Source organism: Passer montanus, unplaced genomic scaffold (assembly GCF_014805655.1).
Source record: "Passer montanus isolate IOZ18808 unplaced genomic scaffold, ASM1480565v1 scaffold29, whole genome shotgun sequence".
NCBI classification, from domain to species: domain Eukaryota; kingdom Metazoa; phylum Chordata; class Aves; order Passeriformes; family Passeridae; genus Passer; species Passer montanus.
The window spans coordinates 10,913,134-11,160,574 of record NW_024367596.1 but is presented as its reverse complement, the minus strand read 5'-3'; the positions used below and the strand labels follow the sequence as shown (position 1 = coordinate 11,160,574).

The following is a 247,441-nucleotide window of genomic DNA, read 5'->3' as shown; positions in this document are numbered from 1 at the left end:
TATATAAAACATTCAAGTGAATGGACAAAATGGAAGAGAAAAAAGGTTTGATGACCTCAAATGGGGAAAAGAACTTAGTTTGGATCATCAGTGATTCAGTTCTCGTCCTGAGGCTTGATCCAGTCCTTGGATTTAGAGTTTCCTTATTAAAGGAGACGTTCAGTGCACAAGGAGTGTATCAAACTATGGACTTTTGCATGAAGAGGTGTGAAGACCTTGTTTTACTTAATATGTGGGAGGGAAAAATCTTACCCCTTAAGAGCTTAGTAAGGACCCACTGCCTGTCCTGGTTATGTCTCTGCTCTGTGCTGTACCTGACTCCACTTGCCCTTCACACCATCTCTGTCCCCCAGCACAGTGGGGTGGGCTCTCCTGTGGAACCACCGTGGCCTTTGCACTGTGGTCAGATGGGAAGGGCCCTCCTGCTTCTGTGTGAGCTTCACTTGCACTTCTGAGAGATGGAAATTCACATTTCACTGGGTCATCCTTCAACACCCCCCAAAACTGGAGCAGCTGGCTTGCACACATCCATCTGTACTCAGCTCATGCTCCTGGATTTGAAATGTAAGGGGGAAGTGAGCAGACAGGAGTGAAATGTGAGTTCTTGGAGAATGTAAAGGCTGTTTTAAGAGTTGCTATTCCATTATAGTGATAATGATCAAGTATAAACTGAGAGAGATGCTGTGGTTCTGCAGAGCTGCTGCTCTACAGAATTTGTATAGGTCTCATTTGTAGTATGTGAATGTGGACTCCCCATATACTGAACCCTGAGATTTCTGCACCATTTTGGCCCAGGTGTGTAGCACCTGTTTTTGCAGGTCTCTCCTGAAGCCACCCCTAAAATTCTGGCAATTTGACATGCACAGTGTCGTTCTGGATTCATCACACATTGCAGGAACATTTTCCAGTTGTGATACACTCTGGCTAATTTTAAATTGTCCAAGCTTAAAGGCATAAAGAAAAAAAAACTTTTTAAACACAAAGATATTTATTTAGTTGTATGTCAAGAAGAATAATTTTTCATCCTGCATTTTCCCTTCATACATACATAATAAAGGTCAGCAAAACAGAACAGTATCTCTTTTCATGGCTGATTCATCACTGACATGAACATTGTTCCTCTTCCTGCCCAGGGAGGAGATAGCTCAGCCTTTGATCTTCAGAGTGGCTGGGGATGGAAAAGCCCTCAGAAGTCCATAATCTCTCTTATTTTTAGCCCTGTGTGCATTGTGAGAAGGGTTCTGCAGGTTTTTCTGTACCAGGCTGTCTGTTAAGCTTGGTTGAAGGTCGTGATTTCTGTCCCACTTCTCCTAGAGGCCTTTCTGCTCTGTGGTGGATCTACACCTATCTGCATACAGGCATTGGTGTTCCCTGCCAGGGTGAAACTTGGCATGCGTGAAGTCTTCAAGAATGATAGCCACAAATCTGAGAAAAGCCAGCTGGTTCCCCTTGTGATCTGACCTGTGGTTGATGAGGCTGTGGATTACCCACCGACCACCACAGGGGTTTAACTGGGCAGAAATAAGTAAGAAATCTAAAGTAGTGTGTCTCAGAGTGGGGAATGCAGACATAATGTGCTTTGATCTCACCTCTAATGAGGCATCAGTGTCCTAGAAACAAATGGTGGGTTAGGGTACACATCATGTTCTTCATGTCTGTTTTTCATGATTACAAATAACTATGTCATTGACTTCTATTAGATACAGAGTTACAGAATATCCGCTCAAAGTCCTACAAAATGTTTCTGTAAAAGATGAAACTTAAAGGACATAATAGAAGATGCCAAAGGCCACAATAACAGTATTAATTTTATGACTACAGAGGATAGAAATGAGACATCACGTTCAAACTTTGCATAAGGAAACAATATTTTTATATAAATGCAACCAAAGCTCAGAACGTTTTGACTGAATATTATTTAGTGGCTCTTGTTCTCTCCCAAACAGGATGTTCCAAACACAGACAGATCCTTTATCTAGAAAAATACATCCGCCTCTTCTGTTCATAAAATACACAATTCCTCAGTCACCATTCACATGCATTCTGTATTACATTGATCTCCTTGTCTGTGGGTGATGAAAATGGTTCCATTCAGGCTGTATTTGAGAGGAGAAACAAGGACAGGCATATGCAAGGGAACAGAACTGAGCTCATATAGCAAGCTATAATCCACACTAATGCCCAGAATTTTGTAGAAGTGCAGCTCAGCTATGTGTATGTGGATCAACACAATACCTATAGTTTTCTTAATTAAACCAGTGACAGTCTCCTGTTGTTACAATATTTATTTATCCCTAATAAAAAAAAAAAAGCTGAATATATCCAGGCACTGCAAACATTTCTTTGAATTGTGAATTAATTAACTCTCAACCTACCCTATATTGCTGGAAGGAATGATTACTTCATCTATTCTATATCACATGTGTTTTGAGTCTTGGTCTTCCTGGGTGTCAGTGGGCAGGTAACCATTCCTTATTTGCTGCTGACAGGTTTATAATAGAACATGAAAGGGTAAGTAAAGCTGGGAAAAGCCTCTTAATAGGTACAGCCAGCAGCTGTTTGCTAAGTGGAAAAAAAGTAAGGAAAAGTAACCAAAAATATAATCTCAATTAACAGTCTATGTTGAGAAGGAGCTATGTGATACATTAGGACAATCCTTTGGGACTGATTTCCAGTTATTGTCATGGTCAGGACTGTTTTCATCTCCTGTTTTTCTCTCCCCATTTTCCAGGCAGTAAGTCAACTTAGGTCTTTGCCCAGAGCATCTCCATAGTCTCCTCCCTGTCATGGAGCTGATTTCCAGACTTTAAATAGCAATGTGATAAAGGGTGGCAGGAAAATCATTCTGTTCCACGGAGCTCTTGGTGTCACATAAGCATGAGAGTTTGGGGACAGCTGATGAGATTGGGGTGGCCAATCTCTGCTGGAGAACACAAACCTGGGGAGAGCATGGAGCCCCACACCCACACCACAGATCACTGGTACCCTGTACAATGCACAGATATTTTCATTTTCATGAAGCATTTCTCGATGGTAGACGTTTCTTTTAAGCTTTGGAAATTTTTTTAGGTTATGCTACGCTTTGCTTATATATCCTTTAGATTCACCAAAGAACTGTTTGAGAACATGAGGTGTGAATGTACTGTGGAGGTCCCCAAGTCAGACACAAATCCTCCTTTCTCAGGCAGGCAGGGCTGGCTGTAGCTGTGGTGAGGATGGGACAGGAGGTCACAGAGAATGCACTTCAGGCCTTCCCACATATGACCTCCCTCCTTAGCAAGTTAATCCATCCTGGCTGCTTCCAACCTGGAGAGCACATCTGGGGCCCTGCCCTTGGCCTGTCCTCAGCTGCTGATGGAAAGGCTGGAAAGGAATGGAGAATCTTCCTTGCATAGCCCCTGTGCCACTTGTGGAAGGCCAGAGGGAGAGAGCTGAAGGCACTGTGAATAAACACAGCTCCCTGCTAGTATGTGTAGGTGTTTTCCAGGGAGGATTTTGGAAGATTTCTCATGGGAGACATCCAGCCACCTGTGTAGGCTGTGATTCTGAAACCTTTCCTATTAGCCCTGAGATGGGAGAGATCACAGCCAGTTCATTTGATGTTAGAATCAAATGAGACTACATTTAATAAAGCAGATTCAGGAAGTTGTTGCAGGCACCCTTCTGCTGCTGCTGCCTCTGGGTTTGTTGTCAAGGTTGTTTAACAACCTTGACAAATGTTCTTAATAAGTGACAGGCTGCCTTGGCAGGGTTTCCATGCACATCAAACGTGCTGCTGGAGGTTAATCCAGCCGTCCCACTCCTGCTCGGGAGAACCTCTCAGACACAGCCTCATGTTTTGCAGGGTCAGGGCTGCCTTGCAGTGGGGATATCCACATGGAGCCATGTCACAGTCCCGTGGACACAAATGCCAGGGTCTGATGGAGTGGTAACATTTCTTCACTTTTTTTTTGGTTTTTTTTTTTGGGGGGTTTTTTTTGTCCTTGCAGCTTCAGCATGTCAGGACAGACGTGCCAGTGTCATTTTCCATCTTTGATCAGTGTGTGACATTTTTTATTATGGCCTTTATAGGCCACATTATCTTCCCTTCTATTACTTAAAAGTCTATTACCTTTTTATGCATCAGTTCAATCTCCTCTTTTTTTTTTGGTTTTTTTTTTTTTGGGTTTTTTTTGTCCTTGCAGCTGCAGCATGTCAGGACAGACGTGCCAGTGTCATTTTCCATCTTTGATCAGTGTGTGACATTTTTTATTATGGCCTTTATAGGCCACATTATCTTCCCTTCTATTACTTAAAAGTCTATTACCTTTTTATGCATCAGTTCAATCTCCTTTTCTGCAATGAACTGCTTTGTGGTAGGACGTGGAGGTTCAGAAATGCTACAGCTGTGCATTTGGCTTCCCCAGGAGGTGAATTCATTCAGTGACTTTTTATTTAATCCAATCTTTAAATTTTGGGGCTACAGAGGTCATTTCCATCGGGGCAAGTTACATGTTTAATGCCTTGGTGGGAGCACTTACACGCTCTCAGAAGCAGCTTGTGCTGCTCTGAGAGGGGAGGTTTTATTGGAAACCCCTCGGTCATATCTGATGTGGCAACTCAGTAATGTATAGTAAAAGAATTGCATGCAAAAAACCAGTCTGTATCTGGACTTGTCTGTATCCAATACAGATATTAACTGGGAATCCCTGTTGGCAAATAAAATGGGAAATACAGTCTGAAGAAGTCCTTGATGGTTTTGACAGTTTGTGCCCTTTTAGACATGAAAAGGATTTTCTGATCTGTCAGGATCAATACTGAGCTGAGCTCTGCACGGCTGGTTGCACCATCTTTCATTAGCACAGCTCCCAGTGGAAGTGATTTGAAATGATCATGTCACTAGATTTTTGAAATTATTTTTCCCTTTCTCCCCTGCCCTTGATTCAGTAATCAATATCCTCTTGATCTCAACAGAATCTAAATATTAGTTGCAGATAATGATAAAAATCATCAAAAGCTCAAAGAGCATGCTTTTCCTTCTGTTCTGCCCAGACAGTCAGTGCCTGGCACCGGGCACTGTTGGCCCAGCTGAAGACTCAGATTGGTGGAGGGTGAGAAGCAGGATCCCTGCCCTCCTCTCTGACTGCAGGGCCCTCACTTTGCAGCACTGCCATCTTAGCTTTATTGCTATAATTCATCTACTGCTTAAGTCTGCAAGACGTCTGGACGTCTGTTGAGCAGAGACATTGTAATATGTGTTTGCCTGTGCAAATACATGTTTTAGTGCATTTTAAAAGGGAAAATTTTAGTCGCTGAAGTTGTTTTGATCAATTAATTGGATTTACTGCCCTTGTGACTAATAGGTAGCTCACTGTGAGTGCCCATGTAGCACATGTGAGCACCATGTAGCACCTGTATGTGTTTCTCTGACTTTTACAAAGCCTGTCCACTTGCATGCCAGTGATAGTTCCTGTTTCAGTCTCAAAATGAGGATTTAGCAGCCGTAGCAGAGAAGCAGTGAGGATTCCTGTTACTGAGAATTAAATTACTTTCCAGAATAAGCTGTGGTGAAATGATCCCCAGCACCCTGTGAGGCAGTGGCATGCATAATTAAAAACCAAACTACTCGTGGCAAGTAAATGAACAGAGCATGTCTTGTCAGCTTCCTCTTTTGTCTTTTTAATTTTTTTACTCTATATCAATCTTTTCTTTGGAGTTCACAAAACTCAGTCATTTGTGGTGCCTCTCTCTTCATTAGTATGGCAAACACAGCCAGAATCAGCTTTCTTGTGTTAGTAAAAAACCAAAGCACAGCAACTACCAGACTGGGTCAACTCCCAGTATTCCCATCTCATCTCGTAGCTTGTCCATTCAGAGTAGACAAAAAATTCTCTCCAGCAGATAGGATTGAGGTAATCTGCCAACCCTTCCCTTTTGTGTGCTGTTGAATTTTGCTCTCTGTGGCATTCCCTGTCCCAGTTTCCCCAGCTGTTTGCTCTGGATGCATGGTAACTTAACTGCCAGGCTATTTTCTGGAGTCAACAATCTGATTCTCCTGAGGTTGTTGGGGTAGTGACAGTTCTCCAGGAGGCAGAACAGAGGAAAGAACAAGACAGGTGTGGTTTATTTCATTCCTTGTGCAGTCCTCCAAAATTATCTCGGCAGGTCTTGTATCCTCTTAAATCCCTGATCCCTGATAACCCAGGGCAGGCAGTGCTTGATCCCATGCCCTAAAGCCATCCCCACTGGGCTTCACCGTGACACTCGGGTTATTTCAGGGACTGTGACCTGAAGAAACACAGAAATTGTGATGGTGTGCCAGAGCCACAGGAGCACCTTTCACAACCCAGAAGAAGGGGGCAGGGACTCTGCAGGCTCAGCAGCCTGACTTTGCTACAGAATTTGGATATAGTCCATCTACAGACCTGGATGGACTGGGCACAGGGGCATACTGCCTGTTGCATGGGCTCAAAACTCACCCAGACTCCTCTTACACAGCTCTCAAGGGCATGGTCTCTCTCTGTTGTCTCCAGTCATTCTGCTTGCCCCCTGTGCCTTCAGCCCTGGAAAAAGGTGGAACTTGGGCCAAGGAGAGAAAAAAATGCAAATAGAGGAATCTTAGGTGATGGAGTGGGGAAGAATCCAAATTTCTCATCAGTCTAGCATGTCCCCTAAAATTGCTCAGAATCTCACAGAAATTATTCTTATCCTGAAAATCAATAGAAGCTAATTAAGTAGAGGTGAGAAAGGGTCCTTGCTGATAAGCCAAATAGGCTTTTGGCTCCTTCCATTTACCTGCCAGGCTCATTAACAAAATCTGAACTGGTTCCAAAGACCAGCTTGCTGCTTCCCCTCGGGGCTTGCCCTTCCTCCCAGCTCTCATAGCCCACCACTGTCAAACAGCACTTTGAGCAAATCACTTAGCTAGGCAGCTTTCAAACCTTCTCTCAACGGAGAGCTGAATTGGGAAGATTTAACTGAAGATGGGTTAGAAAAAAATGAGAAAGCAAGGACACAAAGGGTCTGTTCCAGGGGGAAATAGCAGCAGCTGAAGAGCAGAGGAGAAAAAGCATTGTATAAAGAATTAGCTGCATGAAAGTCCATCCAATTTTTATAGACTTACCCTAATTTTTCCACACTCCAGTTACCATTATTAACTGCCTAAACCTGTATTTCTGAACAGAAGGGAATTATATATCTGAAAAGCATGTACATTTGGAAAACCCTGGCCTGAGGTTCTCTTGGACCCACTGCATCTGTGCAGTGACTGCTGTCAGGGTGCAGGGTGGTGATGCTTCTTCCAGGACTGTGTCTTGCATTAATAAAGCAAGGGAGATGCTACAGCATTTCATTTCAAACCTGCCTTCTGAGCCAGAGCAGCTGTCTGACTAACAGGCCAGAGTGAAGGAATGGGAATGCCATGACCTGTGGTATCAGTGAACCTTGTGAGAATTCTCCACTAGGAACTCCTACCCCTGAACCAAGGCGGGGCTGGATCAACGTAACATAAAGTGAGAGGACACATAATAAATAAATTGCTCTGCATAGAAGTGTATTGCTGTTAAATGGGGGACAGACTCTGAGGAGTCTTGAGAAGTTTGTGTTGAGTTTGATTTAAGCCAACATTTTCATTAATGGTGTATGTGATAGGAGACTGTACTCCTAGAAAAAATATGTGGTTTGTGCCAAATTGGGATTCACTTTGAAGGATACAGCCTGAATTAAAGTATCATCTTGATACATTGGAAAAGTACTCAAAATCAATAGAGCAGAATTCAGTAAAGAGAAGTTTCCTATGAGTTACGCTCTAGAAAGAAGACTTAAGTGCACAGATAAAGCATGAAAAATATGGAAGGCAGCGACACTGCAGGAAAGAAACAGGAACTTACAGCGGACCACAAATTGAACATGAGCCAAGATTGCTTGGGAATCTTTTTATTAAAAAGTACTTTTCAGTCTGGCTCTGAATGGATGTTTTTGGGAGAAAAGGTTCTTATTCTCTGCTTCAGGTGAAGGACTGGAGCCAGTTCTGGGTAGCATGCTTAGGAAAATGACAGGAAAGCTTAAAAAAAATAAAGAAGGCGAGGAGGAGAAAAGAGATAGGAGGAAAACAATATTGTTTAGAGGCAAAAAATATTACATACTGAGAGGATGGAGTGCATTTACTTTGTTTTGTTTGTAGAAGAGAGAAGGTTGTGTGGCACAGAGGCATCACGACCATGTCAGGCAAGTATCTATAAGTGTTGGCTTTGGTCTGTTTGCTGCTACCTCAGAGCTGATCAAGAGATTTGAGACCTCTAGAGATAGTCCTGGCCCTGAAGTCAGTGATTTATATGACAGCATTTCCCTCCCATTAAAATGATGCTTGACTGCTTGAGTGTCTTCTAAGCAAAGACATTTGGAATGGTATTCCATCCTCATCTTGTGCATCTGCAGTCAGTGAATTAATTTCTATATATACATAGCAGGCTGTAGGCGCAGGCACATCACTGACCTGGGATGGCAGGCTGTAGGCACTCTGTGTATTTTAATTCTCTTCAATTCCTCTTCTTCCACTTTTTGAGACCTGTTTGATTACCAATGGCATTACAAGTCATTGAGCACTGTTAATAACCCCAGTTAATCACAGCAGCACATTTCCCCTTGAAAGAGTTCAAGTGGTGAGAGCGAGCACAGCCAAGTTTAATGTCTCCACTGCAGAGTTGATGTGCTCCCAGCTCTTACTGCAGGGCCATCAGGACCAGGCAAAAAGAGAGCTGCAAATGTTTAGTGCTTCTGTGAGCTGGCTCTCCTGGAGTCTCGTTGGTTTCTCAGAGGAGGATGAAGATTTTCCTATGGTTTGGGCCAGGATAATAATTACAATCCAGTTTTGCACACAGAGGTGTGTTTGCTATATGTTTTTTGTTGCATTAGAACTCAAGTCTCATCCCACATCCTGTTATTTTTAATGAGCCCTGTGTATAGAACAGCGTAGCCACTTGTAAGTCTTAATGGCACTAATAGTTAAAAATACTTATAGATCTTTATGCATCTTCTACTTTGCATCTACATTACAACACAGATTTCCAATAGTATTTGGATGGGGAAAGATGCTTACAGAAGCTTTGTAGGATTTACAGACATGCTTAAATGACTTAGGTGCCTAATTCCCTTTTGATGCTCAGCTGGAGCTAAGGTGCCAGAGCTGTTTCATATCCTGAGCAAGTGAGTGAACTGCATGTTGAAACTGCTAAATATCTACTTTGGGAGATGGGCATCCAAGCATGTACCGTGCTCTGGTACAGTCTGGCTGTGACATTAATTACAGCACAAAAGACAGATGATTTTAATTTTAAAAATGCAGGGCCAAGTTTCCACTTGTGACCATCCACTGTGATATGACACATACAGATCTGAAGCCATTAAACCTGAGGGTTATTACTGATGACAAAATTAAAAGAGCCATTCAAAGTCAATTAATTTTAATGCAAAAGGCCTCTGACCCTCAAACCTGAAAGCACATATGGCACAGAAAAGGACATTCATTGGTTTGAGGCCAACCTTAGAAAGGTTTAAGCTGCTCTGCAAAGTAGCTGTGAAGCAAAAGAAACAAAAATGTTATGTAAAAAATGAAATTATTAATATATTAATATTCATAAAGGAATGACATTTTGATTTCCTAACACCAGTATTAGCATTTTGCTTTTTGTCAGCAAACCTGAACTGATTTTTGGCTCAGTTTTGCCCTTTGAGGTAAATCCATGGTAATAAAGTTGTACTTTCATAGCTTACTGAGTGTGCATGCATGCGTTGGAAAGGTGGGTCTTTCGATGTAAAATGAGAGTCTGTAGAAAAAGTAATGTAGCAAGAAATCTTTTAGTAATAACCATTTCTGTTAGCCACTGGTTTGTGTTTTCATGGTAGCTGGATAGCCTGGAGCCAGGAACATGCAGGATAAAGAAAAGTTCATCTTCCCAAACCTGGATGAAACTCAGACATACCCTGAAAAGTAGCTGGAAGGAGCAGCAGGATACTCAGACAGGCTCCATCCCTCAGGAGAAGCCAGCTGCAAGGGCTGTGCCTGAGCAGGGCTGTCACAGCACAAAGGTCCCTGGAGTAATTACTTGAGAGCCACAGTTGTGAGAGGTTTTTTGCTCTGCTGTTGAGGTTATTTGTCTCAGTTTAAAGAGCCACACAGTGAAAATATTGTTGCTGGCAGAAGATCCTGGAAGAATGAAAATCTTGCAGTGCAGCTGGGCGTTCACTGCCTGCTGAGCAGTCGTGGGACCTTTGCGCTCTGATTAGAAGCTGTGTGACTCCTTTTGTTTTCAGAAACTCTCAATTTAAATTAATCAAGCACCAGAGCACATTTGGGCTGGCAGGACACTCAGGAAATCAGCTGTGGACTGATATCTCTAGCTGTCATCTTGTTTCACTCTTACTGCCATTGCTTGGTGATTCTCAATTTGAAAAATATTGGCTTAGGAGAATTGGACTTGTCACCTGTCCAAACAGCCGATCTCTGATCCTCTGAATGTCTAAAGGTTTTTCACTAGGTGGAAGGGAAGGGTTCATCAATAATATAAAAGCAGCATTTAAAAATACAGAGGAAAGTTTCATCAAGGGATCTTAAAGGTCAGAGGAGATCAGAAAAGTTGTAGCCATCTGTAGGTGGTGTATTTGTCTTCTTTGAAGACACAAAAAATTGCAATTAATATTGTATCTGTATTGACAGAACAGCAGGGAAATCCTGCTGCCAGGCACAACCAGTCAGTACCTGTCCTCTCCCTGGCAGAAGTGAAAGCCTTCCCAGAACAACCTCTGCTGTCTTCATCCTGCACCAAAGAGGCTGCAACTTCGCATAGGCACCATGAGACCAAGGTGAACATTCCAAATCCCATGTGGTCCCTGATGGCCCTCCCAAGATGGAGACAATGCACATGAAAGTTTTTTCCATAATGTGAATAAAATATTCAGACCCTGGGAATCATTGCCCTAAATAGTGCCTGAGGTGCAGGAGGAATGGCTGACATTTTAAATTCCTGGAGAGGCTGGTTCCTGGTTTCTGTGCCTCCAAGTGATGAGGAGCCAAGCACACTGCAATGAAATCTTGCAGGCAGAACAAGCTGCAGCACCACTTTAGTCCTCTCAATGAGTATATGGCTTTGGACAAAATCAAACCTAGAAAGCACAAACCATGTAACCCACTGACACCAAATTGTCTGTGCAGACAGCCTCATTTAACAACATGCCTTTCTTCCTGAGCTATCAGAGCCCCTGTTTTGTCACAGAACCACCCTGCTGTGACATGAGGCTCTCTCTACCAGCCAAACTCCTTCCTCTGTTGTGTCTTCCAGGCCCTGCCCAGATTTTTTTCCCCCCACTATATGGCTGTATCTGTTTTACTAAAGAGAGGACAGATGTCAAACAAGAATCTGAATGCATTTGCTGGACTCCTAACTGTGTTAGGGGCTTTTTTTCTCTTCCTTTCTCTCAACAGTGGTAATGTTGTTGCTGAGGCCAAGGTCTAGTCTCAGTGTGGCTGTCTTGGAAGACTGCTGTTTGGAAAAGGTAGGGATTGATGAGCAGAAGTTACTGAAATTCTCTGGTGAATTCTCTGCTCTTAAATAGGAGAGATAAACAGTAGAGAGGAAATACGTCTGCTGCCTAGAGTGTTTCAAGCACATTTTGTGTATCTGTTGTTGCATTTTTAGGCTAAAGACATCATAAAGCCAGTAGCTGAGGGAGTGATTATATGACAGCAGTTTCCTACTAATAGAAAAAAATGCTTTTGCTGCTCCCTGTGTACAGTTGCTGTGGGGTCGTGTATGCAATTCCCCACGGCCAAACCAGAAGCATTATCTTTTAGCACAAGGGAGGCTTGAGGTTGGTTTGTGTTTCAGTTTCTGGTTGTCTTCTCCTTGTGAGCATGAGACTGCTCACAGTGCTCTCCCAGCTCTGATGGCAATGATGGATTGCCATCAGTGCACACTGCAAAGGAGAGCAGCCAGGCCACAGCATGTGAGCTCTGCTCTCCTCCTCTTTCCTTTTCTCCTCCTAGCAGTGACAGCTCCTTGCACTGGGGCAGTTCTGTGCAAACCCCTTCAGTCCTGGTGACACAGTCGGGGGATGAATTTCTGCCTATGGCTGCTACCAACCATCATTCACTGCATGCTGCCTCTACTCCTTCCTTGGAAACAGCTTTTTCATGGAAATTAACCTGTTTGGCCAAGGTTGCTCACTGTTGCTGTTTGAATTATTTTCAAGAGTGAGTTGACAGCAACGGCAATAAACTGTCATGTGTTTGGACAAGAGCCACATCTCTGCACCACTTCCCAGCTGCTGCAAGAGTTGCATACAGGAGGTTTGGAAAAGTTGAGGGGTAGACCCAGAGGTTCTTGGCTGCAGAAGTGAGGCAGCAGGACAAGACAGGGAGAGAGGTTTGACCAATGCTGTGGTTTCATCCAGGGTAGCAGAAATCCCATGCAAGCAGCAGCTGCACATGTGTAGGCAGCAGAATATATACAAATCAGCTTAGAATATTTAAAATACAGCATATGTTCAACTCATCGAGCCTTTTTCTGCTGCACCTGTACAGTACTGGTGCACTGGGACATGCTGAGTATCTGTGCCTGCTGTGTGTGTTCCTGTTTCCCGTGGGGGAGTGACAGGAATGGATAAGCCTTAGCACAGTGTGACAAGCCCTCCCACATCCCACAGGGCAGCCAGGATGGCATCGCTGCAGGGCCACCCGGCTTGCCTGCAGGGGGATAGGGCTGTGGAAGATCCCCAGGAGGATCCCTGCTGGCTCTCAAGGTGGCTTGAGAAGAGCAGAGCCTGAATGTCTGTTTCTGCAGAGGCTCTTTCCCAAATTTCTGCTATTTACACAAATAATTTCGTGGTAAGGTGTGGTGATAAGGTCTGTTTATGTCCCATGAACTACAAGTGTGAGAGCAAGGGAGGGACGGGAGATGTCTCTGCCATCGCGTGGTGGGCACAAGATGCCCTGTTAGACCAACTGGACCAGTTCACAGCTCTTAGTTCCAGTGTTGTGATGTGGGATTAGGTTGCCAGCCAGGGGGCCTTTATCTGTCATTGCTTTGTGCCATGATTCAGGACTGCAGCAAAGAGAGGGCAGTCGATGTGCTGAAATCAGTTGCATGGAACTTGAATTTCAAGTGTGCAGTACTTCAGGATGGCTTGCTGACTGCTGGGCTCAGGCTCTCTCTGTTGGGTTGAGATGCTGACAGAGGCCTTGGTGCTGTTATGTTCTTGCTCTGCCATGCCAGCAATGTTTCCCATGGAAGAACAGTATGTCTCTTTCTCATTATGCTTGAAAAGCCCTATTCCTATCTCATGTTTCTGTAGGTTGGAAGTTGCCAAATAGAAGTTGCTTCTTTCAGTCAATCAAAGTCAAAATGGAGGGGAGAGTGTCTAAATGTTTATAGGGCATAGTGCCTGTGACTTGTGCCAGAAGGACCCATCAGAGTAGCTGGATTTATAGATTATCTCAGTTATCTAAAACTGTGTCTCAGAAACAAAAGCTTACTGTGGTGAAATAATACATCGGAGAATAAAGAAGGAGGAATGGGAAGAAGAAGAAAAATACTTTAAGTTATTAATTAAAGGAAATAGAGGAAGTAGGTATGATGTGGCATTGCCCATATTGTGAGACTAAAGGAGACACGTTGTTTGGGGATTTTAGAGTAAAATGGCATCCTGAAAAGCATGGGAGAGAGCACATCCCTTTCCCAGTCTAGAATGCCCTAAGAAACACTCTGCAGGGTCATTCCTGAAAGGGCTGTTGTCAGATATGATGAAGATGAAATCACTGTGCTTCCCTGCTGTCCCCAGCATATTTCTCCCAGAAGTGCAGTCAGTGCAGTTGTTCTGCATGGCCTGTGAATGCCAACACATCTCCCCAGTGCTCTGTCCCTGAGTGCACACCTTCAGCTTTCAAATGGCTTCTGGAGCTGAGGGATTGCCTGATACACTTCAGGAATCCCCAGCTTCTCCCTGGTCATCAGATTTTCATCAGCTCTTGTCTTTCAGCAATTTCTGAGTATCTGGCCACAAATTTTCCTAATCCCACAGTATTCTAGTCACTATCTGCACAAATTTGACCTTTGTCCTAGCAGTGCAAAGGGGTGGGGAGCAGTTTAGTACTGGGGGAATTTATTTCATGAATTATTAATGCTGGGATGGCCCTAATCCTACTCAGTTCAAAATGAACAGTGAGAAATTGCACAATTAGAACTCCTAACTGGAAGAGGCCCTTGAAGCACTGTGGCCACCCCACCTGTCATCACTTTTTCTGGTTTCTTCACATGAAGTCAGTGCATGTCACAGCACCCCATCTCAGGGCCTTTTGAGGATCCACAGGTTAGAGGGGTTGTGCTGGTGGAGCTGTGAGCTCATCTGGCTCTGGTTTGGGTTTTGATCACTGGAGAAGCATGTGTCAGAGTGCAGCAGCAGGCACGGCAGTGTGCTTCATTGTGTTGCCTACAGGGACAGCAGCCCACTGCTTGGAGCACATGGTGTTCAGGAGTTTGCCACATTGATAAAGGGAAAGCATATCAGGCTTTGACAAGTTACACTGGAGGCTGAACATTGTCAGCTGGAGAGTACCTGCTAGCACATATACTGCATGCATAAAAAGCTATTTATCTTTGCAAAGGGAGAAGCTGCTGCTGCCCATGGGGAATTAATTTCTAGAGACCTTTTGGGGCTTTTTGATGTGCGTGTGCTCAGCACCACTGCTGAGTGAGAGAGAAAGAGAAAAGATGGGGCACAGCAACGTCGTGCCTCTGTGCCAGGGATCTTGGGCTGAGAAGGTGATGTGGAGTGGATAGTGGATTTTGGGTAGTGGGTCCTGCTCTGTCTGGCACACCAGTATCTCCCAGTTCTGTCCTGAATGCAGTAGAGGAAAGCTTTTACAGTGAAAGCTAGGATTCAGAAAATTCACATCCTGGCTGTGACACAGCCTTTTCAAGGATCTTATGCAACTGACCTGATTTCTCATAGTCCATTACCTCCTCACCACGGTGGGACTTTCTTGTTGGATCCTTGTGTGAGTGGGATAAATGGAAATACTCAGTTGCTCTGCTGGTAGGCACCATTTGTTTACCTACAGGGATAGACGTCCACCCTTGCTTGTAGCATTATGGATTTGATCCTTCTTCTGTGACCTGCCTGTGTAAATGTGAGTATGGCATGACACAGGGTACTATGATGGTCAGAATTGGTTTTGGCAGTTTCTTATCTCCTTAAAACATCACGTTTTCTTTTTCCATTTCCCCCCAAACACCTTGAAATCTCAACAATGGTGAATTCTCCATGGACTGAGACCTGACAGACACTGAGCTGGGCAGCAAAGTGCAATCCTGGAGCTGCTTTTCCAAGCTGAGCCCCTCCATCCTGTAATGTTTCACTGAAGCCTCTCCTGGCTCAGGCCCTTCTTGTCTCTTCTTGGGGATCTGCATCAGCTCCCACACCCACCTCTGAACACAGACTGCCTGCCACACTTCTGCAGTCCCACAGGAGGCTGGGTGCTTTGCCTAAGCACAGGACACCCTTGCTGGACCCAGCAGGCACAAGCTCCCCGCTGCCAAGAGCAAGGATGAGCTTTCACTACATTTTCCCTGTTGTTACACCTTTCCCCCGGTGCTATTGCTGGCCACTGCCAGACTGCCAGTTTGACAGTGGCCAGCAGTGCAGTTCTTTAGTCAGTTTTACTAAGTGTGTTTGAAAGAGGCTGCAGAGGTGTGGAGGCCTGTCACACAGCGTGCCTGTCGTGAGCATATGGCTGGCGTTGGGATGGAACCCGTGGCTCTGGCTGTGAGGCTGCAGCACAGAGGAGGGTTTCAGCTGCTCATTAAAAGCAGCTGATGGATCAATGTTGCCAGCAGACATTGTCCCCTGCATCATGACCAGTAATTAGTACATGGGGCTGTGCTGTCCTTTTGCAATGATCTCTTCTTTCATCGCCTCTTCAAAGGTGGCTTTGCATACAACACCAAGAGTGAAACCATAGCTCATTACTTGATTGCATAATTACATTCTGCTACAGTGTAATTTTGTTATGGATGTAATTAAATGGATCAAGGTCAGCAGTAGGGCTCAGGACATAAGTGTGGACTAACTTCTTTAGTGCAGAGTACCACCTTGTTGGCAACTTCAGCAGCTCAGGTCAGTGTTTTTGTGGCCCTGCTGCTTGTCCCTCTGGCCTTACAAGATGTATGTGATGCTTTATAGATGGCTTTTCCCATGGTTGTGAGGTAGCCAGCAGTGAGGTTGTGGCTGGCTGGAGGGCTGCAGGCACTTGGATCATTTGAAGACCCCATTACCCTCTTGGCAGAGCTTTTCCACAGGAGTCCTTCGAGACCCCTGACCCCGATAGCCTGTGTTCATAGGGACTTCAGGCTAGATTTTGGCTGGAAAACAGAAAGTGACAACTGTTGAAGCAGGTGGATTTCAAAACATCTTTGTAGTATTTTTTTGGATCATACAGTTCGTGGGGGAAAGAAATCAAAAGGTTGTAGATGGACCTTTGTTGAGAGCTGTTGTTTTGTAGTAAGGAGAGAAACAATTCTTCCACACTCTCTGTCCTGCTGCATTGGAGCATGGATTGTGCTGCACTATGGCATCTGCCTCTTGGACATGGACATTACTTGGTGCACAGACTTTTCTCCCCATTCACAAAATCAGGGAAAGAAGGAACCAGAGGCATTAATGTGTGCCAAGACTTGTAGTAAGGAATTTCTGTTCCTTAAAAAGGTAACTGTAAGTAAATCATGCAACAAAGTTTATGGGAGTTTAGCCCGTCAGAACAACCTAGTCTATCTACTGCCTTCCAGAGCCTGATATGAATAAATAATTTAATGGCTATTAATGTGAATGCTGCTGATTTTGAGTCTCAGTTCTTACAATATTAAACCCTACAGCCAGCTCTGCCCTTAAGGAACGTTCTTTCTGCAAAGGCTTTGTATCCATGCAAATGTTATCTGCACCCTCTGAAGAGGCTGTAGCTTTTGAAAATGTGTAGCGCCAGGATTATCACGCCTTGGTTTTTTATCAAATGTACGCTAACAAAAAAAAACAAAAGAACAAAACCCAAGACTTTTCAATATCGAAGTTAAATTTAGAAAGCAGACTTTTTAAAGCATCCTTGTCAGTTGAAAGTTTATTTTTAATGACCAGCATAAAAAGCAAAATCTCATAACTCTCATTATTTTTCTTTTGTGCCTTAGTTGCCTCATATTTTTTACTGCCCTCTTCTAAGTAAAATGATCCCCATGGTGCTCTTACTTTCTGTGTGTTCCACTAAGTGTAGTTGCATGTATTTGTGAATTAGCAGTTTGCTAATATGCTTTGCTTAGGTCAGTTGAGATGCAGTAGTGTGGAACTAGTAAATAAAACCCAGTGGTTTAATAAGCATTCTACCACTTGCCTGATTGAATTTTTGCCACATAGGTTTTCACCTTACAGATCCTTTCTTGTTGTGCTGTATGGTGAGGGTTGTTCATGGCTACACTGTTTGTAACAGGATGGGCCAGCATTCTGTTGCTGACCCTGAGTGCCATGGACTGTGGGAGCAGAAGTGACTGTTCAGGTCCATTAGTATGTACAGATCATCACAGCTTTACCAGATCATTCTGCTTGCATGAAGTCCCTGCCTTTGGCTGAGTTAAAGAGACACTTGACACAGGTTACCTTTGTGGGTTTCTCCCAGCACCAGAAGTTGTGTTTCCACAGGATTTCTCATCTTCGCCTTCATCTCTGTTGTTATGGAAGTGATCATATCAATTTTAACGCAAACATTCATGAATCAGTACTTATTCCTAGAACAGAATATTTAGTCCAGCTTTAATGATTCTTAGAGGATCCAATTGTGCTTGTGTTGCTGTACTAATGATTCAGGATTTAGTATTGATGAAAACAGATGGAAACTAAGAAATATTGCAAATGGTAAGAAAGGACTGTTATGCCCATGAGCAAATGGTTTCTCTTTTATGGGGCTTTTTTGGTTCAGTGGGGCCTTTTTCCCTCCCCCAGTTCTGTAATAGCACAGAAGAAAACAGTAATAACATGTTTCTTCTCTAGTGATATAGTCAGAACAGCTCTGAGGTTTCCTTCCCCTTCAGCATGTTTGCTGAAATATATAAAGAAGATTTCTTTAAAATTTATCATGCTGAGGAAAATATTTTTACACCTTCGAAGAGTCCAGCTGTGAGGTGTAGTTAAACTCCAGGCTTTCTGCAAGCCAGGTACTGATTTCAGATAGGCAGGCTTAGCAACTGCTTTGTTGGCACTGTGGCCAGTGTAGCATCCAGTTTGTGGATGTTGATGGTAAGTGCTGTTAAGAAAGCTTTGTGTTACTACATCCAGTGTGGCTGAGGCATTTGAGATCATAAAGAACAATCTGAAATGTAAACTCCACATGGCAGAAAAGGACCTTGTGTACAGCCCCATCCAGGTTACAGCAGGCTGCTCACATCTCTGTTTTCCAGAGGCATACAGGGCCTTCAACCTGTTTTAGGACCACTGACATTTCACATCATCACATGCCTACTTTATTATACCCCACTGCAGTAAGCCAACTATCCCAGCTATCTCTGGGATTAGTGCTTTAGTTAGACCAGCACTGCACTTTTGGAAAAATCCCTCTAGTCATCTTCACATGCAGCTCTTCAGTTTGCACTGCAGAGTGGTTCAGGCTGTGCTTCACTTCTAGGTGAAGCTAAGCTAAACTAGCTTCACTTTTAGGTGAAACTAAATCTCTTTGGGAGTGCCCCTAAAATACTAGATAGTCAGACCGTGGGACCAGGTGGCAGCTAGACCAGACTGAACCCATGCTGAAATGTCTACAGCATCCAGCTCTTGGCACCAACAGTTTCATTCTATGCATTTGGTCCTGCAGGGTAAATACAGTCTATGTAAAACATAATCAAATGCCTTCAGATCTAATTGTAAACCCTGGATCTCACTGAGCCTGTATGCTGCAATAAGTAGCTACAAAGAAAAAGCAGTAATTTTTAACTCTGGATTGCTCTGTTGATTTTGGGTCATATAATTTAAAGACATTTGCACAGTCTTCTATATACTAGTCCCACAATAAAATGGTCTCCTGCTTTACTGTGCATTGTGCCAAATAGAGTTAGTGTGTTATATTACTCTCTCTAGAGTGACTATATTATCTTAGTTTGGAAGTTGAAGTCATTAGTTGGCTTCTGAACAGGATCAGATGCCAAAGCTAATCTGTGTTCTCTAGCAAAGTGTGCAACAGAGTGAAAAATTTCACTACAGCCACTGCTGCAAAATCCCTTATGATATACTTCCATCTGTCTGATTCCTGGGAAGCAGAGCCTCAGCTATGATGGGTCAGCTGGCTGCATACACTGGAACAGTCAGATCTGAGCTGTGCCATAGTGTGGGTCCACTCAAAATGTTTGTGCATTGTCCGTGGGTTATTTCACATCAAAAGGAAACTAGCAGAAAAAGAAGAAGTCAGGTTGTCAGCACATACATACCATGGAAATCCATTCAAGGTACTAATAAGCCCAGTATTGTCTGTGAAGTTGTTTTGGGCTGTGAGATTTGTGAGCTCATTCAAGCTGTGCATAGATACTGTGGTCAATATGTAGATGGAAATTCTGTCACAGCAGAGTTGGTTGATTTTCTTAATTCTCAGGAAACCAGTGAATAAATGTCTAAAAGCTGCAGAAATGTGCCTGCACACCCTCCACAGTCTTCCTTTATAGCACCTACCTACTTACCTACCTACCTACCTACCTACCTACCTACCTACCTACCTACCTACCTACCTTCACTGGGCTTTGAGATGATGAGCAGAGGGGTGTGAAGTGTCACCTCAGTGTCACCCTGGCAGATATTAAGGGAGCACCATGGACCTTTTTTGCTGGCTTTGTGAGCAGAAATATTGCTGGAGCCCACGCTTGGATGTCAGAGGGTTCCCTTTGGTTCTCCCAGTGGGCAGCAGAGCTGGCCTCCTCCCAAGAATATTCTGTGAACCTTTCCTTCTCACTGTGTAGGCGCTGCAGCAGTGGGTACAGGGAGTGGGAAAAGCCACATAAATTGTCACACTTCATAGCATTTCATCTTGGTTGTAAGAACCTGCTGGTCCAACACCAGCTCACCCCAGCCTCAGTTGATGCTTTAGACCACAGGACTTCCTGTTAATTGCCCAGTTGTAGCCAATCTGTCAGTAAGCTGTCAAAATATTAATAATCTAGCACCACTCATTTTCAAAATGGATGTTTCAACAGCAAAGAAATTGAATTTGCAGTCCTGGTCATGACAGCTCTGAAACTGGTTTAATGCAAGAGAGATCTTTCCAGCATTAAGAAAGATAGAGTGTGTTTCCAGCGAGTCTCACAGTTTGGATTTAAGAGTCAAAGCAGAGAGGCTATCTCAGCACATCAGCATCTCAGCGCTGTAATAGGCCTGGTGAGCTCCTTGGCAAGTCCTCTTATCTTCTGCCCACATGACGATGAATTACACAGAAAAAATGAGCTACACAGAAAATTGGGTTGAGGCCATTTTCTTCCCTCAGACCTACACTCTGTGCAGGCTGTACCATTGGGTGAGAACAGAGCAGTTTTGTCTGTGTGTTAAAAAACATAAAACACTTCTAAGACTATTCTTTACAAGGGCTGGGGCTCATTCTCAGCCCTTTTCTTGCTGACATTGTTAGAATTGCATTATTTCATTTATGTCAGAAAGAGAGGGTGTTTGCTTAAGAAACTGAACTGGAACTTGGTTGAAATTTGTTTCTCCACTCACTGACACCTCCTGTTTGCAGACCATGTAGCCAGCTGTCTGATCTTTCAGTGCTTAGGACCTCAGCACAAAAATGTAGGAATGATGCGGTCTACCCTGTCCTCCTGTCATTGTGAGGGCATTGTATTGAATGCCTGAGGCATTTATACTCTGTTGTGAACCCTTGAGTATGATTTTCATATCAATAATAACATGAAAAATTCAATATTGACTGCTTATTTTCCACTAAAAGGTTTCCTTTTACAATCAGAAGAAAATAATCTAATGTGTATAAATGCATAACCATTACTTTAGTTTATCCATTGTAATTATTATCAACAATAATAAAAATAGCAGGATCGCAAACATAACCAAAGGCAACAAATCAATTTATTCTGCCCTGGGCTCAGACTCAGATGGATGCCAAGAAACAGAGATCATAGGTTCAGAGCATCCCATCTGGCTGTGTTTCTAGGGTTCTTACATTATTATTTTTCTTTATAGTTATTTCAGGCTTTAGCAGATGAGGCAGTACGATGCTAATTTAGGAAATCTGTTCTTCTTGTATGCAACTAACATATCTTCATCTAGTGCCATCTTGTCTCATGATCATTATGTCTGAAAGCAAAAATGTATTTCTGGATGGTGTTTTGGAGTAAGCAGAGTTGATAACATTGTTAGCAATTTCAGACACTTTGTCAGGAAAACAGAATGTAGAGAAGACAATAGATGAGTTGGGATTCCCCGGTTAGAAATTATCCTGGGGTGTCACCAGATCCCCAGGCTGCCAGGAATGCAGTACCAGGGACAATGGCATTAGCAAGCACCCCTTTCATGGGAAGCAGTTGCTTTCCTGGAGGAGCAGTGCTGCTCTGGATGGGCCAAGTGCCACACGAGTGAGCTGTGCTGTGATCACTGCTCCAGCTCATAGCAGTCCAAACTTTCAGAGGCTTTAAAATTCCAGCCTGAAATAAGATCCAAAATAAAGAACCAAATCAATCAAGTAAATTCTAAATATATCTTATATTAAAAAAAAAAAGGATGAAAATTTACTCTGTCCAACCATGAATTTGGATTTGGGGTCCATCGTTTAGAAAAAGTGAACAAAGTGCAAAATATGTGCCTTTCTCAGTGTGCCACATGGGTGAGCAGCTCGATGTGCTGGCTTCTGCAGGTCACAGTGCCCACAGAGCTGCGCAGGCACTGGCACCCAGAGCTGACTGACAGAGCCTGTTCTCTCATCCAGTCCCCCTGGGCTCTCCAGGGAGGTATGGAAGTGAGCAGCCTGGCTGGAGGAGCCATCCCCAGTTATGTTCTTGTCAGCAATCATTAAGCTGAAAGCTGTGTTCCTGTGAGGATTGTGTGAGCAGCTCACCAAAGGCCAGTGCAGTGAATTTGGGCACTTTATGAAGTATTTGGTGAAAATGTGCCTGCACAATGGGCAGGCCAGGAGCTGAAAGCAAAAGAGCCCAATGCTGAGCTGTGGTGAGATGGACAGGTCTGGATTAGGATCCCAAAACTCATTTGCTTTGTAGCCAAAGGGAGACTGTGGCTTCTGTGGATCTGTGTGTGCTCACTGTGGTCAAGGTAACTGATTTATCTGGGGTGAAACAGAGCTCAGTGTCTGGCAGAATTTACCATGAATTTGGTCAATACTCTGCTGCTGTGTGCTCTGCTCTGTGGGCAGATGTCCTTGCTGCTGCAGGACACCTTGGGCATGTCCATGCTGCAATCACACCTTTGTCTCCAGCATTCCTCAGTGGTGGTGACGTGAATAATTTAATCAGTCCTTGAACATTAAAAGGTGCTTGAGGACAACCTTTGTCCGCGTATAAAGACCAGCAGCCTAATTACAGAGGCTTGTCCAGCACTTGGGGTTTTTTTGCCTGTCTAGGAATATTGGATCAGCTCACATGACTTAACAGATCTGCACTTCACTTCTTGTGTGGGTGTTTTAAAGGGAAGCCAGCTGAACAATTATTTACCTTGAGCACAGAGAGTTCCCACAAATGTGAGGTCAGATAGCCCTCTAGTTAAATTTTCAGAGGCAGTAAGTTAGGTGACTTGCTAATGCTGCTTCCCAGCTCCCAGAGCTGGAGAACAGACCTGCATGGATGATGATTTATTTGAAAATGTGTTCCCTCCAGCCCACAGATGGTCCAGGCGGAGTCAGAATGCTTTCAGATACCATATTGCCTCACTGTACACTCCCATGTAGCAGCTTGTTATTTTAAAATGTATCTGCTCTCTCCTACTTCTAAAAGGCCACCAAGAAGACTTGTCACCAATCTCTTATGGAGCTAGAAGGGGGAGGAAGAGTGGAGTGTGAAGAGTAGAATATCACCTGCCATCTGGACAAAGATGTGATGAGATGTAAAGTTTGGATGCACATTTGCGGTTCTTGATCACATGCCAAGAGAGAGCTCAGCTACAATTATTTTAAAGCATTTCCAGACAGATGCAGCCCTGGGTCAGGGGAGAAGCTACACTGAGGCAGGTGGGCACTGAGCTGCAGTGGACTCTGTGCAAGGCATGTCTGCTTGTGGCAGTGCTGCTGGGGTCTGCTCAGGGTTTACCCTGCAAATGGAATCTCTGTGGTTAAAGACCTGTCCTGGCAGTAAGAGTGTGCCAGGATCAAGTGCTGTCGTATGAGGTTTTGTGGTCACAAATTCCCAGATATTCAAAAACAGTGTCTCTGAGCTTTCAGGGGTTTAAATGGGAGTTGGGCATTTGCATTTCATTTGGAAGCCCAAATGTCTTCAAGAATCCGGTGTCTTGCACATCCATATTGATTTCAATGCTGAATTTCTCAGTGCTGTTAGCATCAGAGGAGTGTCGATGAAACCCTGCCTTGACTGAGGTCAGTGAGGAATGTAGAATGGGCTTTACTGGGTAAAGAGCACCATAAAACAGATGCTCTTCTGTAGTGCCATCCTCTTCCCCAGGATGGAACAGTGCTTGCACAGACAAGTGAACACAATCCAATCATTCCATGCTCTGCCTCCGCAGCAGCAGTGAAGTGCCACTGCTGATAGCTGTGCTGATATTTATGATTTCTACTTAATATGTTTTAAATGAGTTGATGACCTCTTAAGTGTTAACACTAACATCAGTAAGTATCCTGAGCCAGATTCTCTGGGAGGGAAGCCTTGCCATGCCATAGACTATGGTGCAGTTTAGTGCTTTTATCCCATCTGAAGATCTGGCTCAGTAATTGTGCAGAATGTAAAAGAGAAACCCATAAGTGCTGTAAACAAAGGAAAACTGTTACTCTGGGAGAGTGTTAGTTAGATATTTCAACACTCATAATTAACATCCCTTTCCTAAACTGTGGCACAAACTACTTGCAGAATGGGTTTTTTTCTTTTATTGCTGCTAGTTTCAGTGACTAAATTTATTAAGTCATTAGGTTTGCTTGTGGATGTGTGTATTTGCTGTTCTCCTTTGGGTTATAATAAAAGATCTTAAAAAAAAAATCTTTATTTATCTGGCAATTTTGGGAATGTTTGTAGGGAAATGGTAAGCAGTATGAACAAAGCTGCCCAGTCTGGGGGGATGCTGAGTGAGCAGCTGGGTTTGAATACAACAGCAGCCTGTGACAGTTTCCTGCTGGCTTTCCCTGAACATTGCATATGGAAACCTGTCACCATTTCTGCCATGATCTGGGGACACCAGGGGCTTCTGGGGAGCAGATTGCTGGCTCTTGTGCTCAGAACCCAGATGCACCATGCTGTTGCTTACTGGGGACCCTTCATTTTGCATCTCCTGGCTGAGGATGCTCCGTGGCAGGGATGCTCCCAGGCTGGTATGGCAGGGGCTGGCAGTGTTTTCTTGGGCAGCACCAGGGCTGTCCACTGCCCTGGCAGCTCTGTGTTTTCACCAGGGCTACAGCATTGTTGGGCTGGTATTTTTTGAAGAAGCTGAGATGTCTGAGGCTGTCAGTGCATCGCTGAATGCCCTGCAGCTTTGTGCCCACTGTGCCCACAGTGCAGTGCCTCTGCACTGATGTCTGTGGAACTTCTACAGCTTTACAGAAATGAAAAGAAGGGTTCAGTCAAACTTAAGGTGTTCAAAGAGTTTGGGTTAGATCTACCCGTCCAGGTCAGGTGAAAGCTGAGGTGGATTAGAAAAAAAATCCCCTCTCACCAACCACTACCAGTCTGTGCAGTGGTGAGGGACAGATGGGCCCAGACATTCCCAACATCTCCCAGAAGAACCCAACTAGCTCAAGTGATGCAGAGATTGGCTTGTGCCTGGAAGTTGCATCCATATTTCCATCTACAGATGGCAGGAGACACTACTGGGATCAAGGATAAATAAAACATCCTGGTTTTCTAAACCAGAAATAACTTCTGGGGGAATCCATGGTACCTTAGCCCCTCCCTGAACAGGTCTGACACTGAATCCCCCACAATGGCAAATGCATCTATTTAGCTCCTTTTGGTTCCAGGTGCCATTGAATGTGATCTCCCTTTTAATCTGATGATAGCTGCTGTGTTGGGTTTGGTTTTTTTTTAGACTGTGAAATTTCCAGTAAAACTACAGTTAGCACAAACCAGACCTATGTTTGTTTTTTCAAAGCAAATCTAATTACTCTTCTTAATACAATTGCTTTTTGTTGAAGGGACTAGATTGAGATGCAAAATACAAGTTGCAAGCAGATGCTAATCACTTTGCATGTAAATTGCTAATGGTTTTTTTGCAAATATTTCATACAAGTTTTTAATTTAATAATTTTAAAAAGAACTGCTTTTCCAAGCCACTTTCAGTAATATCTGTAGACACTTAACAAAATACCTCAGGCTCTAAATTCCAACTGGTAAACAAATAAATGTATTTATTTACTTTGTATGCAAAAGTAATTCAGTCAAAGACATATTTCACATTCAATTAAATTGAGAGAGTATTTTTTTTCTACAAATCACAAGCATACTCTTTAATGAGAAGAACTGATGGGCTTTCTGAACGAGCTGAGTTCATGACAGTCCTGACAGGGGACCTCTGTGGACTTTGTGCAGAAAATGGAGTCACTCTTTATTTCTTTGTTTAAAGACTGAAAATGACTGGTGATTAAAAGACAGAAGCCATCTGTCCTCTCACTGTCTTATACCTGGTCATGCTATTTCAATCAAGGAGAGCATTGGAAAAATAATTGAGTGGGACTCGTTATAACCCTGTTTCCAAGGTCCTGCAGCAAGTGAGGAAGTGAAGTGCTGCTCATGACCCCAGGGCTTTACCATGGCATTGCCACTGGGGCAGGATGTCCTTATGTCCTGTCAGAAGCACGTGGGGGACACAGCCTGAGGATCCCTTTGTTGTGTTTATCCACTCTTTATCTGAGATGAAGAGAAACTGCTGGACTCCAGGTCTACCCATCTAGCTTTTATCTTATAAACAAAACCAAACAAATTTAAAAACCCTAAATCATGCATGGCCCAGAGGTCTGGTGAATAGATCAGCGAATTTTTAAAAATACCTTTTGTTATCTCAGATTTCCTTCTGTGCAGCAGTGGCTGCTACAAACTGCTTTGTTATTGTGCAGTCTGTTGTGCTCACCTGCACTTCTGTCTTTCTTCCCAGCTCATCAAAGCCTAAGACAACTGAAACAGTAGTTCCCACCTGATTCATCATAATTGCACAATTAATTTTGACAGTGAAGCTTGTAGAGAGGTTCTGCCATTAATATCCCAACAGTCTTTTGTTATTGGTAGCCCCAGAGCTGGCAGCAAAAGACATGTGATGAAACTAAATGATGCAGTGTACCTGAAGGCTGGCCACGGGGCACCAAGAAGACAGCAGTGAAGAAAAACATAAGGGTTTGCATGTTAATGAGATTTAGAGGACACTCTAAAAATCCTCAGGTAGTTCTTGGGAGAGTGGCCTGTCCTGCTCCTCTGCCCTGTCTCCTCTCCAGTCATCTGGTTCTTTCTTCATCCTCTTGCTCTTTGTGTCAAGTGCATGGTAGTGCCCACAGAGATTTCTGCTGCTCAGACCTGTGAGGACCCTGGGACATGTCAGTTTGGTGACAGGATGAGCAGTGTCCCATGGGTGTCTGTCTCCACATGGCACAGTTGTTGCAGGTGAGATGATGTACGTAAGAAAGGCAATAGTGGATAAACCCAGTATTATTTAACTAGAACTTAGCTGCCAAATCTGTGGATTTCTAGGCTGCTGAATGGACAGAGCTGGGGTGTTTCATAGTAGTGTTGCCGTGGTTCAAATCCTGAAGTGCTGTTTCTACTGAATTCTGGGAGATGAGGAATCAACCAGCCAACTCACAAAACAAATGGGATGCTTTTGTTTGCTTGTGGGGCAGCATAAACATTTAAAGGAAATCAATAGATTTTTCTTTATTTTCTCAAAATCTTCATTACTTCGATGTCTTTAAATGCATTTGCTTTAAAATAATATAAGAATTTTGTGAGTTTATTGGTACAAGTGGGTATACAATACGGCATTTGCTTTTATGAACTACTGCTGCATGCCATAAAATATTACACTGCAGTAATTTTAAAATAGATATTGAGCTGAAAACTTAACTTGCAATCACTTCTAATTAAAATATCTTTTTTTTTTCTTTGTGAAACTACATTTTCAAAATGCATTAGCTTTTATATTTCTTCTTCATTGAAAATAGTCTTCCATGTTTTAAGTCAAGTTAGGAGCTATCTTTCCCAGCCTGCCAACTTTTTTGTCCCCCCTAAAGGGAATTTTCATGATCAACTTTTACTGATGAGGCAATGAAGGCATAGGAAAGGGGTTTGAGTTGTCCAGTTTGGTTTGAGAGCTGCTGCCTGGCTGGGCCTGGTGCCAGGGAGTGCCCCCGAGCCAGCAGTTCAGAGGCAGCTCCTGCAAACCCAGCTCCCAGGTGAGCTGTGCCTTCCCAGGCAAGCCAAAGCCTGGAGATAAGGGGCAGACTAAGGAACACTTAAACAATGTTCTTTTGGGAAGCTACTTCAAACACCATTTTATAGTGCTCTAAGTCATCTGGATCTCTCTTAACTTGTTTCACTCTCTTTTAAAAATATTTATTTCTTTGGCACAAAGGACTCCCTCAGATAAGGCAAAATGGCCCATTTTGCTGATGGTATTTTTACCTGTGTGGTGCTTGTGATTGATGCAAAACTCACGTGTGCAGCACAGCTCTGTGCTTTCGTTGGCACAAAGGACTCCCTCAGATAAGGCAAAATGGCCCATTTTGCTGATGGTATTTTTACCTGTGTGGTGCTCATGATTGATGCAAAATTCACGTGTGCAGCACAGCTCTGTGCTTTCTGCTGTGCTTTATCTTCTGTAGCTTCAAGCCTGCCAGTCTCTGCAGGTCTGTTGCACACTGGATTTATTGTCACACCAGCAACACTTTATATAACCCCCAGATCGCTTGGGAACACGTTCCTGAATGTTGCTGAATGTTCAGAATGTTTGCTCTTAAACAAAGTCTGCAGTAAACACGTGGCATTATTCCAGATGCTTTGCTTGATGTTGGTCATGGGTTTTGCATTGGCAAGGCTGGAGAAGATCCCAAACACTTGGGAGTGGCTAAGGTTTGGGAGGGAGCATCACTTGCCTGTAAGAAGCATCTGCCTTCACTCCCAGGCCTCAGAAATGCCTTGTCTGGGACCTGTAAGAAGAGATTTTTTTTTTTTTTGCTGAAAGAGTTCTGATTCAGGAAATAATTTTTCATTGTGGCTTGAACTTTTTCTGCAAGAATAGTTTTTAGAAAATTAGTAGGAGAATTTGTCTGGCTAGGATAGGTTTTCTGCTCAATCTCAAAGTCTGGGAACAAAACCCAACCCACTAACAGCCACATATGACCCACTGAAGGTTGGGGAGCCCACTGTTACAGAATACTCTGGCCAGGCAAATCTTTTAAAAGAGGCTTAATGTTCCTCTATTCTGAAAATCTTGAATACTGGGACATAGCCATTACTAGTCCATAGCTGGGTATAGTTTTGTCCTAGAGACTTCATGCAAAGCCAGGGAAAGTGGCAATGGCACAGCCACTCCCACAGCCATCACAGGCTGAGGGGATGTCCTGGACAGATCCATATGTGTTCTGCTCCAGGGCATGGTGTGGAAATGTTTCTCCGTACCTGCAGAAATACTTATGCCAGAAATCTTGAAAATTACTTCTTTCTCTTTATTGAAAGATTTCCAGGCTTTGTGCCAGCATTTCCTCACAACGCTTTTGAAATTAAATGGTTTACTTGCTTTTGTCCTCTCATTTCTTTGAATCCTCTTAAATGGTTCAATAAACTGCCTTTTGCCTCTAAGAATTTGAAGAAACCTCAGTATCTTAGACAAAAAGCATTGTCCATCTGCCTATCACAAGGAAGGTATGAGCAAAGCCAGGGGAAGGCATCAGGAACAGCAAGGCTGTCTCTGCTTCTCAGCTATTTTTCTTTCTTTTTCTTAGTATTAAAGTCTAAATCCTGGCAAATTTCTGACTTCTCCTGCACATTTTTCATGCCTGTTCACTGTAGGCTGTTTTGCAAACCACAGCTGTGCCAGGGAAGGACAGCCTTGCCTTTCAGCTGGGAGTTGTCTGGATGGGTGTTATTGCTGGGAGCTGGCATTGCTGGTGCCTGTTGTTTTCTGTTGCTAACTGCAATGCGTGACCATTGTGTATCACTTAATGATGCCTAATTGAGAAGATCAGTGATTATTAATTCTTCCATTGCTTTTTCTTCTTCTTCTCTCTCTCTTACTGCAGGATGTTTTCACACCAGAGTGCAAATTTAAAGAATCTGTCTTTGAAAACTACTACGTTATTTATTCTTCCACGCTGTACCGGCAGCAAGAATCCGGACGAGCGTGGTTCCTGGGACTCAATAAAGAAGGTCAAATTATGAAGGGAAACCGAGTGAAAAAAACCAAACCCTCATCACATTTTGTACCCAAACCCATTGAAGGTATGGAATCTGCCCACTTTCTCCCTCAGTGGGGTTTGGGTAGGGGGAGGTAACAGCTTCAGAGTTGGGGTTTCCTGGGTGGGGGTGTTGGGCTTCAAGACCAGAAAGCAAGAAGAAATGTTTGTAGCATTTCAGATAAGTGCTGGGCTGCACTGTTAGCATTTCTACTTTCCTTCTAGCCTCAAAGGAGTTTCTTAGCTTTGGGGTGCTAAAGGATGAATTTAAAAGCCAGCAATACAAGAAATTACTGGTAAAGAAAGCAGCCAGAAGTTCCAAAGGAATGTGATGCAGCAGTGATCATAATGCTGTCTTCTCAGAGGATTTTGCCACTGTATTTCAGTAGATTTCCAGTCCCATGTAGAGTCAGTAGAGATGATTTATCTCACCTGATTTTAGACTTTGGCACTCCGTTCATGGTAACAGAAGAAAAATGGGTCCTACCAGCACAGCTGTGGATGTTCTTTTTATGTCTACCCTGAGATTAAATCTATTTTTCCTCATATGTAAAGGCATCCTAGTTAGTCACTGGGGGGTAGAGTTGTTGTCCAAAGTTAGATGGGATGCTGTCATGCCATATGTCTTCATCACAGTGTGAGGCTTCAGTGAAAGTCATGGAGCTGAAGTTTTGTCCTCCTGCAGATGCCTGCACACTCTGAAGTGTGCCTCAGGCTCCTGCCAGGACATTTTGCTTTTTGTAGGCTGGCCCCTAATAAGGAGAGATAGCGTGGTAAGACTAGAACTTAACAGGTACTAACTTGATTCTGGAAACAGTACAATTTATCACTTGCTTGGGAAAAGCACTACTTTTCAATCCCCAAACCAGGTATGCCTTTGTGACCCCATTTTTGTCCTGCCATTTGTCTCCTTCAGGGGCACAGTAGCCTGGAGCTGGCCTTGGCTGCACAGCAGCTCTGTGCTCCCTCTCACTACTCCATGTTGTCTGTGGGAGAAGGTTTGAACTGATGCTCCCCTAACAGGTACCACTCACAAGTGGTGGAGGCCGCAGCTCACTCCACACTGCAGTGGCCTTTTTAAAAGCTTCCCAGCTCAGGGATGGGAAGTTGGGAGTGTAAGGAAAAGGCCATCTGAAGCAAAGCATTAGAGAAATTCAGTGCAGCATTCCCAGAGTATCTGTGGGCTTTGCACAGGAAATGGAAATGTTGAAAGAGCAGAGAATGGCCTGGAGCTGCTTGTCCTGTGCTTGTTTTCAACAGCTTCTCTGCAGCCAGGAGCCCTTTGTTGTTTATCTGAGGAATTAGTGGGATTGGTACCCTAAGCCCTCGAGTGTTGCTAAGGAACAGGGCCTGCTTCAGGCATGGGGTTGGTCACCAGCTTCTCTCTTGCCTTGACCTCGAGGAGAGTCTTTTACAAGCACCATCTTTCACAGCTGGGTTTTCACCACCTCCTGGTATTTCTTCGCTGCCTGGCTGGGCGTTGGTACTGATCAGTGGGATCCTTTGAATCCAGGTTTCTTTTTTAGTCTAGCATGCATGGTATCTGCTGAACAGCTCAATAGTTTCCTTCTGCATTCATTAAACTAGGCCATTCCTGTGGCTCTCCTCGTGGAAAGCCTTGCCTTAACAGAGCTGCCTGACCCACAGCAGAGCTCTCTTTTCAGCAAATGCCGCTCTGGCTTTCATTTTGAATAACCCAGCCCAGCCTGAGAGCTTCCCTTTCCCGCAGTTGCATCCTCCCACACTTGCCTCAATCACAGCTGTCACATAACCTCCCGAGCAGTGAGCGCTTTGGAAGTTGGCAGCCAAATTAAGGGCTCCTCCACTCCTTCCCTCCTCCACATGCTTTGCAGTCAGGCTTTGTGAGCGCTGCTGCATCAAAGAGCTGGCAGTCTCCCAAGCCAAGGCACGTGTCAGCTTCCCAAAGCATTCAGCTGTCTGGGACTGTGACTCCAGACGGAGGACTCTGTTCCCAAGCCTAAAATTCATTGTAGGTAGCAGAGGCTTGTGGGGAGGGTTGGAGTAAAACGCGCTCATCTCCACGTGACTTCTCTGCACCGCATCCATCAAAGTCCCCAGGAGCAGAGCTTGCAAGCAGAGATGTTACAGAAAAGGGGCAATTCCTACCCTGTTTTAACAGCTTCTTTCTCTTTGTTATGACTCCAAGGAAATACTCAAAGCACTCTCCTGCTGTATTTGCATGTCAGTTCTGCAGAATGCTGTGGCTTGCCCCAGTGTGTGGGCTTTGCTGCTTATTCAGGACACAGCTTCCATCCACAGTCACACCCCCAGGTTTCCTGTTGCTGGATACCACCACCAGCATTAGCCCTGTCCCGTGATGGCTGACACAGGACTGTGTGCAAGGAGGAATCTGCTCCCCCTGGGAAAGAGAAGTGCTACATCCATTGCTAGGAATCACTTCATCTACCACTCAACAGCAGTTATATCTGAGATTGAACTTCCCCATTGTTTCTGATATGCAGATAAATTATGCAGCAGTTTAATGAGGAAAGGGTTCACAGGTAAGGGAAACAGAAAAAAAACCAGATTGCTCCCTAAGCTCTTTTGATTCCCATTGCTTCATCCTGCTCTCTGAATTCGGAAGTCTCCTTGAAATTGCAAATGGACAGTAAACTTGTACATAAATAAGAAATATCTTCACAGATAATTTCCAAATACTCAAGGGAGCACATATGCATATATACACAGTGGTATCTGTGTATGGATGTGTGTTATCTAAGGCTTTTAGCAGCTACAGCTTTGTGCTGTGCTAAACACTCAGAGTGTTTTGACTCACGTAGATTGGCAGCATGCTGGAGGTATTTTGTAGAAATTCAGTAGATACCAACTGGAAAAGTTTTGGGTTTTGGTCAGTAGGAGTTTTTTTTAGTTTAGTGTAGGTAGGTTTTGTTTGTTTTTGGAAATAAGATTAAGCTTAATCAATATGAAAGCACAAAAAACTTACTAAGTAATAACAGGGGAGACGTTAAGTTCTTCTCCCATCTGTGCACAGGCAAAGCCAAGGCAAACAGCCTGGTAGGCAGCAGTTGATGTACTGTGTGGTGCCAGTTTTGCTTCAAAACACACATATGCAACACATTTCTTTTGATATTTTTATTTCTGATCACCGATTATTTGAGCTAAATGAACCCTAAAGGGAAGACATCAAGATTGAACTAGACTGCACAAGAAATGAGCTTGAGTATAATTGTCATTTGGACAACAAGCAATCTTTTAGAGAAATTTCAGTCTCTTTAGTGTCTGTAATTATTAGTGCTTGAACAATCCTACCATCCACAGTGCCTCTTGTTCTTCTAAATATCCAAATCCATCTCCATGTGAGAAGTTTCTAGTCATTTAAGTAGGAATATTATCAGATGCTTACTGCGGATGTGCTCTGTTATTTATATTTCCTTCTTCTTGAAGACATAATTTCCAAATGTAACTCTCCCAAAGAGTTACATTTCCTCTCTCTCCTGGCCCAAACTAGAAAACACTTAGGGTGGCAAATCTGGCCACAGAAGCAGAAAACTTCCTCCAGGTCAGCAGAGCAGTCCCTAACTCTGGATTTATGGTGCCTCAGCCCGCATGATGTGAATGTGTCTCAGATACAAAGGTGACCTGTTAATGATTAGTCTGGATCTATTTATTACCACTGATGAGTATCCAAGCAGCCACATCTTTCCCAGTGTCATTCCTCAGGAAAATAACATCCAAGTTTTGTTAAGGCAGAGTCCTCAGATGTTATAAAGAAGTACAAGACTGTTGACTAGGAAAAGAAATGTTTCAAATGTATCACCTTAATACATAAAGCATAGAGTAATAGAAGTCTTGGGTTGGAAGGGACCTTAAACAACATCTAATCCCAGCCCCCTGCCATGGGGAGAGATGCCACCCTCCCCAGATCAGGCTGTTCAGGACCTCATCCAGCCCTGACTTGGGCACTTCCAGGGATGGGGCATCAACATCTTCTCTGGGCAACCTGTGGGAGTGCCTCACTGCCCTCACAGAGAAGAATTTCTTCCTAATGTCTAACCTAAATCTCTCCTTTTTTAATTTAAAACCATTCTCCCTTGTCCTGTTACTACCTGCCCATAAAAAATGTTACTTGCCCAACATCCTAAAAAGTATTCTTAGAAAATCAAACCTCAAAATCTCCACACTCTGTAAGTCTTTGCTAACATAGCTCCTCTGTTGGGTCTGTCTTCCAGGTAGTCATGTTTTGGTATGTTTTCTATGCCACACTAACTCGCTTGTTCATCTGTCAGACTCTTGATCATCTTCTTAGATGGCAAATATGATGTATTTTAACAATTTTGCTTGGATTTTTGCCATCCTGTGCTGCCTTTCTTATCTGAACAAAGTGTGATTCCACCTGGCAACATCCTTCACATTTTACATGTCTGTCTTCACACCAGATAGACATGAGCTCACATGCCTCTGAAATGCATCAGCTGGGATTTAGAACACGGTAATTAGAGGCAGAAAACGAGGGTGCCTAATCACTCACTCTGTGGTGCCCCTGAGTGCTGCTGCTCAGGCAGTTAATTCCCTGCACCAAAGCACTGGCAAATACAGCCACTCAGGCAGATACCAGCACCCAGAGCTGTGCTATCTGTGCAGCCAAGGAGCCTGCTCTGGGCTGCTACCAGAGCATGTGCTTCCAGCCCTGCCCAGATCCAGCCCAGCACCATCGGGCACATGGTGATCCTGCAGGGCTGCCCACCTGCTGAGCAGCAGCTTAGAAAAGGAAGCAAAAGGTTCCTCCTGACTCAAAAGGGTCTGAGACAAGGAAAGACACAGAGTGGAGATGGATAGATGGGAAATATCTAATAAGCTTTTTGCCATACTCTAGAGAAAGGAAATGGAGTTTTTTGCATCCCCTGAACCTCCTCAACTTGCAGTGATGCCAAGTGAGAAATGCTAGGGTCAGGAGACAAATTGATGCTTCCCAAACTCAGGCAGTCCCTGATGCCCAGGGTGATTTCAGTGTCATCATGTGGGTGATGTGCCAGTGCCGTGTCTGGGAAGCAGAAATGAGAGTGTGATCCTGTGCCAGCACGTAGGCAAGAGTTTGAGCTGTTCTGGGTGACAGGCAGCCCCTTCCACGCCTTTGCCTTCAGGAAGTATGGTCCCTGCCACCCCCGTCCTCCTCACTTGTACCCTCAGTCTCCTTCCTAATTGGTGAGTTTGATCTTTGTGCAGATTTTCCCCTTGTGCCTGTGAGTGGCAGGCACTGCTTCACAGGGGAGCAGGGAATCAAAAGCCACAAGAACAAGACATGGGCACAGCTCCACGGTGTGCACCCCCTTCCATTAATGCCTGCAGCTCTTCAGCAGATCAAGCTAACAGCACTTTCCAATTAAAGCATGAATATGGATGTGTTGATTGGAATCTGGGGCACAGGAGCTGATTATCTGATTGAAACTCCAAAGCATTAGCTTGGTTTCTAGACATTAAGGGCTGTATTTGGCTTGGTGTGTGGGTGTGGGTGGGTGGGAGAAGCAAGGCAAAGCAGGGAGGGAACTCTTGTTCTAGCTGAATTGCTCATCCTTCCAAAGCTCCTTGTGCTGTGTGCTCCAGCAGACCTCCCAGGTGTCCGGGCATGACTGTCACACTGCTGCTGCTTTACCTCGGTGCAGGTGACAGGGAAGTGTGTCTACACACACACATACACACAGAGGGATCCCAAAGAGACCTGCCAGCGAGTGCTGCAAGTCCTGGAGCCCAGCGATGTACTTTGAAAGCTGTGAAGATCTGGGCACTCACAAGAGTCCGTTTGCAAACACCCCCTCCCCAGTCCATGACTAACATCTCCCCGCGTGAGTCACGCTCAGACTTCCTCAGTACAGAGAGGAATGAGCTGCAGTCCAAGAGCCTGTGTTGCACAACATGCTGGGCTGTCCTTGAAGCCCTGTGCCTGTGCAGATGCAGGTGTACACACCTGTGTGCCACAGTGCAGGGGGTTTACAGCCCCTGCTGCCACAGCTCAGCACCTGTGCACAAGCATCTTGAGGAGAACATCCAGGCATCTCTTGTGCATGATGCCCTGTAAGTGCTGCATACACTGATCCTCTAGGTGTGTCTAAATACTGAAAATATGCTTGTCCTGTACTGCTACAGATTTTCTGGCCTGGGCTGTTGGCACAGCCTGCCTGGTACACAGGCTTTGACAGCCCTGTCTGAAAAGCTCAGTGTGAGCAGTCTCCAGCCATGCCCCACATCAGTATTTGTATCCTGCACTAGACTGGAGGATAAAACTTTCCTGCCTTATTTGCTTGCCAGGTACAGGGTTTCCTTCATTTGTAGCTGCAAATGTTGTTTATTTCAGTAAACATTTTACTCTGTGAGTCTTGTTGGCAGCTCAGGGTTTTTGCCAAAGGCCGTGGTGAGAGGCAGGGAGTTGAGGAAGGGCAGCATGCCATGGTGCTGCTGCAGCATTCACCTGGGCTCAGTCCTTGGGGCTCAGCATCTGACCCAGCCTGATGGGTTATTGGGGGTGGGTGTGAGTGAGATGAGCTTGGTTCTGGAGGAAGAACTCATGGAGGTCCCTCCAGCTCCAGCCTGGACCAGAGAGGTCAGGATGAAGGCAACAGTGCACTTGAGACAAAACTTTGTGTATGGAATGTCAGGGGCACTGGGACAGCCCTGGCACAAATACATAATTCTGCTGGGCAAACATCACATCCAAGAATAAGGTGAGTCACAGAAGTGATGCACACCCTCACTGCTATCCAAAGGCTCTGCAGCTCAGGGTAAGAAATCAGAAGGGCATGGGTTTTCCTCAGTTGTTAACCATTTCATACTTCCTTTAGGATTTTGTTGGGTACTTCGCCACAACAGGCAAATTCTCCATCACCATGTTTTTAAGTGACAAGCTCTCCTAGGTGTGAGAGGCAGGACTGAAAGGGATGTCAGAGCCCTTTTCCATCTGTTGCTGCCATGCTACACATTGTCCTTGCAGCATGCAGGACAATTCCATTGTCGGGACCTGATGGACAATCCTTGCATGGCTCATCCTGGCCCAGACCCATGGGACAACTCCTTCATTTTCTCTTTTTTTTTCTCTCTCTAATTTTCATGAAAAAAAATGGCTCACAGTTTGCAGAGCAGTACATCCTTTCAGCCTTGCTGGGAGGACCAGTGTGTGTGTGTGTGTGTATGTGTTTAAACTGCTTTGAAAGCCTTACATGAAAAATACTCTGTGGGAAAAGTAATATTTTTTTCCCTGCTCATATATTCAATTCAATATCCCTCCTATTAATACACAGCTGACTGCACTTTATCTTTGTCCTGTATTGTTGCACAGTGCTGTAACTGTTTATCTAGTCAGGATAAAAGCACAGTGCAATAATGTCATTTTCAGCCTGCCTCTAATTTCTAGGATTTATTTGCAAATCAAGGGATATTATAGCTACAAGCACTTACATTGTCTTTTTGTACATGGGGTGGTTTTTTTCATTTCTTCAGATAATTTTTAAAGTTTTACTCTTGTTGATTACCCAGAACCAAACCCTGATAGGCTCTATCCTGTGTTGGAGCTCTGTGCCATTGTTTGTGATGTGACAACTTCACAAAATGAAGCAATACACAATAATTTCTTCATATCCTAATTTTTGCAAAGATCTGGACATGACATTTGCAGTCTGGACCTGCCTTATGTTCTCATCTCCTCTGTGCCTGCCCTTGAGATGCCTCACTCTTTCAATCCCATTTGCACCCTGCCACATTTGCAGTGAGCTCATCAGAGATGCTCTCCTTGGTGTGAACAGCTCCTGCCCCTGCTCTGGCACACCTCACATGGCACGAGGACAGCCGTGAGGACTTAGTCCACGTGGTGAGCTGGATAAATGCTTTGTCCTGCCCAGGACATGGGGATGAGCCATGAGCCAGCCTTCTCTGGCTGTCTGGGCTCCAGCAAGTGCATTTTTGTAGGACACACACTGCATAGCCAGGGTCTGGAGAGAAGGTGCCCTCCAGCCACCCTGTTCTCAGGTGCTGCCAGACGACCACAGAGAGGTGGGACAGCTCCTGACTTGCTGTCACTGAACTCATCCCATGTGTCTGCTCACAGCCCCGACCTTGGCTGGCTGGCTTGATTTACAGAGGAATAAATAGGAAGTGCCAAGAGCAGACCGCGGCTCCTGGCCGATGGAGCCAAATGGGCTTGAGTCACCACTTCAGATCCACAGCTCAACACCCAGGACGCCTTCATGGCTCAGCTGCAGGTGTAGTTTTGATTCAGGTCTCTCAAGGGCTTTGGTTGCAGGTCAAGGGCTGGGAACCAGGTCATTCTTGAACCTGTTGTTTGGTGATAATCAGCTTCTCAAGGCAGTACATGGCTCTGTGAGCTAAAATGTTTATTTTATATATATGAATATAACATGAAAAAACTGTAAAGCACAGAAAGATTTATCTGTGAACAGTCAATCTGCTGTTTCTCTCTGCCTTTGAAAAAATACAGAGACAGAAGCAAATGGCAGCAAGGGCAAGTAAACAGATCCTGCTTGGTAGCACGATCTGCTGCTGGGTCAATTGGGGTTTTGTAAATGTGAGTGTGTGTGTGTGTGTTTGCAATGGGGCTGGAATCCAGCATCATGTACAAAGAAATAATTTGTTATGGTCATGATTGTCTGTGACTTCAGGGCTGTTAACGGGTGTCTCTTCTGTTTGCAGTGTGCATGTACAGAGAGCCATCGCTGCATGAAATTGGAGAAAAACAAGGACGCTCAAGGAAAAGTTCAGGGACACCAACCATGAATGGAGGCAAAGTTGTTAACCAAGACTCGACATAGCTGACAAATACCCTCCCTTCTTCCAACTCCTCCCCTCCCACCCACCTACCCACCCCACCTGGCGAAACCACACTGAGATGATGACAACTGGGCAAGGCAGGACCGACCGGTAGTGGCTTGGAGTGTGAACTCCAGAATCTTTCTTTGTGTAGGACGAGAAAATCGAAACCCAGATCCTGCCTGTTGCAACGTTTTAAAAAACAACAACAAAAAAAAAGTGAAGAAAAATGTTTTAAATCAGGACTCCATTAACATTTTCAAAAGCAAACTGTTTGCTCTGTGATCAAAGGGGGAAAAATCTCATCTCTGCATAATAATAATAATAACAACTAATAAATATAATAATAATAATAATAAAGATGTTACCTTTAAAAATAAAAGGTTTTGGAAAATTGAACTTAGCATATGATATGCAACAAACACATGGGAACTGCATCCTGTGACTGTGCTTTCTGTCTTATCCTTTCACCTCACGTTCACACCGCTGTTTTTAACATCCTTGCTTCCCTGGGGATGGATGGGATTTTTCACAAAGCAGGAAAGGTAGGGGTACATTATGACTGTGTTTGCTCTGCTATCAGTAAAATATGGCCTGCCCAAATTAGGAGCCTGGCAGTTATGGGCAATGAAGTAGCTACTCTTTATTCAGCCTTTTCCATCTACATTCAAACCCTGCATAGTTATTTGTTGCTAATGTCACTCCCTGAGTATATTTGACCCAAGTCTGGCATTTTATGCCTTTTTATCATAATTATTTATATGCTTGTTTTACTGTATTAGTTGCCAGGGGAATTTCAGAAATGGGTTTTCAGGTCTCACAGGATGAAGCAATCATATTTATTAGGGTAGAGTTAGGAGATAAAGGGCAGGAGGGATAGCTGCTTGCTTTAAAATATGAAACAGATCAAGAAACGCTTCTGAAATCCTTGCTGTCAGATGGAAATGGTAAGGCATTTGCTGTATGAGAGGGTATCAGGATTTCAGCAATGGAAAGAGGGATGTGGGGATGGGGTTGTGCCTAGGAGAAAGCAGGGGTAGAGGAACATGGGTGGTTTTGCCTGTCCAGTTGTGCCAGGGTGAGGACATTTCCTTCTAGCAGCCAGGGTCTCCCTAAATGTTCTGTCTCCACACATACCACACATGATCAAAGCAGAGGCTGCAAACCCCTCCAATCCCCAGCCTTACCACTCTGATGGTCTGAGGCCCCTGAGATGCTGCAGCAGCCTGGACATGGGTGTGGGCACGGGTCTGGCCAGTGCCAGGGCTGCAGATGCTGGAGCAGCTCTTCAGATGTAACAGATTCCCAAGTGGGAAAAGGCCAGGAGGAGGGCAGTGGAGTGAGGGATGAGTGCTGAGCCCACCTGCAGCAACCAGGGCTTCAGTGGGGACTGGCAAGGCTCTCCCTGTCTGGGCTTCCTCTCCTTGTGGGGTGGGGGTCAGCAGTGAACCCTCGCTGCTGGGTGGGACTGAAGCAGGGCAGTGTGGGGTGGTGCCCCACTGCAGATCACACACATTAACTCATCTCTGGCCACCTTGGGCAGCCAGGCCTGCAGGGACCAACAGCAGCAGCAGCAGTGCTGGAGCTGCTGTGACAAAAAAAAGGCACTGCCTTGGGTGAGGGGCCTGGGACACCTTTGCTGCTCAGCCATGGGCACAGGTCCTGCCAGAGGTGAAAACAAAAGGAAATAGCAATCACCCAAGGGCCTGGAAGGGAACAGAACAGTTCTTTGTACACAGAGAACCAGCCTAAAGCCTTGCAGTTACAGGCTGGGTGGGCGTTTGCACCGCTCATAACGGGCACCTGTGAAATTCCAAATACCACCTGTGCCATCCAGCCAATGCCTCAGCTGGCTGGCAGCCCACAGGCAGAGCTGCTGCTAGCAGTGCCAGGGAGAAGGCAGTGCCAGGGCAGTGCCAGGGCTGGCCACAGTGCTCCTGCAAAGCCACTTCTGCCCTGGTGCCTCCCTCCCCACACATGAGGCGATGTTGGGGGACGTCAGGGCTCCATGAGCAGCTCTTTACAGGAAGCAAAGAGACAGCAAAATCCCAAGGTTATGGAAGATTCCCAGGATCAGCATGAAGGAATGCATTTCAAGCATGTCTTATAGTGGTTTTGGAAAAGCTTGAAATAAAGAGCCTCTTGCCACAGCTCTGCTGCCCAATGCTGCACCTACAGCAGGCAACCCCCTGTGCTACACATCATGTCAGAGTGACTTACTGCTGCCGTCCAGCCCCACAGCACTGGAGCAAGGTCACTAACACGTGTTCAGCTTGGGAGCACACACCCAGCCCCATCTGACGTAATTCACTGCCTACACTTCATCTCCCTCACAAATTAAGAGAGCACCCCCATTAAAGGATCACTGGAGACTTGTACACTCAAAGAAATGGAGTCTCAAGGCCAATATGTTTAGCTAGCAGGTTCCTGAACTGTGCGAGTCACCGAACACCAGACCATGGTTTAGGCACTGAGCCACAGGTTTTCCAGCTGCCCCAGTGGAGGGAAAGCCCAGCACAGAATAGAGCACCCCAACATACCTTGATACCACCAGCCTCTTCTGCACCCAGCCATGGCAGCTAGCCAAGGGCATTGGTGTCATCTAGAGCAGCTCCAGCATGAGACTAAAAATTACTGTGGCCTTATGTGCAGGATACCCTTTGCCTTAGCCCCAAAAAGCTGTGGGCAACAGCAGACCCAGTCCTACCATGTGCTAATTTTTCCATTGTGAGACTCCCATTTCCCCCATTGGGCTTTTGCCTTATTAATAGTCTTTGGCCAAATCATTACAAGAATCCCTGGAAGTGCCATATTCAGGCCTAAACGTCAAAATAATCTGCTCCTTTGTTCCATGGTGTTTGAGCTAATCACTTTCATGTGACACTCACTGAGTCTGCCCACAGGGAGAGCCAATTGCTCCTGCTCTCACCCACTGTCTGCACCACCTCAGAGCAAGTTTTCTGCCATGTGTTGAAATTAAGTGCTGGCTCTCCTTGCTCCCTTCTTAACCATGAGCCACATACTACGGCATAAACCACAACAAAAACCCTGAGGAAATACTGGTTTCTTTCCTGACCTCTAGGAAGCTGCAAAAGTCAGCTCATGGTGTAATGCAGGGACTCCTGACATCACAATTGCCCAAAAGCCAGTGAGGCTGCCCAGCCCAGCTGCAGTGTCCACCTGCACCAGCTGCTGACTGGGAGCTGCTTGGCTCCAGGTAACCCAACACCCTCCAGGAGCCTGGGAAAATCCAGGGGATCCATGGCTTAGATACCATGTACAGCTTCATGCATATTTTTTTACTCAAGTGCGTTGCAAGCTCTGTCCCCAGGCCTTATCTCAAGGAGGTGATGTGGGTTTTGTTGATTATCCATCTGCTGCTTCCCAATTTTCAGGGAAAAAGGGAATCCACAGAGAATTTTTTTGCTTACTTTGAAGTTCCTACAGTCTCTTCATTGCTTCTCGCTCTTCTTGCTTGGTGTTAAAGTCTTGATGAGTGATGTTTCTTTTTTTTTTCTTTCTTTCTTTAGCCACACATACAGCAATGATTTAGGAAGTTTTGTGACTCAGTTTAACATTAGAGTGACCACCACCCTTATCCTGCATGTGATACTAGCAGAACAAATTTCCTTGCCATGATGGCATGGCTTTGGGCAAACACCTAGCACAGAAAAGTGATAAAAAAGAAGGATGTTTTTGTCTAACCTGGCCCATAGCTACTGTTAACTCTGGTAAGGCTGCTGCAAACCTTTGCTCTCTGAGTAACAGATGCTCCTATAAAAGATTTTAAGCATTAGAAGTGCAGCAGCAGAAAATACATCACAGAAATATAAGTACATTTAAACCATTCATTTTGTTTCACCCCATTTTTAATTGTGATGTTGGCATGGTTCTGGCTGCACATACTGTGCAAAATATCCCCCCTCACCCATGCATCAAGGACAAAACCTGGTGAAATGGCTCCAGTTTGGATTATAAGGATTTTCCTGGGAAGAAAATGCAGAAAAAGCTACAGACAAGCATGCCATACTGCGCCAGCAAGTTCTGCCACAAGTGTCAGCACTGGCATGTGACAATGTGCTGTGAAGTGAAGCTGCCACTCAACAAAGCAATTTATGAAAGTTGTCTGTCAACAACATTTTTGTGTTTGCGCTCAGAGAGGTTCTGGCTGATAAAGGCCCACGCAATCCCCCAAGCTGTCACGGGCTTCACTTCGCACTTTTATATCTTAAACTGCTCTGGTTGTGCAGCAGGAGAGCTCCTGCCCCAGAAGGTACCATTGCCACACCTGAGCAGCGCTGAGGAGGAGATGGTGTAAGCACCCAGGGCTGAGCAGGGCTAGCGGGAAGCAAAGTGTGCCACCCTCCCTGGGCCCACGCCAGCCAGGCTGCAGCCTGGATGCATGACAGGCATGAAAAAAACATCTTGAGGATGACACTTCCTAAAACAAGGAAGGCATAGAATGCTCATGAGTTAAAGCACACAAACCCTACCTTTACTAATGGGTGTGCAATATAATAAGTTACTTTTAGCATGGGGGAGATGTTGGCCCCAAAACATGTCCAGCACTTAAATTCTATTAATTGGGGCATAGTGTAGGCCTGATCAGTTTGTATGTCACTGCATCAATAAAATAAAAACCAAGAAAATACACAAGTGAGTGTTTTCAGGGAGAGATTTCTCTCCCAAAACTGAAACAAAATGTTTAGTTGCTGGTGTGGCATGACCCACTGCACACACTTAGGAGTAAAACCAAAAGAAACAGCACTGCACTTCCTTAGTGAAGCAGAGATGTTTCCATGGCATTCCTGTTTTCCCTCTCCCACCACCAAAGCTTCAGCCTTCAAGTGGATGGAAGGCTGTTTCCATGGAGCAGAAGGCATTGAAGCTCACATCCTCCTCACCTGCACGGAGTTAAGCTTGACTGCTCTGCTTCAGCTGCTGAGCTACAGTCATGGGCATCCTTCAATCTCCCCATGTTCTTCTCACACACCTTTATTAGGGGAAAAAAAAATCCCCCCAAAAATTCCATAGCCAGGCTGATACATTTTTAGCATCATGTTTAAGAGCATGAAGATCTCAAAACTGCTGATACATTTGTGACCACAAAGTTAAAGCTTAATAAATCCCATTCCAGGACAGAGGATTTCTATTCATGATAGTTGCATAATGAAGTGCTGCATGCAAAGAAAGTTGGACATCTTCCCAGCCTGCCTCCCTGTTGGAATTCAGGCACCTTCTCTGTGGTAGAGGAGGTCTAGGCCAGCACAACTCCATCCCCAGGAATTGTGGTGATGCCACAGGGAGCTCACACAGACTCCAGAGCATTCCCAGCTGGCACAACTGCAGTTTCAGTGCAGAAAAATTTGACCTTCCATGGTCAAGTGTCCTTTCTGGAAAGGACAGCTTCTCTCATCAAACAATTGCTTGAAAAGAAAGAAGAGGGTTTGTTTTATTCAAAACACTCTGATGCAGGCACAAGGATAATTAATCTGTGGAAAATGCTATTAATGTTTACTGAGCAATACAAATGGAAAAAAACAAGGCATTATCAATTATTAAAAAAAAATAATTCTGTATATGGGATCAGAGGAATAGCAGAGGATAACCCTCCCAAGAGTCTATTAAGAATAGGTTATATATTGTTCATTTTCCATGCTCATTACAATCACTGCCCCAATAATAGCTGCGTGCTGTGCCTTTCTCTCTTCTAGTACAATTCTCTCGTGGGAACTAAATAACTGTTTAAATACTGAGCAGAGCTGGTAGAAGAAAGCAGGATGGTTCTGCTGTGCTACCCTTGTGTGCAATCTGCATCTGAGGGAGCTGGTTATAACCCTTCCTTCTCATAGCTTGATGCAAGAGTAAAGGAGCAGCACTGGGGAGGAGGAACATGTTGCTCAGTCCAAGTAAATGACATTGTGAAGGAAAAATTATGTCAGACTTAATAATTTTCAGAAATTAAGGCTTTGGTGAATTTTAATTCCTTAAGCTCTAAAAAAATCGCAGGGAGAAAAGCAACCAGTGGGTCCACGTTAGTGCCAGTCCCTAGGCAAGGACTTTGGTGACATTTAAGTCTCTGTATCCAGCTCCTGGCTTGTCTCCTACACACAGTGATGCCTCCTTCTTTCCTTTCTAGAGCTCTGAGTTTCCCTGGGGGTTCCTCCCCAGCGAGGGCACCCTGGCCCACAGAGGGCAGAGCAGTTCCAGCAGTGGGAACCCAGGTAAAGAATCCTGCTCAGGCTCTCAGCTGGTGCCCCAAGCCAGAGGGCTCCTCACAGAGACCTCCCCAGGGCACCTTGTGCCTCCTCCCACATGCCAGGAAAACAGAGCTCATTGTCCTGCTTCCCAGGACCCTGATCTGTGCAGAGCCCAAAGCAAGAACCCCAAAATCTTCCACGCACAGATGGTCAGTGCAGCTAAATGACATTGTGTGCCCTGCTGTGCTGTGCCCAGCCTGGCTGTGGGGCCAGGAGCAGCCCTGAGCAGGGGTTTTGGGGACCACAGAGCTTATGAAGTGATCTGATCACATGGTAACAGGACACTGCAAAGGTGGAGAGCTTCTGATTCGACTGTGCCTCCTCATGGGGTCACTTACACACTGTGACTCTGACACTGCCACTTATTAATTTTATTTTCCAACTTACCGCACAACCTGGCAAATCAAATAGTTTCACTCAATTCGCTATTAAACAAAGAAGTAAGACAGTGCATAGGGAACAAGCTTTACTTGACATCAACTCAATTTGAAGATCAAAAAGAGGTGTGTTTAACTTTGCATTATCTTCACTTTTTAATTTTCACTGGGTTTTGTTCCTCCTGCTATCAGACAGCACAGAAAGCAGAACTAATAGGGAAAACTGACTTCTGGTGGGAGCAGAAAATGTTATCTCACAAACAGATGGGATACTCTGGTGACTCCCAGCTCAGTTCCTTTGGGCTTCAGATGAGGAGTTTTCACATGAGAATGTAATGAATTTTCACAAGGTCCCAGTTAGGGCACTGTGAGACTTGTCCTTCACTGCCAAGTTCATATGATTCTCCCAGCAAGGTCAGTAGGCTGCCAGGTAGGACCTAAATCAGAATTCAAACTGTGCATTCAGGGTGTGGAACCAGAGGTTCCCAGGAAAAGCTCCCTATGGGTACACAGAGACCTAAATTTGTCACGGAAAAGGGTCCAGTTCAAATTACCACCTCTGGATTCCACTTTAATATTTGTTCCTGTAAAACCAAACTCAACTTCCAAATTCTGTGCTCACCTCTGTATTCTTAAATCTCCAAATGCAAACACTAGACTATTTCAGAATTTTATTCCATCTGTAGGATTGAATAGGCCTTGTATAAATTGGTAGCAATTAAAATAAGAAAAACACTCAGTATCGACAATATTTAATGGCCAAGGAACAATAATCTAGTTCTAGACATACTCAAACATGGAGTCCACATCCATGTAGAAATTTAACTTGAGTTTAATTGCTGCAGTTTGTTCCCACTTTATATTAATTCAGTAAAACCAGTTTTCTGTCCAGAAATATGTTCTTCTGGACAAGCTACTGCAAACACTTCAGCAGGTGGTGGCTTCAGAGAGACAGAATGGCTGCAGTCCTGAGAGTCAAAGCTGGGGGTATTTTAAACACACAGACATGTTCACCAGTAAAAGGAAATCTTTCTAAAGTCAACATGAGCTGGCTCCAGGTGAAGGCTTTATCTTTTCTTTATAAAATAGTTGCCTGCTCCTACAGATTTGCAGAAATAATTGTACATCATGTGTAGCTTGTACTAAAACAACTGACCAAAAATAAACCCCAAAACCCAAAGAAAAAAAACCACATCAATTCCATACTGCCACCCACCTGGATTCTGCTTTGTTTTGGAAACTTAAAGGAGTTGAGATTCAAACTCACCCCCAGGGCAACTCCAATGAAATCAATGTGCAACCCTGGGAATTAATCTGGCCCAAGCCTCATTTTCTCTTTAACTGCAGGAATCAAGGTCATTTTCCCATCTGGATTTTGCAGAGGCTTCTGCACATACTGATGAGTTGTACCTTTTATCAAACCTTGACCATCATTTTCAGGGCTAGAAAATGATTGAACAGTGTCATAGGATCACAGGAAATAAGATGAAGACTCTTGGTGTTAACATCCAGACCTTATATTTACTACTTGCCACCTCTCCTGTGTCCCCCAAAGTCACATCCAGCATCCTTCCAGAGTACAGTGCAGGAGTCTGTCCTCCTTTGTCTCCAAAATCTCACACTTAATGCCAGATGACACCACTCATCCTCTATCTTAACCTCAGGGAAGTTACTCTTTTCCACAACTGTAGGTTTGATGCAACAGTGTGACCAGCATTTTCCTGCTGGTTGAAGGACTAAAAACCCAAACTGTATGTTTTTGTGAGCACCTGTGATGTCTGGGTGGATCTGGCCCTGCAGGAACCCCTGATGACAGCAGAACATTGTGTAGTCAGCCTGCCTTAGATCTTGACTTGGTCAGCACCTCAAAAACTGCTTTTGAGAATTTGGGGGTAAAGACCTCATGGGAGCAAGCAATTAGAGCAATTATTGCAAGTTCCAAAAGTGGTAGGTGGGTCAGTAAATGTGTAAAGGATTGGCAGCAGATGCCCTCTCCCTCACAAGATGGTCTGTGTCAGACATGCTGGCCAAGGCTTCCCCTGATACATCCAGCCTCATCATGGGACCAAAATATGCCCCTCAAACAGTCACTGTGAGGCAATGTATTGAGGTCTGTACAGAGGGTCTGCAGAAGCAGTTCCTGACTGGAAGCAGACTGCACAAGGCTATCTGGACATCCCCTTTCAACCTAGACTTGAGATGAGCACATCACCTCCTCATTCTGTAGCCTGGCGTGCCAGATGTCTGCTACAAAATAATAACACTGAAAAATTTGTGGTTTGGGATATTTTAATATCCTGAGCAGAGGATTATTTGCTTTTTAGTGTGCTCTAAAATGTTTTCCTTCTGTGCAATTGATAGCTTTACTGCTCCTGGACAGAATAACAAACAGCTGTGCTGCTAAATGAAAGAGATCTTTTGGATCATCTCAGAGCACCATCTTGGCAGCCTTGGAGCCCCAGTGACTTGCAGAAAGGGGGAGTGGTCGTGGGGCAGGTTTGCCAGCTGGTGCAGGCACTTGCAGCCACTTAGAGTTCATGTATAAAAGATTTCATCACAGATTATTAAAGGCAGAGAGGACAGTTGTAAATCAGAGAGTCTGACCTCTTGTGTAACACAGACTGGTGATTTCAGAGCAGAAGTCAGAGATTAGCCTGACCACAGGCACTCAGCTGGGCAATGGAAATTCTGCTCTTAGTTCACTGGAATCTCACAAGCCAGTGTTGTAATTCCATAATGCAGCAGAGAGTTCATTCAGAGGCTGCAGACCAGGTAATCAGATTCTATGCAGGTTTACTTCTTGATTATTTATTCAATAAGGATCACATTAAAAGCCCACTGGAGGCACTGAGAGACTCCTGTTGACTTTGCAGCAGCCTAAATCAGACCTGAAGCGTTCAGAGTTTTAATATGCACAATTGGAATTTGGTAGCTTCCAGAGGTCTGTATCAAATTATGAGCTCCCTTTGGAGTAATGTGCTCATCACACATCTTTGCTTGCCCGAGGGTAACCTCTCATAACTTGTTCCAAACAGCTTTGCTGCCTGGATTGACACTTCCTCGGAAGACCTCCGAACTCAGATCACCTACTGACCTCCTTCCATGAAATGATTTCTTGGCTGAGATGAAGGAAAGCGTGGCTGGTGAGGACAGCAGAGAGACAGAGCCAAAGCTCAGGAGTTAAGGGCAGTTGAGGCAGAGCTGTGGAAAGGAAAGGAAACAGCTTTGTGTGAAGCTTCAGATAATGTTGCCTGATCTATTTTATTCCCCTTCAAAACAGGGCACCACAGGCACTCCTTCCTCTCTTTCTCCTCCACTACCATTCTTCTCCAGCAAAACCTGAATGTTGTCTTTTGTCAGAACTTCTGATGTTCCTGCAGAGCACAACAGACCACAGAAAGTGTCTATATTGGTGCATTCTGGGGTAAAATCTTTCTGGGTGCAGGGTCACATAGGCCAAATAAAAATGTGGTTTTTGATAACCCTTGCTATGTGTAAAAGCACCAAAAAGAATGATCTGTCAATATCTGGATATGTCAGATGTGGAGCCAGATGTGTTACATTTTCTGTTGACCACTTTATTATCTTCTATCCCATCTGTAGAAGATTAAAAACCTATGTAATATTTTTTCTGGTGGAACAGTATTTTTCCAATGAGAAAAGAACACAGCCTCTGATTTGTATTCCTCTGACTTGAAATCATTCATTTTAAATGACTGTTTGTTCTGCTAATTTAGAATCCGGGCAGGCATGGAAACAATTTATTTTGGTTTGCAAAAGGAGCTGAGCTGGGTTTGTTAAGTGCATACGTACTTTGTTGCTTTGGATGCAGCACAGCTCCCTGCTGGAATTAGAGTTCTCCAGGGGCAGGAGCTCCATGGTGACACCCTCAGAGAGGAACCTGTCCTTGACTGAACATCAGATCTGTTGCCTTTCTCATCTCCTCCACAAGAGTTTTTTCTAAGAGTCACTTAATGAACTAAACCCCCCATGGCCACCCCAGTGTGATGCAGCCCAGCCAAGGGATAATGCTCACTCAGGAGCCCAGTCTGGCACAGATCCTCTGGCCAGACTCAAATGGGGGCTGCTCCACTCCAAAATCCAGTGTGACTCCAGTTCCCTGCTCCCATGAAAGAGTCCTTGTACTTCTTACAGCCTCATTAGAAACTTGGAGACTCCTACTGCTGGAAGCATGGAAACCTATTCAAAAAACCAACATGTGCAGACAAAAAAGAAACAGAGAAAAAAGGACTTTGACATCTCTAACAATGGCACTATCCCAGTAAATAAATTATCAGCACTCACTTATAATTACATTTGTTATACTTGTACCTTCTTTGCAGCAAATTTCCCAAGATAGAGTTCTGATGTCTGCTAATTTTATTTTCCATAACATCTAAGCAAAACCAATTTTTTTGAAAAATGCTTCTTCATATTTGAAGCAGAAAAGTAATTTGTATTGAACCAATTCAAAAGCTGGATAATATTGTCTTTCATGATATGTTGGGCAATGATGTGGACTACAACAACATTACGTGAAGCAAGGATTTTTTAAAATAGCTTTCATTCTGGTTTGTCACTAAACCTCAGTAACAGCACATTAAAGACTTGTATTTCAGTACTGCAGCACAGATATTTTGTTCTGTAACTCAAAATGTTTCATCTTATTGCTCTGAGGATTCCTGCCAGTTGGCACGTTTGCACATGTGCTAAGTTGCTAAATTTCTAATATTTCCCCACTTACCTGGTTTGACACTGCATTGTATGTGAGGCAGAGGGAATTGTCCCTGGCAGTGTGGGCACTGCACTTTTGGGGTTGTCAGCCCTTACATGGGCACTCTGGAGTCAGACAGCACAGCAATGGGCTCCTTGCATAAACTCATAAACAATAAAATATGTTCAAGCTGTATGAATTGAAACCATAGCTCTCTAACAGCAAAGTAATTTGCAACAGAGGTGGCACCTTCATCAGGAAGAGAAGCCCTTACATGGGCACTCTGGAGTCAGACAGCACAGCAATGGGCTCCTTGCATAAACTCATAAACAATAAAATATGTTCAAGCTGTATGAATTGAAACCATAGCTCTCTAACAGCAAAGTAATTTGCAATTTGATGAGGTGGCACCTTCATCAGGAAGAGAAAAAGCCAAGCCCAGCTGGTTTCCTGCAGACAGCTCATCCCTTTATCCGTGGGAGCAGAGAGCCCTTCCACCAGCTCAGCCCCGTGCCAGGCCATGCCCTCACTGCAGACAGAGCAGTAGGATCCTTCTCACAGGCTCCTGTCTGTGGAACATTTCTTGCCACTGTCAGATTAATGAAAGTCTCACAGTCCTAGGGTAGCTTTTGCTCTGAACCAGAGACTTTCCTTTCTCCATTGAATGGTACAAAATTAATGAAAATTAACAACAGCCCATGAGCAGAAGCACATTAAAGCTATACAGCTTTTATAAACACAGAGAGACAGGGTCATCTCTCCACAGATGGCTGCTCTGAGTATCTCTAGCACTGTTGCTAGCTAATCCTATTAGAGAGAGCCAGGACTGTCCGAGATTTCCCAGCCATGTGTCCATAGGCAATGTGCAGACAGAAATGCATGGCAGACCCCAAGATCCCCTGGCCACGTGTCCCCAGGCAGTGTGCAGGCAGAACTGCATGGCAGCAGCTGCCTGAATTTCATAGCAGTGTTGTGCTAAGCTGCCAGCTGTGCCCAGCTCTGTTCTGGGTTCACCAGGGATCTTGTTCCAACCACATCTGCCCTGCCAGGCTGGTGCCAGAGCAGGGAGTAAATTCTGTCCAGAGAGTGGCCCTGAGTATCCAATGCAGGCAGCACAGACTCAGCTGTCTTCAGAGAGAGGAAAATTGGCTTCTAAAGCCCCTTGCAAAAATAAATAAGTAAATAAATACAGCTCTTAATTCAAAAGTGAGAGAGGCTTGTGGCCAAAAAATCACATTTTGCAGCATTTCAGAGAGCTCTGGTCTTTGTTCCAGGCTGAAACTCCAGCCCAGTTGGCACAAGTCCCATGGGTTTCAGAGCAGCTCAGATTTCATTCTCTAAAACACTGCTGACAGCACTGGCTTACAAAAGGTGAACAACTTCTAAGAAATGGGCTAGGGCCAGACCTGGCCTTCCCTATCACTGTCTCCTGGTGTTTTAGTGTGAATAGCAGGCAGGTAGCTGGTAGTGAAAAAATCCACAGCAACAGCAGAGTCCCCAGGACTGTCAGAGGCAAAAGATCCAGCCCATCTCCTGGCTGAGCTGCACAACATTGCAGTCAGGCTGCCCATAAGAGGCTCTACAGGGAAGGAATGGAACTACACCTCTTCTGCTGAGCTCTTCACCTTTGTGGTAATCCAGGAGAATGAGTTTGACAAGAACTGGTGATCCTCCCTGCGTGCCAGACACCATGGCTCTCTCTCCCTGTGGTGAACAACAGCCTGCTGAGGATGTCAAATGTCAGTTCTGCTGCTGCCTCATGCACCTGAGGGGAAATAAACCACTGCTAACAAATGTGCTTTTCTGAATGTCCCCCATCTACAGGTGTTTGAATGTTGGAATGAAAATGCCACCTGGCTGTGGGAGTCTGCTCCCACCAGCAGCCCCAGGTCTGCCTGCCCTCGCTCTCTGCTTTCCTCGCCTTGAGGGAGGGATCTGGGCTGGTCTTGGCTCCAGACTGGGGTCAGCTGGGCTCTATTCCCAGCCCTCCTCCCCTGCTTCCCCTGCTGTGCAGCTCAGAACCCTTCTGTGAGCCTCAGTCTCTCTTTCTGTAGCAAAAGAGTAAGCCATAGGTTTGTTTTTGGAAGCTCCAGACAAGCAGTACAGCAGGAGGGACAGAAGTGTTGGGACTCTCCAAGCTGCTCCTGTCTCTGCAATGGCCTGAGCTCAGGAGCTGATGGGAACTGGGCTCCAGCAACCTCCAGCTCTGGTTGTGGAAGTAAATTTCCACACTGATGAAGAGACACAAATCTAAATCTCCTTCCTCCTGTACTCCTGCCCATTCTCTATGGTGCCTGTGAAAATTACAGTTTTGCCATTTGAAAACAAAAGTGCTTAGTTGGCAAGAAAGAGTCCATAAAGAAAGCAATGGAAGCTGTCACATCTGTACTGTCTGAACACCATCTGTCTCCCAAGTTTACTCTGAAACAAAGAAAATCCCATCCAGTCCTCCTGCAATATATCAGTAAATTGCTTAGCAGTGGCACTTGGAGAAGGAATGAACACAATTCAATTAGACAATGGCATCATTAAACACCAGCTCAGTAAATAAAAACCCGGAGGTTAACATTTGTAGAGATTAAGCAATCTGTTAAGTAAAGTTTGCTATGGCATGTTAGGGTTTTTGTTATACAGCTATATACATGTAGCAGCCAAAATAGCCTCCTTAGCTTACTTTTAAGATTGTTGGTTTTGCTTTAAGCACATGAGATTACCTGAGAGTTATCTGAAGTCCCAAGACTGATTTGGAACTGTAGATACCTCCAGAAATTGGTGTATCACTTGTGGTAGAGAAAGAAAGGACAGCAGAGTGATGGAGAGCAAAAGTAAAATCACAGAACAATTTGGTTTGGAAGAGACCTATAAAAATCAAAAAGACAAAATCAAAAAGATCAAAGCAAATCAGAAAGATTGCTTTAGGGGCTGATGACAAATGCTGAAAATGGGATGTAACTGCTGCAAACAGGGTAGTTACCTTCAGGAAATCCTATTTCCAGGTTAGGTAGAATTGCAAGCTGGGATAACACCTAGATGGAGAATATGTATCACCTCTGATTTCCAAGATTTTGCAACCACTATGGTTATGACATTTTAATTTACTGCTTTCTACCCTGTAAATCTCAAAATAGCCTCACACATGTCTGGTCCTGGAAGAACTGTATGCACTGCAAGCTTAAGCTAAGAGGAGGATCCACTGTTTCTTGGCTGATTTTACAAACAGTCTTTGCATCCAAAGCAGAGTAAACCTGGGCAGGCTTCAACTTCTTCCAAACTCAGATAAATGTTTTTGATTAAGATAAAGCAGTGCAAATCCTTAAGAAGGCTGCTCCTGCAGAGTGCTCCTGCAGTCCCTGCGTGCACAGGGAGATCTCACTGTGCTTTCCAGGAGTGGTTTCTCTGCCAGCTTCAAGGAGTGGCTGCTCACAGCTGCCATCACTGTGACCCTCCATTAACTCTGTGAACAAGACTTGGGGCAGAATTTCTTTTCAGAGGACCTTGCGAATACTCAGTGCAAAAAGTGACCAGCACATTTGCACTGCAGTGAGTTGTGCCTCACAAACAGCCAAATCAGTGGTGCCATATTATACAGGGATGAATGAGCCTCAGGCAAACACAGCCTGGGATGATGCACCTTCCACTGCACCAGACCAGGCACAAGCTCCCCAGAGAGCTGCTGAAACCTGCTGGCTGCTGCAATGCCCTGGACTGCAGCACTGCTGCTCCTGTGCTGCCAGCTCTGCTTCACTGTCACTTCGCCCTCTCCTTCAACAGCACTGCCCCCCACACGAGCTGGGAGATTATCCCAATTATTCCAGCTGTTTTGCTGCACCACACTGAACATAATTAAAGCTAACAAAGCGTGCCTCACTGGCTCTGTTGTTATCTGGCACTGAAGGCTGAGGATCCAGATGAGCAGGGCTCAGGCTGATGTCATGCTTGAAACAGGGGACAGGGGGGAGAAAACAAAAACAGGTGTGGTTTTTCCACGGCTGTTTTTATCATTAGAAAACTTCAGCAAAGTATTGATAGGGTGGGATGATACTGTGATTCTTGGGGCTTATTAGTTTTGATATCTATGAAATGCAGGGTTCTTAGACAAATATTTCTAGGTATACCTTGGATCACCAATGCAGATTCACCTGCAGCTGTGCTCATACAAGGTCCTGGATAGTCTTTCAAATCCAATCACTTGTGCTGATACAGGCAAGATGCAGTCTTCTGCTTTAACACATGGTTAACACAGTGGCATCATCAGTGCATCCACCTGAAACAAAACGGAAAGAATAAGAAAGAGAAAACTGCAGTAGAGCCCATGTTGTACACACTTCCAGCTCATTTCCCTAAGCAGAGAACTCCAGACTCACCAGGGTGGATGAAAAACAAGGGCCATGGCCTTTGGCAAAAAGAAGTCCATTTGCCCACCCAGCTCCCTCCAAACTTGCAGCAATCAGTGAACAAAGGTGCTCAAGTAGGAAAGAGGAATGGAAATACTTTGCCAATAACAGCTGGGACTGACACTGGATCCAAACCCAGTGCCTGAATGGTGAGAACAAGCACAGGTTAGGCAGGAGCAGCAGCTGAAGGTGATCTCTTCTCCAGACCTTGCTTATCTAAGCAGGCACAGCTCTGAGGGCCCCTGCCAGGGGCTTATAGGGCATGGTCCCAGACCAGTTTTACTTTTTTGGCTGCTAAGTTTTGCTGCCAGCAACTGAGAATACCCCAGATGCCCACAAACTGGCACTTCCCTCCCATGGCTGGCTTTTCAGCTGCTGTTGGGCTCCACATCCCAGCAGCTGAGAGCAGCTCTCTCAGTGAGAAATGCAAAAGGGGATCCTGAGGTCATCTCCAAGGACTAAAACAGCCACAATTTCCAAACCACAAAGGATTGGAACTCTTCACACATGGCCCCACTCCTACAGACTTCTAAGCTGCTTAGTTGTTTTTAAAAATGAATGATGACATTCACATATCCTCTCCCAATGCCAGAAAGGCCAGAAACTTTGCAAGTTTTCATGTGATGGCACTTCAGCAGGCTGAGAAGCATTTCTGGGCTTCTCAGTAAGTGAACTGCAGCAAACTTCTCTCCATTTTCATCTTTAGTATTATACCAGGGCTGTGCATTCCAGAGGCATTCAGAGCTTCATGCAAAGCACAGAATAATTTCCAGCGTCTAGGTTTATGCTGAATGAAAGAAGGGACTCCCTGGTATACAATCAGAGGCCAGCCTCCATCTCATACAGAGCAACACTGAGCATCCACAGCAAGCTTTGTGCAAGATTCATATACTGAACAATCTTCTCTAAGATATCATGCTAAAGTGATAACCACACACAGAGCTCACTGCATACCCAGCACCTAAAGTGTTAACACAGCACAGGGGAAACCATGTAATCCCTGAAATGAGGACAGCGCTCCAAGAATGGATCGATCCAGGGCTGCCCCTCAGTTCCCAGCTGCTGACAGACAGCAAATTGATCAGTGTGGTTTGAATTCCCCTCCTGACAATTCAGGCAGGAGAGGGCCAGGAGCTCTGTAAATGCATAATCCGTGCCTGGCACTGGCTCGCTGCGTACTAAACAACGATAAAACCTTTGGAGCAAGCTGTTTCCCCTCCAGTTGGTTAACATTTGTATCCAGCTGAACTCCTGGGGTGATAACTACAGCAAACCTCCTCCTCTGAGGCAGATAAATAAAACATACTGTAGAGAAAAGTACAGGGTATTGGCACGTCTCTCCCACAGGCTGTAAGCAGCTGAATGCCGCATCCCAGTGAAGGCAGGAACGAGTTTTTTTTTTCCCGGGAAGGCTCTGCTCCATCTCTGCCTTTCTCCCTAGTAACTGATCCATTTTTCTGCTCCTCCTTCCCCCTGGCTGGTGCACAGAGCCGTGCCCCGGCACAGGACACAGCAGCATCTTTGCTAATTCTCAAAGTGCCACCTACAGTTTGTGCGAGTGCATGTGTGCGAGCAAACACAGTCCCAGGCAGAGATGGAGACATCCTACAAATGATATATATATATATATCTGAGTACTGAGACATGATGAAACCAGCCCGTAGCTCTCACATGAGAGGACAGAAATAGGTCTGGAAATGCTTCTGTTCTGGGAGCAGGTCTTTGCCTGCGGGGGGAACCAGGCACTGAGCGCACAAACTCTGCAGGGGCACAGCAAGCCTTGCAGGGAATGAAGCAGGCTCTGACTGCACCTGGTATGGTCTGTGAGTGGTCATCCTTTCCTAGCTCAGGAGAATTGCCACAAAACTGGAATAGAGATGCAGGATCTGTTTTCCCCCTGATGAAATAAGTGGATGTGGCAGTACCAGCTCCCAGAGGTGCCACAGAAATGATGGGGAGAGGGGGCAGCTGCTGCAGTGGAGCAGGGCAGTGGCCTTCACAGTCCCAGTGGTTCAGCAGTCCTCAGCACCACTGCCATCCCACCCCCAGCCCTGGCAAAAGGGCCCTGCACAGTGCAGAAGCTTTTTTTAGACTGTAAAGAAGGCAAACAGGGCAAAGGAAATGAATGCAACAGCTGAGAGGCTTAGGGTTTAATCAGAGCTGGCTTTCACTGCTTGCTTGCTTTCTTCGCGTATTTTCAAAGGAAAATGTCCATGTATATAGAAAATACAGAAAACCCCCAAACCCAAATAACTATTCCCTGTTCCCACTGTGCAATTGAAATAAGGGGGAGAAAGGGTCTTGACTTTTTTAAAATTAATTTTCTTGCAGAGGTAATTTGAAAGAAATACGAGAGGACTTCACTGGTCCTGTGTTGTCACACAGCAGTCAGGCTGTGGAGTTGGGGAGCTCACAAAATCCATGCCTAGATCCACAGGAAAAACAAGGACCAAACACACTCTCAGCTGGAGGCTTTCCTTGGAGTTTTGCCTCCCTCACCTGTTTTGTCTGGGGGGTTTTGACAGTTCTGTGCAATAGCTTTGTCTTTTCCTTGGGGTTTCATCCAGCCCAGCAGGCTGTGATGGACTGCCACCATCAGGGGAGTCCACTGACCAGATTTCCACTGGTGTCATGTGCAGAGCTCAAACCAGCTCCCATGGTTTGTTGCAGAGCCTGATCCTGGCTGGAAAACCCCTTCTCAGGCTTGAGCAGATGTTTGAAGGAGAAGGAGAGGCTGGAGTGCCCTGCTCTGCAGCTCCTCATCCTTTCTGCCCCCTGCCCCAACCAGCCCCAGAGAGCCCAGCAGCAGCCTCTGTTTGGACATGGGCACACTTGAAAATGGTTGTTTACAGTGATTTCCCTTGGACTGACAGAAAAACAGGAACACAGAATGGTTTTTAAATACACCCTGTGGCTAAAAGCCTGGAAGCAGCTGGCCTCTGGCCAGGCTGTGAGAATGAACAATGATATTTTGGGGCAGAGACGGAGGCGAGCCCAGATTCTTCCTGCTATAATTTGACTTTTTGGAATGTATTTAAATGGAGAGGTTGTTAACTAATCGGATGTCTTTCAGTTTGACTCTTAGCTTTGGCTCATGATATAGCAGATACACAAAGAGCACATTCCCTATACACCCTTCAGTCATCAGTTATTCCTCTTACCCATCAGCTTCTTTTTTTCTTTTGTATTTTTTAAATGTTTCTTTGCTGTATGTTTAGACCTTTTGTGAGAAAAAGAACATGGAAAAACTTTTCTTCCTTTCTGTTCTTGATAAACACTTTTATTCTGCATGCTAACTGATTTCTTGGCTTCTGAAGAAGTAAATAAAATGTTAGGAAGTCAAAATCAAAGATGAAATATTGAGGTTATCCAGACTTCTTGTTTCCTTTACACCTCTGCCATCAACCATTTGAGATTTTAATTTCTGTTCCAAAACAGCAAGCAAGAAAACAGTTTACATATTCCTCAGAACTCCCACAGAAATGGGAAAAAACAGACTTACTTAACCATCCAGACAGCTATTGTGTCTGCTCCAGCTCCTGGCTGTCAGACCCCAATCTTCCCATCAGTGGTGGCAGCAGCCAGCTCCATCCACAGGTGATGGGACCATGCTGACTCCACACGAGGCCATGTGAGCCTTGTCCTGCAGCATCCTGTGTGACAAAAGGACACAAAGTCACTGAGGGCTGGCCCAACACCCTTGGCAATGGCACAGAAAGCTCCTTCAGGGTGGCTCTAGCAGTATTTAGGGCTGAAGGAGCACTTAAATCACTGCTGCTGAGACAGGCTCTCAGCTCTTTTTAACAATACAAGAATAACTAAACAGGCCTATGATGATTTTCAGGGTTTTTTTATCAGCAGGGGGTCACGCATCTGGCAGATCTTAGGTACACTGCTCTCCTGGTCTTTTCTGCCAGAGAGATGTTTGTTGGGGGTGGAGAGAAGCAAACTGAAAATGCAAAAGGAAAACTTGACCATACTACTCCCACTCTTTGAAAACCCAAAATACATGTGTGCATGCGTGAGCTGCTAGATGGGAGATGAGTCCCAGCTGTACGTGGAGTTACCCAGCAATATCCTTGGTTGTACTCTTACTTCTTCCCTCCACTGAATTCTGCTGCCTTGGAGCCTTGCAGTGGGTTGAGAAGAGCCCCAGAGAAGGGGGGAACTGCCTGGGGATGGTCCCACAGCCCCACGCCTGTCTGAAGGAACCTGCTGCCATGGGGAGCTGAGCCAGGACTGGCAGGTGACACAGGTAAGACAAGCACAGGGAGCTGAAGGTGCCCTCAATGTTTGATTACAAGTGCATGGGGAGCTGCTTGTTGCCCGAGGGATAAAAGGCAGAAAGACAGAAAACCAGTCCTGTGGCAAGCCTGGCTGCCCTTTTCATGAGGAAAACACAATTTTGGTAATCCTGCACCATTTTGTTGAAGCCAGTGCTATGGTATGACTGTGTTTGAGTGGTAGAGGACAGGCAGATAAGCCTGAAAATAACTCTCTGTGTATGAGAGACCACAAAAGTCCTTCAAGCAGGGGACACACTGCAGAGATGTCAGAAATGGGACCATGTTGGGCATGGACAACAATCAAAATGCAGCGTTTTTCCCTTAGAGACCACAGTCAGCCAGCTGTGGCAAGCCTGGCTGCCCTTTTCATGAGGAAAACACAATTTTGGTAATCCTGCACCATTTTGTTGAAGCCAGTGCTATGGTATGACTGTGTTTGAGTGGTAGAGGACAGGCAGATAAGCCTGAAAATAACTCTCTGTGTATGAGAGACCACAAAAGTCCTTCAAGCAGGGGACACACTGCAGAGATGTCAGAAATGGGACCCTGGCATGGACAACAATCAAAATGCAGAGTTTTTCCCTTAGAGACCACAGTCAGCCAGCTGTGGCAGACCAGTCCAGAGGAAACTACACCCCATGAATTCCAGCTGTCGTGCAGGGACTCCCAATGCTCTACACTTTTCTACAGGTCTGAAACACCCCTGCAAAGGAGCAGGGTCAGGGGGTGAGCTCGAGATTAAGGCGTGGCACCACTGCAACAGCTTGGTCAAAAGAAAGCAGGGGTTCAGTGAGCCCAGTGACCTGGACCCAGACCCTCGTGGGGCCATGGAGCTGCTGCCTGGTGGGTTTGTAAAGACCCTCCTCCTGCAGGCTGCCAGCTCACACCTTTAGCTCTGACAGGGAGGCAGTGTGCTAACTGTGCCTTGCACAAGAGAATCCTCTCAGAAAATGCCATCAGAATGCTGCTGAAATGGAAACAGAACAACAGGACAAACAGGGGGACAAGGTAGTGGTTAAAGGGGCACATTTTGCATCAAGAGGCAGCAGGCTCCATGCACTGCCTGCTTGGCCCTGCTGGGCTACCAAAGCTGGCTTTCCTTGGCAGACATTGGCCTGCCTCCCTGGTGGAAATGGCTCTGTGTGCATGTGTCCAGGCAGCTGGCAGGGCTGTGACCCTCTCCCCTGCCTCCTAAGACACCTGCTGAATGTGCCCTGGGGAGCTGTGCAGATAAACAATACATGAGAATGTGTGAGAGGAGGAGTGTGCAAGACAGGGGGAGAGAAGAAAGGAGAATATGAGAAACCAGACATCTAACAAAGAGGGAGGAAAAATGATCAGGCAAAGCAGTGAGATGAGAGAGAGAGTTGTTATTAGAGGCAAGAAGTGAAAAGAGGCAAATTAAACACTGGTTCAAACCAGAGTAAAAATAGCACAAGAGGAAAAGGAAAAATAAAAGCCTGCAAAGGATTACAAGTGATGTCTTTCAGTAGGTGCTATCACACTCACATACCTGCTCTGCCAGCTTTGCAGAGGAGCATACCCTGAAATTACCTGCAGGGCAGCAGGATGGCCCTGGGAACAGCCCTGGCTGTAGCCCTCACGCCCTCCACTGGGCCAGCTGAGATAACAAACTTGGAGACTGCTGCTGGGTCACTGGAGTTTGTTATTTACATCAAGAATTGACCAGTCACTGCAAAAGAACTTGGCTACATTTTGAGACATCTGCATCTCCCTTCACCCACCAAAGCAGATGGGGTCTGGTCCATGGAGCTAAATCCAGCTAAAAGCCAAAGTTACATCCAAAGATACAAAATTAATTGGTACAGAATTCTTCATGTTGCAGTGTCAAGAAGGATGTCACTATTAAGATGTGTCAGAGACTTAAGACAGACTCAAAGTCCATACATTTATACTTGACTTCTATTCTGGTCACAAAATTAAAACTAGGGATGAGGTCAAGATCAAAACTTAATCTCAGGCCATGACCTCCCTCCTGTGCCCAGCTGGATCCACACAACAAGCTGAATTAATCTCTGGGGACAGCAAAGAAAACTGAAAGCAAGCCAAAGCAAAGCAAACATGTAGGAAAGAACCATATGACAGGGTCCAGAGCAGTGGTAATGCATCACTGAAAAAATCTCAGTTGATAAATGCTTCTTGGGGTTGTCTCCCTAGCCCAAAGCAGACTTTGTCCTTATCCTGGATGCCCAAATTCACCACTAAGGGTCACCAATATGCATCCCAAGAATGCAGCTGGTACCATGGTACCTGCTGCTGCCACTCAGACATCTGAGGAGGTGCAGGGCACTGGACACGTAAAAGTGAGTCACTCCACACCTGTGTGCCTGCCCTGCTCCATCCTCATTCCCCCAGGATCAGCCTCCAGCACAGGAATGTCTCTAAGGTTTTAAGAAAGCTGTCCTGCTCCCTTTCCTGCCTTCAGTTTTCCTGCCTGACATTCCCCACGTGACTTTGCAGTTCAGATCCCTCCCTGCAAAAGAAGGATCACAGAACCACCCTGCTCCAAGACAGCATTGCAAGAATAAATGCATTAACAGTTGCATGAGGCACAAAAGAAATGAGGGGTTGGATGAATATGAAAGATTACTGCACATTCTATTTCTAATGTTACATCCCTGATCAGACCAAGTAACCTGACTTTATCTGAGTGCCACTCATGATGACAGCCTCTGGAGAGCAGACAAGGCAGCCTCCTCAGAGTAATCCCAAAACTTGAGTGGAAAGACCAGCCCTGGCCACTCTTTAGTTCTGCTGTCACTTCTCTTAGAGCGTTTTCCCACATTTCCAGGGGTGCACACACTCAGAGAGCTGGAGATCTGAGCAGAATGAAATACCAAGAGGAAACAAAGCCCTAGGGCACATGTTTATATGCAGTCATAAAAACACAATTCTTGCTTTGATTGTATATAATCCTGACAACCTCCAAGTGTTAGTACATGCTTCTCCAACTAATCTGAGGTGAATACAAATGTTAGTGCACCATTTATTTGCTTTAATATGAATATAAGCCTTTGGAGAAAAGAGAAGCAGCGTTTCTGTGCCTGTGTGATAGACAGGTGGGCTTGAAACATCGACTAAACATTTCTGTGCCATAGGATCCATCCCATGAACCCTTTAAAGAATAATAGTTTTACTCCAAGCCCCTTGCCCTCCCCTCCCTCCATCTCAGGGTTGCTGCTCTGCTTTGGGAGCAGATTTCTTGATTCAGACAAGCAACAGCTGAAACAATAAGGGAGCAGGGGAGGAAGGTCGAGCTGACCTTGTGCTGCACACGCTGGCTGGGCAGGAGCCTGCTGGGGACCGTGTGCTGGCACGGCCGCCCCGCGCGGAAAGCTGCTGGCTGCAGTTAATATTCACACCCACCCTGGGCAGGGCTTGCAAGCACCCAAGGAGCAATTAACCTGCCACAAATGCTCGTTTAGTCATTTTTAATCCAAGGCATTGACAGGAAAGCATAATGTTTTTTTTCTGCTTGGCTTAGAGTAAGAAGTGAAGATGTCTACGGATTTGCTGATGGAAAGGTTCCTAAAAGGAATTCTCAAACAATGAGCCCTCCAAACAGCCTCTCTTTACCCTCTGATTTTCATGCAGCGACAAATTTAGATTTCCTATGGTTTATACCTGCTTTTGTGAGGGAAAAGCCCTTTTAAAACATGCCAGTGCCTCTTAACTGGTGCAGTTGCCTTGCACTTAGAAAGAAACAGTTAAAAGAAATACATTAAATCTTATGCCAGAGACAGACCTGCTGTCTCAATTCCTTTGAGTCAATCAGCACATTGGTAGAGCTGTAAATCAAAGGCAATTCTGCAGTACAACACCATTTTGTAAGGCAGGTACTGCCCTGCAAAGGTAAATGCATATGCATATTAACTATCAGAATTTATTCAAAGTTCATAATCTCTCAGTGTTTTGCTTATGGGCTAAATATTCAAACACATTATTTTAACTGACATATTTAAGTGAAGTGCCAAAGACATATGTACAGGGCATATACTATAGATGTGTAGATACATCACACATACATATTTATTTCACTACACAAGAAGATGGAATCATTGCTATATCTCATGTAAGGCTGGGTGCTGTTCTCTGTAGATCATGATGACAGCCTCAGTTGGAAAACTACAGGAAATTAGCCTTGAATACTCTGCATAAATTCTCAGCTTTTGAGGAGCTGCAAGAAATCAACTTTTATTCAAGTTAAAACTGTTCCTCAAGAAACATGCACATGCTGAAAAATGTAATTTTTCAAGCCAGTTTAACTAAAGACTGTGAAGCAGAGGAAATGAATGTGCAAAAGAAAAGACCTGAGAGCACCCTGAGAATATTTATATTGTTAATTACCAGATACAAATAAAATATTAGTGTGCCTTGTTATCACTGTATGCTTCAATATCATAACAAAAATGAAACAAGGCTAAAAATTGCAGAATGTTTTATCTACAAACCAGTAGTTTACTACGAATTTGTTACCCCAGTTCTTGTTCTTTAACTAGTAAAAGGGACAGTCAGCTTTTCTGGAAAGCCAGAACATGGCTGAGATACATTTTCTGATTTAGGATTTCAAATGTTTTAAAAACTAGGTCCAATCCATCTCCCACTTTTCTGCAGTACAGACATGTGAATGCATTACTTGAAGCTCTGTACACTCTGAACACCAGCATCCACAGAAATTCTTGCAAAACCCAGCAGGGAGTACAAGATGGCTCACCCAAAATCAGCGTGGGATCAGCTGCTGCTTTCTTCATGGAACAGCACCATCCTCACTCCACACGAACTGGCAACTTTGTCATCTGCCAGGTCCTTTGTGTGTTGATGAGCAGGAACAAGCACAGCTATAGAAGAGCTGTGATCAAGAGATGGCTCTCAGAGCACCTCTCCCTGGACAAAGCAGTAAGTTCAGCCAGATAAGCCAAAGGCTCATGGCACCAAAGATGAAGCAGGGTTCCTGCCAGCTTTCCCCTCAGCCAGTGCCTCGGGTGCTGCACTGATTCCTTGCACCTACCACAGGAGGCACCTTGACTGCCAGGAACAGGGGCAATAAATCTCTGTTACAGGGGCTGTCTGAGGCAATTGGCATGTTTGTAAGCACAGAGACTTGCATGTATATGGTCTGTGCACCTGCACTGGGCATGCATATAGCCAGTGAACTCCACACTGGATATATAGACATACATCCAGTACATAAACAGGCCCAAAAGATGCAATTTTCAATACAACCCATGGCCATCCCATGTGACCTAAGTAATTCAAGGGCAGGAAAGCTACATAACATAGTATCTTTTTTGATAACAAAGCAATAATCCCCTTTCTGGGAGGAAATGACAGGTTTGAAATTGCCTTGTGTTCCCAGACTTTAAACTTGGCAGCACGTCGCTTCTTGTAAATGTTTCACTCCTGAAGAGTCTGGTGATCCATTATTAGCAGCTAATTCACTGTCAAGCATTTGGGCAACAACATTTGGACAGGAGTGCTGAAGCATCAGCTGTTAGTCTGCTGCAACTCCCCACGTGTTAGAGATGGGGAGATTTCCTGACACAGGAATATATTTCATGTGCTGTGGGTCACTATTCTGGTGAGAACAGCAATTCAGACAAAGTCTGGACTTTGCAGAATCTCTTCTCCCTGTCTAAGGCAAAGTCCTGCAGTCCCCCGTCCCATGGAGAGAGGGAAAGGAAGCTGTTTACAATAAAAAGAAAAACGCGATGAAAATAAAAATGTGAGTGCTCAAAATTCATGTCAGCCTGCAAGATCACTGTTGGTTGCAAGTACATGTGTCTGCTACCTTGACAATGTTCCCTGGCAGGCAGCTTGCAAGGAGCATTCTGATTGATGATTATTTCCAATATATTTCAATTCTTTCATAATGCTGTCTCTTTTTTTTTAAAAAAAACCAAGTAATTAACAGTAATGAACAATTAAAAATAGCTTTACAAATATCGCCATGCTCTTACACAGGAAATTACTAAACTCATTGTACGCTTATCTGCCACAAAAAAGATTCATTGAGCTCTTCTATTTATAACAGCATCTCCCTCAACTAATTAGCAACATTAGCATTCACAGGCTGTTCACCAGGAGGATCCAAAGACCCTTCTCCCCTGGGCTGGGCCTGGATATTTTGCATCATATTCCCATTAGCTCATGGGGACTTTCCACTACCTGTGTCCTCAGTAAGTCAAGATTCTCTCATGTCTTGTCTGTGCTTTTGTCACAGCCAAAGCATATTTAGCCAGGAAGTCACAGCTCTGCATGTGGGCACAATGGCACACAGCACAAAATTCTGGCTGAACTCACCACTGTCACCAAGCCCTCAGTCCTGGTGGCTGCATTATCTCCAAGTCCTTTGCAGAGCCATCATAGCAGGAAAGAGCTGTTCAGCAGGAATAATAATACTAGATATTTGCCTATGCCTGAGTGACAGACAGAAAAGAAAAATCTTTCCAGAGCAGAGTGGGGAAATCAAATTATTCTGAATATTTGTGAAGAGTGGGAGAGATGCTTTTAAAACAGGTTTTGATACCAGATTGAAGCAAAGAAAGAAAATAAGGAGGAATATGCCCTAAAGTACTTCCCCCTTGCTGGGCTGTTTGTCTTCTAGGAAATAACAGACTGAGATTGCACTGGGAACCCAGCTCAAACTGCAAGGAGAAAAGTTGTGAAGTGAGAAAGGTTGGCTTGGGGAGAGATCAGACACTCTGTGGAGCTGGCAGTGAGGCAGTAAAGGGTGGGGGTGGAAATCCCATCCTAGATTTGACACTTAGGGAACTGCAAAGCTGTGCATGGAATAGAAGTCAGGCAGCTCTTCAAAAATAGGCTGGGAAATCCAGCAAAGATACAAACTGTGCTGGTGGCTGCTTATGAAGCCAGGACCTGTGAGGAAAGGGCTGTGAGCATTTGCATTGCCAGGAGGTGTGCAGAAAGCACTGCATCCTGCTCAGACTATTTACACCATGATTTTCCTCCCTTTGGGAGGTGCTCAGACTGCCCCTTTGAGAAACTCATTTTGTATTTATAAGGCATTATGAACTTGCAAAATCTTTCAGAACTTCTGATCTGTGTGTAATTTCCCATGCTTTTGTTCAAGTGCTTTTCTTCTCCATAACAATGTGTTATTAACTTTCAAAATCTTATTGCATGTCTATAAAATTCATGTGAGGTTTCAGAGCATTGAGTTTCAATGGTGCAAACTGATCCATCAGAACCAAAGGAAAACATGTTCTGGGAAACAAGAGAGGGCAGGAGGGCTACAATAATTCTTCATATGTAGAAAAGAAAATTGGAGTTGTTTTAATAAAGGAAGAACACAGCCATGTTCTTTACTCACAGGGGGAAGGTACAGAGAAAGAGAAAGGTACAGTGAACGTGAGGATCAAAAAGGGGAAGAAAACAATTTTTGGCCTTCTCCAAATTGTCCTTCATACTGCAGACTGAGTGCTGTGAAACCCATCCATGCATGTCCTCAGGACATGTTGTTTCATGGCCAAAACTTAACCTGCAGCCAAACAAATGCACACAAGCATCCAGACTTTCCTTAATATGTTGGTAGGTTCCCAGTAAGAAGGTTTGTCACCCATCTTGAAATGAGTGAAACAAACCCACTTCTCAGACATCCCATGTTCCAAAGATTTGTGGATGCCAAAGGCAGAACAAAGCATTCACATTTTCTGTGTGATACAGACCACAAGACACCAGTTAGCACATTTTAGATCAGTAAAATAATTCTCATTAGCATCACATTATCAGAAGGAAAATCATGTAGTTGTAAGAAAAAGAAAAAAAATAAGCTATGGAGAATCTATTCTGTCTCATCTGTCTCAGTATTAATGACCTTCTTGCTGAGCAGTTCAGCTCTGACTTTAGATTCAATTTTTCTAGATTTGGAAATTGTCAAACTGCCTGGGTGAGATTCTCCAACCTTTGTGATAGAAAGGAGCTGACATTAGCTGATTATAACAGCATTTCTAGCTCAAGCATATCTGCATCTCTGAAAATACTATGAATTTTGACAGGTTTTCAATACATTTGTCCACCCACAGAGCTGATGTCATCTCACTTGCTGGAGGAAACTATAAAGGATAGATTTCCTTTGGCTCAAAAGAGATGTCTGAGTAGTGGCAAAGTCTGTTCTTCCACAGTCATTTCAATTAGCAGGGAATAGCCTGAGAATCCACGGGCTGTTACAGTCAGTCAGTGGCCAGAAACAATTAGAGAGCCTGGCTGGGTGTTTCTGCATCCTGCATCCCTCAGACAGCCCAGCTCTCACAGGGGGAAGAGCCAGAACTGCCTCTTGCTGAGGCACCTGATTTAAAGGCATCCTCTCTTCACTGCTGCAAGGTCAGCACAGGCTGGGAGCAGGGTGACATCCCAGACCTGGTCCAGAGTGGGTGGCAGCACTGCTGGAGCCCAGATCAGTGAAGTGAGCCAGTGCCCAGCTGCTGCACCCCTGCCCGTAGGGTACAGCCTAGCTCAGTCCCGTCCTTGTGCCCAAAACCTTCTCCTCCCTTCACATCCTTTCCCCTGCAGCACCCCCCTGGAGGGGCAGCCTGGCAGAGGCAGCTCTGGCACCACGTGTGTCTGTCTGTGCACTGGGAGCTGGGGCTGTCACCCCAAAACAAACTCCTGCCTTCACCCCACACTGCATCCTGCCACGCTCCTCACTGCAGAAAGAATGGCAGTACCAGGGCATCTCACTTTTTGTGACATGACTTATGGAACATGGGAGAAAACCCAGCCCTGCCACACACCTCGGGCATGCACCCCAGGCTCCCAGGAGCCCTGCTGGAAGGCAGGTTTCCCAATTACCCTGCAGATAACACTTCCAGCCTGTTTGGGAAGTGGGGAGATCTGATATTGGTTCTTCCTACTTGCAGCTTAGAAATATAAGAGCTGTAAAACTAATCAGTTGGTGAAATTTTCCTCTGTAGGAGTCACAGCCAGTGGAATAAGCATTAGAAAAAGATGGATGTGGCAGGTCTGATTAATCCAGGTGCTTTTCCTGAATAACGATAATTGGGGGTTAGCATGGCTATACGTATAAAATCAAATTTAATCAGCAAATGGACTGCCTCCAAACTCACTGCCAACCCACCCTCACATTTATCTAGGTCTACTGCTATAATTTCATTGAAATTGAAGTTTTCACCCTGAAAATTTATTCTTTCACCTTTGATGGCATTTTAATCCTTTCCTTTGCGAAATACAAATTCGGCCTTTCACTCTAAGAAGTGGAGCTGCATGTTCATGTGCCTGGTCCTGTCAAGAGGCATGAAAGATCAGTGAACTTTACCTCACCTATGGCCACAGGACTCAGTTAATTCACAGCTTAGAAGGAGGAAACAGCAGGGCAATGCACTGAGTGTCAGCTGGAGCTGCCAGCAGGAAAATTTACCTGAATAGCCAAACTAGAGGAATAGACTACACCAGCTCCAGGAGCAGCCCTGTGAGCTGCTAATTGTGCTTGGCCTTTATCTCCATTGGCTTTCTTAGTTACAGCAAATGCAATGTGGCTCGTTAGTACTGCAGCACACAGACACAAGTGTAATTACAGTAATTACTTCCCTCAGCTATCCCAATCATAAGTGTCTGAGCACCATCCCTTTGGATAGTCAGAGGACCTGAAGAGGACACTTGAAATGCATCGTGCTCTTGTGATGACATGGAAGATCCTCAGAGATTCTCTGAGTGGTTGTGAGGCAACTTCAAGGCATTTAGTATTACCTTGTTATTTATCTCATGTATGAGGTTCCATGGGTTAATAACTTCTGCCTCACCAACACCAGTGCAACCCAGACTGTGCTCCAGTCTTTGTGACTGTGCTTGGTTATCCCCAGAGGGATACCCCGGCAAACCAGAGCTCAAACCTCCCTGGCCAACAGTTGGTAGCTGTGGTTGGACTCCAGCTCCCAGATCTGCTCCACAGTCCCTGGCATCCCAACCAGCCTGGCTTGGCTCTGCTCGCAGACAACAGACAGAGCTTCTTGACCTCCAGCCAAGCCAAGTTACTGCCTGGATTGCCTGGCTGGGATCATCAGTAGTGCTGTTCTGACCTCTTTGAATTGTTGCCTGCCGAGGGAAATGCTTATACATGTACATACACATGTACCTATATGCACACATGCTTAGACATGTACAAACTGCTGCTCTCAATGAAAATCCTACTGAAGCCCATGGCTAAGTGACAGGGGGGGACCTGGATGCATTAGGAAAAGTGAATAAGAAGAGTGGCTGGAGCAGTTTGCCTTATCATTTCCACCAGAAAACAAGACCAGTGCCTGCACAGTCCTGGAAAGTGGCAACAATGCTTCTGGTTTGTAAATCAGGGGCTGAATTGAAAGGGAATTAATGGAGTTTGGTCACTGTGCATTCCTACAGATGCAGTGCTACTGAGGGAGAAGAAAACCAGCTGTGTGTATGTACAGACACTGAATTTCAGTGTAACCCAGCTGTTTAAGCTCAGCCTTCTTTTTGAACCTGAACTAAAACTGGAGAAATAAGTCAAAGGAAGGAAGCACAGGCTTGAATGATGTAAGTTCGGATTATAGAGTGCATCACAGAAGGCAACAGGCATTCCTCTCTATCAAAATGTCCACTTAGATGGAAAAAAAATCATAAAACTGCACAATGCAGCACTGCTGAAAGAGTTCCCAAAAACCTTGAAATGCGGCTGAAATTTGACTTGATACTTGATACTTTTGACTTGAGCTCAGACCACAGCTTCTCAGAACCACTTTGCAGAGTTTTTGTTTATTAATGGCTGGAGATGCTGCATTCCTCTTCTCATATTTCTTTTTCTTTCATATAAACAAATTTTTTCTTTCATATAAACAAAATCCCTGCCTTCCTGGATGAATGATGGGATGCCTGTGATTACAGCAAGAATCATGCACCCTGGCAAAGACATCCCTGTAACCTGGAGGTCCAGAAGCAGCCATCATGCCCTGAGGGAGCACATAAAGCTTCTCAGTATCATAAAAAACCACCAGTGGAGAGGCAAGCTCTTGTGATATGGTCCCTTCCCTGCTAGGCTGAGATAAAATCACCCTGAAAATTAATCTCTAAAGTTCACTTAAATTAAATAATTATCTGTGTTAAATTAGAACACTTGAAACTCTATAGCATTACAATTTTCCCTCAACTTGAGAATAAATACTCATCTTTCCAAGATCTACAGAACACTTCTCCAAAGGTGTTATCCCCATATTTTAGCATCAACTGCTGCAAAACACATTTATTTCCTACTACAAAAAATACATGTTTTATAAAGAAAAACCCACTGGATAAATACTTTTTTAAAATTTTTTTCAAACAAAACCAAATTTCTCCTGGCCTCACAGATCTTCCCCAGGACTCATTTAATTGTAAACCTGGACTTGTACAACTCTTATTAATTCAACAGTGTTAAAGGACATGTTATTTGATTATATGAGTTTGCTCTTCAGTGGCACAACACTCAGCCATTATACAAATAGACAGAGATAAGTTATAATTAGAGACTTCAGGAATGTTCTGAAGATCACTTGTAATTGGCAACAGCAATAAAACCCCCCTAATTAATTTAATTAGGCATGTGATAGATATTATGACTTGTAAAACCTATCTAAGCTTATTGATAAGAAATAATTATTAAAAGTGGCTTCTGTTTACTGAAGGAACAGCAGCAGATAAATTATAAACAGTGTTACATCTGCAAGTCTCTCATTAGTGTGGGCATTGTCATTTCTGCTCTCTTTTGTTCTGCTGCAGCACTTGAAAGGGTCTGCAGGGTGGCAATAAGGGTAACACTGGACTTCTGCAAGGATTGTGGGCTGCTCAGGACAAATCAGCTGAAGATGAGGTCCAAGAGCTCTGTTGTCAGTCCTGTGCCACAATAACACTCACACGCTGAAAAGACAAATTAATGTGTGAAAGCCCCTGGAAGGGAGTTACTCCAAAATGCCAGGTATGGTGACCTGAGCGTTCCTATTCCAAGTTACTGAAGGATATTATCATTTGCACAAGGTCTGGAAATTGGTCTCACACTGTGCTTTTAATGACAAGGGAATATCATGATTTGGAAATCTAAGCAACTCATCAGGAGGCTGGGCTCTTAACTGACGTTTAAATTGAATGGTGGGTAAGATGTTCTCCAGAGCATCCTCTATCAGCTTTAGGTTTTGAGTTTTTCCAATCTCAGGGTAAAAATTATAATTAATTTCTCCTTTTCAAACATTTAAATTATAATTAAAGACAACATACATAATAAGAAAGTTTTCTCTAGATATTACATGCAATGTTGGAGTTAATTATTATCATTTTAGCTCATGGTTTTTATCATTCAGAATGTTAATCTCCCTGTTACTCTGAGAGATTGAGGGAAAACTGGAAAAAAAATTGTAATTGGTTTAAAAAAAAAACCCAAAAAAACTTCTATGCACAAGTTGAATGTAGCATGCATCTAATTATGATCAAAATATTTAATTGGCAATGGCTACAAAATAAACTTTGTTCTTGTTCTCAAGAGGTTTCCTCCCTTTTTAAGAAGTACTTTTGGTAATTAAACAAAGGTGAAAGAATATCATACACAAAATTGTACAGATTCAGCTGGATACAGCTTTAAAGGTGAAAGAATATCATACACAAAATTGCATTAGCTCATTAACTGAGTTGTACAGATTCAGCTGGATACAGCTTGGCTGGATTTTAGCCTTGATCACAGAATCTGCTGAATTGCAAGAGACCCACAAGGATCATCGAGTCCAGCTCCTGTCCCTGCTCAGCACCATCCCCAAGAGTCACACCGTGTGCCTGAGAGCATTGCCCAAACTCTTCCTGAGCTCTGCCAGGCTGTGCTGTGACCCCTGCCCTGGGGAGCTGCTCCAGCCCAACCACCCTCTGCGGGCAGAACCTTTTCCTGATATCCAACCTAAACCTCCCCTGACACAACTCCAGGCTGCTCCCTCAGGTCCTGTGGCTGGCCAGCACAGGGAGGAGAGCAGTGCCTGCCCCTCCTCTTCACAAGCATCAGTGCTCCCTCTGCAGCTGCCTGCAAGGGACCAGCTGCCCAGCCAGGCAGGGTCTCTGGGAGGCTCAGGTTAAACACATTTTCCAGTTTTGCAGAATGGGGGCCATGGTTGCTCTCTGGGAGCCACTAAGTCACAATGATTCAAGAGAAGCAGGCCAGGTTTTGCCCTTGTGTCTGGGCTGGTACTTCCAGAGGGGTGACAGACACACTGTGGTGCTGTTGGGGCAGCAGGGGAGATGAAGCACCCAGGCTGTGCAGTGGGAGCACAGATCCCATCCCAGGAACAAGTCTTTTCCTCGCTCAGCATCAATTGCTGACTGAGCTGAGCTGGCTCTGCCTTGGCACTGTGCTCCCACATCCCCCAGCTCTGCTCAGCCCCAGGCTGACAGTGAGCTCCTGCATGCTAGCAAGGGGCAGGCAGAGGTGCTCAGGGCTGCCCACTGTTCCAGGCTCTGCTCCTGTGCTTTTCTGAAGTCTGGGAGTGCTCACAGAGAAAATTATAAAAGCACAGGACAATCACAACCCGTCCTTGGAGAAACAGCTCGTTTCTCCATTGCCACACACATTATCATGCACAACCCAGGAAGCCTATCAACAAGCAGGAACAAACCCCATATGTTGTTTTATACTAGCATGGAATATTATTCATCTTTTTTTCCCTTTCGGTGGGAATACATCTTTGTCAGGAAAAACACTGTTGCAGCATCTGTGCTGCAAATGTCCACATGACCCGGGTTGTGGAAGGAAGTTACACTGCTGCAGAGTTTAAAATCACAATTCAGAGATCTTTTTTAAGTCCTTCCCATGCAGAAAAATTAAAGCTTCTCCAGACAGAGGCAGGCATATTTACTACACCACATTGGCTATATCACAAGCAGCAAGGACCTAAATCTTCTCATACCCATGTTCTGCAAATTCTCCCAGGATGTGAACCTGAACCAAAAGGATGGACATCAAACTCTGATGTAAAGACATGAGAGATAACACTTAGGAAGAGAAAAAATGACTTGAAAAGAGAACAGTGAAATATTGTCTTGAACACAAGAGAACAACAACTACAACTGCAATTCAAACCCAGTTGCTTTTTCCAGCACTTAAAAGAAAAATTGCTTTGGCAGTGCACAATGCTGAGAAGTTGATTGACACAATCTAGCATTTCATGGACATAACCTGGCCCAAAATTATTTCTTTTTTTTTCTTTTTCTTTTTTTTTTTTTTTAAGTAGGTACCTACCTATAAACCTACACAAATACACTTTGCTCTATTACATCCCATCCAAAAAAAGTCCTGTTACTAGAGAAGGAAAGAAGAATAGGTCACAACTACTGTAATTTACACCTTTGTTCTAGAAAAACATCTTGCCTCAACTCTACTGGGATTTGTGCAAAAACCCAGATTTTCTTAGATTTTAGTGTTGAGTATGTGCTTAGAGAAAAACCTATTTGAGGTTCTTGTCCAGTAGCTGAGTCAGAATCAGCTTGTTTGTTAACCTCTCCATCCCCGAATGGAAGCCTGCTTTGTTCTGTTCCTGGGTCACATCTCACAGCAACCCTTTTGGAAATATACTCGTCATGGAGGCCTTGGCATTGTGCTAGGTTCAAACCATGACACATTGCCATACAGAAACTGAGGATGTGACACAGCAAACCCCAGTACATGCTGAAAGTTATTGAGAGATTTGCTGCAGGATATTTTAGGCTTTTTGGCGGATGTCAGTCAAGCTGTTTAAGGTCTGGGTCCCACAGTGACTGAATTATTTCTGCAACAGGCTGCAAGGATTAACCAAGGCAGCAGAGATTAGCTGTGCCACAAAGCTAATTTCCCCCCAGCCTTTCTCCACTAATGGAGTTTGCAGTTCAGATTTTGCAGCATGGTCTTATGAGCAGCCTGGTCATGGCCATCACCCTTGAAAAGCTCTGAAATATCAGGATGCAAAGTGTGAGCCTATCTCTATTTTAAGCTTCACAGGAATTCTTCCTGCTTGACTTTCCTCTGTTTATGCCACAGTTAGAGTGGCCCATGGTTCAGTGCCACCCTGCTTCCCATGGGAATGAAAGGTCCACCAGAGCAGGGAAGCACAGCCTGGGTTTAGCAAGCAGGTTATGGCTTCCATGTGGGAGCGTGGAACTGCCATCTCCCAGCCCTGGGTCAATAAAGCCTGTTTCCTCAAACTCTGAAAATCCAAGTTTCCCTAAAAACAAAATTGCAGTTTTGCCTTCTAACCTGCTGAAATAAACAAGGAGCTTTAGGGTCCTTCTCACTTCCTCCAGCTGGCAGGGTCACACATCCCACTCTTCACTTAGACTTTATTTAGCACATCGTCTGGCATCCATCCCTCCAAAAACAGAAGGGGACATGTTTCAGATCAGCACTCACACCCCTTCACAGAGAGATGGAATGGCTTGGGTTGGGAGGAACTTGAAACATCATCCAGTTCCAAGCCATGGGCAGGGACACCTTCCACTATCCCAAGCCCCACCCAGCCTGGCTTTGGACACTGCCAGGAATGGAGCACCCACAGCTTCTCTGGGCAATCTCTGCCACAGCCTCACCACCCTCACAGCAACTTCCCCCACTTTTGGGCTCAGTCCCGCTTTGCAGCACCCTGGAGTGCCTTGTCTTTCCCTGAACTGAGCTTTCCATGTCCAGCTCCATGCACGACACTTATGAAGCATCCTGGTTTATCTGTCAGAGAAATAATGTTTGAGGCAGTGCCTCTGAACTGAGTGATTTGTCAAGGTAACTGCAAGGGGAGGACAGAGCAGATCTGGGAGCTAATGTATGGCTGCCCTGATAGATTCATGTTCTTAAATTGATTCCTGACACTGCTGGACCTCTCAATGGAGAAACTGCCTGGACCATTGAAAATGCCATGTTAAAAATACCAGTATTTATCACTTACAGGGTTCTTTATAGCCTTGGATCTATTTACAAAAATGAACCAACAGATCTCCCCCCATTTCTGTAGTGAGAGCTCTGCATAGCTAACATTAAACATTACTCTCATCTTACAGCAGGGGAAATATGAAGGCCTCATGGACTGGCTGAGTACCCGCAGATCTGGCTGAACATTCCAAGAGTAACAAGAAGAGTGCACGTGAGACACAAACCCATAAACACCAAACTACAATGAAAACATTGGTCAGAAACTACATTAAATTCTGTTTTCTCCCAAAGGAATATGGAAATATGCCTTTTGTTTTTAGAGATGTGATACTATACCTCTCTATTCGGAACAAGGGTAGAATTCTGAACTCTCGGTGTTTTACCTGATACCACAATCCAAATCCTATTTCTGATATGCCATTGACCTCTTTGCTTATTAGTATGTTACAGCAATTCAGTGAAAAAATTAATGCAGTATCTGGACAGAATTTTAAGTTCATTTCTCTTGTTACTTTGGTGCCAGTCCTAGAACTTCACAGCAGACAATCTCTCCCTTCAGAGATCTCACCAGTACCACGTTTGCAAGTAGAAAGCCTATTTTAAGCCTAGATTATAAACAAGCATCTTGGCAAAGCTCAGCCTCCCTTGACTGCCCAGTGACTCTCTCTATACAGAAAAATGGAAAATGAGTCTCCCTTGTAGGCTATCAAAGCACTGGCAGCACTGCAGGGCTGTTTGTACGCGTTCCTCTCCAACGCCTGATTTCAAAGCTGAGTTGTGCTCCTGGGAACTCCCACACACCAGTACAAGTGCTGTTTGTATTACTTAGCAAAATAATGAGGTAATTTCTCCTTTGCCTTGTCCTTCCAGCTGTCACTGCCTGCAGAGGCCATTCCCTCCAGCCCCTGTGTGTTCTGGCTGTTCACAGGTGCTACCAGAGCAGCTCTGGGAGCTGACATTATCACTGCCTGGCACTTCCCTCTGCTGTTTTCCATTTTCAAATTGCTGTATTCCTAATAAAGGTGAGGAATTTAAAGCAGCCAAAGGGGACATTGTACTACAGTCTAAGGGGTCTTCAAAATGAGAATTAAACACCTAAAATTCTGTCTGTGCTTTTGGTAAACCCCTGCCCCCTCAAATGAAGCAATCAACACAGTATTTTTGACATTTGGAAAGGAAACTACTGAATGGGCCAACCTTCCTTACCCTTAATGTTAATACTGACTTCCCTTAATCCCCACTCTTGAAAAATGCATCAGGCATATGTCTCTGTTTTCAGAGGACAAAACCCAAACCAATCAGCCCAGTATAGCTTTGATCTTATTTATTGAAGTTGTCTTTGTGAAATATGTTCCTCTTAAAACTCAGTTATTAGAAGCTCAGAATAATGAGACCATTAAAATAACTTAGCACAGACTGGGATCAATTAAAATAAATGGGTAGGAATAAGGACTTTAAGAACAAGTTGCTTCATCAGGGAATTCAGCACTCAGCTGTGTCTACCTTGGCTTCAGTCTTTGCCACATGTATATTCATAGTGCCTTGATCCAGAGGTACACACAGCTCAATGTCTTGGTTATTGGATCAACTCAAATGTGATTTTTTTTTTTAAGGTAGATAGACTCCTTTTTGAAAGCAAAGTGTGTGCCAGTGAATCTTTCGTGGCCTCTTTTCTTTCTCAGCCAGATGGAATTGCTGTACCAGATCTCTGCATATAAAAACCTATGCTTAAGTTTATTTTGATCCAGTAAATCAGGTATTTAAGGACAGACTATTCACAGGGCTGCATGCCTTTCTGTGGGATTTGGGGAATTTAACCTCCCTTTGTTGAAAATTGTAACCAAAGTACTGAACTGAATAGGGATCAACAAGCTTAACTGGAGTTTTTAGCTCACCAGAGGTGCTGCTTTCTTCCCAAACTACTGCTAAATCTAAAGAAGGGGAGACATAGCTGAATATACCTTACACAAAGAGAAGTTTTTCTGATGAAACATAAGCCTAGATTTGAAAGCACTTATCAGCATGAAAAAAGAATCTAGAAAAAAAATAGAGCAGGAAAAGAAAAAAACTTGGAGCAGGTGGACAGCCTCTCTTGTGGCATGAAAGTAGAGATCAGTTCTTTCTTTTCTGTTTATGTTAGAAATAGTAGAAAAACTTTGCAGGTGTGCTTCAGGATCTGAATATTTTCATATCTGAGACCCAGCACCTTTCCATTCCAGAGGTTAATGCATCATATGGGGATTCAGGAGAGCCCAGTAAGATCTGAGCTTAGCCAGTAATTTTCAGTGCAAGCAGCCAAACAACCAGACTGTCCCCCAGGTTTTTTTGTCCATTTCTTGTGACCCCTTTGTCTGTTCTTTGGTATAATCCTACTGCCCCATGACTGCCTTTCCATGCAGTGAAGAATTGTTCCAGCCCAGGCTGCAAGGGGCTTCAAACAACCTGGTCTAGTGGAAGATGTCCCTGCCTTTCCTGTGTGTTTTTGAAAAGATAATTTGTTTTAAGCATACTTAAGCCTAATTTTACAAAGCCATTGCTTTCCAGCAGTCTCCAGCTGCCCAGCTACACCAGGTTTCTTTGAAAGGGCTTCCAACTTTATTATGAGATGGTTTTCAGTAACTCTGCCTAAGCATGAATGTCATCTGAGCAGGAACTTTGCATCACAAGAAATTGCATCTCAATAAAAAGCTTTCAGCAAGCAGCAGTTCTCCAAGGCACAGAGTTATTAATGTATTAGAGCATGCTAGTTAAGCAAGGTAATTAATATATCTCTGAGCATTAGGTATGCATGGCCAACTCTGATACCTGTCAGCAAAACATAATCTAGGTAATTTCTAGCATATAAATTGAATGCACTTTTGAAAAACAATTTCTAATTATGAAGACTAATTAATTTTGGGGAAAAGCTTGCTTTTTTTTAATTTGAACAATAAATTTAATTACGATAACAAACACCCAGTGGACAAACCATTCTGAAGAACATTATCTCTGTCCACAAAAAATCATTTTTCTTTTATTTAAAAACTGATCCTGAAATATCACCAAGAAAAAGAAAATAACTGCTTGCTGCAAACACAAACATGATTTCCTGTGTCATATTTAGGGGTACATCTGCCATTAAACTCACTTGCAATGGTGCCAATTGCATACACAGTGAGGTATCACAGCCTGCCTGATGCTCAAAAGTGTGGGTGAGATATTCAATACCACAGGCAATTGATAAAAAAACAAGTAGCTGGAATAGAAGGTATTTGTTTTTTATTATCAGCTTCCAGCAGCCTGGGTAGCGCATAGAAAGCAGTGGAAAAAGACCAAGGGAAAATAACTGAGCTGTGCCAGGCTTTCACTTTTCTCTTCAGGACAGCAGTCACCCTTAAAAACTGGGTGGGAACCAAACCCTGTCCTTCCTTGTCCCCCCTTGCATTCAGTAATACCCTCAGCAGGTATTTTTGTGGTCCCTGTGCCAGCCCCTCCAGCAGAAGCTGCTGGTGAGCCCATTTCAGACAAAGCTGAGAGTCAGTAATAGTACAGCTCTCCCTGTGCTCCCTTGTTTTGCCTGTTTTCTCATCTCCCCTGAGTGGTACATGTGGACTTTTGGAGCAGGAAATTCCGTCCTTTATCACAACACAGAATATTCTGCTGACTGCATTGGGCTGTGCAGGCCAAGGGAGGAGTTACTCTGTGATGACCACGAGGCAGTTTTCAAAATAAAATATCCTGCTTTTGCCCATGGCAGAGAGTTGTTTTTATTGACTCTGAAGTGTCACATTCTGCCCTCGTTTGTTCACGTGGGATTTGAGATTAGAAAGTGAATTTCAAGCAGCCAGTTAAAATTGCTGAGATTTGGAAAGGGAGCAGCACAAGAAGCAAGGATTCCCCTGAAGAAGGACAACAAGCCTTTGAAGTCTTTTTCCTTTGCTCAGCCATCTAACTTGTGTGCAATTCACGGCCCCTGGGGTTAAGATTTGCATCCCAAAAGAAAGACTTGAAAAGTAACTGGTTTGAGGCACTCGCACTTAGAATCCAGAGACTCCCCAGGCTTCATGGAGAGCTGCAGCATTTCTGGGAAGCCTCTATGACCTTGGTGCTAAGGAGTTGCTCCTGTCACAAACCCTTCAGACAGCGCTGAGTCAGGTGAAACATCAGCAAGGATGTGGCAAACTTGCTTAGTCTTATTTTTCTTCGTGATCATTGCTTTCCCTTGCTGAGTACCTGGCTTATCAGGGTAAGTTCTTCACAAAAGAGTGCTTCAGCAATGAGACATGCATTCAGATGACATAAGAAAGGCCACAAAATTATTAAAATAAAATAAAGGGAAAGAGAAAAGGGCAATTGGTCTGCCTGAATTTCTGCTAAAGGCAGTGTGGAAGCACACAGGTCCTTTAAAAGACTTGAGATGAAATGCAGTCTCGACTTTGAAGTACTGTATATGTGAGCTAGGGATCATCCTGATGGAAAGATTAATACATCCTTCATCCTCCCTCAAAAACTTTCTTCTCACATTTACTGCTTTACCTCCTGCTGCATTAACCTCATTGCAGCTGGAAGTTTCTGAGCTGTATTCCTAGGAGTGAACACAGGAAGAATTGTCTGGTTTGCTGTTCCTATCTTCAGTTACAGGGGTAAAGCAGGGGTTTGGGAAGTGCTATTATTCATCCCAGCTCTCAGCTGGTCTCAGGCAAGTCACCACAGAGGGTGGTGTGAAAACCTCCCAGAAATGCCAGAGCCCAAGTAAAATAAGAAATTTAACAGCTGATCAAGCCAAGCAAAACCTGTTTGGTAAAGAGGGGAATGGGATCCAGTATGTGTCAAATCCAGCTGGGTACTTCTGCTACACTGTGAGGCTTCTGAAACCCTGACAAGTAAACCTGCAAGGGCAGGCTGGACAGCTTAAGAGCAAACACACCCATTGTCACAGAGCAGCCTCATGGTCAGACAAGCCAGAGCAGAGGTAACTACAGCAACAAGACAAATCTAACAGAAATCCATTCACAAAGGACTGGAGCAAACAGAAAGAGAAAATTTTTTCAAACACTTAGCATAAAGCATCATCATCCTGATACCACAAGTGAGTGCAACAGGAATGAGCAAAATTTCTGTCACTCTGCAGAACACAGAGCCCTGCAGCTCCCAGCTTTTCTCAAGGGAGCAGGGAATCCCTGCAGAGGCACAAATAGCAGCATCTGGCTCTGGGTTGAATTCCCAAGGTCACTTTAAAGCAGAGCAAGAATTTAGCTGCTGCTGAGGCTTGAAATGCGGCACGAAGCAGCACGCTGGGCTGGCAGGGCCCTCGCCCTGTGCCCCTGCAGAGCTCTGCCAGGGAGCAGCAGTGCCAGGGGCAGGGAGTGCCACGCTCAGGGAAGCCCTGCTGCTCTCCCCCGTCACTGGAGCGCTGTGGCACTGCCACTTCACAGCTCCAGCAGCCCTGAATGCACTGCCAGGACCCAGGAATACACTGTGGGGGTGGAAGGAGATGAAGGATGAAGATTTTATCATTAAGACTGTAATTGCATTTAATCATTTCACATTATAACTGAGTAACTGGCTTTCAGGTCATTGCCCTACAGAGGATCTGCTGCACAGGGAGTGCCGAGACTTGACTGCTTTTGATGAAAAGTCCCTGCAATTACAAGATTCCTGGAAAATGTCTGGTTTCAAGACAGCATTTTCTGATTGAAAGCACAGTACAGGGCAATTCCAGCCAGCACAAATGGTGAGATCCCCCCTCTGTGTAGGAGGGATCCAAAGCATAAGGAGGTGATTTTCACTAGGGAGTTTACAGCAAAGCAAACTGCAGGAGGAGAATCCTGACTGCAGTGTTTGCTTCAGGTACACAAGGGCGATTCTCATTAGCAACAAAGTCATTATTTAACATAATCTTTATCTTCTCCTTGAAGAGAAAATTGGTACATGGCCAAAGGTTCTGTTTCCCACCCATCCACCTGGCCCAAAAGCCATCCTAAATTTTCTCATTATCTTTCCTGCCTGACTTTTCCACTACAGGATTTGTATGCTTCATAAAAATTAATGAATTAACTCTGCCAGCAGGTCTGTGACAAGAGAAAATATTACCCCCACTTTACATATTTTAAAGATGCAGACAGCACTACAGGCTTGCACTGGATGCCCAATATAAAGGATGGGAGTCTCATGGATTTCTAGGGTGTCTGATATTTTTATGCTCTGAGAGGAGTTCCAACAAAATTCTGTTTAAGACACAAATATGAAATACTGAGAATACAGATGTGATTTATCTCTATCCCATCAGTCAGGCATCTAACAGAAACTAAATTAGGCCTTTATTTGCTCTAATCTTCCTCTATTGTCTCTGAAGAGAGGTAAAGCAACTTGTGTCCACATGGCTGTGCAACACCCACCCTGGGTCTCCTCTCTCTGTATATTTTCCTCATAAGTGTGAAATGAGTTTTCTGAGATGGAATAATGATCACATTTCCAACAGATTTTGTGGTTCAGTTTCCTCTAGCTCAGCACTACTTTGCTGCTCTTACAGAGTCAACAGGGCTTCCAAAGGGCTGCAGTGCAGCAATCCCTGCTATGGCTGTGGTGCATTTGTGTACCTCTAGTTCTGATACTGCACAAGCCTGCAATAAAATGTCAATCTGTGCTCCAACAGACTGATAATTATGAAGGAGCTACTTATCTGTCTAATAAAAGAGTGATGAGGATAATAAGAAGATCTGGCCTGTGATACTGTTCATTTATCACAAAGATGTTAATTAAATTTTGTTAAATCTTTGATGGTCTGGCTATTTGCAAAGGAGGGCCATCACTGTTTCTGGCCATGAATGTAAGGTGTGGTCTCTAGCAAGGAGGCAAAAGTACTTTTTTTCTGAATTAGCATTTTTTTAAGCCTCTGGATGTCCATAAACCAAGGCTTGGTTTGCAAAAGCACATGAGGGCAGCAAGTGCCTGTGTGACTGGAATCATTACCCAGGCTGCAAATGCAAGAAACTCAGCATGCAAAAGAAATGCATCAAACAGTTCCCACTTCTTCCCTGGAAACACAAACCCAAGGAGCCACTTGCAAAACACAGCCTTAGATCTTGAGCTGCTGCAGCTGCCATCTGCAGACTGCTTTCAAAATGTAATAAAATGCAATTTGAACAGGAGGTAAAGAATGTGATATGTGCTTTATAGCTAAATGATTAACAAAATGAATTGAAAAGACTGAAATATTCATAGCTTTAAATATTTATAAATTAATTTTTAAAGTCACTACGCAGTATTGAGTTGTCTTTAAAAGTCTGCCAATCTAGGACCTCTCAGTTCCATTTCTGCTTGTTATTACAGTTATTAATGCTCAAAAAATGACAGGTACTTGGCAAGAGAGAGATGAAATGCAGCTTCCAAAACAGAAACAGCAGCTAATGGTTCTGCACTAGTGTAGGGTCAGCTGCTCTGCTGGCAGTCACTGGAGGAAACCCAGCTCCTGATCATCCTGAGTGGCTGAGCCCAGAGCCAGACAAGCCATGCTGAGCTGTGCCAATAAATCCCCCAAAGCAACAGCTCCTGGCCCCATCAGTGTTAAAACAGCCTGTTGCTGACAGATACAGGGACAGGTAAAACACCCCTGTGCCTGGGCTCCTTGATGGACCACTCAGCAGCCTGCTGTGCCTCAGGGAGAGAGAAGAGCAACTCAACACAGAGCATGGGATGAAGCTGTATCTTATTCCTCCTTGTCCCCACAGCAGTCTGCACACTGTAGCAGGAATTTCACCTGTCCTTGTTTGTCCCAAGATAAATTAAAAATATCAGCAGTGAGGCTGGTGATATTCCAGTCTGGCACCACATCAACACACAGGAGGAGAGCCCTGTCTGCTCTCCTACACCAGTGCCTGAAAACATTCCCCCTGGCACACAGCCAGTTTGCTGGACATGCACAGCCCCCTCATGCTCACAAATGCCACCAACACCACAGCACCTCAGGTTTCTCCTGCATGGCCCCCTTGCAAACACAAAGTAACTGTGGCACAAGAGAAATTATCCTTTTCAATCCTTCTGCCTTAAGTTTCTCCTTCACTTCCCTTTCATACTAATTTCTGATAAATACTCTGTATTCATGTAGCAGCAGGAGACCACTACCCTTTGACAAGAGCCTGCTTTCCTTGACATCTCTAAATTATTCTCATTGGATGTGACTCAGATGGGTTACACTTGAAGGGCCTTACATGGCAGTGCTTAGAAGAACAACAAAAGTTGTCAGACTATTTTTTAATATCACCTAAGTAAATAATCACCTTACTTTTTAAAGGTATTTTAGTATTTGTAAATGTGTGAATATCTGGAGCTTATATCTTTCCAGAACAACAAGAATGAAAGGTCAGCTTATGACTCAGAGAAGAAATAGTTTAATCTCCTTTTCTTATAAGGTTCAATAGTTTAATCCAGAGCATTTCTTTAATCTTTTGCTTTAATTTAGGACTATATTTCAAATAGAGCCGAATACCATAATGGAATGGATAATCCCATCTATGAACAGGAATATGGGACGTTATGGGACATAACCAGTGAATAGGATAGTTTTATAAAGATACTTTTCAAACCAGAAGATCATTCCTCTGATCAGCCAATGCATCTGTTCCTGAGCAGTTCTGGTCCATCACAGCCCATGCCATGGGGAGATAAGCATTTAAGAGCTGCAGATCACTGTCTATCTGGTGATGTAGATTACCTGAACTCCTCTGCACTCACACTTTCTGGCAGTTTCCTGTCTTGACTTAATCTTTTAAAAAGAACTCATTTAAATAATGATCCTTCTCTAACAGTCAATTGCTTTCTCAAAGTGAGCTGATGTAAATCGAGTAGGTGGCTTGTCATCACATCATAGAAACATCAGAGAGATGCAGCAAACTTCATCAGGCTGCAATTAGTACTTTCAGAGCAATTTATATGGTTCATTTTGTAATGCTGCTGCTGGTCCTACACAATGAGGGTTTCTCTTCATGATTACAAATGTTACTCAAAACAGTTATAAAATTTCTTCCTTTAGACTGACTCCATTTATGGGATTATTTATTATATATATGGGGAACTGAATAAATCAGAAAGAATTTGAAAGGCAAAACATATTCTTTTCCAGTTCAGAAAGTGTCTGTGTATATAATACCATCCTCTCAGACACTCTGTACAAAATTATAGGTTTGTTTATTTATAAGAATGACAGCCTTGCAGCTTGTTAGTGAGAAGTCTGTACCAAGGATTTGGTATTTGAAGCCTGACCTTTGAATGGGAAACAACAGCTGAAGTGATTATTTCTTGTCTTTGAATAAATTAAAGCACTCCTTAGAGCTAGGACTCAAGAGCCCCAGAAGGTCTTTCTGCAAGTCTCAAAGTTTCCACCCAGCAAACAGCAGTGGAGGAACTGCCTGTAGTTATTCCTGTAATAACTGTTCCCTACAGCCCAGGGGAGCCACCAGCAGTGGGCACTTTGGGGCAGACTGCCTGCAGAAGGAGCTGGTGCAGAAGAGAGCCTGGGAAGGCAGGGCACAGGCACAGACCCCTCTGGTGCCAGCCACCCCCAGCACCCACAGCCAGCTCCCCCCTGGGACCCCCAGCACGAGCCCCAGCAGCCTTCCCTGCCTCTCACCCTCACAGGCACCCCTGCCAGGGATGATTTCTTCCCAGATCATCACCGAGGATGTTTTGATGCAAGGAGCTGTCAGAGGAGATAGTTTAGATGCTGGGAGGATAATCCCCATCTATCTGCTTTAAAAGGGAAGTAAATAAAAGTGCTCTCCTTAAATCACAGAGGCACATGGGTTTATTTGGCTGAACATCACCAAGGCATTCACTCCTTGATCTGAAGGCAGAGCATAAGGGCAGTAGTAACCTGGGGCAGGGGGAATAACAGCTACAATGGGCACTGATGACATTAAAAACTGCAGTGCCAGCATCCTGCAAAACAAGCCAGCACTTTATATCCCCCAATTTACTCTGCACTGATGCCTTACTAAGGAGTATCTCATAAAATAGCCACCTAACAGCAAATATTATCAAGGGGAATGTGTGACCAAGGGCTGTTTCATTCTGCTGGATCCTCAGGTGAGCTAGATTTGTGGTGAGACACCTAGCTGCATGATCACAAGTCAAAGAAATAACAAAATCACAGTTGCTGTCACCGAAGAAAGAAAAAAGCATACTGAAATGAGATGTTCAAGAGTTCAGGTAAATAACCATGGGAACAGAACACCTGGGGAACTGCAAGTGGGAGCTGCACAGCTTTATAAAGAAAGTCAATCTAGTTCAAAGATAAGCTTACTTTTGTTTTATAGTTATAAGTTTGAGGAAGGTATAAATATGATAAGGTTTCTTCTGCCTTTTTTTTACAGGTCAGACCACATTGCAAAAGTGGCTGATCATTTCTTTGAAATCAATGATAGAAACAACCATTTTTACATCTAGTTTGACCTTGGATTTCTTTGATAACAATGGTATTCTTGGTTGGGATAAAATGTTAGAGAAGTTCTAAGATGTTAACATGTCAGAGATGCCTCAGAGAATGTGATCTCTGCCTCACCTGTGGCTCTGCCCATCTCAGAGCTGGGTCAGAGGCTGCTGGAGAGGCTGAAAACCTAGAGATGATGCTCTCTGAAATATCTCTTGATTTTCAGATGCCCTCTCTTTGCTATCAGGCTCTTACAGAGTCTTTCTGTAGTCAAACCTGACTCTGGCTGACACCCTTGAGCCTGTCGTGGTGTAGAATTCCAGAGATGTTCTTATGGTACAAGAATAATCCTAGATTAGAATTTCAGCCTGGACTTCAGAACTTTAAAGGAACAAATTTCTTACAATTTTGGAGAACATTAAGACAAAGTCTTTCAAATGTCCCAAGGTATTCCTAACACAAAGTTTTATTCATGCTCTACAAAGTTTTGCATTCAGTGTCCATTCTGCCCTGATGAAAAGCAGATACAATATTTATTTGCTTATGTAAGATAGTCTCCTCTAGGCACTGGGCCCAAGTATAACAATCATCTTCTATTGAGAAGATGGCTTTGAACCAAGCCATCTTGATGAAGTATTTCTCATAGCCTCATTTACAGCTGTGCATCAGCCAAACAACCCAGCTACAAACAGAAACTCCAGCAGGAATTGCTTAAGTACCCTGCTACTTTGGAATCTAGGTTTGGCAGAAGAATAAAAACCAGAGAGAGAGCCTTTGTGCTGCTGTCTTTTGAGCTCTTTGATGAAAACTGAGGCTTGCAGGGTAATTTCAAGCCATATAACACACAAGAATTGCTGTTGATAATGCAGGCAAGTCAAATTAACAAGCTAACTAATATTAGAAACAAAGACATCCATGGGTGTATGTCTACTCCAGCCATCTAGGCTGAATACCTAATTCATGCCAGAGCTGGAGGAGGAATCAATATTATTGTTATTTATTTAATTCAACTCTCACATTATAGCAAAGTTCTTAGAATGAGATAGACAGGGATGTTTTCTAGAGCATTTTGACAACATTAGTAATAGAATTTATTAAGAAGAAGCTTCCTACTTTTTTGAAAACTATTTTAGACTTTTAAGTGAAGCAAAAATCTTTTTTAAAAACTACATATTTTTAAATATTTTTCCCCTCCAGAATGGAAGTTTTCTCTTATTTTTGTTCTGGTGGGCAGGCACTGACAAAAGTCTGGATGTGTGTTTAGATGGCTGTGACTCTTTGCTGCACTGCTTGGCCTATTCCTTGGGAACCTCATGTTCCACAGCCTGCTGAGACACACAAAGCACACCTGAAATGTGGAACTCAGGACTACTTTCAATGTCTGGCAAATATTTCCTGTGTCAGATGAAGGGCTCCGTGGAAGGAAACCAGGGCTCACAGGCAGAACTACACAGACCTGGCCAGGTACCTGATTTGGATTTGAGAGAAGGCCAGTGCCTTATCCTTGCAGAAAAAAAAAAATCTCTTTGACAGCTCTGATCTAACCTGAAAGCATTTGCAGCTCCCAACATCACACACCTCCTCCAGCACTAAGCATTTGCTGAGAGGAGCCTGCAGAGCAGGGAGAAGGAGCGATTCTAGCGAGAATAAAGATGAAATCTGAGAGCAAGAGCACGGAGAAGAAACCCTGTGTGGGTGCTGGCATCCAAACCACATCCCCCTGCTCTCCTTTATCAGACTCCTTTTCCTGGCATCCAGAAACAAGCAGAGCAGCAGCTGGGTCTTTTCCCCTCGCTGTGCTGGAGCAGCCCTGCCTGGCCACAGCAGGCTGGGAGGAGGCCGTGGGCTGCTGCCACCTCCTCACTGCCATCTCCATCCCCTGGTTGCTCAGCAGCAGGTGGCAGTGGCAGTGTCACCCGTGGTGCCCTCCGTGATGAGAAGGATGCTGCTCATCGGGTGCCGCTGCGTGAGCTGCCACAAACCCCGCCGGGTTTCTGAGGAGTGCAGAGAGGAGGGTTTTTTAATTGCCTCAAGGACACCAGTCCTCATTCAGAGGTCAAGAGCATCAAAAAGCAACCCGTTCCTGATGCAGCCAGCTTGAAAAAGATGCAGGAGGGATTAAGCCACAGTGCCTGGCACTGACAGGCAGGGGAGGGGCAGGGTTGGGTGTTTTCTGAGATGTGGCAAATGCAAAATTGATTTTCTTCTTCATTTAACACGTTTTTCACTCTCTTCCCCCCTTCCCCACCCCTTTATGATTAAATTTAAAAACAACAGTGAGAGGCAAGAGGCAAATACGCTTAAAAGTTTAGAGGGGAGGCATGAGAGAGGGGTTTGAGAGAGGAATCGGCTGCAAGGAGAGAAACTTCTGAATTGGGAAAGCTGCAGGGATGCAGACATGATATGAGAAGGAATTCCCTGAGGAAAGAGGAAGGAAATTGTCTTCTGCACACTCCAGAAGATCTGAGCTCCTGATTCCTCTGAGAGGAGGATGACATGAACACAGCTGGTAAGTCACTGGGGACAATGCCCTTGGTTTACTTGAACTTGCACAGGCCTTCCTCGTGTTCATTTTACTTCAGATATAGGAAACAGGAACGAATTAATTAGACATCTTCTAGAAGAGGAAAAATAAGCCATCAATTTTAAATTTAACAGACTTTTCAACTGTCTTTTCACCTGGCAAAAAGCTGGGAATGTTCTGCAGGTCTGTAACATTGCCTTAATTTACTGCTCAGCACCTCAGCTGGGGTGTGTGTGTGAAATAGGTTGGGAGTATTCTAAATTGCAGCTATGAAATTGTGTCTTCAAATATCACAGAGCACTTTCCAACTTTCCTCTCTAATTTACCATTCATTTCTGTTTGGACATGCAAAACAAAATGAGAACAAATGGGATGAACTTAAAGTTTCAGCTTTTTTTTTCTTTTTAATTACTTACACACACCATTACTGATCAAAACATCTTGAAAACAGCAGAAATTGAAAAGCCACATTCAGCAACAAGCCTGCAAAACAAAAACACCTTTTCCCTTTGTATTCAACACCTGTACTACTGGGAACAATATTTTTTTAAGCTTCCCTTAAACTCATATTTCCCCTTGCTTGCCTCCTTTACAGGAGTTTTTGCAGTCTCCAAAGCTTTTGTTTGGAGTAGCTGGGGACATCCTCACTCTTGTGGCATAAGAGCCCCTTGGCCTGGACCATCAGTGCCTCTTTCCACACTTGGCATCCCTATAGATGCTCTATTTAATCCAGTGCCGGTTTTTCCCAGCCATCCAAATCAGTCCAGAGCAGACAAGACATGTGGTGCTTATTGATCATCCGACTGCACAAGCACACTGCCAGTGCTAAGCTGAAAATCTCACCTACAGGGAAGGCAAGAAAAAAATGTAGAGGCAAAGGGAGGTGACCTACACTGTGTTCCTGAGGGAAAAATTTGCTGCAGGTCAGTTCTGGCTGCCCAGGGGTGCAGTGGTCCCTTAGACCTGAATTAACACAGGTCTGTCATCACTATGTCCTCAGAAAGTGATTACGTATGTTAAATTTTGTGAGCCAGGTTGGAGTCCTCAGCTAGGTTTGGCTCTGCAAATCTTCTAAGAAATTAACATCTCAACAAGGCTTTTCATGGCTTTCAGCAAAGCATAAGTGATTATTAGAAGAGCCCAACTTCCCAGAAATTTAGCACAGCACTGCCTGGTTTTTAACACCAGTATAAAACACAAACTGTCAAAACTCTCATTTCTTTTTTCCAGCCGCAGTTCAGAAAGTATATTTCCAAAGGTCCCTGCACCATATAAATCATGCATGAAAAATTACAGAAAGCAGAGAGTGACTGGATACAGATGTGTCCCAGGGAGCCCCAGGACACTGCACCATGTCAGCCATGGCTGCCCTGGTGACTCAGTCCCTTCCCACGTCACAGAATTTGAAATAATCTGCAACCTGGAAATTGGAAAATGATGCCATCAGCTATTTGTTAAACATGGAATGAGTCTACGTTCTATTCACTATGTCTTTTGTGAGAACAAAAGTAAGGTCAACTTCAAAGCCTTTCTTACCTTGTTGGAGCTAAAACAGAATTATATCAGAGAAAACCTGAATATGGCAAGATATAACTCACACAATGTATTCCACTGTGTCTGTTTGGTGGGGATTCTGAAGCTAATCATGTGTTCCATCCAAATCCAGATAAAGATAAAGAAGCTGCCTCTTTGTAGATGTATAGTCTGAACTGTCCAGCTCACAGGACTGTAATGAACTAAGCTGCACTGGGTTTTCAAAGTTCTGCTTTAGGAAATATTTCATAAAGCTTCCTGAGGAAAAGTGTTTTCCACACTGCATGAATTTTGTCAGTGCAGTCACAATGTTCAAACTCTACTCTGTCCTCCAGCTTGAATTTCTGTACAAGGATCAGCTCAGAGCTTATTCTTGGCTCTGCCTCAGGATCTGCCTTGGGATTGCTCTGCCCATATGCTCCCTCCTCTTTTCCCTTGAGAGCAGGAGACACACAGGAGGCAGCAACCTGCTCCAGTGAGCCAGCAAAATCCAAATCCAGTGAGAAGGTGGGAGGTTTCTGGCAAAGAAGAGCCACATCAAAGCACTCTCCAGTATCCCCCTGCCAAAAAGGATTTCGGTACCCCTCCTCTTGCTCTGTGATGATTTACTTCTGCAGCAAGGGGAGTTTTCCATGGGCTTATTAACTGTCTCCAGGAGGCTTTTGGCAAATTACATTGCCATCTTCCTCCTTGAATGCATCCCACTGAAATCTGTATTCCTGTCACCTGCCCCCATCTCTCTTGGTGGCAGCTCCTCAGTTCAGCTCTTCTTCCACTCTGCATTCCCGTTAGACTAGCAATATCTGCATAATATCTTTGGGGGGAAAGAGCTTTTGAAATACAGCTTTTGTTTTAATGACAGAACAGCATATGCTGTCACTCCTCCAAGCATTTTCTAAGTGGTGAAAATGCTCTCAACTTATTTAAGTACAGTATTTTTCCACCAAGGCTCTTTGTCTAACGATGCTCCCACCTCATTTTCTTTCTGTAGAGGTGGTTGCAAACAGGGCACATGAAAGCCAAAACGATACAGGCTGCAACTCAGACAAGAACTACTCAGGGATGGTAACAGACCCAAAAAGCTAGACTCAACAATAAACCAGGAGGCTCTGAGATTAGGAGTCTTTGGAACAGCTACAAAGACAAACACAGCTCGGACTTGCTGTCCTTTTGCATTTTGTGCACATGAAATGCCTTTGTTAATGGATGCTGTGTGCAACATTCACTGAGGCTGCACGCCTGCCTTTTGTGCCATGTGGTGGCTGGATATGAAATGCCCTCAGACTCAGGTTCCCATTGCCAGCTCACCAGCTGGTTCCTGCCAGCCCAGAGCCCAGCCACAGACCCACCCGTGGCACTCTGCCCTCGGCTGCCTGCCTGTGCTGCCAGCACCTGGAATCTCTCCCAGAAGTCAAGCCTAGGGGTGTCCCTGGGTGGGTTCAAGGCTGAGACATCCACCCTACTGGTAAGCCATACAAAAAAGCCCTGTGCCTGGGTTTGTACCTCTGGCAGAAGAAGGTACTGCCAGCACCCTTGCCAGCACCCGCACGCCTGGCACCTGTGAGCTGGAACAAAACTCATGCAGCACAGAGATCAAAGGGCAGAGGTTGGTCACAAGATGGAAAAGCTCAGAAGCCACCTCCACACTGCCCAAGGAACTTCCCATGGCTCGCTTGTGCACCTCTCCTGTTTGACAGCATCTTTCTGCCTCTTCTGGCTGTGAGAACAACTGTGATTCCAGATGGTCTCTGCTCCCATGTGAGTCCCACTCAGTGTGCTTGCACACGTGTTTTGACTTGTTTTGTTTAGATTTGCAATATCATCCCTGGCTGGACAAATGCAAAGTGACTTATTGGCAAAGAGGTTTTTTTTTAATTATTGAATTATTTACTTGCTCATTAGCTTTGATTACAAGTGGCCATGAGTTATTTAAATCAAATTTGACCTTTGAATTCAAATTACAAACAGAAATGACAGCAACAACAAACCCAGCAGCAATGTTTGTCAGTCCTAGGCGTGGCCAAAGGAGCACAGGGCATGAGTGACCTTTTCTGCAGAGGGAAAGGGCTTTCTTGGAGTTTTCACTTCCCATGTCAACAGATGTTTGCTTATTTCCCCAATGATTCCAGGAGTGAACAGGTAGAGCATGTGCTCTAGAGAATCCCATTATAATACACAAAGGGATCAGCGAGAAGGATATTCCTGCATTTTCTTAAAATAAAGACAAGAAATCTCCATAATCCAACAAGCACATTAATATTCCCAGATTTGTTTTTAAATGAAGGTGGTTGGTACCTGATCCAAGAGACTGCAGATCTCCCAGCTCTGCTCTGGTGTGCAGCTGACACCCCCTCTCAGACATGCAGAGGGCTCTGGAGCTTTCATTTATTTCAGAAAACAGGTGAAGTAGGGAAGTGTAGACAGAGACTGGAGGAGTTCCAAAGGCCTCAAAATGTCACCCTTGTTATTAAAGCAAAAAGAGAATGTAGGAAACTGGCTGAGAAAAGGTCAAAAGTTTTTTTGTGAAAGAATCAAATTGCTCTTTTCTTCTCCAGCTGTTACCTGCAGTGTTGTTGACACTTTCACTAATAAAATGTGAGGACCATGCTGGATGTATCCCAAAGCAAACCTATGTATTGGGAAGATGGGATTTGCTCCATCTGATGTCCCAGTAAGGAAACTTTCCCACCCCACAGTCGTTTTTGGATGTGCTGCCCACATTAAAAAAGATGACTCAGGAGTGAGTAGAGGAAGGTGTGGAGTGACTGGAGGTGGTGCTAGTGTTGCCACCCCCAAGGCTCTCCTTTGCAGGCAACTGTAGGCTGATAAAGAAGAAACAACCACATCCATCCCCACCAGGGTGATTGGAGAGTCAGTCCTTAGATCCAATCCAGCTTGGATTTGCAGTCAGAAGTAGCAGTCTGTGCCATTAGGGAAAAAAAAATAAATCCATGCTCTGGAAAGGATTTGGCTCAGACTGGTCCTGGCAGAGCTGCATGACCCAGAGATGCAGCAGTCAGGCAGTGCAGAGGAGCTGGCTGAAGTCAGGCAGAGCTGCTCCAAGTAAGTGCTCAAATAGAGTCACTCAGGGTTTATTTTTTCTATTTGCTCTGTCTATTCCCTTCTAGAGTTTGTCTCCCTTGAAGAATTCCCAGACAGATGAAAGAGAATGGTACAAGCTTTGCAAAGAAATCTGATTTGTTGTCTAGACTATCAAAAAAAAGAAAAAAAAAAGGCTACATTTTTACCTCTTTTATTCATTATACACCTTTCTCCAGGTGGGAGTTGTCCCTGTCTGAATAACACTCAGGTGGGACTCAGAGTGGTGTAGCTCAGGCTCCTTTCCTCTCCTGCAAATCTCCTCAGCTAACACTGACCCCTGCATGGGAGGGACAAGAGGGAGATGCCACGGCCTGCACTGGCTCACTTCAGGGTTTTACAGCTCAGAATTAAACCAAAGAAGTAAGCTATAATATGATAGAAGCTAAGGCTTCCTAATGCAGCTGGAGTCTGGCTTTAGCCAGGTGGCAATGCCTGCAGGCACAGCCCACCAGACCCACACTGAACTGTTCCCCTCCACCCACCCTGCAGGAGAGAGCTCCCTGCACCTGCAGCTGAATTCTTGAACAAGCCTGAGCAATGGAAATATAAAAGAGATTATTTTTCCTGTTGTCCCAGTAATACTCCTGAGCAAATCCCAGATCAGCCAGACATTCCCAAGGGAAACCTGCCTACGTGGTTTCTACCTCACATAAGGCTGATTTTTACGTATATCCTCAGTCCAGATCATCACACAACACCCTGAGAAAGATTATAAATGCTTGATCTACTTTCTTCAATTCATGTTACTTAAATTCATGTCTCCCTGCAGACCTATTCCAGGTCTGTGATAACAAGGCATCTCCAAGCAGAAGAAGAAGGGTACCATAAACCTGCCAGTTTCCAAAATCAGTTTTAAAATCCTGTTACAAGTTTGAAACACATCTACAACAGAACTGCCTTACATAAAATACTCCTATTCCATTAAATCTGTCCCAAACTCAGTGATTCAATCATGGATATTCTTTGTGAACCCTCATATGTAACTGTACACACCCCAATGCTGTCCCTGAAGCAGAGGTCTTTTACCTGGTCTGCAAGAGCCACTCAACACAGACGTAAGCTGTGTGGGGTTTTTTTATAATACCATTCTGCAGAACAGGATGTGAGGCACCTAACACTACTGACAGACCTTCTAGGAGACATGCACAGTGTGTTATACAAAAAAGTAACAAAGAAAGAATGATGCAAGGACAGGTGATGGGTCATGTGCACTTCTGTAACAAAATTCTTAATGCATGTGTGGTCTTGGTCCAGTTCACTATACTACAATTTGCACCCAAAAATCTTCCTGGGGGTAAGAGTTTCAGTATTATAATCACCTAAGGTAACTCTAGGTTATTTTTTCGTCCTATCAGCTACCACCGAGCTATTATTTAACCTTATACTTTATTACAGTTTCTGCTCTAGTCTATTTGGACAACAAGTTGTGAACAAAACAAGGATTTTTAAAGTATTCTGTTCCTGTGGACTCCTCAGTCCTGCATTACTCTGTTGTCATGGTTTCAAGACCACCCCATAGTTGCTGTGAACCTTTTTATCTGGCTTTTTAACTTCATTTGACATCATGGAGGCAGCAGTTTCAATTTTGGATTGCCCAGGGTGTGGACAGTTGAGTGCACTCCAGTCCTTTCCCTGCTGCACAAGGTCTCTCCATGGCTCTGAGCAGCTGCTCCCACATCTATTTGAAGCTGTACCTGCCAAGAGGACTTTTGTCTTCACCCATCTGTGCACATACACTGGTTCCTTCTTCAACACAAGCTGAACTGTTTGTATGGGAGGCGCTTCTGTGGTTGCAGCTGTAAATCAGAGAAAACATAAAGCTCTTTTTCAGGTATTGAAAAGCAATCCCTGTTCTCCTGAGGCAGAGATCCACAGCTCTGGGGGGCTGTGTCTCTCGGGTGTCTTCTCCACATGCTGAAGCTGTGAGCAAGATTCTCAGTGGGTAAAAGCTGATGTGCTGCCACGTTCAGGAGCCAGCAGAGCTCTGGGAGCAGGTCCGAGCCTGAGCCTGATGGGTCCTTGGTGCTGCCCAGTGGCACAAACCTGTGCTGTGCCTGGGCTGATCCTGCGACACAGGGAAACTCGGCTGTGCAAGACCTGGGGAAAAGATGTCACCAGGGAGATTGTCCCCCACAGGCAGCAGACAGGGACCTCTTGCTAATGCCATCCCCTTCCCTCCTCCTGGTCAGAACAAGCAGGCACACATCCCTGCCCAAAAGGCACAAAGATAAATGCCTCTCAAGTGGATTTCATCTTGCTTTCCCTGTAGGCATGAGCAGTGATTCCAGGAGCAGCCATCGCAGTGTGACATTGTGAAGGGCACTGGTGGAGCTCCTGTTGTGTTTCAAGCACAAAAAACAAATGCCAGACCTTAACAGCAGCTTGTCCTTCTGCACAGACAGGCAAAGGAGGCAGACCCTGAGTGGCTCAGAGGGGCTCACGGCCAGCCCCACACCACGAGCAGACCTGACTCCCTGCAGGGTCTCCCCAGGTCACTTCTCCCACAGTGGACACTCATTGCTCTCCAGCACTGCCATCCATCCCACAACGGGAAACTGAGGCACGGAAACACAAACTTTTTTGGGACCCCTACAAGTCTGAAGGAAGGGCCGGGTTCCACACCAGGATTCATTTCTCACCTACCTCCTAGCCCTGCCACAGCCCTCCTGCAAAACATCACCTCAAACCATCGCCATCCATGGGGAGCCAGGGGCTGGATTTTACAACTTTCTGGGGGACGGCTGGGATAAAAGTTTTAAAAGGTGAATTCACCTTCCTGAATCATACCAATTTCCTTTTCCAATGGTAGGCATCTAAGCCATTCCCCAGCCCTTTTTTTCCCTCTTGCAACTTCTGAATAAAAAAGGACACTTACTCAGACAGACAGTTGGAGGAACAGCAAGTCCCCGCTAGGTTATATGACAATTTGTCAGGGTCCCGAGGCCCCCAGGAAATGGTGCAGGGATGATGGATGAAGGTGTGAAACAGAATTGTCACTCCACAGCCGAGGCATTAATCAACTGTCAGGGTGGCTGAAGAGTGAGGCAGGAGCCTGGCAAAGGGGGCACCAGGCTGCCAGCGGGGCCCCGCTTCGGCACCTCCTGCAGAGGGAAAATACTCCGGCAGCGACTACGGCTCTGCACAAGCAGCAAATGGTCCTGACAATTCCCCGGGGAGTTGTTCCTCGAGGAAGCACTCGTTCTTGCGTTTCAGAGAAATTTGCTCGCAAGCCCCCCTCTGCTCCCCAGAGCCATCAGCAGCTGTGGCAAATGACTCCAGCTCTGCCGGCAGGAATGCTCAGGAGCAAACCAGCACCCACTCTATCCCCCTTCCACTTATTAAATACTTTTATTTCCAGGTTGTTGTAAATTGCATTTTGCTGGTATTTTTTTAAGAGACTTTTTAAAATATTTTTATTCCTTTTTTTCTTAATTTAGGCAATTTAAAAAATAAAATTGAAAAACATGTTTCAGCATTAACTGTCTCCTTCCTCTTTAAAAATAAAACCAAAATGCTTTATCACTTGGAAAAAACCCATCTTCCCTTTATTTTGTAGTGAAGCTATTCAGCAAGAGCTAATTTCATAAAGAGTTTAGTTCCTCTGAAAACTCAACTGTTAAGTCAAGACCCCTATATCTCAAAAATATAAGCAGATATTCTACAATATTTGTAGATGGCAAGCTCAAGACAACTTGTGGCTGTATGCAGGTGTTACCCTGATCACTGGTAAGCTGCTCTTTTCTGTTTCTACCCCCTTCATGTCTCCCTACTATTCATATCCATCTTTCCCCCAAGCTCACACATCTGTAACTTCCCTCAGCAGTGGATGCAGTGTTCCCACCAGCCTCCAGACTTGGATCTGTGGTGCACTACAATAACAGTCTGTGATGGGTATTATATTTGAAATTTCTTTTAAGACATTCGCATTCAAAACTCCCCTTTGAAGAACAGGAGGGACAAAACTTCAGTACATGAAATTCCAGCTTTTTTCTGGAGAATTTAACCTGTGTTGTTAAGTCAAACATTCGCATTCAAAACTCCCCTTTGAAGAACAGGGACAAATCTTCAGTACCTGAAATTCCAGCTTTTTTTCTAGAGAATTTAACCTGGGTTGTTAAGTCAGTTAATGTCCACTGCTGCAGGCTCAGCCCTGCTTTTTTGATGTTAACAGGACTTAAGGGTGGGATTTTAGTGGGACCTGAGGAACAGAGATCTCCTGCATATTTTTATAATATTAAGCAGACATCTGTGCACATACACTGATAAGAAGAAATTGCCAGATCAAAAGCTGTGAGTCGTATTACTGAAGTTCTGGATTTCATGGCACATCTGATAATCTCTGAGCAAGGAGAACAAGCTTGATATCCCCTCATCAGGAGATACTGGGTTTTCCCTGCTGGGTCTCAAAACAGATTTGAAGCATCAGATTGCCACAGCTGACAGGTTTAACTCAAACATCTGCTGAGCACAGCCTGGAGGGATTGTGTCAAAAGAGAGATTAGGAGCATCTCCTGCTCTTTGGCTGAGAGTGGTTCTTATTTGGTGCAGAAATTCTCTGGTCTCAGAGCAGATGCAGCCCTCAGAGTGTGTCTCTCTCATGACTGTTTTGGAAGAGGTGTGCAGCCCAGTAAATGAGTTTCAAAAGCCTGACAGGAGTGAGGAAGGGCTAACACTGTGCTCAGCCTTCCCTATGCCTGTGCCATGCCTGTGCCAAGACTGAATTCCTGAGCATCCTGGCAAAGGTTGAAAGGTCTTTAGAGGCAGCCCTTACAGTGTCAGTGTCCATACAAACTTAAAGCCCAGCCTGAGTGAAAATCTAATGAGGGAGGCACAGAGAGTGGAAAACCTCTCCAAAGGTTCAACATAGCCACAAAAAAATTATTCCAGGGCAAAAGTGACAGCTCTTCACTGCAGTCCTGGTGAAAGGAAAACTGCTGCCAGAGGGATGAAAAGCCTGTGGGGACTCCTGAGGTTCTGCTGCCATCCTCCTCCTTCAAGGGAGTCCTTCCAGAGCATTCCAGGTTTTCATTAATTATGGGGTCACGACAAACAGAGCAGAATCATGTAACTTGCAGACCACGCTGGGAAACAACTTTCAATTCAGCACTGAACAATTTCCCCCAAAATTAAACTTCAGCTTTATGCCTGCTTTTACCACCTCACCATTCCCCACCAAACAAAACACCATGGTTTGCATTTTGCCTTCTGCCTTCATCACGAGGCAGTGAGGGGGCAGATGAGGACACACATTTTGCATGTATAATGCAACCACTGAGCAGAAGGAGTCTCAGCAGTCCCTGTTCAGCTCTGCAGCCCTGTCAAGGGGAGCCTGCAATGCTGCTGCAGCATAAAGGCATCACAGTGTCAGGCTTATTCATTAACTAGATGAGAGATGGAAAACCCCTGTGCCAAATAAATGGATTGCATAATCTTGAGCCAGTCTGGAATGCCTGGAAGGCAAAGGAAGGATAGTGGATATTATAAAGCTGCCAGCAATCTTTTCGGCAAGATATATAAAGCTGAGAAAGCATGAGGTGCAAATAGCAGCATATGGTGGGGGAACTCCAAGATTTCCATAAGGGGGACACAAAACTTGAAAGGTATGATCAGCTCTTTCTACCTCCACCTTCAGCAATTACTTGCATATAATTCAGCATAGAGGTCTGTTTCTTCTCTCTTCTTGCTCCCAAACTGGCTATTAAATAAAACTCTAAAGCTCCAGGGTGAGAATCTGCTGCAACAGAAGTTTCCCTTGCTAAGGCATCTTTCCACACCACACAGACAAAGGAAGTGTCTGTCTGAAGGAATTATCACAGCAAGCAAAAGACTAATGGGACCATTCATTATCTTTAATTATATTCATCATCTTCTGGTGATTAGAACACAGTCATAAATTAAGATACATTTAAATTTGGTACATTTGAATGAACTGGATATCCTTTGAATATCTTATAGGAAGTGAATTTGCTAGGAGTAATGATGCTGTCACCTTGACAGGGCAGAAAGATGCTCCAGTGTGTCAGGGAAGTCAGAGGGCCTTGAGGTACAGCAACAGTGGCATTAGGAGAGGAAGGGAAAAAAAGCCTTTACTTTGGTTTCTCACAGCTGAAGATCCTGAGAGCTCAACTCCCAGTGTTCAGCAATTTCTCAAGTACTGCAACAAAGAGCACACCCCTTTGTACTTCTGAAACATCTTGGGGTTCTCAACACAGGACACAGCAGCTTCAGGACAAGGCTCTGTGTGTGGAAGTAGCTCTCCTTTTGTCCCCAGAGTGGTGAATCCATACACAGATTTATACTTGCACAGGGGTTGCAGACTTGGGGCTGTTAATACACTAAACTCATGTAACCCAGGAACAGAAATCCGCATTAAGGCCCAGCCCTTCTAAATCCCTCATATCTTAGTGGTTGCACCATAAATTAATCCAGTGGGAAGGATTAAAAGCTTGTGACTTGAGCTGCACCTTCCTAGGGGATGAGTGAATGAGAGGGTACATCCTTCCCCAGGTTTTACTCCACTTTTTTGTCTCTATGTCTTTAGAGAAAATTTAAGCAAGTTATTTCCCAGAGAGTAAAAGCCACAGACACAACTGTTATGCTTCGTCCATGTTCTCACACTTCTCCAGGCATTAACTAGCAGAGTTCAGATAACAGATGCCTATCAGGTGATATCTATCAGGAGCTGTGATGCCTCCTGCTCCTGGCACCATGCCTATGCTGACCACTTTTGTCCATGGCCCAGAGACCAACCAACACATGTGCACCTTGGGCTGCTCCATTTCACTGCCTGGCATCTCAGTGAAACCCTCCAGGGATTGTAAGAGATGACTCCATTTGCCTTTAGAGACAGCAGGTCTACAACATCATCAGCTGTGTGTTGCTCTAGAAGTCAGCCAGGTATAAATGTTTTTGATGTGGATTAAGACACACAAACAGGATATGTCAGGTTGGCAAACTCTCTGAATGCCAGCTGATTGTCAGTGATATCAGTGGGTCTGGTTGTAATTGATATGCATCACGTTACCCTGCATGTGCTGTGGATACAGAAATTGTGGCCAGCAGTCCCTGTGGCTTGGTCAGTCTTTTGTGGAAAAGGCACCTGCTTCTGTCACCAGGGCTGTCCCATGTGAGTAAACAAAAGATCTGCTGCTATTTGTTCCTGGATACAATTTTTTGTTGGTCAGCTCCTGGAGCACCAGAGCGCTTTACACCATAACAAGGATGTACATCAACGTGTCACACCCAGCACATCAGCAGCCAAACAAGCCATTGCTTTAAGTAATCCACCTCTGCCAACACAAACACCTCATCTCTGGCAGCAAAGGAACACCCTCTGTCCAGGTTTGGATTTAGCCACGTGCCAGAATTCCTCCATGATCAAATTATTCTGAGCTGCTTTACCTATGTTTATGTTTGCATCAGAAAAATAAAAAATAGGAAAAGCTTAGCCAGTTAAAAAAAGATTGAGAAAGCTACATGAAAAGTGATAGCTGGTGCATTACTTCAGAGAGATAAAATGGTCAATCTGACTGGAACTTTTATCTGTGAATACATCTGTAGAGCCAGGATTACTTTGAAACAGAAGGAATTCAGAGCAGAAAAAAAGCTCACTTTCAGAAGCTGCTAAGAAATTGCTGAGTGCCTTTAAAATCTCCTTTATTCACACCACCATCTAAATAAGATATGTATAGGTTGCCCACATAAAAGATCATAATGCAGTGAACAGAAGCTGAATAACAGCATTGAACCTGAATTTGAATTATTTCAAACAATTAAAAAGAAATCCGGAGAAGAACAAAGAAAGCCAGCTTGAAGCAGAAGCAAAATTTAAATAAATAAACAGAATAAATAGAAGTTCTTCTCTCTTATAAACCAGTAAAATAAAATGCACTAAAATAAAAGGAAAATGGGATAAAATACAACCAGAAGAACAGGATCTTAGTAGGAAAATGACTCCAATACATTTTCTAATGAAAATATTTTGAATCGATAAATGCAAATACTGCTTTTTGTGCTGATTTACATCAGGCACATCTGGCTTCATCTGATAACTCCCACTGAAGTCCCAGAGTTCCACTGCCAACCTAGGAGATGTAATACAGAAATAGACATTCTAAGCTGTTGTAGGTAATGGGAAAAGCATCAATTGAAGATGGTGCTTTAGTTCTTCAAAGCCCCAAGCAAGGCTGTTTGCCTGGCACTCTGGAGTGGACAGAATACACTGCCCTATTATTAACAATAGGCCAGGGTAATAAAGAACATATTTATTTTCAATTCCTCCTAGTTACATATTTTCTATATATTTTAGGTTTATTTGTTTAGACTGATTTTTTTTTTCAAAGAAGCATTTAGATTCTAATGAGCCGTAAAAATAATTTTTAAAACACACTCAATTGTTTCTGGAAGAGGCTATTTCTTTGTTAATCTGTGCTTTTCTTTACCCTAAATCACAAGGTGGAGTCCAATCTCCACATGCATTTTTAAGTTTAGGTTACTGAACAGAAGAAACTGCTCCTGGAGACAGGAATAACATCCATTTACCTGAATAAGTTACTGGATCTAAATTCCTACCCCTGACATTCACACAGTGGGACCTTTCATCTGTCAGAAACACTTGACTACTTTCAGCAAAGGAGGTTGAGTAGACAAAGTAAAATGTCACTTTTCATGGCAGCATGCTGTAAAATTCTCCCTCCACTCCTCCCCCAAAAAGATCTCTCAGAGAGTGATCACACTGCTGCCATGACCATAAGTCCACATATGCTGTGTTGTTTTAGTAACTAAATATGCTCAAAGGAGTTTGAATAGCTACTGATTCTTGGGCAGCTTTAGGTAATAACCCTTTTCACACCCACAACTAGAAAACACCACTTTATTTTCAATTCATGTCAATAATCAAACAGTAGCTATGACCCAGCACTATCTGAACATGAAACACTCAGCTAATCTAGGCAAAAACTTCATCCACTTTTGCTAAGGATGAAAGTACATCTCTCTATGCCTTTGTTGTTAGGGATCTGAGTAAGTTTGAGGCTGTAGTTTGGTTTTGAACATGCAATTTGAAATTAAAAAATGCATTTATACTTACTATTGCATATTCTACATACATTTAGCCTCTGAACATGATGGCATCCTTAATTTTTTCCATGACATCTCATTGTTAGGCAGTTTAAATTCATTTGAAAAAGTCATTAGCTTTACATTAGATTGCTGTGGCACCTGGCAGATGATCTATAAAGTTGTGTTCATTAGTGTTCATAGACTGAGAAACATTATTGAAATGAAGGATAGCACTAATGGTATCTGGCACATAAATACACATCCGTGTTCATCAATGAATCACACAGTGCATTACCAGTGTTAGCACTCATAAGACCCCCATGGAGTAGGTGGGAGGAATTACTGAGGCTGCTGAGATGGGGAAATGAGGCATAGATACTGTAGAGAAGAAATGGGATCACAAATAAATAGCAAACCTAAACACACAAACAAAAAGGGAAATTAACTCCAGTCTTTGTTTCTCATCCACTGCTGGAAAGACAAACCCATCCTGCTCATCCCACCCATCTGATAACTGAACTGACATGGAGGGGACAAACATCATAGGATTCTCTCAGCTCCAAGGTTTTAAGCTTCATGTAGGCACCAACCAGCAAGGCATTTCAACAGGGAAGAGCAACAGCCACCCACGCCAAGGCCAGCAGAGCCCATCCCTGTCCTCTCCCCTGAGAGTAAGTCAGAAGCTCACTCTGAGCACTGCTGCTGACACGGGGGGCTATCAGCAGCACTGGACTGATGAGCCTTGTCATCCCCATCCATTACAGCTTTGACCAGAAAACAAAATCTGCATCCTCCAAACCCACAGACATACAGGGAGAAGATACAGGTGAAGGGTGGCAAGAAAACTGTACACTTCTGCATTATGAACTTTTGTTTTGCACTTGTATTTTTATGAACACCGGGAAGATAATTCCTGACTATTTCATTCATCCATGCTTCTGCTTGCTAAAAATATTTTTAAGTCAGCAGAGCGAAGATTATGGGGAAAAATGAGACAGTTTAAATGCTCCATATTATGGAGAACAATAAAAAAATGTTTAAAGTTTCCTGGTTTTATAAAACACAATGGACCATGTCTGCTCCTGAGAACAGTTTAAGTACACTGCACCCTATAAGATATTTTACCTAATCATCCACATTAAAGATCCTATTGGTACAATCAGGATTGCAGTAACATTTTGCATTAATGCTTGATTTTACCTTCATTTTGGGAAAGACACAAGAGTGTCTCAGAAGTAGCAATTTGTTGTCTAAGCCACCTCTAAGGATGGGTCACTCACTTTCAGCTATGGGTAATCTCTGCATTGTCACTACAGCAAAGTTACCTGTACATCATTTCCCCCTGGGATGGGATTTTCCTGAACTTGAAGCAAAAACCAGATCATGCATACACCTGCTCTTCCTGATGTAGATTTTCTTTTCCAGCAACATTTCTCTCATTTTTTTCCACCATCCAGGTTTGAGATTCATAGGAGTTAATGTTACCTTCCAAAACATATCAGTTCCTGATAGAAATCTTCTGTAGGTGAACTATATTTGTTCACTAAATAAGCAAGAGAGAAAACCATCCTCTGGGTTTTCACTAGCAGTTTCTGCCAAGGAACCTCCTTTTACCAATGAATAATATGGGCAATGAGCTCCTTACATACTAAAATTCAGTTTGTTAGGTTGGCAGGTATTATCAAGCTCAACACCCATGTCTGAGGGTAGAGGATCACCCTGCATCTCTTCAGGGCCCTCTCACCAAACCTCTTCTTGAAACATTACAGAGTTACTGAACTGTGGCTTAGTCTGGAAGCTACAAGCTCAGCAGACAGTTCTGGAAAGCTTGTGATGCTCTAAACCTAGTTTGACATTGGTAGAAGAGTCTTAGAAAAAAGTCAAAGCAAAACTATTTAAGTGGTTAAACAGCAGTTCACTGCTCTTGAAAAGAGACAGGATTGAGAGTGATTGCTCCTTGGCATTGGGATCCAGCAAAATCCTGTTCCCATTCAGTTCACAGTGCAAGGTCTGATGCCACAGCTGCACAAAGCAGGAAGCCAGGGAAGGCCCACGCAGGACTAATGTTCCCTCTTGACCTTCGAGGTGGCACAAAAGAGACAAGACCTGATAGAAAGCCATTGATGGCACTGATCCTTCTCTTTCAGTCAAACACAGTCAAACACAGCAATGCAAACCTTGACATTGCATCACTGCAATTATGCAAAAACGAAGGGGGAAGGTCAGCAAGCTTCCAGGTTAGTAATAGCTAATAGGAGGAGGGCAAGAAGAGCTACACAAGCTGCTATTAAAATGCAGGGACTGTCTTGATATCAGGCTAAAAACCACAGAGGACTGCAAAGGAGCTGAGGCAGTGAAAGCTTTTCAATCAGTGAGGGACACAGTTTATTAGCCTGGCAATAAACCCTATTTGTTGACCATTTGTTGATGAGATTTAAAATCAAACAGGCCAATAGTGTACACTGCATACTGCTGCCACTTAGCTTAACACTGCACACATTGAATTAATCCCATCTTTACTTGCTGTATATCCAAACATCTTTTACCAGCAATTACAAAGTTTGATTGAACATTGGAATCCAAATTCAGAATGCACAAAAACTGAAGAGTCCAACCCAGAAATTATTTACAGCAAGATCACAGGGAGAAGTTACAGATTTTTCACTTTTTCCTTTAGAACAATGTTATTATTTTATGTACTGAGGTCATGCTCACACCATTTTTAACCTGGAAGAGCATTGTGCAAGACTAATAAGCATCAGTTTCATGCTGAAAATACTTTACTCTGTAGGTACACTGCCTAATGGGTTGGGAAGGAACCTTCTCCTAACTTCTACTATTACAGGGATTTTGAGGTTATGTGCTGCTTGCCTCATGGTGAGAAGGAAGTTTTTTGCTCTAGAGACAACAGATACTCTGCTGTTGTTCTGGGTCCAGGGAGAAGCAGAGGCCAAACCCCACAAGAACAGATACCCCTTACATTCTTTTCATATTGTATTATGGAAGAACATTACTTTCAGTTTTCATCCTTGCACACAACTCCTCTGCCTCCCCACAGACATGACTCTAGAGCAGAATCTTGCAGAGAGAAGACCTTGTAGTGCAAAGACCTTGCAGAACAACAGCACAACAGAATGTAGGAGAGACAAAAATTGGACAAGGCTGGTTTATGGATGTAATTAAAGAGTTTCTCACAAGGGTGATTTCTACCAAGGTCACTCGTATTGTTCATCAGTGCAAAAATAAGCAAAAATTCAAGTTCCTGGAGGTCCAGGAGATATTTTATTCTTTAACCTATTTAATTTTGTTTCTTCATTTTTTATCACTAAGGGAAGGAAAAGAGGGCATTTCAGCCCTGAACTATAAGGCTGACTTGCAGCTGGTGGCCCAGTAATTGGTATTTATGGCTCAGAACGCATCACTAACACACAGGTTGGAGACTGATATTTTCATCACTCCTTCCTTTGCTCTCAGCTTTGCAGCTATTTCATGCACTCTGGGTTTGCCAATTACCTTCCTGAGGTGGGATGGGGTGATTTGTTTTTAATGCACGTACAGTGAGTTTGAATAGCCTGGTTTGTTTTTGCATTTGCAATTTCATGGGGACAGATTCAGGGACAAACACATAGAAAAGACAGCAGATAGCCTTAATAAGCACCTCAAAGAGTTCTTGGAGCTTCATTTCACCCCAGCCTGTTACATATCTGTCCCCAAATTGGCTCTTAAACCACCAGCTAACACTGCTCCCTTTGGTTTGTGGCCTCTGTGCCTGTTAAGCTGTCGTGCAGGTCTCATGCTGTGAGCTTCCCCTTCCTGGGGCCTGGGAAGGATGCTGAGGGTTGGATAGACAGAGATATTACTGAAAGGGTTCACAGAATGGGTGTACAGAGTCAATCCAGAAAAAGATGCCTTTACAGAATCCCAGGAACAGGGGATGAGATCCCAACACAAACCAGGAGGTGCGAGGGCAGCTTTGATGAGACATGATGCTAGTTCTGTAATCTGCAGTCCTAGATTTAGGATTTTTGAGGGAGTCAAATAGTGTCTCATCTATAATTCAATCGTCTTTCACTCTGTTCTGGATTCCTAGAGTCCCAGTTTCTCCCCAGAGATATAACATGTCCTGCCTGAGGGCATGGGTGCCAACAAATCGAAAGTGTCACCATTGTGTCATATTTGTCACTTTTGGAAGCAGCCTGCTCAGAATAGGAAAAGGAAATTAAAAGAGCAAGAGCATAGCTTGTCAGAGCCCACTGCAGGCAGAGAGGCTGTCTGGGATGTTACAAACCCCTGGGTGAAATACCAATTCCTGAAGTCATTGAAACTAGTCAGAGTCAGATAGCACAGATAAACTCTGAAATACACAGTAGAGTTTAAAAGATGGACCCTATACACATTTAATTAGCATGCTAGAAATAGAGAAGAGGTACTGGAAAGCCACATAAATCTGCATTCCTAGGATTTCTGAGTGTGAAGAATGGAAAGGGGAAGATTTTAATATAGGAAAGAGGAAATAAAATATTTCAGTGAATGCACAGAAATTTTCCTGTAAATGGCCTGCTGGAATAACACAGGCAGAATAAGTTTCAACTGAAGCATGAAAGTCAATAATCTCTGTAACCTTTCTAAACTCTTTGCTCTTCTATCACATATTCAGAGGCTGAAGGGAGTTAATCTGTTCAAGGTGTGTGTGTGTCTACACTCATTATATACAGCAGAGTACTCCTTCACAGGAAACCAGTTACTCAGCAGTCTGTCTCATGCTCAGCACTAGTAATAATTAAGGAAAGTGCCATTGTCATGTATGTTACTGAGAATTTTACTAAACCCAGAACAGAACAGCTTTTCTGCCTAAAAAATTGGAAAGTTGAAGGATGAAAGGTGGTCCAAATTACTGTTTAACTATCAATTATCTGTCTAAAAATTAGTTTCTCATACATATGTTGCAATTCATAAACCATATTGTAGATATATGCATTGTACATTAAGAATTAAATTTTGAATATTTCTTCTAAAAATGCCAAACTGACCCATGCCACCTTTCTCTTTTAAATTTCCTGGCAAGAGGAAATAGTGCCTGAGCAGAGCAGATCATGTTGTTTTCAGAGGACAGTGTCAAGGTTTGAATCCTGTAATTACTTTGGTTTAATTATTTTATTCCTGATGAAGGTTTCTCTTGCAGTCCATGGAGGGTACCTTTCCATCTGGGCAACAATTAACAGATATCCAGACTAAGACTTGCAGTTTCAGGACTGCATTAATTTTTAGTTGACAGTAATGAGACTGTCAGAATAATTCTTACCTCAGTAGAAATAATCTCTCTCAATCAGTGCTGCACAAAATGTACAACTGTCATCTGCTGGACTTCTCTTCTACAAGTGCCTGATTGCTAGTGATAGCATGAAATAGAAAAAGGCATTGAGGGTAGATAGGCTTGGCCCTAACAAGGGATTAATGAATTAATAATTTCCAGACCATTATTCCAAAAGAGAAAACCATGAATTTGCAGCCAGAGAGAAGACCAGAACAGACCCCAAATCTCTCAGGATGAAATCTGGTTTCAACCAAAGAACAAGGATGTTTCTATCCTCTTTAGAACACTGCAAATAAATTCCTTCAGCTGTTGGAAATACTCAGATGTTGTGGCAATGGGCTCTACATAAAATAGGCAAGTACATCTTGAGAATATTAAGTTTATTGCAAATTATTAATTTTGAACAAAGATTTATGCTAGGCAATGATTGCAGTAGGAAAATACCACCATTGCAGTACAGCACATGCACCCACAAACAAGATGCATCAGAACAAAAGGGAGGAGAAATCCTCCTCTACCTATATCTCCCTTGGAAAGGCATTTATTTACGCCTGGGCACTGGAGCATTTGAAGTACTGATGCAAGACACCAAAAAAACACATCAACAGTGTTCACTGGCTAAGATACCAGCTCTTCTACCACGAGGACAGATGTGACAAGTTAATAAAAAAGTTCAGGTGTATGTCTGGTAATATGCCAAATGAATTATTTCAGGAATTTGAGGCAGGCAGAGGGAAGACAAAGTGGGGATAAGTTGACTGCTATTGGAACATGCTTTGCACAAGATGCAGTGATGGCAAATAGCCTAGTTTCAGTTGGCTAAGCTGAGATCCATAGATAAATATAGACTAAAAATGCAACAGCACCTACCATCAGATAAAAAAAAAAATCAAACTTGTAAAGGATTTAATGCCCATTTCTGTCTTTGCAGTCAAGCACAAAAATGCTGCACATAACCATGTTCTTTGAACCAGTTCTTTTTAAACATTGATACTACATAGGAAACAAAAACCAGGAGGGCTACTGTTTCCCACAACCCAACAGGAATCCATGTGTTCACTGATAATGAAGGAAAAATACGCATAAACATTTAGAGCAGAGAATGCTGAGTGTGACACACTGACTGAGATGACCTCTGACAAAACCGCTCCGTTACACATCACTGCAGAGCACACAGCCAGAAGGGGCAGGGGAGAAGCACACTCCTGAACTGTAAACCTGAAACAATTGCCTTGTCTCACATACAAAACCAGAGCCTGTAAACTCTACTGCTGTATCTGCTGACCTGATCTCTGTAATTATTCCAGAGCTCACCTCTGAAATTTTTGCGTAAGGGTTTTTTGAGATTTAAAGCTTGATTCAATGATAGCTGAACTCATTAGGAAACCCTAGCACCAGGTTTGAGATGGACTGCAAAGAAAAAGTCATTTCTGTGCCCAGGGCTGTGCACTGCAGACCCAGCCAGGCCTCCTACCCTGCAGGATGATGGACACAACACATGGAGAGGAAACACCTTTTTTGTAAGGCTCATACCCAATCATTTGCCCTATAACACCAGCAGAATTACCTGTGTGGCACAGCAAACAGTCAAAGCCCTCAAAGTGACAAATAAACTTATAAATGATAACTCTGTCAACAGCTTAAATTGCTTAACCACTTCTTTTCTTCTTACTGGTACATTGCTCCTCAGGCTGCTTTTGCTGAGGTTTTGTCCAAGTCAGTTTCCTCTAGTATGATGATAAAGCAAGGAGAAACTAAAATAATGAAAAACACTTTCCCCAGTTTCCCATCTGACAAATGTCACCCTGTTTCACCAAGTCCATTACAGATGATGACATATTAATTACACTGTGGGTCGGACAACACAAAGCAATTAACACTTCTGCTGTGCTTCATGGCTGCTCTGTGCAGTTTCCAGGGGGAGGTATGACATGAAATCTCATGACTAGCATGAAACCAACTGTAGCTGACACTGAATTTATATTTTTCCATGCCTGCCTAACACCCAGTTCAGTGCCTGCTGGGTTTTCTCTTATAGGCAATCTGGCAGCCTGGAACTGCCAGAAGACCTAATTTCTACAGACATGGCATAAGAAGAAATTGCCCAAGTTTTGGGAGAACTGGGGATTTAAAGGAAATGAGAAAATGTTCAATAGCCTACCAAAACAAAGGGGAAAGAAGAGTCCAAGTCTTCCTGACTTTGGACAACTCATTTCATCTCCCCCAAACCATGCATTCCTGGAATGCAAATAATACACTGACATTCTTAGGTTGAAAGCTATATTTTTGAATTAAAGCATAACAAACACAGGAGGTTTTCTCATATTTTAAGCTCTCAGCATTATTAATAATTTGATTTTATTAAAGACAATAAATAAGGGCTTAAATCATAGCTTTTTTCCATAACTTATCATTGCATCCAGCAGAATCACCCATGGGAATTTCTCCTGAACTGCACAAACAAATTTGTTCCCATAATTAATCCTAACATTGTTAATGTTTGGGTTTAGGTATTGCAGCCCTTCCCCCAGGTCTATTTACAGCCTATTGCTCTCACCTCCCACTCCTCCCTAGCAGGCACCAGGACTGAAGGGTTCAGCCACAGGCAAGGATGACATCAATTAACTGATGGGTTCATTTGATCCCTGGCACCAAAACCCGTGGCCCCCATGCTCTAACCACAAATAGTGCCTGGGTGGTGACAACCAAAATCCTTCCAGCTACCCTGGATTATTTGTTGCAGTTGTTAATTGTCAGCTGGGAAAGATAAAGGCAGATGTATGTCTTAGTCTGGGGGTTTGCTCAGTGTGCCTTAGGCACGGCCAAAGTACTGACTGATCCCAACAAAAGTGAGAGAAAACTGTTTAAGTTCGACAGAGGATTTAGCAAACATGGGCACTCCTTCCAGCCTCACCAGGTGGCTCTTGGCAAGCCAGGGAACTGCAGGTGACTGGGAATGTTTAAAACAGCACTGACAGAACCATCCTAAGACGCAGCCCTAAGGCTGCAGTCCAGGATGCCTGTGAGGTGGTGAGCTTCCTCAGGAGGGACAGACAGGCAGCCAATTTGGCCTGCTGCACATGCCTAAATCAGTCAGCATTGCATCATTGCTTGTGTAGGTGTATCCTTTACTTAGCATCCTGAATCTGTAGGAAACAAGTTACCTTGGCACTGGGATTCTGATTGGCAAGACTTGTGAAATTTTAAGGGACAAAACTGCTAGGGAATTTCTCTTACAAGATGTATTTCATTTCTGGAAGTTACAAAGTATTAGGTGTTAAAAGCAAGACCCAAAATTGTATATTTTTGTCTCTTGTTTTGAGGCTCTGCTTTGCTCTAAGTTAATTGGCAAATATTTTTTATTTGCATATCTCAACCAAATGTTTATCATTTTCTGCACAAAAATTGATTTTGAAAGGAAAGCTTGAGAATCTTTTAAGCTGAGCAGCTGGCAGATGCATAGGACCATTTATAATGTATGCCTATACCATAAAGATATACATCAGTAGTGGGTGGACTGTATATCTCCCTGTGCACTTATTTCTATTTTATGGTATTTTAAAATAAGAAATACCCTTTAAAGAAGCTGATCGCCTCAGGCTGGCAAAAATTTACAAGGCTCCCTTGAAATGTTTTTGCTTAACAGCAGAAAAAAAAAAAAAAGTCATGCATTTGAAAGTGAAAATTTCAATCATCCCAATCCTGGTGACCTCTTCTGGGTATTAAGATGCTATTGGCAGACAGCTCTCTTCAAAAGATAAATTGTGCCTTTCTACAGCAGCAGAATCGCATTTGTTTTCATGTCAGGACATATTGATTTCATACAAATTTTAGAGAAAATAACAGCTGGCCACATATATCAGTGATGCCAGAACACCCAAGTACAAGTGCCCTGAAGGGGAGGGAAGCAAGTAGGTCAGTCACAGAATCACAGAATGGCTTGGGTTGGAAGGGACCATAAAAATCACCTAGTTCTAACCTCCTTGCTATGGGACACCTTCCACTAGAGCAGGTTGCTCCAACCCCTGCTCCAACCCCAACCCCAAGTTGGCCTTGGACACTTCCAGGATGGGGCATCCACAGCTTTTCTGGGCAACCTTTGTCAGGGCCTCAGCACCCTCACAGTTCAGAACATCTGATATCTAAGCTAAACCTACTCTCAGTGTAAAGCTCATGATTAAAATTCAGCCTCACTACAAGGTTTGGTAGAGCAGCCCAGAGCCACTCATTTTCCCTGCTGAGTTGAAGTGACTTTACCCCAAGTTCCAGCACTGGTAAAGCCAGGTTTACTCTCCTCCCTCAGCAGAGCTGAGGTGCCAAGCAGGAGCTGCTGTGGCAGAAGGACAAGCAGAGCCTCTCTGGTGGACAATGAGAGATGTTCCTGAGACAGCAGCTGCTTCCAGCTCCTCTTCCACACTCCTGCATTTATCTACAGCATGGGTTTGTGGTATCAAAACAGATGGGTTTCCCAAGCACGACTGCTTCTTCTAGGGATAAGAATGCCATTAAGAGCAGCCAGGAAGGAGGCACAGCTTGCCACCACCGAGGGGCCTCCTCCAGGATGAAACAGACTTCTTGCAGAAAAACCCCAAACCTACTTGTAATGTCTGCCCAGTTTTGCCATCATCTCATTCCCAATTTTACTAACAAATAAAATGACTGGGCAAACATTGAAATTAATTTGCCAGCTGGTTTGAGTATTTATTTCTGAAAACATCTTAATCTTCTGGAAAAGCTCATAATTTTTAATGCAGTTGTCGACACAGTCTTTTAGAAACTGGTACAAACACAGGCTTAAGGGTTTTTTAATACTATTCTTCTCTTTCATTTCAGATCAGAGGGCTAGAATTACTGAGGTTTTTAAGCATGACATGTATTTGCTTTTACAGAATGAAAATAAAATAGGACAAAAAGGCTTAAATATTTATTAATGCTTTTCTTTACAGATTGCAAATGGTTTTGTCACGATTGCACACCCAGATCTTTTCTGTGTTCCAGATGAAGTCATTAGCTGGGAACCCTGTGTCAAACTTTGGAAATATTTTGACAGGAAAAAGGTTTTCTTCTTCAAGTTTGCAAATCTTGGACCATAAAATATATATTTGTGGTGTACCTTGGGGAGAGCACTTTACTGATAACACCATTCATATCACATTCTCATTCAGCTGATTTAGCAAAGCCATCCAATTCCACAGCTTCCCCACTGCTGAAATAATTTTAAGGAAGAACAGTTATAGTAGGTTTTTGGGCACTTGTCTGTAGGAGTGTTTTATTACACTCAGGTAGGAGTAGCCAAGGGAGAGGGACATCCCAGAGTTTTGCCATCAACCTGAACCACATACTGCACTGGTTTTAAAACATTTACAGAGCCATAGAAGTTCCCAATGACTTTCTGCAGGGTAAAGGAGTGAAGGCTCCACTTTTCAGCCTCTCACCATCCTCACATATCCCAGCCACTGCTCTTAACCTGGTACCAGTCCCCTTTACTCATGAAGTTAACTCCTATTGTCAGGGTCAAGAGGATAGTTCAATCTCTCATTTCCTGTAGTCATACAATTTCCAGGCAGGAACCCACCAAGCCTGTGTGGCAGCATTAGATGGGCACTGATTTAATACCAGTGTAATCTCAAAATACACATACAGCTGGCCTTTCAGCTCCTCCTGATTCCTGCAGGACAGAACTGGCACGAGGAGAGCAATTGCTGTGACCCATACTTCTCTTACCACTCTTATCTCATACTCTTGAAACATATCTCCTAGTGAAAGAGAAAAAAGTAGAGCTGGCTCAAAATGTTGCTGTTTTTAGAGCAGAGGGAAAAAGCAGCAACAAGAAGAAATGCCAATTTTTCTGTCATTCATTAAAAACAAAAGGTCCCAAAAGCCTTTAATGCAACAATCAGATTGTTTGAAGCAAAATCAGAAAACAGACATCAGAAGCAAACTGGGAAAGAAAATGTGGTATTTTTCAGAAAACAAAATAGCATGGACTCTGTATTTGAGTTGGTACAAACCACAGAGTCCAGGGCTGCTGAAACCCCAGAGGAAGTTCCCCAGCTCCATGCCAAGCCTCAGTGATTGCTAAAGGGCCCCAAAAGCAGAGTATTTATTTCATCTTCTTTTCATCAAAACTTAACCCCAGGCAAGTCCCATTGCAATAAAGCAAGTCAGGGAGGTCAGTGATGAGAGCCCTGAGGCTTCATCCCCCTCCCTCATGTGCAGCCTAGAAGAGAGTGCCGGGTCCCCTTCCAGAGCTGGGTGCTCTGGTGCTGCTGCCTGGCAGCATTGCAGCACTGCCTCTGTTTATGTCACAGCATAAAAATGGCCATGTTCAGGAAACTATTTGGGATGAGAATTAATATCATTCGGCTTCAAGCCAAGACGTTCTTTGCTCAAATGGCAAAAACTTCTCCAGCTTCTGAATTAGCTCAGGGCTGCTGGTCTTCAGATTATACCACAAGGTCCAGCTTTATGCTGCAGGTGCTGATTGAAAAAGCTGAGGAACAGCTTGGTTACAGACAATGGAGCTTTGTCCATCCCAGTGAGGTCAGGTTAGACTGGCGCTCTGCAGAGGAGGGAGGATGATGCCTTGGGAAGGAGCTGCAATTCAGTTCTGCTTTTCTGAATTACTGTTAGTAACACTGAGATTGCACCCAGGAGCCTGGCTGTTTGTTAGGACTGCACCGTGCTCAGCAGCGTGCAAAGCACAAAATGAAATTGCATTCTCTGAAGAGTCCTTTTCATGCTTTTAAATAAAGACACTAAAGTCATACATGAATTCCTTTGAATCTCATTTATAAATCAAAATAATTATTTTAGCAAGCGATGACAGGAAATAAGTGGCACAAGCTCTTGTCTTTTTCACTGCAAGATGAACCACTTTCCCTGGGTTACAGTAGGATTTCCCTCACTGACTGTCCCCTCTCTCTAAAGATGCACTGCTCCTCTTTCTTCTGCATCCAGCACTGGAACACCAGCTGAGTACTTGACCAAAGAACTCATGAAGACAAGGATTATGTTATCTACAGAGCACTGAAGAGTCTCCTCACGGTCTGTACACCAGTAAAAAAAAAAAAAAATTTAAAAAGAAATCTCATTTGCTGCAGCTCACAGCTTCAGCCTTTGCAGATATGGCCTAAATATCTGCTTGCACACACTTCACAGCAAGGCATCCCACCAGCCAAATACATAATCCCTCCATTTAAAACCACCCACAAAGGAGGCAAGTATTGAATCATTTTGGGGGCTGGCACAGGGGATCTGCATCTTGCTGGTTTCATTACCTTGAATAATAGCACAACAGATCTGTAAGTCACATTTAAATCGATTTTAAATTAATCCAAACCCTAGGTGTAAACATAATAAAATTTTGGATGAGAGACTGTGTTTTAACCCATATTTAGATGCCCTGTATTTCTGGGATAGCAGGCACTGAAAGCACAGGTGTCAGATGAAAGCAGGCTCCAGCATCTGAACCACTGCAGTCTAAACAAGAGAGATGGTCCAGCCTTGAAAAAGAGAAAGGAGCCCAAATCCTGGATACAAACACTCAGCTATGGAGGACAGCCCTTCCTGGGCATTTAAACACTGACTGTATTTAAGAACTCCTTAGGACAACTAATACACACACAGCCCCCAGCTGACCCACAGATCTGCTAAGCTGCCCTCTACAGGGAATGCTGCATGGCTGATGTTGGAATAGGGCACCCTGGTGCTGTGTGGTTTTGCAATTCAAATAATAAGTAATGCTGCTCTTTCCTTGTTCAAGCCTTTTATGTACCAGAGGAACATAAAATGCAGCATATTCTCACTGACAGAGAAACAAGGTTCAGCTTACTCTGTGCTCAAGAAATGGTGACACCAGTTGCAAGATCTCTGCAAAGGAGCTTTAGTGGGGTAGCTCAGTTAAAAACGTTTTTCTGAGGAGATTAGGGCTGAATTTGAACAATATTTCTAGTATTAAAATATTAGGCTACAGATGGTTCCCAACTTTGTGGAAATTTTTTGCATACAAAAATCTAAAACCAAACAAAACCCAGTAAATCTGTGTTTCGTAGAGGTCTCCTTCAGCAGCTCTCCATGACATTGATAGCAGCTGGTAGAAACAATGGAGAAAGTTAAACTTCAGGCTTCTCCCAAGCAATCATTCTGAAATACACTGTTTTTTTAGTCAAGGAACTATTTTGCCTCCTTCCGAGGCCAAACTCTTATACAAAAAGGCAGAGAAAACTGGTACAAGGCATTATCTGAAAACAACAATTTTCCAGGTGGAATGAGGGCTCGTACTCTAGAGAAATCCACATTTCCACTTCTCTGACCTTCAGCTGATCCCTCTCCTGCACTCTGACTCTCATCACTGCAGCCCAGAGCAGCCATCCACAGATGGCACCCAAAGAGTTCCTACCCTGCTGCCTGCATCCAGAAAGCAGGCATGGAAGGGGCATTTCCTCAAAGCACATTTAAAACCCTTAGACAACAGCTCAATATGCATTTGCCATGTCAATCTGGAGCTTCTTATTCCCAGTAAAGCACTGGGTTGTCTCCCCACAGAGATTTCCTTAGTGCTGTTAGTTATTGCTTGCAGCACAAAATACTTTCAGGTGGCTCTGTACTGGTCTGAGAGTGAAGGAGTTACAGGAATGAGCTCAACTAGCTGTGCTTGTGCAAGTCCAGGCATCCCTTCTCCTGACACCTCTTCCCATCATACAGGAAACCTGCTGCAATTCTGTAATAACCACAGATAGAATATTTCTTCAAACTGTGGGGTTCCCCTATGTAAAATACAAAAGAAAAGCAAATGAGATGTAAGGATCTCTGCAGCTCAGGGGAAATCACTCCAAAGATTAAATCTGTGCTGTGCCATCAGCTGAGCTGTGCACATTTCCACTGGTGCAGTAATTTATAGCTCTGGGGCTGCCACTGCCCGAGCACTAATGGCATTTCCCTGCTGGGCTTCTGACCAGCACAGCCCTTTGGGGAGCACCTGTGCTGCTCCCAACACCCTGCAGCACCAGCAAACACTGGGATGTTCCCTCTCGTGCTTGCAGACAATGCTGTACGAGGTGCAGCACCTCAGAGAGGAAGGAGAGAATCGGGGAGCAGCAAGGGAAACCCAGGGCCAGGGCAGCAACAGGACACAGAGCAAACACAAGTGCTGGAGGCTCTGCAGGACTGGCAGTCTGGGTGCTGGGTAGGAAAAGGCCAGGAGACCTCCTGGCTGCTGCAGAACACTGCAGGTAGGCACTGGAGGCTGCCCACTGCCAGCAGCACTGAGAAAACCCAGGAAGATTCCAGCAGCACCCTGGGCTGGGGCGTGCAGCTGTGGGGAGAAACCACTGCACCTCAGCAGGGTTCATTCAACATCACAGCATTAACAACCACTGGCTTGGCACATAACTATGCCATGAAAGCAGAGGTCAAATCTCTTCCCTAGATTTCAGCCTGCTTGTCTTCAAATTTGTGGCAACTAAATCTGTGGTGTTTGGGGGCCTTACATGATTTTTTTTTCTTTTGTTTTAATGATCATTGTAGGTAATTTCCAACTCAGGACATTATTATTCAAAAATGCCTATGATGCTAAATTTGTGCCCAAAACCTCACATAGGCTGTTCTCTCCTTGATGTACTCCCAGACTGCAATGCTTAGGTAAGAATTTTCTGGCAAATGTCATTTAGTTCTCTTTAGTTTTGGATGAGGTTTTTTTTGTTAATCTGAAAAAATATTGTAGCAGTCATGGTAATTTTTATGTATATTCCTTCTCCACACACAAATAATCCTTTATATAAGGTTCTGTACTACTTTATGCCTCATTTCATTTACTTCACAAGAAGAAAGGTGCTTTACAATGAAGTTTTTCCTTTATCTTCTTCAAAGAAGTGGTTTTCAGCAAGCATGAACTAATTTATTTCTTTTAATGGTAACCACTTATTTCTTCAAGACAAGGCCATCCACAGAAACCTCACATTCTACAAGACTCTAAATACATTTCAATAGAGAAGAAAGGTAGCTAGCTCTGCCTTCAAAATAATAATAATATCCTTAATAACAAGAAAATATATATCTAAGCAAGAGCCAACTGACTTGGAGCACCTCTGGTTGTAAAATCCAAAACACAAGCATCAAAGGGCAGGGATAAAATGCCAGACTGCCCCAGGATCTGAAGGTTATTGCTACATCTCTCTGCATTAAGACATGCTCCTTACAGCCTTGGGGAAGTCACCCAGACTAGTGGCATCTGTCTCCCTAGGTGGGAAAAAGGCAAATAAGGCAGGCTACAATACAGCCTTCATCTGGAGGACTTAAAACATTGACAAATATTTGGATGTGAGAACTGAAATATTTTTGATATTGCCTTTGTGGTAGAAAAATAGATGAAATGGAGTTAGAGGGAATTCCCATGAATTATCTCCTGTTACTTTGTGGCTAAGAACTATTAAAAGTTCTTGAATTCAGATGAGTGGATAAAAATATTAATCTTAAAGATTAATGACCGTGGTTTCTCCTTAAGAAGATCACGACCACACTTCAGGGAAGTAAAAGCAATTTACAAAATTTTTACGGGTAATGATATAAGCCACCTAAATAAGCCAAAATACTACTTGCTTAGATGAACAATGAAATGATCTTTGAACTAAATCAGATTTAGACCATCCCTCATACAGAAGTGCTACCAAACACCTACACTTAAGAGAGGAATTTCCCTTGGATACTCGTCCTGTTCTGGTGCCAGCCTCAAGCCTGTGGCTCTGCACACCAGGAAGGACAGAAGGCAGGAGGAGATGGGTCACTGGAAATTGGCCTGGCAGCTTGTGGTTCCTTCTCATTCTGGCACCCAGAGCAGCATTTAGCCTGGCGTGTGTGCAGGCAGACTGCCAAGCAGCTTTCCACAGCATCCCACAGGTTGGAGAGGGGTGAAGCTTACGAGGCTTTTCTGGGCTTTGTAGCTGGCAGTGCAGGGACAGGATGTCTCTGCACACCAGGGTGCTCCCATCTGTGGGACACCCTGTGCTCCAGTCACAACTGGAGAAGCAAGAATTGCTCACCCTTGACTGAGCTGCAGCACTGGCAGAGCTCCAAACCTGGCATGTGGTGGTTCTTTAAGGCAATAAACTTCATCCTTTGCCTGGGCTCTGCAGCCCCTCATTCCCTTGAGAAGAAGCTTAGTATCAGCACAGAAAATAGATGGCTGTCTGGAAACAGACACTAAGGCTGATTTTATTATATGGATAAAGCTGACATCTCTGGCAATAAAATGTTTATATATTTTGAAAAAAATCAAAGGCATCATTTTTCAGAGGGTTTGTTCTACTCAATTAGGTGCTAGTCTGGGACTGAGGAGACCCTGATCCTACTCCCAGCTGCTCCTGGGGTCCTGGACAGCCTTCCCTGGGTAAGGTCACAACCCCTCAGCTTTGCTGCCCTGCCTCCATCTGCCTCCTCCCTTTCAGCTGTAGGAGCATACAGGTAGGGAACCATTTCTATGCTTCATTAGGTGGTTATTCAAAGCTTAAATGAAACCTATTGCCCTCAAAATAACAATAACTTATGACATACTCTAAACTGAGCCAGCCTAAGCGATATTGGATTAAAAATCCCCCAAACGTTTTATCCAGATTTCTTACCTGATTCTACCCAGGACACTTCTCATATCAATTGAATTACTCCTAATTTACACCAAGGAAAACATATTGAAATGCTGCTACTCATAATTCTCATCAATGTGGAGAAGACAGCTTGCTTTCAGCAAAATCAGGTTAAGGCATGGGCAGAGCTGTCCAGAAAGCCTCTCACTTCAACACAAGCTGAGGACAGTGGGCTCAGAGCCAGAACTCTAATTTTTCAAATTAGGTGCTCAGTCTGCTTCCTTCCCCCTCTCACTAGAAAGATTTTATTTCAGATGAAATGTGTTTATAATGCATTTACTGCTACTGAGAGTTTCTTTTTCAAACATGAAAATATGGAATAAAAATATTTCATACACCTTTTCTGGTGGAGTTTAAAAGTGCCTGGAAGAAATACAAGCACATGACACCTTTCCATTACCAGATTACTGCCTAAATACCTACTGGACCTGCAGCAAATGCTCTGTTTGTGTGCAGAGCCTCAACAATTGTTTTAAAAAAAATGAGTTCACTCTCCTAAACATCAGAAACTGGGTCCTGATAAGATAAATGAACACTGGGAACATTTCTTGAGCTCCAGCTATGGAAACAATTCCTACACACAGGAGATGAATTACCCCAGTTAACTCAGTGAATGTTTTCTTAGCAGAGAAAACAAGGAAAACTACACGTAAAAGAAGTAAAATACCTGTCAGAGACTGATTCAAAGCAATCTCTGATCTCTCTGAAGAGTTAATAAAGTCTATGTTACTTGGTTTCTGTCATTTAATATTTAAACTCTTTAAATAAACGAGCACTATAGTTTATTCCATCCCTTCCACTATCCTTTCCCTCCTCACTCTTTTCCTTTGTGTCCAAGGAAAAGCTCAGCAGCAGAGTCCAGCCATGAGTTCTTGCATCCATGAACATCAGCTCCCAAGTGCTGCCACACCAAGCTTCTCTTGCTTGGATAGAGATAAGTGTTGGAGCATCTAATATGGTTTTAGGTAAACTATTCTAATATTTTACTTACTAACAATCTATACATGAACTCTATCCTAGGTTTAACTGCCAGCTTCCGATCATGACTCAAGAGCCTGGTTAGATCTGCTACCACCTGAGTTCTCCTCTAAACACCAGTCAGTAAACCACGTCCACTCTTGATTTGCTCTTGAACAGACTTTCTTTAGCCACGCTTGAAGACTCTTTAGCCTGGGGTCACCTCAACAGCAGATTTCTAGATGTTTTCCAGATCCTCAGGATCCCATGAAAACATAAACACCAGCATCAGGAACAACAGGAAGTGTCACAGTACCTGCAGAGATGATTTTGCTCAACATTCCCAAGAACACACATCTACAACCTCACCCCAGAAGAATAATCTTGCTCAATACCTAATTGCTACTTTAGGAGATTTTTTTTCCCCCCAGTGTCATTATTTTCAAGTTAATCTCCCATTTAGCATGCATGATCTCCCTTTCTTCCCCAAATCTGTCCTTTCTTTCAGTATCTCTCATGTATGCTATTTAGACGGCCACAGTTTGCCAAGAAGCAAAAAGCCCTGTCTATGTCTCATCTGTCAGGTCATTTTATCCCATTCTTCTGCAACTCTTCTAAGACAGTTTTGCTGGCAGCACTTCCCTTGTTTTATTTTTTATTCCTCTGCATATTTCAACTGACAGTTTCTTTACATACAAAACCCAACCCCACAGCTGAGCAGGACTGGACATGTCAGGAGGATGAAGCAGGGTGACATTGAGTAACTGCCCATAGTATTTTATTCCACAGCATTTTATTACAGGGACTTGGGGCTTTTTTGGCAACACATATATACACTCACAAGGTGCAGAAAGTCACAAACTCCTTTATTCCTTTGTTTCTCTGGAAGATTAAAAAGTTCTACTTGTTTTTTACCCTGGAGAATAATAAATCATCAGGAGATGATGCAGTCCTTTGACACATCCCTTGCTTCCCATGCAGATTGGTATCGGCAGGAACAGCAGGCTTCCCCAGAACATATGTGCAAATATTCAAGAATAGCAAACACCAAGGATAAACATAGTTGGACCAAACAGCTTTGCTGAAGAGAAGAGAATGTTTGCAAATGGTGCTTTGCAGTATTACCTGCCCTAATGAGCCCCCTGTATTCAATAACCTGGTCCTTCACTCAAAGAAACCTTTCTGATGAAGGGCATGCACCTCCAGCTTTCCCACAGGGCTTAAAAAGGGGGTTCTAAATGAGCATCTCTGTGACAAAAACAGATTATTATATATTTATTGCATTTTGCATATTATTCTCCAAAGCAAGCAGCTTAAACATGTAGCCTTGATGAGAACTGATATTTACTAATTATTGCCATTCATCAAATGAGTCCACTGAGCCTTAATGTTGTGTTAGCGTTAAAATTTGACATTGAACTCCATGGTTTCTAAACTTCCATAATTGAACCCAAGCTGACTAATATATATAAATGATGTGTCCCTAGGATGATCCACTGGAATCTGTGTCAGTTGAAGAATGCTAGTAATTTTGAAGGGGACACTTCCATATTTTCTAAGAGTAAGCAAGAAATTTGAATATTAAGATTCTGGGAAAAAAAAAAAAACAAACACAGCCAGCAATAGAAACTTACCTCCAGTACAAGAATAATAACATTTATCTGGAGGAGCAGTGGCTCAGAACAGATGCTGCCAAGATGAATGATTAATGCACATTAATTGTGGTGAGTTTTCAATTTCAAGTGGTATTGAATGTAAAAGTGGGAGATTTGATAAAAATAAAAAAAAAAATCTCTTTTTAGTCAAGTGCCTTTTAAATATCTTTTTGCCTTTTGAAAAACAAAAGAATTTGCATGTAACTGACATTTTTAGTAAAAAATGGTTCACTGAGCTGCAGTTGATTTCTGACTTTTCAGATGCCAATTTTTCCCCATCCAAAAAAGACCAAAAAAAGTCAAGGAAAGGGAAATGGGAAGGATACAGTCTGGGAAGAAAGCAGCTTCCAGCCAGCTCTAGCATACTAATAATTAGACAAGGCAACCCAGAAAGACTTTTCTCTCTGACAGTATTGGTTTAAGCAACACCAACAAAGTTGCGAGGAATGAAAGCAACATCTGGTACAGGAAGTTTAGAAGTGGGCTTTGTTAATTTTCAGCTTTCAGAACTGAAAAAGACTAATGCTGGTCAGAAAAAAAAATAGTTTTAGTTGGCATTTTCTCTTTTCTGTTGATGTGCAGCAGGGGAAAGGACTTTTTCAGTACAGAAATTAAGATCTGAATATCAACCCCCTGCCATTCTCCTCATACAGATTCACCCAGAGCACTGAGTGCCAGTGTGTCCTGCCAGCTGTTGTACAGCTGTAACCAGCACGTGGCACTGCCTACCTGGAGAAAAATCTCTAATCTCACACATGAGAAAGCTGCCTCATGTATCCACAAAAGTGCTGAAATTTTCATCTCGGCCTCTCCTTTTCTTTGATTTTATGTCAACAGAAGTCCTTTTCTATTAAGTGCTTCACCAGAGAGTCACACAAAATGTCACATAAGAATAACCTAAAATGCATCCTAGAGCTCCCTTAATTTGTCAGCCTCTCTTCTTAGTTCTAGCTGTTGTTTCTCAACACCCTGCTGAGATGCAACTTGTTTTCTCAAGCAGGGAATTCCTCAATTTCACCTGGCCAATGCCGTTTTTTTTCCCCTGAGACAAGCAAATGCTTCTTAAAAGAGGGTAAAATAGAACAAGTTTTTTTGGGAAACTAGCTAGTAACATTTTTTTCCCACTCTGCAAACTCAGCACAAGGTCAGAGAAGACATTTCTGTTTTGATTTAGGTGTCAGTCCCTTCACTGGGAAGATGTTTGGAGATAATTTTTTAAGAGGTGATTGATGCCCATACCCAATCCCAGAATCTGAAGACAATTTCCTGCCATTATAACCAACAAATCCAAACCCCCAATTTCACTGAGAGTGGGGAGCTTCAGTGTAAATCTCAGGCTGCCAGCTCCCCTCCAATAAATAATAAAGAGACTTCAGCAGGTTAATACACATTTTACTTCCACAGACCAAACTTTGGTGGTGGAAAAGGCTGACTTTGTTGTCAGAGGAGCACAATTATTTCATTCCAATCACTTTGCCCATCATTTCCTTATTAAAGGGACTACTTCATTACTAAGGCTTTTAGACCAGTTCCATCTAAGCTTTTCCTATATGTTCATTTACAAGGCAAGAGATGAGAATCAAGCAGTCCACAAAGAGAGTAAAAAAGCCCTAGAAAAAGGAAGAGTCACAATTGCAAATATCAATCTCCATGAAATATATCAGGTGTCATCATCAACAAGAACATCTCAACAGCCTTGACAGGAATGCAGGAAGACACTGTCCCCATTCTCAATTCAAAATTTAATCAAGACACAATGTACCATGCAAAGATTATATACAGCTGAATCTGCCAAGATACCTGGTATGAATTGTGAACAATTAAATGAAGAAAACTTGAGTTTACTTTGGTATCAGTAGCAAGTGTTCCCTCTGTAAGGTACAAAAGCTGAAATTGCCCCAGCTTTCAGATATTTTGTTTCCATAGAGACTCTTCATAGCCCTGCACAAACCACAATATTATTTCCTCAGCACAGCATGTAAAGAAAACTATTGATCAAGATTTTAAAAAAAAAAAAAAGATGGGGTCTCATTTAATTAGCATAAGTCAGGAGAGCTCCCAGTGGTGATTGGGCTGTATGATTCCCAGGCCTAAATTTTATATCAGGGGCAAAATATATATACACACACACACACACAGTTGCAGAAGTTTCCAAGACCTGAGTAACTCCTCCAAAACACTGCAGGGAGAAAGTACCCCAGAAATATCAGAGTGGGGATTCAAGGCTGGGAAAGTGAGGCAATACCTGTATAGAAGGTGAAGAAGCAGCAGCTGTCAGGTCAAAATGAAAGGGGATAATTTGAAGAAGGATGAGGTGAATACAAAGCCCAGCTCCAGTATGAGCTACGTCCAGCTTATCTAAATTTATCTCCTACTAGTCCATATTTTTCCATAATCATATGGCTGGATATGCAGAAAACAGAGGAGCCTGAAATATGGGGTCTGAACCAACTGCTAATTCAGAGTAGGAAATGGTATCTTTATTTAGCTGACAGCACCAAGAAATCATCTTCCTGAGTAGAAAGAAATGGGCACAGCAGAAAAAAACCCAATCAAGTTGGGAGGTGAACCCTATTCACATTTGTAATAAGGAACAGTTTTGAGCAAACAGTATTTTCTGTTATTTTCATGAGTTGCTTCCTTCCAATAACAATAAGCAAATAGTAAAGGGAACTGAGAGTGTGTTATGTAGAGCAAGCAACATTCCTTATGGAGCAGCAGCAGCTCTGGAGAGATAATGTCATCAATCAGAGAGAGGAAACAAATATGCTTTGTCCAAAGTGTCAGCACTGGACCTTGCTTGATTTTTCAAATGAATATTTTCGAATTAAATCCTCAAAGAATTCAAGCAGGATATTTATTGCAAGCATTACTCAAAGTCTTTTGTTTCTGGAAAACAGATTTAATTAAAATAGTGAGCATCAATAAACAGATCAAGTAAATATTTTTTATTAGAATGACAGAGCCAGAAACCAAAGAAAAATAAACCTAAAAGACTCAGACAAAGCCCTTCAAATTCCATTTTAATAATCAACCTTTACTTTCAGAGCATTCTTGTTTTTTTTTCAGAAAGGGATGATCATTATTTGGATCCGTTTCCTACAGAAGCACACCATAAAGAACTTGACACACGTGACCCACCTGGGCACAATTTTCTCAGTCTGAGGAGGTCAGGGCAAATGTCATGACCCAGGCCAGGGCCAGAGGGGAATGTCTTGAGGGGTCACACCAATGGTTGTATGCTGGTTTTCTCTGGCTGGTTTCAGAACTGCATTCCTGGTACATCAGGAGTTTCATTTAAACTTCTCTCCTGTGTCTTAGCTAATATTTTGGTTAAAATTCACCATTTTACCAGCCCTAAATGGTATCAGGGGAAAGAAGAAAGGAAAAGATGAGTAAGGAGAAGAGCCAGAAACTCCTCTTTACACACCTCAGCTGAGCTAGTGCTAGAGGTGCATTAAATGTGGAAGATTAATCTGATAAAAAAATTCCCTTTAGTGGAATATACATGAATAATTTGTGATATCCTCAGTGTCTTAGGGCCCTGAGTTAGGCTAGACTTCTAAAGCTCTCCAAGGAAGAGGAATCAATACTCAATTTCACAAAGATTTCAGTCTCCCCTGGCGCTGCTCTTCTCCAGGGCACTGCACCTGGTCCAAGCACATCAATATTCCCTTGTGCATTAACTGTGATTTCAGGCCAGGGGCACAGCAGCCCCCAGGCAGGCTGGCCCTCGGGGGTGGCACAGCCTGGACCCCTCGCTCACCCACCTCTGCACCCCTGGCAGGCCAGGTTTTAGGAGCTGTCACTGGGAGCATTTTGGGGGCACAACCCACCCAGCACACAGGATAAACACAGAGGCTCTGCTGTTGCTGCCCTGCCACCCCAGAGGAGACAGCAGACCCACAGGGGGAGGTGAAGGCTGACACTCATTTTCATGAACTTCCTCAGCAAGAGATCCTCAATGCAGAGCAGCCAGACATTCAGTGGAGTCTTTCTGACCTTTTGCTTCTGCAGCTATTCAGAATAAGTAGCTCTCATATATATATATATATATATATATATATATATATATATATACATATATACACACACAGAGCCTCCTTAACAGGAAAGATTGCCAAGTCCAGCAAATATTTAACTGCTTTTCACCCTGGACACAATAAAGAAGATGAAGTGACATGGATTTACTTATGCTCAGAGCACACAGGTCAGGATGTGAACAGATTATAAAAACAACATCTCAAAAATACACTTTTCTTTGAATGAATCTTATTTTTTATGTGTTTAAGCTTGTGAATAAAAATATATAATTCCTGATGAAAGTTTGATTAGTCAAATTAAAGGTTTTTAATCACTGCCCATGTCTGGATACCAAGAAGAGAATATTGTAAACACAGCCTGACCACACAAAGCACATGGAAAGGGCAATGGGTGGCAGGGGGATGCAAAGAAATTACCACAGCTAAAATGGCTCTAGAATAAAAATATTCTAGTGTCTCAGTCACCCCTCCTAAAAACAGTGCCAGAAAAAGATGCAGCTCTTACAACAAGAACTTTCAATAGCTCCTGAGTTTGCAGATATAACCTTATAGCTGCAGAAGAGTGTCTATATTTAAGAAACTGTGACGAAAATCACATTAATTTACTAATGGTGAGAGATCTATTAGGCTGACTTCAAAAGTCTTCCAGTTTCCAGAAGAGATTTTGAAGCCAAGTACGTTGTGAGTGAGTGGAGACCAGACTGAAAGAAACCTGCATTAACTACAGGGGGTTTAATGTGACTGACCCAACACCTTCACTGCCAGGAGAGGAGGAGACCTGGGCCCCAGAGCCTTGACTAGAGCAGGTTGCATTTGCAATAATTACTTCCCATCCCACCTTCACAATCACCTCCTAACCATGGGAACAGGAGTACATAGTTGATGCCTTCAAATGACACCAACTTTGTTGGCTTTAACAAGACAGGTTTTAGCAGAGGACTGGAGCACCATGTGGGCAGGGATGACACTGACTACTGAATTAACGGAAGTGGTATTTAAATTTAAAACAAAAATAGATTCATTTCGGAATAAAAACTGAATTTTCATTATAAGCTACATGCTTGCAGTTGGAAATGTCTGAGGAGGAAAAGATGTGGATCCCATGACAACTGAATTTCCATAATGAAGCCACAAAAAAGGTCACTGTGCTCCCAGAGTGTTTCAGAGGAGAGCCAGCCCCTGCAAGTGCAGCAGGGCTGGTGCAAATCACCTGCAAGGTATTTATCCAAGGAGATGTATATGGTTCAAGCACTGTTTAGGAAAGATGAACTCATTCTAGAAGTGGGCAGGAGGAAGACTCTTGGCATGATTTCAATAATGGAAATACTGCTTTAAGACCGCTAAACAGACTGGGTTGATTTAGCCTGTCAAAATGAAGGCTGAGAAGGGATGCAAACCCTTTGCTTCAGGATTAAACAGTAAGAAGGGAAGAACTGCTGGAGCTGAAGGAGAATTCTGTACGAAGCCATCACTGAATGCACAGGGGCTGGAAGTCAGAATTCAGGTTTGAGCTCTTGGAGGAGCAGGACTCAGGAGTAACAAGCTCCCAACAGGACAATTGAGGAAAGAAAATTCAACCTGCCTGGCGACAGCAGCCTGCTCACTTGGCAAACAAGCTCGTGCCACTTGTCTGTGTCAGCACAGAAATCTGCTCACAGGCCTCCATTCCCAAAACATCTTCAAAAGAAAATACCTGGAAAGTGTGCTAAACTTTAAGAGGACTACAAGGGGATTACTGAATTCCCCAGACAGCAATCTGCATCTCAGTCCCATAGCCAGTGTGGGCAGTCTTAGAAGTAATTTCCTTTTCTTTTTTAGCTTGCCTGAGCATCCCATAAAAAGAGGAATTACTACAGTGAAAGGGAGAAATTGATTATGCATGTAGTACTTTCAAATTCAGGAGGAAAACAAACTAGAAAAAATAGAGCAGAATAAATTGTTTCTGCAATCTCAGCAAGTTAGATTAAAAAAAGGAAAACCTGGGAGATAAGCAAGGTGGTTTTGTTTTGGCTTTTTTTTTTCCCCAAAATTTCCAGTGGTCTTTTTATACCAAAAAACACACATCATTTTTATTTTTCTGCATAAACATGAATATCCAGGGAAAAGATAGTGAAATCGCCCAAACCAAAAAAAAAAAAAAAAAAAGGCAGGAAAGACTGTTTAGATGAAAACCCAATCAATAAAACTGCTCAGAAGAAATACTTATCTGCATCCTGTTTGAGATTGACAGGGGAGGTATTAATATTGTATGTGCTTGTCTAGTGGATCAGATAATCGAGCACCATCAAAATGCAAAGCGGTTCCTGCAACTCCTCCAGCAGTAAAAAAAAAAAAAAATTAAAAAATCTCCTTTTCCATCTGAATTCCCTTTCTCCTGCAATGCCATCTAGAGGAAAGCGGGCAGAGGAAGGGAGGGCAGAGGCAGAGGGTGCCGGGTGAAGGCAAAGCTTCCCCAGCCCTGGCTAAGGAAGCGAATTCAGCTGCCCAATTTCTGGAGCCATTGGAGGCAGCAGAAGCCCTGGCTCTGGCACAACAAATCCCATCCGAGCAGCGGGGACTCGGCACTGGGGTTTCCCTGACACCTTTCTAAGGAAAGCACTCTGTATTATAGGTCTCTGTCTGCTGAAGAAATCCCCATAAATTTCATCCCTTCTCCCGCTATTTGCATCTGCAAACACATGAAAGGAGAATCCTTTAACATCCCAGATTTGACTGGAGGAATAAAGGGGGGGAAAAAAACCAAAACAAAACTAAAAAAATCAGGAACTAAAATTGACAGTGAGTCACAGGCACCTCCAGGGAAACCAGCAGGATTTGGTTAGGGAAAGTTCAGAGCCCAGTTTGCCCTCTCATTCACAGTGTCCTTGCCAGGACCTTGAATATCCCCTTCAACTCTGTAATTCTGCTCCCAAATCACTTCTTCTCAGAGGGGTTGTAAGTGTCTGTGACAGGCTGAGGCCGTGGCACACTCAGAATTCCAGCAGGCATTTCTGCATGCCCAGGGTCCCATTTTTCACCAGCAGCTTCAGCCTGGTTCCACACAGCAGCAGCGACCACAGCCCCTGGCTCTCAGCTCCACAAGGACTAACACAACATCATTTTAGCAGTGCTAAAACCTCAGCAACAGCTTTGCCACATGCAATAAAGAGGATGGTTGGGAATGCATCACTTTTTTACCCTACACAGAATTTAAACAATTCCTCTCAGATCACAGCTCTCAAATACTGCTAATGTAGATGTTTCTATCTGAGGGCTCAAGCTTTCTCCTCAGAGTTCCCCTGGCCTTTAAAAATTAATCACAGTCAAGCTGTAGGAAGAAAAAAAAAAAGGAAAATAAAAACCTTCAAAGCTTTTAGGGAATAGCACAGTTCAGAATATTTTGTTTTGACAATCACTGGCTGAAAATTTTTTCCTGATAATTTAGAGGATATTTTTAATCAAAAAAATTCATAAAATAACAGTAAATAAGACTTTGTTAAGAAATCTTGTTTATTTTATTAATAGGGATGAGTAAAAGAAAAAAAAAAATAGATGTTATTCAGGTCTGGACACTGTCTGATTTTTTTAGTGGTATAGCAGCCTTAAAGGACCTTTTAAGCAGCATGCAGTTTAAGTGAATTTGCTTTTATAACAAAAAGTTAAAGGAAAGACAACTTCCTCTGGTCAAGGGAAGGAAAGAGAGTGAGAGCTCTGAACACACTGCTGAAACACAGATCCTTGTGACTGATAAATCTTAATTCTGAATGAAATCTATTGTTCAAAGCTGGGCTTGTAGACAGCTTAAAAGCAGGGAAGTTTTACCTTGTGTTCAAGGACAAGCATTATCCAGACATCAAGAACTGAGGGAATGAACAGCCCTGGTACAGCACATCCAGAGAGCAGGAGACTCCTGGGGCCTGGGGATGGCTATTTAAAAAAATAATTCATACTTTCTGCCAGTTAAAATATTTTACAAATGTTTTGGTGGAATGCATCAGTCACCTTAAAGAAAGCAGCCTCCTGAGCTCTGCTCCATGGCCACACCCAGGCAAGGCTTCATCACAGATGTACTGGGAGTGTGTGCTATTAAAACTGAGAGCTGGGTATAGAAATACCTTTATAAACAAGACCTCAGCCTGTTGGGAAGTCTTGGTCTCTGCCAAAAGTGTGACAATCCAATGCCCAAGCTGTACGTAGGGAAGACCAGTTTGTATTTCAAAAGGTGAAAACAGGAACTGAGTTATCCCTAGTTTTCAAGAACAGTGATCAAAATCTTTTAGTAACAGTCACCAAAATAACAGTTCCTTGTTTCTCCCCTTTCATGTGAAACTTCAAACTGTTCAGTTTATCAGTGCTGAAAGGTTCTGTACCTGCTGATTGTGAGCACTAAAAAATACTACTTCCAAATCTTTCTTACAACAATCTCCAGAAATGTTTCTCTCTTTTAACGTGGAATTTCAACAGTTCTTAAAGAAATAACCACCAAGAATTTGAAAAATATATGGTGAGAAAGACTAGTCAACACCCTCTAATTTCTAAACTCATAGATTAGCTGCTGGGTCACTTCCCCTCTCTTTCTTACAACAATCTCCAGAAATGTTTCTCTCTTTTAACGTGGAATTTCAACAGTTCTTAAAGAAATAACCACCAAGAATTTGAAAAATATATGGTGAGAAAGACTAGTCAACACCCTCTAATTTCTAACTCATAGATTAGCTGCTGGGTCACTTCCACTTCCCCTTTGAGCACAAAACAGGAACCCTTCGATGTCTCTCCTTGAGCATTCAGATTAACTGACCAAGTAAATCAGAGGATGAACACATGCAAACCCCATCACCTTCCAGACAAACCAGCCCCACCATGGGCTGGATGCAGCAGCAGGATGATGGTGCAGTGGCTGTGTGCTGACACTGTCACCAGACCATGCCTAAGAGCACAAATTCCCTATTCCTGCAGGACTAACTGTATAATTCTTCTTTTCTCACACAGGCACCTCTATTTCCTCCTATTTATCTCTCTACCTTAGTGTATTAGTGTTAAAAAAGCCCAAGGAATTCAAATAGACTCCTGGGCCTCAGCAGCTTTGGTAACCCCTTACCAGTTTGCAGGATTCTTTCCCCCTGCTTTCAGCTTGACAATATGCATGTCCCTTAACCTCCCCATCAAGAAAACCCAAAATCCTTTCACCCTCTGCCTCGAAGCCACCTTGAACCAGAGGCAAAGAAACAGGCATCAGGACATCTTCAAGTACAGCATAAAGACAGATAAATCTTCTTTCATGAAGCAGCTCCTCTGCTGCACAAACCACACTGTGAGCTCTCCCAGCAAATCTTCTCCTCCACAGCAGAAATCATCTCCTCAGCTGCTACCCCAGGGACAGCAGAGGGTAAGTTCTATAATTATATTACAAAACTCACAATTTATTTTTTTTTAAAACCAAAGCAGTGTAAAACAGATAATTAATTTACAAAGAGAAATAAATGCTGTCTTGTCCCTAAATAGCCCAAGCTCATGAAAGGGAACAGCATATTTGTTGTCTGCCACATGAATGGCTCTGACCAGCAGCTGCACACAGGCAGAGAATTTAAATCTACTGGGACCCGACCCTGTAGCAGCAGTTCACTCAGGTATGCACCACAAACTAGTGCTGACAGCACTGTGGAGCCCTGAATATTTAGTACCACCAGCACACTATAGTGCACCATTCTCAGTCTGAGCTGAGGTCCTGTTTTAATTTGTTCTGTCTCTGTGTACACAACAAAGCTACTGCTTAAAGGGGATAAAATTGGTTCTGATTTTTATCCTTTGTTGAGTGGTTCTCTATCAGAGAATTTCAAATTTTAGACTATACACGACGTGGTTTTAAAATCTGTTCTCGAAATTTGTTTTTATCCATCTGTTAAACTAGGGAAAGGTGGGCTCTGTGAGCCCTGGGGCCTTGAGATGGGTTCAAAAGAAACATGTTGTCCAGGAGGAGAAGCAGAAGCTCAGCTGCAAGGGCTGGGAGCAGGTTTGCTGCTGGTGCTCTGCCAGCTGGACAGTGGCCCCAGGGACAAGAAGCACGCCCATGCCAGCAGGCACCATCTCCTCCTGAGCAGAAAAAGATTAGAGAGATGCCTTGGCCCTGGGGACACTGGACTTTTTAATGCTAATCCTTTATCTACCGGCAAAGGAAAAAGCTGCATTCCTTCACTGGAAGCAAGAGGGACAGCAAAGAAACATGAGATAAATGATACCCAGCACTACTCTTAATGCATCCCTCCACGGAGATGGCTACACCCAAAGATGTCCATGTACTAACCTTGATTGAGAGGTTATTTGTGCCCAATATGCCAAAAAAAAAAAAAAAAAAAAAAGGGAGAAAAAAAAGAAGTCAAGAACAAATCATCCTGTTGGCTGCCAGCACCAAAGCATGCCTTGGATTTTGACTGAGCCAGGATAGTGTAAGTAATTCAGAGCACAATTTCCTTTTGCAAAGTTACTTTAAAAACATTAAAGGTCACAGTATTGTCCTAAGGAAAAAGTTTCTTGTAGCTTGTGCTCTGTTTTTATTCCATGAGCCTCTAGGCATGAGATTTCTCTGGTGACTCAGGCTTTGCTCAGTACAGATCCAAACTTTCTAAACAATTTCCAAAGTAAGTTGGGGGAAAAAATTAGCTTTGAAATATTTTGTAACCCATCTTTTAATAACTGATGGGAAAAAAGGTGCTTTGAAGGGCATAATTCTTTCTGCACATCCTTGTCTAGGCAATCCTTGGTGACAAAAAATATTGAATGAGACTTCGCCAAGTGACTATAAGAGAGGACAGGGTATCAAAAGTCACAGGTTTAGGGATTTCTTGCCAGGCATTAGCACTCTATTGTAAGGTCCTCTGAGGAAATCTCAGCATGTTTTGCAAGATTTCCATTTCATCATCAAAATGCTTTCCAATCCCCACAGCATGCTAGTTTAGAAAGGGAAACACTTGCATTTTAGCACTGGAAGAGAGGAAGCCAAGTGAGAAGAGTTCTTATTTAAGAACTACCCTTAAGAAAAAAAAAAATAAAGAAAAGAAAGAAAATCCAGGCAGCTTTCTCTTGAAGGTTGATGGCTCAGCAACACTGTCCTGGGTGGATATCATTGTAAATCTTCCTTGGGGCTACTTTTTACATCAGCCAATATCCCAGAACCAAGGAACAGCAGCTGATGTAGCTGTACTGTTAAATTACTGGGGTTCATAGTGAGGTGACTGGATGGTAGCAGGGCAAAGGAAGTCCTGGTTTTGTCTCCTCAGTGCCCAGGGCTTCATGCTGTGCTTAGGGAAGGGGGGATCAGTGCAAATACATAAATTGCTGCTCATCAGGTACTGCAGAGGAGCCATAGGGCATGCAGGTAAGGAATTTGTTATTTGGTGATACATTAAAAACCCCAATCAAACCCCAACAGCACCAAATGCTGGTTCAGTGCAATTCCAGCTTCCCCAGCCCCACAGGAACCGTGGTGCAGCAGCTCAGATACATTGTGCTTGAGCTCTGCTGCTTTTAAAGAATGTGTTAAAACCAGCCAAACCAAGCCAGGGTGGTTGTTTTCCACCGGCACAAAATTTAAATGCAAGTGGCTAGAAAAGTGTCATTGTAATGCCTTTGCAAACAGTCCCCAAGGCTGATTTGTCACACAATGCTGGTCTAAAAGCAACCTCTATTCAGAAGAGTTATTCCTTAGGGATTGCCATAAAATCTTTTCGTGATCTCTGATTCAGTGTGCTTTTAATCCCATAGGAATGTCTGTCATTTTGGGACCTTATAATGGATGAGAGGAAAGCCTATACTCCGTCTTTAGAGGGGAGAAAAAACCAAAACAAACTACCAAATACCAAACCCCAAGACTGCAATTCACTCAGGAAGGTTTATACTTTAACATTCTATTTCACTGCGGGGGGAAAAAAACAAAACAAACTACCAAATACCAAACCCCAAGACTGCAACTTTAACATTCTATTTCACTGCACTTCACTGTCATTGAGAAGAATGTTATGAACATTTCCCTCAAACACCTCTTTCTAATAATGATTGTTCTGGAGACAAAACACATTTTGTTGTGGTCATAACATAGCAGACTGTTTCACCTCGCCATCCCTCAAAGCTTCCAAGCCACCCTGGGCATTCATTTGTAAGGAAGGGCAGCATGTCCTTGAGCACAAAGAAAAAGCAGCGTGCAAATAAATAAAGCAGATGCAATATAGCTCCTATTCCAGGTAAAAGGTAGCAGCTGGTCATGCACACAGGGGATTCTCCTTCATTTTAGGGCTGCCTGAAACATTTCAAGACACAATTGATGCTTCTCCTTTAGCATTTTAGTTTAGGGAAGGGATATGCTTTGAAAGCAAATCTCCCCACCCCCATCCTTCCCTACCCCACTTTGTTATGCATCATAGAGCAGTCTCTAAATGCAAGAAGTGCTTTGCTTCCAGGTCAAACCAGATTGCAAGATGCTCTCCAGGTACACACCCATGTGCTTCACCTGCTCACAGGTGTGCAGTCCCTGGAGCCAGGTCAGAGCTATCTCAACACAGCTGCTGCACACACACTATGAAATGCATGGGGAGAAGATTTCAGCTCCTGTGAGACTGGAAAACCCCCCTGAGCAAGTGGTGGAAATCCCATCTACCTACAGACACTTAGAGATCTGGAGATCACTCCCCCAAGCAATCTGGTCAGAGTTAAATTCCATTCAAGTATATTTTTGAAGACGTGGGATAAGGAGAACGCACTCATATCTTACATGTGCATCACAGTCCTGTGAAACACAAGCCTAGCAAGGTCACAGCTCATGCCACTGACTTTAGAAACTTTCAGTCTGTGTCTGTCCCATAGCTGTATACTAGGGTATAAAAAAGTTTTATAAAGAAGGAATGGGAACTAAATTCTTCTGACTAGAGGCAACAGGACAAAACCCTTAAAATTACTGTTTATTATCAACAATCTCCACTATTAGAACAAACTGCCTATTAGTAGAGCCATATATACACAGTGTTTTATCACTTAGTGATCTTGCACTCCGAGGCTGTAGTAGTTTTGTCCTTATTAAGGGGATATAAGAGAGTTTTAGGGCATGTCCTGCTGTTCAAGCTAAAGAGTTAATGGTTTGCAATAAGTTGCCATTACTAGGAGCTGAAACTGAGGTCTTTCTCTGCAGGACACCTCTCAGTGAGGCTGTATCTAGACTGAGCCTTTGGGATAAGTGATCTTAAACCTGCTGACTCTAGGGAAAGCTGGGGACATTCAGTGTCCCTAGGAGTCTCACCTTTGCCACTTTGCAAGATGCCTTCACTTGTCCAGTGGGTGTGATTGCACTGAGAGTTCCCTGTCTGGGTTCTTCATGAAAGCTTTTCCTGAACCAGCCCAGTCATTCATGCCTGATCAAAAAAATGGCTCAGGAACAGATTCACCAACAGAATACCCAGGAAAGTGAGGATGGAGGACAGCACGACACCAGTGCCCAGTGAAGTACACACCACATCTCTCCATCTCTCACCCCAAGGGCAGGAGCAGCCTGACTCCCTGGGTGCTCAGCTGAAAGATCCAGAAACTATTCCAAGCCCCCAGCTCCTGACCTGTTCACGGGGAGTTTGTCTTTGAAGTAAAAATACTCAAGATGCCACCAATCTAAAGTTCAAAAGCAATCAAACACTCATTGTTGGCTTGACTCAAGAAAGGACATTATCTCTGAAGTATTCAGAAAAAAAAAATGGAAAAAAAAGTCGAGTAACCACCCTCAGGCTGGGCTATGAAAGTCACAATTTAGCTCAGCCTAAGGGTGGCACATATAACAAAATTAGACTTTTTTCCTGTGATATAATTCAGATAGCCTTAATGGATTTTTTTGCCCTTTTTAAACAGCTGCAGCAAAGTAACTTACAATTATCATATCTTCAATTAAACACGCTGTGGGGCTTTTGGGGGACCTAGCATGAAAATGTTGCCTGGGAAAAAAATTACAAGCTGCTAAGAGTTAGTGGTAAGTTAATTAAGTGAAGATTGCCAGATTGCAACAAACTGGCATGGGATTCACAGACCCTCTTCTCTAGATAAAGTGCTTTGACTCACAATGAAGGCAGCACACAGGAGAAGAAATCAAAAGCTGCTGTATCTGGAGAGTTCTTGTCATCTGAGGAGCTGTCAAAGGAGCCAGTGCTCTTGATCTCCTGTTATATTTAGTAGGGAAAGTTATGTCCTGAACAAAAAGCATATATGGCAAGAGAAAGCAGAATGGAAGAGTTTTGTGCAGTCAAAAAGGAATTCCTGACCAGTTCCTAACCCCTCAGAGGTGACACTGATGTCAGTGCTTAAGCAGATAGAAATGTCTTTAATGATCAGTCTCTACAAGGTTCTCTGTTTATAAACCACCTCAGCTCAGCTAATCCAAAGAAAATGGCTGAATGCATTTCAGGGCACTGCACTCAGTCATCAACCCTTTCAAGGCATAGCTGTCTCCCAAAGGCAGCAGTTTACCAATAAATAGAGCAGCAAAGTGCTCACAAAATCTGCACATTAAAGAAACTATCCTGCTTAAGACTGGACTACTACCATGCCTAAATTCACCCCTGAGAGTCCCAGTATGAAGAATCCCAGCTCTGTTTTCTCTTAGATCTTCAGTATCCACTTTTTCTTATTTCCTCCCACTGAAGCAATTGAAACGTTAATTAAGTTAATTCAGCTTTGGGCTCCTCACTATATTTGGGAGCTTGCAGGGTAAGGGGCTCCCTGCATGTTCTGCAAGGCAGCCCCTTCCACCCTGGGCACAAGGTGGAAAAGTGGCCTCCAGCACTGCCTCCTCCTCCCCCCAGAGCCACCTGCAGGATCACAGGCAGCAGGAACAGCTCCTGTTGGACACGTGCTGCACACAGGGTGTGTTAAATCTGCCTCACACCTCGGAGCAAACCCATCCCTGCAGAGCATCTGTGGGCACAGGATTTATGCCAATGCAGGTCTGTGCCCAGGGCTGTGCCCCACCACCCCAAAAACTCTGATGTTTCTTTAACACTGTGCAGTTGCTCAGCAAAAGTGTTCAGTTTTAATGAAAATCTAAGGAGGAGAGAAAGGTATAAACCTGTCAAACAAACAAACTGGTTATCTCAGGGATCTAGCCAAAAGGAACAAGCCTATTAAAGGAATCGCTTTCTGCACCAATATGTCACTGCACTATACTCTGTGCATAATAATTACTTAAATCCAGCCATTCCATGCATTATTAATAAGACCAGCCAACCTCAAGTCCCCATGCAGCCTTAAAGCAGATATATTAAATATTCCCAACAGGAAACAGGCAGCCATCCATTATCAGCAATAGACTACACAGTTAAGTCAATGCCGCTTTCAAGAGGGTTTTGTTCTGGTGTAATCAACAAGGCTGCTCTTCCCCATCCTCCAAACTGCCTTTCCTGTCAAACCTGAGCAGCGTTTCCTCATTTCTCTATGAAACATGAGAGATTACCCTTTATTGGGAGCAACAAAATCTTGTGTAGATAATAAATGTTCCAGGAGCAGAGAAGCATCCTAAGCAACTTGACAGCAGAAAAACAAGAGGTAGTGGGGATCCAAGGCTAAAGAATCAAGGATGGGAGAAGAGGGAGAAAGAGTAACACTATTCCTGCTGCTAAGGGCAATGAAGACCTTTGTCCACTGTTCAAGCCCCTGTCTTGGCTATAACTTGTTATCATACAGAGGCCAGTGCCAATCTATTTGCCTATAATTCAGTATTATTCAGATTTGGGCAACTTTGATTCTTGCCTCTCCTGAATTGTCTCTCTACTCTTCTAATCAGTCTTTCAAACTGCTTCTGTGCAGTTGTGGAGTACTGGTTTTGTACAAGGCCACACCACTAGCAAAATACTGTTTTTCCACAATGGGGATGGAATGTCCTCATGGAGGGGCATGGAGTAGAGCACATTGTGGAGAGGTGAATTGCTTTCTCACGAGAGGATCTGGATCACAACACACACAGAGTCACACAGTTTTTACATTATAAGACATGACTGTAAATATTGCAAATCATAGTGCTTCTTGCATACTCCTGGGCCCTGCCCTCTGAAATTTCCCTATATTCTGTAGCCTCCCATGAAAGGTGTGATTGTGGAGTGATTCAAAATAGCAGGCCTGGAAGTTTAAATGTTTCAGCAGCAAGAAAAGGAAAATGCCCACAAATTATATGTTAGGAGAGTATTTGCTATGAAAACGTTTGGCTAGAGATTTACAAGGCATGAGCAGTGACAGAAATGTGAAAATGCCTTCCTTAAAAAAAAAGGACATGAGAAAAAGGAGGAAAAGTCTAAATAGTAATGGCATGGTATTTAAAAAGATATTAGTTTCACTAGAGAGTACAAGGAGCAGCAAAAACAAGAAACACAGAAAATATTTGTGTGCTGGAGAGGGACTTTTCCAGCCTGGCTGGACCAGCTGCATCAGAGCAGCAGCACAGTGAGGCACATGGGCACCATGGTTTTTGTCTAACAGGTACAACACACCCAAAAGACAAAGCTATCAAGCCAGCTGGTTGTGAAGGCAGCCCCTCGGGCTCCTGGCTGGGAAGCCTGGAGTATTTGACATTTCTTATCAGAAGAAATGAGCCTGGAAGGTTCCTGGCTGGCGAGGGGAGGCAGCGCGAGCGGATGAGCGCGTTCTCCGTAACATATGGCTTGTTGGAGGAGAGGGACACCTAATGCAAGAGTTATCAATACCTGCATGTCTACTTCCAATTAGATAAAAGTTAATTAGCTCCAGCTCCAGTCCTTCCTTTGTGTTGATAAGCTCTCAGAATTTTTTTATCAGTCTGTAAGTGGCTGGCAAAAATCTAGTCCCAAAATCAGGCTGGTTTAGAATGTGGAGCCATTCCCACAGTGACACCCTTCACAGAACAGCTATCTTGAACTCCTACTATCATATTTTTAATTTACAGCAGAAAATATAATTTTCTGAATTCCTCTCCTGCAGCATGACAAATACCCCATTGCAATATTATAAGGGGGGCAGAGGGGTGGGGGAAGCAATCCAAACCAGGCTGTTTTCAATACAACAATTCTAAAGAAGCTATTAGCAGATTACCCAAGCAATATATTACTGCTGAACCAAAGATGTGTTAGAAAACACTGAGTCATGCTACTGAATTAATGAAATTAGCTTGAAATTATAAATTTTCAACTGAACTCAAGCAGTTTGGGCTCTTCATCAGCTGCTGTAGTCTTCCATACCCTTAGACCATGTTATTCATGTTTTAATCTTGTTCAACAAGGGGTAAAACCTGAAAACTGGGGAGTGGAGGTGGGGGGTGTCATAGAAGTTTTGGAAAAGTAAAACAGCAGGTATCACAGGAACATTAAAAGCCACAAGCTGTCCTCACCCAAGGCAATTCCTGTCCAAAGATTTGCTTTTTGAGGGGTCTTCATTGAAATTGTCACAGATGGCAGGTGCTTAACCTGCAGAGGGTTTAGAAAGTTACTTGCTGGGGGATATAGTGAAAAATTAGACATCTCAAGGTAACAGCTATTTATGCAACCAAAACGAGCCAGTTTGCAAGCATTGCCAGGTTTACTGCAGGGACCTTAAATCTTGTGAGTTAACCTTATTTTTCAAAGTGTATTTTTAAAACCCAAGAGAGTAGACAAAGAGAAAACAACAACAAAACAAAAAACCTATTCTGGTTTTGCTTTTATTTCTGTGGTTTGCTAGACACTGTGGGAGCATAGAGAGATAAGATAAGCCAGTCTCAAAGCCTCCTCTTTCTTATGTTTATATCCAGCCAGACCTGCAGCTTATCATTCTGTCATTTAACTCCCTCTCTATTAAGTAAGAGGGAAAGATGAGGGAAGAATTTGTCTGGCCGGCCCTCAAACTCTTTGCTGAGAGGAATGTGGCACAGGCAGTAAGAAGAGTTGTTGGAGGGAGCACTGTGAGCTGATCTACTTATCCAAGGCAGCCAAATCTTTGGAGGCTGAGGAGCAGGCTGGTTATCACCAGAGAGCAGCCCCAAACACCTTTGTTCCTTTGCCTGCCTTTCTTTCAGCTTCTGTTTGAGAGCCCAGAATCCCTGTCAATGCACAAGTGACAATGCACATTTTTGTTTTGATGATTACCATGATCCTGCTGTCTCAACATGAAGAAAAGACATTTCAGTCTTTAAGGCTGTCTTATTCTTGTCCAGAACTGAGGTTATGAACACATAGGATGCCACCGCCTGTGTACAGAAGAAACCAGCCTTTTGGGAATGTTTCCCTGTATTTTGCAATCCCAACAGCCCTCTTGGCTAAATTTCAGACATTTCTGGAGAGACTTTGGCACAAAGGCAGAGCCTGTTCTAAGAACAGCTTTCTCCTGAAATCCATCAGCCTTTTCTAGCATAGCTCAGTATTTGCACCATAAATTAAAGTCTATCCCCTTGCCCCTGTCCCTGCTCAAATAGGAAAAGAAACAACCTCACCCTGAGTGTGGGCTCTGACCAGAACCTGGTTTTGCCATTTCAGAGTAACAACAGCAGGGAAGGTGGTGAACTGGATGCAGGAGGGGGAAAAGACTGAAATCTTCCTGACTGATTCCCAGTCAGGAATTCTCTTTCTAAGAGAAAGACTTGAGATAATGATCCTGCTTCTTTGCCACAAACCTGGCAGAAACATACAAAAATTAAGCTTAGTGACAGAGGATAGAAAACCAAGTGGAAATTGGGCAGAGAACCATTAACCTTGGTGTACACCTGCGATTAATGCCTTGCAGAGCTAGTGGGCAGTATCTGCTCCCACAGCATTTGGGGATGGACACAATCAAGGGAACACATTCAGGCTGCCCTTTTGTTCAGTGGCAAAGGATGGATTTTTTCCAACGTGCATCCTCACTCTTAAATAATTCATGTCATCCCCAGAAACAGCAGTTTGCTGCAGACATACTTTAGAGCTCCAGGACTTTTCCAGAGCCACACACTGTAGTGCAGAACCATGGAATCATTTCTCTTGGAAAATACCTCTGAGATCATTGAGCCCAACTGTTAACCCAGCACCGCCAAGAAAGTCACACTCCAGACTCAATTCCCATTTTCTCAAAGGGCTGAATGAGGAAGCCATCCTTTTTGGGCACTGACACCAGCTCTATCTCTAGTACACCTGGTGGAATTTGCCTGCCTTTCTTCTTTCCCTGCTTTATGTTTTATTCCTCCCACAGTTATTTGGTTTGTGCATGAATCCAGTGCCTGCTGGCAAAGCTGTGTGAGCCTGAATCCCTTTCAGGAAGGGGCATGCTGGCATGGAGTACTGCCTGTCTTGTGAAAGGGAGTTCTGGTAGAGCAGGGTCATTGCAACCAATTACATCATTCAGTTCTTCACCCATCCTGCCCTTAACAACAAAATGGAGGCTGGTTTCATCCTCCTACAGTCTCTTATTCCACTTAGTTTTTTTCAGAGGCAAAATGCATAGAGCATCCCTGCATTATAAAAGTCTTTGTGCTGTGCATACTGAGCTGTTGAAGTTATTGTGGGTTTTCACCTAATCCAAATCACTGAGGCACAGTCTGGGAAATGGTAAATGAGGCTGACAAAGAAGTAAGAAAAATACTGTCCAGGGGAAACATTGGCAGCTTAACTTTTCTAATTTCTCTTTTCATCTTGATGGGAGCAGTGGGAAACAGGAGGTTCTTGTTTCTCACACCCTCTCCAATTATAGCAATTTTTCACACAGCACCTGAAAAAGTCTCAGGGCTGTACTATCAAGCCCTGAGAAAGAAAAATCAAGCAAAGATGAGGACAACAGTTCCAGAAGTAATCTCAGGTGAAAATTAGTATTGTAGCAGCAGAAAATAAAGCAACAGACAGTCACAGTATTCAAGTACAGGATTTCTCACTAAATAACTGCTCAAAAACCACAATATGCCATCTGAAAAAAAGCACAGGACTACTGTCCAGAGGCATGAAAGCACACAGCAAACCCTGGTGTGAGAGGAGAGAAAGCCTCAAGTCCGTCATGTCAGGGCACAGACTGGGAGCAGGGGCTGTGGGGGCTTCAGCCTGGAGGTTTTGAGCCATGTTTCTGCTTCTGGAGCAGACTCCAGCCCCTCTCCTGCCCTTGTTTCTTTTCACAGCAGTGGAGGAGATAGCCCGTGCCAACAACCAAGCAGCTCATGGCTCCTATACACTGCATACAGCCAACCAAGTGCAAGGTGCCACAGAGCCACATGCTCTACCTATCCTGGCATTAAAGACAACTTCCACACAGAAACTTCTCTGCAATTCCCAGGTCAGACCTATTCCAGACCTTACACTCATGCTGTCCTCTGGTGCAAAGCACTTTTTTTTTTCTTGCCCACCAAATACAATCACCCACTGTTTGACCTTTTTACTTCAGTCTCGCTGCATTTCAGTGCCCTCTATCCCTCTCTGCCCCACGCGCATTTGAACAACCGGCAGATGGAAAAAGAAGGTTGGTTGGGATTTTTGCACACATCCCAGAGATCGCCTAAGGATTGCCTCTTACCTTTGGCTGACTTCAGCTGCAGGAGGACACGGCCAGGCTGGGTAGCAAAGGACAGATCCCCCCAGTGGAGTTGCAATGTGCCAAACAGAGATCTGTACAACTACCTCACCAACCACCTCCAAAGCACAGAGGAAAGGGACAGCAGGACTAAGTTTTGTGAGGAGAAATAAGCTGCCATCCAGGGCTTCACCACTCCCAGCACTGCAAATGGATTGAAAACAGCTGAGGAGGCACAGCCAGGTGCATCAACAGCCCAACACATCTCTAAAAGAGACATGATTCTACTTCTTTGTTGTTTTTTTTTCTTACAAGTGTCCCTGGCCTTTCAATTAATGCCTTTAAATGAAATAAACTATTTTCTAAAGCCAGATTTGCCGATCTGCTGGACTGTAGCAGTTAGAAAGGCCTGGAAGCAGAGTGGGGATGGTTGGTGCAGGTTGCAGCCAGTTTTCTCAGCTTCATTGTGCAGGGGTAGTCCAGGGCAAAGGAAAGAGGTCAGCACACAGGGATGGATGTAGAAGAGGTGATGCAAACCTGTTTAGCAGCTGCACAGATTCTCGACATCAGCTTGTCTGCTGACCTTCACCTTAAAGGATCTTTGCTCCCTCTCACTGCAGACATGAAGGGTGGGGTTTCTGTTTCTTTCAGGAGTAACTTTGAGTAATTCTAAGTTTGTTTTAAAAGCCAAATAGGAAAGCCAAAGGTGAGAAATGAGGAAAGTCTACAAGAGCTTGAAATGGAGCGCCTTGACCTTGGCTATTTGGAAGAATTTTGACTACTACAGCTGCATTTTGATCCCACTTCTGATCTTGTCTTTTAAATATAAAGTCTTATTTCTAGCTCTTCAGCGCTAACCTCAGGCTCAGCTCACAGCTCCATCTGAAATCAAGGTCAGCATGTTTGGACTGCTACACTGCGCTAGGTGCCTGCACCTTAAACACCCCATACTCTGGCCAGAAGAAATTCCCCACACTAAAATCAATGTTAAAATTAATCCACTTTTTTGGTTTTTTTCTCTAAACTGAATCTCATGCCAGATTTTTAAGAGATTTCAGCATTTTTTATTTTGAAAAGCATTTATAGAAAGGTAGTTTTTTTCCTCTCACACAGTTTCCCAAATCAGCTCCTATCATTACAGGTATCTCACACAACTGCTCGTTATCAGGATTTTTAACCCAGATGTCCTTCTGCCTCTCTACCATTTTCTGCAATACAAGACTTTCAGGCTTATTCTTCCTTCATATTACAGAAGTATTGTGAAGGAACTCTGCAGTGGAGTTGCCCTGGATTTATACCATTATGAAGCAGGATTGTCCCTTTGAATGTTGGGGACAATATGCTGCCCACTATCATTAAAATAGGGCAGAGAAAAGTAAACTCGGTATAACAAAGCATTTTAACTAGGTCTCCTTATCTGCAAGACCAGAAAGAAAGAAAAAATATACCTAGGCTAAATTGGCAAATAGTCTTTTCCCACTGATTTACAGTTACTGGAATTTGGTTTATTGATAAATTATCTTCCTATCGGGATTCTGTGGGTGATTTAGGGGTAAAATAAATGTCTGGCTATGACTTAGGACTCCTTAATGTTCAGTTAACAACAAGGTAAAAAGTGCTACATGAAAAAAAATTACCCTTGTCATCACAGACCATACATCATCAGCAGCCTAGTCCAAATTAATATCCACACCAACACAGCGTGAACTTGTACGTGTTGCACAGCCCCTCGTGGTTACCACAGCTGGCCAAGCACTCACTGTCCAAACATTTTGATTTTTTACTCCACATCTCAGCACAAAAGGAGAGAAGTTTTCAGTTGCTGGGATAATGCTCAGGCTTTTATTACCCAAGCAGTGTTAGGAAGGACAGCAGTTTTAGATTCAGTGATGAATAGGGAGCAGCTGTGCTGGTCATGCCATGGCCACAGCATCACCCTGTGCAGTGCAGTGCTCTGGGGTCAGGGCTTGAACTGCTCCCAAAAATCGCAGTGCTGACATCCCCACACCTGGGTGAGGACAGGAATGCTTTTCCTGTGGGGCTCAGTAGTCCCAGACACAATACATAATCCTATTTTTAATACAGTTTTGCCCTGTGTGGCCTCCATGAGCAGTGCCACAGGCGAGTGTTGCTGCAGATCCAGCCCTGTGACTGTTCCCAGCCATGCTGCTGCTGTCAGCACTTCCATCTGCAGGGGATTGCATGGACCTGAGCCAAGCAGAACCCCCCCAGCCCCAGACCTACAAACTACAGGGACCATTTTGTCCCATCCTCATTAGTGGCTGTCAGAACATCTCTGAGTCCATCAGGAGCCATAACTGTTTGAGGGAGACTGGTTGTCAGACCTGTTCCAGAGGTTACTTCCCAAAAAGCAGCTTCTGCTGATTCATCCCCTACTGACACTGCTGACTTCCTGTAAATGCCTGACCTGGGAATATAAATTACGATTAAGGCTGACAAGGATACACCCTCTGCAACAATAACTCAGGCAGCTGTGGTTTCCTAGCACAAAAGCACATCCCTTTTGCTTTGGCACAGTGAGCACATCCCTGGGGGTTGCTGATGCAGGGTTCTCTCGCTGACCTTAGTGAGGCTGGAGTGCTCTGACATGGGGGACAGCCACGCTCACACCACAGGCTCTGAGACAGCACTGTGACCATTATTCTTTGTGGGGAGAATGATTTATTGCAAAGGACTCAGTTCCTAACGTCTTCATTCTCAGCACAAGCCTCTAAATGACATTACTCATCCCTCTCAGCATTTGAGATATCCTAGAAAACAGCCACTACTGCTGGACAGCCTGGAAATTATAAGGGCTATTAATTCAGTGCCAAGGTTTCAGGGCAGGAACTGATCACCAAGTGGAAGCAGGAAGGAATCTCTCCTCAGCAACAGCATCATTGCAGAAAGTTATGGAATGAAGTGATCATGGAGCTGGGAAGGCAGCAGAGGGAAGTGGTTTTTAGCATGCAGTGGGACCATGCCTATAAAGGAGCAATTGCACTAATATTCACAGGAGCCCCTTTGAAGACACATAAAGTGTGGTGTCTTCATCCTTACTAGAGAAAATTTCCACAGTGCTCCACTGACATCTGTCATAAAACAATCATATAATTCAAGGTTACAGCTTCAAGACTCTCTTAAAGGTACAAATTTGTTATAAAATGCACTACGTTAATTACAGCTAAAATTATTCCCAGCATTTTTACTTTGGTACTGAAACATCTGTTTGCATCTACAATGAGCCTCTCTTATCCCACAGCAACTTGCATAATGTTTTCATTAACACCATCTAGCAAATGACAAAACAATATTCCTGCAATGTTTCTCCCACTAACAGATGTGATCTTATTGAAATCTCTCCCTTTGGCTCCCTTTAACTTCTTGCTCCCCTGGAATGATAGGATATAGAAAAAGGGGAAAATAAAATCTACAATGAAGGGGAAGTTAAGCAACCATAATGCAAGCAACCTAGACTAATAAATGATCTGAATTTTGGAGAAAGGGAGTTTGCAGGTTATTTGTACTTGCTCTTAAGATGGTGTGCCTCAACCCAAACTCTTTATTTTAAATGAGGTAAATGTAGCTGTCACTTAAAAGTGAGATGAGTAGCTGCTTTATGAAGATGTTCACTATACAGACTCAATCATATCTGCCAAGTACATGTTTTCTTTCAGTTGAATTTCTAGATTGAGGATGGGCTCACACAAGATTCTTTCTCACCTCAGTCTTTGGTTGCACTGTTTGCAAGTCACTGTGGCTGCTGGATGCAGTGAGAGTGCTGCCTAGTGCCCAGAAATCTCTTCAAAATTCAAAGTATTTCAGGGCAAAAGAGATCCCGCAAGGAGCACACAGGATATTAACACACTTTGTTCACTGGATATCAAACAATTTCTCAGTAGGAGTCTTGACACAAGCAGGCTCCTCACAGTCCTCTGAAACTTCTAAAGTCTGGCTTTAAGGTCTGGCAAAGCCAATATTTTCCTGCACAGACCATTTCTGAAACTTTCTTGTTTTGGAAGTCTCTTTAAACCTTCTCAGCTTTTTAAAAATATTGCTGCCACCCCAGGAGCTGTCATGCTGTCTTGTGACCCAGCTCTCTTGAGCCTGAACTCCACCAAGCTCCTCTGCAGTTTCTGTGGTGGCCCAGCAGCCTGGCCCAGCTTTGGAGCCAGATGTCCAGCTCACAAGGAGGGAAACGTGAACTTGGAATAAATCTTCCAACCTGTTCTCAACAGAATTATGTCTGAATCCTTCCTGTTGCTCTCTGGTCCCCTGATTTTTCAGCAAAGGCAATTCATCTGCATGAGAAACTCTGATGATGGATGCAGTAAAGAGTAACTTTATGCCACCAATCAAACACTTAATAGCATTCCCAAAATTACAGCATAGAAGTTCCATAGCTGTAAGAAATACTTCTTTTTATTATTATTCTCATTTAGCCTGCAGTATATCAGGACTTCATTTTCTGAAATCAATAAGAGAGAAGAAAGTCCGATTTAGCACGTGAAAGCAGCAATAAAGTGCAATAAAGTGCAAGTCTCTCTTCTCTTCCTGTGTCCTGGTATTGTCCTTCAGGGTTCACTCCTAAAGGATTTGCCATCCCATGCTCAGTTTCTCATCAGTTTCACATTTTCTGGGTGCCTTAATTGTCCTGGGGCAGACACAGATTGCTGGAGTGACACTGAACTTTTGTACCACAAAACTTTACTCCAGCTCTTGCAGGGTTGTCTAACCTAAAATATCCCAAATGTGTTTTAATGTACATGAAGTTGGGTTGAAGTTGTCACAACAGTAAGCACTTGGGCAATTTTTACCTTTTCCTTGCTTTTTAGCCTTTAGCGCTCTCTTTAAAAGCTTCATTCCCAAATCTTGAAGGCTATGGAACTCATGAAAATCTTAAATCCTCCCATAGTTAACTGTGAAATTGAAGAAAATTTTTCTTCCCATGGGAGGCAATACTACACTCTTATACACCATGAGCAGTCATCTAGTAAACAGATTCTATCTCCAGCCAAGGTTCTTCTTTCCTGTTTATATTTATTTCTGGAGATTCTTTAAACATATTAAAATCACATTACTTATCCTGCATGTGCAGATCAGCTCTGTGGGTGTGCCCTTGCTGCAGCCCTCCCTGAGAAGGTGCTGCTCTCGCTCCTCACTCCCTGATTGCTGCAACCTGCTCATGGTCTTCCTTTAGAGGCCATATTCCAGATCCCTGGCTCATGCAATGCATCCTAGGAATGTTCCCACAGGAGGCGCTGGGGAACTTCTGCTCTTCATTATTTCAGATTTATCCAGAAAACAACAGCCTTGTGCCAGGCTCTGTATGAAGTTGTTTGAACCATATTTGCACAAAGACACCAACCAAATTATAAAACTCTTGAGCTAAGGCTTGACACACGTCAGATAAACAAAATATTACAGCTGTTTCAGTTTCAGACTGGGCAGCTGAGGCACAGCAGGGCTCAGGGTCTTTGTTACACTGCACCAGTTTTAAGGTCTTAGCCTGACATTGCTTTTCAGGTGTTATTTGGACTCATCCTTTTGGCTGATTATCTGCTCCCAGAGTGGTCTGTACTCTGTTCTGTTTCAGCACTCATTGCCTGTCCTTGTTTTCTTTCCTCCTTCTCATAACCCAGGCATCTGATTGATTAACCATTCTTTATTTTGAGAATGTTGCCAAACTTTCTATTCGCCTCTGTGTTCTTGTGTTTCTGGATCATTAAGCATGTAAATTAAATTCAATTGCAAATTGAATATATAATTGTGCATATGCAGGGTCTTGAAGAATAGGGAGGACTTTAATGAGATAAGATATTCCCACATCTGTAATTCTGACCTACTCAGTCTTTCAGAAAAGGACTGCTCAACAGATTTGAAATTGCATCATTTCAAATCATTTTGGCAGCTTTTTTAATCAATTATCTTCCTCTTATTGAAGTTTTCTGGAAGAAGAAGGGCAACCCTTTCATCTCCTGTTCCTGGCTGTGAATATATCTATTACTAGATTGCTATCCCTTTGACTAAATTCAGATATCTGAACTAAACAGATAATATACCTTGCTTTTCAGTGGAAAGAAATGCAAATGTTTGGATTCTTGAGTCGAGGCAAGGATGGGGTTTTGCCACTCCTGGTGCTGGATAGAGAGGACCCTGCAGCTGGAATACCTCAGCGGAGTGAGTGCCTTCACAGATGCCAGTTTTTCCTGAAAAGCACTAGAAACCACACCATATAATCCAGTTAACCCTTTCTTCTCTGATGTAGGGTATCCTTTTTTAATTACTTTTGTATTTCCTTTTTTTTTAACACAACGGAAAAATCCTGTCCCATTATGAGCTTTTTTCTCCTAGAAGGAATTTGCTTTCATTTTAGACCATTCATGATGCAATAACATAGGGCTTTGCCAAGACGTTTCCTTGTTGGATCAGATTTACACACATTGCTCATTTCTATCACCATCCTTCACCTGTAGTTCCTAAATAGCAACTGAACTCACTGAGTGTGGAAGTAAATGGGAAAATGAGATCATAAACAGATTCTCTGGGGTTAGTGGTCAATAAGGGCATACTGGCACCTTTGGCAAGGAATCCTGTTATCCTTATAACCTTCTGGATGCAACATATCACCTGCCTTGTATATTTTTTCATTATTTTTAAGCCATTTGAAATACCAAAGATAAGTTTGATAAAGCAGCAGTTATTTAAGCAAACCAGCTTACTCCAGTGCCCAAGCCATAATCACCATTGCAAGTCTTCTAATAAACAAATAAATCCATCATGTCTTGGTCAAATTACAGCTTTGTTAAATCATTCACAAGCTGAGCAAAAAATAACTTGCAATAATTGGTGTATAGTGTGAGTTTTTCTGTTTTTCCTTCTCAAGGGATATTTGTGATCTGGTATTAATTGTTTCATATATATTACTGTTCAAATCTATAAATTGCATCTACTAAAATATTTTGTTTCTTGGCATGAAGTTTAATGGTCTTGCAAGCAGGTAACTCCGGGGATTTGAAATCCATGAAACTTTAATGTGCTGCTTTGTAGCATCTAGACAGAACTGCCCACAGTATGAATTCCATCTCTGGGGAAACAGGCTGACAATCACCCTCATGGAAATTTTAATTTCAGTTTAGTAGTACATGTATTCCTAAAATTTACTTTATAGAAAAATTTATGTCAGTAAAGCTTTACTGCCAGGAAAGCAGAATTTGGACATGGGAGGTTCATAAAAATCGCTACAGTTTTCACATTTTGAAATTTAAAAATTATGGAAGTTTAGTTTGCAACATTTGTCCAGTAATTATGCTGTACTTGCCTAAAATTACAGTCTGTAAGACACTGAGTGAAGAAGTTATTCCTGACACCTCATCTAAGCTTTGTGCAGACATCTGCTCATTTCACTGTTGCACAAGTGCTTCTTCATCACCTGCCAGAAGATTTGTGGGCACGTGGTCTGCAGAGTGCTGGGCAGGTGCTGCTGTGGGTGAGATGGAGCAGCAGCAGCCAGCTCTTCCTACTCCCCCTTTCCTCAGAAGACTTGGAAATGAGCATCATATTTGCCTCTGCCCAGATTACTTGCCAAGGTAAAATATGCAAATAGCCTAGAATTAATCTGCACAGGGGTATGTATGCCTTTTCTTTTAAAGGTATCAGTTTACTCAGCTTGCAAATGCTCCATTTCCAGCTGTCAATTATGAAGAATTAAAATCAACAGCCTTTATTATTTATTGTTCTCTATACCTACTAATAGCCTCTTAATTGTGTTTTGGATAGGGTATTTTTAGAGGGAATCATTAAGTTTTCATATGCTGGCAGACTAGAGAATTAATGAGAGGCTCTTAATTTAGCCATAAACAACTAACTTTATTTAAAACATTCAATTTCCTGCTATTCATTTTGTTGCTCTAATCTTCACATCCTGTCCTGACATACTGCTGCTCTGGCTGTAAGATTTTTCCTGTATCTCCCCACCTGGTCCTGCTGCTCCCTGGACCTCGAGAGGAGCAGGGAGTCAGCCTGGGGCAGGGCTGAGGATGCTCACAGTGGAATGTTGCTGTGTTGTTTGCTGGCTCTCCTTATTGCTTCACTCTGCTGTATCCCTTTGCTTTCCCCACCCTGTGACCACCCTTCTTGTGCTGTGGCACCCTGGGATGTAGGAGCACATTGTTGTTTCAGCAGCAAAAGGGTTTCAGGGACAGCCCGTGCCAGTACCCTCCAGACATTAAATGACTTCTGCACACAGACAGAAGCTCAAGGCATCAATGTGAGGTTTTCTACTGAATAATTAGGGTGGCTCAGCCCTGTTTTGGTCCCAGTTTTAGATCATACTCCTTAGAGTGGCCTGTTTAAGTCCTACCATGCAAGAGATAAAGAAGGAATATAGCTGGATACACACCTATAAAATGTTTTCAGCTAAGCCTTGAGGACAAGAAAAGTTCATCTGATTGTGCCACACCTTTGATCCCTGCTCTAGGATTGACTCCGTCCCTTCTCATCTCCTCCCCCAAACCCTCCCAAATGGCTTGGCCAGACTTCTCTAATTTTTTATTAATCCTGTATCTTTTTTTAAATTAGTCTGTATCTCCATCACTAAACATAGTTTCTAATATTCTTCTTCTAATCCCTCCTGCTGTAGAGTTTTTCCACACCAAAAAGGAAAAAAAAAAAAAAAAAGCCAACCAAAGACAAAACAACTGAAGTAATTTTCTAGAGGCTGCAGAATAGCTGCTTTCCTGTCCTATGTCATTCCTAGGATTTTCTTTATTTTATGTAAACCGGAAGGTGCCAATTGACAGAAATAAAACATCCTCAGGGGACCTAATTCCAACTTGTTTTTGCAGCAATCCATTGCTCTGATGAGAGCTGTAAGATAAGACATTTTTTCAAGGACCAAGCTCTTAATGACTTTATTGGTTCAAGAAATACACTTTCCCTCATCAGGTGGGGAGAAGGATTGGGGAGCAGAGGCCACACTTGGTACTTCACTTCTTCTGTTGTATTCAGTGTTTATTCCTTTCCTTCACATCACAGAAATCAGGCAGGGGACTGCTATGAAAAATGCAGAGGGGAACTGCCTGCTCTGTCCCCTCAGGCCTGCTTCCTGCTTTATTCTGTTCCAGATAAATATTGTCAGCTGCAACCATGCTCAGTAGAAAAGAGAAGTGCTTGGTCAAGAGCAGAACAGACAAGCAGGGACCTCTCAGGAGATCACTAACCTATTTTTCTGTAGTAAGGAGCAGCTAAGATGAAACTTATTGCCTTTACACCACATATTTATAATAAAAATAAGATTTTAAAATATTCATTTAGTACCAGATGTAAGGGCTGGACTGAGGTTTCAAGAGAATAAGGCATTGCCTTACCTCAAATATCCACATGATCTGGTAAAATATGGAGAAACCCCCATTTCACTGCTTCTGCAGGGTTGTCAGTCCTGTCCTGGGCTGACCTCTGCTGAGTTCCCTCACCTTCACAGCACTGCTGATCCTAATCCTCTGCAGGAATACCACACCACTTATTAATTAGGCAAATTCCTCACACAGCAGCTGGTGGAATCTCTTTCCTGCTGGCACACCTGTGTCCATGCTAGGCTCTGGCTGATATTTGGACAGCAGATAGAGCATGTGATTTCTTTTTTCATGTCCTTAAAGGATGATGCTAGTCTGGCAAAACACAGACACCAGGGACTACCTGCTACCACTCATCTGTATTCAAATGCCATTGCCATCCACCTGTTCTGGTTCTTGCATGCCTGAGGTGCTGAGATGGAGCCACTTGCCTCTCAGCCACCCACACTTCCACACAAGGCAGGAGAAAGATGAAATTTCATTTTTGCAAGCAAGCATATGGCAGGATCAGAGAGGGGGAAAAAAAGAGTTTTAAAAACAATTACTTTGGGTCATCCCATTAACACACAATCATGTTAAACCAGGCAGATGAAAAATCAGGAGAAGTCACAAAACTGCACCTACAGGCAACAACTGGAAATGCAATTCAGAGACAGGATGGAGGATTGTGTTTAACACTAGTTATTTCCCTCACACACCACATTTATAACTCCCTTAGTGCTTCCTAAGAATAAAGCAGTTGTACATAAGAAAAGCCTTAGGTAAGACCTTGGCTCCTTGCTGGATTTCCACATTGCACAGGGGGACTGCAAACCCAGTTTTCCAGAGTGGGCTGGAGGAGTTCATCTCAGCACGCAGGCGTCGGGGGAAGGTGGCACATTGTGTCTGTGGAACACTTCAGTGAAGGGAAAATGGTGTGTTGGGAAGTGCAGTCAGATGCTGGGAGACAGACACAGAAAACCAGAATGACCCTGACTCGGGCTGAAACAAAGTGGAGAGGGATCCAAATATCCTGGTGTGCTTTTCTAGAGGAGGAATGATTCAGTTTTCATAGATGCCATGACAACTGTGACATCCAAGAACACAGCAAAATATAAACAAGGATGGAAATTTTCAATGTTAAGAAGACCTGGCTTCTAATGATTGTTGTAAAAACAAGAGTTTTTGTAAGCATAAACCTTCTTACCTTGGGATTCAGACTGTCATAAGGGTGACATCTTCTGAGGAGAACATGCTTTCTCCCACCAGAGGGGTTGGAACCCTTCTCACATGGCTGGGGCTGTGCCAAACCCCCACTGGGCTGTGCCTCCTGTGCCAGCTGAGCTGTCCCTCCTGCAGGCACGTGAGCCACACCAAACTCCTCTGCATCAATGACACCCTCGCCAGGTAATCCTCCCTTGTCCTCATGTGAGGCCACAGCACAACCCCTGGTAATGATATTCCAGACCAGCTGCCAGCTCCTCCTGGTGTCCCTGGAAGTCACAAATCTGTTGGCTTTCCTGGCTGGTGTGGAGGGCAGTGTGAAGCTGCTACCTCAGAAGGACAAAATAAGAAAATCTGTGTTCCCTGCTCTGCCTTTCCCCCCACTGCTTCAATCAAGCTGGTTTTCATGGGGTTTGTGAGGAGTGAAGCAGGCATTTAGGGACCATGTTACAGACACCCAGGAAAAGAGGAGCAAAGGTCCCAGGGCCCCTCCTGGCATTGCTAGCTAACAGACTTTCCTCAAGGTGGGGAGAATAGGGCAATCTATTTAAATTCAGGTAATAAAAAACCACATTCTTCCTCTATCCATCTATTCTTGCAACCTTTAAGATGAATAATAAATAAAAACCAAAGGAAGACTTGGTATGATTTTCTAGAAAATGTTTCCCCTTCAGCTAATAGCAATATATCTTTACACCTGCTCAGTCAATTTTTAATCAAAAGTAGAAATACCCTCTTTGACTTTTTGTTCAGAATATCAAAGGCAATTTTCAAAGGTCTTAATAACACTTAAGCACCCAGACTCAGCTGAAAATTTGTGTACATTGCCTACTGAATTGCTTCTATGTATGCCTCCAAAAATCTCATCATACATCTAGAGATAGATTGTGTGATGCAGTGAATTAGCTGGATATAAGCAGGAATGTAATGTTAGTTCAGTGCTTCACCAGAGCTCATTTATCCTGTTTAGAAATATGCTTGTCTGCTTATCCACCTAGTTAGGATGTGATATTACTCCCTGAAAATACACCCTGCAGGTAACAAGAAACACACAAAAAGCAATTTCACTGTAATTGATTCCTTTGTCAAAATGATGTAAAAACAAAGTAACTTCATAAACATCTATAGAGCAAACCCACACTTCATCACAAAGATAAGCATTAGATCTCTTGGGTTATTGAAGATTTATGCTAATGTGTATGAAAAATCAGAATGCAAAACCAGAATATATGTCTGTTAACAAAAACAGAGGGATGATGCACATACAGATGTTACATCTCACACCTTCATCACTAAAGGTATAGCTGTGAGCAATGCATTGTTCCACAGGAGAGCAAGTAGCTATATTCCATCAAAGATCCTCCAGTAGTGATGTTCCATGTACTGGGAGTGCACCCCACAACAATCATGACAGCACAGCTGAACACTCTTCTCCATCATGCACAAACACTGGTGGTGACATGACCTTCCTCAAGCTGTGGTTCTGGAAGGTGAAAAATGTTCTGGAAGATTCTTTCAGCCCTACTGTGGGTTTTGATGTTGTTTCTTTGGGTTTTTTTTTTTTAGATTTTAAGAACCAGTCCCTTAAATGTGGATCAGTGATCTCACTTTACCCACAGTAACCAACAACCCTCACTGTAACCAACAACCCAGTTGAGTAAATGATTCCAAGTAGCAACAAAATGTTGCAAGTTTTCCTTTTTTTTGAGGCAAATTGCTTGTTTGACATTTTTAACAGAAGGGATTTAGAATTGACCACATATTCTGCTGAGACCATGATGTCAGAAGCTCTTTTATCCATCATTCATATTTATCAAGAGGTCTTTCTTTAATTCCTTGAATAGACCTCAGGAGAGCATTTTGGTTCCTTTATTCATGCTCTTACACATTAGGCCACTGGCACACAACAACCATTCTGGTTTCACCAAAAAAGTAAACCAGAACTTTTCAGAGTTGGGATTTAAAGGTTTTCTAGCAAATCTCCTACAACCCTAGAGCAGCTTCTGCAAACTTTCATTTTGATCTCTCTGCATGAGAAGTTTCCAAATTCTGTGCATCTGTAAACTCCTACAAATGTTCAGATGGAAATGTGGCCCCCTGGGGCCACAAATTTGAGTGTACAGATGGGAATCTTTTGTTTTCCCAAGTTATTTTCCATGGACTTGTGAAACCTAATCTTTAGATCGACAGGGTTCCATGGACCACAGCTTGAAAATCTCCAAAGTAATTCACAAAAAGGTTACTCTCTCCTGACATGCAGGGACAGGTGCTGATCTGCAGAAGAAGTAAAATACATTCTTACTGTAAAACTGCACAAATGATACACAGGATCACAAAAAGATCCAGGTCCACAAATCCACCGAAAAGACAACAGAGACCAAACTTGTGCTGGCTAAAAGACTAATGTCTCAGCCTTGCAGTTATTCCTGCAGAGAACTGAAGGTTTAGACTTCCCTTTCCATCTTCATGACATCACAGTATGAAGTGCTCAGAGAGGAAAGGGTTATTTCCCATGGTCCCTATTCACACAGGAATATTTTTACAAATATATCCTCCATGCAATGAATATTTAGGAATGCCTAGAAATGGCTCGAAGGAAAGCTAAATAGGAAATTCCTGAGGGAAAATGTCCCTCCTCCACTAAACATTTTAAATTTCAACTATTTAAAATTTCTTAGCTTGATTGTCTGTAGCATTGCTTGGAAATACAGATTTCCATCCAACTATTAAGAAACACACTCCTTAGAGCTCTACAATTTCAGAAATCATGAAATATGGGAAAGAAAAACCAAACAAGCATACAAAGCCTGTTGTCCTGTCCTGCATGTCACAGATGAGCCATATGGCCTTCTTTGGAGAAAGGTAATAAACCTGAGCACACCTGAGACCAGCAGAAATTCCCATTTCTCAGAACTCAACAGCACCAGTGTCACCTTCTGCATGGATTGTCTGGGTTCCAACTCAGAGCTCAGACAATCATCAGCTGGATGACATGGGTTAAATCACTTTATACCACAGCTACCCAACCCCAGTTTGCCAGCACTTCCCAGCCTGCCAGGAAAGTGTGGGAAGGATAAACAGGGCAACTTCTGAGATCTTTTGAGCTTACATTTAATAGAATTATGCAAGTTAGATTTACAGACTAGCTCAGTTTCTCCAAAATATCATGACATATATTCTGTATCCTCACATTTTCCTCTCTCTTGCACCCAACCCCACACTTAACCACATCTTGCCTTCCAAGAACAGGTCTTCCCATAAGGACTCAAGCCTAGCTTGGGAAGGTTCTTGTGGCTTCTTCTCAAAAAGCCCTCAGAATTCTGGAATTTTCCAATTAATTTCTCAGTGGTGTCACATCTGTGAAGAAAAACAGGTCCAAGACATGAATGACATATTTAGCAGCTCTGCAAGCTTTTCCTCCATCCCTGCTCATTATTTGGAACACATCACTTGTTCCCTTTCAGAATTAACCTGCGTTAATCTGTCGGTCATCTCCCACCCTGTCCTGTGTTGTATCTCCTTCCCAACATTTCCTTTAATCAATATTCCCTCCAGACACACTAAGTGCAGTTCTTTTTATAAACGAATCTGCTCTCACCCGGGAGATTTGACATTCAGACAAACTAAACGTCCCTCTTCATCTAAATAATTTAAGGGACTTGCATCCCTTATCAAAGACTAATATATCAGGCACTGCCAACAAGGCACCTTCATTGTTCTTCAGTGCACATTTAGAGTACATTCCCTGCTTGGCAGCAGAGCTCTGTCAAGAGCCACAGTGACTCAAAGATTTCTTCACAGAGCTGTTGCACCATAAAAAACACCAGCACAAGTCTCCCAACAGAAATAGTTGTGATCACCTTCCCCAATGTGCAGCCAAGCAAAAAGGGAAAATCACCCAGAATAGCCATGACCAGACACTGTCTCATAATTGAACTCATGTAAAACTTCCAATATTAAGGTTCCCCTCATTTTCAGATAAATTTTGAATTAGCCTCCCTGATGAGCTTACATTTTTCATTTAACCAGGAATTTATGTCTTCAACTTCCAAATATTACAGTCACCAAATATTACATCTGCTCAGATAGTGATGCCTTTGTTATCAAAAATTTCTTCCCCATTTGAACTCTGAGAACATCACCTCTGACCTCTTTTTTTGAAAAGTTTTAGCTCAAGGCAGGTTTCTCCTTCCTTGTATTTCTGCACAAGCTGTCTTTGGAATAGTGTTTCCAAATGCTGGATATCAGAGCAAGAACAAACTCCACCTACACAGATATAGCCCACAGAGCTTTTTTGATGTCTTTCCCCCTCTCCTGCAAATGTGACCTCCAGGGCACAGCCTTTTGATCCTCTGTCCTTTCTCTGGTTGTGGATGGACACCAGCTCTGCACGACTGCTGCTGTCAGGGGAAGGTAAGATCTGCAACAGCTTCTGAGGACAAACTTTGAGGCTGGTCCACTGAGGATAAGAAAAAAAAGCCAGAACTTATGACACAGAGAGCAGACTTTAGATCCAAAGTTTTCAGCCTGGACTGATGTCCATGACCTCTTTTTAAAGCTAAGATTTTCAGAAAGGAGAAGTTGTTATTGGTGATCAGAGATGTTTACTGTTCACAGAGCTACAAGGGAAGAAAAATGAAATTTCTCCTTTCAGATGCTGGTACCCAGGGTAATACCTCTTACTTATAAAAACAACTTACAAGGTGCTGGGAAAATCTTCCTGTCTCCTCATCATTCCCCCTGCCTGGGCGCACCACATTCACTATAATAGTATTGAAAAAGATAACCACGAAACATTATCCCGTCTTTAACAACAACAAATGTAAGTGCTGAGGAAGGTAGTCAGTACCAATCACTTTAGAAGAAGCATTAATGGAATGAACTGCACTGAAAGAAAGCTGGTTTTTCATACATTTGCTGAAGCCCTGAAGCAAAAGGGTATATTTTCTTCTAGAACTACAGGGCTGAAACAAAGTACTTTCCAGAGACAGAACAGCTGAACCAGAAGAATGAGAAAATTTTATGACATCTTCAGCCCCCACAGCCAATCTGCCCCACCTGAGGCCTTTCATTTCATAATTCTTCCACTGAAACTGAAGCTCTCCCAGTCAATATCACAGAAACAGAGACTGGATGCAACGTGCATCCTTCTCTTTGCCATGAAGAGGGGCCATGGAGTGCCTGATGATCCCAACATGTGGAAACATGGCTTTTGGTGAAAGTATGTGCTATTAATTGAGAGGAGACTTTCCATCATAACCAGGCAGTGCAAGGATTGTACTACTAATTTCAATCCTTTAATGTTAATGAAAGAGAACTGTTGCTGTCGAAACTAATAAGGGATTTTTTTCACTATGCCATTTATATAGTAGAAAGAATTGTAAAATAGCTTAATGATAGATAACTGTACTGCTGGAGCTTCCTTAGTTTGTCATTTCATACAAAAGGATCTCAGCCACCATAAAATTAAATTTCTCCACATTGCAATTGTTCAGCAATGAGACAAACCAAATTTTCTGCTAATTGAATGCAGTGTGCTACTTATATATTCATAGCGAGCTGGTGCTTTCAGCACCATTGCACTCTGACTCTGCAGGAGCCTTCCCAGCAGCAGCCTTGAGCCAGCAGTGCTGGTGTGGAGCTGGCACAGCCACCAAGTCACCCACAGAGCTGTTAGCATTGGCTGGGAGCCCGAGATGCCACCTTGGTCTTGGTAGGGGCATGGGTTTCCTTTCCTTCCTTGAGAAGCCCCAACCTGCTCTCTTGGCAATGTTTTCTGGAGACTGCTCACCTTGCTTTGCAGAAACAGGACTAGACAGCCTGAAACACCCTCTGATTCCTCCAACTCACCGCTGGCTGAAGGCTACATTTTGCTAGATCATTATCCTCCTGAACATCAGAGCACACCTATCCAGGAACCTCTAATTCACAGGTTTCTAAACACAATTCCTCATTGCCTGGCACTAAATAAAAAGAACAATTCAAGGTAAGACACACTTCATGAATGCCTGTGCTTTGCCTTCCTTGCTGCAGTGGGGATGCATTCCCTTCAATGGCAATGATGTGAGCACCCCACAGAGCACTGCAATCCTCTCCCAACAGTCAAAGCAAAACAGCCCCTTAAATGCTAAATCTCAGCCTCTCTCTCTCTACATACTTGAGTTGATTTCTCCAGTGTTTGACAGATTCTGATGCTAATTCCAGACACCCCTTCTTTAAATTCCCATCCCTCTCCTTCAGTTCTGTAACCTATGTTTTCCTGTGTTGTCCAGTTTTCCACAGTTTCCTGTGGTCAGACCCCAGTGAAATATCAGTGCTTTGGTCCTGTTTTGTTCCAGGTTATCCTGCTTTGTTCACCAGTGAATTACCCTTGCACATGAGTCTTTCAAAAGGAGAAAATGTGCCAGCTTTCATCTTTTCCACTATCTAAGGACTAGAAGGCAATGAACAGAAGAACTGTTTATTGAAGAAATGAAGAAATGAAGCCAGCTTGTGGCTGTACAGGGGAATTTGCATCCTGCCAGCTGACAGGTAACCAGGGTCACACAACTACATTCTGCAAATCTGTTTCCTATTCACTGTTGTCAAATTTGCCACATCAGTCTGAGTTCCAAGACTTCTTAATAAGCCACTTACTGCCCCAGCTACTAGAATTATCCTGTTCAAAAATTTCCGGCTTTCATTTTCTGAAAGTACTTTTCTCATCTCCATGGTTGCACGGAGCAGCTTGAAGCAAGTATACATTGAACTCAAAATAACATATGTTTAAAAAAGCCTTATAATTTCAATCCTCTTATGATCTCTGAGTAATAGATTTGATATTTTTCAAAACTTGCATTTGGACAGATTGGATGTTAAATATGTGTCTGTGAGCCTGTACATACATGTGTACACGTACATGTGCACATGCCCATCTTTTCAGACACGATCTATCCAAAAGGACATAGATGAAAATGAAGAAAAACATAGCAGTGCTTTCAAAGATTAATTTGGGAAGACACCCATTCCAGTTCTATATATTGCAATGTTAAGAATAGAAGCAATTCACAAATGCCTGAAAACCCCAAAAAAACAGGCTAAGAAAGTGCTGTCAGAGACAAGCAGAGCAATTTCCAGTTGACTTACTGTGTGAGGAATCAAAAAGCAAGGGTTAAAGGCTGTCAGAGGCCAAAGCATGAGCTTCCTATCCTCTAACAACTAACTTGGACAACACATTTGAGCTAGGTTTCTGCAGGTACTAAGAGATCCAAACTTTTTTTGATGGCAAATTCCCCTGAAAAGACTGATGTTGCTTTAGATCTACCCCTACCCCTAGGTTTCTGCAGGTACTAAGAGATCCAAACTTTTTTTGATGGCAAATTCCCCCGAAAGACTGATGTTGCTGTAGATCTACCCCTACTTTCCCTGCACTGAGAGAACAGACACCAGTTCTACTTTCCCTCTTATTCCAGAAACTACCCTGCTGCTTGGTCAGTGGGTTGCCAGAAGGTGAATTGGATTCCTCAGAATGGAAAGCATGGGTCAGTTATTAATGATGGAATTAATTTTATGCACAGCATTTCAGGGATGTGCATTCAGACATTTTGCAGCCCTTCATATCAAGGTCAGTTTTATTCTCCACATACAACAATGAGCTTTGCTGAGATCTATGTGAGCTGCCAGCAGGACTCTGCTCACCCTGGGCATCCATTAATCCACTGATTAGTTTAGTCACTCACAACATTCTATTTCCACTTTATACTTTCACTATTGTCTTTTATACTTCCTGTATTCCATGAGTATTACGGGGATCTTTTATTAACACATACATACAGGGATGAGATTTAATCTCTTTAATTTATTATCTATTGTATTCCTAGTAAACCTTTCTTTGCAATATCCAGGCAGTACCCTGATGGTAAATCACTGCTGAAAGACAATACAGAACTGCAAAGTACTCTTTATTAAATGTTTTATTTTATTACCAAAACTCTTCAAATGTCCTTAATATATTTTTCAAGCTGTTTTCATTTGGCAGTGAAGTGGCTGATCCTTGAAAAGCTTTTGTCTTAGTGCTTAAACCAGTGAAATCTGTATTCACTCCTAGGTGAATTTCCCATGGTTTCCTATAACAGATATTATTGACATTTTCACTGGTTGCTATGGAGAGGGTCACTGCACACATTTAGTAGCCTGGGAATTGAACATGTCCAAAGGGTCTCATGAAGGATGGCTTGGTCTAGCAAAAGGGTTTCGAGCTGTGGCCAAGAGCTGACCTAGAATCTGTCATGGAGGGAACTGCATCTTCTAAAGGTAAGAAGAAGGGAATGGATCAAGGTCTTGTGGAGAAAGCCACACATTTCTTGAGCAGTGAAATGTGGGACACCACAACCAGTGAAGTTCTTAGCTCCAGGACTCCAAAGGGGGCTTTACCCCTGCAAGCCTGGCTCAGCACAGAGCTTTTCTCCAGGACACAAAGCAATGCCCAGGAGGGTGTCCAGCTGAAGCACAGCTTTACCACAGCCTGACCTGCCCACAGCTGCTTGTGCTGTGCAACTCCTCAAGCCCAGTTCTCCCAGAACCATCTCAGGAGCTCTCTGAAAACTGGACCCAGAGCCAAGCTGCCAGCCTGTTTATTGATGAGCTGTTCCTCAGAGGGACTAAGTTAAATATCTGTTGGGAAAGACCTTACCAAACTCAGAGCATTAGCTGGGCTCAGAGTGTTTTTTGTCCCTTTTGGTACCCATTCTGACTGTCAGTTTGCCACAATGCAGTATATTAGTGATGTATTTCTATAAAGCAAGCTGAAAAATACTGGCATTATTCTACACTGTTCTTGGACTCTTTGGAGTGGAATTGTCTTTCAAACTGCCTAGACCTTTTAGTTTGATGTAGTACCATTTAGCAACCCTAAGGATAAACCACCTCACAGAGGAAACAAACCTCCATATAAATGTCTTTAGTTTTAATATGGTTTTTAGGCCAGGATTTATTTTTTTTTATTATAAGGCCAATATTTATCATATATGTACACTTCCAGACTAAGTTCCTCCAACCTTTTCAAGCTCCAGTTTTCAACATGAACTGCTTACTTAATAGCCACCATCATAATTTCTACTAGGACTTTTTATAATTCATATATTTAATTTTTAACTGGCAAAAAGTTACTAAATATTTCTTATGAGGCCTAAAGGCAGCCAAATTTTTATAGGACTTAAACCCAGGAGTCCTGAGTCTTGTTCTGTGTCTTAAGCTCCAAGACCACAGCAGTCAAACCCAAGAGACTCTTTTTGCCATCAGCCTCCCCATGGAGCTGGCAACTGTTCCAGGACGCCACATTTTTAGCAAGCTTTGTTGCCAGCATGGTGTCTGCAAGGTGTCAGAAGGTTCAGGCCACACAGGGAGTGAAGGGCTCATCTGTCCCCTCCAAGGGTGTCCGTCCTGTCCCTGCCTCCCCGCAGGCCTCTGCTCGGAGCGGGGCAGAGCACGCTGCAAGCTCTGTGCCTATGAAATTCAGCAACAAGACTCACTTTCAAGCAACACTTGAAACATTTCAACCAGTTCTGAAATGTCAGAACGACCCAGGAAATTAACTTTCAGATCAAGAATAGCTGCTGAGGGTGACCCCCTGCAAGGCTGAAGCGATGGCACTCAGGAGTAGGTCATGTTCCTGAGACACAGCCAGGACAGCTTCTCCTTTTCTCCTCCAAAGCTCACAGCCCACATGGCTCAGGGTACCAAGGAGCACTGAGGCACAGAAGGACTCCCTACTGAGAGCAGCGAGCTGAAAGTCTTGGTTTCTGACCTGTCCCTTTTCAGCCCCACCTTCCTGTTCCCTTAGAGGAGAATCCAAAAAAAAAAAAAATTCAACCTAGAAGAGAGTTCACCACAGAAACTGGGGAATGACAAGAAGACATTTGCTTCTCCTCATTTCGAAATTCTGGTCTCCTAGTTCTTTTTATGCCTTGGCACCCCTGATACTCCCCACTGCAGCCCTGCATTCCAGTCCACCCATATCCTACCAGCAAGCAGTGGAGTGAGAGATGGTGCCTACCTGTCTGGGAAAGCACAGTGCAGCTTCACCCTGCCTTGGGTGATGGCAGCTGAACAACCCTTTTCCCATTAAGGCTATGGCTTCTTGGTGACTTCAAGTTAACTGCAAGTTGTCCCTTGCAGTCGGGTCACTGCAGCCATCTCCTACAGGCTGCAGCCCAGAGCAGCTGTGACACATGAACAGTAGCTGGGGGGAGGCATGGCTCCACGACAGCTCCATGGATTGGGCAGCCCTGAGCACACCAGGGCTGGGAATAAGGCCCCTTCTCTGTCACCACTCTGAAATGGAGGTCTATTAAAAAAAAAAAAATCCACAGATGGAGCTGTGGCTATACCAATGCCTTCATTTCCCCCCTGCAAAACACACCCTGTGCACACACAGCAGCTCTGCAGCGCAGACCCCAAGGCCCCCTGCAGCTGGGAGGAAAGGTTTATCCAGGGGGCCCCCCAGAGAAGACCAGGTCCCTCGGATATCTTTCTGCTGCGTGAAAAACCTTTTCCCTGAAGTCATTTAAAATATGAGCACTGTTTCTGTCTGTTCTCTTTCTCCCCACAGAAAATCCCTGCTTTTAACAAAGACTTGAAAAGGGAGAGAGAAAAGGGCTGGACCTGTCAAAGGCTGCTATTATTACTTCCTCCTTGTGACAGGCGCAGAGGAAGGCGGCTGCTTAAATTTCTAAGACAGACAGACAATGATAGGTAGCAGATGGATGGACAGGCTCCTGCTGGGAGCAGACAATGAATTTCATTTTGTTACAGCACATCTACTGCAGAAGGGGGATGATACTGCAGTATGTGTGCCAAGTTCCCTTCACTGGAATGGATCCTGCACAGACCAGACCCGCACACAGCAGAGATTTTATATATTAAACAGGAAAGAAAAAGGGCTGACTTACAGCTTTTGTCTTCAAAATCCATTCACAGTAAAAACCTAACGGGAAAAGGAAGCCTGTCCCACTTTTTTTGCAGCGCCAGGAGATGCTTTCGACACAACCAGTCCCTCAAGGCGCCTCACAGGTTTGCACAGAAATTGCTTTTCTCCTCAGCGGAGCGCGAGCGCTCCTGGACAGAAAGTTGGGAACGCGGAGCAGCCCCGGCTGATGGCAGGGGACAGCCCCGAAAGGGACACCCCCGAAAGGGACACCCCAGGCAAATGACACCCCCGGCAGGGACACCCCGGCTGCCCACCCTGCTCCTGGGAGCTGTGCCGAGCTCTCGGAAGCGCCGGGGCCGCAGCCCTGCCGTTCTCCAGCGGTGCCCTGGCTGCCATCCCCCGCTGTCCCCTTCCTCCCCCATCCATCACATCCCGCCACCTGCAGCCAAGGTGAGGCGTGAGTGACACACGGGGGAAAGGGGAGGGAGGGCTTCTGCTTCAGTCATCTCAGGCGCTGCAAGGCCTTTTAAATTATGTTGCTGGTTTGAAAATGGGTTTAGAGCCTTTCCATGGTAAATTTGAGTCTAAGCACGCTGCTTTGGCTGTCTGAAATACGGTGTGTACACACACATAAATATCTCCAGGCTGCAACCAAGCCCATCCATCCCCATCCCGGGGCTCCCTATTAGCTCCAAAATCCTGGCATGCAGCCTAAAGACCTTTCAAGTGATGCATTTGGGAATGATTGGTTATTATCTATAAGAAAAATAATTTCCTGGGCTGGGGGAGGCAGCTCAGCAATGAAGACTAACATAATCCACCTTTGCCTGCTTTTCAGCTTCAGGATGTTCCTAAATGGCATAGCTGCACAGCACAGAGATGGGAGTGCTCCTGACCAGTGCTTGATCTGGAGAGCCCCTCATCCTCATGGTGGCCAGCCAGACCATCCTGTTGGGGCTGTTACCCCTCACAGAAAAGCCCTTTAAGCACTAGAGTTCCTTTTCCGTGTGTTTCATGCTATTAGGATGCAAATCACCTGTGCCTCCCCTCAAAGCTTAGAACCAAATGCATCTCCCACTGCAGCCCTTGCAATGTCACTGATGGCCCCCGGCACTGGAGGCTTCCTGAGTCTCACTCCTCAGGACCAGCTAAATATCAGCTCTGTGACTCTCAGAGTATACTGTGTCATCTAAAATATAAAAAATAAAATGAAAAGGAGAGTGCTGTCCTCATTGTAAGCAGTTAACTCCTTCAGCTCTGGAAAGTATTTCAATATTAAGGCAATTCATTCTAATAAGCCCGGAAATGCAAAAATGTGTAAGGCTGAAGGCAAGATATGGGAGGGTATAGAGGTAAGGAAATTAGCATGGAGCTCCTCCTGAATTCTTTTGCAATCTATTCTAAGCAAGATTGATCCCCTTTTTTCCCAAGAAAGGTCCAGCCCCTCTTTTCAAGTCCCCAGAACAACACACATGGCAGTATTTGAAATCTGCATCCCAGTCCCCCAACCTGGGTGAAGCAACTCTAGCTCCTGATTCCCACTGGTGAATTAGGAGGGTGCTTTCTACAGGGAGTGCCTGTGGGGAATGAGCTGGGAGCTGCACTAAGAGCACTAACATCCCACTGGATGAGGCACCAGAGACTGGGCATTCCCTGGAAGGCTCCCACACCTCACAGTGAGCACTGAGCAGCCAGGGCTGAACCCTGAGACCTTGGATGGCCCCGTTTGCAGGGAGGGTGGTGCAGGTCTGTGCTCTCATCTCCCTGCAGACACACCTCAGGGAGCAGCTGCCGAGGCAGCCTCAGCCAGGGTGGGTCTGGTGACCACCACTGTGATCTGCCCCACTCCAGTGGCAGCCTTCACACCCCCAGTTTAATTACCAGCAGGTGTATTGTTCTCCAGAGACCCAAGGCAGCTGCTCAGCTGCCAGTGGCAGCACTGCTCTGGTTTGCAGCAGAATTGAGTGTGCACATCCTTTGAGCACATGTCCTACTTCCCCTGTCTTTGTCCACATTCCTGCAGAAATCTAACAGGCACTGAATACCGACATCTAAAACAGCAGAAGGTCCATTGCTGCACAAAAATTTTTGCTCTTCTTTCCCCTCATACATTGACTGATCATTTGATCCCACTTTTGCTTTGTAATAAAGAGAATAAGGACAATGTTAAAGAAATGAGATGTGATGAGTGACCTTCCCTATAAACTCCATAGGCAGAAAACGAGGTTGAGCAGTAAATTAGAAGTACCTGTCAGAGCTGCCCTTCCAGATCACTTGGAACCACAAGGGAGGAATTGCAGCTATCACCACGGCAACTCTGCAGACTCTATTTTATATTGACCTTAAGGTACTACTGAGTGGATAGTGCTAGAAGTGAAAATGGGTATGGATGGAGTGGAACCATATGCACTGTCTCTGATTACGCCTCCTGAAAAGACTCTGAGATTCAATGGGGGGAAAAAATCCTGCTTTTTTAGTGGCAGTGACCCCTGGACAGGAGTGCCTGGATTCTCCAAGTAGTTCTCATTCTCACTAGAATGACAGAGGAGTTTGGTGCAACCTGGCAAGTAAAATCTTCTACTAGACATCCATCACCAGTCAGTTTTAATTGTCAAATTACAATAGGTGCCTCACATTTCCATGCACAGCAACTATTTCCATAAAAGAATTAGAAAATATGAACTGAAGTTGCAATACTGTTTGACTTTTGGAAGTTTTTTTTTTTAATTTTCTTGCTCGGCACAAAGATCTTTTAACTTGCAAGTGGAAGCAATTTATCTTCATGATGCCACCTGCTGACCACAGGGAAAAGGTCACTGCTGTTTCCAATGACAGCGTCCCAGCAGAACATCCTCTCTTAGCATTTCTCCTCCTCCCTTCCCTCTTTCAAGAGAAGGTCAAGCATCACCTCTCCTCCAGGGAGGAGTGACTTCTAACATTTCCTCTTTGCATTAGGAGCAGTTAATGGAAATGGTAATAAATCACCGTTCATCTTCTCATAAAGACAGTTACAGCGAGCAAAAACCAACTGCCTCTCTGGACTCCCAACAAGGAGCCGTAAGATAAGGGGAAAAAAATCATCTTCTTCACACAAACCTCAATTTTTAATCCACAGCATGACTAAAACTTCTATTCCATGCCTCTTTCACTCCTGTCCTGGAGGAGATGCTGCTGGAATCTTGTGTGTGGCGTTGTTAGGTGTTGTAGCAGCGTGTCACTGCTCTGGACAGAGCCACTGCACTCCATACTCTCACAGACCCAAAAACAGAGGTAGAAAAAACTTGTGATCTCAGTGTAAAGGGCAAGGTGGGAGTGGGGAAAACCCATGTCAAATGGTTGACTGAGATCCCGGTGTGAGGCCACACCTGAGTGGACACAGTCATACCAACCCACAGCCGCGTCGCTGGCCAGCCCCGGGACACACTGCCAGCCCCAGGACACACTGCCAGCCCCCAGGACACACTGCCAGCCCCCAGGACTGCAAAGACCATCAGCTTTCCTGGACTTAGACCTGTAACAAGGTGTGAGGGGAGCATGGAACAGTCCCTGCCTCTGCAAGGGGGTGCAGAATGAGATTATCCTGGGTTAGTAATCCTGGGATTATCCCTGGTAACACAGGGCAAGAAGATGGGAAGTGATAAAGATGAGCTACATCCAGTCCCTGCTTCCCTTTTCAGACAGATTTTGAGCTCAACAGAAAATGCAGAAGGCAAATTCAGGTGCCTGGTGAAATGAAGGAGATGTGCAAACATTTTAAAGTCTCTGACAAAGAGCAGTAATGGTAGTGCAGTACCAGCTGTGGAGCTCTGCTAATGAATTTCCTTTTCTTTCAGATGTTAATGGATGCCACAGACTGGCAGTACAACATATTTGAAACCCCATGTGACTGTTCATTGCATTTTTTAAGCAAAGCTAGTGGTACTTGTGTTTTATCACCTCGTTTTTGTTATTATAAGTCATTTCATTTACAAGGTATGTGGCAGGAAACAAGATGCACATGGACTTAGGTGGAGGCATATTTAAATAGGTTATGTTTAACTAGCATCTAAGCAGGTGACAGGTTGTGCTTAACATGTTTAAATAGGCTATTTACTTTTTTCAAGTTTAGCACTTAATCAAATGGTTTGCTTGGCAAGTGTAGAATGAGCGTCCCCAAGGCAATAGGAGTCAGACAGAAAGTATAAAGATTGCCTGGTGCTAAAATTGCACACAGATTTTTCACACACATTGGCCATTCAAGCAAATCAGGAACCTCATCTGTCCTCACATGCTTGCTTTCTTTATTTATTTATTTTTGTGTGGCAAACCATTTGGAAAGCCAGCTTCCAGCTGAGCACATCCATCCCTTGGCCCCTGCAGCCATCCTGCAGCCCTGGTGCTGCCTGCTCACAGCCCAGGCACAGCCCAGCCTTCCAGAGGGAACCTGGCTTTCAGCTTCATCACCACCCTGCTGCACTGAGGAATGCACAGCAAACATTGGTATTGCTTCTGCATCCCCAATTTACATGTATTTCTGATGCAGACCATCTTCAGTCAGGAAGAGAAGACTCAAATATTGAAAAGCATCAAGGCTATTAGGATCTGTATTTCCCACATCAAACAAGACCCCCAAAATTTCAGCTCATCAGGAATTGTATCATCATACATTAGTGCACTTCACCCCTTCTTTGCCAGAAGTGTTCACAAACTTATCAGTTACCTTTGTGTTTATCTGCCAGCACACTGAAAAACGTGGGATTTTAGAAAATTAGTTTCTAAGCAACACCAGCAAGTAAACTAAGCTTAAACAGATGGCACATTTGTAGGGTGACAACTAGAAGTGATCACTGACCAGCAAAACAAAAAAAAAAAAAAAAACTCTCATATTTCTTTCCTTTTCCTGACCATTCCCAGAATTCTTTGAGACTTCAGATGCATATGAAGAGTAAATCAGGGTGGGGGAAGACTAATGCAGGTCTGCATTTCAAAAATATTTGAGTTAAAAGTTATTGGACATTTGTTCCTGCTGAAGTCTCCTGAACTGTTTATTAGATATTTTATTACCTCCACCTGTCTAAGAGCAGACAACATGATCAAGTTACAACTCCTCATTCTGTTCTTTTCTAATATTTTTCTGTTGTTAAATACAGAAGAAGGGTGCTGTGGGAAAACTTAAAATAAAAAAAAAAATCTTAGCGATTTTCAGTATGTACCATGAAAATAAAAAGGTCTGTACCTGTACCAGGTTCACTGGTACAGCAGAGGTTGATAATTCCTCTTTCCTCCTAGAATCTGCCATACTCAAAAAAGGCTGTTGTCCCTGACATCCTAAACATGTCCCTGACATGTTCAATGGCACAGCTGTGACCTCCAGGCTGAGGAAGAGGCAGGAAGGATATTTTGACTTCCTAACCAAATAGGAAATTTTGCTGTGAACAGCCTAATTTGTTTCCCTTTGTGTCTATCACAAACCAATGAATAATCTGCTGTGTTTAATTCCATCAAGCTTTGAGAGTTGATGTAAGTTTCCTCCTGCTTTCCTTGAGTTGCTTTGAGGGCTTATACTAAAATAATGAGGCTTTTAAAAATTTTTCAACCTACATGAACTCATCCATTTCAGACACTTACCTAACTGTGTCCCTTTGATCCCTTCACACTGGGAGGGGAAGTGAATTTGAAAGACAATAGAACTTTAAAAAAAAATATTTTCTGAGGCCAACTCACTTTATGTCCTACTTTGTGGAGAAACAGCCTCTAAAACAGCAGATAAAAGCCTGAGCTTCCTGATTTGCTCAGGGAATTCTGGTTTTATGGTTGAATTATAAATAGTTTTTATTATTTTAAAACATGTGAAAGACATCAGAGACACAGCCAGTCCCACTCTCTGTGGCAGAAATACAATTAGTAAAATGAATCCTTCCATGGACTACAATGAGAGCTCCACAGCACCTTGGTCACTCAGGGCACTGGGAGGAAACCAAACCATTTCACCACTGCCACGGGGCCCTGGATGAGCCCTTCCCCTTCCTGTTTCCCCTTGGTTTTATGTTTAATCCACATTATTATCACTCTCAGTATACCTATACAGTAAATTTATGGAAAATATTGGCATTAACTTCTGATAATGCCTTCAGATGTCTTCAGAAACACCTTTTGTAAACATCCCTCTCCCGAGAGCCTGGCTTTGTGGCTTTGCTTTGCCTTTGGGAAGCTGATCCCTGCTCTTGCTTCCAGGCTTTGATCCCATCATCATTCCTCCTCTGCAGGCTCTGCCTGTCCTTCCCCTTGTACAGAAAGGGCTTAGAAAAAGAGACTGCACCTCTCCTGAAGCTGCAGTTCTGAGGCAGGAGGCTGAGTGAGAGCTGCTGAGGACACCCTGACCTTCCCCCTGCCCAGGAGGGTGGAGGTGCCCTGATCCTGCCCTTGCTCCATCTCAGCCCTCAGAGCCATCACAGCAGCCCTGCAGGTGGTGCCAGCTTTCCCTGGGCACGGGGCAGGAGCAGGGCATGGCTCTGCTCTGCTCCTCAGAGCCTGCAGCTCCTCAGAAGTGAGAGCTGCCCTTGGAAGGTGAATCAGGCAGAGCTGCTGCTTGCCAGCACCTCTTTGAGGCACCTCCTTTAGTCTGAATTGTTAGACAGTTTAAGAGCTATTGGACATGGGGCCAGGTTTTGGCAGGGCTGCTGCTGCTCAGGCCATAATCTCTCTGCCTCTCATTTGTTCTCATTTGCTCCAGCCAGCAGCTCCCATGACAACTGTGGCAGCACATCCTTCAAAGGCCAGCAGCCAGATAAACAAACTGGACTACCAGGTATTTCAGCAGCAAGTCTCAGCCAAGGAAGGAAAGACCTTGAACCCTTATAATAAGGCAAGAGAAGGTAAAACTTCCTTCCTCCCTGCAAAGTTTTGACCCTTGAAGACAGCTGCTGCCTCAGAGAGGAGTCAGGATATTTGGGATTGCCTGGACAGAAAGGAGTGAAGCAGGGTGAGCAGCGGTAAGCAGTAGGAAAATTATGACATTGTAGGAAAACAGGAAAGAAAATAGAGCTAAGTAGCAGGGAAAATTCCCTTTTCCAGCTGTTAGATCAGCACCAGGCAAGGAGAGAAGCAGCAGCACCACAGGAGAGTTAGGTGAACAATCTCTGCATTCCAGGGTGCTGGGGAGCCAACACACCTCAGGATTTATTCTTGCTGCAAGTTCTGCAATTCAAATGTGAGGCTTCCCCAGTGCAAGCTGCCAGTGTCATCTGCTGTGATTTAAATTCCAGAATCCTCTCCAGGCGGGTGTGATCAGTGACCGAGGCAAGGTTTGTTTGCTCTCAGTGCCTGCTGCTGCAGGGCTCCTCCCTTCCCTGGGCATCTCAGTAGCACCGGGCACAAATGGGAAGATGTGTTATGGTTTTGCAATGTAATGCATACCTGATTACCAGGCAAATTTGTGTTAAGGTAACCCAAGCATTATAAATTCCTCAGTGAAGGATAAGTCCTTTTTACTGCAAAGCATGGGTTCAAATATATTTGTCCCAGTTTAGTTTTCAGAAGTGGCTTCAAATGTGTTTTAAGCCTCCAAACTGCTGGGGAAGCCCAATATTTTATCTCTGGGCAACGTGACAACAAATAACCTTAATGCCTATTCTTCCACACAATTCCCACCTTCTCAGGGCCAAGCACGCTGGGTGTTTCTGTTACTGATTGAAACAAGTTTAGTCCAATGCTCAGTTTTACAGGATCTACCTGAGAGCCATCAGTCCTGTTCAGCTCCATCTCCCAGCCAGGACATGACTGCCACCATCAGTGACAGCACATCCCTCCCAGGAGAGAAGAGACCTTCAGGATGGCAGTGCAGATTTAGGCACACGTCCAGACAAGCCCATCACTCCAGACCAGCTCTGTGTGATCCCCATGACCCACCAGGGGAAAATGATCATACAGGACAAGCAGAGGAGTGGCTGCTGCCCTAAGGAACACCCTCCTGCAGGCAGAGCACAGCTCACAGGCATCTCCTGATGCTGACAGGGAGAGCTGCAGAGCTGCACACTTGCACTCCCAGGCTTGTCTCAGCAGTGGGATTTTGATGGTGTGGGGAATACCTCTGATCAAGCCCATTCTTCTGCCTATTTCATTATCTAATGGTCCCTGGCTGTGCAGCAGCTGTATAAAGATTTTGGGGCTGATTTAATTTGCCAGAGATTTCATCTGGCCAGCTGCAAACACAGGGCTGTGATTTCTGTGACACGGCACAGCAGCAGCTGCTCAGCCCCAGCTCTGAGATGGCTCTAGCCCAAAAGAAATAGGAGGTGCTCATTTACATCAGTTGCAGTTTTGCTTTGGAAAGAAAATAAATTCAACTCATAAAGCAGGACAAATCCCTCTGACACATGCACAGAAACAGCTGCCTAGGAAAAAAGAGCAGCTGCATGGGATTGTGAAAGAATAGGAAATATTTCCATAGATTGGTAAGGTTAGTCTGCCACTCCTTAAAAGCAAGTCAAATTAAGTAATTCTTGTAGAAAATACTTATATTCTAGGTAACCAAAGCACTTTGGCTGTTATTACTGTTCTGACCTCCAAGAGGACCCACACAGACGTGTAAGTGGAAAAATATGCACCTTTAGGGGCTAATTCTGACCCAATTACACCCTCTGATTTGTGTAACAAGCAGCCAGTGATGAGCCAGTTCATGCCTTCTCTGTCTCCCCAGGGGCAGCTCCCTGCCAGCCCCAGACTTGTGTCTGAGCACAAGTGCCATCCCAAAGGTCTGAGCTGGGCAATCCAGGTAAATTGTCCTTGGTTCTCAGGTTAACCTCCACTGAGGCTGTAATCCCCGCCTTTCTCTTTAGGGGCTAATTCTGACCCAATTACACCCTCTGATTTGTGTAACAAGCAGCCAGTGATGAGCCAGTTCATGCCTTCTCTGTCTCCCCAGGGGCAGCTCCCTGCCAGCCCCAGACTTGTGTCTGAGCACAAGTGCCATCCCAAAGGTCTGAGCTGGGCAATCCAGGTAAATTGTCCTTGGTTCTCAGGCTGTAACCTCCACTGAGGGCTGGCATACTAAATCCCTGCCTTTCCAAACTCTCTGCAGAGGTCTTCAGGATCATGGATTTCGTTTTAAAAAAGAGAGAAACTGAGGCACAGCAGCAATGTCCCTGAGGATATGTGACAGTCAGGAGCTCAGATCACAGTTGATAGCCTTCAGCACACCGTGCAACACCACCTCATAGAGAAGACCTCAGAGCACCAGGTATGAATTCAACCCTGCTGACTCTTTTGTTCTTATTTTTCTGACCTCCCTGCATCCCTCAGCCAAACCCTTATCACTCCTGCCTCCGCTCCCTCTGAGCCTGGAGCAGGTCAGGAGGAAAAAAGTTTCATTTCTTGGTGGGGCTGTGGGAAGACGGAGAAAGACAAAAGGAAAACAAAGAAGTCTTAGTTTGAAACTGTTCAGCCTTTCCTTCTATATTTGAAATTATTTTTTTCATTGTTTCCAGTTTCTGGGCAAGTCACCCCTCATGAGAGGGGTGACTTCAAGGGAACCTGCAGAGGATGAAGGGTCTTTTGAGAGGTTTTGAGAGAGAGGAAGGAGGAGCTGTGGTGTTGCAGATGTGCCAGCTTTCACTAGACCACCCAAAAATCACAGAGCCATGGGAGATTAGCTCAATTGGTCAGAGCATGGTGCTAATAACACCAAAGTCATGGGCTCGATCCAGGTCATGCACTTAAGAGTGAGACTTGATGAACCTTGAGGGTCCCTTCCAACCCAGAATATTCTTTAATTCTGTGAGATGGGAAACACTCTAGACTAATTTGACAGTTGTCAAAACCGAATCACTTAAACCCATTCCAATTTCTTTCTAAAGGGATAATAATATCTTGTGGGTGGAGGAGCACAAATACCAATGAATCCTAATTTCCTGAGGTGTTCCATAGGCAAGCTATGGAAACATGAACAGGTAGAGCTGTGATGAGCAGAAGGGGCTTGGGAAAAAGCAGATTCCAGGAGCCATTTCCATTGGCTTTCTGACAGACCAAAAGGCAGCAGACAGCAGCCCTGGTCTGCTGCTGTTGAGCACCTCCAGCACAGGAGGGAACAGAAAAGGGACAAATGTGTTTCCATAGACACTGCTATGCTGGGAAGAGATATAAGCACCTTGTGGGATGTGAAACAATTCAAAATAGTTGTGACAAATTATGACAAATATATTCAATAAAGTGTGGTTCAGTGAAGGACAAACAAACAGTGTCTGAATTTCACCTGGAATAGCACACTGACATCAAGGCAAACTGGAGAGCAACTGATTGAGGTGGGTAAGGTCATGAGCCAGGGAGGTCAGACAGCTGCTGGAAAGCCAGAAGCCCTCCAGGGTGAAGAACTCCCTCTGCTTCCCAGAAGACACAGTTAGAAAGTCTTCCTCTTTACCCAGCACTGCCAGAGCTGTGTCCAGGCCTGGAGCCACAGGTCAGAAACATGGATGAAGTGCAGACTGAAATGTTCAGAGGTACAGAAGATTCCGTAAACTAGAAAAGGATGAAACAGGAGCTGCTTGGCTTAGAAAAAGGGGAGGGGAAGCACCCAGTGGTCTGCAAACAAAAGCTTACTACAGAAAATAAAGTTACGAGTTTGTCTGTGGTGATCTGGGCAAGAAGGGAAGGGTTTGGACTGCAGTAGGGGAAATTCCAAAAGTATTCTTAATGTTTAGCCAAGGAAACAAAAAATGGAGAAGGACTGGAAATTCTTGTGCATGAGAGATCTGGATGCTCCAGACATAAAAATCTTACATGAACCCTTTAGAAAGGGACCTTTCAGAGGCACAGCAAGGTGAGTCAATCCTGTCTTTAAACAGAAAGAAAGGCACAGACTTATGGCCTCTCCAACCCAATTTTCTCTAACTCCTGTGACTTCTATTGTTAGTACTTGCCCTGCTAAAATGGAGCAGTTTCTCATCTTCCTCAAACATACTTTGCCAAAGACAGAGCAAGGAAAAAAAGGCATTTTAATTGGAATCTTCTCCATTCACCTCTGGTACATCTCCCACAAAACAGAAAAACAGTTAAGTCATCTCTTCCTAACCACATTCTCCCATGAGGTTTTTGCAGAGAGGAAAAAACCCAGATCCATTAAAAAAGCAATATTGCTTTTTTTATTGAAATGAAAAGAACTAAAATAGTTCTTTTCCCCACTGAAAAATAAAGAGGTGAATGGAGAAGCAGCAGACAGGCTTTATGGAGGCGTTTATCTCTGAACTCATCAAGATATCAGTGGTGCTAACATTGGGGAAGGACAAGGTCCTGTGTGCTTAACAGCCCAGAGCAGCACTGCAAATTGGGGAAGGCTTTGAAGCACAGCAGACTCCTGTAACAAGTGAACACTGTGGCAGGGGTGTGGGGGTGGATTTAGGTAAGCAGAAAGTAATTTCCTTTTCAGGTAAATTCAGACCAGGTATTTCTGAAAGCCACAAAATTGGCTCCAGAAGAAAAAAACTCGTAAGTAGCAGCTTCAAATGGATTATTTAAACTTTTTACATTTATACTAGAGTTTGCAACAAGTAAGGGGGTTTAATATTGTGTGCCTTCATTCCAAAAAGAAAGTTGCCAAATTCAAATTGGGGGCGAGATTTTCCTAGAGGAAATCAAGAGATGAGGCTTATCTATGGGATCATACTGAAGTAATTCTGAAATTTAATCATGCAAACTCTTTGCAGACATTGACTTTGTGTCTCTGTTCTGCAGCTGGCCAAGAAGAATGGTTATAAACTTTTGCATACACACTTACGATTGTGCAGTTTATTTCTAGCTGATCCCACATAAAATCCTTTTTGCAAATATTGATCTGAGAATTCTGGCAACAAACAAAAGCACTAAATGAGGCAAATGGAACTATAACAGGGGGGGGAAATGAATAGAACTGGAAAGCCACATGAAATTTCATCTGCCATCTCTCTTTTAAACTGCTCCCAACAAAATCCATTTCTCTGGAGATATTGAAAACTCACATGCAAGCACAGTCCACAGTCATCAATCCCAGTATTTTCTGTGCTAGGCAGAGTCTTGGGCTGTAACATTTTTCTCCTCCCACCCATGTTTTGACTGAACTTCACCAGGTCTTCTCATTCCTTGGCAAAGCCCAGAAAAAAAAGCACCAGCTCTCAGGGAAGTCAGTCACAAAATAGAACCTGCCTTTGTCCAGACAGACCCAGAGGATTTTACATCACCCCTAGCTCACTGAGTCCCTCTTTCCAGAGGCCTTTGGTACAAGTGCTGAGGAGGCCTTGTCACAGGTGCTTTATGGGCACACACACACACAGGCAGCCTGACTGGGATCTCACAGCATCCCAGGGAGAAGAACCCAGGGGAATTCCACGGGGCAGAGCACACTAAGCACTCCTTTTTTTTCCCCCTCACTGTTTTCTAATAAAGGTCACAGGGGAAAAGAAGTGCTGCCATTTAAGAAATGAGTTATTAAGAGGAAAGGCTCCAAGAAATCCCTTTGTAGGTTCTCCTGAGGACTCTGAGCTGTCGTAGCTGCTCAAATGGATGAGTGACACCCTGCAGAAAAAGAAAAGAGTCCTCAGGGAAGCACTAGAGGAGCTTTATTCAAGGGAATTGAATAATGTCTGATATAGGAAAATTTGTGATGAACTGATGGATCACAAGGAAGGAGTTCAAAACACAGTATCCAAGGTTTTCTTTAGTGTGAAGGTAGTGAGACACTGGCACAGTTGTCCAGAGAAGTCGTAGATGTCCCATCCCTGCAGGGCCAGATTGAGTGGGGCTTAGTGCAACCTGCTCTGGTGGAAAAGTCCTTGCTCTAGCCAGGGGGTTGGAACAACATGTTCCTTCAGGTCTCTTTCAATCAAAAAACTCTAGCATTCTAGGATCACAGGACAGGCAAAAACTCTCTTAGAGCTGGCCAACAATGTGCATCCTCTGAGGCAATGCTTATTCTCCTTGCAACTGCCTCAAGAGATTTTTAATTCAACTTTTTATCCTTTTCACTAGACATGCTCCTGGCTAGAACAAAATAAATTATCCTTAGCTATCCAAATGAAAATTAAAAAGCATCAGTAAGACTTGACTAACATCTTAACACATTCCAAATTTCTTCCAAACCCATATTATTATTCTGAACAGGACAGTGTAATCAATCCCCTCCTACATTCTTTTCACTGTTCTAAGTAACCTTTTTCTTTAGTTAGAGCTGTGGTGTTGCACACTTGCAATCTACCAGAAAAACCTTAAAATAAGAAAAACTATTTTTGCTCTTTGCCCCATACTCATCAGGCACAAAAACAGCACCAAAAAAAAATCCTCAAGGTTACTTTATTCATGTGCTCTCAGACTGGACTGCATAGTCTGACTCCCTGTTATCCAAAGCTTCATTTTCTGAGAATGGCACTGATTTCAGTAAACCTATTCCCACAGGTTAAGGACAGGCCAGTGAGATTATTTGAATGACAGCTCCACATACCCATACCTTCATCCTGAGAAAGCAGCCAAAGATAGTCAAAATGGTTCCAGTCTAAAAAGATTAGGTTTCTTCAGTCCTGAAAAGAAACAACTAAGGGAAGTATAAAAATACCCATAAAATCAGGAGTGGCATGGAGACAGGGAACAGGTAGAAGCTGCACATGCACTCTCTCCAAATTAGAGCTAAGGGCTATCAGACAAAACCATAAGAACAGCTTCAAAACAATCTAAAGGAGGTGGTTCTACACAAATGTGTATTGCAGCCAAGGAGCTCATTGTTCTGAATGTTGTGGATGACAGAAGTTGACACAGGGTAAAAATTGGAACATTTCTCTGAAGAATAAAGTACAAAGACAGGCACTGCCTTTGCTGTACAAAAGCCCTGCACCACAGAGTGCTGGAAGCAAGACAGTTTAGAAAACTACCACTGCACTTGCCTGGGTGCTGCTGTAAATGGGACACTGGACTAGATCCAGCATGTGTATTCTTACATCCTTATGAAACTTTTTTTAACAAGACAAAAGATTGCTGGGAGGAAAAACAAGATTAGGAGATAATGTTACTGAATGCTTTCAGTAGTCTGCTAAAAGCAGGAAAGAAAGAAGTATTACTTTTTCAGAAACTCCAGTGGAAAACGGTGCCTACAATGTTTTTTCCAAAATGCAATCATGCTTCTTGTTCCAGTAGTAACCTTGGTGTCATGCCACGTGCTCCTCATTACAGTTTTGAGTGCAGCTTGCTTTGAAGTGTTACTGTGCCACTCAAAATGCACTTGCTCTTTATGTGTGTTCTCACACAAATCTGCTGGCTTGAGCAACAGAACACATTTCTGCGCCTCCTAATTCCTGCTTGCCCTAAAATTGAGGAGCTTTGTCCTCTTCTGTGTGTCACCAAGAACACTGATCACAAAGACACAGCTGAGTACCTAGGGAAAGCCTTCCTGAAGGGGTCAGATGTTACATAAGGAGTTTACATTCAGCTTGCAAGGATTTTATTGATACAGGTAGGTCACAAGAAGGAGGAGACCCAGGACAGCTCCCAGATCCCTGGTATGTCTTTGGGATAACAAGCTAGCACAAAACTTGTAAGGAAATATATTTCTAGTTATAAGATCAGGCATCACTAAAAGATTTTTTGTGCATGGAAAGTTCTTACTTCTATAAAAGCATGTTCAGATTTGCAATAGCATGTACAAATGTTATCAGAACTGAAGTGGGCCTGGTGCTGCTCTCTGTTCTAGGAGAACAGGTCTCTGCGGGATGGGCAGGAACTCCATCACTCATCACTGGGTCTCACACACAGCGTGAGCTCTTCATGAGGCATTAAAAACAAAGGGAAATAAAACAATTCTACCATTTGGCAACAAATCTTGGGAGAAAGATCTCTCAATTTCATATTGAGGAAAGGTTCAGTTACATTTGGATATGGCTCTTGGCAGCAAGACAAAATTCTGGCCTACTATTTCTCCAAAGTACGGGAAGATGGAAAAAGTTAAATAATCCATGAGACTTCAAATGATAATTTTTATAAATACTATGAGATTTAGAGGACTTAACCCAAATATAAGGTGTCCAAATAATACTTCATTTCTAACCACATGTCTGCAACATAAATGAGATCCACAACCCTATAAAAAACCCTCAACTCTTCCTTTTCTGATTTTCAAATTTATTCATAGGAGAACACTTCAGTCATCACTGAGCTGTGATTGCCTCTTGGGCGGCAGGCAGCACTTAAACTGCTCAGTGCTTGGGGATGCAACCAGATGAGACAGATCCAAGAGAATTATACCTGGCCACAACAGCCCAAATCCCCAGGAGCCCTGTGGCTCTAACTCTCACTGACACCCATGGCAGCATGGCCCTAAATAACTGCAGGGAGCTGTGGCAGTGCAGTTATTCCAAGCAGAATTTGTCCCCTCCAGGAGTGATGCTGGATAATGGGAAGCTGAGACACTTTTTGTTTTACTCCTCCTGCCAAGAGCAGCCTCCAGACAGAGCTGTTGAGCCAATCATGACAGTCACCAGTTTCAAGGCAGCTCTGCTGGGTGGGTGACAATGCAGAAGGCCTCCCCAGTGTCCACAGCAAGCCCAAGCATCAGCATTCACATGGCTGGGTCAGCACACTCCAGCTCTGAGTAGCCCACAGCAAGCTGCCAGCCCAGCTTCTGCGAGCCTGAAAAATTCCACTGGCAGAACAAAGTGTATAGACAGACATGATGGGGAGCAAATTATCAGGATTACTATGGTAACAACAGGGAGTGAATGATGACTTCAAGGTCACGACAACATATGCATCTTGTAGGAACAGCTAATTGTCTGACTCTACTCACTGACACCACAACATATTTTTCACTAAATACCTCAGTATTTGAATTTTGCTGCCTCCAGCGACTATTAACATATTTTGCATTCATTCTTTGAATAAATCCCCACTAATGTTTCCAGTGAAAGTTCACAAACATATATTCAATTTATATTTAATGAGACAGTGTGAGTTAAGTAAATGAGTGCTAATTAATTGAAGCATATGTATAGTGGGCTGAGAGGATTAATTAGTTAATGTTTGCAGAGAGCTCTAAAAAATGTAAAAATCTATCTAAACATGAACTGTGCTTTGGAAGAAAGAATGAGAGTGAGGAGATGAAGAGATACAGAACATTATATCTAACATTTAATGAACACCTCAAAATCATGCATGGTTTGTCATCACTGTTATCTGCAATGAGAAACTAGCCACATATTCGATAAAACCTGATTAATCAGTCATTACTTTTCAGTTAAAAGTAAAATGGGCCAAATTTTCCAGTTCTGTCTCCACTGGGACAGTGCCACATGACATGACTACCCAAAGTTACCCAGAGTTACTGGGCAAGCACCAAGAGGGGACAGCATGGCCCAAGGGCAGGAACAGTGTTCGAAGGGTTCCCAGTGCTGGCTTGCTGAGTCCCAGTGATCTCCAGCTAAATGAAGAACACAATTTTTTCTACTGCTCCCACCCATTTCCACGGCACCCAGCAAATCCCTGAGCTGAGCACTGGCTTCAGGGTGGAAATCACCAATGCTCAAACCTTCTGCAACCCCTACACACATCTTCCCTCTCCTCCTTCCTCCTCTCAATGATTTGGGCTCCTGGGCACTGTCTGTGTACTTGGAGACCTGCCTGGCAGCATGAATGAAGAAAAAGAGCACTTAGAGCTTTCTAGCACAGTCTGCCACTGCCAGGGAGAAGGCAGCTTGGTCAGAGTTACCCCCACTGCTCCCTGGGCTGTGCTGAGACAGCTCAGACCCCACAGCCCCAAACCCATCCAAATCCACACAGCCCCAGGGCTGAGAGCCTGCTCTGCAGGCATCATCTCAGGGAATGATGGACCCTTGAGCCAGAGGCAGCCAAAGCTGCCCCACGTGCTTTCACCAGCCCTGCCCAGCACTCAAAGGATAAGCAGGGAATATTTGTGGGCAGACAGCCAGAAAGATTGTGCTTCTTTGACTTCTGCCAAGGTAGTTCAGTTCATTTTATACAAAGCTGGAGAGAAGGGGCAGACCAAAGTAAGTCTTTGGGAAGGCTTCTTTAGACAGTGTAATTGATGCAGGGCAGTATAATTGATGTAGGTTTGTATTAGAAGAGCTTTCCAGGACAACACACTGGTAAACCTTATGCTCCTGCTAAACAGCCCTAGAAATTAATTTAGCTGTCTGCAAACATTGAATAAAATAATCTACCTGACCTCAAGGTGAGTCTTTCAACCAAAACAGGGCAAGGAATGTGCTTCCCCCTTCACCTCCTGAAAAACTTAATAAAATACAATGAAGAAAAAGAGCCTACCTGTGACAGCTGCTCAGCACCTGGGCTGTGCTGTGTCCTCAGCAGATGCAGGCACTGAATGCACAGGAGCCCAAATTTCCTCCCACCTTCACATGAGACACTGAATAAGAGGGAAAACCAGCACAGTATCTGTGAGGGGTCCTGCTGGGGCTTAGTTGGCACTCTGGTGCTGTGGCAGCAGCTCTCTGACCATAGACAACTTTCCCAGGCATTGTCCTGGGGAAGGCTGTGAGTAGATCAGAGAAAAGAATGATAAACAATTCTTATCTTCACTTGCTGCACCTGTTGTTGTGAACATGTGGAATGTGTTATGGAGATTTGTTTACCAAAGGGTGGTTTCTTATTAGCCAAGGGTGATGGTGTTTTGATTTAAGGACCAGTTGGATCCACCTGTTTCTTGACTGTCTGTGAGGGCGATGGGTTTCTTAATAAGTGTAGGATAATGAAGTGATTGGTCATCCTTCTGAGAATCATGGAGCCAATGCTAATCATTACCCAGCTGGGGGCCTGCAGTGACATGATACCAAGTGCCCCATGCAGGTGAGATCCATAACCAGCACCCAAAATCCTAAAGCAATCATCTACCTATTAACCCCTGAAGTCAGGGGAAATCTCCCAGATCTAGCTCCCACAGCATGGAACAGTCTATTCAAACAGTTTTTGGGCTGCTGTGATCTACTTCGAAAGCCCAGATCCAAAGCAACACATCCCTGGAAAGATTTGGTTAGTTATAAACTCCAACAAATGGCAGCCTCATCTCCATAGGCGCCTCCTGCCTGCTGCAGACAAAGGCAGCTCAGGGCAGTCTCAGGGAGAGATTGTGGCTGCTGCCCCAGGCAGGGCTCCCCACAGGTCAGGAAAAGCTTCTGCAGCTTGTCTGGATACAATTCTGCAGCAGTACCAAGGAGGAGGAATGCCCTTGGATGGCAGGGGCAGAGAAAGCAGAAAGCTCAATGGCCAGATGCAAGGATGTACAAAGCAGCACAGGACAGCTTCTTTTCTAGAATGGTCTGCCACTGGCTTTCATTATCCCCCCCAAAAGGGCTAATGACCTGCTTGCTTGCTGTCCCACCAGCCACCCTGCTAACTTGAGGGGCTCTCTGGGCAGCATCCCGCAAGAACAAATCCATGTAAGCACATGCCTCCAAGCAGCTGCTGCCAGCATGACTGGTGTGCTGCTCAGAGGAGAACCATGTCTTCTTTCAGGAGAATAATCCTCATTTGTTCAGTAGACTTAGGAGGGTCTCAATGGTAAGGAATGCTGCATGATTTATTCAACAGTGCCTTTCTCCTGGAAGGACATAAGCCATTCTCTTAGGAGACCCACAAAAATCACATTAACACTAATGTGTTCTTTGATGATTAGAGAGTTTCCCTGGCAACACTCCATCAGTGCAGGCTGGCAAAATATATTGTCATAATTGGAGATAGACTTTTCCCCCTTTTGCATTACAAAGTAATCCAGCTGAAGGACTCCAACTGGATTCTTCCACATATGGTGCCTATTTTCAAATAAAACCATCTTCTCTGAGATTATGGAAGAAGCAAGTTTTCAGGAATTTCCCCACTCTGTCAGTTGTGTGCTCATGTGGTTTTGTTTAGCACAAAGCAAGAACTGGATCTCCCATCTGTTGCTCCATGGCTCATGCAACATTTAGCTGAGTGTTTTGTATTAATGATGGTCACCATTAATAAAACAGTTTGTAGATTAGGAATTTATACCACCTTTATAATTAATAGGAAACCTCTTGCTAAATCTCCTCTATGGTACTTTCTGTCCTAAATTCTCAAAACACTTTCTCTTCCTATCCAGATCCCACTGGCAGGCCATAATCTACCATGGGGAACTGGCTCATCTACTAATTGGGAAAAAATGGAGACATGGCAGGGCACCAGCTGGTGCAGCTATTGCAGGAAATCACAGCTATCAGCCTTAATGAGAGAGACCACAGCAGCTATTAGAGAAGCTGTTGCACCAAACATCAGTAGAATTTCTATATTCTTCAGTAGATAAGCACAGTCAAAACCTCAAACATTTGCTAGAAGCATTGATTAAGTTTGCAAGCACCAGCACCCACTCGGGGATACCAACCTGACCATAATTATCTGTGTGACTAAGTCCTGACAAACACTTCCCTGGGAGAAGATAAGAGGCTTTAGGAACTGATACCTGCCAAGACCTGTTCCATATTCCCAGTCTGGCTACTGAGAAAATTCAAGCAGCTTCAAGCCTCAAAGAAAACTCGAGGCAATCGCTGGTGAAAAGACAAAGCCTTGATCTCTCCCCAGAAGCTGGACTTGAAGTTTAATAATGGGTCCTGAAGAAACAGAAAGCATAAATTATTTCTGTTAAAAGTACAGAATTAAAGTTGTGTTAATAGAAGTCATTTAGCCATCTGAGCAGTCTCCTAGCAATTGCATAAATTACTGACAGAACAAGGAGTTTCAACCAGAACATTATTTCATGGACAGACCCTGACTGATTTCCAGGCAAGCAATAACAAGCACTCTGGAGGGAGCTGCTCTATCCTCAGATGAATGGAATTAATAAGAACAGAAAGCTGTTTAATAAACAAAGTCCCCCTTTTTCTCATGTGAGCTGTACAGGAACAGAGTATGTGAACAGGGAAGCCTTTGCTATTTCTCTGGATTTCCCAGACTGTTTCCTCTTCAAGCCTTTGCCACTCACTTTAAGCCCATCACTTCTAAGCCCCAGCTGCTTTGATCTGCAGCAGAGCCCATGGCACTGCTGACACCTCCTGAGAGGGTTTGTCACCTCTGCAAATCCATATGCTCCACTCAAGGCAGTATTTTGACTGGTCTCTCTCTGCCTCCGGGGACAGAATGGCAGAGTTTTGGTTTAAATCTGTTATTCCCCTCTAAGACTCAGCCATTTGTAGCTCATAAATTGCAGTTTAGCAGATAGATGGAGATGTTCAAGTTTATCTTCCCACACAAGTAACAGCAAATTGTAGTGTGAGCCCTGCGTGCAATTTTGTTCAAGTGCCCTGAGGCTGGGAAGTGGCTCAGGGAAGCTGTTTTGCTGGAGATGAGCACTTTCCCAGGCACCATCTTTCCAACACAAAGCTCTTCTCCGTCTGAAGTGGCTCTGGGAAAAGTGATGGATGCACTGCAGGCAGAAGCTTTGTAAATGGCCCAAACTGAAAACAGTGAGCAAAAACTGCTTGTTTGAGAAAAACATCTCAGAACTTCTTTCTGAATAGGAAAAAAGGTCATTGGACTTCTTTTAATTGTGCCTAAGAAGGTTCTGTACATTCCCAGGGAGCAGCAACAGTCCTGCTGAATCACCATGAGGAAAAGCCTGTGTCTGGGCAGATCTGGCTTTGCAGACAAGAAGCTTCAAATTCCTTAGGACTAGAGGGATTTGAAAGAAGAGCCAGCTGTGCACACATTTTACACAGGCGAGCTGGATCCTCCAGCTACTATCACAGTGAAGTTTATCACCATGGGCAGAAATGAGCATGGGAAACTTCTTTTCCTGAGGCACTTCCATGTGGAACCATGGCTGTAATCTCATTCAGTTTATCTATAAAGTGCCTAAAGCAATCTCAGGCCCATCCATGTCTCCACAGCTGAAGGCACAGAGATAGCACAGTCTGGCTGATTTCACAGCAAAGGTAATCTAGATTTTAATAAGACATAAACTAAAGACTTGTGGCAAATGTTATTTTTAGGATGTGATGGTGTCAGACTGGAAGGAGCATTTCTGTCCCACCGGAGTTCCCAGTCTGTGGCAGTGTCATGGGGTGATCAGTCCCAGAGGACAGACTGCACACCTGCAGAGCCACAGGAACACCTCAGGTCTCTTGTGACCCACTCCCACACAGGGCTGGCTCTCCTGTTTATGGCAGCACACAGCAATTCCCCCATGCAAGACTTCATCTTCTCTAGGGAGACACTGCAACAGTCTGGCACCTTGGCCCCCTTCTGCCACTGCATTTCTGGGGAAAGCAGAGAGAGATGGGGCTGCCCAAGACTCTCTGTCCCAGATTTCTGTGGCACATTCCAGACCTACGGCACTGGTGGGTGCAGAGCCTCATCAGCTCCCTGTGGAAACTGGCTGACCAAATCTTCCTGGTTTCCAATTGTCTTGCAAGCCTGAAGATCATTAACAGGAACGAGCAGAGAAGGGGAATGGCACAGTGCTCTGTCAAAGGTTCACCTCTGACAAGCAAGCCCCTCACAGCTGCTGCTTCCATCCAGCTCCAGTGCAACCTCTATTTATTTACCCGGGGCTCTCCACAACCCACAGAGACATCAAGTGGCCAAAGGATCCAGTTGCACATACTGAGCAGACTGCAGACTTGCTGAGGAAGGTTTGGGAGGAGAGTGGAACATCTGAGCTTAAACAAAGTTGGGCCGTTCACAACCCAGCAAGGTTCTCCACATTTTTATTCAATGTTATTTAATTTTATTTATTCTTTCTCTCTTTTGATTATAAACCTAGTAAAAACATGCCAAAAAGAAAAAAAAAAAAAGAAACCAAATAAAACCACCGAGAAAACATGCAAAAAACCCCCATCAAACAAAACAAACAGAAAAGAAACTAGAAACTAGGTGATCCCTGAAGACTGAGTGTACACACTCACCAGTCCACACAGACACTGCCCCTGCAGAGTGTGTGACAAAGCCCCTCAACACAGCAATCTGCTAAAGGAGACCCTGGCACTGGGGCCTGTGCTCAGGCAAGAGAGGCATCACAGTAAACAGCTTGTGCAGATTTATTTCTTGCAGTCTGCCCTCGCTCACCTTCTCCCTGTATAAAGTGGCTACTATTACTATGATTAATTTGGGTTTGTTTGGGGGGTTTTCCCCGTGAATCCCTGCTGTGATATTATCAGTAACACAAAGCAGAACAGAATAGAGGGGGGAAGTCTTTCTCTCAGAGAGCTGGAAAAAAAAACATTTCAAAGCTAATCCTCAACCAAAACTCACATCAGTTGCTCCTTTCTACACCTTCCCCTCTGACAGTGACAGGCTGGGGACCTTGGCAGCAAGTCCAGGAGCCCCAGAGGTGCTGATAGGTACCATCCCTAATGATGATGCTGTCAGGAGCTTGCCAGTACCTTCTGGGAACCAACTTGCTAAATCTTAATTATTAAACCAGTTGATCCAGTCTCACACCAGAAGCTAAGAGGGTGAGGAGTTTATGGGACAAGTGTTGTGTGCAGGTGTCAGAGGTGAAGGACACAGTGACAGCTTTTGCAAGCCAGACTTACAGGTTTCCTGTGCTTCAACTCTAAAACACCACAACAGGGTTTCTGCTCCCAGCAGTGCTGTTTCAGAAGAGATTTTTCCTTTCCCACTCCCAAGAAACTCCCATCACAGTCTGCAAAAGAACTGAGACCATGCTCATGCCTCCAGGTCTTCAGCTTCCTCAGGAACCTTAATTAGATGCACAATCAACCCCTCCTGCTTGGAACAAGTAACTCAAGTTTTCAATTTCGTAGAAGGAACAAGAAGGAAGAGTCCTGGGACAGAGATCATGGGCACTTGAACAGAGAGGCCAGGCTGAAGGCATGAGGAAATGTGTCCCCAGCCACAGAGCAGAGGAGAAACCATGCACCAGGACCCACCAAGGACGTGGCTAGGTCAGCTCTCAGCCTCCCTGCTGCTGTAAGCTTGCCAGGGTAAAAGGAGAGCATGTGTAATGGGATTGTTACAGAAAACCTGGATTAAACCTGCCAAGAGACCAGTGTTTCACACTGAGGTTCAGGCGCTCATTTGAACCAGCAGCCCTTGCAGTCCTGAAACATTAAACCATGACAAATTTCCCCCTAAGACACACCTTCACTTCTCCTTCTCCCACTGTTGCCTGTGCAGGTTTAATACCAGCTCAAATTCAGCTGCCTGGCTCTGGGGAGAATCAAATATGCATTGCTTCCTGAGCAGCAGAACCTGCCAAACCTTTTTTCCTTCCCAAGCACCACTGTGGATTCTCTTGTTGAGCAATGTCTAAGATGCCTCTGCCCAGTTTCACTGAAGCTCACCTGCTGTAGGTTCAAAGGGTAGAGCAGCACTGACAGAGTTTCAGCTCAAACCACAGGAAGCCAGGCAGGGAAAAAGGTATATCCCAAAAGAATTTCCACAGAGGAGAGTTCCTCCAGCTCAAACCAACACCTCCACAGCAGCTAGACAACAACTGGGTTTGACAGAGCAAAGCTTGTTTTACTGCACTTTAGATGTCCTCTCTGGGAACACCAGAGCTCCCCATGGCTCCCAGCAGTACCTTTCATACATGTTTGAAAATAACATCCAGATCAACTCCTTCCAGCTGGATTTGTCTTTCCAATTCAGGTTTAAAAGCTGTGCAGTCTGTAGGAACTGACATTGCTGCAGTCTGACCTGCACAAGGAAATTCCACCTTTAAAATGCAAAGTTTGTTTGCCATTACCCTCAGTCCAGCACAGGTTCCAAGAGAGCAGCTGGGACAGACATCACCCATGGGTGTTCCCTCTTCTGGCAGTGCCAGCTCTCTGAAAGTGCTCCCATTTTCTGTAAGTCAGGACAGAGCTGCATAGAGCTGCTCCAGCTCTGTGGATGTCAAACAGACAACTCTATTAAACCCAAAGGACAGTTGTCCTCTCTGTGTTTCAGATTTGCCTGAAACTGTGCTATAGGGGACAATTAATCTTCAAAATCAATTTTTTGTCAGGAGGCTAAATTTCAGTTGTCTCAGGAATGGTGGTGCTGGGCTGGTAATAACTGTCTGACGAGGCAGCCTCTGAATCCACCGCCCAAGAGAACACTTTTTATTAATAAGTTTCGTCACAAACCACAGGTCCTTTTTTTGACTTTGAGAAGTCTTACTTACTGTGTTAAAAACCTCATGTTGTCAGGAGTCAGAATATTTGCTTTGGGTTTTCATTGTATTGTGAGACAGGGAGTATTTTAAGTAAGATATTCCCTTTTCTTCAGGAAGGCAAAGAAAAACCCCCAGTTTCTTCTGGAAACATCACAATAAAAAAGCTCTTTTCCCTTCCTTTGCATTTGTGGCCTTTTCCCCCATGCCCCATTCCACAGTAATCCTGATTTCCCTGCATCTCCCTCTGATTATTTATCCACAGAGTTGTTTGCTGTCTGGCTGCTGCATTTGGCCCCCAGGCTCTGTACATCCAGAGGGACACAGCTCCCAGAAGATCCTTGGAATCCTCATAAGCACCAACTCCATCCACATGCTGAAGGTGAGGCTGCCCCAGGACTACACATCCAGCCAGTGCTGAGCTGGGCTGCCTACAGCCTGGACATTCCAGGATTTAATCCAGTGACTCTGACAATGCCTGAATCCCTGCAGAGGCAGGATTGATCCAGGGCTCCCTTCTTTCCAAGGGACACCGAGGCTCTTCCCTTGGTCGGGGAGCTCAGCTCATCAAAAAGCAGCAGATCCTGAGCAGCAGGCCTGGAGAGCAGAGTGTTATCAGAGCAAACCTGTGTAGCCAGCACACTCTCCTGGCTCACTGGAGACATGGCTTTGCATCTCAGTGTGCAGGCAGAAGAAACCCAGCTTTTCAGCTGGCCAGTCACCTCCTTCCTGGGTGCAGAATGCTGCTATGCTGATCCTGCCTGGAGCGTGTCTGGATCTCCTGGAGCCCGGGGAGCTGATGCCAGCCTGAGCCAGGCACATCTCACACACATTTCCTGAGCAATTGTCCAAAGTGTGTCAATACACTGACCTAAGTCATGCTCCTGAAACCCCAGATTTCCCCGGGAGAGGTCTGCTGTTGGCAGTGTGTTTCATACACCTTGCTTGGCACCAGGCACCTCTCACTGGTACCCTCAGCCTTGCCAACACTGCACTTCCACTGAACTGGGAGATGGCCCCAGATCTCCCATTTTCTGCTACTACTGTCCTTCCTGTAGAGGAATCCCTGGTGTTTCAGGAAATTGGGCTCTTCAGGAGCTACTTTTTACTAGCAGAGGGATACTAATGAATTGAATTGCCTTTAAGTCCCTGCATGTTCTTTATTTCCAGCTTACCCGGCTAAAGCTTATTTGATTTCAAAGATAATCCAATAAGCATCAGTTAACAAAATTAACTCTACAAGGATTGGATTTCCCTAGCACATGAGACAGATTAAGGGACAGGCCAAAAGGGAAAAAGAGCTGAAACTTCCGTTATAAAAAGGCATTTTTGTTAAATCTTGGGCATTTTCCTTCGTGCACGTGAAGATTCAAAGGACTCCTGCCCTGCAGAAGGCCAGGCCAACACTGTGGGTGAATAAATCTCTCCCAGGTATTGAACAGGCACTGCACAGGTCCTGAAAAACTAGGCTTGTCCAGGCTGGTCCTGCAGGCCCTGAGAAGCAGGAATGATGCTGCACAAGTGTTCCCAACAAGGCAGACCTGCCAGGTCCCAGCTCACTGTGGCAGCCTCTGCTGTCCCCAGACTGACTCTGAGCCCTGCCCAGCCCACACCACGGAGCATCTCCAGCTTGGGAGCACACCGTGATTATCCTGAGGAATGAAACAAAGGGAAGGAAGACTCAGGAGGAGCATGGAATATGCAATGTGCTTCCAAGTGAGGACAGCAGTGTCTGAAAGACCTGTAATCATGTTCTTTTGCATCCTGCAACATTTGTATTGCTGCTTGCATTACCTGATCACAGCTGGAAGAACTCATTCTCTGTTACTGAAGACCAAATTGAGCTTTCTATAAGCCCTGAAATCTAGAGTTTGGTAAAAGCTCTCTGCTTTTTTTTTTTGTCCAAATATGCTTCTGAATGATTAGCACCAGATTAAGCTCCTTTCACTTTTACCACAGAACCATTTTCTTACCACAGCCAGGGCGCTTTTCAGGCAGCTAACTCTAAATGGCTGAAGGCAAAACCCATCACAAGGGCTCTCCTGAGCTGCTGCAGTATTTTCAGAGCAGGTTGGCTTCTGAGCACTGAAAGGGGAGTAATCCCTTTAGTGACCCCAAATACATTCTCAAGCACAAAACATACTTTGGCACTTCAATTCATGTATCATGAAAACACCATTTATGTCAAGAGAAAAAAAAAAAAAAAAGGGAGCAAGATGCTTAGTTACAAGGAAATGCCATTTACCAGTAGTCTGGGGTTGCTGCAAGCCTGAGCTCAGCCCATGAAAAATTAAAGGCAACAGAGACCTCTAATGCATCACATATCAGGAGAACCATTAAGTAATCAGTCAGCATCCAGTTTTATAGGCATTTTGGGCATAATTCAATCTCCATTCATTTTAGATCATTTCCTTAATGAAGTAATGCACTGAACATAAATATTTCAGTGCAACTCTCCAATGCTCTTTAAGTAGTAAGCAGCTTTCAGTAACACAGAACCCAATTAAGCTGTACAGGATAAAAACTGACATACAAAAAAAAACTAAAGAAGGACTGGATGCAGGAATAGTGATGTGCCTAATTTCACAAGACTCTGGCATATAGATACAGCTGTGCTCCTGAAAATTCATTAAAGACAACAAATAAAATCAGAATGGAAAAAAATCTGGGATTATTAAGATGCTATTCTATAGCTAATTTCCTCTCCCCTACATGTGCACCTCAAGCAATTGGAGGCTAGGATCACTTTTCTGTTTCAGGTTTGTACAGCACCAGCACAGTGGGATGGGTATTTTGAAGGGGATTTCCCAGTGATGCGTTTCCTGCCCTCATGCTCAGCAAAAAGGGAATGTGTGAGTAAGAAACAGGTTTCCTTCAGTGCTTTTTCCTGTCGTTCACAGCACTAAGTGGTAGTTTTGCTACAGAGCATCTCTCTTCCACAGGTTATGGTAGCTCAGCAAGGCATTTAAAATACTCTGAGGTTAGCACAGCAGCCATGTCCCAGCCCATTCCCCATCCAGACCCTCCTGCACTGCAGGACACCCACTCCTGTCCCCTTGGGAGGGGAGGCTGCCAGGCCAAGTTCTCAGACAGGGTGCTTGGCATGTGGGTACCCAGTACAGCCCTACGGAGGTGCCACACACCCAAAAGTCACTGCAGGCTTCAAAGCTGCAGCCACAGGTTTCTCTGGGATTCACACCACAGTATGATGAGAGTCTTCAAAACAGAAAGCACTGCAAGTCCAAGAAAACCTTTACTGCCTTTGAACCACAGGCTGAAGCATTTCACACCAAAGGTTATAACAAACAGGGGGGAGGTAAGCTAGGGAATTAATTTTAGCATGTAAGAGTCAATTTTGAATCCTCTGGAGAGTAAACCAAAACACAAAAAAAGGAGAGAAAAGTTTAAATCCATCAGAAGGATGGGAAAGAGTCTTTCCAAGTGTGAAAAAGCCTATTCCCAGGAGAGCAAGCTGGGAAGGGCTGGTGATAAAAAGGAGAAATCACTTGCTTCAGGGCATTAAGAGCTTAGAGGGGAAGGTGGTGGAGGCTGGCTCCCAGCTGGAGCTGGGTGTGAGTGGTTGTGTTATTTGTCAAGCAGGACCCCCTGTTCTTTGGGGAGTTTTGACTTCATGTAATGCTTTAAAACTTGTAATTTGGGGAGTTAGAAAGAAAGGCTTGGTAGGTCCTGGGAAATGTTAGGCCTTGTGCTTGCTGGATCATGTGAAATTGCACCTGTGTAGTCAGTATATGATAAATTATATAATTGTTAGATGTGATTAGATATAACTGCTGTTTAAAGAATCATGAGAAATGATGCTAGGGGTTTGAGGGGGATCACGAGAAATCTATGCTTGGATGAAATCAATGTATACAATAGAGCAATGTAAGTTTAATAATACATATGTAAGTTATATAATGATAGAAGATAAAATATTCAGTTCAAAACAATGTCGGTCAGATTTGGGTCTGTGTACCCCTGATGCCCAGAGCTCTTTAATAAAAGCACCTGCATGTAATAATTCTGTGATTATGTGTTCCTGAACACTAACATCCCTCGACCCACAGAGAGGTGCGTGTCCCTAAACCCACAGACAGGTGTGTGTGCCTGGGTGCAGGTGTGTGTCCCTGGGTGCAGGTGCAGCGCTGCCTCTGCTGAGCTCTTGCCCAGCCTTTCCTTTCTGGCCACTAGAGAGAGCCCTGGGATAGAACTGGATGCTGCTGGAGCATCCCGGGCACGCGGGCAAAAATAATCACTTATAAGAAGAATAAAGCATTTTTCCAACCTTCCTGAGTATTTTATTTATTTTCTGTTCAAAATTCAGGTGGGCTGGACTGGGTCACAGGGTTTGGCCACCCCTATGGTGACATTTTCCCTTGATCCTGGGGACTTGCTGTCCTTCTCTCCCAGGGAACATGTGCTCTATTTCCACAGCTGAAGTTCATGAAATTAGGAGAATATTTAGAGTTTTTAGATTTGTGTTCAGTTAAAAACAAAAGTTTTCAGCTGAGCACAAAGTGACTTCTAAATTCCAGCTGGTGCTGGGGTCCTGTCAAGCAGGACATCCTGGCTTCAAGCAGAACCTTCCCAAGAGCAGCTACCACTGTGTCCCACAGAAAAGAAAACGACCCCTTCTTGGCTTACCTGCTTCCAACAGGAGCCACTGCTATCAGCCTGGTCCCACAGGAGCTCTGCTATTTCCACAGCCAAAAACACAAAACAGCAGGGCCAGGAGGGGTCAGCTTTGGCTGGCTGTTTCAGCATCCTCGTGGATGACACAAGCTGGCATTAATGTGCACCTTTGCACAGCTGGTTTAACTCCTGACCTCAGGAGAACTGGCTTAGCTTCCCAGTGGAGCAGATACCTGCAGAACCTGGCTTTCTGTTGCTGTCAGGCCATTCCAGTTTTCTTTAGCAGACAGAGACCTGCCCACCCCAGAGGGCTGCACTGCTGCTCCTGGTCCCTGATATCCCCTGGGGATGCTAGCAGGACACAGGTGCTCTCAGATCTGCAGTCATGGCCACACTGGAGCAGCTGTGGGTCCTCTCTGCCTCAGGTGTGGCAGCAATGCATCCCTCTCCTCCTGTGGGATGCTTGGCACCCACTCTTCCAGGTGCCGTGTGGCAGCAGTGACAGTCCTGTCTGTGCACAGGACTCACAGCCTGAGGCTGGGGATTTTTCCAGTAGGACAGTGTGTCCAGGTTTGCTGGCAGCCTAGAAAAGTCACTTGGAAACCCTTTGCCTTTGGAGGAGAGGGCACTGCAGGGAGCCCCTTCCTCCAAACCTGGACCTGTTCCTGGACATTAACAGGCACTTTCAGGCTGGCCTTCAGTGTTTCATCAGTTGTGAGCAATTAACAATTAAATAAAAATACACAAGTGAGGGGCTTGAGTGGGGTTTATGTGTCCCTTGGCAGGCTGAGCAGAACCTTTTGGGATAACGTGCTGTGTGGCCAGTAACTAGCAGCCAGCACCAGTGGTGGGAATAAGCCTTGAGTATATGGGCATCTCCTCCTCTCCCCAAATTCCACCTCCCCTTAGCAAATCTCCTACTGCTGTACCAGCACCTGTTAAAGCTTCTTTTCAGTTTGGCTGGGACAAAGCTCACAGTCCCCAAGCACCCTCTGGTGTCATGCACATACATGGCCATATCATCACTCTCTGGACACTGTCTGCACCTGGGGAGGATGAAGAGGGGAGGAAGGCAGTACTGTAGAGCACTCTTGGGTCACAACCTGTCCCAGCTCCAAGCTCAGCCCAGGGAAGGGGATGCTGGTGCACTGCTACTCACCTGGGTATAAACCCCCCCAGTGAGACACACACAGGTTCCTCTGGCTCACAGCCAAACCCTGCATATGCCAACCATGTTTGCAGTAAAATCAGAAACCATTCAAATGTAAAACAGCCAGGAAAAGCTTGTCCTGTGACGTGGCATGACGCTGTTCACACGTAAATAGAAATCATGTGTAGCATGGCTGGGAGCCCTCAGTGGCAGCCAGGGGCTGGCTGGGCCTGGCCTGGCCCCAAATGGCCACGAGGTCAGTCCCTGAGGTGGAGTTAGGGTCTGCCTGGGGAAAAGGGCAGGGTGGGAGCTATTACTAAGCAAAAGCAGTGCCAGGGAAGAGGAGACACTGTGAAAACCGGTGTCAGTACTCAGAGCTGCCACTCACCAGCAACAACATGAAACAGGAGCAGGTTTTGGCAGAGCTGCTTGGGTGCTTGTCTGGGGCTCTCTGGGGTCAGGGAAGCATTGACATTCAACAAATACGCAGCTGCCAGACACAAGCTCTGTGCTTGTTTCAAACTTGGTTTGCAGGCTGATCCCAGGTCTCATTTAGTAAATCTAATTTTTGCCATTGACTGTGACAATGGCAAGTGTGATTCAGAGTGATTCAGGTTCGACTCAGGGCACTGTTCAAGGATCACTGTCTTTAAAAGAAGAAATCAAGGTGATGGACACATGTACCCCAGACCTGAGATAACTGACTGGTGCCAGGAGCTATCACTTGTTTGCTAGCAGGATGGTGCAAAGAATGTAGGGAATAGTGAAATTGAGAAGGGACAGATTCAGGAATAAACCAGGGTTTCACATGGCAGAGGGGATGTTCTCCACCTCCAGCCATGTTGTAACCCACCAGGTCTCTGGAAAATGAACTGGGAATGGTACATACTTACCATGTGTACAACAGCAAGTCATTTGTGCCTCAGACACCTCACCTGGTTTATGTTCTGGGTCTCTGCAGCTGTGATTTGCCTTCTGAACAAAAGGAGTGTGGGTTCCAGGTAGGGAACCCCTACCAGCATGGGTCTGGGTGGGAGATGAGGACCTGGACGTGCACACAGGCAGGAGAGTGCAGCTGCCACCCACAGCTCCCACCTTGCAGGGCAGTATGAAGCAGCCAAAGGGGCAGCCAGGCTGCTGGGCACCCAGCAATGCTGACTTTTAGCAATCTCCACTGGCTTAACTTTATTCAGATGGATACACGGGAAACCTTGATCCATCACCGTGGCACACTGGATCCACTCACCATGGCACACCCACAGCCTGGGAGCTGCATGCAACTTGGAAACTCAGAGACCAGTTTTCTGGTACAGAAAAAAGTCCCCAGGGGCTCTTCATTGTACTTTTTGTGGTCCCCACACCCAGTTCCATGTGCACATCACTGCACCAGGTGGAAGATGTTTCTCAGGGCTCCAGCTGGCCCTGCTCCCACCACAGCCTCGTGCTTCAACAAGTGCCAAGACTGGCATGAAAGAAGCCTTTCAGAGAAAACAGGCTGACCCAGTCACTCCAGACAGGAGGCTGCAATAGGTTGTAAGCTGGCAGAGCTCTTGGCACTCCCAAGGGCCTTGTTTTGACAACCAGGCTCTTCCCCTGCCAGCCATGTGTGCTTTGCTGACTCCTACTCCCCCTCACTGATAACACCCGAGGCACTCTGAGATGCAGCTGGTGGAAAGCAAGGATGACATTGAGGCACTTGGAAGCACTGGGGAAGTGGTGGGGCACAGACCCCAATCCAGCCCAAAAGTGAGCTCTGTTGGAGTCAGAGCACTCATCTGTGCAGCCCAAGGCCCTGGCCCATAGAGGGAAAGCCTGGTGCACCCTGTGCTGGGGTGCCAAGGGGCTCTCTGCTCCCCTGTGCAATGCTTATTCTTGGCAAGCAGAGAGAAATGAGCATTTAATAATGCTCATTTAATAAATAAGCATTTATAAATAATTTATAAATTATTTAATTTATAAATAAATGAATTTATAAATAAATAATTTAATAAATAAGCATTTAAGAAAGGTTTACAGTCCAGATGCAAGATCTGGAATTTATATTGTGTAACCTCCTCTCTTATTTCAGAATGCTCAGTCACAAACTGAGTTTGTGACATGACAATGGGATCAGGTCTGCTCATGTCTGAGCTGCATGTGGCTGCATCCTCAGCTGATGCCTTTGAATACAGCAGTCAGTCCCAGGGCATTTGCCATTTTTCCTTCTTACATTCTGTCCCACCACTGGAGGTACGTGCTGTCTGAGGGAATCTTCAAGCAGGCTTTTTGCAAACTTAAAAGTTATGTTAATGAAATAAGAAAGAACATCCTATCCTTGCAAATAATCATACTGCTTTATTTTTCAGTATCACAGTCTCAGGAAATGAAACAGTCCAGATTTTTTCCAAGATATTACATAGCCTTTTTTCCATCTGTCTGTCAACAAAATAATCAAATTAAATACAAATTTGTTTGTTTGCTACATCTATTACAGTGGAAGAACATAATTGTTGGTAGAATCAGCTAGGTTTCAGGAACAAAGGGTGGAACAAAGTCTTACATTCCCCGGCTTCTGTGTAACCCACTTAGGTTTTCAGAAAAGCACACGGAGGGACAGAAGGAAATGGTGAATAACAAAATACAGCGATTTATTGAACAAAATGGGGCAAGGCAATGTTCCCTTTACATTCTGTGACAATTCAGGAGTATGAAGCAAAACATGCTATACACACACACAGACATGATACTTTGGTTAAATGTCATTCAGAAGTTCTATGCCAAACCTGGTAAAATTATAGAGTGAACAGTCAAAATAAAACCAAGAATAGGCTTGCATAGACAGATTATTGTCAGTGTGCAATTCATATTTAAGGATTAGCTGTTACAATGCAGGATACACTTGCAGCTCTGAGGAATTTAAGCCTTCTGACTAATCCACCTCATTGCATGGCTAATATTTAGATTCAACAGGCTGAAAGTTTACCCTGAAGAGCTAAATGAGACAACTGCAGTTATTTATCTGAGGCAATTAACTATATTGCAGTGCACAGATGCAGCTGGAGACAGACCATGGAGTCTACTTAGAGTGAACACTGATACAGTGGAACTTGTTTCCCATGAAGTAGAAAATAGTCATTTGTGTGTGCCACTGTCCTCTCTGGGACTATCCTGAAGAGCCCAAATTGCCCAGCTACGCCTTGCCCTGTGCTGCTGATGGGGAGGAGGTGGCTGATGGTATCTCCAGCCCAGAAACTGAGGCTTGGGCAGCTCCTGAACATGAAATCCATGTCCCACCGCCTGTCCTGGGCAGGGCAGTCCAAGTGGCACCTGTGTGCAGCACAGCCACAAATGTGCTGGAGTGCAGCAGACTGGGATCTCTGCAGGTTTGTACCTGTCCTCTGCAACAAAAAGAAGACAAACTACCCATTATGTGCTCCATGCAAGGGGTATGTCCCACACCCACCTCCCAAAACAACTGCAAAACTAAGCCCTGAACACCCTGGGAGAGTGGGGCAAAACCAAGAGTCCACTGGCTGGGGACAGGCAGAGCAAAGCTCAGCCACCACCACCACCCTGCTGGGCATTCCTGCCTGGCACAGGGCAGCACCGAGCTCAGGCTGTGCTGGGAGCTGTGCTCCAGTTCCTGTTGCATCCCACACAGTCCTGCAGTGTCAGTGCTGCCAGGAGGGACAGCAGGAGCCATCTGCTCAGGGGACAAACACAGGAGATTGCTCTGTGAAGGGAACAGTGAGTTTCATGGACTGGCTGTGCTCAATTACAAGAGTGTAAACTAAGTAGGGGAATCCTCACACTGTCTCCAAGTGCTCCCCTTTATACATACATAAATTAGCAATCCACAGTTAGTTTGCATACAGGATAATATGAATTAAAATAAAAACCTTGATAATAAAAATATATAATATACACATTGATGAACAGCAATAAACTGAATGAAAACACTAGAATGTAACAGTGGCTGTAATTTGGCACAAAATAAACACAGACTGTAAAAATAACAACCCATTTTTTTTTCATAAGTAGAGAATGTTATCAATCCTGATTCAAATCCTGATAGATGGGAATGCAGAGATATAAAAATACTGTACATACAAGATCCCTTTTATAGAGAGAGAAGCAGACTGCAGCATCTGTAACTTCTATCCTTCTTCCCCAAGAGGAGAAATTCCATGATGAGAATTCAACTACCCCTCAACAGCTGATATTTCCTCACCCCACCAAGTTCAAACCCATGAAGTTCTTTAAAAAAAGATTAAATCAACCTGTTGGATCTATCCCTGTGACGACAACTGCTTCTTGCTGCAGGAAGCTGTGCAGTCCACATTAAGACAGTGTTTCATAGCAAGGTGACTCAGGTCAGCCTGCTGAAGACATCGAATATCCTGCGTGTAAGGCACGATCCCTCCAGGTCACCCACTCTCTTCTGCAGACCTTTGTGCTTTGGACGGAGGTGAGGAGGTGGTGAGAACTCTTGCTGCCGAGATGAGCCTACTAGGAAGGTCAGGAAGTGCCAGGATTTCAAAGAGGTGAATTTTCCACGTGGTGCTGGATGCCTTGTTAATGCACAGAGTCAGAAAGGGATGCAGGACCCAAACAACCTGGGCAGGGGTCCCAGCAAGGGCTCCAACATTCTACTAAATCCAGAGCAAACCCATAGGCAAAGCTACTGAAACTTGGCAAGAGTAAACAAGTAAAAAAACCAAGACACATCAACATTTTTCTGTCATAGGAAAGAAATATTGCTGAGTGTTTTCTGAAAAGATCAGTTTCATTGTGCCTCTTTCCAGGAACACATGTCCGAGGTGCTGATTTTACATCTCACCTACACAAGCTGCATCTTCTTGACTCTCAGCAGAATTGTGGCTGCTGAGCCCCAAGGAAAGTGGCTCTTTGTTCACCCATCTTAGCTCTTGTTGACCTCAGTGGGACCATGGAATCCCTTTTCAAAAGTGGTCACGGAAGGTGCAAGTCCAGTTGCAACCTCTGCCTCAGGAGGTCTCTAACCTGTATGGCTGCATGAGGACCCCAACATGCATAAGATGAACAACTGCTCTGTTCTTAGCCCATTTACTACCTGCTTTCCTCAGCTGCCATTCCTAGCATTTCTCTCCCTTTTCTAGCAAAGCCTTAGGAACCCTCTTTTCACAAGGACTATGGAGTAATAAAACAGGAGAAACACAGGGAATAGCAAATGAATAAAGGTAGGCATAAAGAAAGAAAAAAGGATGAGGACTAAGGGAGAATACAGAGCGAAACAGCCCACAAAGCATTCAGCACCCCCCAAAGACATCCAAGAAAGCAGCAACTGCTCCTGGGATCCTTCTCCTGGGCTCTTGTTGTCTTGGCCAGAGAGCTTGACTGGCCACTAAGGAGATCCTACAGCTCCACAGAGGAGGCACTGAGGTGTTCTTCAGACTACCCAGCTTCCAAACTAAACATACCAGAGTTTTCCCTCATATCATTGACTCACTATCATTGACACCAACAACCTGGATACTCCCAAGCATCCCTCCTGAACTGACAGGTTCTTCAAATGTCAGAGGGCTCAGAGCCTTCATGACTTCTCTGACTAGGTTAAGACAAAAGCTACACCAGTCAATTGCAGTGCAAGACAGAGGCCCATGGAGGGCTGAATTCCTAGCTGGTGATTTCCCCATGCCTTCTGCAGAGAATCACCAGTTTTCTGCAAAACTCAACCTCTTTCTGATCAGGCAGGACTTTTCTCTATCCAGTTTTCACAAGTGCACCAGGTGGTACAAGCAGCAGTGCCTGGACTAGGGTGTTTGTAGGAAGTATTAATTCTTACAAACCCACCAGGCACCCATTTCACAACATAACTACTCTGATAGCAATGGAAGGAAAAAGCCCACAGGAAAAAAAAAAGGCATTTTCAGCAGTAGAAATTTTGACTGTTACATGAAATACAAAAATAAATTCTTACAAAATAAAACCTTGGTAGATGAGTTTGACACACTGGGCCAAGTTAATAAGAAAGAAAGAAAAAAAAATAGCATCTATGTTGTTTTTTGTCTGAATCCTTTTAAACAACTTGAACACTTCTGAATGGACATAGACAGAATAAGAAGCAGGAACAAGGCAAGGACAGTACAATCTAGCTGCTGACTGGGATATTTCCTGAGAAGCAGCAGCAAGCAAGACCTTGCAAGTCACTTAGGAGCCCATGCAGGCAGGTAAGCCACAGTCTGGAAGCAAGAGTATGCAGGTAGCAGGATTCTGCCCATACACAAAGTCCTACAAGGCAAGGTTTTTGGTTAGGGTATGCCTGGAGCAGAGATCCATTGGGGTTATGTGGCTCTTCACAGGTACTGTACTGCTACCAATGGGCCAGTGGGAGTAGGAGATGGAAGTCTCTTGAGTTGTTGGTCAAGGCAAGACATGGCCTTGTGATGTGGTATTAAACCTGCCCCTGCAACTTATGTGAAAAAGGAGTCGCCCTGTCTTCCCAGTGATTTGACCCAGTAATTATCCTGATCAAGAACAGCCAAGGTTAAAGCCTTACAGCTGCCCTGGGGCTCGAGTTGTGCACTAGAGGAACAGCAGACAGCCATGCTCTCTTCCTATTTCCTAGAGGTGCTCCCTCCCCACAAAGCTCCAGAGAGATGCCAAGGCCCCTTTCCCAGGCAGAGCAGTGGTGAGAAGTCCATGTTTCCTGCCCTAGACACAGCTGTCTGCCCTCCTCTGCAGAGCCAGAGGCAGAACTGCAGCTGCCAGAGCCAACAGAGAGAGTGGTGAGACAGACTTGGTGCTGGCACTGAGGCTGGGCCTCAGGGGCAAGGCAGCCAAGCTCTCTGCATGAACTGGGCTGGCCCATGAATAACCAGCCTGCCCTGGCTGAACAGACTCCAACAGTGTCCAGATGTTCAGCTTTGTAGTTTAAAAATACACCTGAAAATAATGGCAAAAATTATTTAAAATACTATAGAATTTAAATGAGAGAAGGACAGGGGAAAAGGCTGCCTTTTTTTGCAAGAGAAAAATTATTTTCAAAGAGTGGAGGGAAAACAAGCCAGGACAGAATCACTGCATGGGAAAATATATACAGACAGCAAACCTGCAGACCCTGCTGTGCCCTGGAGAGCAATGATTATTTCATTCCTGACTGGAGCTTGCCTGGGGTGCTGGATGGAGCAGTGGAAAGGAAAAGCAGTCAGCACAGGCATTGTGTGGACTGATCAGCACTCCATGTCTGCATCAGGTTGCCTGTACCTGTAGATTTTGAATTTGATGCTCAATGCCTATATGGCCCTCTCTCCATCAGCCCCATGTTTACAAGACATATCCAAGCTCAGAAACAAGTTACTCTACTCAAGTGCATCAGCAACTGAGCTAAGAGTTACAGGAGATCTGACTTGGCTTTAAAGAAATTCCTTGGCTTCCACCACACTGAAGCTCAAAGCAGGTGGCCACAGAGGTCCCTTCAGACACATAGATCTGTTTGTATGAGCCTTCCCAAACCACAGCTCACAGCTTCTTGAACTCCCTGGCAAATCCTAAGCCATACACACAAGGTCTAACTTCAGTTGGAATTGTCTTTCCTTTTAACTGTTGCATCCTATATTCTGGAGCTAAATGCCTATACACGCTCTATTCAGATTGTTGGAAACCCTAGAAAGAAATACAGCAGTTAAAAAATTCTGTTTCATAGGCCATTTCTGCCTCACCAGTCTCAGGGTTTGTCTTTTGCTGGGGTATGTTTGACAGTGCTCTCTCCTTCCTGCAAGCTCATATGACTGTCAGGTTGGCTCAGCTGTCCTATCCAACACAGGAAGAAACTCAATTCCTCTTATAGCTCTCTTTGCTAAGTTATCCTCATGTAAAAAGGACCTGTACTTCTGATGTTCTGCTGCACTGCCATAACCCAACTAATTTCTTCAATTTTCCTCCATTGTACATATATCTCAATTTGTCCTATTCATCAGAGCTCCAGCCAAACTTAAAAAGAAAGCCTCAAAAGAATGTATGAGGGAGCTGTTGAGCCAGCTGGTTGATTGGCACAGCTCAGTAGCAGCTAGATTATACTGCACTGCTCAAGTCATCACAGATGAGTAAGAAATGGAAACAAACAATTTTCCTTAATATGACGACACTTAAAGAGATGATCCTGGGAGTGGAGGGTGGGCCTCCCATCAGGTCAGGAATTGAGAAAGTTGCCTGGCAATTCCAGTAATGTTTGCTACAGAAGAGTCAGTACCAAAGCAAAGACTAGCACAGTTTACTGCTTCCTACGGGCACCTGGAAAACAAAACAGAAAGGAAACAGTCTGTGAGGCTAGATCCTGGTGAAAAAATTACAACCCGCAGTCATATTTTACTTGCCTGCCCTCTTGTCTGTCTGTCTGTCTGACTTCCAGGGTACCAGTAAAGTCAAAGGCCAAAATGGGAACTGTATGTTAACATGACTCAAGCAAAAGGAACGATAGATCCACAAGACAGTCAGACATGTGCATTTCTTCTAGGGTGTGAATAGTGCTGCAGCCCCATTGCACAGTCTCAATAAAGCAAACAGACCCTATAAAGTGCATTCAACTTTCCAGCTTGCTTGATGAAGACAGAACGTAAGTTTACCAAACTAAATTTTGGAAAGTGTCCACATTTAAGTCTCACTAGTGGAGTTGGAAGAAATCTGAGATCGACTTAAACTCAGACTGCCCCCTTCCTTCCCCAGAGGCTTTTCAGATAACTCAGACAATGGGCATTCATATTTAAAACAACTGTGGGGTGACCCTACCCACACTGCTCTGTGCCAAGTGATTTCAGGAAACAAACCAACAAAGCAGTGCTGAGGTGCTACAGGAATAAAACCAGCCTGCTCTCAGGACAAGTTTCTGTCTGATCAGCCCATCTGCTTGCCAGACAGGTGAGGTTCTGTCTTGTATTGGATTGTTTGAGAATAGTGAGTCACCTAAAATCCATCATAATGTTGTGTTCATGACATTTCTTTGTCATTTGCTAGCTGGATTTACAGTCATCCATCATTAAGAGATCACAGAGGACATACAGACAGCACCTCGACAAATTCCAGGCAAACCAATTTAGTTTTTTAGTCTCACAGTCTGCAATGTGCTCAGCAAGTCCAACCCAAATACTCCCCAGCATCACCTGCCTATTGGGACATTAACTCCCCTTTTTTATTTGCATCACTTTCAATCACTCTGTCCCCTGCAGGTTCCCGGTGTGAGGAAAAGAGCTGACAACAACCCAAGTGCTGGGCAGCCCTGGGGTTGATCCTACCTTTAGGAGAGTGCTCAGTTCTGGGGATCTGGCGCAAGGGGCTGGGCTGGCTCGTGTAATACCGAGAGTGCTCATCGAGGAGAGGCTGTGACCTGCCAAGCACAGTGTCAAAGGAGTGTTGGGAAATAACTCAAAGTCACAACAGTGCAACATCTCAGCTGTCTGCTCTGTTACTGTCAGTTGATGCAATCCCTGCCTGGCCCAGACCTTCTGCCTGCAGAACAGCTCCTCAGAGCACAGCCCATTACTGTTTCTGCAGTGAGAAAAGCAGAGTATGTACTGCTCATCATGGACCTCTTTCATTTAATAATGGTTTCAGTTATGAGGAAATAATTTCCATTATGAAGTTTACTGGAAACTTCACTCAAAAGGGCAGCATTTTAAAGTGGTTAATGCTTGCACAGTTTTACTCCCGGAGTATTTTAATACGATCTCTCTCAATCTCCACCTGCACCTCCATTGTTGTTTCTTTTGCAAGTTCAACAAGAATTTCTACGTTCCTTTCTGGAATGGAAATCAAAGCCACTGGGGTCACTTTCAGGGTTTACTACTGCATGAAGAGCATTGAGCCAGAGTATCAGGGGATTCAGAAGCAGCACTGGGCTACAGCATGTTCCCAGTTTGGGATGAGACACCCCAAAGCACAGTGCTCTTGCTTGGAGGGTGGTGCTCAAATGCAGCAGTGGGAGCTGTGCACAGGGCTTAACTGGGAGCAAGGACCAAGGGAGCAGCTGTGCAAATGCATGGTGATTACTCCTTCCTGCCCAGAGATGACATTTGGTTTCACATCCCCAGAAGCTGTTTAACCCTCTCAATGTTTCTCTGCCATTTAGCAAATGTCACTGCACAAGCTCATCAATCTCTGTCAGCACAGGGCATGGGGACCAAGATGGACAAGTGCCACGAGCGCAGTGAGTGACGCATGTCACCAAACACCTCGTGAGCTTCGTGCCCCCCACTGCCCTGCTCTCCACTGTGTCCCTTCTGGGTGGGTCAGGCTGCTCATCCCACACCTCCTCCCTAGGACTCAGCTTCTCAGCAGCTTCCCACCTGCACTCCCATTCCTGCCAGCCAGCTGAAGCTCACCTTGAAGGCCTGTCACTTCTGTGTCGCTGAGTTTCGGGCCCTTCTCTTGACCTTGAGCGCGTGGACTCGCCTGCATCAGGCTGATGGCAAGAAGGGAAATCAGCTTGTCTGCGTGCCTTGCTAGACACCAGCCAGTACACTGGGACTGCCACAATTCCACACAGCCCCTTTGTACTTGGTTTACACACAAATTTAACTACAGCCACACATGCCAATGCCAGCGTCAGGAGTCGTTTTCAGTAAAAACCCAGCTTTGCTGAGCCAAACTCAATTTTTGCTCTAAAATGTGATAGCAGTAAGGGACAATTCTGAGGCTGGGGCCAAACACAGTGTGGGTGTAATGACTGTGCACAAGGCTGGGCTGAGCAGGAAGGCCCAGCTGCAGGCAGCTGTGCTCCTGCAACCACTGAAACTCAGGAAGGAGGCTGAAAACACCGGAGCTGCCACCATCTGTCCCCAAGATTAACACCACATCCCCTTTAGCACCTTAGCAGTGCTGACCATAAAATTTGTTTCCTATCCCCTCCATGCTGGCCAGCCAAGCCTCTCTGGTGTTACTCCTACCAAAACCAGGCATGACAGACTCGGGACTTTCATTACACAGCCAGTTATGAGGCACAGTGACAACTGAAGCAGCTGCATTGCCCTTACACAAACAGAGCCAACTACTGCTGTTATTGCTACAGTCAGGATTTCAGCAAAGGGAAGGTCCTGCACCAGAGACTGACAGTGCTTCAGGAAGGCCACAAGGTGCTGTGACATCCAGTGCTATCCTCAAAGGACTACCTTGCTTGAGGCTGAAGCCAAAAACATCTAAGCAAGGAGGTGGCTCCAAAAGGAAGCAGCTGCAAGATCCTTTAGGTGCATCACCACCTTTTGCTTCCACCATACACACTCACCTCCCTCTGAAAATAGGAATAACATTATAGCACCTTATCTGTGGTGCCTCCTGAAGCCTGGCATACCTTCCAATCTTGATCATGCCTCCTCTTTTCAAAGGAAGACTTTTCTCTTTCTTTCTCTTTTCTTAAAGCCTTTTTCTCCTCAGCCATCAAGAGACGAGCAATTTCCTAGAAGGGAAACACAGACTCTGTCAGATAATTTTACTGCTTTTGTGGGTCTGAGTTATTCAAACCCTTTTCCATGGACAGCTGCTGAATGGGAAGGGGTGCAAATCCAGGATTTCATCCATCTGCGATCAGAAATCAATGGACAGGGCAAAATTAAGACCGGTGACACGTAGCATGTCCAACAGCTCCCTGATTTACCAGAACTGCATTTGCAGAACGTTTCTGCCCTCTATCCCTTCTCCTTAAAGGGGCTGGTGGTTCATCTCACAGCATCTTGGATTGTCTCCCTTGGGTTTTAGTTACAAGAAATGTTCTTACAGAACCTGAACTTCCTGCCTTTGTCATGGTTGCAACAGGCAGTGCAACTGTCTGCTTGGCCAGCCTGAGCATATACACAAAACCCATCTGGGAGAAAATCCCACTGGAGCCCCAAGCTTCCCCTACAAGGAGAGAAATTAACAACTAGAGGGTCAGAGAAAACAAGGGCTGTTTAGCAGCTTCTGCAAGTAAAGGAATTCCACAAGTATTTGACTTGTTGCTCACCTCATCTTGGGCTACTTGAGCTGCCTTCTGATCTGCTTCATTAGCCTGGATGGCCAGAAAGAAGTGGAGAAGGAAAAACAGACAAAAAATTACCATCTCTGAATTAATCATACTCATCAACCTAATGGGAAGGGCAAGTAGGTGTCCATACAAATACACCATCATCCTCTCCAAATACATTTAGCTACCCCAATACTTACCTCACAACCCATTTGCCATTTCAGCTTTTCAGCTGAATTTTGCCCTCATGTATCTGCTTGGCCACACCACGAAGCATTTCCTACTCTGCTGCCTTCTCTCTCAAAGATGGACAATGGCCTGTCTCACTTGTGAGCTGCTTACACTGACTACATGCCATCTTCACCTGCCTGAAAGCATCCATTTAATATCACTTTGCTTCAGTACTTTAATTTTGGGGTGTTTATTTCAAAAAAACAGGGCCTACTAGTTGGAAGCCAGCTGTCACTCCATATTTGTGTGTATGGAAGACAAGGGTAATTAGCAGAATGCACAGGAGCAAGACGTTAGGTCAAATACTCATATATATTAAAGGTTTACAAAGTAAAGTTGTCTGTGCTGGCTGCCTTAGTTCCTTCAAGTGGAGCAATGCACCCTCTCTACTCACCAGGAGCTCTTCCTCCTGCAGCTTCCGAGCAATCTCTGCATCAGACAACTCCTGTTCCATTCGGGGTCCATCGTACATGGCTTGTTTCCTTCCCCTCAAATTAGTGCCTACAGAATTGAGAGAAAACAATCAACTCAACCATTCTCCAAATTCTTTGGTAAGGAGATCCCCACCATCTCCTCAGCCACCTGCAAACCCCCCCCTCAAGAGAACCAGAGGTCATCACAGTGTACCTGCCACACTGCTGGTGTGAGAGCACCTTCAGCTGAGGTGCAGCACAGAGCTTGGGGAGGCTTCCCCATGCACACAGCAGTACCTGCCACACCCTGCCTCAGGTAACAAATGCAACCCCATGGCAAAACAGGCCATGTCCCTTGAAGAAGTCTTTGGTGACAGCAGTGCTAGCAAAGGAATTATAATTTGTCACTCTCTGCATTGATACAGATACAGTGGCAAAACTGGGCAGCAGAGAGAAACCCAACATTTGCTATGAGCACAGCAGAGTCTGAACACACAGCTGAAGCAGCATGGGCTGCAAGGGTTAACCAGGACAGGCTCACATGGGTTTTCAGACAATTTCTTCCTTGGGATGACCCATGAATTTTACAATTCAATGACAATATAGAAATGTAAGCATTTTTGAAGTTCATATAATGTTCAGTTCTTGTTTTGAGTATAGAGTTCTATTATTTTAAAGCTAAACCGCATCAGCACCTTCTATTTCCCTAAGGAAAGTGTTTGTATCATGAGGAAGAAGAATAATTGTCACACTTTGCCAGATATAGATCTCTAAACTCCTACTTTCACTAGGTCACCCCTACTCCACTGTGACTTTAAAAGATCTAGATGTTTAAAGCCAAGTGCTTGTTGAGCAAGAACTATACAGGTACACATTTCCCAGAAAATTCCACTTGCACAGAATTTGGCAAGAATCTTGCAAATTGAACCCAGCTGGATGCCCAGTGCACTAGTGAACTTTGCCCAAAGTGAATTAATTAAGTTGCCAGCAGGGTTTTCAATAAGAAGTGGATGAAAATTACTGGTTTTTTTAGTGCTTAAGCAAAGTGTCCTCACTTACAGTCCTGCATCTCAACTCCACAAAATACAACCATAACCTAACATTCAGGGTTTTGTTTCCTTTTTTTCTCCTGTACAAGGAGGCCATCATACAAAATGTATCTCAAAAACAAAAGCTGGGTGTTGGTTGGAGTTTTCTGGGGGGGGGTCTTTCTTTGGGGATGGTGTGGTGGTTTTTTTTGGTGGGGGGAAGAAATTTGTTTTCTTAAACAAAAGGATACCAAGGGCACCACCTCCAACAATACCTTCTTACTCATCCTCTCCAATGCCACAGAACATCAGGATACAGAGCAAGAACATTAATGGATAAGAAGAATCCTGCTAAATCAGGAAGAAAACTGGGCAAGATTCCCTGTGTACACATTGCAGGTGGCCACTGGAGAGAAGCATCTTCAAGGAAGCCAAACGCATCTCAGACACCAGGGTGGGGCACGCAAAGGTCCATCCCCACACATACGCACACCTTGCCCATCACTTGGTTACCTGGGTCTCGCTGGCAGCCTCCAGCCTTCCCCTGGCTCACAGCATGAGGGGAGGGGGAGTGTCTCCTGTGTCCTGCCCTTTTGTAGGCTCTTGCCTCACCCCTCCTATAGTCATCTCTAGATTCAGCATCACAGAGCTTCTCGTCACGTGCCACGCTGTGTGACGAGTGGCCCTGATGGTGAGATCTGTGTTTCTCAGGGTGCTGTCTGCCACCCCGATGCCAGGTCTCCTGCTGTGCCTCCAGTTCCATCTCAAGGAGGGGAAGGTGCTTTTCTCTGTCTTGCCTTGGTGGCTTTCTGCTGTGCCGTGCTTCCTCTGTGAGTCCATGCTCCAACTCCAGGTCAAGACTGAGAAGTCTCCTCTCCTTCTCCCTGCCAGCTGTCCTCCTCTCCTGCAGCTCCCAGCTACTGCTGTGATCACAGGCACGGTGCTCGGTCTCTCTTTCCATGTCAAGGCTGAGATGTCTCCTGGACCTTCCCTGGCTGGCTGTCTTCTGCTCCTGCTGATGGCCACTGCTGGCCTCTCTCAGCTGAGGAGACCTTCCACGGCCCTCTGAGGTGGAGTGCCCGTGTTTGGGGGCATGGCCGGCCAAAGGCGAGGGGGGTCCTCGGCGCTCTCTCTGCTGGTGCCTGCACCTGCCATGACTGTGTGCTCTGGGAGGTTCAGAAATCTGCTCTCTGGGGTCACCCCAGGGCTGCTCTGAGCAATGGGGGGACAAACAAGGAGGGGGTTAGTGGTGCAGGGGTTAACAGAGGTTGAGGCCAGACTCACAGCAGGGAGAGGAAGGAGCTTGATACAAGGTGCTGAAAAGGCAGGCAAAGCATGATGAAAGAAAGAATAATAACAGGGACAGATAAGTCTGGCAGGATACAAGAGAGGACACAGTAAAATGGCAGTTTGGCTAGCAGGGCAGCACAGGAGGCAACAAGGTTGGATCAGAAAGCACAGGTACAACCCAAAAGTGTCTGAGCACTTCCTAAACAAGGACAAGTCAAAACAGAGACAAATGACTTTTAATGATGCCACTGGGGCTGAAAAACAGCCAAGAGAGCAGCTCATCTCCTGATGACACATCACTGCTGCAGGATCCTGAATCCACCTGGGAAAGATTTGCAAAGAAGTGCACAAGATGCAGGAAAAGTTGGGAGACAATGAGGGGCATAAGGCCAGGAGGGGCCAAGCAGAGTGGTCAGGTTGGACCCTGGTTTATAAGCATGGCAAGAGCCTTGCCCTGGCTTCAGGCACAAGGTTTTTCATCAGAAAAAAGTCTCACCTAATTGGGGGAAAGAGCCACATAAAGCAGAAAAGAAGTAAACAGGTAGGATAGGATTTTTTTTTTCTTTAAAAGCAAGAAGAGCATAGCTGCAGCATCCAAACATCCTCCACCACAGGCTGTCACATATATTTTGCAGACCCACAAGTTTCAGGGCCTGCACTTATTCACTGTCCAAAAGTAAGTTTCAGCTCTGAATGAAGAGACAGTTATGGATAGAGATTTTAGGGCAGATTAAGACTTCAGAAAACCCAGGCTCCTGACCTCAGCATTGTAGCTAGAAAAGCTGCTTACTTCGGTTTTTTGGTGGGGTTGTTTCCTCTGTGCTTTCCAGAATGCAGGCAGAAATTTTCTCCGCTTTTAGTTTCAGTAAACCTGAAACAGCTACAAGAATGCAGCAATCTGCCTGCAAACACTCTACTAATTGATTTATTTTTTCAACTAACCTATTTCCTAAGAAAAAAATCATTGCCCTGAATGAACTATTATCTCTTTACAACAGCTTTTCAAAATGAAAAAAATGCCTTGAAGCAGAGATTGATTTGAAACAGAACTACACACACAACCCCCCACCAGAAAAACCCTGCAGCAGCAAACTTTCCTCAACTATCTAGAGTTTGTTTTATAGTATCTCAAAATACTTAAAATAGATTTCACTGCACATGAATTGCATTCTGTTTTAATGAATAGCTCTGTCTCACTTACAATCTATCCAGATTTCAGAGGGAGAAAAACAAACCCCACACCAAAACTGAATGTTCCCTTCTAGTCATTCTATTCAGAAAAAACTTTTTCAGAGCCAGCAAAAATAGAGCCTACAGAAAATCCACCTTCAAAACAAGTCTGTGTGACTTTTATCCAGAACAGGTGTATTTTTAAAAGTCCAAGATCTGTAACAGGAACTGCTGTGGTTGCTCTTGCTCTTTAACTGGTTGGATTTTTTCTGTTCAGTTTTAGATCATACATATGATTTACAGAAAACAAATACCCAATCAAACAATCCAAGTGACTTACTGAACAACAGAGACCAGAGCCTGAAAGCAAAAGCCAGTTTTTAAACAATAGTCACAAGGGTCTAAAAATTAATTCAATTTCATCATTGAGGAAAGCTCAACAAATACAACAGCAGAGAGCAGGAAAACACAAAAGAGCAAAGCCTGGCTGTGCTGGGAAAGGATTGCTGCAGGTAACACAACCATACCAGACAACCCAGGCAGGCAATTTGCTTTTTGGATATCTCAGGGTGATTAATTCACCAGCAGGTGCTGGTTCCTGTGGCACCTTCCACAGGGGCCATGTAAACACTCCACAGACCCTGGTGATACTCTCTGAAGCAGCAAGTGACTGAGTGAATACAAAAATGTTTTTCATGGCACAGGCATTTCTGGGAGGAACTCTGCCTTTTCTTGTGTTTATTTTTCCACTTTTAAAGAGCTCAGGTTGCTTTGGAGCAACAGGCCTAATCCACATTCCGCCTGGACATGGATAAATTTTATCTCAGTCTCAAACGATAAAAAAACCTAAAAAAATACCCCACTCCCACCAAAAACAAAATAAACTTAAAGCAGGGGCTTTTTATTTGTTTCAATTCACAACTAATGAGGACAATACAAACCAAGGCTGCTGAAGCTTAATCAAATGGTGCTCAAATAATTAAGAGTTCCCAGAACAACAAGCTAGATGAGCCAGGCATAAAATACACTCCAATCCTTTATAGCTTTTAAGGAGTGCAGACCAAGAGCAGCACTGCTATGACTGGTCAGGCAACACCTCCTGCCTCACCTTCAAAATTATGGATTACTGCAGGAAGAAAACTTATACCCACAAGATATCCTGCTCTCCAAATCCAAACCACAGTCTTACTTCAGGAACTCACAGGCTTTGTCAGCTGATTTGTTACTAAAATCCATCCTACCTCTGCATGCACACTTTTGCCTATGTTGTATTTTTTCAGACTTCTCCCATTTAATTCTGAAAACCTGAAGAGTGGCTTGGCTGTCGGACTCCAAGATCAATTTTTCCCAGCTTTGTAGATGTAGAATGACTTGTAACCATGAAGTTTCCACTTGGTTACTGTTTTGCACTTTTAAACTTTTTGCTTTGTACTTTCTTGGCTATCTTTGAACTTCTTCCAAATTGAAACTAAAACACTTTGCGTAAGTTCAAATAAATGACTTTAAAACTGCCAATGGCATTGATGTTAAAATGAGAAATGAGGTTTGATCTTCATCTTCACAATGTGTTAATCAAAAGCAACCCATCTTCTCCACCACATTTTTTGAAGAAAGAACACAGAAACCACCACCAGTGCAAAGCAAAGCCGTCCCCAGATTGCTCCATAATTAAATACACCCTGATTCTCTCCTCCCAGTTCAAAGAAGGTCTGTATTCAATCACAGAAGCTGACCAAAAGGAAGCAATAGAGCGCTGTGGATCAAATAATTTCCACACTGTACAGTCCCAGATGATAATCACAGCAGAGACATTCAGTGGAGATGACCTTGTTCTTCAGTAAGTCATTCAAGGCAGTTGTGCTAATTTTATAGCTTGAGTACATACCTGCAAGGAGCTATTTTTGAAACACATCTCCATGAACCAGCATTTATTCCTTCATGTAGCCGTGCCAGCATCACAAATGAGCACATGGAACTGTCTCTCTTATAATGCAAGCAAGGAATTTCACCAGCATTTCTCCCCCACACCCTTGGGATCACACCGTAACAACTACCTTACCAGCCACTGTCTTTTTCCACAAGCACTTTTAAAACATGCATGTGTGGCTGTACTTGCACATACACAAACCACATTACCTATCCCTGTCATTTAGGCCACCTTCAAGGACAACAAAAACTATCAAATTGTCTTCTCTGTATTTTTTTTAACTAAATACTTCCTGATTATAAAATAATCTGATTCTGACCGCAGGACTGATGTAATGCTAAATGCAGGACTGTAGCATAAAGTTGAGTCTGAGGGATAAAGAGTTGTCTGACCACTAGGTTCACCTACACTACCACGATCCTGACCTTTTATCTTGCAGAAACATACCTCCATTTTCTGCATAATAACACTCTTCATAGCCTGTGTGTCCCTGGGAGTCTGGGTAGTGCTTCTTGCGCTTTTTTTCTTCCTGCAGTTCTTTCTGTTGTAGGAGACGGGCCATATCCTGCAGAGATGGAAAAAAACAGACATTAAATCACCACTAAAAAGTATCTCCAGATTCTTTAGGTCAAATTCTTTATTCAATTATTAAAATCCTTACCAAAAAATAGTTTAATTTTTCAGACATAATAATGGTTGCTCAAATTCAAGCCCTGGACTGGACGAGGCTTTCAAATTAATGGGTGACACAAGGGACCGTGTCAGCAACCAGTAGTCAACCCAGTCAGTAGTCAGCTCAGCCCAGTACTGAGATTCCAACACCATGGCCAACTCCCAGGTTCCTGCTCCTCCTGCACACAAGCCTGCTAAGCCCTAGTGGCCAAAGCAGGGCAGAAGAGACTGCATGTGCAACCTCAGGCTTTCCACAAGGATTTGGAAGTCACAGAAGTGCACAGCCACTAAAGGGAGTGGGCTTGATCTCCTCCCTGCACGCTGCCAGGGAAAGAAAAGCACAGAGGCAAAGACTGTCCAGCTAAAGGCACTTCTGACTGGAAGGAGTTCCCAGAGCAAACCGTGAACTCACTTCACACTGGTTGTAATTTGCAGGGACTACAGGATGCCAGGCAGGGAAATGCATCAGTTTGACAGACAGAGACTTAAAGGAAAAGAAAATCGAAAGGACATTAGGAAGAGCAAACTAGGCACAAGGCAGGAGCACAGTGGGGACTGCAGCCATTTGTTTTCTGTCACAGTTTTGGTAGATATGCCAAAGAGAAGAGCACTCCATTTTCCTAATTGGTTTTCCTTCGAGATGACTAATGGATCAACAAGACCTAGGAACTGCAAACAGCTCCCTGGGGCTTGCTCCTCTGAGGCCACAAGCTTGTGAGTCAGTGAAGCCAGTCTGGAGTAGGGAGCAAAGCTGGGAGATACCAGCAGGGCAAGCTGCCCCTTTGGATGCTATTCATTTAAGCCTTCCTAATCCTCAGGACCTTTACAGAGCCATGCATGTAAAGTGGACACTGCAGGCAGGAAAGGCATGGCTGAAATGCAAACTAAGAGTCAACACCCTCCAGAGACAAGCCAGCACTGGAGGACATTGGATGGCTGCTCAAGTACAAAGTATTATTTCAGGATTCAGGCAGGATCTGCTCTGAAACCAGCTTTGTGGAAAATCTGGGGATGCCACAGGCTCCTTCCAAAAAAAAAAAGAAAAAACCACAAAACAAAGTCTCCACAGACTCCTTCCTCTGACAAGGTTAACCTTTCTAGCAAGTACTGTAAGTCTATAAATATATGAGCTAAAGCACATTATCTCCAGGACTGAGACAGCTCAGGACTTGCAAATCCACACAAACCACTTCTTACAAACAGGATTCATAAGCCGGCAGGGCAGGCAGGCTTAGTGCTTCATTTAAAATACCTGCACTCCAGAAAGGATCTGCCTCAGTCCTCAGCTACATTTCAGACACACATGGGAACGTTCCATGTACCAGCAGGAAGAGAGAGAATATTTATGACTTCTCCTTGCTTTAAGCTGAAGCCTGCTCCCAACTGCACAAGATGGTCAGCAGGCAGGTTTGACAGGCTGCAAGGACCTGCTGTCAGACTGCTGACATCCCTGCAGTTCTCTACATAAAGAAGGAAGGAAAGATGCAATTCACAAGTCAACATTAGTTTTCCATCTCCTTCACCTTCCTGATAAAAATATGACAGATCACTACCTCTTAAGCAGAAATCCTGTAGCCAAAGTGTTCCTCCCACCCTGTTAGCACAAGCTCCACTTGGAAGCCAAGCCCTTCCCATCTGTCTGGGCAGCCTTTCAGTACTTGCTTGGAATTAATGGTAGAAGAAGAAAATGAAGTCTTGCAATAAAATCCGATGCATCTGTCAGGTAAGGGCAGATTCTTATTTCAGGCTCTGCCAGGAACTATAGCCTTGTGTTCAAGCTCTTCCTAACATAGAGAATGCCACCAGGTGCCTCTTGAACATCTTAAGACAACTCAGGCTTCTCAGGAAATCATCTGAAATCAAGAAAGGGGACAAACTCCAGGTTCTCACAGGTGTTTCTCTACTCTGTGGGTTTCTTGAAAACTCAATCTGACAGGCTGATCCATTGAGGTGACCAACAAGCAAAACCCTTTGTACACTATGAACAAACCACATCACCCATTCTCAAGCAAAAGGAGCAGAGAAACATTCTGAAGTCACAAAAGTAACCTGCTTACAGATTCCTTACACCAAGAAACTGTAACAGGGTGTTCAGGCTGTGAAAGACTAAACTGAAGAATGGAGAAGCCAGAGACAGATGGCTGGGCCAAGAGTTCCACTGAAATCTTTGCATTAAAGACAAAGAAATAATGGCCCAGGATTCTCCCAAGAGCAGTACATGTCTTCTTGCACTTGAGAAAGCAAGCAGCTCTCTGAGTGTATAAACAATTACAACTTCCTACAACAGGGCAATAAACACCTCAGCAAGACTTACCTATTACTTGACCTCTTCATTAGCAAGGCCACTGGCATCAACAACCCTTATGACCCTTGAGTGTGAGGACTATGACTGTATCTTGTTCCTGTAACAGGACTCCCCAAAATCTCTGTGCATACAGAGATCTGTCATGACAAGGACTGCCATGCAAGCCAACTCCTGTGGCTACTGGCCAAGAAATGTCTGCCCTGAAAGGGCTGCTACAAATAGCCCTGCCATCCCTGCAGCTTTAAAGGTTACCTCGTCTTTTTCCTCTTGCCTGCGGCGCTCCTCCGCTTCAAACGCGAGCTTCACTTGGATTTCCTGAGCAATCTCGCAGTCCTGTCGTTCCCTAGAAGGCAAGGAGACAGGGATTACAGGCAGCTGCAGCCACAGGCATCAGTCAGCCTGGAGAAAGGGATAAAAGAGCTAAAAAAAAATCCACCCAATTTACACAAAAGAATTATTACTCAGTGTTAGTGCAGAGCTATGAATCCTCACCAGGGACCAGGACTCCCTGTACTTACTGGTGGCCAAATTTAGAAAATACTTCCCAAAACATCCACAGAATAATAAGTAAAAGAGATTCATGGGCAGATTGCTAAGAAAGGAGATAGGTACCACAAAATAGGGCAGGCCAAGGTAGTGCTCAGGAGTCTTCAAACAGCCTAATTCTGCTGAGTTTTGGTCCATGTGGTATCTAAGGAGAAGTTCAGGGGCACAACAGAACCTTCTTTTACAGAAAGTAAAGAAGAAGAGAAGCAGAAGGGGTGGATATGTGGCAAGGGTGGAGAGGAAGGACATTGCAACAAGAGGGTTTAGAGGACAGATGTCACTAAGAAACAATTCACTTGTCATAGGCAACAAGAAGGCACACAGCAGGAAGAAAAAGAAGATTATTTCTGTCAACAGCTCCTTGGAAGCACACCTCTGGACTGCAGTTATCAATAGGTCAAACATTTCAGGACACGAGTTTCTTTCATCCAGGTAATAAAACCTGGCAATTTTTGCATGTGCCTGTGTGTGTTTCACTTGACTCTGGGGACAGATCTCTTCAAAGCCACGAGAGTTCACGCAGCAGCAAAGCTAGTTCTTGAACTTGATTTTTAAAAAGAGACTTTGGCAAATCTAGCACCAGCAGAGAGCCACAGCTCCCAGGAAAACAATAGCTGAATAAGCAAATCCTAGGGAGCAGGCTGTCAGTGAGCCTGGCAGTGGATCCTTTACAACCCCAGGCCCTGAGGACATGAAACTAGGTAGAAAACAAGTTAGAAAGGTCAGACACATCAAGGCATTGCACGTCTCCAGTTCCCTTGGCTCCTGTGAGCAGAGCCAAGGTGCCAAGTTCATCAACACAAACTGACTTGCTAAATGCTTAAAATACATCCTATTGAAGACAAACAGAACAGAAAAACAACTAATCATCTTTCAGAGCCAAGGCAACAAGGTCATTGCCTCTCTGTTACCAGCAAAGAACACCAGAAGTATTGCAAATACAAAAGCATTTTCTTCTTTCTGATGACACATCTTGGAGTACACCACATCAATTCCTAAGAACAGCAGTTACCGAGGATTACATTTGGGGGTTTATTGTTCAGCAGTAATGAAATACTGAGACTTGATTACTTAGTCAACATAAACTAATGTATTAACTTGTGTGAGCATAAGAAAACAAGTTCAAGAGCTTTGACAGCTCTTCTTGCCCTTCAGTTTCCTTAATGTGAGCTCAAGTGCCAATCAGATCCCAGAAATCAGCCAGAGCAGCATAAACACCACAATTCCTGAACATCCCACTCATGTGTCCTTCACTCCTGGGCAGCCAGGAGTGTTAAGAATGTTGGGAAAACTCTACATCAGTTTACAAAAAGAGAAAAAACCTAAAAGTTTGTGTGATCAGAAAGCTCCCTCCCATTCACAGTGACTGCAGATACTAGTTATTGCCAGATGAGGAGAAAAAAAAGGGATTGTTTAAGGGAACTGTTCAAAGGAACTGTTCACATCAGTGAAACAGAACTATCACAGCACTGGGAGCAAAACGGGGAAAGAACATATTTTCACACTATTTTATTTTAGTAATCTTGCTACTATGCTTAGCAGTGTGCAGGCTGCTCAGCTAGATGCAAGAGATGCTTTTAAAGAAGCGTGAAAATCAGGTTTGATGCTTCCCTGCATTCTTAAAAAGAAATGTTTCTATTCTCTCATTTATCTTCACAAAGTCTTTCTGAGAGAAATTAGGATTTGAAAGAGAGAAGAAAGCAAAAAAATTTGAAGAGCTTTTTTGTTTTCTATTTCTAAAGACCCCTTAGTTCTGCCTTCTTACTCCTGCCATCACCTTGTAGCATCAAACGCTCATAATGACAGAGAGCAACAACAACAGGGATTATTTTGTTGCCAGAGCATGCTACTCTTGGACAAGGAAGAGAGACAGCGGGAATGTACAAAGAATTAAGGAAGAAAAAGATCCAATTATAAAAGGATACCTCTAACTTCTTTTACTATTTTTGCAGAAGAGCTCCTGCTCTCAGAAGCAGAACTGCTGCTGACATAACGTTTTACATCAGCAGTTCTGCCTGTGCTTTGGCTCACCAAGTTCGTAAATCCCATTTTACAGAGTCCTACAACAAGAAAATTGTTTGCAGCTCCCAGCAAGTAACAAAGAAGAATCATGTCTGTCATACAAAATCAATTTTTATGTTGCTATTTACTCACTCACATCTCTAATTGGTAATAAAGACAAAACTATTGAAAAAAAGCACAGACTTAAGAGATACATATGTACACAAGGTCTGTCCCAGTGTGCTGGGAACATTGAAAACAGTGGCTGATCTGTCACGCCCCAGCTTCAAAGCTTTCATGAGCTGCTGCTTTGAAGGCAGTCCTGTGTCTCCCACATCTGCAACACAGAGCTCTTCTGCTCTGTCACTGATCCTGTCAGATGAGCCACCCAGGCTCTGTGATCCACCACCAACTGCACCTGGTGGGTGGCATTCCAGAACCCAACAAAAGTCAGGAGGCAGCACAACTGCTGGGAGATGCATCCTGCCTTGCAGACCTTGTATTTGCAGGGACCCCCATCCACCCACATCTCATGAGTGGGATCTGGCTGAGCCCTGTCCCATGAACCATGTTACATCCAATGCTCTGCAAGTCCACTTGGGATTGTAAAGCACAGTTTGTTTTGCCCTGTGCTGCCATGTTTCACTTCTACACCAGCTCCACAGCTGAGAGCCCTGGCACACAGAGAGCCAAACCACAGACCACAGGGTTAAGATGTGGCGTGTGGGGACTGAGCAAACCTGAAGAGCAAACTGGATCTGTCATTAAACACCCTCCCACAGTTACTGCAGAAGTCAGTGACTGCAAGAAAAGGCCTGTCCCCAACACCCATCCCCATCGAGCCACCCTGGAGCAGCAATTCCCCTTCCCAGGTCACTTCATGCTAAATAGCTGCCAGCACATACAGGGGCTGTCAGTGCAGGACACAAAAGCATCACACTCAGCTCCTCAAAAGCATTCATCAGGCACAGGGCAAACACACCAATATCTGCAATTTTCACATGAGAGAGATTCCCTGTAGCACTGGGTATTTCTGTGGCACGGTTCCTTCACTCTCAAACTTCAGCCAGGGACAAGGTCAACAAAAGTGGCGAAGTTATCCCATTTTCACAACAAGCAGTAGAATGGGAAGGCTCCTTCTCATGGACAGGCAACAGTATCTAAGGCAGGATGGGCCCTAAGACCACCTGCCCCATGCTGCTCTCATTCCTCTGTGCCAGAGCCTGGTATCACTACTTTTACAGCAGTGGACAGCCAAAGGAAAAAAGAAACAAAAGCAAAAGGCTGATGAACCCCACGCACTGTCAACTCAAAGCAGCTGATATTAGTGCTCTGACCAAATGGGACTGGCATTCCCATTCCAAGATCTCCAGCGCAAACTCACAAGTCTTTTTGGTGTTTCTGGATTTGAGCACGGGCTTTCTTATCCTCCTCTTCTTGCAGTTGCTTGGCCATCTGCAAGTCATGTTGCACCAGACGATTACGCTGAACATTCGTGGCCAAGTGATGCTCAACTGGAAATAAACACAGACAAGAACCCTCAAATCAGGCTGCAGAACTTCACTGAGTGAACAAGATAAACCAAGTGGGAGGGAGATTCCAGCCCAGAAAGGAAGACAGATCTTGGCAGGGAAACACCAAGCAGTCTCTCTAAGGTGGGAAAGTCCTGAACTGAAATTATGCTAGCAGCTTGAGATTGCCTCTTTTCAGCACTGAGGGGGCTGTATACGGGCCTGATACCAAAACAAGTTCTGCGTATCTTAAACACATCCAGGATTATAAGAAATGGTTTTTAGGATTTGAATTTCATTTTCTGACTACAGAAAACCACCATAGACAAATGAAGTGGGCCTGGGAGGGACCACCAGAGGCCAGTGAGGATGAGCTGAACTTAAACCACTTATTATGGATACTTTCCTAATTTGTTCTCAATAACCTCTACAGAAGAAAACTCCTCTCACTCTCAGCAGAATCAGTTCCAAAAATCTCCCTACTTTTATATTTAGCAACAGAGCAACTTAGTGCTCCAGTGAGTCCTTTACCATACATGGATATTGCCTGCTAGAAAAAATGGCTACATGAGCTGCAGCCCAGAGTCCTCTGTAATTCAATGGTCTCAGGTTCCAGCACCAAGGGCATGAGCAGCTGCACCCTTGGTGGAGCAGCAGGAACGGCATTAGCACCTGGTACTGGCAGATACCAAATCCCTGAGAAGCTGATTAGAGAGGCCACCACACCTGAAACTGCAATGTAAACATACCCAAACTAACAGAGAAGCATGAAAAAAAATTTTTTTAAAAAGCATAATTCACTTTGAAATTTCTGGCTGTTCTTTTTTTCCTCCTTTATGAACTCTTCTAGTGTACAGCTGCCCTACCTCAAAATGTCTGAAAAGGAAGGCTCCTTTCAAATGGCAGACACTGGTAATTCTGAAATAAGTAAACAAAGACCTCTTCTGGTTGTACTTTAGGTCAGACTATAAAACTTGAAGCTTCCAAAATTGCTAGTCATTTCTAAAAACCTTGCACAGCAACAAAACCCCAAGTGCACTCCTACATGCAATTTTATCATAAGCAGCATAAACAAACTCAACTCTAAAGGAGAGCACAAAATTGAAATATAAAATGCAACTATCTCTGGGGTACAATGTGAGCTGGAGCAGAGTGAAGTGTAGTGTAACAGAATAGTGAAGACAGCAATAATAAACTGTATTCCATTAAAAGGAAAAAATTAAATAAAAGCAGGAAGCATTTTTCTTAGCAAAATCAAATAAAGCCAGATATCTGTTGGGACAAGCTTGCTTCAGTTTGTTCTGAAGATGGTTGCTACTTACTCTCTTGTTCCTGTAAATTATGGGCCAAGGTATGATCTTCCAGAATAGCGAAGTCTCGACATACTGAACAGGGAAACAAAGTAAAGAGAATTAGCACCAGAAAAACCAAAAACAAACAAAAAAAGCATCAAACGAACCATGGCAGTCAGGGGAGCATATGAACTTCTGACAGTTTCTACCAGCCAAGGTCTGGAATTGTGGTTTCCCCTGCCTCCTCCTGCCATCATGTCTATTTTTGTGTGTGTTTATTCCTTTGTCCTTCTTGCATAAAATGCCTCCTCCAATCTCCCCTCAACCTCCATTTCAAGAACAGAACAGTTCATCCTACCACTGGATCAGACCTTAGGTACAAACCTCTGCATTCCATTCAAGCAGAATATATATTATATATTTTTACCAATGCCCACACTGACTGCATTCAGCTAAAACCAAGGGCAGGCATTTGTGTTTACTGTGACTTTGTGTGCCAGGTTAAAGAGTCTGAGAATAGTGTTTTGATGGCACTAAGGATAGGTGCACACTGGCACCTCTCCAAAGCTGAGCAGACTGAGCAGCTCCATGGCTCTCACTGCATTTCTCTCAAGGCATTTCTACCAGCTCAGGTATCATTTTCAGTTGTTTCTTGTAAGCTTCACTGACTGTCTAAAAGCACATGCTGGATTTGCACCTAGAACCCAGATATGGGATCAATCACAGCATTATGGGCAGGGATAACCGCAGCTTCTTCAGAAGATGCTGAAAATGACCTTGAGACAAGGGAAATGGGAAACAGACGAACTCCCTTTGGCACCAGTTTAAAAGCAGCAGATTTTTGCCAATGCCTATCACTTTCCCACTTGAACTTTCAAAGGAATGCTCTACCTACACTGTAGAAAAACACCAGAGTATATTCTTAACTTGTTATGATAGGCAGCAGGGCAACAAAACACAAGCCACATACATACTGGGACAGGGAGAGACACACAGCAGCAGGCTCAGCCTCTTAGTGGCAGGTTCACATCAGCTTCTCTGAACCAAAGACAGACAGTGACCTGTCCCCCCAGACGGCAGAATGGGGCCCCTTTTCACAGATCTGCCAGACCTGGGGTTTCTGCCTGCTTTGTGGGAAGTTTAAGGCAGTGGCACCAAAAACTTTGCAATAGAGAGGTCTGTCATTTATTTTTCCCTCAATGTGACAAGCTAAGAAGCTTAACAGCACCTACAGAGGGGAGTACCTCCCACTTGAAACACATCACAAAGCAGAGAACTACAAGGAGCTTCTGAAGCCACAGAGGGAAATACAAACTTCTCCTGCTGCACTCCACTGGCAAAACCTCTGGGGAAGACCAAGATTTCTCTTTAGCAGAGCACAGGCACAGCCTAAGAGACAAACTGAAAATAACCCCAAAACCCCCAGAATGCATCAAAAGTACAAGGGGAATGTATGAGGATTCTGTTTGTGAAAGGGTTCAGAGTCAGAAAAGATAAAACATTTCCATTGCCACAAAGGAAATGAGAAAGCAGCTGCATTTCCTAAGCCACGATCCCACAAGCCCTCCCTTTTCTCACAGATGCACATGCTCCACTAGAGAAGCATCAAAACATTACTCCACACCCAAGTATCTTCACAAAATATCTGGAAGAGTTTTCAGTTGTCTGTACCAAGAGATCAGATAATGCTTTACCATAGTCAATGGAATTTTTGGTTGTCTGCACTGAAAGGTGTTTTAAGATCACAAAAGCTCCAGGGCATCAGTTCAGGGAAGGACAGTGACACGCAGCAGGGTGGAGATGAGGACAAAGGTTACAGTTATATGATCCCACAGTGGCCCACTTTAAGCATGAATAAATCTGGATGGTGTAATTAAGGTTTTGCCATTGCCTTTTTGCATTGCAACTTCTTTTTAAAAAGGAAAGATGATATGAAACTCAATAGCATTGAAATGCTTCCAGTGGCCATTTCTGTACAAAGAAAGAAATGTTGCCTTGAGCCACAGATCTGGAAAAGCCACAGCTGAGTCACAGGCAGCAGTGCTATTCACAGGTGACAATCCCAGAGTGCTTGGTGGTCACCAACACATGCTTTTTACAGGATAGGGCAAGGGAATCTTGCCCTAGAGACTAATTCTGTGACCCCTAATACTACTTCAGCTTCCTAGAGTGATTGTGGAACAACCACCTTCTGCTCACAAGAAGCATCATCTGGCTTGCTGGAAGATGCATCTAACACATCCAACTCAGAGTTTGAGCCTTACCGTGAGTTCAGAGCTGATCAAAGACACCTCAGCACAGAGCCAGTCTGCCCAAATCTAAAACTGTTATTATTGCCATGTATTCAAGAAGCAGCTTGCTCTTAACTGTTTAAAAAACAAACAAACAAAAAAGAGAATGCAGGATGGGAGGGAAGTGTTACTTTTAACTGCAATAAGTCTCTGAGCAATTCCACAGCACAGCTGCCTGAACAGCTGTACCAGCAACACAAGACACACAACACAGGAGCAAGGATTAAGATTTCAGAGCTAAACATTTTTTTGCATAAGGATCACTGCTACAAGAAATGCTTTAAAAAGTACATCCTAGCCCTTCCCAAATCCATCCTGCACAGGCTCACACACTGCTCTGGTCCCTGTGGTATTCAAGAGCTCTGACTTGTCAGTCAGTAATGGTGCTGACAGTGCTGGCAGACCTTTGCTCCATCCTCCCCAGAGAGGCACACAAGCATAGGAGGATGTTAACACTGTTTTTGTTTGGTTGTTTTTTTTTTTTCACTCCATTCTACCCACACCCAGACACACTTCTCTGTTTGGAAAAATACACGTTACAGAAACATGCCTGTCACATGGGCAAGAAAGTGAGAGGGCCATGATAGGACACTGCTCCTTGTCTTTTGACAGTCTTGCACCAACCCCAGAAAAGTCTCACCTCTGTCACTGAGCTTTATTCCTACCATGCAGCAATGATTGTTTAACCATTTCAGACAGAGAGGCCACTAAAGTCTTCCTAAAGAAAGCATGGCTCAAAATAAAAAGGCAAAGTCCATATAGACTTGTGTTGCATAGACAGGCCTGCTTCTTCTATCTGCTCCTCCAGAGAAGTGCTGGAAGCAGCCCATGGGTGTCCAAACAAACAAGCAAAATAAACTCCTCAAATTCTCAGTTCTTACAGGCTACAGCTGAAAGCTGTTGTATGTCCCAGACATAAAGCAGGGACAAAGGCTCCTGTTTAGATTGTTTTGAAGCTCAGTGACTGGGTCAAGAAGCACATATAGGCCAGAGTAGCACCTTCCCTGCTGCAACTTCCAGCTCCTGACCCAAAGCCACCTAGGTCCAGTGCCATCCCTAACACAGCCACACAGCACCCAGACCTGGGGCTGTGCCCTACCACCACCCGTCCCACATCCACACAACACTGACAAAGCAAGTGGGAATGCTGCCCTGGGATGAGCCACCAAGTTGCAGGGCTTAGGCATGAATAAAGGGGCTGGGTCTTAAACCAGCAATATTGACCCACCAGTACAGAAAGAGGGAAGCTGGACTGGTAACGTGATATGCACACTGGAAACCTCTCAGTGTCTGGGTTCCCTGGTGCTCCCATCTCACAGAGGACAGACACAGCATGGAGCAGACTGGTGGGGCAGCAGAAAGCCTTGGGTTTGTTCACACATTTGGAATTATTTGAGCAATGCTGAAGAAGCCATTTGGCTGCACACACTCTCCTGCTACAAACCCAAGCAGACAGCTTGAGCACACAGCCCTCTCTTTGTGCTGCTGTGGCTGCTGGCAGGGCAGGCAGCACAAGACCTTTCGTCACTGTCAGAAACTTGGCTGGGCTGCCTCCAGCTCATCTGAGCACATTATTCTCAAGTCTCATCAGCCTGAGAACATTATTCTCAAGTCCCATCAGCCTGGCCATTACGAACACAACGAAGCACTGTCAGGCAGCCAGGTGGCAAAGCATGGGGACACCTGCACCTCCCCAGCAGATTTGGGGCTGATGGCAGTGCACAACATTCCCTCACAATTAGACCCAGCACCCATGACACCGAGCCAAGCATGACAGCAGCTGCAAGTGAGGCCAAGGAAACCAATCCTTGAAGACACACATCCAACAATGAGGCAACTATGAAATTACTGGAGATGTGGACCAGCCAGGCATGGTCTGAAATGAAGTTTCGTCAGCACTAGTTCTCATTCCCTGCCCAGTCTCAGCAGGGTACAGCACAAACATTACTAGGTATTATGTATATTGGGTTTGTGCTGAGAAATAGAATGACAACAGACTCAATTTCTCCTCTCTGAGAGGCTTTGTATTTAAGGGAAAAGAAATCCATTTCCTTGCTCCCTAACTGTATGTCTAAAAACTGAAAGGTGAGATTAACATTACCTTCACTGTTGCAAATTAACTTGACTCCCCATGCCTGGGCCCTGGCTGGGAGCCACCAGGCAGTCAAACAAGCAGCAGAGGTGCAATGAGAGCAGCTACAATTGGCAAGTCCAGCGAAGCATGGAACATTCACAACAGGTTCACCAAGGCTGATTGAGCCAATCTACCTTGGCACAGCAGGGAGCAGACCAGGAATACACTCTGGCACAGCTGTCAATAAAGAAATGCCTGCCAGGAATCCCAGTGGCTGCTATGGCCAGCAGAGGTGCCAGCTGGGGAGGGTGAGGGCAGAAGCATCACCCTTAACAGTGATAGGATCCAAAATCCATGCATGGAAGAGGGAGCTCACTTCTCTTGAGGAATCCCCAAGAGCCTTGCAAGTTCCAAGCACAGATCTTCTCCTCTGGTAGTTCTCACTGGAAATATGCCTGTTTGTGCATTGGTGCATCTGAGGCTCTTGGAAACGTGGCTGCAGCCCTGCCTTTATGGCTGACATGAAAAAGTCCCTAGGTACAACAGCTCAGCAAAATTTCATTAAATACCCTCTTCCATTTTATATTCTGCCACCCATCTCACTAATGTCCTCCAGCATTACCTCAGCTCCACAGCTCAGCATTTTTAACACCCCAAACTGTTTCAAACAGATTGAGGTAACCACAAGAGAGGAGCAAAGTCACGCTCAGATGTTGCTAGTGATACTCAGGTGTGTGATAAAGAGGTAGGTAACACCCAGGAATGGCTGCTGTGGTGCACTGTCTCAACAAGAGGTCAGCCCCTACGGGCTTTTCAAGGAAGGTTCACAGCAAAACACCCCCCTCCCTTCTGCCCGAAGTCTTAGATCATGTTTTGACACCCACTGTGGGTCCCAAGGGCTCCCTTGGTTCACGTGGCCCATATAACATGTCCAGGATACATGCCAGTTCAATGGCCCAGGGACCACAGATGCATGCTCCAAGCATTTCCTTTTGGGCCTTAAAAATCATCTCTTGCTCCCCACCCCCTCCACTCCCAGCATCTTCCCGGCAGCACCGTGTGCTGGGTAATTCACAAAATAAACTAGGCGTGAGTCATGCTTAGTTTAGAGCATCTGCAGTTCTTGAATTCTAATCTGAAGGACAGGAGGGAGAGGAAAGACAAAAGTAACATGAAAAAGCAGAATAATTAGCTAAAAATCTGGTTTAGGGCCTACAGAGCTGATAAATTAATGGCAAGTATCAAATGCAGCCTTTTACAAGCCAGAAGTCTCAGCAGGATGCCTGAGTTATGTAGATTCCTGCAGATTAGAAAGCAAGTTGGGATCTCTTAGAGACTCTTACCAGCAGGGACTGATCAGGCCACTCCAAGCCAGATAAGCCTTCAAAATCTGGGAATTATTTCCTTGAAACAAAGCCAACCTGACCAAGTAGCCACCCAGCTGGAGGAGAAGGGCTGCCCTGAGGGCAGCTTTCAGATAAAACATGCAGCTTTCTTCCCAGCCCCAGCAAAGCTGCTCTGTGATACATGGCCCAGCCTCAGCAATTCCCATTTCTGCCCTGCCTCTCCCATCACACCAGGAGCTCCTGCTAGCACACATGGGTGCTGACAGAGGCTGGCTAGGACATGTCTGGCTGCTGCAGTTACACAGATGACATTCCTAGGGCCTTGCTCACCAGGCCCCATCATGCCAAGGAAATCAGAAAATCATGCAGGGAGAAGGTGGATCCCAGACAGAGGGCAGGTCTGGGCAGTCTGAGAACGGGAACAATTTCTGCTCCTCAGCCACAGCACCAGAGCATCACTCATAGCTGGGAGCTGTGAGGCAGCACAAGGAGACTGGGTGACTCTGTGGGGAACCAAACACAGGGGTCTCAGCCTAATTCTCAAAAATGGAAACATGCAAAATAATAATAATTAAAAATAAATAAATCACCAAACCAACATGTTTTTTTTCACTAGCAGTCTTGGCCTGGAAGCTAAGAACATCTTGGGATTTGGGAAGGAGGTTATCCTCCCTGCTCTAAGCTAAATGCCTTGAGGTCAAGGCCATGAGATTTTTGTGCTCTGTCTGCACCATTCTCCAACATTAAACTCTCACCTGCCTAATAGTGCTTTAAGAAGGAAGACAGTGCATTTTAGAATCAAACCCTCAGAACTTCATTATATTTTTTTAACCTGCCTTGGGACAGAAATCATGAACATTCACGAAATGCCTTCTCTGAGGCTATTAGTTTGGCAATCTCACTTCTGTAAAGAAGCCTGCACACTGTACCACAGACCAGTGCTAAAGCTGAGAGTCTTCTGCTGAAGACCTCAAAGCAGAAGGTGAAGTCACTGCAGTGTAAACAGGAAGCTGGAGATACTCAAGATAGTGGAAAAATAGCACAAGGCACCTCAAAAGGTTATCCTTTGAGCAAGCCCCAGTCACAAAATTTGATAAGATTTATCATTCTGCTTTTCTACAGAAGGCTGACATGTTTTTCATCAATGGATAAGTCCACCCTACCTGGTTTCATCTAAATAAGAGCCAGTCTCCTTATCCCCAAAGCCTAAAACACAACCCATAGGTCGAGAATATTAAAGATCATCTCTTTGATTTCCAGAAGAAAATGCTGAGTTGGTGCATTTCAATCACAAAATCCTAGAATAATTTAGGTTGAAAAAAACATTAAGTCACCAAGTACAACCACTGATCTGGCACTGCCAATCTCACCACTAAAGCATACCCCTTAGTGCCATATACACACATCTTTTTAGTATCTCCTAGAATGGTGACCCAAATACTTTCCAGTTTCAACCACTGGTCATCCTTATGCTGAAAATGGTTTTTTTTAACATCCCATATAAACTTCCCCTGACAGAACTTGGGCCAATTCCTCTTGTTCCACCACTTGGGTGCTTGGAAGAAGTGGCCAATGGCCACCTGGTTGCAGCCTCCTGCCAGGAACTTGTAAAAAGCAATAAGGTCTCCCTTGAGTCTCCTCTTCTCTGGGCTAAACATCCCCAGCTCCTCAAGGACTTGTGCTCCAGACCCTTCCCAGCTTCACTGCCCTTCTCTGGACCCACTCAGCACCTCAGTGTCTGTGCTGTAGTGAGGGGCCCAGAACTGAGCACAGGATTGGAGGTGTGGCCTCACCAGTGCCCAGTACAGGGTGACAGTCACTGGCCACACCATTGCTGATCCAGGCCAGGATGGCACTGGCCTTCTTGGCCACCTGGGCACACACTGGCTCATGTTTAGCAGGTTACCGACCAGCAGCCCCAGGTCCTTTTCCACTGGGCAGCTTTCCAGCCACTCTGTGCCAAGACTTCCAGATGTACCTAAAAATGGCTTTGAGCCTTAAGAAGTAATGACATCCATGCTTTGAAAATTCACCCTTTTCAGCCATGTCCAGTTGGGTCCCCAGACACAGAGTGTCCAATACTCCCAAGTCCTACAGCCAACACTGCTGTTACAGCTGCTGCTTTCTATTGCAAAGGTTCAACACACAGAAAATATTAACACTTTAAAGCAGAGAGCAGACATATAATATGGTATGTGTTAAAATCTGCAAGTCATTACTTGCCAGGCTCAGAACACACATCACTGTAGAAATTTCTTGATTGCCCCAATGTCCATCTACCTGTCCAGGACTGCCTACACCCAAAAGACCACCAGTGAGCTCAGCCACTGCATTGTGGACCCACCATAACACCCAGGTGGGTCTCTACTACAAAAACTTCAAGGTAGGTATACTTGTCAGGGATGGCTTGGCTGGTTTGACACCACAGTCAAACAGCAGAGCACAGGCAGCCAAACACTTCACTCACAACATCCGAGACTGTAACCAAGTCTGTCTATGGACGAAGATAATCTCAATGATCAGTGAGAACAAAAGCTGTTTGTGTAGCTCATCCTGTCCAGCATTTGACACAGCTTCAGTTGACTCAGCTAATACCACACGTGCAAAAGGAATAACCAACAATAAAGGCAGGGAGTTTTCCCAGAAGTCAGTTTTAACCACTACCTCCCAACCATGGACCACAGCAAAACAAACAACACTTGACTCCAACAGCTGTGCTCCATCTAGCCTTTATCCCAAAGGAAAACTACCATACACACCACTGGAGAGCAGGGCAGGAGTTACCTTCACCAGGAGAGGTCAAAACCCCTGGCCCATACAGACCCCATGAGCACCACTGTGGCTGCAAGAAATGCCTTTAGCTGTGCCCCATGGATCACACAATACCCCTTTTCTGGAAGGTTTTTTAGTTTCTTTTGCAGACAGAACATCATGGCACCTTTAGCTTTAAGCCCAACACGACTCATTTAAATTGGTGTAAGGGAGAGGTAATAGAAAAACAGTCTCTTACCAAGGGCAACTCAAAACAGCCACCTACTCAGAAAACTGCTGGGGCATGGAGCTTGTATCTCAAGAGATTTGCACTGTATGTACACTCCCTTACCCCACACCCATCGCCAGTAGCAATCACTGATTCTGTTGCTTTATCTGTTTAATTCATCTTTTATTTCAGCATTTTAGCTAATTTTACACCACACAAAACTTTAGGAAAGACACATTGAGTTTCCTGGATAAGCAAAATTTCTGTTCTCTTACACACGTCTAAGTTTCCCAGATATGCAAAAGTTCCATTCTCTGATGAATGCACAGCCTAAACCCCTTGTTCAGTTCAGCAGTTTCTCTGCAGAGAGCTGGCAGGCCCACTTTGTGGTTCAGGGTGGCCTTCAGGAGCCATAGCACTCTGGATTGCAGATATTTCACCAGCATTTCTCAGCCCTTGGGCTGTGGTGAATAACCTCACACAGCAGTTCCAAAGAGGTAGCTGGGAGCAGAGATAATGCAAAGTGTCAGCTCTCACAGGGTTCTCCTCTAGCTTAATCCTGAAAGATAATATAGAAAAATACAAGGGAGACAGGATACAAAAAGGGAGGTTTGCATGCCCCTCTGGTACAGCTTCACGCCCTAACTCAATTTGGCGACTGCTTACAAAAAGCTGACTGCTGGAAACCTCACACCCACACAGAAGCTGCCAAAAAAAGGTTCCTCTCTAAACCCCACAGTGTGCTTTTACATGACAGTGACCTGCAGTTGTACCTCTGTACAATAACCTCTGGAAAAAACAAGCAGAATAAAGAGTCCCCAGAGATGCCACCTTCCCTTCAGCCTTTGGACAACTAGAGCCAACCCTGTGACTGCTCCACGGCTTGTAGCTAAAGCAGAGCTGCAGCTGAAAGGACACACCACAATGGCAGTGCACATTCAAACCAGGTTTTATTCCTCCAGATCAGATACGACGAGAAGCAAAGCTCCAGCAGGATGGGCCTCTGAGCAGCCTCCCAGCCTTGATGGAAACCGTGCCAGCTGCTGCATTCGAAGCTGAAGGTATCTGAACTAACCCTGCAGTCAGCTCCAATTCTTTCACAGATTTCCATCAGCTTCCTTTTCCCTAGAAAGGTGGCTGCTTGGATGCAAGCAAAGACTCCTGTCTGCCACCCGTTCAGCTGCTGCCAGCACTGCAAAGCTGCTCTGCAAGAACAACTATCCTCTACCCAGCAAACTGAGGTTGTTGGGCTGTTTCAAAGTCCTTTTCCTTTGCTCCGTTAGCTCCTCACGGGTACTCTCCTCTCTCCCCCCTTGCTTCCTGTGTTTAAGTTCTCCAGGTTTATTAGTCAGCTCTGGGGAACACAAAGTACCAAAGCTGGCCCCAGATCAGTCAAAATTCCACATCCATCTACAAGTCACAAATCAGTAAAGCTACAGCACTAACAATACATGTTCCCTTTCCCGTCACAACCTTGTGTTGGCACACAGCCCTAAGTGCAACTACTGATTTAAAACACTGGCATACAAGGGTAAGAATAAGTCTCTGGCTTCTGAGACCAGATGGACAGGGAGGCAGAGCTCCCTGCATCATTTTGAAGCAAACTGCTTTGTGGCATCTGAGCCCACAGTTCATATACATTACAAAGCATGTATAGAAGCAGGCTGGCAGCCTTTTCTCCTCTCCAAGAGCACTAAGGGAGCTCCAGGTCAGTAAAGGTAAATTTTTTGCTTTGGGAACTGCATCAACTTCAGGTGATATTGCATACTCACAGCTTCTTAAAAACAAGAAAAAGTAAAAAAAGAACAGTTAAATCAGGACCAAGTTAAGTTCATCTGTTACACAGCCAGAGTTGATGCTGTGGGCAATGCCAGCTGCCTGGAATATCAGGTAACTGAGCACTGAGCTGGAGACAAACCTGCTTTTTCCACCTTGCATCAGGGATGTACAGAATCCAGGCAAGGCTGTCTCTAGCCAAAGACTCAGTCCTTCCAGCACTGCAATTAAGGTCAGGAGAGCCCAGCCTCTTCCCAACATCAACTTCCTTTGGAAACCTGGCGCCAAGCAGATGGCCTGCAGGAGAGCACAGCCCTGCGAACAGCAGAGCTCTCTGCCTGCCATGAAAACAGCCAACACCCTGGTGGCTTGGAAAATTCCCAGGCCTTCTCCGTGCTGTGCTCCACCACCTCACCTCAGCAGCACTGCCAAAGGCTCCAGGAGCTGCTGGTGAATTTAGGTCATAAATCCTTCCTATCCCACCAGCCATCACCTCAATAATAAAACTAATACCAGAGCAGAAGGAGAGGCCATTTCTTTGCACCAGGATGCTACAAGTCATGCTTGCTGTAACAAGAACAGATAGATATAATAAGCTGCTTTTACAGTGCAAAGTGATTGTTCTGTGCAGAGATGGAGAAGCTTTCCACCCACACAAGGGGACCAGCATTACCCCAAACCATGTGCCAAGTCAGTGCCTCTGCAAGGAGCATTTTCAGCCAGAGCACACTGCAGCCTCTTGTCCCATCTGGATGTAAAGAGCCAATTCTACACATATAATGCAGAAAGGAATTAAAACCTCTACCTTCTCACTGCCAGGAAATACTCCGGTTTGCATCAACTTCCTTCCTCCCTTTTGCCCCATTACTTCTCATGTCACTCCTCTCAGTGTCCTTATGGAATGTCTATGTTTCAGTGCTTCCAAATATTTCTTCAGTTATGTCCTTTTCCCCTTTGTCATCACTTATTGAACACCACATACTGAGCCCACATAACATTTCCCCTTAGAGTTGACTCCTCTAGCTACCAAGTTCTGGTTCAGCAAAAGGGCTCAGGAAAGGATGAACGAAAATGCACACAGGAACTCAGTTCCACTGCACACAGCTTGTTATACCTCTTTTGAAAAGAGAAGTGAAGAAAAGTGACTCACTCACAAAACCACTTTGACTTTCTGTCCTGAAGAGCACCTAATGCAGGGTAGAGCTACCAAGTGCACACAAATCAAACCTCTACCAAGGCAGGCCTAAGACAAAAAGATCTCACTATTTTAGTTTGGCTGACAGAGCATTGTGGTGGTGACAGCGTGGGTTGGTGTGCAATTAAAATAACCATCAGTTGAGCTTCAGAAGCCTGACACAAAATAATTGGGCAGGTGCAGATGGGCTGTGCTAGGCTCTGAGCAGGCTTTCATCTACACCTTTCTCCCCAGGAAGAGTAAAACTTCTGGCAAGTTTAATTCACAGGGTGCCTGGAGTTACAGGCTAAGTTTTATGAGCACTAAGGCCTAACTGATCCCCTTTGCTCAAGGTAAGGTTCACAACAGCACTGCCTGGAACCCCTTACACAGCCAGCCTGATGCTGCACTCTCCTGTTCCCTTCCTAGCCCAGCTAAAAGCTATCCCCACAGCCATACAGCGTCAAGGCCACACAACACTCACTCAGTGAACTGTGCGGGATCTTTTCAAGTACTGAGAAAGAAAACAGCAGGAAGGCTTCAATTTCTACTTCTCAAAAAAGAAGCATAAATGAAGTGTCAAAGGGCCTTCACTAAGTCCTATACATGTTCTGTGCAAAAGCCAGTGCTGTAAGGTGAACAGAGAGCATCGCTGACACATGTCAGCCTCCAGGGAGGCTGCAGCTTTCCTGGTGGCAATGTGCAGCAAACATGCCCTTTGCTCCCTGCAACGCAGCCAACCAGCAGCAGAACAGCAGCTGCAGTTATCACCTTCTTGGAGAACAGCTGAAGGTCAAGCCAGCAGTGAGTGTCATGCCAGAAAATGGACCTAAAACTTCTCAAGTTTTAAAGCAGTTTCACCAACAGATCAAGCTCCTCCCTCAGTCCTTCAGCTTTCAAACCAGCACTACACAGGAGTAGCAGTGAAGGAGCAGGAGCCAACCAGCTGGGGACACTCTGGAAAGGGGAGAAGGAAGCAGGCAGGGAACTTGTCTCTTTGTCCTATAAATCAGCACATTCATGTGAACTGGATGACTCTGAGCAAGGAAAAGAAAGCTTATTCCAGCAAAACAGAAGTTTCACACAGCTCCAAGGCATATCCCATTGTTTTTCCAAGTGGGGTTTTTCTTGCACCAGAGAGAGCAGAACTGGCCTTTCCTGCTCCTTGCAGCAGCCATCTCCAACTCCTGCCTGGCATCCTCTGACGTTTCCCATGGCCACAGGAAATGAAAGATTAAACAGTGGCCTGTGGTGACCTTAAACACACTGCTCAGCTGGGAGCATTCCTCAGAGACCAGCAATGGTGGATGAAGTCATGATGTCACACCCTAAACGGGAGAAAACCCCCTGCTGCTATCCCTATATCCCCAGGAATCAGTGCAAAAATAGGCTGTGTCCCCTCTTACCCCCATCCAAAAATCTGTCATGAGCCAAGGAAATATCTCTGCAAAAAGCATCAATAGGAGTCTTGGGATGTCTTTCTGCCAAAGCTTTTCGAGCAATCTTTTTGCCTCAGTACAACCTCCAGAGCAGCTCACAGAAGACAAGTGTTAAGGATTCAGGGATGGGAGGAAGCAGACCTGCTTGTTCAGCTGCCTTTCAGAGCCAAGAGCATGAAATATGCTAATCTTGCCCATCTCTGCCAAGCACTGCAGACCCAAAACCACTGAATGCAAAATAAAACTTTCACCCAGCTTTAACCAGAAGTGAAATGAGTGCCACAGCCTCAGCTACCGAATTCATGCATGCTGGAAAAACAGATCTCCTATTACCCAGAAGAACTGGATGTGAACCAGTGACCTGTGTCTATGTGTCATCATTCTCCACCTCCCTGCTGCCCTCAAGCCATCCGTCTTGCCTGAATTTCTCAGAGCTCTTAAACAAAAAAGTCACAAAGCAGAAAATCATGATGTTGCAAGGAAAAATCCCAGCTGGAGCCAAAGGGCATGGGGCAGGTGGCTCACAATGACCCAGCTGACCCTCAGCTGCTCTCAAAATTGTTGCCCTGATTATACTAATCCAGTTAAAGGCCAATGTTTCCTTCAGATGAATACGGCTGACAGCTCATCCCTCAAAACCATTCCCCCTGAAAAACCCCTAAGCAGAACCTTTCCTCATCAGACACTGTGCCAGCCATTCACACTTCCTCAATCCTCTTCCACCTCCGACAGACATCAAATTTCTCATGTCCACTCTCATGTTGCTGAGCACAGACAGCCACCAAAGGCCTCGTTATAAGCCAATAACATCAGTCTGCTCCATGGAAGCCTGACATATTGCACCTCAGACCTCATCCCCCTCCCCAGTCACTTGGAGGGTCAGTAGCCAGGAGGTTTTTATTGCAGGAGTCTCAGCAGAGGTCATGGTAAGCTGCAGAGGTCAGCAGAAAGGTCTGTAGCTGGGAGAAGAGGAAGACTGATGCTAACAGCAAACTTTTATTCAATTTATGCTAAGGCAAAATAGAGCCAGCCAGACTGCCTGCCCCAGAGAACACCTTGCCAAGACAGAAAGTATTCAAGCTCTTCCTGTTTCCCCAAGGTCACAGTTAGAGCTGTGTCTTTTACTACCATGTTTTGGATACTGGCCTGTTGGGCAGCAGATTACAACCAGCAGCATTTGAATGTACAGCTCCCAAAAGTCAAATCAGGTGCTAACAAAGAGCAGAGAGCAGTGTGAGCACTGTTGTGTCTCTCCATGCACAGGTGCCACAATCAGCCTTTGTCAAGGCTGGAGCTCCAGACAGCAGTGGCAGGGTCAGTTCTAATCATCAGCCCAGACATACCACCCCGCCTTGCATTTCTTTACAGTAGTACTAAAAATAAAATCCAATAAAAACACTTCACCAACTGCAAATTTCCACAGTTCTCCAGAGCTGCACACTACTGGGACAGAGTTTAGAGTCCCCCCGGCCCGTCCCACCTCTCCCTTTTTTCTCCTCACAGAGAATTCAAACTAGCAGGAAGATGAGCCCCTGGGAGAATGCCCAGACCTGTTTTTTTTCTGCTGCTGCCAACTGATGGCTGTTGGAGACTGCAATGGATGAAGGACTGAGCCTCAGCCTGAGCAGACAGGCATTCCCTTCACAAAGGTGTTGCCTCAGACCTTTGGAAAGGCAACAGCAGACAGGACCACAGGTACATCCTTCAGAGAGGGGTATGGTTTGCACAGCTCCAAAACACCTCCCGTGCAGCTCAGCCTGCCTGCATGCAGCCAGAAATGCCTCTCAGGTCCAAGGGCTCACTCCCAGCAGGCAGCCAAAAGAGGGTGGAGCCCTTCCTAAACACAGCTCCTAGGAATGCATCAGGTCACAAGAGATGAGAGGCAGCTAGAGATCAAGCAGAGCCCAAGACAGTTTTATTTGCTTTATGAGTAGCTAATCAAAATAATATTTCTAGGATGTTTTTACCACCAAAATGTTCACAAATGAGACCTCTAGTAAAAAAGATCTACACACACAAAGCTAAGCAATCTCCTGAGGTAGGTCAAAAGAGCAAACAGCAAAGGCTGTTTTGTGAAAAGCAAATATGCCACAGAGACTTGGGAGATGAACAGAAATGCAGGCAGAGAAGCACAGGCCACAGATTACAACTAACACCAAAACCTTCAACAAATAACTTACAAGAAGTTTACTGACCACAGAGGTCAGATCCACTCTACTACTCACGGAAAAATGGGTCTGTAACACCAGGCTGCAGCAGCAAGGTGTAGTTTATAGTAGGAAAAGTGTTCTTTGAGGGTGTATTTTACACCAGTACACCCCAGCCCACAAAATAAACTGGACCAGGTAAGTGGTTTTCACCAGCAAAACGCCATCCACATCAGGCCTTGAGCTGATATAAATGCTTTTAGAGATAAAAGAGGAAAGTAAACACAAGAGGCAAGACTTCCTGCAGCACCTAGCTACAGTTATCAGATTTCCACTGCTGCACTGAAATGAACCCACTTTTAGAAGAGTTTTTGAGATCACTCCAGAAGAGCAGGATGACACCATCTTTCAGCAGTCCTGGCTACCTGCAGACAGGGAGAACCCGGACAAAACACCTCCTCTCCTGAAGCAGAGCTGCTGAAGAACAAAGTACTCAAACCAAAAGGCTGTTCTTCATTGTTAATGAATGACTAAGCCGACCTTTACCCTAGACAAAGAAAGGGAATGCTTTTTCCAGGAAGATCAACAGTGATTTCTCTATCAGAAACAACAAATATTTCCCTCGGTGTGGCCGGCAATGCTTTTCTCTCCTTGGCTGGCATTGACACAGAGCACGAAAAGACCTAATCCAAACCATAGCTCAGTCTCAACACTTTCCAAAACAAAAACAAGTGATGCCATTAAACTAAAAGCGTGACACATGCCTGAGGCTTTGCAGAACATGGCTCAAACCTCATCTACTTTGCACGTTGCTCTGGCACACTACTTTAATCCCATTGCTATCAAGTAACAACAGATCGTAGTAACAGGACACTCTTGAAGCTTAATCCACACTATACCATAGGTGCAAATTTCCCAGGGACTGGTTGAGTTACACTGTAATGCTGTAAATGTACTTTCATTCAGCATGTAAACGACCTTAGCTCAGTCCAGTTAGTTAAATTCAAAAACTAATAAAGTCAAATCAAATTCAGCCTACTTAAATTGTGAATACGAGCATCTACACAGGGATTTAATTCACTTTAATCAACCCACTGGAAAGGTTAATTGGATTCATTTTCTTGAGTTACCAACCATGTGTGGACAGACTCTAAGGATGAGATCTTGACCACACTAAAATGGCCAATAACAGTCCTGCTAATGACTTAACAGGACGAACATTAACCCCTAAAACGTCAGCTTCAGCTTTTGTTCCGGTAACACTAAGTGAAGCATTAAAGGATGACAGGAGGTCAAAAGGAAACCCCAGCTGCCTGCACAGGAATAGGTTTTCTACTCTTGGCCAGCTAAATCATCAAATTCACAACTGCTATTTTGTAAGAATTGAAATTTGGAAAAAAAAATGACCAGTGGAAAGAGGAACAAGTTTAAGGAAGTTTAGTTTCTTTTACGCAGGAAACCATTGCTCTCTATTACTAGAGAGTAAATCTAAACTAACTTGATTATGACAGAGCTTCTACTGGTTTATATCACAAATCACTGTCAGAAAGAACAAACTATCTCCTACAAAGCTCTCTAAACCCAAAGCAGCTCCAGGGCACATTTAATTGAGCTCAGAGGCACACGTGTGAGGCAGACAGTGTGCTAGCAGGGGAGCCGAGGCCAGCCCGGCCCCGCAGAAGGTGAATCCGTGCTCTGAGCACAGGCCAAGCCAGCGGGACCCCCGAAAGCGAGGGGGGCACGGGGGTCTGCGGGGCGGGAGCGGCTGCTTGGCAATCCCAAGCTCAGTGCGGGCCAGTCTTCATAAAATACAGTGCGTTAAGTGTCGGTAACCGGGGCCTCAAAATACCACTCCCCGTCAATTCGCCAAATCCGTGGATATTCACAATTCTGCTCCCATTTTTCCAACGGCCCCAGCGGAGCCTCCGACCCCGGCCGAGCCGTAGCTGCCAGGGACGGACGGACAGACAGACAGCCCTGCTGGTCCATCTCCCGCAGGGTGCCCCGGCTGCCTCACCCCCCGCGGGAGCGCAGCCCCGGCCGGCGCCCCCAGCCCGGCTGCCCGGGCGCGGCGGGGGGAGCGCGGCGGAGGCGCCGGCGGCAGCCTCAGCCTCGGCCCCGGCGCAGACAAAGGGCTGCGCCCTCCCCCAGCGCCGCTCCTCGTCTGCTCCCGGGGAGAAGCGGCGCTGCCAGCCCGACCCCCGCCGCTCGCCCGCCAAGGGGGGCCGGAAGCGAGGCCAGCAGAGCGGCCACGGCTCCCTGTCCAGCGGCTGCGGCTCTGTCCAGCGACTGCGCTGCTCCGCCGCCGGCCTCCACCTCTCGTCGCCGCCCGCCAGCCGCCGGACACCCCGCAGCGGCAGCGGGACAGCCCCGCCAGCCCCGGGAACCCGGGGCCACGGCCGGAGCAGGGAGCGCCCCGTCCCCTCCCGCTGACCCGGCTCCCCGCCAGCGCCGCGAACCGCAGCGGCGCCTGGAAATTGCAAAATGATGATGTTTGAGAAAAACCACCCCAAACCAACAGTTTCTCTCCTGCCTCGCTCCCATCTCCCCCACACCGCCCCGTCCCGTCCAGCGACCCCCTCCTCCCCGCGCCGGGGTGAGCCGCACCTTCCTTGACTCCGGGCAGCTTGGAGTGGTCGATGCCGATGCCGGCCATGGCCGGGCCCGCTCCCCGCGCCCCGCTGAGGGCGGCCCCGCTGAGGGCAGCGCGGCGGTGCCGCCCGCGCCCCGCACCACAAAGTTGGGAGCGGATGGAGCCGGCGCGGCCGGGCCGTACGGCGCGGGAGAGCGGACAGAAAGCGCCGGGCGGGGCGGAGCGGGGCCGCCTCGCCGCCCCTCGCCCCCCTTCCGGGGAGGCGGACGGGGGCGTCCCGGGCTGCTTCCCCCTCCCCTTCGCCGGCGGGGCTCGGGCAGCCGCTCAGCGGGACGAGCGGCTTCCGGGGGCAGTTATTTATACATTTGGGGTTTTAAATTTTTTAAATTATTATTATTGTTTTATTGTTTGGCGGAGGTGAGGGTTGGTGTTGGCTGCTTTGAGGCTACAGCCGGGAGGCCGGGGCGGCTGTCAGACCGCTCGGACAGCTCCGGTGCCCCGGCGCTCTCCCGTACCGGGTCCGGCTGCCTCTGCCCCTCATCCCCAAACCATCCCACCGCCGTGCTCGCACTGTTCCGCCGGCCTGGGAGAAGCAGAGGTGTCCCGGGGAGCCTCAGAGCCGCTGCCCGGCGGTGCCACGGCCCCCGCACCCTGTCCCTCAGGGCGGGGGCGGTGTTGGAGCGGGCACCTCTCGAGGCGAGGCGGGAGAGTCCCGGTCACGGAGCCCTGTGGGAGGCCTGCGGACCGGCGGTGCTCTGCCGCACACGGGGTGGTGCCAGCTCTCGGCGGAGACGGGAGGACTTTAGGCTGCTGCCCACCCTGGTTTGCCGGCAGCAAAGAAACAGAACGAGATGATGTGCCGTGGGCAATGGGGAGAAGATAAGAGGAAGAGGATTTGGGGTTTAGGGATGTCTGAGCTTCTCTGGGCTGCGCTCAGCATAACCTCTCATGTCAGCTGTTATGTTTTATCATAATGCGTGAAGCTGAGGACTATGCAAGCAGCAGAAGAAGTTAATATTGCCACATTCGAAATTAGTTGGTCCCAGCATCTGTTCCAATGACCCGTGGCTCCTGTGCCAGTGGTGAGCAGGGGGATACAGAGGCTGAGCCCATTTCCTGCTCGCCCTCTCCAGCAGGCTCGGGGAACTCTGCCCTGTGGGTGACTGGGATGGGAGCTGAGAGGGAGACAGAGTAGGATGTCACATGTCAGATAAAACATCAAAGGGAATAATATTTCCATTTTATTAAAAAGCAAAAACATTGAAGAAAATAACAAAAAAAATTATTTCCAGAAGGTTCGCCTTGTGCTACTCCTGAATTTTCCAGTCCTGTTTCCTGAAAGCTCAGGAACTGTCTTCCGAAATTCTACCCCTTTCAAATGATACTTCACCATCCCCAACATGGGTATGACTGAATTCAATCTGACTGCCTTCACATTCCCTTCAACTTCTTAGCCTCCTGCACAGAAAAAGCCATGGAGTTGTGTGTATTTGTGATCCCTCCTCACAGTGCACACACTTAGTACACCTCTCGTGTGTGCTGGCACTCTCAGAGCTGATGAGCCTCCTGCCTAGAGGGATGTAGGACCCACTTAGAGAGAGGTGAGCAGTGCACAGCTGAGCCCCACTCCACAGGTTCTCCATATGATCCCACAGATGGGGATTAGTCACAGGGTCTTGCCCCTCCAAGGGGCAGCTCACACAGATTATCTCCTGTCACAGTCCCAGCACTGCCCAGCTCCTCCTTCTAATCCCCCAGCCATCCACACAAACAGTACAACTGGACTTCTTGCAAATAATCCCCATGGTTTCAGCCAGCTCTGGGCTAATGAGAGGTCTAAAATCCATTTCTAGTTTCTCCTAAATTAGAGCTTTTCTGAACTCAGATATTCCTCTGGACATCCTTCATCTTTTTCATAATCAAGCTTTTTGACCACTTAATAAGATTTTTTTCTTGGACAAAAATGAGGACAAAAGAAGGGGCCAAGCAACCAGGATTATACAGAAGTGGCAATGAATGTACTGATCTGACATAGGTCACACCTTTCCAAGCCCAGAGTATGGTTTTCTCCTGCCCTTCTCTCATTATAAGTATTCAAGTCAGAGCAGCAGAAGCTGAAATCCTGGAGCATTCACATTTACACAGCAACTTTAATGCAACAGAGCCACTTTATGGCCCTACATTTATGAACAAAGCTTTAAAGCTGTCCATCCCAATGGTCATGCACTTTACTCCACACACACAGCTCTTTGCTCTAGTCTTCAGTAATGAATTTATATCATATTAAGTTGTCTGTCTAGGGCCAAAACGAGCAATATAAATTAGTCATAAATCTGAACTGCATTCAAGAGATTCCATGTTGGGATGATGTGACTTTGGCTATTCTTATGATGAACTGTCCTCCTGCATGTGTTTAACTTCACTAAAGTAAGATCTGGTACCCAGTTCTCAAAGTCACAGCAGAGCAGTTCCTGATTTCAGGTTTCTAATACACAAATTGTGGGCTCGGAATGCCTTCCTGTAGCTATATTTATTTATCTTGCAAGGTCTGCTGAAGCTCAAAGATAGCCAGTGGATGGTGAGCTCTGCTAGAACCTAAGGAAACTACAGGAACATAAAGTAAATGACATTTTGTTCTTGCTGCTGGAAATGTGGAAACACAGGGAACATCTCCAGCTGTCAGAGCACAGAAAGGCTGGAGCAGGCTCCTGGGAAGGGCAATGCAGGCAAAACCCTGTCAACACTGTCAACCTGTTCCCTAAGGCAGTGTATTACACACAAAATATTTTCTTTGCTTTCTTGACAGCAGATTTCTCTCTCATTTTACCTTGATTTTTGAGAGATTATTCAGATGAAGTCTCTGAAATTGGAAGATGGCAGGTATCACTTGATTATAGAAGACCCAAAAATGACCACAGCAGGACTGAGGATGAGAAGGAATTAAACAGGAACCAGGGAATGAGTTACTGATGCAATGCTAGCACTGCAGCAGCATTGCATCTTTGGCTCCTCCAAAGGGCTCCTCAGTGTTGTTGATCTCAAATCACTCTTCCAACTCTCACTTGTGCCGGCAAGCTGCAGCTTCTAGGCAAAAAGCATGACAGGTGTTTGTTCTGAGAGACTGTCATCAGCTTTTCCTGTGCAAATTGTACAGCACCTAACTTGACAAGTAGTACGTGTTGCAGTGGGTAGGTGAATCCCAATAAAGCTGGGAAAAGTAACCACTTCCTTTTATTGAAGATAACAAGACAGTGACCCTTCACTCTTTTATAAAAGCAGGTACTTATTCTCACAGGACCTTCTGTTGGAAGAAAAATCCATATTGTTTCCCAAGAAAAAACCAGAATTCGATCTGACTTTAACTCTTCTCTCATGTAGTAATTTAATTCAGAAGAGGTTTTGCAGGGCACTAGTCCAACCCCCTGCTCAAAGCAGGACTGGCTTCAAAATCTGATGAGGTTGCTCAGTGCCTTCCCCAGGTGAGGTTTGAAGATCTCCAAGCTAAAGATCTCACCACCTCCCACAATGATTTTTCTTCTTATGTCTTGGTGGACTTCTGGCTGTAGCCTGCAGATCTGGACCCTTTTCTTGCACTCTGTGCCCAGTTTGGCTCTGTTTTCCAGCTGCCCCTCTCCACGGCAGAGCACATATACCAGGCACATCTGGGGCAGGGCTCAGACGTGGCACTGCAGCTGCACTGTGCCACCACACAAGTATTAAATGCCAGGGAGCTCCAGCACTGGGCACTTTGCCTACCTGCATCCAGGCATCTGATCTGCCCCTAAACACTGGAGTAAACCCAGACTGTTATGCTGGTTTACACCACACAACAGTTTCCCAGCTTTCACAGCACTGAAAATAGTCCTGAGAGGATGCACAAAGAAGAGGCTGGGATACTTAAAAACAGGAAAAAAAAAAGCAACACAATCTGGACTGGCCCTCAGAAAAGTCACAGTGAGTTTTGATGTGCAGGAGCTGCCAGACAGAGCTTTGGGACTAGGAGCTAGGATTGCTTTATGCTGCTACGATCTTTCTCCAGGCAGGCAGAGACTGTTTTGTGCTTGCTTCTTAAATAAACTGGGCACCTCTCCAAGTCTCCTGCTGTCATTTTTGGTCAACAGGATAACAACAACTGTGAAATAAATTAAGTCTCATCAAGATGTTCACTTTCGACAGAACAGTCTTTGTTGAAGTCTCCTTAATGATGGCAAAGCTCACTTCCAGCTGATGGGGCTGCTGTCCGAACAGACACAGAGGATAATAATCCTACAGGCAGGAACTTGTGCATCCATTAATGGTTAATGCAAAGGGATGGGGAAGAATGGTTCTAGGTCTCTCATGCCATCAGGGACTGCACAAGCCCATATCCAAAACTAGTATGTCAGAGGTGACTGATGCCAGGGAACTTCCTTCTGGGGACATGGGCTCTGGTTTTTTCTCTCCAATGTCAAATTCCTGTATAAAACTATAAAACCCAGTATAGGATTCCATTCAATCTACAGGAAGTCTGAAGGATGTGAATGCATTGTTTCCCCCTGTGATAAATAAAAATCAAGGATGGGGGGCTCAAACAAAACCTGCCCCCAGCCCAGAGCAAGGATACTGCACGGCCTCCCAGGGAGGGAGACAGGTGATGCAGTGGAAAAAACAGACAGGGGAAAAAAATAACACTTAATACATCACCTCCCAGCATTTCTAAGCTAAGACACTTCAAGAGAGGTTTGAAGTCCTGTGCCAGAAGGGGTGGATGAGAGGAAGCTGACATTACAGCATTGGCAAAGAGCTCCAAGAAGCAGGTGTGTCATTTCCGTAGGTAGCTGAATGGTGCCTTTGGGAATTCAGGCTCCCTGAAGAACAAGGAGAGCAGAAGCCTGCAAGGATTAAGGTATTATAAAGCTCACCAGGGGTAATGAATGGGGTGATTGCAAAAATGAGCAGAGGAAACAAACTTGTGCTTACATGTAACATAACGAGGAGCACTAGGAAAATCATGAGCCATGCCACAACAAAAAAAGGAGGTTTTTGACTGTCAAGTTGAAGAGTAACATGTGCAATCTGAAGTGAGATATGCCTTCCAAAAATCTCACTTATAGGAAAGTATTATTAAAATTGTTACACAGTAGGTGAGAGAAGAAGAAAGTAGCTAAATGTGTCATTCCTTACTCTTATGTCAAAAGAACAGAACCCACCAGAATAATATGTTATTCACTTAGTGCACTGCAGGGAGCTGCCTACAAGCCCATGCAATCAAGGCATAAGAAACATAACAAATGTGGCAGCTAGTGATGAAGCACCTTGGTCATTCTCAGATATTCACAGCCACTACTACCTGGATGAAACCTCAACACACTGATGCTGTAAGAGGCAATTTGATGAGGGCTGCATTCAGTGCCATTCTTGCCTAGCAGTGACTTTGCTATACTCCAACCAGTAAAAATTCTAGGTCTACCTAAAAGGATCACCTAATATGATTGCACCTGCCCCATCTCTTCTGGATTAAAAAAAAAAAAATTGCTGTGTTATCCCTTGTGCCAGCTTTGCTTCTCAAGCTGCAGGGTGGTAAGGCATGAATATGTCCTATAACCTCAGCTGGAGCCCACATTTCAAGTCACTTTGTATGTGCAAGTCTACAGCCATAAAATATTGGTGTTCCTTCAACAAAACACCCTTTTGCATGTGCAGAACTCTCACAGAGTGTCAGTAGATCGGGGTGCAAATGAAAAGCTAAGTTAGAAGACAGGCTCTCCAAAAGTAGTGACAGTTTTAAAAAAAAAAGGGCAACATTTATCAATAAACCAAAACACCAGATGGTAACTGAGCATGGAGAGAAGGAAAGGGGAATGACAGTGAAAGCTGGCACTGTTAGCAGATAGAGTTGACCTCCACAACCTTAAAAGTGCCCTTACTGGTATTTTTAGCAGGAAATTACCCAGCCTTGTCTTTACTTAAAGTAATACACTCACAAGCTACATTCATCATCCAGGATGAACTTTGGGCTTGGAGAAGGCAAGTCAGAAGAGAGAGGGGTCAAGCTCAGGGTAAATCTGGTGGTTTAACCAGGTCATACCGGATCATGCCTCTTCAGGACACTGTCCTGGCATGGAGGTCAGATTAGTCCTACACAGGCACACCAATATTTATCATTCAGGAGCATCACTGGAAGTGTCTTTGAGACCAGCAGGTCATGGCACATTTTCAGGCAGAAGATGTTTCCATATTGCCTTCCTCTCCTCACCAGGAACCTCAGCCAAGTCACCCTAGTCAGTAGGGAGGCTGAATCTGGAGGAGGTGCTTCAGCTGAGGATTAAGAGGCAGAAGTGAGAAGTGGAGCATGAATGCTTCTGCTCCCTGTTTTCTCCCTAGGCTGCCTTGTCCCACATCCAATACCTTTAGAGTCCTGATTTACTCTTTCAGTCCCTCACTCCAGGGCAACACTTCGGAGCTGCCTTGTTCTCTGAGAAGTTGAATAGTTTCCTGGCAAACCCTGGACTGGAAGAGAAAGCCAGACAAGCAGCCCAGCTTCACTCCTTACCCTCCCCAGTTTAAACCTCAGGGTTCTCTTTAGTACAATGCCCATCAGATGTGAGCTGATGATGCTTCCCTCTGTGTGTGATCCTTGTCTGCCTGCAGTGAGGTGGCAGCTGAGCTGCTCTGCATTGCCTTGGACCTTTCCCTTTCTCTAAGCAAGGATACAGTTGAACCACAGCATCTAATTTTATATCAGTAACAGGCCAAGAAACAGCTGAGCCCCAAAGACAAGCACATAGAAGGGGGAACAAATTGCATGAGTAAGACTAAAAGCTTTATAAATATTGACTGGTTTTAACAGTCCCCTAAAGAACAGAGAATCTCATAGAATCTTTATAACTACATCTCCCTCCCCATTATGCACTCCCTTCTCCCAGAAAGCTGCAAGGGGAGTTAGTCTCCTTATGAGCACAATATTTTAATTCTTCTCTGCAGTCAAGTTGCTCTGGCTGGGACTTTGCACCACACATCAGGAGGATATCTGAGCATCTTCCAGTGGTGCTTTAAATAACATTCTGGAGTGGGCTTTGCTCTCTCAAGTTGGCTCCAGCATAGAACTGATAGGTTAGAGGAGAAATCAGACATTAAATGTGTAAGAGATGAAGGCTGAAGAGCACAGGGTGCATTTCAGTATCTGCCCCTCTGATTCCTACCAGATAAAGCACAGCTGGAGACTCAGAGGAGCAGACATACAAGAGGATGTAGACAGAAGAGGTTAATAGTAATAAGAGTACAGTGGTAATACAGGCAAGAAAGGCAGACACCATGGGAGAAAGGAAAGACTTGGCTACAGAGGATGGAAACAGTTTGTTGTGCATGTGAATAGACTGAGGGGATAGAGGCATGTGGTGGGACAGGTGGGATCACTAAACCACTGCCTGGGATGGAGAGCAGGATAACTCTTGTCTTTCTGACATTGTGCACAAAGCTCACTTCACCCCTGCCATGAGGGCAGCTCTCTTTTCTTGCCTGCTAAATTCTTACCAACTTCTCCCTCATTTGTTGGCACTATTAATCCCCCATTCTGTTTTTCCCTCTACAAGGTATGTCCACTCCCCATTTCCAAATTTCTTTGTTATTCCTCATCCTCATCTTATTCCTAGGATCATTCTAGGCAAGAAAACAGTGATACATGACTCTCTCCCTATGTACGATAAAGAGAGAAGTCCTGTCTCTACCAGCTGAGCAAAGTAGAGCTGGTAGCAAGCTCTACTTGCAGCAAAGTCCCACACAGTGCAGAGGTTGTGGCACTGTTCATGTGTGCTTTCTTAAGCACCTTAAGTAAAGGCACTTCGCTGACAGGTCCTTCCTCAGCTGGTTGCTTGCTTTGGGATGAAACAAGCTATGGTTAAGCGGAGTCCATAAGACCATGACAAAGCCTTTGGATGCTCATGAGGTTCAGCTGAAACACATGGTGCATGTGATGTTTTATGTGTTCTCAGGAAGCTCTGAAAAAGAGAGAACATTGTGGGGTTTTTTTTCCTCCAAACCCCAAATGTACAGTATACAAAGTGGTCTGGAAACCTACCACACCAAGCTGGCACTGGGAAGTGGCCTTTTTATGTTGTCCTATTTTCAGCAGCTCGACATTCCTGCATCAACTCACTCCATCCCCCCACTGAATTCCACCTGTCTGAGGCTTGCTGTGGACAGCAGGGGTTTCTGCTTTGGGATTAAACTCAGGTTAGGTTATTTGGAGGCTGCAGTCCTACCTTCATTAGAGACAACTGCAAATCCCAAAGCAACTTCAGAGAAACTGGGATTTTATATAACATACCTGAAAATCTTGATTGCTGCAAGATCTACCAATCCATCTGGCAGGGAAGAGGAGTCTATGCACAGAGAGAAGCTGAACATTTTGAGGAAGATGATGTCAGAAAACAGAAAGGGCCAGCTGTTCCCTAAGGAACAGGAAGCCAAGTGCAGTGACAGCAGGACAGAGACCCACCTTGAGAAGGGCAAGCAGGTCAGGATCAGAGACTGCAGCCAGGTTCAGTCGAGAGCCCCTGTGCTCAGGGAAGCCCATGAAGATGAGGCAGATCCCAGGTCAAGATGGAAGTCAATACAATGGTCAACATCAGGCCTGATGACAGCAGTCAGAGACAAACACAGCTCAGTGAGCACCAGACAGGCCCACAGAGATAGAATAAATCCACAGCCAAGCAGGGAAGTCCACTTGCAGGTCTGAGTCCAAATAAATAGGGACCATGAGCAGGCAAATACAGCTGAGCTCCAGACCAGAATTCCTCCAGCATAGCTCTGGGAAAAACAGGAGACCAGGCTGAGATTAAATGGGTCTCATGAGCTGATGGGCAGAGACGGTGGTGAGGCTCCACCTGAGGACACTCAGGACCATTAACACCCTCCAGGCACTGACACTCCTATTCATCTCTCTCACACTGAGAGCTGGTGCAGCTGGATTTGGTGGCACTGCTTGAACCAAGTTTTCTCTGTTCCTGCCCTCTGGGCTGTTGACCCTTGTCAATTTTCCAGTTTGGTTGTATTGGGTTACCTGAAGTCTGAGTTGCTTTGTGGAAAGAGAAACTTCTGCATGAAGGGACAGACTGGGATCATGGGAGGTAGAGATGGAGCTCACATCTTCATGTTCTCGTTATCCTTGAACTCCAGACACAAGTGGATGATTATCAATGACATTATCAGTTATCACACATTATCAATGAGTCAAGTAATAGAAATACTGTGGAGATTGCATTGTTTTCCTATGGAAAGTAAAATCCATAAGAACAATAAAATGTAATATTATTTCCAGCACCTGGACTAATGGGGTAAAAGCAAAGGATTTTTCTACATGGGAGCCTTAGAGAAGCCCAACAGTACAAAACAATTATCCCCTAACTTCAAAAAATAAAAAAATTCCACTAGTGCCTGGAAGAAACTGCGAGGCTTCTCTCCACCAACCCATCCCCTGAAAGCCTCCACTCCTCACAGCATCCAGTCATCTTCCTTCTCAAACATAAATGCTGCATGGCAGTTCCACACCTTCACCAGAGCCATCACTTGAAAGGTCTGGCACTCTCTCTCCATGAGTTGCTTTGGGGGCTGAACAGTTGCAATGATCCAGAACTGAAGATTCTCTGCAGTGAAAGAGGAAATCCCAGGAATAGCTCAACTTCCTGAAAGAGCCTGCCAATAGCCCATGAGATCTTGTATCCAAAGGTAGGGAAAAACAGTCAGAGATCTGTGGATTTTACATAAACTTAGATGAGAAGAAGAAACTCACTTTCTGTATCCAGGCAAAGTCAATTTCACAGCAGATCTCAAGACAAATTGAGATTTAGCCATTTAGGACTAAATAAAAATAGACTTGACCTTCACTTAGGGGTATAGTTTTAAGTCAGAGCTGCTATTTTCCAGACTGGACTCCTGTGCAAATCAAGTTATGGCCTCTGCTTCATGAGAGCTGCTCACTTCTGACCAGTTTGAAACTGGCACCTTAGGAAGATGGAGGTGGCTGGAAAAGTGTTCCAATAGGACATATGTGTCCCTCGGTCCAAACAGAACTTTGTGAAAAAGGTGAACCCTTCAGATAGCTGTCCACTAGTTCCAAAGTCTGAGTTTGGTTAATTTGTACATATTACATCTCCAGACAAAATTTTTGAGTGTTTTCTCAGTAGAAAACTTTTCATTAATGAAAGCATCACATTTACTTTTATAGGCATATCCCACAAAAAAATCTAAGCTTCTCCCCCTCCATTTTTGTTAATTATAAATAAAATAATAAAATATTACAAGGGTTATTGAAAGGCTCATCATTCATTTCCTATCCAAGGCACAGAACGAGTTGTAGGGGGAGCTGGGGACCAGAAGCCAAAAGCCCAAACATGGAAATGATACTGTCTTTTAGTTGAGATGAAGAGCAGGTACCATCAAATGAAGCTATCTTGGGTAATCTGGCATGATGTGGTGTCAAAAAAGCACACACAGTGAGTCACTAGGAGTGTATGTACAAATCAGAGCTTGCCCTGATCCTCTCCCCCATCCCACCACAGGGGGAGTGAGCTGGCAGCTCTGTGGTGCTTGCCTCCTGGCTTGGGCTTAAACCACGACAAGTACAGATGATTCAGTTCTGCAGGAAGAGAAGTGAAGAACAAAGCCTAGCGCTGTTAGTATTACAATATTTTTCTTGGTAAGGTTGTTGTGGAAAAGTAGTAGCAGGTCCCTGATCAATAGTGATGGATAGGCAACAAATGGAAGTCAAACCAAAATGTAGTCATGGCCTGAGAAGACATGGAATATATGCAATGTGTCTCAGCACTTTGCTCTAAAATTATAGAACAAGGCTGTGTAGCCAGAACCAGCATCTGACCTTCCACTTCTTTTTTTTTCCCAAGAAAAAAACTGAAGACTCTTGCCCATCCTTGACGTATTCCAT

The 247,441-nt window shown here is 44.4% G+C and overlaps 2 protein-coding genes and 2 long non-coding RNA genes across 8 annotated transcripts; 1 reads left to right on the top strand and 3 right to left on the bottom strand.

Annotated features, from left to right (window-relative positions):
- Window positions 1-29,449: 29,449 nt before the first annotated feature.
- Window positions 29,450-38,607, top strand: FGF12 (fibroblast growth factor 12; the record flags this gene model as incomplete). Its single annotated transcript, XM_039713896.1, has 2 exons — window positions 29,450-29,648; window positions 38,279-38,607. Coding segments are annotated over 2 exons (318 nt in total), but the record flags the coding sequence as incomplete, so codon positions are not given.
- Window positions 38,608-53,874: 15,267 nt separating this feature from the next.
- Window positions 53,875-179,946, bottom strand: LOC120504420. The gene is made up of 3 exons (XR_005628015.1): window positions 179,763-179,946; window positions 57,643-57,793; window positions 53,875-54,010 (listed from the first exon to the last, which is right to left on the bottom strand). It is a non-coding gene; the product is annotated as an uncharacterized LOC120504420 (long non-coding RNA).
- A 14,732-nt stretch (window positions 179,947-194,678) lies between these two features.
- Window positions 194,679-236,757, bottom strand: CCDC50 (coiled-coil domain containing 50). Of its 2 annotated transcripts, XM_039713886.1 has the most exons (12): window positions 236,535-236,757; window positions 218,731-218,793; window positions 217,282-217,411; window positions 213,603-213,693; window positions 210,821-210,938; window positions 206,500-207,198; window positions 204,940-205,046; window positions 204,315-204,359; window positions 203,667-203,771; window positions 202,702-202,781; window positions 201,616-201,707; window positions 194,679-200,617 (listed from the first exon to the last, which is right to left on the bottom strand). In XM_039713886.1, the coding sequence occupies exons 1-12, from the start codon at window positions 236,581-236,583 to the stop codon at window positions 200,598-200,600; spliced, it is 1,599 nt and encodes a 532-aa protein (XP_039569820.1). In that variant the 5' UTR covers window positions 236,584-236,757; the 3' UTR covers window positions 194,679-200,597. The 2 variants fall into 2 exon arrangements, with proteins under 2 accessions (XP_039569820.1, XP_039569821.1); XM_039713887.1 differs by lacking the exon at window positions 206,500-207,198 and having other exon boundaries at window positions 236,535-236,739.
- An 80-nt stretch (window positions 236,758-236,837) lies between these two features.
- Window positions 236,838-245,291, bottom strand: LOC120504415. Of its 4 annotated transcripts, none has more exons than XR_005628013.1 (4): window positions 244,997-245,291; window positions 244,826-244,897; window positions 244,577-244,713; window positions 236,838-244,496 (listed from the first exon to the last, which is right to left on the bottom strand). It is a non-coding gene; the product is annotated as an uncharacterized LOC120504415 (long non-coding RNA). The 4 variants fall into 4 exon arrangements; XR_005628012.1 differs by having other exon boundaries at window positions 244,577-244,710; XR_005628014.1 differs by lacking the exon at window positions 244,577-244,713 and having other exon boundaries at window positions 236,838-241,391; window positions 242,588-244,496.
- Between the last annotated feature and the right edge of the window lie 2,150 nt (window positions 245,292-247,441).

Excerpts from the sequence above, each read along its gene's own strand:
- CCDC50 (XM_039713886.1), bottom strand. The coding sequence starts at position 236,583 with ATGGCCGGCATCGGCATCGACCACTCCAAGCTGCCCGGAGTCAAGGAA. Across the intron at positions 213,694-217,281 it reads CAGAAACACCAAAAAGACTT|GGAACGACAGGACTGCGAGA; the intron begins GTGAGTTTGCGC and ends CTTGCCTTCTAG. Across the intron at positions 201,708-202,701 it reads AGAAGTGACAGGCCTTCAAG|GTCACAGCCTCTCCTCGATG; the intron begins GTGAGCTTCAGC and ends TGTGCTTGGCAG.